This window comes from Geotrypetes seraphini, chromosome 11 (assembly GCF_902459505.1).
Source record: "Geotrypetes seraphini chromosome 11, aGeoSer1.1, whole genome shotgun sequence".
NCBI classification, from domain to species: domain Eukaryota; kingdom Metazoa; phylum Chordata; class Amphibia; order Gymnophiona; family Dermophiidae; genus Geotrypetes; species Geotrypetes seraphini.
The window spans coordinates 102,607,956-102,896,313 of NC_047094.1; the positions used below are offsets into that span (position 1 = coordinate 102,607,956).

The 288,358-nt window shown below is 42.9% G+C and overlaps 1 protein-coding gene and 1 long non-coding RNA gene across 7 annotated transcripts; both read left to right on the forward strand.

The window, feature by feature from the left end:
- The first annotated feature begins 1,435 nt into the window (after positions 1 to 1,435).
- BMP7 (bone morphogenetic protein 7) lies at positions 1,436 to 125,685 on the forward strand. Of its 2 annotated transcripts, none has more exons than XR_004541141.1 (7): positions 1,436 to 2,165; positions 69,817 to 70,009; positions 95,282 to 95,430; positions 114,414 to 114,611; positions 115,812 to 115,888; positions 120,371 to 120,506; positions 124,807 to 124,944. XR_004541141.1 is itself a non-coding variant. In XM_033963975.1 (7 exons), exons 1-7 carry the CDS (start codon positions 1,772 to 1,774, stop codon positions 124,954 to 124,956), a joined length of 1,272 nt encoding a protein of 423 aa, XP_033819866.1. In that variant the 5' UTR covers positions 1,437 to 1,771; the 3' UTR covers positions 124,957 to 125,685. The 2 variants fall into 2 exon arrangements, 1 of the variants encoding a protein (XP_033819866.1); XM_033963975.1 differs by having other exon boundaries at positions 1,437 to 2,165; positions 120,396 to 120,506; positions 124,807 to 125,685.
- Positions 125,686 to 219,892: 94,207 nt separating this feature from the next.
- LOC117345712 lies at positions 219,893 to 266,703 on the forward strand. Of its 5 annotated transcripts, none has more exons than XR_004536493.1 (3): positions 219,893 to 220,035; positions 220,979 to 221,050; positions 266,282 to 266,703. It is a non-coding gene; the product is annotated as an uncharacterized LOC117345712 (long non-coding RNA). The 5 variants fall into 5 exon arrangements; XR_004536491.1 differs by lacking the exon at positions 266,282 to 266,703 and adding an exon at positions 246,280 to 246,957; XR_004536489.1 differs by lacking the exon at positions 266,282 to 266,703 and adding an exon at positions 245,139 to 245,263.
- The last annotated feature ends 21,655 nt before the right edge of the window (positions 266,704 to 288,358 follow it).

Genomic DNA, 288,358 nt, shown 5'->3' on the forward strand with positions numbered 1-288,358 from the left:
GACCTCAGATTTTTAAGGATGTGCGGTTGAGATCCGTGAGGTCCGATGCATTGCAGACGTTTGCACACATTTTTAACCCCCCTCCCCCAAACCTAGCTACTTGCCAACCAGTGTCATATCGCGGGGGCTCTCAGAATCAGCGCGGAGGGAGAGATCTGGAGGAAGGGACAATCGAGCGAATTAGAAAAAGCCACGGTGCGCCTCCTCCCTCCTTAGCCATCAGGGAAGGCAGAGCCGGGGGCCTGAGCTGAGCGTGCGGGGAAAGCAGTGGGATAAGCTAAAAGGCGGACTTGTCAATGCATGGACCTCAGATTTTTAAGGACGTGCGGTTTTTAGATCCACGAGGTCCGCGTTTTACCCCCTTCCCACCCAAGAGTAATAATATGGAAAGGGGTAAAACGCGGACCTCACGGACCTTACAGATCTAAAACCGCACGTCCTTAAAAATCCGAGGTCCGTAAATTGACAAGTCCTCCTTCGCTTTCCCTGCAGCTCAGCTCAGGCCCCCGGCTCCCTCGCGGACCTCACGGATCTGAACTGCTACGTCACATCCTTAAAAATCCGAGGTCCACGCGTCCACTTTTAGTCTCTGGCTCTGACAGAGCTCTATGACAATTTAACTCTGACGGATCCTAATGCTTTTCCCTTCCTATGCTAGGATCCGTCAGAGTTAAATTGTCATAGAGGTCTGTCAGAGCCAGAGACTAAAAGTGGCACGGACCTCAAAAGTGACGCGGACCTCGGATTTTTAAGGACGTGCGGTTTTAGATCCGCGAGGTCCATAAGGTCCGCGTTTTTAACTGTGCTGTATAGTCTGGATGAATACCAAGTAAAGAAAATCTGGTCCACACAGATTCTTTGTACTCATCTGGACCTAAGTCCTACACCTTGAGCACCAAGCTCACTGTGCAAATAGTTGTCAAACATGTCGATAAGTGGAAACAAACTTAAAAATAAAAAAAATATATAAAGAAAAGCAAGTTTCAAAAGTACAGAGCCTAGATGTGAGAAAGTATAGAGCATGCCAGTGTTTAAGAGGGCACTAGAGATGGGCCCTGATATTTCTACCTGGTCCCGGATTGTCTCCCTTCACTTCTGTGTGTGTCTGCAGATTATGATGCATGCACCTATATAACTCTAGAGATGCCTATAAAACATATAAGGGCCCTCTACCAGAAAGGCTCGTTAACCCTTTTGTTCAGTCAGACGCCTCTTTAATCTGTTTACATGAGATTAAAGTGCTTGAGGAGGGCCTCTCTCTATTTCCCAACGTCGTGAGCAGCAGCAACCTGAAGCGCTCTCTCTCTGCACTGGCGGCGCAGCCTCCCTCCCCCCCCCCCCCGGGAGAGGCGATCGGGAGCGGAGCTGTGCGCCGTCCGCCCCTCCCCTGCCCTCCCCTCCCACCAGCTCCAGCCCTCCCGCCGGCTCCGGCTGCCTTCAAACACCACTCAGACTGTGCGCGTGAAAAGGGGGGAGAGAACGAGACAGAGATCGGAGCCCCCCTTCCCCCACCCCCTATCCCCAAAAAGAAAAGAAAACTCCAGATTTCATCGTCCCAGCGGATTTTTTTTTTGTTTTTTTACAACCTCCACTAATAATAATACAAAAAAAAAAAAAAAAATGATCCCCACTAATGCATCAGCAGCATAATGATCGGATTTAGCTGATCTTAAGAGGAGCAGAATCAGAACTTCAGGGTTTAAAAAAATTATTTCATGGTAAAGTATTTCATCTTTTCTATTGCAATTTATATGATCTCTTCCTAGAAGAAATGGATATTTTGTTAGGGAACAGAGCTGCCTCGCTGGTGCTCTGGGGCTACATCTTCCTGAAGTCCACCCTGGCCGACTTCACCTTGGACAACGAGGTGCACTCGAGCTTCATCCACCGGAGGCTGCGCCACCAGGAGCGCCGGGAAATGCAGCGGGAGATCCTCTCCATCCTGGGGCTGCCTCACCGGCCCCGGCCCGTCTCGTTCGGCAAGCAGACCTCGGCGCCCATGTTCATGCTGGACCTGTACAACGCCATGGCCATGGAGGGGGCCGACGAGGGCTTTTCCTACCCTTACAAGCCCGTCTTCACCACGCAGGGGCCCCCCCTGGCCAGCGCGCACGACAGCAACTTTCTCAACGACGCCGATATGGTGATGAGCTTCGTCAACCTTGGTGAGTGTTGCCTCTCCCCCCCCCCCCCACCTCTGTAGCGCTACAAAAGCAATCTGGGTTCAGCTTCTCCACTTAATTCATTGTTACCATTTTTAAAAAAATCAAATTGTTTGTTTTTGTGCATGAGAAGTTCTAACATCAGGTGAAGTCAACTCAATGAGCATCATTACAGATGTTGATTGGGGACTCTTGATAGCTCCTGGGGCCCTTTGACAGCCAACTTCCTTTGCATTTTTTCAAACAAAAGTCCTTCAGGACCCGGACTGGAGATCCTTCAAGTGCCATAAGAGTACCTGGCAACCCATTCCATAATTTTGCGGCAGCCTCTGAGAAAGCTGACCGACTTGGAAATACTTTTTTACGGGAAGGGAGGTAGATGCGTGGAACAGTCTCCCGGAAGAGGTGGTGGAGACAGAGACTGTGTCTGAATTCAAGAGGGCCTGGGATAGGCACGTGGGATCTCTCGGAGAGAGAAAGAGATAATGGTTGCTACGGATGGGCAGCTCTATGACCTCACAATGCAGGTGCACAGAGCCTTAGCCTATAGGAAGAGGAGATGCAAATGTTAAGAGAGTCTTAGCCAATAGGGAGAGGAGGAGATAATGGTTACTGCGGATGGGCAGCTCTATGACCTCACAATGCAGGTGTAAAGAGCCTTAGCCAATAGGGAGAGGAGGAGATAGTGGATGCTGAAGATGAGAGACTGGATGGGCCATTTGGCCTTTATGTGCCGTCATGTTTCTATGTTCTATGTTCTCTCTGCCTTAGATGTACAAAACCTTTCCAAGTCAGAAGAAACACCTCTTTCTTCTTGAGATCCTAAAATCCGCGAGGTCCATAAGGTCCGTGTTTTACCCCTTCACATGACCTAACAGGCTCTTTAACGTGACTAACAGGAATCCCCTCTACAAGATGGTGAAAATGTCCTGCAGTGGAGGAAGTAGCGGTGGAGTTCAAAGACCTGTGAAGTGCCAGGAAAAAAAAAATGTAAAAAAACCCCCAAAACAGGTCGGCTCCCTTTCAAGCTAGATCTCATATATCTTCTCAGAGCGTTTCAGTGGCTGCCCCAGCTCTCAAATACCTACGCCCAGGTTCAGGGCATCAAGGTTGGGCAGTAATCAGCGATGCCTACCACTGCACTAGCTTCGGTTCAAATCGAGGGACCTCATTGTTTTTTTGGGTGCCATAACGAAAGCCCTGCACTTTATCTGCACACTATTTTTTTTATTTTTATTTTTTTCACTTTTCTGTAATTTGATTCGCTCGGCTAGATTTTAGCAAGCCCTTGCCATTTGCCAGCGTGCTATTTTTAATACATAATTATAGATTCTGTTGTACTGTGCCCGTTTCAGCGTTCGTCACGAATGGCTCTGTAAAACCACTGGCTATAGGGATTAGATGTCTCTAAACTCAAGAGCAGATTCCAAACGAGCGGCCGTAGGATGTTGCACTACTCACAAGTCTCGTGTCATGTGTCAGGCCAGTAGATATGAGAAAGAATTCACAACACTGGAAAAACGAAATGCAGGGAGGTTTAAAAAAAAAAAAAAATTGAGCTCAATTCCATCGCAGGAAAAAGCCAGTTAGCCACTTAATTGTGTTTGAGCAAGTGTGTGTGTGTGTGTGTAGGGGGGGGGGGAAGGGGGAGGGGGAGGCTAAATCTGCGAAAACTAAGCACATCTATGAGTGGCTGCTGGAAAGTGCTTAACTCAACCAACCAACTTCCTAAATTCGGAGCTATTTTGCTTTCGTTACGCGCCAATTTGCAGAAACGAAATTCTCTGTTTTCATATCGTTTCAGATCAGTCACCTCATTCTCTTCTTGGTTGGGCTGAGAACTTTTCAGCACCCCCCTCCCGTATTTTCACAGAAAGGACGGTGGATTCACTGAACAGGCCTCCCAAGGGAGGTCAGTGCAGAGAGAGAGAGAAATGAATGCAAGAAAGTCTGGGACGATAGCACGGAGGATCCTTAGCTGGTCCTTGTGGATTGCGTTTTTTTTTAGTCTGGCTCCCAGATTCTCCATTTCTGCGCTGACAGCTCTTATACAGGTTCTTTGAAATGAATACGAAGCAAGTTTCAAGTTTATTTTTGATATACCGTTTGTCAGTCGGGTATCTAAACACTTTTACACTTCTCCCTCCGTATTCGCTGTGATAGGGGATTAACAGACCCGCGAATATAGAAAAACCGCAAATAACTTTTTCATATGTCATTCGCTGTTTTCTACTAAAAAACCATGGTGAAGCCGTGAATAACATGGCGGGAGACCTGGCCTGTTCCTGAAGGAGGGGCAAAACACGGCGGAGAAAGTGCCGGGAATCGGCGATTTTCTCTGTAAACGCTTGGAATCGGCAGTTTCTCTATGCAAGCCGATGTAATTGTGGGGGAGGAGCCAACAAACTAAAAACCGTGAATAATCGAAACCGCGATTGCTGAAACCGCGAACACGGAGGGAGAAGTGTACAGTAAAATAAGATTAAAAAAAAACAAAAAACTGTCAAAGCACGGGGGCATAATCAAACCGACGTACATGAGACGAGGGAAGGTAAGTTTGTAAATTCATCGAGATGAAAAATAAAAATAAAGGGAAGCATATGGAGAAGGGGAAGTACATTAGGGTAAAGAAGTAGTGGCATGGTAAGGGTACGTGGCGCCTGAGGTGATGACACCCCTCCCCTGTCCTCTTCCCCGCCCTATCCCCGCCACATGCGCTCCCCCTTCCCTTCCCTTTTCCTGCACCTTTTTAACTTCTCCGGGTGTGCACAGCATGCTCATGTCGGAGTCGGCTCGCCCCTGGACGTCGCTTCCTAGGTGCGGGTCCCGGAACTGATGTCAGACAGAGCGCCGATGCTGACGCAGGCAGCAACCTCGTGCCAGGGAAGTTAAAAAGATACGTGGAAAAGCAAGAGGCGCATGCGTGCGCGGCCAGGTGGGGTGACACGCTCTTAGTAAAACGGTGCCTGGGGCGGACCGCCCCCTCACCCCCTTACTACGCCACTGATACTAAGCACGGAGGCCCATGGTTTTTTTTTTCGGGGGGGTGGGGGGGTTAACCAGAAAACTCTACACATCACAGAAAGGTATTCCTGTCTGAGGTATTCCCACCGATCAAGTCCTGACCACTTTGCGCCCCGATTTTCCTCCAACCTGATTCACTAACCTCTGTCCCGATCATTCTCCGATCCGATCCGATCCGCGCATACAAATGAGGGGGAACGGTATGCAAATATAGACAGGCAGCGATTCACACACACACACAAAAAAAGAGAGACACCGACTGGGCTGGCCAATCAAAAAGGAGCAACCACTGGGGACCAGTCGCTCATATGCTTTCCGACTATCCTGCTTTCTGCCTCTCTGCTCCCTTTGAGTTGCGGGTTAAAAGCATCTACACGGACAAGCAGACTTCCTTCTAGTGCCCTGGACCAGCCTGTGTAATCCTCTCCTGCTCTGCCGCCCTTCCCTGCAGTGCAAGTCCATGGTTTTAACCCGGAAGTTTAAAGCGGGGCTGCAGAACACGCCACTGTGCAGCCCCGCTTTAAACCCACTGGCTCGCACTGCAGGGAGGACGGCAGAGAGCAGGAGAGTCGGGGTGGGTTTGTTTTCTGTTCCGTAGCTGCCCTGGACAGTTTCCCTCCACTCCCCTCCTGGCGCGCACATTTTCCTCCCCTCCCGGCGCATGAACCGGCTTTTTAAAGGCTGCAGTGAGTCCCGTTGAAGAGATCGGGCCCGGCTCAGCCCTCGATGCCCACCTGGATTACTTTGCCATTTCTCCCCCTTGGTTTTGACCTCACTGGTGCAAGCACATGTGCAGACCATCTACAGGCAAAGAAGATCCGTGCGATCCGTGCAGTCGGTTGGGGGCGTGCACATTCAGAATCGGTCGCCCGGCCTCAGATTGCCGGGATTGGATCGGATTTGTGGGCTTAGAGAAGCTAGCCCTATATAATATATATAAAAAGTATGACCAGTAAAAAGTAAAATACCCAGATATATTCCTCTTTTTCTCTATATGGGCATTTGTGTGTGTCTGTAAATATATATATATATGTATATACTGTATTTACAATGTAAATATAGTTAAACCTCGGTTTGCGAGTAACCCGGTTTGCGAATGTAAAACTTGTCTCGCAAACCGACTCGATTTGCGAGCACCCCCCCCCCCCCCGAGAACCGGCATCGCTCCCCTCCGCTCGCAAAGGCCCCTCCGCTCGAACCGGCACCCCTGTAGGGATGGAGGTCTGATAAGTTCTGATCCAGGGCATCAGAACACAGGCCTAGATCCATACACAGGGCCTAGATCCGTACACAGGGCCTAGGTCAGTGTGCCGACCTGGCCTGGTTCAGAACCGCCTATGTGCTGACCTTGCCCCGCCTGAACAACTTGAAACTTACCCCCCGTCTAGCACCGGAACGCAGCCCATAGGATGTGCCGGTGCCGCTTAAAGAACTTCCTGCCTCTGCCGGGCCTTGAGCATGCATCTGCGCATGGTCAAGGCCTTCTAATTCTCACTCTCGCCGTATCAAGCGAGTTTCCATTATTTCCTATGGGGAAACTCGCTTTGATATACGAGTATTTTGGTTTACAAGCATGCTTCTGGAACGAATTATGCTTGGAAACCAAGGTTCCACTGTACTGTATATACTGTATATATATGTAATGTATATACTACATATAATGTATATGTACAGTATGTACTGTATAAGTAAATATACACACAGAGACCACATACATTTTGCATATGGTTCAGGAGAAGAAGCAAACAATTCTTACTATTCCCCCCCACGCATAAGTCTTGTAATGAGCTTTAATGTAGGAATGTAAGATGTTTATTGGACCCAGATGTCAGTTAAGAGAGCAGGCCAGATCTGATGCCTTTCTAGAGACAGGTGGACTCATTTGGAACAAGGCACTTTTGAGAGGTTTATCTGTGCTGTGTTGTTCCCTTGTCTGCTGTGCATGCCGGGACACGTTTGGAAAGGAAAGAGATGTATAATAGGATTCTTCATCCAAATGCTTACCTTTCATCCTGTGAGAGTCATACCGCTTTCATCTCTATGGCACAAAGGCTGGTCTGTGTGTGTGTGTGTGTGTGTGGAGCACGGCTGCTGTGTATGCTCAAACACCTGCATCTCTATAACATTTAGAGCAGTGGTCTCAAACTCAAACCCTTTGCAGGGCCACATTTTGGATTTTGGTACTTGGAGGGCCTCAGAAAAAATAGTTAATGTCTTATTAAAGAAATGACAATTTTGCCTGAGGTAAAACTCTTTATAGTTTATAAATCTTTCCTTTTGGCTAAGTCTTAATAATAATATTGTCATTTATAGCTAAAGAGACATATGATCAAGAAACTGTTTTATTTTCCTTTTGTGATTATGATAAACATACCGAGGGCCTCAAACTAGTACCTGGCGGGCCGCATGTGGCCCCCAGGCCGCGAGTTTGAGACCACTGGAAAAAAACTGCAGTGTTGGGGGCTTTTTTTGAACTGCACATTTTCTCCCCCAAAACTATTTATATTAAAGCTGAATTGTCAAATCTATTTTTTCGTTGAACTGACAGTTTGATGAGACAGGTGATTAGTTTGTAAGAATTATATTTCACATGAATCATTAGCTATCGTCACGTAAGGATCCTTTTACTAAGCGCTATTGTGTGTTTACTGCAGCTTAGAAGGACTTACCACACGATGAGTTCAGATGGTGTCAGGTCAAAAGCGCGCCGGGACAAAGGCGCGCCCAGACAATTGAGCACAGCGCGCGACGCCGCGCTGCTCTAAATTACTGTTTTTAGCGCTCCGACGGGGGGGGGGGGGGCGTGGGGGGAACCCCCCACTTTACTTAATAGAGATCGCACCGCGTTGTGGGGGCATTGTGGGGGTGTGGGGGGTTGTAACCCCCCACATTTTACTGAAAACTTCACTTTTTCCCTGTTTTTAGGGAAAAAGTTCAGTGTACAGTAAAATGTGGAGGGTTACAACCCCCCCAAATCCCCCATAACGCCGGCGCGATGTCTATTAAGTAAACTGGGGGGGGCTCCCCAACAAAACCCCCCGTCGGAGCCCCTAAAAACTGTAATTTAGAGCGGCGCAGCGGCGTGCGCTGCGCTCAATTGTCGGCGCGCGCTTTTGTCTTTTGCACCGTTGTCTATGAACCGTTCAGACATTCTCCAGTAAGTTCTGAACTAGAGAATGACACGGGGATACATTTTTCCCCGCGGGAACTCATTTTCCTGTCCCGTCCCGGCCAGTTCTTTTCCTGTCACTGCCCTATTCTTGCAAGCTCCGTCCTCATCTGCACAAGTCTTAAACACTTTAAAATCATGTGTCCAAGGGTTCATAGACAATGGCGCGAAAGACAAAAGCGCGCGCCGACAATTGAGCGCAGCGCGCACCGCCGCGCCGCTCTAAATTACAGTTTTTAGGGGCTCCGACGGGGGGTTTTGTTGGGGAACCCCCCCAGTTTACTTAATAGACATCGCGCCGGCTTTATGGGGGGTTTGGGGGGTTGTAACCCTCCACATTTTACTGTAAACTGAACTTTTTCCCTAAAAACAGGGAAAAAGTGAAGTTTTCAGTAAAATGTGGGGGGTTACAACCCCCCACACCCCCCACAACGCCCCCACAACGCGGCACAATTTTTATTAAGTAAAGTGGGGGGGTTCCCCCCCACGCCCCCCCGTTGGAGCGCTAAAAACAGTAATTTAGAGCGGTGCGGCGGCGCGCGCTGCGCTCAATTGTCTGGGTGCGCCTTTGTCCCGGCGCGCTTTTGACCTGACACCGTGTCCAAGGCTTGTTTGGTTAAGGCAGAGCTTACAGGAATGGGGCAGGTACAGGGACTGTGGCAAAACTCATGGGGACGGGATGGGGAAGTTGAGTTCCAACAGGGACGGAGACAAATTTGTCCTAGTGTCATTCTCTGTCCTGAACTATCAAGTGCTGCCTGCATGCTAAAAAAATATTGGTCATTTCTTGGTTGAGGGTTGCGTTTGGGGGCGGAGAGTGGATGTATCTTTGATAATCATTTAGCACAGCTACATTATCACATGTAATTGTTTTTAATAACTGCACGCTAATGGTGATAATTACCCATGGCTGTTAATACCAAAAATAGAAAATCAGTTATTTTACTGCTGTACAAATGACCTTCGTGTGCAGGAAAACCCTAAATAAGGGCTCAATAAGTCCACTTTCTACCTCAGGTTTGTAGAAGGACCTCGTGATAAACTGTATCCGAGTGCTTGGGAAGGGAAAATTCAACACTCTGGATAGGGCTTACTCAAAAGGTTAGGGTGCTCCCGACCTACTTCTGTTTTGGCGCCCAATGCCTGCTTTAATTTTTGTGCCCCTCCCCCCCCCAATGCCGCTTCGGGCCAGTTCCCTCCTCTGACACTACTGCCCAGTCCCGGCAAGAAGTGGCTTCTTAGGTCAGCTGCCGCAAGGAGAGAGGACCAACATCAATATCAAGCAGAAGCTACGAACCTACGTTAACCTACGAAGCCATACAATATTGCATATGAAGCCTTCTTTAGATAGATATAAAAGCCGGCTCTTCTTGATTATGACCGGAATAGCCATCCAGATGATTACGAGGAACTGGAAGAGTTACAACAGACTGAATTACACATTTTGGTGGGAAGATATTTGTTCCACGTATAAATATGAGAGAATGAATGTGGAGTGTTTGGGGTCTAGTATGACATTCAATAAGGTGTGGAGCCTACATCCGAGGGGGGGAGGGGAAGGTATTTGGGATTGCTAAAAGGTATTTATCTATAATATTGCAATAATAAATGCATGTGCAGTGTAATAGTTATGTGAGGAAGGGAGGGAGAAAAGGATTGGTAATGTATTAATTTTGTGTATTTTTAGTGTGTTATGTATAATGCTCATGTTTAATATAGTTGTATTGCACTGTCAAAATTTGAAAATCAATAAAGAATTAAACAAAACAAAACAAAAAAAATATCAAGCAGAAGCATCAGGACAGAGGAGAGACCTCCCTGCTCTGTTCTTATGCTGCCCCCCCCCCCCATGGCAGCTGGCCTTTGAAGCTGCATCTTTTTGGGATCGGGCAGCAGCGTCAGAGGAAGGAGTAGTTATAGAGTGTTCAAGCCATCTGATAGCTTAACTTATGGGTCGGTGAAATTAAGGACTCAATCAGTGGAACCCCTCCCTCCGCCCTCGTCTCTGCCCCCCCCACTCCTTCCTTGATCCTGCCTGCCGCGCGCCACCTTCCTTTCCCTTGTATCTCTGGTTGAAGTTGTTACTCACGGTGGTCAACAGTGTGCTCCTCGCGACCCCTTAAAGCTCTCCCTCTGATGTCACTTCCTTTGCGCAGCATCCAGAAGTGATGTCAGTGGGAGAGCCGATGGGTCGTGAAGAGCATGTTGTTGACCACCATGAACAACTTCAACTAGAGGTATCGGGGAAGGGAAGGGGCATGCGTGTGAAGGGGAAGAATGGGAAGAGGTAGGGGGCAGACCACCCCTCCCCCCATTTACTATGCCACTGGCCTCAATCTTTCTCAATTCCTTTGGAAGGGAGCTCCATAAGTGAGGTCCCATGACCATAAAGATTGAGTCCCTTATTATCTCCAATCTAATTTGCTTAAAATCTGGAACATCAAGTAGTGCCTAATTATTTGAACATCTTGGCACATGAACCTTTAGGGTTGTAACCAGAAAAAGTGGTGGTTGTTTATAAAGAATTGTAAAAATTAGCTTTAAATTTTTTTAAATGGATATGCCATTGAACAGGAAACCAATAAAATTTCTTAAGAATTGGTGTAATGTGACTATACCACACTGAATTTTTACAGTGGCCTCAGTATGCCCTTAAGAAAAAGAAGACCCGAGGGAAGTAGCAACACAAGCTAAATGAAGGACAGAGATGGTTTTGTGATAATGTTTGCAAAATAAGAAAGTGTTTGAATTTGTTTATTTGATTTTGTAACACTCTTCATTGTTGAACCTAAATAAGAAGCTTGCCTTTGTTCAAACTTCGTTCTGACTCCTGATGCAGGCATTTGCCGAAACACGAGCCGTGTTGAGTTCAATAAAAAACTGCTTCCTTTCGCAACTTGTTTTGCCTGTTTACTCTCTATCCTTGCCAGCTGTCTTTGCCAGCTTACCTGTTGGTCCCTGTGGACCATTAAAGGGGAATTCTATGGGGCTCATAATCGAAAGAAAAAAACTTCCAAAAACTGGCCTAAGTCGGCATTTGGATGAACATTTCCCAAATACATCCAAGTGCCTATAATAAAAACGGGTTTTGGACGTATTTCTAAACGACCTAGGCCTTCATAGTGCCGCTGAATGACCAAAGCTAAATGGGGCGTTTTGGGAGGAGTGTTGAGGGTGGGAGTTGGGAGGGACGTGGGCCGGCTTAGACTCAGTTATATAGCATGTATAACCGAAAGTTATACAGCCCAGGATCGACGGAACTTGAATGTTGTGACTTAGGCCATGTAAAACATGGTCTAAGTCACAAAAACCCACCTAAAGTCACCAGATAAGCACTGCAAGAACATAAAATAGACCCCACACACCATCCCAGTGATCACCGACCCCCCCCATAAAAATATTAATCACACCTTTAAAATTCAGCCTCCAGACCATCATTAACTGGCAGCCTGGCATAGGAAAGCCTAGTCGTCCAGCACAGAGGCGGCTTAAGCCGTCTTGAGGGTGGGTTAGGGACCCATGGAGAGGAGGACCCATGCCCATAAGCCCCTGTAATCACTGCATTGTTACTGAAACATGTGCACTGCCCTATACACCCCCCAAACCCTTTTTTACTGGCATATAAGTGGCTCCTGCAGCCATAAGGGCTATTGGGGTGGTAGATAAGTGGGTTTAGGGGATTCTGGAGGTGGTTTGGGGAGCTAACCATCACCTATAAGGGAGCTGTAGTGAGGAGAAGCCATGGCACCCTTTTTGTGAAGTGCACAGCAGTGCCCTGTAAGGTACCTCACTATTTAGGTGCCTTGTCTGGGTGTTCAGTCCATCACTTTGCAGACCTCTTCCACGTCCAACAGGGCTTGTTCTAGGCATTTTTGACTTGGATGAAAAGTTGGACGAAAATGTGGTATAAAGATGGACGATTTAGCAACTTGGACGTATTTTTCAAAAATGTGTCCTAGGCTGATTTTTACTTTGGACGACTTGTGACTTAGACAACAACGGACTTAGATGTCCCTTTCGATTATGCCCCTCTATGTGTTCTTATACTGTATATAGGTGCCTATTCTATCATGGAAAGTAATTGGCAAATTCTATATAGTCTACCTACCTGCTGCCATTGGAGGCCTGAAGGAACGTCAAATCTCATGAGGTTGGAGTGGGGGGGGGGGGGGCGGTCGGGTCTGGAGGTGCTACATAGGGGGATAGGAGGGAGGGATGGAAAACTGATATACAGGGGGATGGATTGGAGAGATGGAAAGTTGTTGCATGGTGGGGAGGGGGGAGAGGAGAAAGGAAGAATTGTTGGACAAAGGTTGGAGGAGAAGAAGGGAGACGCAGCAAAGAAGTAGAAAGAGGTGTGAGAGAGTAAATCTGTTTTGAATTTGGATAAGGCGGGATATCAAATTTAATAAACCTTAAAACCTGTATATGGTGGAGGGGAGGGAGACTTTTATGGAGAAGAGAGAAGGAGAAATTTTGGACATAGGGTGGAGGGCAAGGAGAGATTGTGCATAGGGAGAGAGAAAGAAATGTTGCACATGACAATGGAGGGGAGGAAAGGAGAGATGCTGCATGGAGAGCAATAGAGAGGTTTGACCCAGGGTACAAAGCAGGAAAAGAGAGAGAGAGATGGTAGACAGTGGGGGAAAAATAGAAATGTTGGATATGGCAATGGAAGGGAAGGTACAGATATGGAAGATGGATGGTGAGCAAGGAGAAAGAAGAAAACATCAAATGGGCAGGAGACCCTGGCGAGTGAGTTAACAGAAGACAAACAGGATTTGAATATATGTCAGATTTGAAATGTGTATCCTGCCAGAGCTGGTGTTAGACAGCGAGCGTGAGCTAGGACCTAACAGAGAGAGGAAAAGTCTTTGTTATTTATTTTTGTTTACACCACAGCGCCGGCATGGGGTTGGAGAGGTTGTAACCTTATGTAATGTTATATTGTAACACATTGAATGTTAAACTGTAACCTGTTCTAAGCTCTCTGGGGAGGACAGGAAATAAAAATAAATAAATAAATAAAATTACTAAAAATATTTTTATATTGGGGGGGTAAAAATGATCGGCCCCGGGTGTCACATATCCTAGGTACGCCACTGTTCTTAACATTGATATGAATAACTGCATTAAAATGTTAGCACTTACTTTATTACGTACATTACCTCCAAAGTGGTAAAAAAAACAAACCACAGTATATCAATGGAACGTCTTCAGTCAATTTGAACTAGAGTATGACATGGGGACAAATTTTTCCCCATCCCCGCAGGAACTCATTTTCCCATCCGATCCCTGCAAGTTCTTTTCCTGCCCATTTCCCATTCCTGCAAGCTCCATCCTCATCTGCACAAGCCTCAAACACTTTAAAATCCTAAGTAGCAACATTCTAGAGCTCAGATTGTGATGCCATAATGCCTCATTCCACCAATGCCTAAGTTCCGTCCCCATCTGCACAAGCCTTCAAACCAGTGGCGTACCTAGGGTATGTGGCACCCGGGGCCCATTATTTTTTGACACCCCCCCCCCCCATGTAAAAATTTTTTTTTTTTTTTTTGCAATAACCATGAAATGGAATAAATGGTCAGAATAGAAACAGGCAGTGAAAATTTTCTTTTATTGAACCTCATATATGTAACCATTATTCCAAACATAACATAATATAAATTATGTCTAAATTGTCATGACATTAGAAGTACATATGGAGTAGTTGCAGGTGATGCTTGGGACAGTTCTGATTGTGTTAGTTCGGTTTTATGTGTTTTTTGAATAGAAGGGTTTTTATTTCTTTTTGAAGGTTTTGCAGTCTGTGGTTGATATCAATTGGTTGTAGAGTTGGGGGTCGAGTGTTGCAGCTCGAATGGCTAGGAGGTTGTCGAACAGTTTTTTTTCTTTTGACGTTTTTGGTTGGAGGGTGTGTGAATGGTGCACAAGTTCTCCTATGTCTGTTTGAAGTGGATTGAATTATTTAGCTGAAGAAATTAGTTACCCCCCATTCCACACACATTAATTCTCTTCCATTTTTGTTCCCATTATAAAAAACACTGATAAGTTCCCAGAAAAAAAATACATTAAAATAAGAAGTGAAAACAAAGGCCCCTACAGATGAGAACATAACATAAGAATAGCCTAACTGGGTCAGACCAATGGTCCATCATGCCCAGTAGCCCATTCTCATGGTAGCCAATCCAGGACACTAATACCTGGTCAAAACCCAAAGAGTAGCAACATTCCATGCTACCGATCCAGGGCAAGCAGACACTTCCCCCATGTCTTAATAACAGATTATGGACTTTTCCTCCAGGAATTTGTCCAAATCTTTCTTAAAACCAGCTACACTATCTGCTTTTACCATAACTTCTGGCCACTTCATTTTTAAGTTTAGATCTTTCCTTTCAAACAGAGACCTTGCTAGATGTCAAATACAGCACAAGGTAACTTCACATGGACTTAGCTGTGCAGGAAATGTGAATCTCCTCATACACCCACCATATAGTGCAAAAAAGTGCAAAGGTCTGTTTTTTTCTTTCGATCAAGCAGCGCTGTTACAAACATATTCTGTAGGTCAATGCTAAGGATAACAAAGTTTCCTTCCTTGGACCAGAAGGAGATAAACCACTGGAAGAGATCCCAAAACAACACCCAAAGACCCACTCAGTGTGTGAATCAGTTGAGTGGCGTGGACTAACTGGGGGGTGGAAATGGGCCCGGAGTTTGCTCAGCAGAATTTCCCAGACCACCTCTTCCTCTCAACACATTGACACGCTGCCACCATCACCACTAGGAACACCTCACTGGGTAGGCCAGCTATGCTATAAACTTTATAAAACACATTATTATATTTTCTTATAAAGCACATATTTTAACTGACCTCTCTGACATCCTCAGCCTTTCCATTCACAAAAATAGAAGGAAGAAAAGTTCCCATTTCCTGCTGTCTCATGTCCCCGGCCTATACAATATTTTTTTTCTGCAGACCCTTCAAAAGTCTGACCAAATCCTCGTTTCACTTGCATTATAAAGTACTGAGGATGCCATCTCTCCCCAATCCCAGGTCCTAAAGTCTAAGACAGTAGCGCAAACTAATGCTGCCAGATACAGGAAAAAAAAATTTTGATTCGATTCAGCCCTATTGAATTGGTTTTTCAATTCGATTTTCCTGCCCAGTTGGGTGATTTTTTTCAAAACTCCTGGTGGGTTTTATAGCTTTTTCACCCCCTTTGGCTTCTCCTAACCACACTGGCGCTGTGGTGTAAATAAAATAAAGAAACAAAAAGGACTTTTCCTCTTTCTGTTAAATCCTAGCTCACGTTTGCAGTCCAACACCAGCTCTGGCAGGATACACATTTCAAATCTGACATGTTATAATCACAAAACAGAAAATAAAATTAATTTTTCTACCTTTTGTTGTCTGGTTATATTTCAAATCTTGTTGGTCCAAGGCTCTGGTTTTCTTCTGATAACTTGCTTGCCAGGGTCTCCTTCTTTCTGCATGCTAACCATCCATCTGCCAACTCTGTCCTCCCTTTCCATTTCCCTTCCCTTCCCAGGAAGTCTGGTATCTTTCCTTTTTTTCATCTCCCTCCACAGATCCACCTTTTCTTAAATACCCTTTCATCCGGCATCTCTCCCTCCTTCCCCACCATCCCAGAGTCCACCATCTCTCCGTTTCTTTTCCTAATTACCCTCCTATCCAGTATCTCTATCCCTCCTCCACACCATCCCTTGTGTCCAATTTCTCTCCCTTTCTGTTCCTTCCCTCCCTAAATCCCATGGTCCATCATCTCTCTCCCTCTCCTCTATTTTCAGACCCATTATTTCTTCCCCCCCCCAAAGTTTGGCATATGCATGTCTCTTTGAACACCCCCTTCCCTCCGTGTACTTCTAAATCATGGTCCCCCCCAAAGGCCTGTCCCCCCTTAAAGGTCTGCCTGTCCCACCTTGAAGGCCTGCACCCCCCTTGAAGGCCTGTCCCACCCCCTTGTAGGCCTGTCCCCCCCTTGTAGGCCTGTCCCCCCTTTAAGGCCTGCCTGCCTGCCTTTACCCCCCTTGAAGGCCTGTCTCCCCCTTGAAGGCCTGCACCCCCCTTGAAGGCCTGCACCCCCCCTTGAAGGCCTGTCCCCCCCCTTATAGGCCTGTCCCCCCCCTTGTAGGCCTGTCCCCCCCCCTTGTAGGCCTGTCCCCCCCTTGAAGGCCTGCCTGCCTTTCCCCCCTTGAAGGCCTGTTTCCCCCCTTGAAGGCCTGTTCCCCCCCTTGAAGGCCTGCACCCCCTTGAAGGTCTGCACCCCCCCAAAGGCCTACACCCCCCCCGAAGGCCTGCACCCCCCTGAAGGCCTGCCTGCCCCCCTTGAAGGCCTGCACCCCCCCCGAAGGCCTGTCCCCCCTTGAAGGCCTGCCTGCCTGCCTGTCACCCTCTCCCCCTTGAAAGCCTGCTTGCCTGCCCGCCCGCCCCACCCTGAAGGCCTGATGCCCCGACCCACCCCGAAGGACCGCTCGCCCCCCTGGCCTCCCCGCACCACCTATGAACAGCCGCAGCAGGATCGCGAAGTCAGCGTCAGCGATCCCTGCGCTGCTTCCTGCGCCACGGTCCCGCCCCTCCTCTGACGTCAGAGGAGGGGCGGGATCGCGGCGCAGGAAGCAGCGCAGGGATGCTGACGCTGACTTCGCGATCCTGCTGCGGGCTGCTTCACAGGTGGTGCAGGAAGGTCAGTGGAGCGAGCGGTCCTTCGGGGGTGGCGGGGGACTGAACGGCAAGGCCGGGAACACCCCCTTAGGGCTGGTACCCGGGGCGGCCCGCCCCCTCCGCCCCCCCCTAGGTACGCCACTGCTTCAAACACATTAAAATCATAAGTAGCAACATTCTAGAACGCAGACTGTGATGTCATAATGCCTCATTCCACCAATGCCTAAGCTCCGTCCTCATCTGCACAAGCCTCAAACACTTTAAAATCATAAGTGTTTGAGGCTTTTACGGTTAAAGCGGAGCTTACCGAATGGGGTAGGGACAGCGACACTGACAAAACTCACGGGGACGGGACAGGGAAATTCAGTTCCTAGGGAGACAAATTTGTCCTCGTGTCATTCTGTAATTTGAATTTTATGTGCTGTTTAGGCAGATTTAAAAATCAGCTTTAGGAGAATCAAGAAGCAGAGTCTGATACATTTGTTCCGAATGATTTCTCTTAAACAAATGTTATCATTGTTGACAATCTTATGATGGCATCATCTCGTTAAGTAAAAGCTATTCTATTTTGATCTGTTTGTTGTGTTCAACACCTTTTATCTTATTGTTTAGGTTTATGCAGTACTTAAAGTTATTTTTTATTTTTAAATCCTTTATTGAAAATAGATCAAAGTTCCAACACAAACATTTGGTTTCTCATCTCAAGTCGGCATATGAGACTCAATAATGCAATGAACCTGTCTTCCAAAATAGACATCGTCTTTATGCAAATTCATCTCTCCCCCCCCCCAATCCTCCTTACTATATCCCAAAGATGCATCACTGAAAGTTGAGTATTCTGCTACTTGCTACTGCTACTTGTGGTTAACCTTAGGCAAAAAGGTTCCCAAATGACCAAAAATTTCTCCCAATTAACGATTTAAGATCTTTGATATCTTATGGTTTGGCCTCGAATACTGTAGCGGAATTAGAAAAGGTACAGAGAAGGGCGATGAAAATGATAAAAGGGATGGGGCGACTTCTCTGTGAGGAAAGGCTAAAGCAGCTATGGCTCTTCAGCTTAGAGAAGAGACAGCTCAGGAGTGATATGATAGAGGTCTATAAAGTAATGAGTGGAGTGGAAAGGGTAGACGTGAATCGCTTGTTTGCCGTTTCCAAAAATACTAGGACTAGGGAGCATGCATTGAAGCTACTAAGTAGTAGATTTAAAATAAACTGAAGAAAATATTTCTTCACACAATGTGTAATTAAACTCTGAAATTTGTTGTGGAGAATGTGGTGAAATCAGTTAGCTTAGCGGGGTTTAAAAAAAAAAAGTTTGGATAATTTCCTAAAAGAGAAGTCCATAGGCCATTATTGAAGTGGTTTGGAGAAATCCATTGCTTATTTCTAGGGTAAGCCGTCCGGACCCCTGGATATGTCCTACTTGTAGGGAGGTCTAGTGGGGGGAATGGCCAATATGGCCCAGGTGGGTGGTGAGCTGGGATAGGCCTGAGCCCCTAGGGTGGTGTGGTGGCCTTTTTATGGAGCATTTGCACTGTTGGTGGTGGAAGGGGCTAGTCTTTTGGAGCAGGTTTCCGGTGGCTTATTGTACATTAGTGAGCTGGCCCCAATAATATTCTGACTATGTGTAGGGTCAGTAAAATCCTGGACCCCCTAGACCTGCCCCCAGGCCCGCCCTGTTTCACCCATCCCCGCCCCATTACGCCCCAGTTCTGCCCTCAGCTCTGCTCCCAGCCCCGCCCCCCCCCCCCCAATTTCTTTTCCAAACCTGGACAAAGTGCCAGGTTTTGAAAAGCCGGCCAGACTCCCGGACATGTCCTCAAAAGGAGAACATGTCTGTGGAAATACGGACGTCTGAAAACCCTAACTTTGTGGGCAAGAGACAGGAGTGGGGAATGAAGGGAGATTACATCTATGGGGCCCTTTATGTTATCAGGGCAAAGGGGAGGGATGGAACTTGATGGCTTCTTGTGTGGATTGTGCCTTGCACAGTGGTGTTTTCTCCTTTGTGAGGACATGAGCACTTACTGTAGATGCTTTGAAGGCATGCATTGCCTGTGGGTGGTACTTGCATATGAATGTTGCTGTTGTTCTGGGAGGCACAGTTTCACGCTCACCTGTCATATCAAAAATTCCCTTCCACAGTGTTCAGAGTACAGTGTCTCCATCTATAAGACAATCTTGGTTTTTTCTGTTACATAGAGCATTTTGGACCCCGGTTCGGTTGCAGAAGTTAGATAGCTCTAAGTCTAATAGATGCTGGCACTCTCATCTTGAAGCTGGGACATTAGATCATTTGTTATTTTATAGTCCATTAATACTTGCTTTTTAGAAATCAAATAAATAATTTGTTAGATAATCTGGTGGCATTATCCTATGACACCGTTTTGTTTGGCATGGCAATGAGGGCTAAAAGCCAAATATCCTCTAATAACAATAAACTTCTACTCATTACGACAGGGGTTGCCATACAACAGATTACGAATAATTTGAAAAATTGGGATAGGCTGAATTATAGCTTTTGGTGGAACTCTTTATGTCACATATTCAAAATGGAAAGGATAATTGCCATGCAGCAAGGAAATTTTAAGAAATTTCAGGTTATTTGGGAGCCATTAACAAGATACTGTAAAGATTGAAATTACTGCATAGAATAAATATTACTTTTTTCCCTTTTGTTCATGCACGTCCAGGGTGGGGTTGGGGGGGAATATTTTATGATTTCTTTTGCTTATGAACTGTTGGTTATAAGGGAGGGGGAATATTTGATGAGAGTTCTAATTTGATGATATATTAAGTGATGTTAAAGTATAAATGATTGTATTATATGTTACACTTATTGTGAGCTTTAAAAATGAATAAAGATAATTAAAAAAAAAAAAAAATTCCCTTCCAAATGTGGTTAATATTTGAAAGTATAAATAAAACTGAATAAAGATTAAACTTATAAACAAATACATTTTTCACCTCTAATATTCACTTTCCTTCACTGGCAGAAAAAGACCCAAATAAATGAGTAAATATATCTGTTCCAGATTGATTATAACTTCTTTTCTGAATTAAACTGATTAATCCTAATTTTGTAAGCATCTTCCCCCCCCCCCCCCCCGGCCTTGTTCTTTTTCTTTGTATTGGAAATTACACAGTGTTTCACGAATCAGAAGTCCATGCTTAGGGTTTTTAGAACCAGGAATAGCAGACAGGTGGTCAGTAAAGAAATCTCCGTTTCCTTACAATAAACTAACACAGTTTTGTACTTTTCAAAAGGAAAATCCGGTGATTTACAGAGCCAGCTTTGATTAAAGTGCACGGAGAAACTGCAAAATCCCAGAGGATTATCCCTCTTGTTGACAAGTGTTTGGAATAGTGAACTTTCCCTCTGCCCTTTAATAACAGCCTTTAACACTGTAGGGTATTAGTAAAAGATTCTGTAACAGTTTAAAAATTTCCAGCAGGGAACACTTCGAAGGCGAGCACGGGCTGCAAGCATTTGCAGCTGTAACCTGGATTGTGTTAAAATTTGGAAGGTCTTGATCAGCATTCCAGCTCACTACGGGCCTTCATTGGTGTACAGCCAAAGGTTAATACAGATGTCACATAGTGTTTTTGCGGAGAGCTTTAGATATAAGACTATGAATACAGCTGTGTTTTTAGTAACTCTTTCATGGCTATACCTCTTCCACATCACTTGGCTGCCTCCATAAATCAAAGATTTGCATGGAATATTGACCTGGCATTGAATGTACTGCATCTTCTTGAGGTTTTCTCTTGAAGGAGTACACGCGAAGTCTTGGCCTAAAATGACAGTTGGAAATCACTTGACTTTGTTTACATATAAAATAAGACAAACTGTTGTCGGGGGCTTATATCAGAGGGGACCGGCGTCCCGCCTAGTTAGGGCCCGGGTAGGGCTGGTTTCGGATAGGGCACTGGTCTTTGACCTGGGGGCTGTCACATGAGTGGACTGCTGGGCGCAATGGACCACTGGTCTGACTCACCAGCGGCTGTTCTTATGTTATTATCAGTGAATCTTGGATGATGACTTCTATTTTATATTGGAAACCCATTCTAAAGTCCAGTCAAAATCCCCCCCTCCCATACATTAGAGAAAATCAACATTTTTCTGTAGTCCTAATGGCTTCAAGAACTGTGGGGGAAATTTTTTTTTAAAAATTCTTTATTGATTTTCAAATTTTGACAGTGCAATGCAACTATATTAAACATGAACATTATACATAACACACTTAAAATACACAAAATTAATACATTACCAATCCTTTTCTCTCTCCCTTCTTCACATAACTATTACACTGTACATGCATATTTTTTACAATATTATAGATAAATACCTTTAGCAAACCCAAATACCTTCCCTTCCTCCCCTGGATGTATAAGGAATCTGTAAAAAGGGAGATACCTGACATTTATTGCAATTCAACATATGCATGCAATGGGCTCCACACCTTATTGAATGTCATACTAGACCCCAAACCACTCCGCATTCATTCTCTCATATTTATACGTGGAACAAATATTTGCCCACCAAAATGTGAAAATTCAGTCTGTCATAACTCTTCCAGTTACGTATAATCATCTGGATGGAAATTCTATAAATGGCACTGAAACTTAGCTTCCCTACCAGTACCTAAGTTGAAAAAATGCTGTTTAAAACGACAAAAAACAGTAAGAATAAAGCGTCTACTGGTGTGTATAAAAAGGTGCTGAAATCATCCATACGTAGGTGCTTTAGGCTGCCAAACACCAAAGTAGGCATAGCCAACACCGGAAATGGCATTAGGTGGCCTCCAGTACCTTCATAGGCCCGATTCATGCAAAGATAGACGCCGGAAATGTAGGCCTGGAAAACCCTGATCGCGAAAATAGTGCATAGCTTGCCGGTTCAGCTGATTGCGGAAGGGGAATGCCCATCAGCTGAGCTGGTTTTGGGGCGTCCTGCCAGCTCAGTTGATTGGGGATTCCCCTGCCGTGATTCGCTAACAGGAGCCATCATGTGATTGACATGCAATCGTCGGCCGCTGACTTTGGCGCTGGTTAGCGAATCCAGGCGTGTGCGTCTTAGTGTTTTGGATCTCAGCAGCCAGAGCTGGCAATGTCTTTCCGCTGACAGCTGAGCCAGAAGGTGTCTGTGCAGTTTCCAAAGCTGAGGATGTTATCAGCTTTGAACAGTTCTTATCATGGGCCAATAGATACTTCCTTTTGATTCAAACCATCTTGGTTCTCTTCTATTTGCATTTTGTATCCCAGAAAGTACTTTTTCTATTCCCCTTACATCTCATACACCCATTGTATGTATCTTGTTGTAAACCGCTTTGAACTTATGGTATAGCGGTATATAAGAAATAAAATTATTATTATTATTAAATGGCTCATAAGCTTGAAGACAATCCAGACTGCTATCTGTCTGTTCTTTTTGGATTTAATGTTCTAGATTCTTAAGCTCGTCCACATGGATATCTTTGATGGCATGTTAGCCAGATTTCGAGAACTGCTGCTTCAGACCATATGAGCATATAAAAATAGCCCTAGGAAAAATATAACTCCCACATTTGTAATAAGTAACATCAAACTCTTGCTTGAAGAAGAATGACTTCTATACTGTAGCAAATAGAAATCACATGCACTTGAAATGTGCAAGTCAACCTTGGAGAAAAGTAATGATTTGGTTCTTCCAGAAACATGTGTTTCACTTGTGTGTTAGCAACATAGCAAATGATGGCAGATAAAGACTCGAATGGTCCATCCAGTCTGCCCAACTGTACATTCTCTATAAATTAACGATTTAGGGGTCTTTTTACTAAGGCCTGCTAAAACAGCTAACTCACCTTAGTTAAAAAGGGGGTTAATTTAAATGGTTCTTTTTCTTAGATATTTCTGGGCCAGAAACCCAGAGCTCTGCCCAGTACTGTGCTTAAGTTCCATCTATTGAAGTCTCCGTCAAAGCTCACTCCAGCCCATCTAAACCATCCCAGCCATCGAAGCCCTCCCCAGCTCATCCTCAACTGAATGGCCATATGCAGGACACAGATCGTACAAGTCTTCCGTTCTTCAATATATACCATTATTATCTGATTACAGATCCTCTGTGTTCATCCCATGTTTTTTTGAACTCTGTCACTGTTTTTCTCTCCACCACCTTCCTCAGGAGCACATTCCAGGTATCAAACACCCTCTCCGTAAAGAAGAATTTCCCTTTAAAACTCTTATATTGGTCAGGTTATTATGCTTTTTGACATAGACTGAGAAAACAGTTCTCTGTAATACTTTGCAAGCTTGATTGTAGTTATTGAGCAAATGGATGGAAGACGGGGGAAAAAAATAGTTTACGAGGGTGCTTGGAAATGTTTATAAAATAATTATAGTTATTAAAATGTAGGCCCTTGCTGGGGACAGTCACCATTGAAATGGAAGGTGGCTGCATGCATGTAACCTTGTAGTATCTTTGAGAGGAACATAGGAAGAGGGTGAAAGGAGGTAGACTCAGAAGGGATAAAGGAAATATTTCTTTGCAGAAAGGGTGGTAGATGCAGGAAGCAATCTCCTAGGAAAAGTGGTAGAGACATGGACAGTATTTGAATTCAAAGCATGGGACACATACAGAGGATCGCTGAGGTAGATGAAGGGTTTGTAGAGCTACACAGCTGGAGTTGAAGGACAGACTGAACAGGCCATGATAGCATCCTTCTTTGCTGTCAAGTTCTATGTTTTTCCAGGTTATGCTGTTAGGATATATATATCTTTTTCATGTCATTGTTCATGAAAAGAATATGAGAGATTAAGGGGTTCTTTTACTAAAATACAGTAAAAACTGACATACTAATGTGTTTCCCCGAAAATAAGACAGGATCTTATATTCATTTGGGGCTCAAAAAGGCTCTAGGTCTTACCAAACCCTTGCTGACCTTCCATCCTTCCCTCCCCGCCGACCGCGAGCGAGCCCTACCTTCATCCAAAGCAGCGTTGGGCTGGCAACATTCTAAACAGGCTGTTTGACCTTGTCCGTCGGGGATTACACTCTGCCGGGGGGTGGGGGGAGGGGGGTTGGGATTGAAGAGTTGCTGGCGAATCCCGGAACTTAGGGCTTATTTTTGGGGTAGGGCTTATATTAAGACCTGCCCCGAAAATAATGCTAGGTCTTATTTTTGGGGAAACACGGAACATGCTAGTTGCAAGAATTAATACAGGGTAACTGGAAAGCCTCTGTAGTAAAACCAGGGGTCATGCTCAGAACCTTCCTACCCAGTTAATGTAGAAGTAGAAATAATATTTACCGCACATTTAGAGGGAAATTCTATAAACTACCAGCACCTGTTAATTTGGAAACGTTAAATTTAAAGCGCCTACCGGCACCTATACAAAAGGATTTCATGAAAAATGCTGTAAATTAAACCCGCTTATGGGCTATTGAGCTGAGGTGTGCAATGAGAAGGCTGTGAAGGAGATTTCTAAATTAATTTAGGAGTTATATTTCAAAGGAAAATTGATAAGAACTTTTAAAGTGTGTTTCAGAATTTAAACTGGATTTTTGTGAATCCTGTTGCTAAAAAGAAGTATTACCGTATCTTTCGCTCCATATGATGCACCTGACCATAAGACGCACTCCCCTCTACAGGAGGAAAACCCAAGAAAAAAAAAATCTGAACCAAATGGTGTGCCCTGTACCCTGTCCCCTCTCTGGTGGTCTAGTGGTAGGCAGGGACAGGGTACAGGGCACATCTAGTGGTGGGCATGTCTAATGATAGGCAGCCCCAAATCAGCCAGCCCACCACAGGCCCGGCAGCTCCAAACCAGCCAGCCAGCTCCAGGCCAACCAGCTAGCCTCAGGCCAGCCAGCCGGTTTGCCACAGGCAAGCCCCCACCCCCAGTACCTTTTTAAATTCTGCCCAGCAGCTCCAGCTGGCTTCTCTTCCTCCCTGCCTGCCGTGGCAGCCGTCACTTGTCCGGGCTCCTTATTTCCTGGCCTGGTGGGCAGTGATCAGCAGTGCGGACGTCAGGAGCAAGCTTTACGCTCTCCTGCTCAGCCCTGTGCTGATTTCCGAATGGCTGCCGTATGTACTCATGAGTCCCGTGAGAACCTACGGCAGCCATTCGGACAGCAGCGCAGGGCCGAGCAGGAGAGCGTAAAGCTTGCTCCTGTTATCCGCGCTGCTGATCTCTGCGCCGCAGGCTGGGAAATAAGACAAAGGATACATGCTGGACCACCAGAGTAAAAAGGGGGGGGACAATGACTACGGACGGGTGGGCGGGGTGTGTGTGTGTGTGTGTGTGTGTGTTTATTTAATAAAAAGGTGGTGCTGCGGCAGTTTGCAGGTGGGCTTAAAAAAGTGATGTGGTGGGGTAAAAAATTTGTACCTTTGCTTCATAAGACGCACAGAGATTTCCACCTACTTTTGGATGGAAAAAAAGTGCATCTTATGGAGCGAAAAATACGGTAAGTACTGGGAAATAGAGCGTTTTAATCCCTTCACTGTGTAAGACCACTGATTCAACTCAGATAGCCTAATATTATTGGTGTTTAAAGCAAAATGTTTTCTATTTAATTTGGTATTCAGCTGTTTTCTGCTGCAGTGTGGGAGTGCATTCCTGCAGACTTTTCCGATTGCTAATCTGCTGAGTCCTCAATCAGTGTACAGAATTGTGGGTTCATAGACAGTGGAGCGCAAGATGTCAGAGCGCAGACAATGCAGCGCCGACAATTCGGCGCAAGACAGAAGCGCGCGGGGGAAAAAGTAATTTTTAAAGAGCTCCGACGGGGGGTTTGGGGTGGCAACCCCCCCACTTTATTGGTTAGTGTTCACGCTGCTGTTGGAGGGGGGTTTGGGGGGTTGGAAACCTCCATTATAGTGAAAACAGAACTTTTTCTTATTTTTTTCGGGAAAAGTTCAGTTTTCTCTATAATGTGGGGGGTTATTTTCTTATTTTTTTCGGGAAAAGTTCAGTTTTCTCTATAATGTGGGGGGTTTCACCCCCCACACTCCCCCGCAACGGCAGCGCGAACACTAACCAATAAAGTGGGGGGGGGGGTTTGCCACCCCAAACCCCCATCAGAGCTCTTTAAAAATTATTTTTTCCCCCGCGCGCTTCTGTCTTCTGCCGAATTGTCAGCGCGCTGGTATCTGGCGCGTGATTATCCCATCACCAAATTGTGTGAAGTTTGGAGAATCTGAAACTACTTTTCGAAAGCTAAATGTTCTTCCAAGAACTGAAGGTCTAAAAAGCCTAAGACTGATCTCTTGTCTTGGAGTTCTAGGACGTTCTATGGTACTGAGTTGTTTCCAGTCAGTATTCTTCATTTTTAAATCTTTTTATTGAAAATTTTATATTATTAGATACAAGTATAGGAAGATTATAGAGCATAAATATTACAAACAAGGCCAGGGGTGTTACCAGGTAGCAACAAACACCCATGTATAAGAGAAGGAGGAAAACAATTATATGAAGCCATAAGACAGAAACAATAATAAGTTCCTACGGCGACTCAGCAATATTATGATATTAGCATCACCAAGATAGGTATATAAGCTCAATGTACGACAGTAACCCTGAAGTTGGAACGTATTGGACATTAATGGAGAGGATCTATGTTGGATAAGGGAGACCAATTTTTTTTTTTTGTTTGTTTTAAATTCCTTATTCGAGAGATTATTAGCTTTATATTCAAAGTTATGTATCATTATTATAGTGGCCCACCAAAAGGCGGTATTTAGCGATTGAGCAGACTTCCAGTTTGATAAAATCATTTGCAAGAAGATAGCTATAAGCGTATCTAATAAATTGGATTTCCAGCCATCTAGGGCACCAGACAGGGTGAGTGATCTAAAGATAATGAGATGTTTATGTTTATTTAAGATTTGATATACCGATCCTGCATTTTACTGACCTAAGCGATTTACAGCGTATCAAAAGATCAAAAGATAATGGAGTTGAAATAGGTAAAATGTTACAGATGATTTTCCAAACTGACTTCCAAAACAACTGAATCATCGGACAGTCATAAATCGTGTGTTTAAGGTCCCCCAATTGGCTGTTGCAATGTTATGTCACAGTTTTTCATCCCAGGCTCAAATGCCTAATTTTAACTAGACCTTATGTATAGGTCACAACCTCTCCCATTCTCTTTTTAGGCTTAGTCATATTTGTAAAACATTTTTTCGTTACTCTCCTGATGTTATTTTGTCCTTAAATGTATCTTTACTTTCCTTAAAACTGTAGTTCACCTCTCTTTCCTCATGTATCGCTAATTATTTGTGTACATACATTGTATATTTACTTGAACAAATTGTTTTATTTTGTCTCCCAAATTTTTTATTGCCATTGAAGTATTTGATATTGCGTGTATAACAAACTTTTAATAAACTTGAAACTTATGACTGTAATACTCGGATTAAATAGTTAATTGGGAAAAGCAGTGTTCTGAACATTGGAGATACCGGTACACCATTTGGCACGTGTCGAAGTGGAAGATGATATTTTCTTTCTCAAAGGACCCTCGGCCACAAGAGGGCACCCGCTCAAACTCAGGGGCGGAAAATTTCATGGCGACACCAGAAAGTATTTCTTCACAGAAAGAGTGGTTGATCATTGGAACAAGCTTCTAGTGCAGGTGATCGAGGCAGACAGCGTGCCAGACTTTAAGAATAAATGGGATACCCATGTGGGATCCCTACGAGGGTCAAGATAAGGAAATTGGGTCATTAGGGCATAGACAGGGGGTGGGTAAGCAGACTGGGCAGACTTGATGGGCTGTAGCCCTTTTCTGCCGTCATCTTCTATGTTTCTATATCCATTGGTCATTTTCCTCATTTTGTTTTTTCCAATTCACTATTTAATCCGAGTATTACAGTCATAAGGGTGAAAAACTATGACATAACATTGCATTGAGGCTCAGACTCCCGAGGCAGGCCTCACGGCTGAAACAAATATATGTCGAGTCTTGACCATAATAAAAGGTATTGAGCACCACATGTCGCCTATTAAGGCATTTCATTTGCATTGTGCTGACATTGTACAAGGGCCGATTGAGACTGGGGTGTTTTGGGGATGTTTGGGTTTTTTTTTAAATTCAGAATCAGATGACTCCACAGGATCTGTAACCAAAAAATAATCAAAAGAATGGCAGAACCCTAAGGGAATTCCACCGGTACTCATAGGTTAGTCAAAGTTGCTGAATGAAACAGCCAATAGATGAAAATCAATGTGAATAAATAAATAAATAAATATGAGACACTTCAGTATGGGCCCGTAGTATCGATAGCCTTTCCCGGCCCTGGACAAAAACTTATAGGTGACCAGCACCAAGTTTAAAATAAACCTAAATGAGTCTCTTCTATAATTATTATTATTTTTTGGCAATATTTTTTGAGTTATTTATTATTATTTTTGCCAGTATTTTATGAGTTTTTTGTGTCCACAGGATCGGAACATTTTTCTTCTTTCAAAGTAGCATCCTTCACATTCAATACGTTTTTTCGCAGCATTTCAAAAACAATTCAAAGACAGTTTTGCGACATCACTTTTAGCACTGTGGCGATAAAACCCTCTGCTCAGTGTGTGGTGGCAGCTAAGAAAACAAATAGAATGTTAGGAATTACCAGGAAAGGAATGGAAACAAAGATGAAAATGTTATAATACCTTTTTATCACTCTATGGTGCGGCTGCACCTCGAATACTATGTGGAATTCAGGTTGCCAAATCTCAAAAAAATATAGCAGAATTAGAAGAGGTACATGATAAAGATAGAAGAGTGATGAAAATGATAAAAGGGATGGAACGATTTCCCTTGAGGAAAGGTTAAAGCAGCTAGGCCTCTTCAGCCTGGAGAAGAGGTGGCTCAGGGGAGATATGATAGAGGTCTATAAAATATTGAGTGGAGTAGAGCAGGTAAATGTGAGCTGCTTGTTTACTCTTTCCAAAAATACTAGGACTAGGTGATATGTAATGAAGTGATTAAGTAGTAGATTTAAAACAAACTGGAGAAAATGTTTCTTCACTCAACATGTAATTAAATTCTGGAATTTGTTGTCAGAGATTGTGGTGAAAGGAGTTGGCTTAGCAGGGTTTAAAAAAGGTTTGGCTAACTTCCTAGAAGTCCATAAGCCATTATTAAGATGGATTTGAGGAAATCCACTGCTTATTCCTAGGATAAGTAACACAAAATCTGTTTTACTCTTTGGGAGCTTGCCAGGTACTTGTGACTTGGATGGGCCACTGTTGGAAACAGGATACTGTTCTTGATGGACCTGCAGTCTCTCCCAGTATGGCAGCTCTTTTGTTTTTATGTTAATATAGATAAGATGGTCTAATGTTAACATTTTAAATAGAGCATTTTAGTGGGCAATTGAGGTGTTGCAATTGAGCAAACTTATAAAATATTTTACTGCACTGGTCAAATCAATATATTGCACTAAAGTGACTCTTTTTAATTAGTTGAAACCATGTAGACTGTTAATATGATCATTCTTTCAAACTCTGAGTAGAGTGAAGAAGTGCTCTTAATAGTGAGGACTTTTAATGTGTGGTTGCATAGATGAAATGTTTAGTTACACAAATCTGAGCTGTCTTACCTTGATGAATACCAGACAAATGCAGAGTAACAGAACAAAACCATTAGAGAGAATGAGAAAGGAAAATAAATTCTCGGAACACAGTGATAAAGTTTTTTTAAAAAAGCAAAAAAAAAAAAAAAAGCAAAGTCTAAAGCGATGTTCTGTTCCAAATTAAAACACTAGTTTTAAAGACTGGCCCTCTGGCTCATAGATGTTGCATATTCAGGGAGACCCGAGCCACAAATGGAAGGTTCTGTGATGTATAGTCTCAGACTGAGGACTGTGGTTACAATGATTAGACTTGGTTAATTAGGAGGCATAAAATGAGGGAAAAATCCTCAGGCAGTTGCAAATGAAGACCTGTGGTGCCCATGCCAAGCAGGAAACGGTCAGATAATAGAATCCCACTAGTTTTACCTCTGTTCGGGGTATTTAAATGCTATTTCCATAATGCTTTTAGTGAAACGTAGCATGTAGATTGTGAAAGGGATTGGGTTCCTCTTTTCCACAGTGCTGAAAATAGTGCACAGTAAAACCATGGCTGTAGTGAGCTATATTGTTTGCGGGTGGTATGGTTGCACAGGGTGCAAGGAAGAGAGGGGCACCAAAATAGCGCCATGTCCCTTGTATCTCCTGCTTGGCCATGATGCAGTAGGCAGGGCAGGACCACTAGAGGGCAGACCAGCATTTCCAGCTCAGAATACTCCCGAGTAGAAGAGGTACGTTCCCCTCTCATTGTAACAGTACTGTATTTAGGATTACCCTCTGTGGTTCTATGACAACTTGCATGCCAGGCCTGGCAAACCAGATAAGTTGGCACAGCATGAGACAAAGCCAAGAATGAAGTGAAAGAAGAAAAAGTGACAGTGGGCAAGATACGGTTCAAGGACATTGCTGCTTCTTCATATACTCTGTGACTGGATGCGGCCAAGCTGGGCTCAGCAAGTGACCTAACCCAGTGCACACAAACCTCGGCAGAGCGGTTTACGAGGTTGTTTTGGTAGCTTGGTATTGGTATAAATAAAGAGTTCCAAAACCACGGTGCAGTTTCTTTGTATCATTTATTGTTCATAATCATAAACAAACTTCCAGATGGGATTTTGAGGTTTGTATCCCTTTGTGGCATTCAGAAAACAAAACAACTTTCAGTCCCAAGCCCTCAGTATCAGAAAAGAAAAATAATCTTGTCCAACTGCAAACTTTTCTTTTGCCAGGCACAACTCCCCTTAGGATTAAACTTAGTAGCCCAAGGAAGGGATCCTCTCCTGCATTTCTCTTAACAAAAATGGCTGCCTGGTGGCTTGGAAGGGTACCACAAAATATCAGCTGTACATTGTTCTGATGCACAATGCATTTCACCCAGCCCCCTTTATCCTGAAAAGATTAACATATCTCCATCTCTTCCATTCTTTTACCTCCATATCACAAGTATGGACATCACCAACCATCCCACTATCTTGCTCAAACACAGAATCACCTTTCTCAATAGCCTCTTCCTCACCAACCTCTGCCTGGGCTTGTTGCCATGAGGTGGACTGTGGCTATCTGGTTCTCTGTGCTTGCAGCCTGCTGAATGGCTCTTGCTTGCTGGGTCTGAAGCAGGTGTGCACTCTGAGGCTGATCCTGGAACTTTTTATTGGGAAAGCTAAACCCTTTTCTTTCATTGCAGGGAGCTGATTAGTCCTCCCTGCAGGTGTATTAGGGTAGCCTGCTCTCAGAGAACTTCTCACCTGGCCTAAACCACTTTGAGCCTGTTTGTGTGTGGCCAGTATGCCATTCCTGCTCTTTCCTTTCTCTGGCCCTTTGGCTGCTGGGAGATGTAGTCTTTCCATCTGTTTTCCCACAACTAGTTTAGGTAAAACTAAACCAGATCTGCCTGCTTTAGACAGGGGTTTAGGAGGTTTCATTGCTGGAAGGCTTGGCTTGTAAGTATTCCTAGGGGCTGCTTTGCGTCTCTCCTTAGCAAGCTTAGGAATACATTCAAAGGTTTTAATCTCATTTCCCGCTTCTGGCAAGGCTTCCTCGCTAGGAACAGGGACCGCCCTGTGACAACTCGTAAACCAGATTTTGAGAAAAATGGCTGCTTGTCAAGTATACACTACAGCCACTTCTGTCTCTTCTGTGAATCAAACCACTGCCATAATATGCATAAAAAAAGATATCAGATTGGATAGTAAGTCTTTTTATTTTTTCATTCTTCAGTCTCAATAACAGACTATGGACTTTTCCTCCAGGAACTTGTCCAAACCTTTCTTAAAACCAGCTACGCTATCCGCTCTTACCACAACCTCTGGCAATGTGTTCTAGAGCTTAACCATTTTCTGAGTGAAAAAAAATATTTCCTTCTATTAGTTTTTAAAGTATTTCCCTGTAATATCATCGAGTGCCCCATAGTCTTTGTCATTTTTGATGGAGTGAAAAATCAATCCACTTGCACTCGTTCTACTTCACACAGGATTTTGTAGACCTCAATCATATCTCCCCTCAGACATCTCTTTTCCAAGCTGAAGAGCCCTAACCTTTTTAGTCTTTCCTCAAACGAGAGAAGTTCCATCTTGGTTGCTCTCTTTGAACCTTTTCTAGCGCCTCTATATCTTTCTTGAGATAAGAAGACCTGATTGAACGCAATACTCCAGATGAGGTCGCACCATGGAGCGATACAGAGGCATTATAACATTCTTAGTCTTGTTAACGATCCCTTTTTTAATAATTCCTAGCATCTTGTTTGCTTTTTTGGCCGCCGCCACACATTGGGCAGATGGTTCCATCGTATTGTCTACGATGACACCCAGATCCTACTAACCCCCCCAAGGTGGACCCTAGCATCCGGTAACTGTGATTTGGGTTATTCTTCCCAATGTGCATCACTTTGCAATCATCTGATGCGGGCCTTTGCTTTGTACTATCTGCTACATCAAGGGTCTTCTTAATACAAGTTTCAAGTTCAAGTTTATTAGTATTTGATGAATCGCTTAATCGGTTTGCTAAGCGATGTACATAATTATAAAAAGAGTAGAAATGCAAAAAAGACAAACAAAATGACAATTACGTGACAGCAAGACAGACACGAATTGGGAGGAGAGAGGGGGAAAGTTACAAGTTTTTTTCGTTGTGAAGAAAAACAAAAAAGGAGAAGAACAGAAGGGGGACGGGAGGATTAAAAATCTGAGTATATAAAACAAGTTTTTAAATTTAAATGTTAAAAGCATCTTTAAAAAGATGAGTTTTTAGTGATTTTTTAAAAGAGGGAAGATCTTTTTCATTTTTAATATATTGTGGTAATGAGTTCCACCATTGGGGGCCCTGCTTTCTATGGCCTTAAGTTACACATAGGCCCTCTTTTACTAAATTGCGCTAACCAATTAGCGTGCTCTAATCGGTTAGCGCACTTTATTAAAAGAGGGGGATAGGGGTGATCTTCATGCACCCATATCAGGGCAGAATGGCACCCGGCGTTTTCTACAAATGTTCAGTAGTGCTTATACAATCAAAATGGCCAAATACAAAATGAATGCAAAAGGTGGTTTAGCCAAGTATTCTTACTTGTGCTCACAAAATATGCAGCCAAGCGAGTAGAAATAACTGCAATTAAAAAATGCATCCCATCAAATACATTTGGAAAAATACCTTCCAGTCTATGAAAGAATTCATAGCTTGTAAATCTATTAATCTTGTTTGTGAAGTAAGACACATTTTAAAATAGTTTCGCTGCCTGGGTGACTGATATAGAGTTTCTTTTCCATCATTTAGGACTGATTTATTAAACGTCCAAGCAAGGCTTGCAACAGATTTATCAACACAAAATTGGAAAAACACTGGCACAAAACTTTAATAAATCAGGCCTTATATTAAATTTAAAAAAAATCAGGATTATATCAGCATATCTTTGATAATGTGGACTGCTATGCATTCTGAACATATGAGTATCTAAGGGAAAATGGTATATGCTTAATGAGGGCACAACCTGTGACATGATAGCTAAGGGGGTCTTTTGCTAAAATGTGCTAGGTTTTGGGCTTAATGCTTCATGCCACTGCATTTTAATGTTCAGCAGGCCCAAAACTAAAGCTGCCATCAAAAAGGGGCATTCCCACAATTTTTTAGATCGTGTATTAACAGTTGGCTTAATGCTCGCTACCTACTCTGAGTTAACAGGAAAGAACTTAGGCCTGGATTTTGCAACTGGCGCCATTGTCAGCCGCTGATCTCATGTCAATCATGCTGCGGCGCTGGGTACAGAATCATGCCTACCTATGATGTGAATCACGCCTCCAAAGGCACGTTGGGCTGCCCAATGCCACTTTTGGCATTAGCCACTCCCACAGTGGTGTCAGGCAGCCTAAAGCGCCTACGGAGGCATAATTCCGGTGCTGGTTTTTTTAGATGAAAGAAGACACCTTGAAACTCAGTTAAAAACATCCCCCCCCCCTTTTGTACAAAACCATAGCGTAGTGTTTAGCTCCAGCTGTGGCAGTGGCAGCTCCGACGCTCATAGGATTCCTATGAGTGTCGAGTTATTACTGCCGTGGCCGGCACTATAAACCACACTACGGTTTTGTAAAACCCAACTGGCGCCGTGTAGAGAATCTGGGCCTTAGGGCCACATTCTATATATGGCGGCAAAAGATTTGGCGCCGATCAGCATAGCACTTATCTTGATTCTATAAAAGGCTCCCATTATATATAGAATCATACTTAGCGGCCGTACAAGGCCTAACATTTAGGTTCATCCATTTAGGCTTAGGAAAGCCAGACTTAAATGCATGCGTCTAAGTTGTGCACGGATCGGGCACATTCTATTAACAGTGCGCCTAACATTTAGAAATGCCTATGATCCCCCCGTGCCCCTCTTTGAGATTCATGCACTAGAAGTGACGCACGCAAGAGCAAAAGTGGAAATGTCCAATCAGAATGGTGCACAAAAAGTGTCTTTCAACTCATCTGATAAATCCAAATGTCTTTATTCATCCAAAATAACTCATTCATCCAAAGTAACTCAATGACTCGACATGATCATGTTTCGGCCACCCGGCCTGCATCAGGAGTCTTAGGAGTCATTGGGTATCAATTGGATAAATATGCTCTAAAACACAACGATCAAACCGTTGCTCCGAATCTTGTGACGCTACAAACCAACACGACGTTGTGTTTTAGAGCATATTTATCCAATTGATACCCAAAGACTCCTAAGACTCCTGATGCAGGCCGGGTGGCCGAAACATGATCATGTCGAGTCATTGAGTTACTTTGGATGAATGAGTTATTTTGGATGAATAAAGACATTTGGATTTATCAGATGAGTTGAAAGACACTTTTTGTGCACCATTCTGATTGGACATTTCCACTTTTGCTCTTGCTTGTTTGATTTTTGTGGATTTGTTTCCCCTGTTTTAGTGTGCTAGAAGTGACGCACACCACTTTATAGACTGCGCCTACCAAGTTGTGCACCTAACTTCTAATTAGTGTCAATTATGAGGTGTCAATTGCCAATTAGCTGCACTAATCGGTTTGTTAAATAATTGACCCCCTGTTTTACTAAGGTGCGCTATGCATTTTAGCGCGTGTTTAGCGTGCGCTAAATAAACACGCATGCTAACCGCTAACATAGCCATAGGCTAACATGCACACATTAGTGTTTAGTGTGCGCTAAAACGCTTAGCACACCTTTGTAAAAGGAGCCCTAACAAGGTGTCTCCGTGGGCTGGGATATCTTCCCTTCTTCCCACCCAGTTCCAAAGCCCCCCCTCCACCCCTCACCTGTAAGTTGCATGGAGATTGCTGGTGCAGCAGCATATCCCTAGCATTGCCCACGGCCTCCTCGGCACTGTTCCTTTGCCTCCCCTCTGTTTCTATTTGGGTGGGCCACGGCACAGGAAGAGCGCCGAGGAGGTCGCAGGCAGTGCTGGAGAATCTCTGTCATGTTAGTGATCTTGCATTTTTACATTTGGTGGTGGTGGTGGTGGTGGTGGGGGTTTCGGAACTGGGTGGGGAGAAGGAAAGGACAGCTAATTTTAAAATGAAGGGAGGGATGCCAGATGAGAGGGCATTTGTTGTAAGGGGGGGGGGGTGAGGAAGCGGTTTGCTTTGGGTGCCATCTTGCTCCTTTCTTTCCCCCCTGCCTACTCCTCCCCCCTGCTGTGCTTGCGCCCCTTCCCTTCCCCCTTTTAACTTCGGCACGAGCAGCCACCAACTTGCTGCCCACGCCAGCTTCGGCGCTCTCTGACGTCCCTTCCGGGGCCTGCACCTAGGAAGTGAAGTCAGAGAGACCGCCAAAGCCAATGCGGGCAGTAAGTTAGTGGCTACTTGTGCTGAAGTTAAAAAGGTACTGGGGGGGGAGGGGGGCCTATGCGTGCGCATGGCAGGTTAGGCGGGGGAGGAGCACCAACATTCCGGGTGCCGCTCACTGGTGGGAAGAAGGAAAAAGGAAGAGATTGAATGGGAGGGCATTTGATGGATGGGGGAATTGGGAGAGGGATCAGGGAGGAGAAGAATTGGGGGACCCCTTCTTTAATTTCTGCCCTTGGCCCCAGCCTGTCTAACACTATCCCTGGCTGCTCAAAGCACCAGCACATGCTTAAAAGGGCTTACTGCAGGGCTCACTGAGGCATCCTACAGTAAACCACATGCTAAAAATATCTTTTAAATTTTTCTGGAAGGGGCATGTCTAGGGTTGGAAAGTGGGTGTGTCTTTGCTAAACAGTGCATTCACATTGCCACATGCTAACCGATTAGTGTGAGATTAGTGCGTGAGCCTTCACTGCCTACATAATAACGGCTCATGCACTAATTTGGGGGAATGGCTGCACATTACTGTATGGTCATCAATCTGGAAAATCGGCCATTTTTTAGCAGCGGTATAAATGACTATGGCGCAGGGTAAAGAGACTCACATGAGGGCACACTAAGACCGCTTTCTGCCACAGCTTTGTAAAGGCGCTTGCTGGCTAACACTTCCATGCCCGCTCTCCGCCCATGCCACGCCCCCTGAATGAAAAATTCTGTAACACAAAGTTTACCAGACAGAACAGGCAAACTACCGCAAAAACCCTTAATGCAGTCACACGGAACTCCTCTCGTACGAGGAAAGACTAAAACGGTTAGGGCTCTTCAGCTTGGAAAAGAGATGGCTGAGGGGCGATATGATTGAAGTCTAGAAAATCCTGAGTGGAGTAGAACGGGTACAAGTGGATTGATTTTTCACTCCGCCAAAAATTACAAAGACTAGGGGACACGCGATAAAGTTACAGGGAAATACTTTTAAAACCAATAGGAGGAAATATTTTTTCACTCTTAGAATAGTTAAGCTCTGGAATGCATTGCCAGAGGTTGTGGTAAGAACAGATAGCGTAGCTGGTTTTAAGAAAGGTTTGGACAAGTTCCTGGAGGAAAAGTCCATAGTCAGTTATTAAGAAAGACATAGGGGAAGCCACTGCTTGCCTTGGATCGGTACCATGGAATGTTGCTACTCATTGGGTTTTGACCAGGTACTAGGGACCTGGATTGGCCACAGTGAGAACGGGCTACCAGTAAGGCTATTCATATGTTCTGATGTTTTCATTTATTAACCCCATGATAAAAGCTTAACACGTTTAGTAAAAGGGCCCCTAAACTTCTGCTTTTTAAATAGTTGGGTCCACTGCCTTGGTTACGGTGAAAATCATCTGATGACGCAGACTAAGTGGTCTGAATCAATAGCAACTGAAATGACTTCATGTTTCCAGTGTAATTGCTTTACTGTGTTGGAATTGAGATGCTTCCAATCTATTCCTGCAAACATGTTTAATGTGTGTTAATGTGTTTGAAAACCAGACCCTCTCAGCACAAAATCTGCTTTTCATTAATTGACATCAGTAGCACACTGGAGTATTTCAAAGAGTTGGCCAGATATAAACTGTGTTTCTAATTTCCTGACTTTCCTGTGCATGGAATGCCAACGTTAATTTGTTCCTAGGCAAGAAGAAGCTCTGCCAACTGTAATTTGGTGGAAATGGCTTTTGCTGTGCCGGGCTGCCAGTGCTGAATGATTATTGTGAATTTCTACGCCCAGTGTTGTGACATTGTCTTCCTAATTCATTGTGTGCGGTCGACGGGATAACACACGAGATTAACAGCTGATCATCAGAGAAAGCTTTTGAAGTGATTTGTATTTTGTTAAATATGTTATTATTGGCTAGTAATTCTTCTGAGTTGGATTCAGGCATATTTGTTTGCTATGATAATTTAATGTGTGCGTGTATCAAAGGTTTATTATGTCCAGCATCTTGTCTTTGACAATGATCCAAGTCAATAGCAACTACTCAGTAGATCCTCAAAAGAGGATTCCTTCTTTCTTGCTCTCTCCTACTCAGTATGTGTGAAAAGCATGTACTGTATTTTCGCGGATATAACGCGCGCGTTATACGCGTTTTTACGTACCGCGCATACCCCTCGCGCGTTATATGCGTGAGCGCGGTATACAACTTTTTTTTTCAATCCGATCGGCATCCCTCCTACGAACCGGTATCCTCCCCCCCCCCGCTCACCCCTCCCCCGCGATCCTACATCCCCCCCCAGCACCGCAAAACATGCCTTACCCGATTGGGCACCGGCACCAGCACCAATGCACAGGATGTGCCAGTGCCAGTGCCCGAGGATCCTCCCTCGTTGGTTTGGGTTGGTTTGGGCTGGGCTGAGCTGGGCGGTGCGGTGCAGGAGAGATCCTCCTTCTTCCTGCGCCGGGCTGGACTAGGCTTTGAGCATTTGCGCATGCTCAAAGCCTTCTGGTCTCGCTCTCTCCGAGATTTCGAGAGAGCGAGACCAGAAGGCTTTGAGCATGCGCAAATGCTCAAAGCCTAGTCCAGCCCGGCGCAGGAAGAAGGAGGATCTCTCCTGCACCGCACCGCCCAGCTCAGCCCAGCCCAAACCAACCCAAACCAACGAGGGAGGATCTTCGGGCACTGGCACTGGCACATCCTGTGCATTGGTGCTGGTGCCGGTGCCCAATCGGGTAAGACATGTTTTGCGGTGCTGGGGGGGGGGGGGATGTAGGATCGCGGGGGAGGGGTGTGTGACGTGAGCGGGGGGGGAGGATGCCGGTTCGTAGGGGGATGCCAGATCAGATTGAAAAAAAAAAGTTGTAAAACGCGGGTAAGCTAGCGGGGGGGAGGATGTCGGTTCGGAGTAGGCGGGAGAGGTTTTAGCATGCGCGGTATACGCGTGTGCGCGCTATATTAAATTTTTTTTACATAGATTTGTGTTCCCCGCGCGCTATACCCGTGTGCGCGTTTTACACGGGTGCGCGTTATATCCGCGAAAATACGGTAGTTTCCTGTCACCAAAGAAAGTGCATGTGCCCCTTGCTATGAACAATGTGGCTGACTGGAAGGCAAATTGGGAAATATACAAACACGTGAAGGATGCACAGAGTAACTTTGCAAGTTGCAGATTGAATTGTGTTTTATTTCGGCCCTCTTTTACAAAGGCGCGCTAAGAGGGGCATAATCAAAAAAAAAGTCTAAGTCCCCTTTTGGCCTAAGGCCCTAAACGTTGAAAGTAGAAGCAGGGAAAATGTCCATTATCAAAAAAAACGTCCAAAAGGAGGGTTGTTTTTTTTTTATAATGGCCTGCCTCTACGTTCAGCTGTTTAAACGTCCAGACCACCACTACGTGTACACTAACAACATATAATCAACCAAAAACAGCCTAAGTCACAAACACCCAACATTACAGCTTTTAGGCGAAGGAGGAGCCAATGTGTGTGTGTGTGTCCCTTGGGCTGGAAAACTGCCAACGTTATTCTGCTCCACAAAAAGGGATGCAGGTCAGAGGCTGATAATTAGAGACCGGTGAGTCACATCAATAATGTGTAAAATCATGGAAATGTTGATAAAAAACAGATTGGACGCGATTCTGGATGACGAAAGATTAAGGGATCCACACCAGCATGGCTTTACGAAGGGAAGGTCTTGTCAATCCAATCCGATAAGCTTCTTTGACTGGGTAACCAAAAAACTGGATGGGGAGAGTCCCTGGACATTGTGTATTTGGACTTCAGTAAGGCTTTTGATAGTGTCCCACACCGTAGGTTATTGAACAAGATGAATGCAATGGGCCTAGGAGAAACACTGACTGCATGGGTAGAAGATTGGCTTAGCGGCAGACTTCAAAGGGTGATGGTAAACGGTATTCCCTCAAAAACTTTGGAAGTGACAGTGGAATACTGCAAGGCTCGGTCTTGGGCCTGATACTATTTAATATCTTTGTAAGGGATCTGCCTCAGGGACTTCGTGGCAAAATTACATTATTTGCTGATGACGCTAAACTATGCAACGTTGTGGGCAGCGCAGCAGAACCTGACAGTGCAACTATGCCCAACACTATGAAGCAGGACCTGCTTTTACTGGAACAATGGTCCAGTACTTGGCAACTGAATTTTAATGCCAAAAAATGTAAGGTGATGCACCTTGGTAGCGGAAATCCATGCAGAACATACACCCTGAATGGTGAAAACCTAACAAGAACTGTAGCAAAACGGGACTTGGGAGTAATCATCCGGGAAGACATGAAAGTTGCCAATCAGGTGGAGAAAGCTTCAACAAAGGCTAGACAAATGCTGAGTTGCATCAGGAGCTTTATTAGCCGAAAGCCTGAAGTTATACTACAGTTATACAGATCCATGGTGAGACCTCACCGGGTGTACTGTGTTCAGTTTTGGAGGCCACATTATCTAAAGGACGTGAAGAGAATGGAGTCGATTCAGCGAATGGCCACTAGGATGGTCTCAGGACTTACAGATCTCCCATATGAAGAAAGTCTGAGCAGGCTGCGCTTATATTCTCTCGAAGAGCGCAGAGAAAGGGGGGACATGATAGAAACATTCAAATACATCACGGGCCGCATTAAGGTGGAGGAAGAAATCTTTTTTCTTACGTGTCCCACGGCGACAAGAGGGCATCCGCTAAAGCTCAGAGGGGGAAGATTTCATGGGGACACCAGGAAATACTTATTCACCAAAAGGGTAATTGATCAATGGAATGGTCTTCCACGTCAGGTAGTCGAGGCCAGTAACACGCTTGACTTCAAGGGACGATGGGACAGACAGGTGGGGTCGCTCCAGAGGAATGCTTAAAAGATAGATTCTCAAGGAGGGAGGGTTCTTGAGTGGGAAGACTTGTTGGGCCGTCGGCCCTTTTCTGCCGTCATACTCTACGTTTCTATGTGTGTGTGTGTGTGGGGGGGGGGGAGTTAGAGACTTGCTTCTACTGTATAATTAAGCAATGTATCTCTTAACGCTGAAGGCAAAATTTTTAAAGATACTAGGAGCTCTTTTTAACGTTGCACTTTTTATAGAAAAATACTTAAAAAGTGATTTGTACAATGGTGTGTGCAATTTGTAGCTTTTCATCTGAACGAAGGCAGCTGAAAGCAAAGATGAAAAATATTTAAAATACAAGCTTTGAGGACTACTGAAATATTATTAAGAATTTTGCCCAATGTTGGGACTCTGTTAGTCCTCAAAATTCACATTCAAAAATGCTTACTGGCCTCATAAATGCATCATTTCTACGTAACAACTAATTGATTTTCTTTGAATCAAGTTTAAAAAAACGGAATGTCTTTAGCCTGGTAAGACAATGCAACACACAACCAGAACAAGGTTACACATATTGCAGTCAAAATATCACAAGATTTCATTGTATTCGATGGCGAAGGGCTCCTTTTATCAAGCCGGGCTAGCGGTTTAACGCGCATAATGGCGCACGTTAAACCGCCGGCCGCGCTAGCCGCTACCGTCTCCTCGAACAGGCGGTAGTTTTTGACCAGCGCGGGAATTAGTGCGTGATGAAAAATCGTGCGCGTTAACCCCGATAGCGCGGCTTGATAAAAGGAGTCCTAAAAGCAAAGATGATTATTCATAATAATAATATGAATAATCATCTTTGCTTTTAGGACTCCTTTTATCAAGCCGCGCTATCGGGGTTAACGCGCACGATTTTTCATCACGCACTAATTCCCGCGCTGGTCAAAAACTACCGCCTGTTCGAGGAGACGGTAGCGGCTAGCGCGGCCGGCGGTTTAACGTGCGCCATTATGCGCGTTAAACCGCTAGCCCGGCTTGATAAAAGGAGCCCTTCGCCATCGAATACAATGAAATCTTGTGATATTTTGACTGCAATATGTGTAACCTTGTTCTGGTTGTGTGTTGCATTGTCTTACCAGGCTAAAGACATTCCGTTTTTTTAAACTTGATTCAAAGAAAATCAATTAGTTGTTACGTAGAAATGATGCATTTATGAGGCCAGTAAGCATTTTTGAATGTGAATTTTGAGGACTAACAGAGTCCCAACATTGGGCAAAATTCTTAATAATATTTCAGTAGTCCTCAAAGCTTGTATTTTAAATATTTCCTAGCTTTATAAAGATATCACTGCTACCTAGATATATTGTGTTTATTTTATAGGGCTACTTTTAATAAATGGCGCCAGAGGTTTTTAGCACGGGTCGATGAAGTAAATGCTTCGATGTTCATTTACCTCACCAGCTCACGCTAAAAACCTCTAGCACTATTTAGTAAAACCCAGCGAGCGCATGGGGCAGGGACACAGGGATGGGGCAGAGCCCATAGGGACTGGGCAGGGACAAGGACAGGAACGGAGCCCATGGGTCAGGGACAAACTTTTCCCAATGCACCTGGTCCTCTTTGTCCTTCTCTCTCTCTATTCTCTCTCCCTTGGGTGTTTACCTGTTCTGGCCGACTCCCTCTTCCCAGCCACTCTTTTCTTCCAAAAGCCACGGTCACGGTTCCTACACTTGGCCCGCGGCTGACCCGGAAGCCTAGAGGGAAGGCTTCTGGGTCAGCCGCAGGCAGCGTGTTGGAGCCGCTGCTTGTGGCTTTGTGAAGAGAAGTGTGGCTGGGAGTAGGGAGCTGGCCACAACAGCTCAACACTCGAGGGAGGGCGGCACAAACTTGGGGCACAGAATAGAGGGATCGATGGACGAAGAGAGCCAGAACCCGGGAACTGCCTGTAATGTCAATTTTCAAAGCAGGATTTTTCACTCTCAGAAAGGATAAAAACGTCTCTTTGTTAAAAGTACCCCTGGACTCTGTTTGAAAGTTGTCCCCAAGTGCACTCTGAGATGTATTCGGGAGAAATAATGCTTTCATCCTCAGTTCCCAGCTGCAACACCCCCCCCAAACAAAACAAAACAAAAAAAACCCTAAAGCATTCACCATGCAGAGTTTGGAGAAAGGGTCTGGACAGGCTTACAATAACAGTGCCTGAAATGTGGAGATGGCGCTTTTGGGCTCACCTGGCTGAGGATGCTCTGCAGTCTTTTAAAGAGAGGAAATACCATTCCTTGGTAGTATCAAGAAAAGCCATTTATGTAAACACTAACCAGCCTCTGCCCTTTTTTTTGTTAAACTATGTACCCCTGTTAAAACTTTCCCTGGGGCAATCAGTTCTGGCCTTGTTCAGGAAAATGGTTAAGATTTAATTCACCCAAGGGGGCTATTGCTTGAAGATACTGAACAGCTGTTGCTTGAATGGCAGATATATGGGATATATGTTACAAAATAAAAAAAAGAATATATGTCATGGCCTGAAAAAAAAAGAGATGCACAGAAAAAAAAAATCATAGCTGACTCATGTCAACCTTCTTCTTCCGCCCACACACGTGTAATAATTTCTTGAAAGGTACGGAGTTTACCATCAATACCTCCTCAATGTGTTCTTGTTTTCGAATTGTGAGCTCAACCAAGACTGACATCCCATTTTCCCTGCCCCTCCTAATAACTGTTTTATGTTTTTATTGTATTTTTGTATGGTTTGATATTTGCAACGGTTTTTATTATGTCTGTTCATTTGTCCTTCGCTTTGTATAAGGCAAATAATAAATACACACAATACAATATAATATTTTTGGCTTCTAGATCAGAGATTCCCAAACCTATGCTGGGACTCACCCCCCCCCCCCCCAGTTAGGATTTCAGGATATCCAAACTGAATATTCATGAGATAAAATGCAAATACTGTTTCTATTACATCACATTTCTGTTGGGCATATTCATTGTGGAAATCCTGAAAACCCGACTGGCTCGAAATCCCCGCTCCGGATATTTTCCTCATTTCTAGAAGGCTCCATAGGATCAACATAGGTTCTTCTTGGTCTCTGCTTCAGGTTCTCCTCTGTGTGCATGCATCACTCTTTTTCTGACCTCTATAAATTCCATCTTCTCTCTTTTGTGATACATGTGGAGCTTCCTTCATGCTGGTTTTCTCATCTGTCTTGATTCTGGTTGGTTTCTCTCTTCAATTCTATATCATTCCTCTTCTAGAGTCCTGCCAAATACCAGCCTTTACTTTTCAATGTATTCAGTTTGACTCCTTTTTTTTTTTTTTTTTTTTTTTTGAGCAGGGGTGTGTGTATGGGGGGGGTGTTGAGCTTCAGTTGTCTCCCTTTTCAGCTTCCATCTCAATCGGATCTGTCCTCTGTTGGGTTGTAGTGCTACAAATCTCCATTTCCAGCCATCATGGTTTTTGCCCTCTCTATGTTTCATGTCTTCCAATCTGTTATGTACCAAGCCTTCTTCCATAAAAGTACAACTATGAGCCATAATTCCTTAATGGATCTAATCAGTAAAATCCTCATGTTTCATTGAAAGAATCTTAAAATATGAAAATGCTTCTCCTATGCCTAGTTGTCTTCCTGTTGCCATGCACTGAACCCCATCTGAGCTCAGTCTGCGCCTTCACTTCTTCACTGAAAGCCCCTCTCTGCTTATCTCTGGTTTTATTGGATTCTGTATTTTCCAGCCGTCTGACTTTTGTTTCAGTCTTTAGGAGATATCAGCATTTAAGGTTCCAGAAAACTCTCCTGAACCTTTCCCAGCTCTGTGAAATCTGAGTGTTAAAGCAGTGCTAATCTTTATCAGAACCTGATGGAGGCATCCATCACCATGAGCGAGACACAGAAAGTAGAACAGCATTGTCAGATAAGAAATGTGCAGGGGAAGACTTAAAATCCCCTACAATTCCATGGGTTTGGCAACACCATAAGATGAAAAATCCAAAAAAAGCAAATAATACTTGAGCTGTGAACTCCAAAACCCCAACAAAATCAAGCATACAAGGGAGTGACAAATATAATAGGTGGCGGAAAAGACCTCAAGAGCAGAGAATGACACAGGGACAAATTTTTCCCTGTCCCCGCGGGAACTCATTTTCCCATCCCGGCGAGTTCTATTCCTGTCCCTGCCCCATTCCCGCAAGCTCTGTCCTCATCTGCACAAGCTTCAAACACTTTAAAATCATAAGTAGCAACATTCTAGAGCTCAGACTGTGATGTCATAACGCCTCATTCCACCAATGCCTAAGCTCCGTCCTCATCTGCACAAGCCTCAAACACTTTAAAATCATAAGTGTTTGAGGCTTGTGCAGTTAAGGCAGAGCTTGCAGGAATGGAGCAGGGGCAGGGACAACGACAAAACCCACGGGGACGGGGAAATTGAGTTCCTTCGGGGACGGGAAAAAATATGCCCCATGTCATTTTTTACTCGAGAACTCAGTGAAACAGAACTGCGAAGCCTGAGAGCATTCATGTACTGATCACATGCTTGGGGCAATCGTTTGCTCTTCCATTGTTCCTTGCGACATGGGAAGGACTTTAGGGCTGTGTTAGGCCATTAACGCATGGACTGGCGCATGCTACAATGCCACGCGCACTAGACGCTAACGCCAGCATTGAGCTGGCGTTAGTTCTAGCCGCGTAGCATGGGGTTAATAATAATAATAATAACAACTTTATTTTTCTATACCGCTATAGTCAAATGACTTCTAGGCGGTTCACATCGAAAAAAGGCTGGACAATCAGCGAATTACAGAAAGCAAGAGGAGAAATGTTACATAGGAATTAGGAGTTCCATGAGAAATTACATCAGGTTTGAAAAGGGGATATATCATAGTGATCTAATCTGCTGCGTGTGCTAAAAACGCTAGCGCATCTTAGTAAAAGGAGCCCTTAAATATTATATTGCATGAATATTGATAGAAAGAAAAAAATACATATATACAGAAGAAAATAAAAAAGGGGTGGGGCGTTTTCAACTTTAAAAAGGTGGAGGTTTTTCTGATCAATGATTGCTCCAAGCATGTGATGAGTCCACGAGTGCTATCTGGCTACGCAGTTCTGTATCACTGAGCTCTTGAGGTCTTTTCCGCCACCTATGATATTTGTCACTCCCTTGTAAGTTCAATATTTTTTATTGAGTTTTTTTGAAAAAATATAAGAAACAGTTCAAGTACAGGGTATCAAAAAATAAAACAAAACATTTAGTATAACAAATATTCAGTTATATTGTGCAATGTAGAATTGAATCGTTTTAAAAGATCTAAAGTACTAGGACTGTTCATGAAAAGATAATAAAAGAAAAGATAAGAGGAAAGAGAAATTGAAGGAAGAAAGAAAAAGAATAAAATGAGGAAAAAGATGAAGGTAAAGAAAAAGAAGAAGAAGAAGAAGAAGAGAGGAGTGTCTATGAAATAGATTGAACATATGAGTCTAGGAATTTCCAGGGTGATTTACATTGTGTCAAACTTTTGGAAAGTCGAATTATATTTTTCTTTTCATAAGCATATGATTCAAATTTATGATACATGCTCAAAGAATTCCACCAAAAGGTATAGTTTAGTAATGAAGAGGACTTCCAATTTTTCAAGATGTGCATAAGGGCAGTCACAAACATTGCATCAATGAGTTTAGGAGGACAGTTAGACTGTGTAAAACAAGGGTGTTGAGATCGGAGAATTATAATGTCAAAGGAAATTTCTTCTGAACAATTGGTAATAGACTTTATGGTGTCCCAAATGCATGTCCAAAAGGAACGAACTTTAGCACAGTGGAAAAGCATGTGATCAAGAGTCCCAGCTTCTTTCATACAATTCCAACATATAGAGTCTTGTTTTAGGTTAGCTTTCCACATCCGAAAGGGTGTCCATACCGCATTCCACATAATGAAGAACATTGATTGTGAGACTCTGGATGATAAAAGAGGTCGGTTTGTCGATGACCAGAAGAGTTCCCAGTCAACATCAGTAAGTGAGGTTGTCAGCATAGATTCCCAATGTTTCATGGAATGAGAGGAAAATGTGAAAGAGTGATCTCTTAGAATACTATAAAAGAGAGATATCGCTTTACCTTTTGATATAGCCAATGTGGACCAGTGATACAAAGTGTGAATGGATGTCATATAATCAAAGCGTATAGACATAGAAGATAACGTCTTAGTAAGAGAAAGCCATTGTGAGTAAGCAGAAGGAGACAATGAGTAAGTAGAGCAAATTGTGACAAAGGGAACAAACGAAGTGTCACTCCCTTGTATGTTTGATTTTGTCTGGGTTTTGGAGTTCACAGCTCGAGTAGTTTTTTTTTTTAATTTTTCCTTGATTTTTGAGTGGTGATTTTAACAACATAAAATACACACATTGAGCATTGAGATAAAGCAGTATATTTCTGCATCTCGATGGCCACGAATTTGGACTTGGAGGAGGAGATGTACAGCGTCAGCATCTATGTATGAGTCAAACATGGTTTTTTCCTGTTGCATAGATCTTTTTGGGCTCCTGTTAGATTATGCAAGTTAGACAGTTCTAAATCTAATAGATGCTGGCATTGTCATCTGGATCATCTGTTGTTCTATTGTCCTTTGATACTTAACTTTTGGAGGTCAATATGGGGTATGATTAACAACATATTGGAATCATCAATTCCACTGACGTATGAAGCGGTCATATGTGGAACGTTATTACATGTTAAACCCCCCTATGGATCGATATACATGCCGCCTTTTTCTTGTCATGACTGGGATATCCATGCAGATGGTAACCCTAAATTGGAAGAACTATGACCGCCTAAATTTCCCTTTCTGGTGGGCAAATTTGTGCTCTGGCTATAGATATGAAAAAATGAATGCCGATAGTTTGGGGGCCCGGTAATTTATTTAAATTGGTTTGGGGCCCGTTGACATCATATACCTCACAGGAACTACTCCACCAGGCCTGGAAGGATCCCCAGGCTGTCTGTGGAGAGGGCTTCAAAAGTAGAGGGTAACAAAGACAAGATATACACATAGAAAAGATGTCTCAATAAAACTTGTCTACATAGAAGCACCATTAAATGACATCTAGATATATTCCACTGCACATTCACAACGTGGATATTATCAGTCATCAGAGGACCTTATTAAATAACCAAAGTAAATTCCACTGGGGTTATTTCCTACTTTGACTTATAGTATCCAGGTTTTGAATGTGCAGTGGAATATATCACTTGATGGTTGTACGATTGTTCCACCAGACATTGCTAAAAGAGACATAGGGCGGGTTTTTTCTACGTAGACCATTTTTATAACATCCCCGAATAATTTCTATTTTGATCAGGCTTGTTTTTCAGCTTAGAGTCAATAAAACTTGTGCAAAGACTTCCAGCTAGTAGAAGGAGTATAATCCTCAGAATCTCCCCCCCAAAAAGCAGATTTTTTACAAGTTTATAATAAAAAAATTTTTTTTATCCAGAATATGAGGTGTGTTGGATATATTTATTTCTTTGCTAGGCTGGGACTGATGTGGACCTGAAGTAAACCCCTGGTGGCGCTGAAATTGTTTATAGCTGATTGCATAAACTATTTTCCAACTGTAATATCAGAGGAATGATATGTACCATATGGCATATTAACATCTTCAGGCCTACTTTGACTAACACCAGGAGACAAAAAAAAAAAAAAAAGAATACTGATGAAGTCAGTGAACAAAAGCTAAAAAAAACTATCTGAAAAACATTCCTCCCTCCCAAATTATTCTGAAGCCCAAAAGTTGATACAAGTTGTTCCATAAAGGCAAGTCATCCGCAATGCAAAAACTGTGATGGATGTCTGGAATATAATTGGTAAAAGACATGCAAATGAAATAAGCATGTTTCAACATATCCTTCAACATTCAATCAGTATTTGTAGTGCAGTTTATCTACTTTAGCTGGCAGATGTATGCACACACACATGCACACATCCCTGTTTGTAGACACGCAGTGTTTACTGCCCTGTTTCATTAATTTTCTTGTTTCAAGCTTTGCCAATAGATGCATGGACATATGCTGCAAAAAAAAAAAAAAAAGAAGAAGACTTTTACTTTGAAATCAAGATGCAAATCTGGGGTATTAAGAAAAACAGACCAACCCTCTATTTAACTGCACCTGTGTCTTAATGCCTAAGGAGTTTAGCTTGATGGAATGCAGACCTCAGAAAGGATTATAAATTCTCATTTGATTTCATCTACTCTTATAATACCCTAAACCAGCTGTGCCAGTCTGGTATCCAAAGGCTTTTATAAGGCTTTTGGAAACGATTTTGAATCTTGTGTCATGGTAAGTAACTTTAGGCTGAATGCATTGAGTAATAGAGAACAGAAGTCAGACGAAGACAGCTCTTCTTTGTAAATTAAACCCATCTCTTTTCTTGTTCACAATCATAGTATTGTTCAGGGAAGGGCAATACAGATGTTGACATGATAGTGCTTAAATTTGACTCTTGCAAGGCGATATTGAGTTTTTGCAGTGGCATCTGCAGAGAAGAGACCATTAAAATAACTGGCTGGGTTAAGCTGCCCTGAGGAGCCTCGAGCTCAGAAAACAGTGCCAGCCCCAGGAATGAGGGGATTTTCGAGTACACTGCTCTATCATAGCATCTGCTTCCTGAAGCAGCGTGGCATTGGGTGAATGGAGCAGAAAGGAACGTCATGCTGCCCCTCAGCAAGGGAATTATTTGCCTATTCATCTTCGAGAAGAAACAGTATTAGAAAGATTCAAAAGTTCACTAAAGAGCTTCCTTTTTCCTGACACTTTCGGGAATTAGTTTAGCCCTGAACAACAGATATATGTAGCTTCTTTATAACTACAATGCTGTAGCCCTCAAGAATAAGCATTTCTAGCGGCCAGCGACCCCATCCCTCAATGTTTTTTTCCCCCTTACTTGTCCTTTTTCACAAAATTGCAGTGCCACCCTTTTGCCCCTCCTAGTTCAGCGGTCTCAAACTCAAACCCTCTGCAGGGCCACATTTTGGATTCGTAGGTACTTGGAGAGCCTCAGAAAAAATAGTTAAGGTCTTATTAAAGAAATGACAATTTTGCATGAGGTAAAACTCTTTATAGTTTATAAATCTTTCCTTTTGGCTAAGTCTTAATAATAATATTGTAATTTATAGCTAAAGAGACACATGATCAAGAAACTGTTTTATTTTACTTTTGTGGTTATGATAAGCACCATGTCTAAGGAAATATTTTTCATTTTTGAAATCTTTGTATTGAACATTTTATGAAAGAAAGTATACAAGTATATCATACGGTATATATGATACAGACATATCCATAAGTGCAACAAGGAAACAACACGCACCTATGTAATATGAATATAGAATAACCGATATATGAAGCCAGATGGAACATACCGAGGGCCTCAAAATAGTAACTGGCGAGCCGCGAGTTTGAGGCCACTGTTCTAGTGTGGGATGTCTAATGTTCATCAATTGTACGTCTCTATTTGATTATTTTATTAATGTACGTCGCTTTGAATTTATTATAAAAGCGTTTTATCAAATTTTAAATGAAACTTGGGTAGAATTAGATAATTGGTGTCAAAAGCTAGAGAGTAATAGTACTAAAGAGGCTAACCTGGGCCTCCACTTTCTGATGCACCTTCATTTAAGTGCTTGTCAAATCCTGTTAAAAGAGGTACATGTGTTCCCAAGCTGGGATAACATGGTTTTCCTCTAGCACTGTCACTGGAAGCAATATATTGTACAGGTCAATACAGGAATAAAATAAAATAAACAGCTAACAGAACATAAGAGCCTTCCAAAACTCGGACAAACTGCCGGGTTTTTAGAAATCCCCTTGGGCATCTGAACAGTCAAGTTTGTTTTCAGTTTCAGGTTTTATTTGATTTGATATACCGCTTAAAAAGCCAAAGCGGTTTCCATACAAATTGTATACAATTATATATATTTAAAAAAATTGGTGAAATGTACAAAGTAATCATTATAAAACACAAGACAGTACATGCACGACACATACAGTACATGACACAAAAGGGAAGACCGATAAGAGGATACATCATGAAATAAAAAGGAAGGGGGATGAGGGGGCAAACGGGAATGGGGCAATGGAGTAGCGATGGCGATGAGAGAAAAGAGAGAGAGGAAAAAAAAACAAATTAAAAAAAAAAAACCCCACACAGGACATGTCTGGGTTTCCCCTGACTTCTGGTAACCCTATGCTGTTTTAAATGGGCTTTTATAATAGTGTTTCCCAAGTCGGTCTTGGAGAACATCCTTGCCAGTCAGATTTTCAGGATATCCATAAGGAATATGCATAAAAGAGATTTACACACAATGGAGATAGTGTATGCAAATGAATCTCCTTGTGGATATCCTGAAAACCTGACTGGAAAGGGGGTATGCCAGGACCAGAACTCTGTTTTATAACACTGTGCAGCCTGTATGCAGGAGAGAGGATGTGGGTTGTACCATTTTGCATGTGTTTTTACCAGCTGTAGATGGAAGTGTAGCCAGATACAAAAAAAATTAAAGAATTAGATTGTGATCACAATAGGAACAGAAAAAGTACCTGTATATAATAAGTAAAGAGCTTTGATTGTACTATAGAAAAGCAAATCCTTTCCCCTAGGGTTGCCAGATTTCCTCTTTAAAAAAGAGGACCTGTGCCCTATTTCGCGGTAAACATGCATTAGTGCAGTGTTCTTCAACCACCGGTTCATGGACCAGTGCCGGTCCACAGAAATTTCCTGCCGGTCCACGGGGCCAGCATGTGCATCAGGCACAAAACAGTGTTCTTCAACCGCCGGTCCACGGTGCGATCGATGCGGTGTTATCTTCGAGCCAGCTCCCTCTTCCTCACTGATTCGGTGCACAAAGCCACGGGCAGTGGCTCCTACGGGCATCCTGCGCCTGAACCGGAAGCTTTCTCTCCGACGTTGCAATGTCAGAGGGAAGGCTTCCAGATGAGGCACGGGACGTGCAAGGTGCAATTAGTACTATTATGGGGGCAGGGTCTAGGGTGGAGATTGGGTAGAGATGGGCGGGGTCTGGCCAACGACTTAGCCCCGTGTTCTTCAACCGCCAGTCCACAGAATAATTCTTTTATTTCTTCCGGTCCATAGGTGTAAAAAGGTTGATAAACACTGCATTAGTGCTTGCTACAGCTCGATAAAAGGGCCCTTGAGGTGCTTAACTTAGGTGGCTAATTTATGAGCTCAGCTTTTTGAATATCATACAATGAAAATTTAACTCCACCCCCTCCCAATCAAAACAGAACTCTCCTGTATATTCCTAGAAATTAGCTTCAAGAATTTAAGATGAATTATTAGTTCATCTTTCTAATGTCAATACCTAAATCTCTTGGCTGTGGACACTGAATGAATGAAAAGCAATTCTTCATATTGCTAAAGCGTTCCTGCTATAAATTTGCCACCACGACCGCAATAGTAATTCTTGCAGTCAGGTTTGAAATGGAAGCATGCCTTAGAACACTTCAGCTTGGTATATTAATGTGATCCCTTTAACATTCGCTTTCCTCTTGAAATAAATACCCTTCAGTGATTGAATTTCATTGCGCCGTAAATCATAGTGGAGAGAACAGAAATGAATACAATGGTGGCAGCTATAAAGCACGTTATCCTTTTAATTCTATAACTGGTGTGCGAAGTATCATTATGGAAGTGTACTATTTATGAAACATAATTACCTAATTGGCAATAACTATCTATAATTGACCTTAACTAGCACTAATTTGCTGTTTTGTGCACGAGGTACATGCATAAATTGTTTAGTGTGACCAATGGGCTTTCCTGCCTCAGTCACCTTAAGCCTCAGCCAATCAGGCTTGAGGACCCATTATATATAAAGACAAACTGCAGCCCTCTCAGCACACCCTGAAGAAAGCATGATGGCTCAAACGTCAGTTCTATCTATGCAGATGCGGTGAGACCCGGACAACTACAACAATCATGGCACCAGCCACGGAAGCCTACGAAAACATATAACCCAGTTGTAGGGGAGAACATATTTAACATTCAAATTTGTGACCAATGGTTTTTCCCGCCAAAAATTCAAATTTGTGACCAAAAGACTTTCCTGCCAAGCCATTGATGAATAAGATCAAGTTTCTTATTAATAGCTATTGTTTCAGAGGGATTGTTGCAAAAAAGGAATGAGTGGCTCAATCCAGTGACTCTAGAGCCTAACGTCAAGTGTTGCTTCCTTCTACTTTATCATGACCTACTCATTCCACGCAATCTAATGTATAAAACAGTCAAATACAAACAGCATAAAGAGTAAGCCTGTACAAAGTTAACCTAATGAAGGACCTCAAACACCGGAGACATTACTCAAATTTCTTTCATGTCCTTCCTGCCTGTTTCGGTTTCAAGAAAAATTAATATGATATCTTGAAATTCAACTTCAATGAAATGATGTGGATTTGACATATTGAAGAAGTAGCACGGCCCCTGACGAAACCAAGGCATGAAACGGTTGAGTAACCGTTGGGCTAAAGTAAAGTGCTTCTTCCATTTTTTTCTCACATCATATTAAAAATTCAGCCGTAAAGGAAAATTGAAAAATATGAATAGGACCAATGATGAATTCACCACCCCAGGAAGGACATGAAAGAAATTTGAGTAATGTCCCGGGTGTATGAGGTCCTTCATTAGGTTAACTTTGTACAGGCTTACTCATTATGCTGTTTGTATTCACAATTTATTTTTTGAGAAACTTTAGATTCTCAGTTTTTTGAAGATTTGTCCTAAAACAGTCGAATACCACAATCTTGTCCAAAAAATGCACAAACTTATCATAGATAAGGTTTAGTATGCAATAATGTTTTTTTTTCATGTGCTTTGCTTATGCGATGCATTATTAAACATCTTTTGACTTTAATATCAAACTGGAGTCCAAGATGATTAAATTTGCAGATGACACAAAGTTATTCAAAGTAGTGAAGACGCAGGGGGATTGTGAAGATCTACAACGTGACATAATAAGGCTCGAGGAATGGGCATCGACAGGGCAAATGAGGTTCAACGTGAATAAGTGTAAAGTGATGCATGTTGGTATCAAAAATCTCAAGCATGAGTACAGGATGTCCGGGGCAGTACTTGGAGAGACCTCCCAGGAAAGGGACTTGGGAGTTCTGATTGACAAGTCGATGAAGCCGTCTACACAATGTGCGACAGCGGTGAAAAGGAATGATCGGAGAAGGTTATCATGCCGCTGTACCGGGCCATGGTGCACCCTCACCTGGAGTACTGCGTACAGCACTGGTCACCATACATGAAGAAAGACACGGTACTACTCGAGAGGGTCCAGAGAAGAGCGACTAAGATAGTTAAGGGGTTGGAGGAGCTGCCAGCGAAAGATTAGAGAAACTGGGCCTCTTCTCCTTCGAACAGAGGAGATTGAGAGGGGACATGATCAAAACATTCAAGGTGCTGAAGGGGATAGACTTAGTAGATAAGGACAGGTTGTTCACCCTCTCCAAGGTAGGGAGAACGAGAGGGCACTCTCTAAAATTGAAAGGGGATAGATTCCGTATGAATGTAAGGAAGTTCTTCACCCAGAGAATGGTAGAAAACTGGAACGCTCTTTTGGAGTCTGTCATAGGGGAAAACACCCTCCAGGGATTCAAATAGGGGAAAACACCCTCTAGGGATTCAAGACAAGGTTGGACAAGTTCCTGCTGAACCAGAACGTAAGCAGGTAGGGCTAGTTTCAGTTAGGACGCTGGTCTTTGACCAAAAGGGCCGCCGCGTGAGCGGACTGTTGGGCACGATGGACCACTGGTCTGACCCAGCAGCGGCATCTCTTATGTTCTTATGTTCTCTATACCCGCCAAAATAGAAGCCTCATTTACCTGTATGTGGACATCTCCAGCATGCCTAAGTGACGCCTACATCGTGTCCACCTAACTCGCGCCCAACTAACACCCAAAAGTAGACCTGATTTTGCAAAGGAGTCCATATAAGCATATAAGCAATGCCTCCGCTGGGTCAGACCTGAGGTCCATCATGCCCAGCAGTCCGCTCACGCGGCGGCCCAACAGGTCCAGGACCTGTGCAGTAAACCTCTATCTATACCCTTCTATCCCCTTTTCCAGCAGGAAATTGTCCAATCTTTTCTTAAACCCAAGTACTGTACTCTGTCCTCTTTACACCAAGAAATAGAAGATTTAGGGCTCCGTTTACTAAGGTGCGCAGCAGATTAGCGTGCGCTAAACCCGCGCTACGTGGCTAGAACTAACACCAGCTCAATGCTGGCATTAGCGTCTATTGCGTGCGGCACTGTAGCACGCGCTACTCTGCGCGTTAATGCCCTAACGCAGCATCGTAAAAGGAACCCTTAGTATGCAATATATATATATATATGTATATATATTTTTTTTCATGTGCTTTGATTGAGGAACACAGAGGCCAAAAGATTTTTTTTTAGAAAACAGCAGAGGAACTGGACAAATGTTGAACGTATATGTTTGATATTTATCCTAGAGAAATGACTGCTTGTGAATCAATAGGATATAAGCTTGGCTTTGGAATTGACAGTAGTTTAATGGCTGAGTGTGTGGTGCAGTAGTTGGAGCTACAGCCTTGGCACCCTGAAAATGTTGGTTCAAATCCCCCACTGCTCCTTGTGACCCTGGGCAACAGAAGCAGAAGAGAAATATGATAAAGGAGCCAAATTTAAATACCACATAGGATATAAGTGATAGATAAATAAATAAAATTAAAGAGTGGTGGTGCCAGCATTTTACTTCATACAATTTTAATGGTAAAAAAAAGTGCATAAATTCGCCATTCTAATGACGTCATAAAGCTAACACACGATAATGTTAGAGACGTTATAAGGATGTCTATGCAACGCCTAAAAGGCGATGCTGCATCGTACATCTAACAATATAGACCCGCTTAGATTCGCTCAGCGCTGCTGAGCGTGATTCTCTATAGTGCATCTATGCATTATAGAATCGTGCTCGGCATTGTGCTCCTGGATGTCTAAACGATGCCTAACTTTTAGACTTCCTTTACAGATCTGCCCCTCAGTGTTAGCCATAGGAGCCAGCTCTGTATCCCCAGTATTGAACAAATTCCTTCACTGTGTCCAGGGAGAAGCATTTTGCATTCCATTTAGCATCTTCTGTTCTTTTTTGAGAAACAGGTTCCAATAGCCTAGGGAATTTTAAGAGCAGTCAAAAGCCAAAACCCTCCTTGTTTTTGTCTATATTTGAGTAGCGCAACTAAATGGCGGTTCACAGTCATTCGCACGCGGGACAAAGCCGTGCAGACATTTGATCCTAGACAATTGGGCGCAAGACTCCAGCGCGCTGCTGGAAAAGTTAATTTTAAAGAGCTCTAACGGGGGGGTATGAGGGGGGAACTCCCCAGTTTACTTAATAGTGTTTGTGCTGCCATGGGGGGGGGGGGGTTTGAAACCTCCCATTATAGAGGAAACAACTTTTTCCCGATCTTTTAAGAAAAAGTTAAGTTTTCTGTATAATGTGGGAGGTTGCACCCCCCACACTCCCCCCCCCAACGGCAGCGCAAACAGTATTAAGTAAAGTGGGGGGTTCCTCCCCATACCCCCCATTGGAGTTCTTTAAAATTAACTTTTACAGCGGCACGCTGGAATCTTGCGCAGTTGTCTGTACCAAAATGTCAGCGCAGCTTTGTCCGACACGCTTTTGTCCCGTCACCCTAGGTTCACAGTCATTTGCGCGCGGGATAAAGCTGCGCCAGGGGTTGTGAGGGGGAACCGCCCCAGTTTACTTAATAGTGTTCACGCTGCCGTTGGGGGGGTTGGAACCCCCAATTATAGAGGAAACAACTTTTTCCCGATTTTTTAGGAAAAAGTTAAGTTTTCTGTATAATGTGGGGGGTTGCAACCCCTTCACCCCCCCCCCCAACGGTAGCACAAACACTATTAAGTACCACCCCCCCCCATCGGAGCTCTTTAAAATTAACTTTTACAGCGGCGTGCTGGAGTCTTGCGCGCAATTGTCTGTGCCGAAATGTCGGCACGGCTTTGTCCGGCGCACTTTAGTCCCGTCACCCTAAAGGGCATGAGAGGTTAGGATAATGTCAATATGCTGGGGTAATTTAACTTCTCCCTAAATCCTGGATCACTGTAAGAGGTATGTGTGAATGTGCTGCCTCAGAGAGATATGCCAAAGCAACTTGAAACAACTTGAATGAACCGAGCGCTTTCTTCAGCTTTCGAAATTCCACAGATTCCTCAGTGCTCATATCTCGGGAATTAACCACTTCCATAAATTCAGATTAGACTTCCACTGTCAGAGCTGGCCACAAGCTTCTGGCCTCTGGTTTTCTTTAAGCAGCTCAATGCCGCTGAATTCTGCATGTGCTCAATAACATCCCAAGTGCCAACCACCGAGACGAGCGCATTATTCGCCATAAAGCTGAAAGAACATTCCGCTGCACTGGCGATGAAACTCAGGAAGCTGTAGAACTTGGTGTGCGTGATGAACAAAAATTAGAAAATGAGAATATTTGACAAATGTGATTTTTCTTTTTTTTTAAATTATTGAACAGGAGAAATAGATAACAATCATTCAGACTGTAGATGAGAAGTAAAACGAAGAATACAAGCCCGTATGCAGCAAATGTTTTGCTGGACTCAAAATTGACTTTTAAAAGCCATGTTCAGGAATTGATAAAAAATATTTTTTTTCAGATTGCGGCTTTTCAACAGACTTCGACCGTATTTGTCTCGTTGCATATTTAGGGTTATAAGAACATAAGAAATGCCTCTGCTGGGTCAGACCAGAGGTCCATCGTGCCCAGCAGTCCGCTCACGCGGCGCTCCATCAGGTCCAGGACCTGTACAGTAATTCTCTATCTATACCCTTCAATCCTTTTTTCCTTCAGGAAATTATCTAATCCCTTCTTGAACCCCAATACCATGCTCTGCCCTATCACACCCTCTGGAAGCGCATTCTAGGTGTCCACCACCCTTTGGGTGAAGAAGAACTTCCTAGCATTGCTTCTGAATCTGTCCCCTCTTAATTTTTCCGAATGCCCTCTCGTTCTTATAGTTTTCAAAAGTTTGAAGAATCTGTCCCTCTCCACTTTCTCTATGCCCTTCGTGATCTTGTAAGTCTCTATCATGTCCCCTCTAAGCCTCCGCTTCTCCAGGGAAAAGAGCCCCAGTTTCTCCAATCTTTCGGCATATGAAAGGTTGTCCATACCTCTCGTGTATCGCCATATCCTTCTTAAGGTACGGCGACCAATACTGGACGCAGTACTCCAGATGCGGGCGCACCATCGCCCGATATAACGGCAGGATAACATCCTTCGTTCTGGTTGTAGTACCTTTCTTGATAATACCTAGCATTCTGTTCGCCTTCTTTGAGGCCGCTGTGCACTGTGCCGACGGCTTCATCGTCTTATCCACCAGTACCCCTAAGTCCTTCTCTAGGCTACTTTCACCCATTATCCATCTTGCACTCAATGATATTATCATGTCTGGACTATTGTAATCTTGTGCTCTTAGGTTTACCAATAACCCTTTATAGGTTGCCGCAAATTTAGGGCTCCTTTTACAAAGGTGCGTTAGGGCCTTAACGCGCAGAATAGCGCGTGCTAAATTGCCACGTGTGCTAGACGTTCCTATCCTATAACCCTTCATTGGAGTTCCTTTCCATCCTAACTCTGTAAACCGTGCCGAGCTCTACGCTTGCGGAGATGGCGCGGTATACAAACCTAAGGTTTAGTTTAGTTTAGTTTAGACTAGAGAATGACACGGTGGCGGTTTACCCGTGGCCACCGCATTTTAGCCGCGGGTCACCCGCCGAAAATGGGGAAGAAAACTAGCAGTTGCTGCGGCGACGGGGACAAGGCCATTCACCGCCCGCGGGGCGGTGAATGGTCTTGTCCCCGCAGTGAGGCATGAAGGATCGCGCGGTCCCCGCAGCTCACACCCGCCTGCCCAATCGATTCTAGTGTTTAGCCAGCTCTCTCCCTTCTCCTCACCTTAGTTTGTAGATTTTCTTTTTCGGCGACCCGCATGCTATCAGAGAGCCGCGCACCCGCTGCTGCTCAGTTTCGATCTTCTGCTCTGACGCAACCGGAAACAGGAAGTTGCAGCAGAGCAGAAGATTGAACACTGAGCAGCCGCGCGTGCGCGGCTCTTTGGGAAAGCGTGCAGGTCGCCGAAAAAGAAAACCTATAAACTAAGGTGAGGAGAAGGGAGAGAGCTGGCTAAACACTAGGATCGATTGGGCAGGCAGGTAGTGGCTGCGGGGACCGTGCGATCGCTAGTGTTCCCGGCTCAAATTGGAAGGAGGGAGTGAAAGGGAAAAGGATTCTGGGCCAAGGGGATGAAGTCGGAAAGAAAAACCCACAGCAGGAAAGAAAGGGAAGGACTGGCAGGTGAGCCAGATGCTAGAAGCAGGGGGGGGGGGGGAAGAAAGAGGGAAAAAAGCTAGATGGGGTTGAAAAGAAGAGACACACTGGTATGGAAGAGGAAGATAGGGGAAATCTGGACACAGGAAGGTAACAGAAAGAGGGGAAATTATGTGCATGGGGCATAGGGACAGAGACATAAAGGGGACATGCCATGGGGATGGTATATGGACACAGGGGGGGCAATGACAGATACATAGGGGAGATATTAGAAATGGAGAAAATAGGAGCACAGAAGCGAGATGGTTTGTGGGGATGGGACAGGGACCGAGCTTGCAGGCTCCAGTGGTTTGCACAAATTACATTGTAACGTGCCATGAAAATAAGAGGGAGGAAGGTAGATAGATAAGCCACGTGAGAGGAGCTGAAGGGTAGTAGAAAGGAACAGATGGTAAAGGAGGGAGGGAAGGGTGGTGGTGGAAAGGAATAGAACAGACATTGAAGGAGGGTGGAGAGGAACAGACCCCCAAGGGAAATGTGGAAGACAGAGTGGGAAGAAGACAGATGCCAGACTATGTGGGAGCGGAGGGAAGAAGATGGGTGCTAGACCAATTGGGGAGGGGGGGGGGGGTTAAGGGAGAGGCACAGTAACAGCAAATGGAAGACGCAGAGAGAAGACACACAGTGGATGGAAGGAATTCAATGTGAAGATGTGGAAAGCAGAAACCAGACAACAAAGGTAGAAAAAAAAATTATATTTATTTATTTATTTTTTGCTTTAGGATAAAATAGTATATTAGTTGTGTTGATAAAAATTTATAAACAAAGCCCTGCCAGCTGAACATCTCTTTCTCTAGTTCAGCAGCAGGAACTTTGATTTATAAGAAAGGAATAAGCTAAATATTACAGTACTAAGGCTTATATGGATGCAGCGGGGACGGTGACGGGGCGGTGAAAGGGATGGCGGTGACGGTGACGGGGCGGTGAAGGGAACGCGGTGACAGGGCGGTGCAGAGGATGGTGGGCCGGTGACGGGGCGGTGACGGGGACAGATTTTTTCCCCGTGCCATAGTTTAGACCTTAACGCCAGCATTGAGCTGGTGTTATTCTGGAAGCGTAGCGTGCGGTTTACCGCACGGTAATTTTGTGCATGTGATAAAAACGCTAGTGCACCTTAGTAAAAGGAGCCCTTAGTGGTTAGAACTCTTTTATGCTTGGAAAGGACTGAACATGTCACAGAATATTACGTGAAGCTATACTGGTTGAAGTTAGAAGATCGTATATACTTCAGACTGTTTGTAATGGTATACTTGGCTCCTGAGAGTTTGGTGGGTACTATTCAGGTTTATGCCTCTTTATCAAATTTGTGCTCTGTCCATCATGGCGACTTGTCTGTGCCATCTGTAAGGGAATTGAGACTGAATACCTCACGCGTAACTATGTTTTCCTGTAGGGGACCTCAAGAATGGAATCTACTCCCCTTGTACTTTAGAACAGTGTTTTTCAACCTTTTTACACCTATGGACCGGCAGAAATAAAATAATTATTCTGTGGACCGGCATTGGTCCATGGACCGGCGGTTGAAGAACACTGGGCTAAGTCGTTTGCCAGAACCCGCCCATCTCTACCCAATCTCCACCCTAGAACCCGCCCCCATAATAGTACTAATTGCACCTTGCATGTCCAGTGCCTCATCTGGAAGCCTTCCCTCTGACATTGCAACGTCGGAGAGAAGGCTTCCGGTTGAGGTGCAGGATGCCCGTAGGAGCCACTGCCCGTGGCTTTGTGCACTGAATCAGGAAGAGGGAGCTGGCTCGAAGATAACGCCACATCGATCGCACCGTGGACTGGCAGCTGAAGAACATTCTTTTGGGCCTGATGTACGTGCTGGCCCTGTGGACCGGCAGGAAATTTCTGTGGACCGGCATTGGTCCATGGACCGGTGGTTGAAGAACACTGCTTTAGAAAGCAATGTCATCTTGATGGGCTCAAGACGTTATTGAAGAGAACTTTATTTTGCAATATGAAATATGGGCATTAAGGCATCTGCTTTTGCGTAAACGCTGGTCGTTTATTTTGTTTGTGTTTTTTACCTGTATTTTAGGGTTTTTTTAAAAAAATTCTTTATTCATTTTAAAACTTTCAATAAGTGCAATACAAGATGAAAACATTTTACACTTTAAGATCACTTAATATTCTATCAGAAACTAATTCAAATCAAATATCCCACCCCCGGAAAACCCAACAATTTTAACAAAAATTATCCCCACCCCACTCCACCCCCCATCTTGGACGTGTATGTTCAAAGGGAAAAAGTAATATTAATTCTTTGCAATATTTTAATTATGCATGTTTACATTGTGAGCCGCTTTGTGAAAAGCAGGTTATAAATAAAACAAAAAAAATAAAACAAACAAGTATATACGGTAAGTACCCCAGAGACTTTTGCAAAACAATAGGTTACTGGTTACAGCAGTTGGAAGGCAGTTTCACATTTGAACTTCTTCAGAATTCCGGGGTGAATGCAGTCAGGTCCTGATAATTTGCTAGCATTTGTCAGTTTCTTTTCTGGTGTTCCTTCCTGTTTCATAGTGATTTGTTTGAATTCTTCTGAATTACCATAGCTCTGGTATGTGTATCTTCCCGAACCGAAAAGGAAGCGGGAAAAGGAACAACAGTCAAACCACTGTGTGGACAAATATGTTTATTTTAAAAGGTCAAACAAATTTTGGTTAAAATTACACAAATATTCGTGATTTTTTGGGGAGGGGGAAAAAAAGAAAAAAAACATAGTTTAGCCTTCCCCCTGGCGTCCTGGCCATAACTGGTGGTCTAGCGGGCTTTCGGGGCAGGAGTGATCTTCCTACACTCCTGCCCTGTGTAGATCGCCAATAGGAAATGGCGGTGAGGAGTTCCCGTCGTAGTCTCGAGAGACTACGGGAACTCACGGCAGCCATTTCCTATTGGCGATCTGCGCGGGGCAGGAGCATAGGAAGATTGCTCCTGCCCCGAAAGCCCGCTAGACCACCAGGTAAGGCCGGGATGCCAGGGGGAAGGTGGGAGGGAGGCGGGGATGGGTCAGAGCCGGACCAGAAGATATTCGTGGTATTTCACCATTTGCGGTCCGGCTCTGCCCCTATCCCCCGCGAATCCGGAGGGAGAAGTGTATGAATAAGAGGTGGCAGGCATATAAAGTTCTTTGTAATAAAACATATACCGGACTCCAACACGGTCCGTGTTTTGACCAGAGAGGCCTTCCTCAGGGGTATAAAAGTTGCCTAAAAGAACAGAACAATAATATAAAATGAAAGTAAAACTTGAAGACACTTACAAATGTAATGTGTACCAGAGGTTAAACCTTAAAAAGTGTAAAGGTGTACACTTAGAGGACAATCCATCCGCTATAATAAAACCCTAAGCAGGCATGCGTACTTAGGAGGCTGTGATCCCTGCCGCTGTGCTGTGTGCTTCCGTGGCCGCATTCCATTTGCAGCGCATGGGACATCATGCGGCACGTGCGCGTGCTTGGGGTGGCTTAAGGTGCATGCACGTGCTTGGGGCGGCTTGCGACGTGTGTGCCGGATTGGGGCAGCTTGCGGCATGTGCAGTGGATTGAGCGGTGGTTTGTCTCAGCAACGGGAGGAGTTTGTCGTGCGGGTGCTGCGTGGTGTCCTATGCTGGTAAGAAGTGGAGGGGGAGAGGAAAAGGGGGCTGCTTTGGGGGGAGGGGTGTGCTGGGGGGCAGACAGCACTCATGCTTTGCTCTGGGAGGGGGGAAACAGAAAGGGGCCATGGAGAGACAGGCAGGCATGACGCAACAGAGAAATACAGGGACAGGGGAGGTAAATCGAAGGGAGAAGGGCTGCTGCTGGACAGGGGGAGCAGGCAAGGGGTGGTGGTGGACAGCCAAGGAAAGAGAGAGACAGAAAGAAAGAAAGACAGACAGCGGCCAAGAAGAGAGAGAGAAAGAAAGAAAGAAAGACAGACATACACATCTATTCTAGCACCCGTTAATGTAACGGGCTTAAAGACTAGTAAAATATAATGAGAATGGCATTAATACATAGTTGAAATTTGGATACCATAAAAATGTCAGCATAAATAACATTGTGACGCATTTGATGTGTAATATAGCCTATTTTGGACCCCTTACTTTTTGATACGAATATCAAACTCTTTAGTCCCCTTCCCTCCCCACTGTTTTTTCCCTTTTATGTAATTTCTAATAGAGAAAGAAATTGTAACTTTTCCCTCCTTTCCTTCTTTAGTCATGTCTGTCTCTAATACGATTCCTAATATGTTAATTGTTTTATTTAGTTTTTATTGTGATTAGTTTGTCCAATTGTATGCGAGACCACATCGCTTAGAAAATTTGTATAAGCGATTCATCAAATGTTAATAAAACTTGAAACTTGTGAACAATAAACTATAAATTATGAAACTTAAAAGCCATAGAAATGTGAACAATGTGCACCAAACTATGAGCAAACGATAAAAAGAGACATACAGTAAATACCATAAAGGTGGGTATCTTCCCAGCATCTTCTTCAATGAAGACTAAATAATTTGTTTAGTTTTCTTTCTGCTCTTTCATTAGCCTCATTGAGTGCTCCTTTAGTCCCCTGTTCATCTGATGGTCCAACTCAATTCCTTGAAGACATCTTGTTTTTACAGTAAATGTACCTGAAAAAAAAAGTTTTATTAGTTGTTGCCTCTTTGTCAAGGTCCACACCGAATTTTCTCTTGGCATATCTTATCACATAGCCAAGCCTGTCTAGTTGCCTATACAATATATTCAGGGGTCTCACTAGTCATTTTATAGGGTTGTGCTGACATTTGACGTGACATTAAAAAATGGTAGCGGCATCCAGAACAGGCCCAAGGGTATCTGATGCCCTAGTTGAGCTTTCCACCATGTATCCCCTCTCTTCAGTCCAGCATCTCCTCTCCCCTACCTCTTCATCTCCAGCATCTCCCTTTTCCTATCCCCTCATACTTTAGCTGTTCACGTCCCCTGCTCCCTGTACTCTAGTTTAGCTCTCCCTTCAGATTTGTAGTTTCCCTACTCGCAAATTCGGTTGTTCGCGATTTTTTTATTTTCTTCTTTTTGCAGGCTGCCCGAACCTCCCTGGACCTTACCTGGTGATCTAGCGGTGATGCGGGGCAGGAGCGATCTTCCTGTGCTCCTGCCCCGTGCAGAGCCGTCATCAAAATGGCTGATGTTCCCAACCCTGTCCTGCAAGGATCTAGCCAATCAGGTTTTACAGATATCAGTAATGAATATACAGTACATGATTTAAGTACATTGGAGATCCACTATATGATTCTTCTGAAAACTAGACTTGGATCATTGTGCCTCTAGCTGAAAACCACTGAAATCTGCATTGTGAAGAGTTGATAAAAAGTGAGATGTTATTTACCAAGATTGATGAGAAAAAAAGAGCCCGAGAGCTGGTCAGTAGAGTGGGCAGACCTGATGGGCTATGGCCCTTATCTGCCATCATCTTCTATGTTTCTATGTTTATGTTTCTATAATGAGGGGCTGGATGGCCCAGGTTGGTTGCCCATGGAGAAGCAGCTCATAGGTGATGGGAAGAGGGGGGGTGGAGTTAGGGTGGAGGAGGAGCAGGGCATGATGGGAGGAGGTTGAATAATACGTGCCTCCGAGGTTCAGGGTCTTTCCTGTCCCTCGGAGGCAGCTTTCCCTCTCACTCTCCCTTTTCGCACAGGAGACTTGCTTAAGACACGGGGTGCTTGGGGCTGTCGCAGCGGCGGTGATCCCGAGCTGTAAGCTTTGGCTCATTAGAAGATGAGCGGTTATGTGGTAGTGGGATCAACTGAGGGCTGACATCACGGGGGGCATGGAGTTACATGCCTTACCCCCGCAGGCTCATCCAGGGAGCCGTTAGGGGGAAGTGAGCTCAGGGGAGCTAATGGGCTTTTAGGCACGTGTCACAGAAAAGCATAGTCTGTGTTTAGCACAGTAAATGTACCACAGTGGACAGTGATGGTTCAATCAGCATTGGTTAAAATGGTTGAACTCTGTTTATAAACAACTCAAGAAAAAGACTGCACTATGAAACGCGCACATAGTAAACAATACTTTTTACACTTGTCATTAAACGAGAAATCTAGGGGTAGGAATGTACATCTCTCTGCGGTTCACAGCCACATAAACCCACTAAATATGGTCCATGCCTTTTACATAAACACCTAATTACTGATGCAGACTCAAATCTTGCTCACTGTCAGCTGGCTAAGTTAGACTGAACTTTGTTTTATAAGGATGTCCTGCTCTTTAAAAACAACACAAAAACAGTAATGCTATTTTTTAGTGCGATTCCCATTTTATATGACAGAAAAAAAACAACGTGTTTATGCACTCTTTCCTACGCTAATATTTTGGTTTTCAGTAAGTTAGGCCTCTCTGCTAACAATCATGTCCCCTTCTTATTTTAAAAGACCAAAACAAAGGAAAAACTGCAGATACGACGTACGAGGTATGAAACTGATCTTTATTAAAGAAAATTCAATGTAGCATTCAAAAATAAAATAAAAAAGTAAATAAAAATATATCCAAAATGGTTCTCAGGTGTGAGTCCACAGGACCTGACACGGTCCGTGTTTCGGAAAAACACTCCTTCCTCAGGGGTCCGATGCAAATACACAACGAACCTGACGAACCAAATGAAGCCTCTAATCCAGCAGCAGGTCAAAGTGCTTACGGACAGCTTTCGTTTTCGCTGCACTTTGAGCTGCCGCTGGATTAGAGGCTTCATTTGGTTCGTCAGGTTCTTTGTGCATTTGCATCATATTTCGGACCCCCGAGGAAGGAGTGTTTTCCGAAACACGGACCGTGTCGGGTTCTGTGGACTCACACCTGAGAACCATTTTGGATATATTTTTATTTACTTTTTTATTTTATTTTTGAATGCTACATTGAATCTTCCTTAATAAAGATCAGTTTCACACCTTGTATGTCGTTTCTGCAGTTTTTCCTTTGTTTTGGTCTTTCGACTTTTAGCTGCAGTTTGGGTATTGTTTTTTCGTTTTTCCCTTCTTATTTTAAGCAGAGGTTGCATCTGTTTAGGTTATTTTAACTGCATGTGTTGATATTTTAAGAGTGATGCCATTTGATAAATGGGTGTAGTGCTTTGACCCTATCGCTGCTAAGATTTATGAATGTACCAGGGTTTTATAATTTTGTTGTGGTATGTGCTAGCTTTGTAATGTTGCAAATTGGAATTATGCATGTGCACTCTGTGAGCCGCCTTGGATAAAGGCGGATTATAAATATTTTAAATAAAAAAATAAACAAAATGTCCTTTTTCATTTTAGTGTGTGCTAAAGTGTTTTGGTGTTTGCTATTTGTAACAGAGTGTGCATTGTAAAAAATAAAATAAAAAATTACACAATTTGAATTAAAATAAGAAATAGTAAAACCATAAGATCAATAAGAGGGCCAAACATTTAAATGCCATGGCCCTGATTCTATAAAAGAGGCCTAAAGTTAAGTGCCTAGATTGGCACATTTAGCCAATCTAGGTGCTTATTAACTTAACCCCTCCCCCTTTTACAAAACCATAGCGTGGTTTTTGTGCCAGCCATGGCGGTAACACCTCTGATACTCATAGGAATTCTATGAGCGTCGGAGCTGTTACCGCTGTGGCCTACGTTGAAAACCACGCTATGGTTTTGTAAAAGGGGAGGGTGGGGGGGGGCTTTAATTATTTAGAAAGCGTAATCGGCTCCAATAATGAGCAATTAGCAGCTCGTAATTGGCAAAAATTAAAATTAATTGGATGGTAGATGCCTAACTCATCAGCGCCTAACATTTTCCATTAGGCGTCTTGTCCAAGGTGCCTACCGAAAAGTAGGTATGGTTAGGGGGCAGATCTTGAGTGGACCTTGGGCATGTTTTGCAGGTAGGCACCTAAAGTGGACTTAGGCACTGGTGTTTAGGCCTAAAAAACCTTGGCATAAATAGGAAGCGTCTCCTCCTCCTCCTACTTAACATTAACTGTACATTCCAATGTATTTATCGGCTTAGCAGGTATTGCTAACTTTAATATAAACCATTTTAAAGCCCTGTCTGGGTTAATAAATCAAATCAAATCAACTAGATATGTGTCAGTGTGCGAGATAGTCAGATAGTATTTGAATATTCAGATAGTATTCAGAGCACTGTAGAGCTACCGTAAATACTCGAATATAAGTGGATCAGAATATAAGTCGAGACCCCCCCATTTCCCCCTCCCAAAAGAAGGAAAATGGTTGACTCAAATATAAGACGGGGGCTTAATATTGAAGTGCCATGCCCTGCCAGGATCTGCATCCAGTGTCCACTCCCTCACGCCCTCCCCTGCCAGGCTCTGCACTCAGCCCCCTTCCCTGCCAGGCACTGAACTAAGCCCTTCTCCATCCCTACCAGGCTCTGCAGCCTGTCTCATCTTCCTTCCCTGTACCCTCTTCCCCCTCTAGTTGTCTAGTGGTATGCCAGGACAGTAGGTATCCCTCCCGTCTCCTGTCCCGGCCGATACTAACAATTTTTTAATACCCCGTGTACCTTTTTTCGCATCCCTGGTGGTCCAGCGGTGTATGGGCAGGAGCGAGCCTTCAGTGCTCCTGCCCCGCGCTGAGCCCCTCCTTCCAATCTTGTGGCCAGCAGCACATCCGGGCTGGCACGCAGGAGTGAGCTTTTTGAGCTCCTACCCAGCCCCGTGCCACTCCCTGAATGGCTGAATGACCCCCAAAAATCTTGGCCTATATTCGAGTATATATGGCATTTAGATCGTGCTGGACAATTCATGAACATAACTTGGGTGGAGCCAGTTAGTGGTGATATATTCAGCCCATTATCAGAAAGCTAGCAGGATAAAGTTCGGACAGCAAAAACGGTTTTCCTTAGTTTATCTGGTTAATGTTCTGAATATCGCCACCAATGATTCCTAGGCATTCAGAGCCACTTACCCTTACTACGCCACTGCTGGTTAGTGATTTTTTTTTTACCTGTTAGCCTTATTTATTTATTTATTTTTACAAAATCCTGACTGTAATGGGCTTAATATTGTCCAGTTAGATTCTGATCTACTTTTTATATGGTTGAAATGTTATAAGAAATGTCGATTAAAGACTCTGTCTTCAGAAGCTTGCTGTGGACACAAGCTGGGAGAAAATGTACTAAAATAGGGCCCGGGGATACGGGTAATCTTCCTTGCATATTGTAAATCTCAGCTAGCAACATTTTCAGCTTCACTTGGACAATAAATTCTGCAGATAGTGATCAGAGATCTCAAATCATTTGCCATTTATAAGAGCGTGAACAAACATATGACTGTACAAAGCATTGCTTTAGGCCTTACACAACATCTAGATCAGTGGTTCCCAAACCTGTCCTGGGGGAATCCCAGCCAGTCAGGTTTTCCAGATATCCCTAATGAATATGTATGAGAGAGATTTGCATACCTGTCACTTCCATTATATGCAAATCTCTCTCATGCATATTCATTAGGGATATCTGGAAAACCTGACTGACTGGGGGTCCCCCAGGACAGGTTTGGGAACCACTGATCTAGATGTCTGTGGTCTTTCCTGTTAGGTCAGGGGTAGGGAACGCCGGTCCTCGAGAGCCGTATTCCAGTCGGGTTTTCAGGATGTCCCCAATGAATATGCATTGAAAGCAGTGCATGCACATAGATCTCATGCATATTCATTGGGGAAATCCCGAAAACCCGACTGGAATACGGCTCTCGAGGACCGGCGTTCCCAACCCTTGTGTTAGGTTGTACCAGTGAAACTACACTGTCCAGAATGGTAAAGAAAAAAAAAATTGAACAAAAAATAAGTGGGGTAGGAACTATACACATCAACCTTTAGGGCAATAACAATTTTTTTAAAAAAATCTTAAAAACGTATCACATATTAACAGCAGGATCTGGATAGGCCCTGATGTCTGCCTAAATACTCAAACCCCACTCTTCCCTCATAACCCAACCCCCTTTAGTTTTACCAAAAACCACACAACAGTCTCCTGGTTGGTATAACTAGCCACAGCTCAGTTTATTAACCATAAACATAAACATATCAACTTCATTACATTCTTAACATCCTATAAATAGCTCCTCCCGAGCTACCCAATAACTTTGATTTATTTCCTCGACCCTGCCACCACAGCAAGGGTCAGAGGGGTGGCATGTCCCTCATGCCCCATTTTCCAGGTCACCTGATCCACCAGGCACGGCTCCCCGCCGTCCCAACGCTCATCACTTGATGAGCCCCATGACCCAGTAGCTCGGGAGATCCGCTACCCGAGCTACTAAAATCTGCACCACCACAATGGGTTGGTGGTTGGGAAAAGCCGCCCTGGAGGACCTCAGAAGGTGCCAAGTCCTCCAGGGTCCAGCCTTTAAGACCTCGCCCCCGCGCTCATCTATCAATCAATTTAAAATTCTTACACTGAAGAATCCCTCGCCCAATCACTACCTGCTTTCTACCAACCCCCCTCCCTCTGCTAATTCACCCGACCCCCAGCCAATGGGCGATACGAGGGCTCTCCCAGCCCCGTGTTACATTCCGCCCATCGACACAGGGGTCTCGGGCTCCCATATATAGAACACCAAGCCTTATATAGAGTCCTTTCACTTATATCTTTGTTTTTTGTTCTGTTCTGCTTTGCGTGGGGTTGAGTTTTCCTGTCTTGTGTGGAGTGTAAAGAAAAAAAAATACCACCTTAACAATGGAATACGTTTCTGTTTCTAGTGGAGTATGACAAGGAGTTCCTCCACCAACAGCAGCACCACCGGGAGTTCCGGTTTGATCTTTCCAGAATCCCAGAGGGTGAAGCCGTGACAGCAGCTGAGTTTCGGATATATAAGGATTACATCCGAGAGCGCTTTGATAATGAGACATTCCAGATCAGTATCTACCAAGTTCTACAGGAACACCCTGGGAGGTGAGTTATCCGAGAAGAACATCGATTATAAGCCTTTGGCCACTTTTTTTGTGCATAACCATAAAAGCAAACTGAGGTTTAGGTTTGATAGAATCACTTTTGGAAAACCCAGAATGACATTTTATAGCTCAGGCTATAGGGCTCAAACAGTATCATTGTACTTTTGTCACGGGAAATCACAGATTAGTCCAGGAAGGCCTAAAGCGATGGAATCGATGATGGAGAGCGCATTGGTTTCAAAGATGCTTAGTAGACCATAAAGGAAACTGGCAGAGGGTAGTGAACAGATGGCTGAGTTCTTCCAGCAGCAAATATAATGTAATGTCACAGGGCTGGGGAGGAAGCAGAAATTACAGAAAAGACATGTTCATAAACAAGCAGAAAAGTTATGGCATATGTCAAAAATTGTAGGAAGTCATAAGAGCTCGTGATTCTAATGAAAACTGGGCCAAAAAGACAGTAGAAACTGAGCATGCATGTACCTATTCCTTGATTGTTAGGAAATGTCTGCATTGAATAAAAGGCTCCTGTGGTCTCAAATTCAAACCCTTTGCAGGGCCACATTTTGGATTTGTAGGTACTTGGAGGGCCTCAGAAAAAAATAGTTAATGTCTTATTAAAGAGTTTGAGACCACTGAGTTAAGGGGAACGGTTAATCTGATGGCTGGGTTGGAGGGCAGAGGGGAGAACAGGACAATCAAGCCATTGTGACATCACTGATGAGGTTGGCTCTTATTGGTGGAATGAGGCCTTATGACATCACAATCTCTGCTCTGCTTCCCAAAGACAAACAGGATGTCATGGTTACAGTTAACTCAAATATGGCTAAAATAATGAATGCTTGTACCAGTCCCAAAATGTGGAGATATCAAAAAACTGGACTAGTGCATAACCATGGAGGGTTAGACTCCCAGACGTTGGCTGATAAGAGCTAAGTATTTACATCACTCTTTATATTAAGAAAAACATTAGAAAAACATTTTTAAGTATATATGAAGGATTTTTCACGATTCTATAAAAATCAAAAAGATATGAGCAGCCGATGATGAAGTGCCACATAAATCTCCACGCAGTCACAAGATAGCACAGCGGTGGAGTGGTGGGGCTGAGGCACACTCATGAAAAATTGAAAGCATTGTTATTGAAATGGTTATGCACTAGTCCAGTTTTTTTGATATGGTTACAGTTAAGCCAGTGGTCTCAAACTCAAACCCTCTGCAGGGCTACATTTTAGATTTGTAGGTACTTGGAGAACCTCAGAAAAAATAGTTAATGTCTTATTAAAGAAATGACAATTTTGCATGAGGTAAAACTCTTTATAAATCTTTCCTTTTGGCTAAGTCTTAATAATAATATTGTAATTTGTAGCTAAAGAGACATATGATGGAGAAATTGTTTTATTTTATTTTTGTGATTATGATAAACATACTGAGGGCCTCAAAATAGTACCTGGCAGGCTGTGAGTTTGAGACCACTGGGTTAAATGGTGCTGTTGTCTAAGTGCTAATATTCAGCATGAGATGTCCACTGAATATTAACATTTAGCGACCAGCGGATATCCAGCTAAGCTTGTCTCGTGACTTAGCCTGTTATCTGCAAAAATTTAAAGTGCTGGCCTGGTAAGTTTGAACAAATATAGAACAAAGTAAAGGGAACAGAAACCTCACGTAAAATCCAACAAAGAGAGAACAAATGGGGAGTGGGATAGAACACGTCAAACGTGGGACAATCTTTTATTTCTATAAATTCAAAAATAAATAGAGAAACACATGAATAAAAACACATGTATAAAGAGTCCTATGAACGTAATGCCCTTATGTTGAAAGGATCCAGCTGATGACCTGACACTGTCCATGTTTTGGTCCCCAGGTGGCGGCCTGCCTCAGGGGTATGTCTATTGGTCCTCTAGGTGTCACTTCAGTGATGGGAATACAAACTTTAAAAGAATCTTTAAAAAGATTGTGCGCATATGTGATGCTCATAGAAAGGCCCCAAATAGGAACAGGGTACACAGTAGTCTCCCATCCTTACACACCCCTGAGGCAGGCCTCCACCAGGGGGCCAGAAACACGGACCGTGTCGGGTCATCAGCAGAAAATGGCTCACTGTATTCTGGGATACAGAAAGAGGAGTCAAAATCACTGATTGACTCAGTCAAGCCAATCAGTGCCTTAGACTCCTCCCCCTTGTATGCTGGGATACAGAGGGAGGAGCCTAAGGCCCTGATTGGCCCGCTGTTTTGATCTGGAGGGCCTACAAGTGGGACGGACTGAGCGTCTCTTAGCTCCAACTTCTCTAAAAAGGTATGGGGGTCGGTTTCAGGGGTACCTTCGGTGGCAGGAGGGAGTGAACATTTCTCCTGTCTTTTTTTTTTTGGGGGGGGAGAAGGGGGAGGTTAGGGGATGTTTGGGGGCACCTGGCGTGAGAGTGAGCCTTCGGTGGCAGGGCGGCAGAGTCGGGGATTACAACGAACATCCGCATGAATCATTTGCGTGCAAACCTTTTAGTGCATCAAATGCTCTTTCTGAATCGACCAGAAAATCAGATTGGTGCAGACCCACACGGTCTTACCGATCCTCTTAGTGCATCTAGGCCTGAGTGCTTACCTGAAAGTGGTAGGCACCTACCAACCAATTAAATAATTTTAATTTAAGCCAGTTATGAGGTGCTAATTGCTTGTTATCGGCGCCAATTAAGATTTTTTTAAATCATTAAAGTTAGACGCCTAGATCGGTTAGGCTTGCTGATCTGGGTGCCTAACTTAAGGCATCTTTTATAAACTCTGGGCCGTGCTGCTTGATGCTGGCTCAGGTGGCGCTTCGGTCTGACTCGATTTGTGAATCTTTGAGGTTTTGTCCATCTTTCACGATTTGCCGCTTGCACAGTTAGCATGGAATGGGAAATGGAGGACTGCCAGATTTTAGCTTTCAGGGAGAACTGCTTTAATCCTTCTGGAGAAAGAAATGCATACAAATATGCTAATTTTGGCAGGCCCAGACATTGTAATGACTGTTTTCAATTGGTATCTAATTAATACAGACAGACCACAACATGTTCATTGGGATGATTTATGCTTTGTACTTGCAAGAAATTGCACGAGGAGCTATTAAACTTATTACAAGCAGTTATTCACATATTCTGTGCTTTCTCACAAATCCTACGAGGTTTTCAGACGAGCATCTGTGTTATTTTTCTGTCTTTATTGATTAATTGAAGCTTAAAGAACCTCATACCCTTCGTCGATTTTGAGATGCTAAAATGCTGCTGACAGTTTTTATTGTGTACCATGACAACTACAGGGTGTTTGCAAACACTATTTTAAGAAGATCCACCAAGCTGGTTGCGTCTCTCACCCTGTCTCTCAAGCAGCTTCTATCTTTCACCTTCTCTCTACCCGCACTCCTTCCTACACAGGTCCTTCTCATTGCACCATCCAATCTATATCCTTTCTCTGGTGTACATTCTTCCTTGCTCCTCCTTCTACACCAGTGTATTGTAAACTGTGTGCCATGGCACACTAGCGTGCCCGGGAGGATTCCAGGTAGGCCCCCGAGATGCCATCAAGGAGGAGAGGAGCCGGCGCCGAATGACTGCTTACAGGACGTGCCTCTCGTGACGAGAGGCCTGCGCCTCTCCTCCTTGCCAGCGCCTCTCCTCCTTCTCCTCGCCTCTCCTTCTGCAGCACCCCCTCCCCACCGGTGGTCACAGGAGTTCTCTCGGCCGTAGCTGGAGCACATCTGCGCATAGACAGATGACGATGAGATGATGTCATGCACGCATGTGATGTCATCATGTCAACAAGTGCTCTCCAGCCGCAGCCCCGAAGTCAGCGTGCCAGCAGCTTCGAAAGTTTGTAACACATTATTCTACATGCTTGTAGGGCAGCAGAACATCTTTTTTGCTTGAGGGCAATCAGATTGAGCTCTGTGTCAACCACGCCTCCCCCCCCCCTAGTTCCCTAGTTGCTGATGCTTTGTGGGACAAAATGTTGAAAGGGCCAGGGCCTGTTCTGCCAATCCTAGTACTACCTTGTTAAGATGTATATGTGGGTTGGCAGAATGAAAATCTGCAAAATATATAGGATTAGATTTGTAAATGGCACCCAAATTTGGGCACAGAAAAAAAATGAGCACTAAGGCCCCAGTTCTTAAACCGCATAGAACTTAACGGTACTGCGGTATATAAACTGTTATTATTATTATAAATGGCTCCTAAAACATAGGCACCAAGAAGGAACGCGGTGCTTATTACATGTCAGTCTTAAGTTAGGTCCTGTTTATAGAAACCCATGTAATGGCACCTAAATTAGACAGACGCTGATAGACACCCTAAACTTAGGTGCTCCCTATTTATGTCAAGGTTTTCTTGGGCTAAATATGAGGGTGAATCAAAAATTAAAAGCAATTTGTTAAATTATGTGATAACCGGAACAGAGCTAGCAAAATGCAACATATGTGCTCTTACATTGCCTGTTGGATAGTTCGTCCTTGCACAGTGCAGTGCTCGGCCTTTAGTCGTGTGGCAGCCACGAGGTCAGAAACATGGATGCTCCATTGCAAGATTGCACCATCGAAGAACAACGTGCAGCACTGCCTTCCTCCAGGAAAATCATGTTAACCTTCTTTTGGGACTTGAAGGGGGCCTATTCTGGCGCTTTTCCAAGCGCATGGACAAACGGTGAACAGTGGAAATTACTGTGCATTGCTGAGAAATGAACTTAAACCTGCAATTCGCAGCAAAAGAAGAATGTTGTCCAAAACAGTCTCGGTGCACCATGACAGTGCATGTCCTCATACAACAGCAGCGACAGAAGAGACAATGCAACAGCTTGGGCTTGAACGTTTTCCATATCCTCCTAACAGCCCGGATCTGGTGCTTAGCGATGATCACATCTTCAGTCCACCGAAGGAGATGCTGTGAGGTCACAGATTCACCTCTGATGATGAAGTAAAGGAAGCGGAGCTCACTAGGCTTTAGGAGCAGTTGAAAAACTTCTTCTCTGCAGGATTGCAGAAGCTAGTTGAACGATGCAACCAGTGCGCCATCTTGCATGGGGACAATGTGGAAAAGTGATATGTTAATTGTTCAGTTACTTCTATTAAAGCTGTTAAATGTATTTTGCCTTTACATTTTGATTTACCCTTCTACCTGCACCTAAGTTAGATGCCTAAGTCCAGCACCCAAAACATGCCCAAGATCCAACCACAATCCTCCCTCAATCACACCTACTGTCTGGTAGGCACCTTGGACTAGGTGCCTACCGAGTTAGGCATCTATTACCCAATTAAGTTTACTTTTTGCTAATTATGAGCTGCTAATTGCTCTTTATCGGCGCTGATTACACTTTTTAAATAATTAAGTTAGGTTTCTAGCTCGACTAGGCGCACTGATCTAGGCGCCTAACTTTAAGCATCTTGCATAGAATCTGGACCTAAATGATGTTCTATAAATGGCGCTGAGTTGGGTGCCATTTATAGAATAGCGCTTAGCACCGAGATCACCGCTCGGGGATTTACACCAACTGAAGCATGGTGTAAATCCTAACACATAATTTAGACTCTGTCCCCCTTGAATTGTATCATAGTTCGGCCACATCCCCTTTCCAGTTGCATGCGTAAAGATTTATGCACGCATCTTTATAGAATAGCTCTTAGCAAGATGTCTGCATAAATCCAAGTTGTTGCCAATCATTAATTGATAGCATCCAGTTACTCAATTAACTTGTGTGTGCAGATTTGGCGGAAACCCAAATTTGTGTGCACAATTTTTAGCGCCTGTATATAGAATCTGGGAGATTATGTGATCCTACTGGGGCAGCAGAAATAGCAGCGCCTGCATGGTTCAGCTGGAGAGGTCTTGAAAGCCATCAGAGGAAGCAGTGTTTAGACTTATCACGTGGAGATCCAGCCTACATAGCCAATTGGAGTAAGAAGAGAAAAAGGAGGCAGCAACCACACACAAACTGAGGGAGGCAGTCATGGGCTCATGGCAAAGTCAATATTCTAGAGATTAAAGTAAAATTTGCATTCATTTCAAAAGCTGCAGCATGTTGAAAACTGGGGGTCCTGAATGTAATATTTACCTTTCTCAACTAAGATAAAAATGGAAGTGTTCTCGCGGACAAACAAAATGAACAAAAGAGCAGTGACAACCCAGATGGGGATACCAAACACAAGAGTTTCCTAGCAAATATATTTTTTAAGTTTCAAATAAGACTGTCTGAGATCTAATGCAGCCATGTTTTGACTAAATGAGAGTGCATAGGATGAAGTTAAGAGGTGATAGGCTCCAGAGTAATCTAAGAGTGGTAGATGCATGGAACAGTCTCCCGGAAGAGGTGGTGGAGACAGAGACTGTGTCTGAATTCAAAAGGGCCTGGGACAGGCACGTGGGAGCTCTCGGAGAGAGAAAGAGATTATGGTTACTGCGGATGGGCAGACTAGATGGGCCATTTGGCCTTTATCTGCCATCATGTGTCTATGTTTCTCAGGGGTCCACGAGACTGAGGAAATTCAGCTAATAGGATTAGAGTATCTCAGCAAACTATCTTATATATAAACTAGCTGATTACCCAGCGTCTTATATTCCTCTCCTCGGGATTTTCTTGTATACTGGTGTTTACGTGTATACTGGTGTTTTCGTGTATACTGGTGTTTCATTTTTCAGCCTTTGATTGCAGTTGGCCAATTGCTTTACGTTTCCTAGGAGGCATTGTTACAGCAATGACAGCCCAGCCCAGCTCCTTGTGACATCATTCCCCAAGCTTCACACAATTGGTCAAAGCAGCTCCGTCTATATAAATCTATATAAAACATATCACCCCATTTCCACCCCCACAGTATTTTTCCCCAGATAGTAAGTGACATGTATACTAAGTTTGGTTGAAATCTGTCCATGCGTTTCAGAGTTATGCTGGAACATACACACACACACACAAGGCACATATAAGGCACATTGAGGTAGATTCAGTAAATGGCGCTTAAAAATATCCACTGAGATATAAGGTGTTAAACATAAATTCTAACAGCCAATTCATTTCCTTGCAAAAGGGACTGTATTCTATAATCGCATACCTATCTTTGGGCACCATTTATAGAATTGGGCATAGCGTAGCGAGGGTAGGAGATGCCCGGGGCAGTGGCATCCCCCCATCCCCTCCTCTCTGCCCCTATGCTCTTTCCATGCCAACCCCCAGCTCATTTCGCACCCCCATGCCCCACTCACGCCCTCCCTTCCCTTCCCATACCTCTTTAAATCTTTGCCAGTGTGAGCAGCTTCTCCGGTCTGCCATTCGTGCTAGCATTGGCCTTACATGCTAGTGGGCCTTACGACCCGGAAGTGATTTCAGAGGGAGCCAGGCCGGTGTGAGCAGCAGGCTAGAGGAGTTGCTCATGTTGGCGAAGATTTTATAGAGGTATGGGGGCGGGGAAGGGAGGATGCAAGCATTGCGTGGTGGGGGGGGGCTAAGAGGTGCCGGCACCCTCACCAAAATGGTGTCTCGGGCGGTCCGCCCCCCTCCCCCTTTACTATGCCACTGGAATCAGTGATCATTTATGAAGCAGCAATCTCATTCCAAATATAGACTCCCTTTTATCAAGCCGCTTTAGGGTTTTTTAAATCTCCTGCTATTGCAGTAAAAGCTCCAACGTTTCTATGAGTGTTGGAGCTTTTACCCCAACTGACTGCAATAAAAAAAACCCTAACACGGCTCGATGAAAGGGGGGGCCATAGTTTCAGAAAGTAGCGCCAAAAGCCTTTCTCTCAAGGTCAGTTGAAATCTAACACACTTTCTATTTCGCAATTGAAAATTCAGACTTCAGTAAAGGTTGTTTTTCACCAGTCTACCTTTTTTGAAGAAACAATGTGAGAAAATAAATTGTATAATGTAGTTTATTGGCTGAGACTGAACGCAATTTATTGTCATCTATGCATTCTCTTTGCATGAAATCATTTGGGGATGTTCCACTTTATGCATCAGTCTTAAGCTTTCCTTACCATTCCTCCACCTGCTGAATTCTCCCATATGGCTTGGCTGTACTGATTGGAATCTGTCCCTGGAGAACTGTATATTCAGCTTGGATTTACATTACACCTCGTTAATCCTATCCAGGCCTGTTGCTATCGAAATTCCGCCGCTTCTGTCTCTTTTTGATCTGTATCTTGTGTATCACCTCAGCGACTAGCACGGAACATTCTCAGCATGAAAGTATTCTGAACATGGATTTTAGGCCTGGAAGCTTAATGTCAACATTCATCTAAGTATCATTGGGCTTAGAGGGAAATCTTCAGGGTCATAAAGTAAGTCAAAAGAAAATGGTTTGCATGAAGCAAATGACATTTGAGCTGAAGCCAAAAATGTCTAATCCCAAGAAAGCTTGCACTTTGCACTGAGAGAAGTCCAAGCACCAGATGCTCCAGCTGGAAAAATATGACACCGCTTTACATCTCAGTCACGTGATTTCTCTCTCAGGCCTTCTGAGGCCATAGCAAATGGTGATGAAAGAGGAGCATACCTAGCATTGTGACACACCTTATTCCTACAATAACAAACCCTACAAGCCTGACCAAGTAACAGAGGTGAAAGAAAAGGTTAAGGAAGGTCTGTTTTTCCTGACTGCGGTGAGTCTGCAGAACAGTGAGCATGGAGAATGATAGAAGTGAATTTAACATTTGCCTTCAGCTTAAAGCTAGGGAAACTTCTATAAGGAAAGGTTTTGTAGGCCTTGGCTGGGCCCGATGAATAGAATATATGGAATGGGGGGGGGAAGGGGTCTAGGAGAAGCCTTCTGTTGATGCCTCAGTGTGTGCACAGTAATCACCTTATCCTGGGAAGAAAAGGCACAGCAAGTTCTGTCCACTGCTTAATACAGGGAGCTTGTTTTATCGGGGCAGATATGATTGCTGTCGTCAATGTGCTGCTCATAGAGGCAAGCAAGACTACAAACCTTACAATTAATAAACAGAAATATCTATCTATCTAATACAAATCATAAACAACAAAGGAATAATTTAAAAATGCATTTAACATGGGTTTAGTGCATTTTAGTGCAAGGGGGGATGCTTTTTTGTTTGGGTGGGGGTGAGGGATCAAAGACTCCACCCTAGCCTCAGCAGGATCTGTAGCATGACCTCTTTCTCCAGCTCCCGACTCCCCCACCTACCTGCCTTGGCTGCTATAATTTTAAATCTTCCATCAGCCACCATGCAGTGTCAAACGAGCAGGCCTGCCCCGGAAGTCTTCGTTCTGCAGCGACGCTGTGCGGCGGATGACCAAAGATTTAAAATTACAGCGTCTGGGAGGAGGCGGGTGGGGGAGTAGAGCCATAACTGACTTTTGGGAAAGCCATGGCCTCCCCCGTTCCGACACCTAAGTGTAAAATGTAAGGTGCACAACTTATAGAATAGGGAGCAGGGTATATTTGCATGTAAACACAAATGAGTGCCAATTAACCCCAATGATTGATTGTTGATAGTTCATTAACTAATTACTTTGTGTTCAAATCTGGGATCCATGCCCAAATTTGGATGACTTGTTTAGTGTCTGGGTATAAGCTAATATTTAACACACCAGTAAAATAAGGTGTTTTTTTTTTTCATTTTTAGATCATGCACCAATGTCATTAGTAAAACTGAGACTGTTGATTTCAGTCTTAGATGCTGGTTTTGATCAGGGTACCGAATTCTTGATGGTAATGTTAGATGTATCTTCAGCATTTGACGCTGTTAAACATGCATTGTGATTGTCCCGTCTAATATGTGTTGGAGTTACTGGGACTCCGTTATACTGGTTTGAATCTTTTTTGAAAGATAGATTTTTATGATGTAAAATTAGACTCTGAATATTCTGCTTGGAAGTCGATTGATCCTCAAGTGCCCCAAGGATCTGCCCTGTCCGCACTCCTGTTTAACATCTATATTGCCCCTTTATGTAAAGTTCTTAGTTGTTTAGGCGTGCAACTTTTGATTTTCTGCAATTATGTACGAATATGATTACTTCGTTCCTGCTGAACGACAAATTGATTGCGATTGAATAATGGTTAAAAAAAACCCAAATTTTGTTTCTTTTAAATTCCCATTGTCAGGTAGGTTAAATATTTGGGTGTGATTTTTGATTCTTCATTGTCCATGCATCCTCATTTGAAAAAAATTGTGCTGGATCCTTCCTGAACTCATGGAGCATCTTCTGGACTGGCTTATTTTAGAATGGCAACTTATGTCCCCATTACGGTTAAGTCATATTTTGAGTTTCAAGTTGCCCTGAATCTGCAAGAACAATAGAATTCTTTGTGCCACCTGGAAAACATTAAAATTCATTAACAATTTAACATCTGCACCAGTACAACAATCCACGTGTCAATCCTTATGGTTGAACTTCAAGATTCAAATAGGCGAGTCTAAGATCCTCTGGAAGCATTGGCTGCAGGCAGGTATATGTAGTTTAGATCACAGTTCTTCAACCGCCGGTCCGCAGGAAATTTTTGCCGTTGCGCGCAGGACCGGCAAGATTGACTCATTTCAACTTCCTGCCGGTCCGCGCAGGACCGGCAAGATCAGCATCGGAAGCGTGCGCTGGGCCGGAGAGATCTTGGGGAGCCTCCGACAGTGGCTTTCTCCCCTCTCTACAGCTCTCCTTTACTTCCCAGCGCAGCGATTCACGAAGGCAGCCTCGGGGCTTTTGCTGAGTCGCGGCTGCCTCTGATGATGCGACTTCCTCTTTCCTCAGAGGCGGCGCGACCCAACAAAGGACCCGGGGCTGCTTTCGTGAATCGCTGCGCTGGGAAGTAAGAAGAGCTGCTGGGAGGGGAGAAAACCACTATCAGAGTCTGGAAAGCTGCTGGGCAGGGGAAAAAAGGGACAGCTGCTACTGGAAAGGGAGAAGGAGAGATGCTTCTGGGAGGGGAGGAGGGAAAGGAATCTGGGAAGCTGCTGGGCCAGGAAAAAAAAGGACAGCTGCTACTGGAGAGAGAGAAGGAGAAGATGCTTCTGGGAGGGGAGGAGGGAAAGGAATCTGGGATGCTGCTGGGCAAGATAAAAAATGGGACAGCTGCTACTGGAGAGAGAGAAGAAGAAGGAGAGATGCTTCTGGGAGGGGAGGAGGGAAAGGAATCTGGGAAGCTGCTGGGCAAGGAAAAAAAGGGACAGCTGCTACTGGAGAGGGAGAAGGAGAGATGCTTCTGGGAGGGGAGGAAGGGAAGAGAGTTACTGCTGGACAGGAGGAGGAGGGAAGGGAGAATGAAAAAAGGAAGGAAACAGCTGGCAGAGAGATTAAAGGAGGGGAAGGGGAGACATAGGCATGAGAAAGTAGAGAGATTGATGATAGGAAGGGGTCAGCAGAAAAATAAGCAGAGGGACAACGATGATAGATCTGGTGTAGGAGAGATAAAAATGAAGAGAGCAGTGAAGCTGGAATGAATCATGTAAAAAGGAGAGAGGGGCACAAGCTGGATGGAAAGGGGAGAGGGACATAGAAAGAAGACAGATACCATATGGAAGGGGGAGAGGACAGACAGTGGATGGAAGGGGCAGATGCTGGATTGAAGAGACAGAGAGGGCATATGCTGGAAGGAAGAGAGTGAAAAAAAGATTGAAAGCAGAAACCAGAGACGACAAAAGGTAGAAAAAAATAATTGTATTTCTATTTTGTGATTAGAATATATCAGATTTGAAATATATATCCTGCTAGAGCTGGTGTTAGACATAACTGGGGACTGCAAAACCCAGGCAGTGCTTCTTTAGCTTCCAGCTGGCTTAGGGCGCTCTCTGACCAGGGGGCAGTTGCCCTAGTTGCACTCCCCTAAAACTATTCCTGTCATGTGTGACTGCAGTATTCTGTTAGCATGATATTTCTGTGTAGCATTCTGTAATAATTTGGCTTGTTCAGTTTTCTTGATAGTAGAGGGGATATATGTGAAGGGGAGGGGAGACAGGGGTTTTGTTGATCCTTGCTCTGAATTATTTGTATTTATAAAATGACAATTCTACAGAATATTGTTTCTTTTTATACTTTAATAAAATACATTCAATATAAAATCATAACTGAGGCTTGTGTGGATGGGATCAGATGATTTGTGGGGACCGAGCTCGCGGAGATGGGGCGGAAACGGGGTTTTTAAATTTTAGTCCTAGTAGTTTGCCGGTCCACAAAATAATTCTTTTTTTTCTGCCGGTCCACGGGTGTAAAAAGGTTGAAGAACACTGGTTTAGATGATGTGTTATCAAATGGGAAAATGCTTGATTTTTCACAACTGCAACAATCATTCGGCATTGCAAAGTCTCAAGCATATAAGTGGTTGCAGTTGAAGCAGTACATTCAGAAGGGGTTCCCTGATTGGCGAAATTTGAAGAATCAGTATAGCTTGCCGGGCCTATGCTTCCAGACAGGTTTGCTAGGGCATCAGGCTGCCAAGTGGTATAAATTAATATCAGAATATTTGAATAAAAACCCAAAAACTAGTTTAAAGGATATTTGGAGCATTGAGATAAAGCAGCAGATTTCTGCCACGGATTTGGACTTGGAGGATGAGATATACAGCATCAGCATCTATGAGACAAACTTGTTTTTTTCTGTTACATACAGTTTTTTGGACCCCAGTTTGTTTGCAGAAGTTAGACAGTTCAAAGTCTAATAGATGCTGGCATTGTCATCTTGAAGTAGGGACACTGGATCTTTTGTTGTTCTATTGTCCTTTGATACTCATCTTCTGGAAATCAATATGGGGACAAATTAATTTGATTTTGGAGTCTTCCATTCCGTTATCGTATGAGGAGTCTTCCTTATCGTTATCGTATGAGGTGGTTATTTGTGGTACACTGTTGTCACCTAAACCTCCTTTCAACAAGTATAAAAGTAGATTATTTTCCATCATGACTGGGATAGCCATGCAAATGGTTACCAAAAACTGGAAAAATTGGGATCGACTTAATCTCTCCTTTTGGTGGGATTCTTTATGTTTATGCTAGAAATATGAGAAAATGAATTCAGAAATGTTGTGTAATAAGTTATTTAAATTAACATGGAGTCCATTGACAAATTTTGTTAATGATGATTAGCTAGTTTATTCTCCTGATTTCTTATTTGATTTACACATCAAGGGAAGGTGGGTGGGTGGATAGGTATTATATTTTGATGTTTTCATTGATCAATAATTCAATATGATTTTCACTATAGGCTCCTTTTACAAAGGCGCAGTAGTGGTTTAACGCGGGTAATAGCATGCGCTAAACCGCCAGACGCGTTAGCCGCTACCTCTTGAGCAGGCGGTAGTTTTTGGCCAGTGCGGGGGTTAGCGCGTGATGAAAAGTGGCGCGTGTTAACCCCGCTAGCGCGGCTTTGTAAAAGGAGCCCTATATGTCTGAAATAATGCATTTGGTTTTTGTTCTTTTATTGGGGTGGGAAGGAGGGGGGAAAAGTTTTTGAAGTATTTCTATGACTGATGTAAATGCAATTTTGAAATTAATTATATGCAAATGTATATTTTAATGCATTGTTTTTGAATGAAAAATTAATAAAGAGTTCAAAAAAAAAGAAAAAAAATTGTGCAACTTTTTTTTTGTACAAATTGAAATTCTTGAAGAATTTACGTGATTTTCTAAGCAACAGTAATTTTAGGACACCCTCTTTGATTACTGTAATATTTTACTTTAAGGGCTCCTTTTACTAAGCTGCGTTAGGGCATTAACACGCAGAAAAGCGCATGCTGAATTGCCCCGCGCGCTAGACCTTAACGCCGGCATTGAGCTGGCGTTAGTTCTATCCACGTAGTGCGCGGTAATATCCTGCGTGCGCTAAAAATGCTAGCGCACCTTAGTAAAAGAAGCCCTTAGAGTTACCAAAGTAAATGACTAGACTACTACAGTATAATCTCGTTATAACAGACTCGCTTATAACGGAATATAATTTATAGTGGACAAGGTCCGCTGGTCCGGGCCGTGTGCCTTTATGAACATGCAGAAATCACTACATATAGCGTACTCGCATATAATGAACAAACAATTTGGTCCCCAGAGCTGCCTTTAGCTGTAGTTTTGTTCGGCTACAGTGACCATGCAGGCTTCGCCTACAAGGCGCGTGGCGTGCTGATGATATAGTATCAAAAGTTTCAAGTTTTCAAGTTTCAAGTTTTATTAAATATTTGATGAATCGCCTATTAAAAAATTTCTAAGCGATGTACATAATCAGAGTAAAAATATTCAAGAAACTAAAATATAACAAATATTGACATATTACACTATAAATTTCATCCAAAATGCAGCCCAGCAGAAAATGGCAGAGTATTTTTCTTTCCATTACAGAGAGGAAGAGATAATGCTTTAGAGTTTAGACCATCTTTTAGTGTTCTGGTTTTGCAATTATTTCGTGCCATACCAATGTTTTGCTGAGTTTTGTTCTTGATACTGCTGATATGCTTGTGCAGTGGCTGTTGTTCATTGGGTGTACGTTGTTTCAAGTTGACCTAAATAAAGTTTTAAAAAAATGCAACCTTGGATATAACAGACTCTGGATATAATGGACTATTTTTCCAGGTCCCTTGAAGTCCGTTATAATGAGATTATACTGTATAGCAGGGGTGTCCACACTTTTTGGGCTTGCGAGCTACTTTTAAAATGACCAAGTCAAAACGATCTACCAACAATAAATTTAAAAAAAACACAAAGCACACTGTACGCAGAGAAAATGTTAATTATCATTTATATTCTGTGGGTTTTAAAAGAGGTCAAGGCAGCTGACTTTATGCAATGTCACCTCAGTAACAACTATACAAAAAATAGACAAATATACCCCCTCCCTTTTTACTAAACCGCGATAGCGGTTTTTAGGTCAGGGAGCTGCGCTGAATGCCCTGCGCTATTCTCGATGCTCATAGGCTCCCTGTGCTAAAAAACGCTATTGCAGTTTAGTAAAAGGGGACCATAGTGCAAAATAAAGACAGCAGATAAAAATTCTCAAAATGGACACATTTTGATCACTAAATTGAAAATAAAATCTTTTTCCTACCTTTGTTGTCTGGTGATTTCATGAGTCTCTGGTTGCACTTTCTTCTGACCGTGCATCCAATATTTCTTTCCTTCTTTCAGCCTCCTGTATGCTTCCTCTCCTCCAGACCTCATTCCCTCCCCCAACTTTTTCTTCCTCTCTCCCTGCCCTCCTCCCCTTTCTTTCTTTCTCTCCATCTTTCTTTCTGTCTCCCTGACCCCCTTTCTTTCTGTCTTCCTGCCCCCCCTTTATTTCTGTATATCTGTCTTTCTCTCTCCATGCCCCCTTTCTTTCTTTCTTTCTTTCTCCCAGTCTTTCTCTCTCCATGCCCCCTTTCTGTCTGCCTCCCTGTCTGTCTTTCTGTCTCCTTGCCCTCCCCCAAGCCACCGCCATCGGGGAACAGGCCGCCACCGCCGCAGCAATCAGGGAACAGGCCGCAGCCGTAAAGAGGACACTGAAGCGCCGGACCGACCAACCTTCCTCACCGACATCAATTCTAACGTCGGAGAGGAAGTTCCGGGCCAGCCAGGCAGCGATTGGCTGGCCTGGAACTTCCTCTCCGACGTCAGAATTGACATCGAGTGAGGAACATTGGTCGGCCCGGCGCTTCAGCGTCCTCTTTACAGGGTCGGGAAGCAGGTAGAACGGAAGGCAACGCGAGTCTATCACGGAGCCTGGGATGGGCTCCGCGATCGACTCACATTGCCTTCGCGATCTACTGGTTGATCGCGATCGACATTTTGGGCACCCCTGCTGTAGAGCTATTCAAATAGCACAAAATGCTATTGCAGATTTGACTTCAGGAGCTTCTCGTTTAGATCATATTACTCCAATGTTGAGAAGTCTGCAATGGCTGCCAAATTCCTCGAGAATTTTGTTTAAATTAGCTGTTCTTCTGTTTAAAGCTATGAATGATTTTTTTTTTCAGTTTTCTTGACAAGTACTTGAGCATGCAGAGACTTGTTTGAACTTTGAGATCTTCTACTAAGACAGTGTCTCGGAAACGTTTTTCCACCGCATCACACTAAACTCGGGACCGCGTCTACAGAACCTCTGAATGTGCACGGCTGTCGACCGGTGATGTCACATGCACGTGCGTGATGTCATAACATCGACGTCAACGCATACTCAGAGTCCTTGTAGACACGGCCCTGATCTCGGGGGCCTTCCAGAACCTGGACAAACCACCGGGTTTTGGAAATTCCTCCATCACTGGGGGGGGGAAGGGGGTGGCAGAGAGGAGGAAAGCACCGGCATCAGCAGTGACCGACTCGTCTCATTCGTGGCACACCTGGAATCTCGCTGCAGCACACTATTGTGCTGTGGCACACAGTTGCGATACACACTGTACTAAGGGGTTGTTAAATGTGCCTTCTTTTAAGCGTCTTCAAACCACTGCCTCGTCCCTCCCGCCCAGGGAAGAACGCCGCACTAGGTACCTGTGAAAATAAACGACCGCAGAGGACGTAAAAACGTTGCTCATCCGGGTGGAAGGCCCCCCCGCGCTGCGGTTTTCAGGGGTGGCCATGAAGGTGGAGGGGGGGCAGGGAACCCCCCACCCCTCTCGCATCACAACCTCGCCGCCCACATCATGGAGGATCCTTCCGCATGGCACGCCAGGTGATTCCGTACCGATGTTTTTAAAGTGTGTTTGTTAGTTATGATATATTGTGGTTTTTGATTGTTGGCCACCCAGAATTGTAGATGGTGCAGGATAGAAATTTTTTAAATAAATAAATTAGCGTGTGGCAACTGTAAGCAATTAGCCGGCGATTCTCAAAAGATCATAGGTATCTGCCATGTAGGCCAGGAAAACCTTTGCCTACATGGCTGGTGCCTAAGTTTTGTGATAGCCTTAGTTAGCCTTGATTCTTTAAATGATGCCCCTAAGCATTATTGACACACAGCCAGCACTGTTTTTGCAGGAGGCTTCCAATTTAGGCGCTGTTTACAGAATCAGGCCCTTAATGGAGGAGGAGCCCAATGGTTTGTGCAACAGACTGAGGAACTGGGGAATTGGGGAACAATTCCCACTGCGGTTCCTTATGATTCTGCCCTAGGTACCAAAACTTAGATTGTGGACCCACTAGGGACAGAGCAAGTACCTGCATATGGGTAGGGCTACCAGATTTTACTATTGTAAAATCCATCCCCATGAACCCCGCCCTGTTCTTCCTCAGTCACGCCCCCTCACTCCTTCCCACTCGTACCCTGCTGCGTGAGCACCTTCACTTCCCCACATCATACCTCGGCTCTCCCTGTGATGTCACTTCCGGGTCCCGCTCCTAGGAAGTGATGTCAGAAAGAGAACTGACGCTGATGTGGGCAGCAAGTTGGTGATGCTGCTCGCATCAGGAAAGTTAAAGAGGTACAGGAAAAGGGAAGGGGCATGCATATGGCAGGGGGGAGGGGAATGAGGGGGTGGTGGGGCCTCTCATCCTCGCTATGCCACTGGCAGCAGGATGAATCCATTAGGCGAATTTCAGCTGCTAACAAGAAGTTCTCACTTTGTTTCCAATAAAGTAAACTGTGTTTCGTCTCATAACAGCCTCTTTTGTTCATACTTTTAAGGATCTCTTTCATAAATTTATAACAGAGGCATGAAATGGAAACAAACCTTGCTGTCAAACCTCCTTAACTTTTTATATACCAAGCACAGAATAGACTTTGGAGACTGCAACGATCTCTCTTTTTGCTAATCAATAACATGTACTGTATAGCTAAAATACATTTTTTTTATGAGTGATTGAATTCCTCCTAGTTCTAATTTCAGTTTTCTAAAATACTTTAGACTTGAACTGCTGTATGGACTACAGTAACATCTGTATTGAATATCGTAAAGCTGTTATTGCTTCAATTTTTTGGCAGACCTTTTGAGCTGATTCCTGCTTTTCAATTCAATTATGAGCAGTCATCTGTAGCAAAGTAGGGAGAAAAAAAAAATCAATGTTTTATTCCTTACAAGTGTGTATATTGAGCACAGAAAGATACTGGTATGTAATCCATTGAACAAATTTTGCATTATTCATCTGTTTTTAGCTAACCAGCTTAGATGCCTTTTCTTCTGTGGGTAACAATGAAAATGATGAAGTGTTACAGCTGTAATGATATATTTATTTTAAAAAATTTATTACAACCATCCAACAATTCTGAGCGAGTTAAAATCCAACATCCATAATTAAAACAATATCGCAAACTACAAAAAGACATAACAAGAAATCATTTCATATACTATAGCAAGACAATAATATTCTTCATAAATCAATCATTTACCAAAACAAACATACACAACGCAAAAAAAAAAATTCACTTAAATAATTCCTATTCAATCATTTACCAGAACATTTCTGGAAAAGCAAAGTTTTAACCAATTTCCTGAACTGAAGTAAACTGGTACCATTCATTATATGATGATGTGTTCATACATGTACTGTACAGACAGAAACAGTCATAATATTTTATATTTATTTTAAAATATATTTGAACAGTTATAGTTGCAATGCAGTATAATATATAGGTAATAAAAATATATTTTTTATATTGTGCTTGAATATAGGAAGGAGAAGTTATTTGACAGGGCTCACCAGGTATGGCCAGTAGGAAAAAGGAGGTATTGATGCCCCTGTATAAGACTCTGGGGAGACCTCATGTAGAATATTGTGTGCAATTCTGGAGGCCGTACCTTCAAAAAGATATAAAAAGGATGGAGTTGGTCCAGAGGAAGGCTACTAAAATGGTATGTGGTCTTCATCATAAGGCGTATGGGGACAGATTTAAAGATCTCAATCTGTATACTTTGGAGGAAAGGTGGGAGAGGGGAGGTATGATAGAGACGTTTAAATACCTATGTGGCATAATTGTGCAAGAGTCGAGTCTTTTTCATTTGAAAGGAAGCTCCGGAACGAGAGGGCATAGGATAAATTAAAAAGTAATAGGCTCAGGAGTAATCTAGAGAAATACTTTTTTACAGAAAGGGTGGTAGATGCGTAGAACAGTCTCCTGGTAGAGGTGATGGAGACAGAAACTGTGTCTGATTTCAAGAAAGCCTGGGATAGTCACGTGAGATCACTTAGAGAGAGGAAGAGATAATGGTTACTGTGGATGAGCAGACTGGACGGGTCATTTGGCCTTTATGTGCCATCATGTTTCTATCTCAATGCTTGTAAACCCCCCCCCCCAAAAAAAAAACCCGCATTAGATCTTTCCTGTCAACATATGTAATGTAATGTAATTAATTTCTTATATACCGCTACATCCGTTAGGTTCTAAGCGGTTTACAGAAAATATACATTAAGATTAGAAATAAGAAAGGTACTTGGAAAATTCCCATCAATCCTCTCTCCTGATACAAGAGGTTCAATCCCTTCTTCTTCTAAACGCCATAGAAGAAGTTCCTCTAGACCAGAAAGGTCAGGGATTTTACTCCCGTTACTTTCTAGTTCCAAAGAAAACAGGAGATCTCAGGCCCATCTTAGATCTTCGAGATCTCAACAAATGCTTGGTCAAGGAGAAATTCAAGATGCTTTCTTTAGCAACTCTTTATCCTCTTCTCAATCAGGGCGAATGGCTATGCTCCCTCGACCTCAAGGAGGCTTACACTCATATTCCCATCCATCTAGCCTCCAGACAGTATCTCCGCTTCATGATCAATCACTGTCATTACCAATACAAAGTTCTCCCCTTCGGACTTGCTTCATCTCCAAGAGTGTTCACCAAATGTCTGATTGTGGTGGCTGCTTTCCTTCGTTCACATCATCTGCAAGTTTTCCCTTACCTGGACGATTGGTTGATAAAGGCCAACTCTCCTCAAACAGTGCTACTGGCCACCAATCAAACCATCTTGTTTTTACAGATTCTGGGGTTCGAGGTCAATTTTCCCAAATCTCATCTCATCCCCACTCAGAGACTTCAATTCATTGGAGCGGTGCTGGACACGATCCTCATGAGAGCATTCCTGCCGTCCAACCGGCTCCACACTCTTCAAGTTTTGTGTCAACAGGTTCTTCCTCAAAGTTCCATCTCTGCCAAACAAATGATGATACTATTGGGACACATGGCTTCAACAGTGCATGTTACCCCTCTGGCACGTCTTCACCTGCGCACACCTCAATGGACCCTTGCTACCCAGTGGTCCCAAGCGACGGATCCTTGCTCACGTCACATATCTGTGACATCATCTCTTCGTCAGTCTCTACAATGGTGGTTGGTATCCTCAAATCTATCCAGAGGTCTTCTATTCCATCTACCTCCTCATCAACTAGTCATCACAACCGATGCCTCCCCGTATGCTTGGGGAGCTCATTTGAACGAGTTCCAAACTCAAGGTCTGTGGACAGCCCAGGAAAAGATATGATATCATATCAGGCAGAGATTTAGATTAAAGAGCTCACTGAAAGGTGCTGCCTTCTGCAGTGCCTGAAGCTGAGGAATTTGATGAGATATTGGCCTGGAAATTGCTGCTGTGAAACGTTCTTTACTGCTGAGACCTCAAGAACCTTCCCTAGTGCAGCGGGTATTTATGGAGGTCTTCAATGCAAATGCTAATCTGGACATACCTGGTTAAAATCAAGATGCTGGAGTTTGACTCAATCAAGCAACATCCTTCCTGCAGGAAATCAACATAATATAAGCAGAGAGAAATATGTTTGATGAGACTGATAATAGTAGACATACTTCCTACTTGTGCCATTAAAAAAAACAAAAATACCCCTAATCTACAATATGGTGTCAGGTCAAAAGCGCACACTGTTGAAGGCATGAATATTGTAGGTTCATAGACAGCGGCGCGAAAGACAAAGGCGCGCCCAGACAATTGAGCGCAGCGCGGAGGCGCGCGCCGCTCAAAATTAATGTTTTTAGGGCTCCAACGGGGGGCATGGGGGGGAACCCCCCCACTTTACTTAATAGACATCGTGCCGCGTTGTGGGGGCGTTGTGGGGGTTGTGGGGGGTTGTAACCCCCACATTTTACTGAAAACTTCACTTTTTCCCTGTTTTTAGGGAAAAAGTTAAGTTTACAATAAAATGTGGAGGGTTACAACCCCCCATAACGTCAGCGCAATGTCTATTAAGTAAAGTGGGGGGGTTCCCCAACAAAACCCCCCGTTGGAGCCCCTAAAAACAGTAATTTTAAATGGCGTGCGCCTCCGCGCTGCGCTCAATTGTCTGGGCGCGCCTTTGTCTTTTGCGCCGTTGTCTATGAACCTACAATATTCATGCCTTCAACAGTTTTTGGAATAACTCATAATTTTGTAATGTAGTTAAACACTTTCATTTCAGCTAGGACTTTATGTTCTTGACTTTTAGGGTTGGGGGGAGTGGTAAAGAACAACAGTTTATAGTTTTCTTTAAAACAGATTGATCACCCATCTTTACTGATTCTCACTTCTCACTCTCCTCTACAAGTAAGACTCCCTAATTTTGTAGATTTTACTCATCTTCAATCTATGACTCCCTATTGACCACAGGCTTGGATCAATCCCCTGCTTTGCTCTCCCTGGCTCCAGGCACATTCCTGTTTTCCAGGGCTGGTGCCCCCTCCCCTTTTGCAGCTCTGCATCACTTCCCCTGACATTCGCAGATTCCAGACTAATGGCTACCTTCTACCTGCAGAATCCGCATCAGATTTATTGCTACATGCTCACCTTGAGCTCTGGAAGCCTAGCAAGGATCACAGTTTGAAACCTCAAATATTACACTCCAAGTGGGAGAACATGTTCTATCAGCCCAGGGCAAAGGAGCATGCCTACATAATAAGCCACTGTGCTCTGGGCTGCCTGCAGGATATTGCTCCAGTGGCCATGGAACTACGTATCCAGCTCAAGGAGCAGAATTGAGACCTAGGAGGTGGTTGCAGAGTTTTACTAAGAGCAAAGAGGGGAGCAAGGATTCATCAATTAAGTAAGAAGAAAGCTAGGGAGCCAAACCAGAAAATGCACAGTTTGTGAGATAGCATGTCCCTTTTCCCCAATTCCCAATACTGTCAATGGCCTCCTGCCACTTTTCCTGTTGCAACTGCTGTGCTGCTTCTTTAGGCTCACATAGCCCAGAGCCCCCACCATTTCTATATCCTGGGAAATATAATGGGGGGAATGATATTTTTTTAATTTAGTGAGGAATGGGAACAGTGCTACTCTCCATTCTCCCTTGGTTCAAGCTCTGACCATATCTCCTCTCAATATCAGAGCTGCCAAGAGAAAGCAAGTTTTAAAAAGGAGATTGTTCAGTTCATAGTATTTCATCCTTCTACAACCTTCTCCCCTTTCCCATACTTCTAATGAAATATCTTATTTATCCACAGTGACTGCAAGGTTGGAAGAAAAGAACAGATACCAATAGCTAACCAAAACTTACCCAGTGCAATTTGTATGTAATATATCTCCCACTCAGTGATTCTTGGGCTTGCTCAGTTGTGGGGCACAGCTGACTGATTTGAACCAGGAACACAAAAATCTAAAAATTATCATGTTGTTGCTTGTTCTTATTTCTTTTTTCCTAGTCTTGTTTACTCTGAATAATTGCATGAACAGTTTTCATACACCTCAGCCCTTTCATACATCTCTGGAGATCAAGGAAAAAAAGTACCAGGCACAATCTGTAGTTTAAACATCAAGGCGTTGGGAGCTCTTGGAGCTTTACTAACTGGTAGAATACCAATCAAGAATCTCCCTGAATTACAAGTGACTGGCCATTTTATTAGGTTTTTGACATCACTTAATTCAGTATTAAACATAAGTTAGTATTCGTCCAATTAATGTACAATTAGTTCATTAAGGTGCAATGATAAATTTCACCAGCAATGTTCTTTTGGTTAGTTTTGATCACATGATTTCTTGTCAATCCGATTTCATTAGTAATTTTCCCTAGCAACAATATAATGATTTAGTTATCACATGCTATTGGTTTTGTTCCTGTCAGCATAGAAGGAGTGTTCTATTTCAGTGCATTGCACATCTTGTAACAACGTGTTTGTTTAGGGCACACTAACTTGATCCCTGTTCTAGGACTTAGACACTGCCTCTATTCTGATACTGGAACAGGATTCAGCTGGGTCAAACATCTAACTAAGCAATATTATTATTACTGCAATTCTGAAGCATTTCTATATCTTTCAGCTTCAACTTATCTAATATAATAAAATGCTAGGCCGCGCATGCGCACTCCCATCTGCCTGCGTCCGTTTTCTGTGAGATGGAGGGCATCTTAGGTAGGAGTGCGCATGCGCGCTTACGTCACCAGCCGCCGATGCCTCCACAAGCCGGGACCGCAGCCAGCCGCCGATCTCTGTTCCTCCAGCGGGTGAATGGGCGGGCAGGGGGGGTGTCTCGGAGGAGAGGGATCGCGGCCGCTCAGCGCCCCCACCGAGGAGCCCAGCAACTTTCCGCCCCGGATTTGGACCCAAGCCCTTTGCCCCCCCCCTTCCCTTCCCGCGGATCCGACTACCTTGGCGATTCAAGCAGCGTGTGCAGCAGTCTTCACACGCTGCTTTGGGCCCTTCTACTGCCCTGATTTGCTCTGCCGCGTCTCTGATGATGTCATCAGTGACGTGCCAGAATAAATCAGGCCAGTAGAAGGACCCGAAACAGCGTGTGAAGACTGCTGCACAGGCTGGAATCGCCAGGTTCGTAGTCTGTACCGCGGGAAGGGAAAGGGGGTAGAGGAAACGCTAATGCTGCTGCAGGGAACTGGTGTGGGGGGACGGAAATGGAGGGGGAGGAATGCTGCTTTGTATAGACAGACAGTGGGAGGAAGGGAGATAGAAAGAAAAGAAGAAAGACACAGGGGCAGGGAGATACACAGAAAGACAGAAAGACAAAGGGGACCAGGGACAGAGACAGACAGAAAGAAAGACAGCGGGAGTCGCGTCAGGAGGGGTGCGGGATGCAGCAGAGGGAACTTTTCCAATGGGTGCAACTGGGCAGCTCTGGTCAGGGACAGAGCAAGGTAAGTGTATCATAGGGATAAGAAGGGGGGGGGGGGGAGAAAAAGGAAGGGTCGCCTACTGCTGGACAGGGGGAGAAGGAAAGAGGTGCTGATGGACAGGGGGGGCTGAAGAAAAAGGAACGGAGCCCTAATGTTGGAAAGGGGGAGAAGGAAAGAGGTGCTGCTGGACAGGGGGGGAGGTAAAACAAAGGGAGAAGGGCTGCTGCTGCATAAGGAGAGCAGTGAAGGGGTGGTGGTGGACACAGGTGAGGTAAAAGGAAGGGAGAATGGACAGGGAGAGCAGGCAAGAGGTGGTGATGGACAGCCAAGGAAAAAGAAAGACAGAAAGAAAGAAAGTGGCTAAGGAGAGAGAGAGAAAGAAATAAAGACAGACACACACAGATATATTCTAGCACCCGTTAATGTAACGGGCTATAAGACTAGTATATATATATATATATATATATACCTGTATGTCTCACACATGTTGGATTATGCCCCCCTCCCTTATATCCTGCCTAATACTCACCACTACTATCCCTTTCTTCACCCCTTAGTACTTCTTCCCTCCAACCTGATCCTCTCTACTCAGAACCCTTTTCCCTGCTTCTCATTCATTCCTTCATTCCTTCCCCAGTGCCTTCCTCAGCACTTCTCCCCCTATCTATGGTAGACCAAAGGCCAGAAGCATGTCTGACCTACATTGCTGCTTTCCTCTGCTCTCTGCTAAGAAACCATTGCTCAGACATTCCTTAGACAGTCAATAGGCTGCAGGGGGAAGCAGAACCAGTAGCTTAGGAGAAACCAACCTTCTATCCTGCCTTACTGTGCGACCTATTGGCTGACTGAGGAATATCTGACCAATAGACTGCAGGGAGAGGTGGGAACAATAGCTTCAAAGACACAGCCTTACTTCCTGCTTTCTCCTGGAGCTCTACATTGGTAAGATTTCAGCTTAGATGTCTGAGGAGTGCTAGTAAGAATATTGGGGGTACTTTAGCACCCACAGAGCTGGCACCTATGACTGTAATAGTTTATTAGTGGTCATTTCGAAGAATTTAAGTGTTACAAGTAGTACAGAACTCTGCTGCTAGAGTAATTAATAGGATGTCCTAGATTTTCTCATACCACACCTATTTAGAAAATACGGCACTGGCTGTCAGTTGAAGAGATATTTGCACTATTTTATTAGATATGTCCTTATGTTAACCGCCTAGAATTGCAAGAGAGTGTGGACTATAAAATTGCTAAATAAATAAACGTCATCTGACCCCAAACTCATATTTCAGAGCTCTAGGAGTGCCATTAGCCTATAGAAAGTGTAATGTAAGAGCATGGTAACTTGGAAAGCTCATTTCATTTTCTTCTATTTTTCAGAGATTCTGATTTGTTTCTGCTAGACACTCGTACTATTTGGGCTGCAGAAGAAGGCTGGCTAGTGTTTGATATCACACCAACCAGCAATCATTGGGTTGTGAATCCTGAACACAACCTTGGCCTCCAGCTGTCTATGGAGAGCACAGATGGTAAGTTCCAAACTCCAAGGGAGGCTTAACAATTTGACAGTCTAGGCAATCACCTAAGGCAGCAGCTTCTGGGGTGTACAAAGAGCACTCAAAGTAAAACATTGGGGTCATGACAGCCGCATAGACTCAAAGAATTATCAGTACATATGTTTTATTCTTGGGAAGAGTGGACAATTATATAGATATGTGACCTGTCAAATGAGCGCAGGACAATTGCGCTCTGACATAAGAACATAAAGAAGTTGCCTCCGCTGAGGCAGACCAGAGGTCCATCTCGCCCAGTGGTCCGCTCCCGCGGCGGCCCATCAGGCCTATTGCCTGAGCAGTGGTCCCTGACTATCCCTATAACCTACCTCTACTCCTATCTGTACCCCTCAATTCCTTTATCCTCTAGGAACCTATCCAAACCTTCTTTGAAGCCCTGTAATGTGCTCCGGCCTATCACAGCCTCTGGAAGCACGTTCCATGTATCCACCACCTTCTGGGTGAAAAAGAACTTCCTAGCGTTTGTTCTAAACCTGTCCCCTTTTAATTTCTTCGAGTGCCCCCTTGTACTTGTGGTTCCCCATAATCTGAAAAATCTGTCCCTGTCTACCTGACAAAAGCACCCCAACAATTGTGCACAGGAGAATTGTGGCGGTGGATACTTTTTAGTCTTTTTGAGGGTTACAAAGTAACCCTTTTTTTTGAGGGGGGAGGACACCCTCCCCCCCACACTACACTGTAAAAATTCACTTGCTCTCTAGTGTTAGGGTAAGGTTTATATCATGATTATGGGAACCCTTATCATGATATAAACCTTAGCCTAACACGAAGGCCCTGATTTGCTGACACTCCTGAAGCGCCTCAAGCCCCTCCCAAGGGACAGGGCCTGAGGAGTCATCCTGTGCGCACTTGTCCCTGCGTGCAATTGTCGGGAAGCTTTTGTCGGCGCACAATTGTCCTGCGCTCATTTGTCGATGTACCTATAGATATACACAAAACAAAATTTAATATTTGAAAGTATAATGTTGAATTATGCATTTTGTTGAATCATTATGGGAGGAATGGTGTTAGAGTGATCATAATTGTTGAGTTGAATTATCAAAATATCAGGGTAGAGGGTGTGTGTGTGTGTGCTAGATGAAGATAACACTATGTAACACAATTTTAGTTCCTGGGCAGTAAGTGTAATTTCCTAGTTGACCATGCCTAAAAAAGTATATAAAATGTCTGTTATTTCCATAAAACTTTGCTTTTGTGACCAGAATAGTCAAATTTTGAAATTTACCTGTTTAAAATGTGAAAACGCTGAATTTTCATCTTTTCTTTCTTATAAAGTCATAAAAAAGCAACATATGAATCACAATTAACTTGTATTAATGTTGAAGTTATACAAAGATGACCAGATGAATTAGAAGTGAGTAGTTTTTCGAGATTTGCAATGGTATTGTAAGTCACTTTCACGAATCAGCGCCCAGATGTAGTCTCCCATCATGGTTTCATTATATTGTCCTTGGTAGAGGCGTTCAAAGTCTAATATATCCTGGTGGAAGCACTCACCTTGCTCTTCTGAGTATACTCCTGTGTTCTCTTTGAATGTCTCAAGATGAGCATCAAGTGTATCGACTTTGAGAGACATCCTACAGCCCATTTTATTGTAATTCTTCACCAACTCCATTTAGTTTTCAGCCTTGTGATTGCCTAGGAAGCCCCAAACCACTGTGACAAAGCTGTTCCAAGGTGCTTTCTCCTTCCTAGCTAGTTTCTTGGGAAATTCCTTGCACTTGAGGGTCTTCTCTATCTGTGATCCAATGAAGATACCTTTGTCTCAGACAGATTAGGGAAGATGTCTTGAAGGCTGCCGACTCCTTATCTAGAACTCTGACAAATTGTTTCATTAGGGCTAATTTGATGTGCAGAGGTGGCATTTGTAACTTCCAGGGGTCCACCAATAGTTCCCATTCAATGTTTTCTCCCCACAGAGAACTCGGTTCAATGTCGCCAGTCCTGCCTTTGGTAGTGCACCTTTATGTCCCTGCTGTCTCAAAGCCAGAGATAGCGGGGAAACTTGGTAAAACCGCTTTAGAGATCCATTAGGAATGCCACCATTTTGAAGTTTCCGATGAATTCCCAGCCATACTCATCATACTTCAAGGCACCTAGTAAGGTCTTGCTATTAATCCTCTTTGCGATGCACTGAGTTGAAAACCACTGGAAGAGACAAATACTTGTTTCCGTTACGGAGCAGCACGGCTTTGATGCTTCTGGATGAGTGGTCAATGAAGAGACACTTCTCTTTCGGGTTACAGGTAATTCCAATTGTCTCAGACAGACTGGTCACATTGTGGCAGAAGCAGAGTCCATCTTGAGGGGTGAAAAAGGTGGAAAAAGCTTGGTGACGCTTCCTTTGATCTGTGACTTACACACTTTCATCCAGCAAGTTCCACTGCTTGAGCTAAGATGTCATTGGACTTGGTGAGACCAAGATCTCTGATCAAATTGTTAAGGTCTTTTTTGTTTAGATAGTATGGGTTACTCTCATCAATTGTACTATTGATATTATAAACTGGATCTATAACGTTTCCCTCACTCTGACTTGCTGCTCTCTTCTGAAGACAGCTGCTCTCTCTCTGGGGAGTGCGTATGGGGAACCCAGGGCAGTGTGGCACCAAGGCGATGGATGAAGGAATATCTGGATATGTGATTGCAGATGCATGTTTGCCAGTTCGACGTTTGGAAGGGTCCACCATGCAGAAGTAGCAGTTGCTTGAGTGGTCAGTGGGTTCCCGTCAAATTTTTGGGATACCAAACTTCATATCTCTCTTTTCCCCTCTGTACCACCCTGTAGAAGAACAAAATGAAATTGTGGTAATGAAGACAATAAGTTTATTTCACTTATGACTAATGTGTACGAGATTCTCACAACATATTTCATATATGATATATTTTCACATTTAAATATTTTTTAAAATGAAACATTCTAAGAAATTTAATAGCGAAAATTCTTCCATCCTATTGAGAAACAAAATTGTCTTATCTTCCAGAGTTTTTATTAGCAGTGCTCGCACGTGAAGTGAGGTACCCAAGGTACTATTGATCCCCAAATGTCATGACAAAATATGCCTTATAGGCATCGCATATCTTAGCAGATGCTTTGAGTACTTTTTCCCTCTTGTTTTGATAAGATGGCTGCATGCATAGCAAAATGCATCTCCTGAATGTTTGCAGCCTCTAGATGCTATCTAAAACAAAGCAGATATGTTACCACTTAGGCAGTTGGAGCTGAACTGAGCTGGTGAGCTTAAGATTTTATTTATTTATGTATTTATATACCACTTATAGCCTAAGTGGTTTACATTCAGGTACTCAAGCGTTTTTCCCTACCTGTCCTGGTGGGCTCACAATCTATCTAATGTACCTGGGGCAATGGGGGGATTAAATGACTTGCCCAGGGTCACAGGAGCAGCATGGGATTTCAACTCACAACCTCAGGGTGCTGAGGCTGTGGCTCTAACCACTGCACCACACACTCTATAATTATACTGTATTACTGTTTATATTGATAGAAAGTTCTTGAAGTTATTCTAAGGTGCCATTTCACCAAGGCCTATGGCCAAAATTAGTGCAGCAGGTGCCTACTTGGCCCACAAAAAAAGCATAGTTTGTAGGTGTATCTGCTGAGAGGCATGTTTCCGCACACAAACACTGCGGTAATATTGCACTTCTGAAAAGCCCTTATCATCTGCCTTTTTACAGGCAGTAAAGGCTCCTGTACTAACCCAATGGTAAGAAGCGCCACACACCTTTACCATAGTGTGCCAGTGCATTGTGGTATTGTGACAGGGAAGCTCCTGTCACAGGTTCAAAATCTGCTTTCAACCCTGCCACTAAAGCAAATGTGCCTATTCCTAAGCCAAGGAAGCTGCCCGTTAACTCAGTTCCCAGTGTTACAATCAGACAGGCAGGGCAGAACAGAGAAGGGATGGCAGAGAACAGCCACTATAATTCCTTTTATAAGCTATCTGTTAATTCTCTGGTGAAACCTCTGGCCAGGCAATCTGATACAGCAAGGGTTAAGGAAAGGGGTGGAACTGACTGTCAGAACGTGGTTAGAGCACCAGTGAAAGTTCCGCAGCAGGATAAATCAAGGCCAGCTTAGAACACACACAGGCAATCAGGAACCTGGAGGGAAGGGTGTTCCTCACTGAATAGGGAACTGAAAGCTGTTTTACTGCCTTCTGCTAAGAAACCTCCTGTCCCATAGCACCGCCATGCTGACAAAACTTTGCTTTCCAAGCAGAGGCTAATTGAAAGGGAAAAGCTCCTTGACAGGGCTGGCCAAATGCTGCTCCAGAGGATAGCTTGTACCAGCTTCAGAGAGTGAGGAGTCTCTTATAGAAGTAGAGGGCTATGTCTCTGAGGGGGAGGAAATGGAAGCCCTCCTAGACTATATGTCTGAATGCAGCATGAGTCAGTAAGGTACTGGCGGGGGGGGGGGGGGGGGGGGGGGAGGGAATGAAAGTTTATTCTATAACAATGGTCTAAAGTACTTTAAAGAAACATTTCTGTTCTTATGTGGGACAGAATAATGAATAAGAGTTTGATGTGTGAATGTGAGGATTGCCTAATAGCAGAAATTAAACCAGAATCCCTGTATGCAAGCAAAGCATAGCGAGTGGGGGATGGTAATGCTAACTAACCTTAAAAGGAGAAATAAAGCCCGGAGTGGATTCAGTGACCTGACATTGCACATCCCTGATAGTGGGAACTTTTGGGAGGGGAATCTTAGACCATTAAAACAAGAGTGGATGGTTCCCAGCCCACTGCCCAGAATTAAGAAGGGTCAGTGGGGGTATTTATAATTCAGGTAGTCAGGTGGGGAGAACTTCCTGAAGAAACACAGTGGGCTCAATATAGTAATTGCGCCAAGCCTAGAAGGCGTGGAGCTAAAGCCCAGGGCTGGCGGGTCCACAGGGGCTCTTGTATATAAGTTCATGAAACCAGAATACTGCCCAGAACTTTGCAAAGCAGGGCAGCAGAAACCCTGTTTAAAGGGAAATGTTTTGGCTTTTTTTTTTCCCCCTTTCTGACTGATGCAAAAAGTGGCTGTAAGGAGAACTTTGTGTGTGATAAATCTTTTCCAAGCATCATCAGCCAGTGTGGCTGTATTTGAACCAGTGCAAACTGAACTGGATAATAAAACTTGGAACTGGAAATTATTGGTGGAAAGTTGTTTTTTTCCCCCCCCCCCCTTTTTCTTTGCTGTGCTTATTCCAGAGTGGTCCTCCAAAGAGCGCTAATACTTGCGCCTGGGGCGGGAGCTGGGTTGCCAGCGCTAGTCTTACTCCTGGCCCCGTCACAGTATGCACGCCCACACATGCCCCTTCCTCTGCCCATCTCCGCCCACAGCCGCAATAAGACTTGACCACCTGAGTTGCCATGTGGTCACTCTTATTTTACTGCAGTGGCGAGTGCAGCGTACCAGTGGTATTGTTTGTCTTATGGCAATACCCTATCGCACCATAGTAAAAGGGCCCCTAAGTTCGCTCAACTTGCTGGAATGTTCTGCAAAAACTTAACATTTCAACGTATCAATATCCTGGTCACAAAAACAAAGTTTGAGGGGAATGATAGCTGTTTTCTATACTTTTGGGGCATAAGCATTTAAGAAAGAACACTTATTAACTAGGTACAAAAATAAGATAAAATTTTGTTCCATACTCCCTCTTCTACGAAACTGCGCTAGCAGTTTTTAGCACGGTGAGCAGCGCTGAATGGCCTGCGCTGCTCCCGACGCTCTCTGTGCTACAAATTGCTAGTGCAGTTTAATAGAAGAGGGGGATAGTGTAATTCATCAGCAGGGAGAGTATAATGGCAAAGATTTATCTTGGCTACATAGGCCTAGGTTCACTAACCTGGCCGAGTCAGTCTGCTCCGTGTCCGATCTGACACAGGCCGACTGATTCACAACGGGCCTGCATTCAAATGAGGGCGATTGGAGGAATGCCCCCACCGACCTCACAGATCGCTCTCCAGCGATCCAGACGCATACGCAGACCATCTACTTTGCCTGTAGATGGTCTGTGCATGCGTTTGATGTCCATGTTTTCTTAACTTAAAAAAAAATGTTTTTACTCGTGAGCCTGTGGTTTTAACCCGTGGGTTTAAAGCGAAATAAAACCAAGGGCTCGAGTTGGGACAGGAGAATCAGAGCAGAGATCGGGGCAGAAGAGTTGGGGCAGAGCTCCAAGCAGACAGCAGAGCTGGAAGATCAGGGCAGGAGATTTGGAGCAGAGATTGGGGCAGGAGAGTCGGGGCAGAGAGCAGGGCTGGAAGATCGGGGCAGGAGAGTTGGGGCAGACAGCAGGGCTGGAAGATCGGGGCAAGAGATTCGGAGCAGATATCGGGGCAGGAGAGTCAGGGCAGACAGCAGCGCGGCAATGGAGCAGGAGAGTTAGCAGGGACATGTGCAACTGGTCCCCAGCAGTTGCTTCTTCTGTTGATCGGCCGGCCCAATCGGTGTCCCAGATTTGTTTAGTGAATCACGTCCCTGCCTACTTTGCATGCCATTTTCCCTCATTTGCATGCATGGATCAGAATCGGATCGGCACAGAGGTTAGTGAATCAGGTTGGAGGAAAATCAGGTTGCAAAGGGGTCCAAACAGGACAGGTTTAATGGACCTTTGGTTGCAAATTAATGGTACAAGCTTAGAAAATTTTAGTCAAGTCTCATGGAAACCTCATGAAATTCCTAATTGTAGAAAGCTATTATTTAGTGTATGCGCACTGCTGGCAGCTGTTTCATGAAAACGAGATGTTTCTAGGTTCTCCAGTTTTTCATTTCAATTCCATAGTATACATTTCCCATAGAGAGAAAAATAAATTGAAAAAAAGAAAACAAAAAAAGATGAATGTGAATGAAATGGAAGGAAAGTTGTTATGCCTATGACTTAAAAGCAGAGGGGTTTATGTTTCAGATAGGTTATTCACTTAACTTTGGAATTGGTTTTAAAATTTAGATCAACTTAACAGTTAACCTTTGGCTGGATAATTCAATGTCTAGCAAGAAGTTAACTGGTTAAAATAAGATGCTATTAGAGGTGAGCTGGGCCTGTGATTCTCTTTTGACCAAATGCACAGATATGCAGTGCTATCGGAGGTGTTCTCGGGTCATGGTTTTCTTTTGACCAGATACACCAGTGGTATCAAACTCAAATCATTTGCAGGGCCACATTTTGGATTTGTAGGTACTTGGAGGGCCGCAGAAAAAATAGTTAATGTCTTATTAAAGAAATGACAATTTTACATGAGGTAAAACTCTTTATCTATATATATAAAATCGGAGGTATGTATGTGTGTATGTGTGTGTGTGTGTATGTGCCGCGATCACGCAAAAACGGCTTGACCGATTTGAACGAAACTTGGTATGCAGATCCCTCACTACCTGGGGTGATATGTTCTGGGGGTCTCGCGGCCCACAACTCTATGTTGCTTGCTCAAGGGTGGGTTCACCCAAGAATTTATATGTTCTTGCTCCAGGAGGTGAAACTAAAATTGTTGTTTATAATCACATTTTGCGTTAGTTGTATTGTATTCATTTTGTCAAATATTTCACATTATAATTTGAATATTGTACTTTTTATTAAGCTGTAAAAAAATAATTTCATTCACCACTATAAAGTATCTTTATTTGAATCCATTTACAGTGTTATTGCTATAATTAAATACCCGTGCAACGCCGGGGCATCAGCTAGTAGTTTATAAATCTTTCCCCCTCCGAAGGACTGCATTTTCCCCCTTCATTGCAGCATCCTCCAGCTTCTCCCCTGGCCTCCCAGTCTTAGTTTCAGCTAATTACCGCAGCCTGCAGAGAGGATCGCAGTGCTGTAGCGTTCCTTGCAGGCTGCTATCGGCCTCCGCAGCATGTTCCCTCTGCCGCGGTCCCGCCCCCTCCTCTGACGTCAGGGGCAGGATCGCAGCAGAGGGCACATGCTGCTGAGGACAATGGCAGCCTGCAAGGATCGCTACAGCACCAGCAATCCTCTCTGCAGGTTGTGGTAATTATTTGAAGGTAAGAGCAGGAGGCTAGGGGGAAGCCGTAGGATGGCGTAAAGAGCGGACAGTACTAGTACAAACCGCGGGCCACATAATAGTATCTGGCGGGCCGCATGTGGCCCCCCGGGCCGTGAGTTTGAGACCACTGAGCCACCAATACTCAGCATTATCGGAGGCGTGCCGCGGTTGAGGTTCTCTTATGACCATAGTAACATAGTAACATAGTAACATAGTAGATGACGGCAGATAAAGACCCGAATGGTCCATCCAGTCTGCCCAACCTGATTCAATTTAAATTTTTTTTTTTTTCTTCTTAGCTATTTATGGGCAAGAATCCAAAGCTTTACCCGGTACTATGCTTGGGTTCCAACTGCCGAAATCTCTGTTAAGACTTACTCCAGCCCATCTACACCCTCCCAGCCATTGAAGCCCTCCCCTGCCCATCCTCCACCAAACGGCCATACACAGACACAGACCGTGCAAGTCTGCCCAGTAACTGGCCTTAGTTCAATATTTAATATTATTTTCTGATTCTAAATCTTCTGTGTTCATCCCACGCTTCTTTGAACTCAGTCACAGTTTTACTCTCCACCACCTCTCTTGGGAGCGCATTCCAGGCATCCACCACCCTCTCCGTAAAATAGAATTTCCTAACATTGCCCCTGAATCTACCACCCCTCAACCTCAAATTATGTCCTCTGGTTTTACCATTTTCCTTTCTCTGGAAAAGATTTTGTTCTACGTTAATACCCTTTAAGTATTTGAACGTCTGAATCATATCTCCCCTGTCTCTCCTTTCCTCTAGGGTATACATATTCAGGGCTTCCAGTCTCTCCTCATACGTCTTCTGGCGCAAGCCTCCTATCATTTTCGTCGCCCTCCTCTGGACCGCCTCAAGTCTTCTTACGTCTTTCGCCAGATACGGTCTCCAAAACTGAACACAATACTCCAAGTGGTGCCTCACCAATGACCTGACCAGATACACTAATACCCAACACAATTGGTGGCATGCTGTGGTCACAATTCTCTTCTTCCCAATATACAGTAGAATCCCAGTTATCCAGTACTCAACCAACCGGCACTCTCAACCAACTGGAAAAAAAAAAAAAAATTGTCCTCCCTCTACCCCCCCCCCCCCCCAAGCAATAGCAGCAACTGGTCCTGACTCGACAACCCCACTCCCTCCCTCTAGCCTTTGAAGCAGCAGCAGCAGCCGGTCCTGACCCGACAACCTTCCCTCCCTCATGCCTACAAAGCAGCAGCCGGTGAGCAGAGGAAGTGCCTGTAGGGGGTGATAGAGAGAGGAAGAGAAAGTGACTGAGACCATAAAGCTGAGGTGGGAAGGGAGACAAAACTATTTGTAATAGTAACTCTCAAGCAACCAAAAAACTACATTTATCCGGCATCTACCAATCCTCATGGGTGCCAGATAACTGAGAGTTTACTGTACCAATATTCAGCAATATCCAATTAACAGATCATCCAAACAACAAATGTAAGCTAACCACTTAAGATATAACTTGCTATATAACTAGCTATCAGAATCATAATAAAAAAACATAGGATATCCTAAATCGGCACTTGGATGTCCAAGTGCCGATAATTAAACACATCTTTCTGGATGTCTAGTGAGGCATCCCAGCCTCTGTGCGTCCAGAGCATGAGATGGGCGTAGTGGAGGCACGCTATGGGCATGCTTTGGGTGTGCCTAAGGGCAGGTTAGACATGGACGTCTTGCAACAATAATCAAGACATAATTTTTCAAGACATCCTGGATGGAACTTAGACGTTTGGAACTAGACCTGTTTTAGAAGCGTCTAAGTGCTTCAGAGGTGGCCAAACTGACCAGATGGCCAAGGCATGCATCAAGGTAAGACTCCCCACACTCCCCCAGTGCCCATTGACCCCCCTTCCACCACACAAAAATGAGAACAAAAAGGTACATACCTAACCCTAAAACAGCACCATCTTGTATGGGGAAACCTAGTAGAGCTGCACACAGGTGTCTTAAGTAGCCTGGTGGATGGGCTAATGAACCATAGAGAGGAAGACCCAGGCCCTTAAGCCACTCCAACCACTATAATTATGGTAGAACATAGAATATGACGGCAGAAAAGGGCTGTAGCCCATCAAGTCTGCCCACGCTAATGACCCACCCCCAGACTTCACCCGGCTAGAGATCCCACATACATATCCCATTTCTTTTTGAAATCGAGCACGCTGCTGGCGTTAATCACCTGCAATGGAAGTTCATTCCAATGATCGACTACCCTTTCGGTGAAGAAATACTTCCTGGTGTCGCCATGAAATTGCCCACCTTTGATTTTCAGCGGATGACCTCTTGTGGTTGAAGGTCCTTTAAGAAAGAAGATATCATCTTCCACCTCGATGTGGCCCGTGATATATTTAAAAGTCTCAATCATGTCCCCCCTCTCTCTACGTTCCTCGAGCGAGTATAGTTGCAGTTTATTCAGTCTTTCCTCATATGGGAGGTTCTTGAGTCCCGAGACCATCCTGGTGGTAATTCGCTGAACCGACTCGATTCTCCGCACATCTTTTTGATAATGTGGTCTCCAGAATTGAACACAATATTCAAGATGAGGTCTCACCATGGATCTGTACAGGGGCATTATGACTTCGGGCCTCCGGCTGACGAAACCTCTACGGATGCATCCCACCATTTGTCTAGCCTTGGATGCAGCTTTCTCCATCTGCTTGGCAGTTTTCATGTCTGCACTAATGATTACTCCCAAATCATGTTCTGCCCTAGTCCTAGCTAAGGTCTCACCATTCAGAGTGTAAGTTCTGCACGTGTGAGTCCACCCAAAACCTACTATACTGCTATATAGGTACCACCTGCAGCCATAAGTGCTATTGAGGTGGTACACAGAAGCGGTTTTTTAATTTTTTTGGGGGGGGCTCAATATAAATTATAAGGGGGTTATGGTGAGATATACAACTGTGACGTTCACAGCAGTGCCCTCTAAGGTGTCCCATTGCTCTGTGGGGATGTCTATTACAGTACTCCCCCGATATTCGCCAGATAGCATGTCGAAGCAGCTCCTGATTGGTGTAGCCTGACTTTAGTTCCTGGAAGAGGCGGTCAGAAAATGACTAAGAAGGATTCCCGCACCCGATTTTCAGCGCCTGCCGCCGCCCCGGCTTCCCTCTTCTGCCTCTCCTGTCTCCGATCTGCTCCTAAACTGCATTTGCGGTTTTTCCAAAATTTGCGGGTGCTCCTGGAACAGAACCCCCGTGAATTTCGGGGGAGTACTGTATATTCTACGGATGTGTTAGTGATTAGCGCGTGCTAACATTTAGCACGCATAATAGATCTTAGAGTTATTCAGGTCTACAGAATATCCACAAAGATAAACCTTGATATAGCTGAAGGAGTCTGGGACTAGACCTAACTTATCTCATGTTCTAGCCTGCCTGTACTGGGTGTTAGCTTGGACATTGATTCTAACTTCTTATGGCTATCTCAGCATAAACGACATGTAACAGAAAGACTGCAGGGCTTAGATAAGTGACCTGCTAGTGACCTGCTAGTGTGAGCTTAGCACCAATGATTGTTAAGAAAAGTAACACGTGAAAAGTTTTCTAGAATTCAGTTGTATAGCCAGAAGAATGTATAAATATCTCTGTAACTTCCTGTTTTCGGGACTTCTGAAGCCAGCTTGGAGCTCAGGAGTCGTATATGTATGCTAATAAAACCTGTTGCTTTCTTCAAGCCTCTAAGTTTTGTGGCTTCCCAAAGTGACCTTTCACAGCCACTAGTCAAAACATGGTATGGCATCAGTGTCTCAGTCGTCTGGCTATATACTAATAAGTTATGAGTATACTAAGTTCTTTCTTTAAAATGATTGGGAGCTGAAGATTGGAGATTTATAGCTAATGTGTATGCCTTTTTTGAGCTTTGATTACATAAGTATACTGTTAAAATTTTCAGATCAATGACAATTGTGAAATTTATCCTATAACAGGGATCTCAAAGTCCCTCCTTGAGGGCCGCAATCCAGTCGGGTTTTCAGGATTTCCCCAATGAATATGCATTGAAAGCAGTGCATGCACATAGATCTCATGCATATTCTTTGAGGAAATCCTGAAAACCCGACTGGATTGCGGCCCTCGAGGAGGGACTTTGAGACCCCTGTCCTATAAGCTTAGTGCTTTCTGTAAGTAAGAAAATAAACATTTTACTTGAGAGCTGTTTGAGATTGAGATAAATTTGCATATATTGGTATCCCAGTATATACAAATGTATCTGATGCAAACTCATCATGGACATTCTGAAAACCTGACTGGCTGTGGGGGTCCCTAGGATGGGATTTATAAGCCCTGCACTAGCCGTTAGTCTAATCAATCAATAACAGGTAACCTGGAATTAGTCCTGGGGGCAGGGGATGGAAGGTGACACCAGCTTTGCCTCTTTAACCCTTCTTTTCATCTGAAATAGAAAATGTATGGAGGAACTTGATCCGTTCCTCCTTCCCTGCAATTGCATTTAGGACCTGAAGATATTCGCTTCTCGAGAAAGCCCTCAGGTAGTGCAACAGAACTGGAAGGCAGGAAGAGCCCCGCGAGATTGACAGGTGAGATAAAGGAAGCCGAGTCTGGCATTCTGCACCAGCTCCACCCAGGAAAATTCAGCTGGGTTCATTTAGGTTGGCTTCTGAAGCCATCGGCTTTGAATGGAAACCAGTTTCAACTGTTTACCCATTAGGGAGGGCGATTGTGTTCCCTTTTCTTAATGCTTCTTGACTGCCTTGATGGGAAATGTCCCTTTGTTCTTTCTCTGGCCTTCTTCGAGGATTATCAGTGGATCAGAACAGCAATATCACCTAATCTAGGATCTGTCGTTTTTTCCCTGAAATAATTTTCACTTCAGGTTCTCAACTTCAAACGCCTCTCCAGAGGCGAACTAGCCCCTAATGTTCCTTCCACCCCTCTCCTTCACTTACATTTTTTCTTTATCTCGTTGTATTTTTTTTTTTTTTTTTGCCATCTCTTGTAACTTCCTCCCCTGTCCTGTCAGTCTTTAGTCATGTTACCTTCCCCCCCTCACTTGTCTGTGATGCCTTTTTTAAAAACATTTGCCTTTTTAACTTATGCTTTTAAATATTTTATGTTGATTGTAAACCGTCTAGATAAATTTTGATAGATGGTATATCAAAGAAATAATAAACTGCACATTGGGAAGAATAACCTGAATCACAGTTACCGGATGCTAGGATCCATCTTGGGGATTAGCACCCAAGAAAAGGATCTGGGTGTCATCGTAGACAATACGATGAAACCTTCCGCCCATTGTGTGGTGGCGGCCAAAAAAGCAAACAGGATGCTAGGAATTATTAAAAAAGGGATGGTTAACAAGATTAAGAATGTTATAATGCCCCCGTATTGCTCCATGGTGCGACTTCATCTGCATTCAATTCTGGTCTCCTTATCTCAAGAAAGATGTAGTGGCGCAAGAAAAGGTTCAAAGAAGAGCGACCAAGATGGTAAAGGGGATGGAACTCTTCTTGTATGAGGAAAGACTAAAACGGTTAGGGCTCTTCAGCTTGGAAAAGAGACGGCTGAGGGGAGATATGATTGAAATCTACGAAATCCTGAGTGGAGTAGAACGGGTACAAGTGGATCGATTTTCCAGTCCGTCAAAAATTACAAAGACTAGGGGATACTTGATGAAGTTGCAGGGAAATACTTTTAAAACCAATAGGAGGAAATTTTTTTTCACTCAGAGAATAGTTAAGCTCTGAAACGCGTTCCCAGAGGATGTGGTAAGAGTGGTAAGCTGGTTTTAAGAAAGGTTTGGACAAGTTCCTGGAGGAAAAGTCCATAGTCTAAATATTGAGAAAGACATGGGGGAAGCCACTCCTTGCTCACCTTGGTCTTTATTCTCTTCTTGAATGTTCTGACATCCTTTTCTAGTTTTAGGTCCTTCAGAAATGAGTTACAGTACACCACATTGGGGCCATCACTGAGAACATTTTGTCCTGAAGCTTTTGTAGTTGATCTCTCTTGCTTTGATTTTGATGTCTCTTGCTATGCTGTGAGTCTCTAGCTGATGCCTATGAGACAGCTCTCATTTTGACTGCAATAAAGCAGGAGGTGCACAACCTTTCCTCTGTATGAAATAAAAGTTGCTTCGTTGGCCTGTTGCTTCGAACATGTTATCCTTGGCATTCCCAGTGTGTTGAAATCCGGCAGGATACAGGCATCAGCAAATGGCGACTGAAGGAAAAATTTTATTTTATTTGCTCATAAAAATATATATATATTTAGCAGCCCAGAAAGAGACATTTAATAAATCCTTGATCATATGTGGGTTGTGGAGCTAAGTCTCTGAATGAAAGGGGAGGGTCATTAGGGTGGGCAGACTAGATGGGCCGTGGCCCTTATCTGCCGTCTATTTCTATTCTTCTATGTTTTATACTCGACAGCACCTTGAGTGTGCCCTGCCTTCTTCCACTGTACTTGTTTTGCTCTGTGCTTCACCTCTTGCATGCCTGAACAGAAAAATCTCCGACAGATGAGGCTGGACCCTGTGCTCCAAGCTCCCTATTTCATTCCTGACAATACGTAATTGGTTAATTGGTTGAGACAGATGTCTCAGAATGCAGTCCCATTCTCGTCCTAGGTTAGTTAGTGATTAAACAAACAGCTGGAACTAATAAGGCTTTTTCTTCCAGAATTATATTGATGAGGAGCTGTGAACACACTTCTTACAAATGTAGGTGCTTCATAATGGTTTTAGGTCTGATTCAGCAAAGGTTTATATGCTCAGTAGTATAGTAAGGGGGCGGGGTGCAGACCACCCCAGGCGCCAGGAGCTGGCACCTTCCCACCCCACCCTTGCACTATCCCTTCCCCCCTCCCCGTACCTCCGTATTATCTCCACTATCACGAGCTCGCACCAGCCTGGCTCCCCTCTGAATCACTTTTGGATCACAGGCCAGGAAGTGACCTGTGGAGGGAAATCCAACGCTGGCACGAGGAGAAGGCGTACAGAAGCCACTTGCGCTGGTGAAGATTAAGAGGAACGGGGGGGGGGGAGGGGATGGAGAGCGTGAGTGTGGAATGGGGGGCGAGAAGGAGTGGGGGCGTGGGACATCACCGCCCCGGTCGCCTCCTGCCTTTGCTACGCCACTCCTTGATTTTAAATGGTTACAAAACCTAAATTTATTGGAATATTCTTTCACCTTTGAGGTTACAAGTTTCATCGACTCATAAAGTTTCATATGGTATCTGTTGATTACATACACTCGATGTGTGCCCCCACCTGTTACTCGGCAAACATCGATGCAATAATTGAGCTCTGACCAGAATCTCCGAAGCATATCTGGCGTGATCGCATTTATAGCTTCAGTGATGCGTTCCTGCAGATCATCCGTAGTTGCGGGTAGTGGAGGTGCGTACACTCTGTCTTTCACGTACCTCCAAAGGAAAAAGTCGCAAACAGTCATGTCTGGTGATCTTGCGGGCCGCTTGAGGTACACCTGGTCATTTTGTCACGTTGCAATGTCTGAAGGTTGTAACTTCTGTACCAATTACAGCTTATAAGGGTGAAAGTGCAAGCGATTGTGTAAGATCTTGCTAACCGTGCTTTTTGAGACAGATAGGGGTAGATATGAGAATGGAAAGAGTATAGATAAAAACAAGGAGGCTATAGGGCTAAAGCAAGATAGCCTGACAGGTCATGGACCTGATGGGCTATAGGGCTAAATCAAGATAACCTGGCAGGCCGTGGGCCTGATGGGCCACCGCGGGTGCGGACTGCTGGGCGCAATGGACCTCTGGTCTGACCCAGCAGAGGCAAATTCTTATGTTCTTATTTGCTATCATCTTATTTATAAACATATTCCAATAAGTTATGATTTTGTAACTATTTAAAGTCAAGGAGTGTTTTTGTGGGCACCCTGTATACAGAAATAAAACAAACAACAACAACAAAAAAAACAAGTTTCAAGTTTATTAAAAATTTGTTGTACATGCAATGTCAAATACTTCAAGGTGTATGACAGTTTAAAATTAGGAGACAAACAATAAAACAACTTTATACAAATAAACATAGGGAGGGGCATAATCGAAAGGGACATCTAAGTCTGTTTGCGTCCAACTCGCAAGTTATCCAAAGTAAAAAACAGCCTAGGACACATTTTCAAAAAATACGTTCAAAATTTTTTTTTATTTCGAAAATCGTCTAACTATACGTCCTGCTGATCTGATCGTCCAAGTCATTAAATCGTCCATCTTTACACCACATTTTCATCCAAGTCAAAAACGCCTAGAACAAGCCCTGTTGGATGTGGGAGGGGTCTGCAAAGTGATGGACTGAACACTCAGACATGGCACCTAAATAGTGGGGTACCTTACAGGGCACGGCTGTGAACTTCACAAAAAGGGTGCCATGTCTTCTCCTCACTATAGCTCCCTTATAGGTTACGGTGAGCCCCCAAACCACCTCCAGAATTTCCTAGACTCACTTATCTACCACCCCAATAGCCCTTATGGCTGCAGTAGCCACTTATATGCCAGTAAAAAAGGGTTTTGGGGGTGTATAGGGGAGTGTACATGTTTCAGTAACAATGCAGTGATTACAGGGGCATGGGTCCTCCTCTCCATGAGTCCATAACCCACCCCCAAGATAGCTTAAGCCTCCTCTGTGCTGGACGACTAGGCTTTCCTATTCCAGGCGGCCAGGTGATGATGGTCTGGAGGCTGAATTTTAAAGGTGTGATTAATATTTTTAGGGGGGGTCAGAGATCACTGGGATAGGGTGTGGGGATCTGTTTTATGTGTTTTCAGTGCTTATCTGGTGACTTTAGGTGGGCTTTTGTGACTTAGACCTTGTTTTACATGGTCTAAGTCACAACGTCCAAGTTCCGTCGATCCTGTGCTATATAACTTTCGGTTATACATGCTGTATGAAGCCAGCCCACGTCCGGCCCAACTCCCGCCCTCAACACTCCTCCCGAAACGCCCTGTTTAGCTATGGTCATTCAGCGGCACTATGAAGGCCTAGGTCGTTTAGAAATACGTCCAAAACCCGTTTTTATTATCGCCACTTGGACGTATTTGGGAAATGTTCGTCCAAGTGCCAACTTAGGCCGGTTTTTGGATGTTTTTCTCTTTCGATTATGAGCCCCACAGCGTATACGTACAAATAATTACCAGTACAAAAGGAAAGGAGGGTGAACTACAATCTTTAAAGAAAATGGAGATACATTTAGGGGAAAAACAACTGGAGGATAATAAAAATAATCTTGAAAGCATGGCTAAGTCTAGAGGAGAAGGTAAAGGAGATTACGACCTATAGGTAAAGTCTGATTAAAATTAGGTATTAGCCTATATATGCGTTAATGATGGATGAATTATGCTGTCTATGTCTCAAATGCATCCCTATACAAGTAACTTTTTAAAGAGCTTTTAAATTTTTCTAGTGAGGATTCACCATGTAAGTAAATTGGTAAGTTGTTCCAGATCTGGGGTGCTATAACCAAAAAAAAATAGTAGATCTCCTAGAACCTATGTACTTTTAAAGAGGGGATAGTCAGCAAATGCTGTTCTGTTGATCTAAGTGTCCTAACTGGAGAATATGGTATTAGAAGATGATCCAGAAATATTGGTGCATTAGTTTGTTGGATTTTAAAGGTTATCAGTGCGATTTTATAAATTATTCTATGTGAGATTGGTAACCAGTGTGCTTTATGTAACAGAAGTGTGACATGATCATATTTTTTTGAATTAGTAATAATTTTTATTGCTGTATTTTGTATAATTTGTAGTCTTCTTATTTCTTTCTGGGTTATACCATGATACAATGTATTGCAATAATCAAGCCTAGAAATGACCAAAGAATGAATGAGAATGTTAAGAGCTTCTGGTTTTAAGACTTTTGATAAGGATCTCATAAGATGTAACTTATAGAAACAGTTTTTAACCACTGAACTAATCTGTTCATGAAAGGAGAGTTTTTGATCTAGTAACACTCCCAGTATTTTCGTTGTTGTTACTCTTTGGAGTGGGAAGTTATCTAAGAGTATTTGCGATGGGAAATAATGTAATGTAATACCTTTTTTATTGGACTAACTCAATGCATTTTATGATGAACTTTCAAAGGCAACCCTTCTTCAGATCAGAAATAAGCAAATGTTGACAGATATCGGTTCACATAAGGAAAACATGAAAGCATTTCAGGGATAGTTTCACAGGAAGGGGGGAGGGGGATGAGCAGGAGAAAGAGAGGCAATTTAAAATCATAAAGTGAAAAAAATAGTATGTATTTGAAATCAAGATGGGAGGATATGATCCCGGCACATCCTCTTGTGACTAGGCTTCATTATACGATTGCAGCAAGAGAACATGTACGCCATTTTCAAATTTTGTGAAGAATTCCTCAAATCTGTATGCTCTGCTATTTTTATGATTTAAGAAAAGTGATACAAGTGATGGTATATCTAAAATAACCTCTTGAAAGTATGGTTTCAATGTGTGTCTTGATGTGTTGTGGTCCACCGTGTCAAGCCTTTGCTGATTCAATAAAGATCTTAGAAAGAAAGCTACTGGTTAGGTCTTTGTTTCCATCAATCCCACTGCTGTTGACTCTTGTGACTGGCTTCTGGCGGTTTATTTCTTCTGGTTGTTTAGTTTGAAAATGTGACGTTATATGCACTGTGGTATTCTTGACCTTTCCTGATCCTAGTCCTGCCTAATTTTCCCAGAGGTAAAAGTATACATTGTTGATTATCACGCACTCTTTTAGCTCCACTTTTCAAACAGCTTATTTATCCAGGTAAATAACCATTATGGCTTTTGAAAATTGGTCTTCATATACATTAAATACAGACCACTCCTTTCTTGCAGTTAGAATGTTAAGAACAGCATTTGTTGACATAGTGGAACTTGAGTCGCTGAGCATGCTCATTTCTTGTTTACTGAAGGCCAAAGTATCAATCCTAAACTGGGAGGTCTGATTGGAAGACATGGCCCGCAGAATAAACAGCCATTCATGGTAGCTTTCTTCAAAGCCACGGAAATTCACCTGCGCAGTATTCGCTCAGCTGGAGGAAAGCAGAGGAACCAGAATCGATCGAAAACACCAAAAAACCAGGAAGCACTGCGGGTCTCAAACATAGCAGGTATTTGCCATTGTTCATTTCACTCAGTTTTGATATGTTTAGAGCCTTCAGCTAGGAGCCTTTGCCCCAAAAAGTGAAGTCAGATTCAGTCCTGGTTAATCTGGACATAAGTGGCCAGATATCTATGTGGGGGTAAATGCCTGAGAGCTGTAAAAGAGACTGATTTATGGAAAGACTTGTTTAAGCCAATTAGAAAAAATAAATTTACGTATTCATCTGTATTTAACCAGGTCACAGACTGAGACAGATCGTACTGTGCAGATATCTCACAATGTATAATATAACTTCCTGAACTACTAGATTAGTTTATTTCAATTATTTGGCACTTATAAGCTCCCTGTCGATCCAGTATCAGTTTCATGGAGAGGTAGGGGTGCTGAGAATTTCTATCTATTCTTTTAGACTTCTAGCTTAGCTGGAATCAGGTCAGGGATATGCTGTCATGAGGCTTCATTCTCAATTACAGAGGGATTTTATTTTCCTATATTCTCCCCCAACTCACAAATTTACTTAATCTAACCATTGCATGAAGGATGTACAGTGGTGGCCATGCAACAGGGCTTTCTCTTTGGACCACTGCAAGAGTGATCACTAATTCTGGCCACTAGGGGTGACCGTCATACTAACTGAAATGCCCTGTACCCCACCCCTACCCCCGTTCCATGGATAGCTGAAGTGTTGGGCTAGTCACAGTTGCTCAGTCACATGGGAACTGAGATAAAGACAGCCTTAAAGCAGAGTCCCCGATACTTGGTTCTTGAAGGCCACAATTGGGTGAGTTTTCAAGATTTCCACCATGAATATGCATGAAGTTTATTTGCATGCAATGAAGGCAATGCATGCACATACTGTAGATCCCATGCACATTTAACATGGAAATCCTGAGAGCCTGATGGGTTGTGACTTTGTCTTGAGGGCTAAGTTTGGAGATCCTGCCTTAATCTGTTTTAAGAGAAAAGTCAGTGTGTACAGACTTATGGTGTAGGTGCATATGTCTTTCCAGAAAAGGGGCAAGGTCAACCAATGTGAAAGAGCAGTGAGTCTGCGATAGTGGCCAGAGAGGGTGGGCTAAATGGTCTTATCTGCTAACATCTACTGTGTTACCAAGGTGACCTGGACTCTACAGTCTCCTATTAAATGAATAAGAAGACTGACAGGGGATGAACATGTTGGCTTGACTTGTTCTAATTTTATACTCAGAGAACAGTAGCACTGATCAGCGACAAGCCTGCAAGAAACACGAGCTGTACGTCAGTTTCCGGGACCTTGGCTGGCAGGTATGGCCTTTTATTTTTGGCTAGGGTCAAAAGCAAACGTAAGCAATGGGTGTTTTCTAAAAAAAAAATAAAAAAAAAGAGGTGACCAGGATGGCAGGGAAAGCAGCCTTCAATGCCCATGCCAAATTTAATGGTGGAAAGGAAAATAGTTTAAAAAAAGTTTCAGGTCGACAACAAAAGAGTACATATTGCCAACTTGGCAGAAAGTTGGCAGAAAATTACTACTGGACATAACAGACATAAGAGCTGAAAATAGCAGCTTGTAGACTTTGGGACCTTTTTACTAAAGTTCACTAAGCAATAACCATCCTCTGCATTGCAGCATTTCACAAGGCTCTATTCTTGCTCCTTTGTTATTTAATTTGTTCCTAAACCCATTAGTAACACTCATCCAAGAACATGGAACTTAATTTCACATTTATGCAATGGCATTCTCCCTTTACGAGTATATCACATCAATTCATCAAACCCTGATGTCAGCCCTTTGAAAAACTACTTGGACAAGATTACTCTTTGGTTAGTTCTCAACCCAGAAAAGACTGTCCCTGTCTCACCCAACCTCCACTTTAGATCTCTTAGGCACATCTATTATTCTGGTTGACTCATTCCGCTACCTGGAAATTATTTTTGATTACCAGTTATCCTTTACTCCTCAAGTTTCAGCTCTATGTAAAGCAAGTTTTGTCAGATTGCATCAACTATGTATGGTTCATAATTTGCTTACTCTTTTTATGTACAGACTCAATTACTGTAATATTGTTTATTCTGGCATCTCTCATTCTGCTCTGAAGAAACTTCAAACCGAACACAATTCTGCCATTCTGGTTATCTGTGCATGTTACATTTAGTTTAAATCACTAGGTGGACAGGCTACATACATGCCCCTCGGTTCTTAAATATTTCCCTCAGTTCTTAATTCTATCTCAGAGGAGATCAAAGAAATCTAACCCAAAAGTGTAGTTTAAATATTCAAGGCCTTGAGCTTTGACCGCTTACTGAAATTGGTAAGCTTACAGCCAAAAGTCTTCTCGAATTACCTGCAACTGGCCATTTTATTGGGATAATGATATCGTCAATTAATTAATTAGTAAACATACGTAGTTGGTACATCTTCCAATTACAATTCATTTACAAATTGCATACTTCAACAATATTCTATTGGTTCTATTCAAGTCACATGTTTTTCAGTTAATTATGCTTCATTAGTACTTTTCCTCCCAGCAATAGAAGGAAGTGAACAACATGCTCACCGAGGGCATGCTGACCTTGCAGACATGTTCTATTCTATATCTAATTTACATAAACTTTCTCATTTGCTAGACAATACACTTCTGTAGGCTACAATTACATAGTTACAGTCACATGATTTCCCCTAACTCTACAAGTGACAAATATGTTAGTGTGACTTTTAGATTATTTTCAGGGAAGAACTATGTTATGGCTTTAGCATCTTGTTCCAGGCATTAATCCAAAATATTGCTCTATAGCAGAAAAAAAATGTACTCTGTGTGCTTATTCATATTATACTGTGTCATTAGTCTCTGAAGGATGTCCATTATTCAGCTACATCTTTTTATATAATATTAGTGTCTTATAAGGTCTTACCTAAAATTGTATCTAATATATATTGGTTATGGCCCCTCCTTATATTCTGCATAATACAATTATCACAATCAGTTATACTTCTACTCAAGGAGCGTCATTAGTTATTGGTCAAATTTAGGGTTAAATTCAAGATTTTGCTTCTAGCCTTTAGAGCCTTCTATATGGGAACACCTTCCTATTTATTTTTAGTATTTATACAACATTTATAGCTTAAATGGTTTGCATTCAGGTGTTCAAGAATTTCTTCCTGTCTGTCCCAGTGGGCTCACAATCTGACTAAGGTCCCTGGGGCAATGGAGTGTTAAGTGACTTGCCCAGGGTCACAAGAAGCAGTGCTGGGCTTGAACCTGCAACCTCAGGGTGCAGAGGCTGCAGCCCTAACCACTGGGCCATCCCTCCATTCCTTAACCATCCCCTCTGGGCACTTCGCCCAATCAATGATTACTGTATGGTCCTTCCCAGGCCGCAGTCGACTCACTACGAGTCTACACACCACATTGCCTTTTTACAGCCCCCCCACCTCCCCACACACACTCTGGAACTCATTGCCTTTATTAATTCATGGGGAACTCTTTCTCCCACGCTTGAAAGCCGCAACTAAGAGTGTCCATTTCATCAGGCATACCTCTGCTGAGAATCAGGTTCTTCTGGACTGAACCGCTCACCTGTTTCCTTACTGACTTACCATATTTTTCGGACCATAAGACGCACCCACCTGTAGAGGAGGAAAAACCAAGAAAAATTTTTTTTCCTGTATTTCCCTGTAACTTCATCGAGTGTCCCCTAGTCTTTGTAATTTTTGACGGAGTGAAAAATCGATTCACTTGTACCCTTTCCATTCCACTCAGGATTTTGTACACTTCAATCATATCTCCCCTCAGCCTTCTCTTTTCCAAGCTGAAGAGCCCTAACCATTTCACTCTTTCCTCATGAGAGGAATTTCAACCCCTTCACCATCTTCGTCGCTCTTCTTTGAACCTTTTCTTGCGCACTATATCTTTCTTGAGATAAGGAGACCAGAACTGAACACAATACTCCAGGTGAGGTCCCATCATGGAGTGATACAGGGGCATTATAATATCCTTAGGGCCTGTTTTACAAAGCCGCATGGCAACAGCCCCAAAGCCCTTTAAATCTCTATGGGCTTCGGGGCCGTTACCAGACAGCAGCCGCTAGCGCGGCTTTGTAAAACAGGCCCTTAGTCTTGTTAACCATCCCTTTTTAAATAATTCCTAGCTTCCTGTTTGCTTTTCTGACACGAACCATGTTTTGGCTAAACAGCCTGCATAAGGAGTCCAACAAAGTCTACAAAACAAAATATAAAGTACTTGCATCACAATCCTACGTAATAATATGCATTAAAATATTATATATTAATATACTATATATAGTATATTAATATAATATATATAATATAGTATATTGAATATGAACTGCATAAAATAAGATACATAACTACAAAACTAAAATCCTGCAACATACCTTAAAATACACCAGTAAATAAATATAAATATAGTTTAGGTGTATTGTATGTCATCCATCCTCTGAACTAGGAATATATAACATGTAGTAAAGAACTTTTCTATGTAGTAACTTCAGGGGGGACATGCTGTGCACAACCCCAATGGCTACTGCAGAGTGATTCTACCTGCCGCATTCTCATTTTTGCTGTTAAAGCACAACAAGTGCAAAATTCTTTACTGCACTTTAGTAAAAGGGTCCCTCTGCTTCTTTCTTCCATCATCGTGCCATGGCTTATTTCTTCTCTTGATCCAATTCTGCTCCTTGAGGGTCCCAAACTGGATGGGGGTTTAGGACATCCATAATGAATATATTAGATAGATTTGCATGCATGTTACTTCCACTGGATGCCAATCTCTCTATTGTAAATACTTTAGGGATATTCTGAAAACTTGTCTGAGTTGTGGCCCTCAAGACTCCCCCCCACTCTAATAAGCAAAAAAATATAGCAACCACTATTCAAAGTGCTTTATGCGGACAGGAGAAGCTCCTGTCCACTTAAATCACCAAACCATGCAATGCCGCTAAATATCACCTCTGACTGCCCGTAAAATAAATGGGCAGGTCAAGGGTGGTATGAGGACAGAATTAGGCAGGAGCCCAGGGTTATGCACTTGCCGGCAATATTCAGTGCCAGCACCCACATAGCTAAGTGGGTGAATTTAGGACAGCTCAAAAGCTGCCTAATTCTTGCTCTGTGGGTGCCAGCTGAATGCTGTCCAGCACCCGCTAAACTTTTTTTTTTAACCTTATAAACTCTGTTCCCTTACAAAGTCCCTCCCCTCCCTCTCCCCTTCTCCCCAGTCCACAGCCATGACGACATCCCCTTCATTTTTAGTGCTGGTGCCAGGATATGGCCCAGCCTGGCACTGAATATCTGGGGCTAACCTAGCCAGCGACAATGTTTAAAAAACGCCGACTGTTGTTGGCTGAATACCAGCTGGATAAAGTACAGTATACTTTTTGCATCTTTATGCTTTAAGGGAATATAGAAGTGTAGCTTTTCTTGCATCTTCTGCATGCCGCTACCTAAGAAGAATGCTGATTTGTTAGCCTGTGTTCAGTTCGTTGCATGTTTAAGAAATATCTCTGTGTGCAGAATCAAATGAATGTGATACAAATTCCCATTAACTTAATTCATGCATCTTAAAAAATCTCTACAAATGCCTGATGCAAACTGAATAAATGCTGCAAAATTGGGCAAAAAAAAAAAAAGCCAAATGCATCAAAAACGAACTAAAAGCTCTTTGCCTGTGCACATCTCCATTCCCTTAAGGTTTTGTGGAGGGTTAGCACTAAAATGCCCGTGAGGCTGGAAGGGCAGAATAAATTTACCCTGTCACCTTTTATCCATAGTCCCAATACTATCAATTCAATACAGGACTGGATCATCGCTCCAGAGGGCTATGCGGCTTATTATTGTGAAGGGGAGTGCGCCTTTCCACTCAACTCCTACATGAATGCGACAAACCATGCTATCGTTCAAACACTGGTAAGTCCACTCTATAAGCTGCTGTATGAATGAGAATATGCTCAATGCTGGCGTTAAGGTCTAGCACGCGTGGCAATGTAGCGCGTGCTATTCCACGCATTAAAGCCGTAGCACCCCTTAGTAAAAGGAGCCCTTGATCTAAAACTATTCGAGGCTTGTGCGGATGGGATCAGATGGTTTGCAGGGACGGGGTGGGGACGGGAACCGAGCTCACGGAGACGGGACGGGTCCGACCCCTCTGTCACATTTAAGAACCCATTGTGGCCCATGAGTCAAAAAGTTTGCCCACCCCTGACCTAGAATATGAAATAGAGCAGTATAGAAGCTGTGTAATAAATAAATCAATTTAAATTCCTGGTGGGTGTGCATAGGGGCAGAGTTTGAGCAGAGATCACTCATATACACTTAGACTTAATATACCTGCGTGAAGTATGTGCCATCATTGACACGAGCTCTCAGGTTGGCGCCTGCATTCAAAGCTTCCTGTACCACACGTGCTAATATTTTATAAAGACGAGTAGGTGCCTAATTGCCTTCATAAAATAACCCCTTTGTAGGTGCATCTGTAAGTGCTTACTCATGCCACACTGCCTTGATACCCCAGGTTCTTTCTCGCCTAAATTTAGGCACGATCATGAGATGCTTGCAAAACGTAGGGCTAGATTCACTAAGCAAACCAAACGTGTACCGATCGGTTTGCGACCCAATTTCCCTCCGACCCGATTCACTAACCCATGTCCCGATCATCCTCTGATCCGCGCATGCAAATGAGGGGGAATGGCATTCAAATGATGGCAGGCAGCGATTCACTAACAAAAAACCCTGCAACACCGACTGGGCTGGCCGATCACAAACAAGCGACTGCCCTGCCTTTCCGACTGCCCTGCCTTCTGCCGCCCTTCTCTCTGCCCTGTTTTTCTGCTCTCTGCCCTGAACTCCTGCTCTCAGCCCCGATCTCCTGCCTGCCTCGCACTCCTGCAGCCCCGACTCTCCCACCCTTTCCCTCAGTGCAAGCCCTTGGTTTTAACCCGCGGGCTTTAAGCGGGTTAAAACCACGGGCTTGGGAAGAAAAAAAAAAAGCACAGAGGGTCAGCGCATGCACAGACCATCTACAGATGGTCTGCACATGCGTTGGGATCGCACACTAGCGATCCGTGCAGTCGGAGGGGGGGCATTCCTCCGCTTGCCCTCATTTTAATTTTTATGTTTTGTAAATTTGTCTGGCCTGCACGGATCGGCCACGGATCGGGAATGCAATGGAGATTAGTGAATCTAGCCGTAAATTGGTTAACGAGCCATTAACAATCAATGATTGGATACTGACAATCAACCAGGGCCCCTTTTACAAAGCCACAGTTGTAATGCTGCCATGGTAAATGCACCGAAGCCCATAGGAATTGAATGGGCTTTGAAGCATTTGCGGTTGCAGCATCGCTACCACGGCTTTATAAAAGGGGCCCTAATTGCTGCTGGCACCAATTAGTATTTGCTTGCACATCTGGCTGCCCACTATTGTATAACACCGGGCACCTAAACCCCATAAAGTGCAATAGAGAATGACACGGGGAAAAATTTGTCCCCGTCCCCGCAGGAACTCAATTTCCCCGTCCCGTCCCCGCGGGTTTTGTTGCTGTCCCTGGCCCTAAAGTCTTTGAGGCTTGTGCAGATGAGGACGGAGCTTAGGCATTGGTGGAATGAGGCATTATGACATCACAGTCTAAGCTCTAGAATGTTGCTACTTATGATTTTAAAGCATTTTAGGCTTGTGCAGATGAGGACGGAGCTTAGGCATTGGTGGAATGAGGCATTATGACATCACAGTCTAAGCTCTAGAATGTTGCTACTTAGGATTTTAAAGTGTTTGAGGCTGGTGCAGATGAGGACGGAGCTTGCAGGAATGGGGCAGGGACAGGAAAAGAACTTGAGGGGATGGGAAAATGAGTTCCCGTGGGGGGCGGGGAAGAAATTGTCCTTGTGTCATTCTCTCACGTGCAACTCCAAGGACGGTGTGGCCATGGAAGCAGCTTGAGTGGGTCAGAGGTGTTTTGAAAATTTGGGTGCATTTTTATACAATATTGGCAATGCATGCCCGACTTGTGCTCCAGGATTTATACCAGGTTTATGCCTAAAGTTAGGTGAAGAAATATGCGCTTATCACTATTCTATAAAGACAGCTCAGTCTGGAGCACCCTTTATACGAGGGTTGATTCATAAGTCATGGCAACTATTTTTTTTTTTCTATGGAAAATGCACCAATACTTAGGGCTACCAGACGTTCGGATTTCCCCGGACATGTCCGAGGGCCTGGACGGCTTGTCAAAACCCGGCACTTTGTCCGCGTGGATGTAGCACAGTGACATCACATGCATGCATGTCACATCATTGCATCACATCTGCACGTGCGTGGATGCTATCTGGGGGGGGGGCAAAACGGGGCATCACAGAAGCAGAACGGGAATTGGGCGGTCCTGGGGGCGTGGCCATGGGGCCAGATTTTTCTTTGGAAAAATCTGGTAACCCAACCAATACTGGATCAATTTTTCACTCCGCTAAAAGTGACAAAGACTAGGGGACACTCGATGAACTTACAGGGAAATACTTTTAAAACCAATAGCAGGAAATTTTTTTTCACTCAGAAAGTAGTTAATCTTTGCAACGCATTTCCAGAGGTTGTGGTAACAGCGGATAGTGTAGCTGGTTTTAAGAAAGGTTTGGACAAGTTCCTGGAGGAAAAGTCCATAGTCTGCTATTGAGAAAGACAGGGGGGAAGCCACTGCTTGCCCTGGATCGGTCGCATGGAATATTGCTACTCCTTGGGTTTTGGCCAGATACTAGTGATCTGGATTGGCCACCGTGGGAATGGGCTACTGGGCTTGATGGACCATTGGTCTGACCCAGTAAGGATGTTCTTATGTTCTTATGTTAATATATACATTTGAAAGTATGTGACATGTACTTCTTAATGCTGCCACCAGATGAGAGATGAATGTGATGGTCTTTGGTAGGGGAGAATCAAAAAAACATGACATTTGAAATCATTGTTTTATTATGGCATACAGTATATAATATGTACAACAAAGTACGAGTACAAACTGTTTAACTGTTAACATCTTTCAAAGTAGTCTCCCAGGTTGTCTTGTGTGTCATCCCGTTGGTGAGGGACACACTGTGAAGCACACAGTCATTTTGTGCCTGGCAGTACAAACGTCCAGAACTATTGCACAATGCCATAATCCTACATGACAACGCTTTGAAGGATGTTAACATACTCACTCTCAAGCTGATCGTGTGCTTGGTTTTAGTGAAACTGCTAACATTTATTACTTGTTTGTTAATAAAACAATGATTTCAAATGTAATTTTTTTTTGCTTCTCCCCTACCAAAGACCGCCACACTCATCTCTCATCTGGTGGCAGCATTAAGAAGTACATGTCACACACTTTCAAACGTGTATATTAGGTTTTCAGAATTGGTGCATTTTCCGGCAAAAAAATAAAAAATAGCTGCCAAGACTTATGAATCAACCCTGCGGTACCATTAACTGAATCTGGTCCTAGAAGACCTATTTTTGGTAAAATAACACAATATAACCCATATTGTGAGCATTTCTAATTTGTAATGACTGTACTGAGCAGGAAGAGAAGAATCCAACAGTCCTGCAGTAGACGTCAAACAACAGAGAACCGGGGAAAACTTGATGCCAAGTCTTTATTTTAATCAATAAACGTTATGTTAGTGTGGTCCACCTTTCTAGTAAAGGAACAAGGACCCGACACGGTCCGTGTTTCGATTAACACATCCTCCTCGGTGGTCTGAAGATATCCTTTATGGGTCAGAATATCGAGCAAAAAATACAAACAAACCACGTCGTGAAACGGGGATAATTAGGGGAGCTACGTATCAGTGAATTATCTCTAATTATCCCCGTTTCACGGCGTGGTTTGGTTTTTTTGCTCATTATTGTGGCCCATAAAGAATATCTTCGGACCACTGAGGAAGGTGTGTTAATCGAAACACGGACCTTGTCGGGTCCTTGTTCCTTTACTAGAAAGGTGGACCACACAAACTTTTATTGATTGAAATAAAGACTTGGCGTCAAGTACATCGTTTTTGCACTAGTTTTCCTTGGTTCTCTGTACTGAGCAGGAGAAAGATGTAACCTCAGAAAAAGGAATAACTGAAGGCATTAAAAAGTAATATAGTGAAGGCTATTGCTGGAGGCTAAACTGATCCTCCCTGTGTTCATGCTCACACACTAAGAGCAAGCTCTGATGTTAATAATTTATTCTTTTTATTCCAGGTTCACTTCATTAATCCTGAGACTGTTCCAAAGCCCTGCTGTGCCCCCACACAACTCCATGCCATTTCAGTCCTTTATTTTGATGACAGCTCCAACGTTATCCTAAAAAAATACAGAAATATGGTGGTCAGGGCATGTGGCTGCCATTAGGAGGGTGAAAAATGTGTTGTTTTAACTTTGCGATGTGCTTATTAAAAGCTGCATCTTTAAAAGAGAACTCTCATTTCTTAAAACTCAAGACAGCTCATTGTCCCGGAGCGGGAGAGGGGTTGAAGTGCATTCTTAATTGGTGAGTGAGTGCACTGCGAACTAACCCAGGAGTTCCCTAAAATATTTTGGAGTGGTCTCAGAATGGGATCACCAACTCTCAAGTGTCTACATTTCGATTATTATTCTTTTTTTTTTAATATTCAGGTAATTCTAGCTCCCTCTTTCATCTGCAGCAGCTGCAAAATTATCCATTGATAGCTATATTTAAGGAATACTATGGTACTCTACATTGATGCAGGTCCTTTATCGCTGCTACGAATGTTCAGGTTTTTTTTGTGATGTCAAAAAGTGCTTTCTGATGTCACTGCTCTGCTGTAGTTAAGATAAAATGGATGCCCCTGGAAACTTCTTTCCTCATCAAATTGCATATCTCATAAAATTCCTTGGAATAAAGTGTGCTGTTTTGCAGAGCTGTTGCTCTTGTAGGACAAAAAAAAAAAAAAATCTGCCTTGAGTTTTCAGGATGGCCATGTCTCTTTAATGTGGACTTGTGAAAGGTTTATGTTTCTTGCATCAGGCTTATTCTGATTGGTTTTGATTTCTAGTGACATGAAGCTGTACAGTCTAGTAAATAGAGAGCTAAAGAAAATCTGAATGGAAACAGAAAGCTGTGCATAAGACTTTTGAAAATTTTTATTTATGTCTTTTTTTTTTTTTTTTTTTTTAAATCATTGTGAACGATAAGAGTACTACAGGTTGCAGAATACAAATTCAAAGGGCTAGATGCACAAAACACGGTCGTTAAGACTGTGTGAATCACTGTTGGCCGATTTTTTGGCCAACTCTGGACCAGCGATTGATGTTCCAACAAACCTCCATGCAAATTATTTGCATGGAGGTTCATGGCAAACCCTGTCTGAACAGTCGCTGTGAGAGCGATTGACGCATGCGCAGAGCCAACTTGAAGATGCCCTAACAGCTGAGTGGCATGGAAGCCCCAAAGCTGCTGAGACTTTTTTTTTTTTTTTTTAAATTTCACAGATATTCTGTGTGTGTTACGCATGCACAATATCTTTTCCATTAAAAAAAATGCCGTGCCTCCCCACTGATGACAGCCTTCCCCAAGAACCCCCTCCAATGAACCAGCACTGGGGAACCACCGATGAACCAGCACTGGGGAACCCCAATCCGTGCCAGTGAAAATTGGCAGGATGCATGCCCACTCCCTCCTGTCATGGCGACTCCCCACACCAGTGAAAATTGGTAGGAGGGATGCCCACTCTCCCTGCCACAGTGATCCCCCGTGCCAACGAAAATTGGCAGGAAGATGCCCACTTCCTCTTGCCACCAGATGCACCCACCGTGCCAGGCCCTTTCCCTGAACCGTCCATTCCCCTTCCCCCCAAATCGGCAGGAGTGATGCGCACTCCCTCCTGCCACCGAATGCTCCCCCTGGCCCTGCCACCCCTGAATCTCTCTCCACATGCCTGTTCAGAAGTTGAGAGCAGGAGGGATATTTGGTCCCTCCTGCTCCAAGGTCCGTCACTCCAAAATGGCGGGTCTTCCTCTTTCCGGTGCATCATGTGTGCACAAGGAGGGGCCTAAGCCCTGATTTGCCCCTCCCTGTGCATCACATGATGCAGCGGAAAGGGGAAGGCCTGCAATTTTGGAGAGGCGGCCCTCAAAGAAGGAGGGATCAAGCTTCCCTTCTGCTTTCAACTTCTGAACAAGTACAGGGGGAGGTTCGGGGGTGGAGTGAAGGGTTGAGAGGGAGCATTTGGTGGCAGGAGGAAGTGGGCATCCCTTTGACAATTTTCACTGGCGCAAGGGGGGGTTGGCAAGGCAGGAGAGAGTGGGCATCCCTCCTGCTGATTTTTGGTTCAGTGCAGGGGTCATTTATTTTATGGGCACTTCTGTGCTCATAGGAAAAACCTGAAAAAAACCAGGCAGACATGTCAGTAACACAGTTAATGACAGGTATAGTAGACCTGTTGGTTTTTCCAGTCAGTGGAGGTGATCGCTATTGATCACTATTTTTGGGGTGCATTGCGTCGGTAGCTAGTTTGCATGGTGTTTATATAATTTGCATGACATTTTAATATCAACGACCGGCCAGATCAGTAATTTAGCGATCACGCGGGAAAACACGTGGTGAGCTATTTTATGCATCGGGTTGGCAATTATGATCGGTCGCTAAACCAGTCAAACTGGTTTAGCGACGATCGTTAGACGATTGGTGACCTTAGCGCATTTAGCTCAAGGTCTCCATTAGTCAATAGATTGTGTAGTTTCTGTGTTTTTCCACTTAAAACCTTAGAAGTTAAAATCAAACACACTTATGTCTCCATTTATAGAATAGCAACTAAGTGTTTCTGTGTAGATCTGCAAACGGGGATTGGCCACGAAAGGGGCATGGGTGGGCCAAGGGTGTTCCCTTAACATACGCGCAGTGTTATAGAATTCAGGGGATCTGCATCCATCTTGCTTACTGGAATTTGCACCTGGTTTCATTTGGTATAACTCCTTGTACCCAAGATTCCAGCATTATGTGCCAATATTAGACCACCCATTATAGAGTACCATTCAGCTCTTATTACTTTGACACTGAATTTGAGCATCATTCATGGAATTCCCCTCAAACTTTTCATGCAGCATAAAATGCAAAGCTGTTAGCACCACATCAATAGCCGGTGTTATACTATGTATGGGAAGATGCTCAGTTCAGGTTTTGCAATTACTGCATTTTACATGGTCAAGTCACATTATTATCACCACCGCTTACCGCTGACGTCAAGGATGCACAGCCAATGAACGAATGCATGTATCGTGTACAGACTTTGTGGGTATATAAGGTGGGATGTCAGCTTGTTGCCAATATGGCAGCCACGGCTGTCAGGGGGAAAAGCGCAATTTATCAGACATTGAAAAAGGCATGATCATCGGCTACCGGGCTAAGGGTGGCAGCATTTCAGAAACAGTGGAGTTTGTGAACTGTTCATGGGATGCTATGGTTAAAGTGTTCCATGAGTGGATGAATGGAATCTTTTTGACGACCCAACATGGTAACTAGGGGGCTGCATGAGCTATCAGTGTGAGAGGTGAACGTCGGCTGCACAGGTTGGTGTGGGCTGATAGGCACGCCATTGTGGAGCAACTCACTGTCTAAATGAACCAGGGGGCTTCCAGATGTATTCCAAAATGACTGTGCAGCGAATGTTGCGAATGAGGCTCTGGAGCAGACAGCTGATGACTGCACCTATTCTCACAAGGGTTCATTGCAAAAAATGGCTGCAATTTTCACAGGAGTACTGACATTGGACTTGCACCAACTAGCAGAGGGTTTCCTTCTCTGATAAGTCAAGTTTGAACTCTATTGTCAGACATAAAATCACCAAGAACAGAAATCCAGTAACCATTGGTGGATACACACAAGCTGGTGGTGGTAGTGTTATGGTCTGGGGAATGTTTTCTTGGTATGGTCTGGGTCCCTTGATACCTATGGAAGGCACGCTCAACTGATATGGTTATCTCTCCATCCTTGCTGATCAAGTACATCCGTACATGTTGACGGTCTTCCCTATGGCCAATGGGATCTTTCAACAGGACAATGTGACATGTCATACCGCCAGAATTGTTCACAAGTGGTTCACAGAGCCCAGCCAAGACTCCCAGCTACTTCCCTGGCCTACAAATTTCCCAGACCTTAACCCAATCGAGCACATTTGGAAGCACCTCAATCGACATGTTTGATTACTGGATCCACCACCACACACCAGTCAGCAACTGTCGGACGTACTGCAGCCTGCATGGCTCCAGATACCTCTAACAATCATCCAGCATCTTACTGAGTCACTCCCATGGCATCCGGCTGCTGTCCATGCTCCCAGAGGTGGTTATTCTAGATATTATCAGATGATCATAATAATGTGACTTGACTGTGTAATATTGGCCATTAATATGTGGTAACTGTTAAATTATAATGGAACTTAGCAAAATGTATGTGTGTGTGTGGGTGGGCAGAGGAGGTGGGGGGGGGGGCAAATGTATTAAATTAATCAAATAGAAGGATCTTTCCTGCAATTTGTGTGTCTATATTCTGGTATTAAAAATGCAGATCAAATCATGTACTAAAATATTTGCCACTCACTTAAAAATTCAGTCTTTTTTTGTGGGTTGTTGGATTCTTCAAATTTGTTACAAAAATTATTCTTGCCATGCATCTCCCCTTTTTAAACCTCTGAAAATAAAGAGTTATTTACAGTTTCTGTAATATGTCATACAGATTCAAATAAAACAAAACAGAGTTGTCTAGGTCTAACAAAGTAATCAACACATTGCATTTGTTTTTTCTTGGCGTCCCAAACATAGGGCCCCTTTTACGAAGCCGCGGTAGCGATTCTCCCGCAGCAAAAGCACCAAAGCCCATTCAGTTATTGCCATGGGCTTCACCAAAGGAGCCCACAAAGCGCAGGTGATAAAAGGGACATATACCTTGTTGATTTGGGCACAATGTACCAAAATTTGTAAACAGCAGCACAGATGTTTCTGAAATTATCTCTTCATGAACCCTCCCCTCGGCAGCCCCTGCCTCCCCACAGTCAAATTGGTTTTTTTCAATGATGCTTTCATTCTATTTTCAGGTGCCGTGTCAGCCTGCAAAAATTTTCATCCAATAATGAATTGTTTCAAAATGAGTTCCACATCAAGAAATACAGGGGCGATATTCAAAGCTATCTAACCGGGCAAGAGTTAAATCCCAGTTAAATCGTGTGTTAATTTTTATGCCCAATATTCAAAAGAAATATTCAAAAGGGCCCAATATTCAAAAGAAAAATAAAAAGCTGAGATCAGTGGCGTACCTAGGGTATGTGGCACCCGGGGCCCATCATTTTTTTACACCCCCCCATCTATATGAAAAATATGATTTTTAGTAACATTCCACATATCGCACAACAAGAGTATACCTAGGAAAAGGCAGCATCTTAAACACTGCAGTGAGCACTAGAACACCAACACATACATTGTAAAACTAAACAAGCTAGATCCCGCACAGTCAATTGATCCTGTAGTCAATGACAACTGAAAACTATGTTCTTTTCTTACAGAACAGAGATACACCCTCGCCCAATATGGAATAATCACAAACTAAAAATAGAAATATGTAGACAAAAGTTAAACTGAACCGCCAAGAAACCAGACCCTGCATACAATGCAACACCACACACACACACACACACATGTCCTCTAATACAGTGCAAAATATAAAGACAGTAGATGTAAATTTGAAAAAACTGATACATAACAATCACCACTTTACAAATTAACAAATAAAAATAAAACAAATAATGAGAAATAAAAAAATACCATTTTATTGGACTAATCCCCGTATGCTCGGTCCCCATCCCCACAAACCACCTGATTCCATCCACACAAGCCTTGAATTGTTTATATTAAAGTATAAAAAGAAACAATATTCTGTACAATTATCAATTTATAAATCAGCGTCTTCTCCCCACTCTCTCTTCCCCATTTCCCTTCAGCGTCCTTAGCCCACTCTCTCTCCACTTTCCTTCAGCGTACGCACATAAAAACAATCAAGTAATTTTATATTATTTTCATTCTATTCATTCATAGAAATTAAAGTCTAAATAATGCCAGTCACATAAAAAAACATGATTTTACAAAAATAATTCCCTGCACAGTCAAGCCTGCAAGGATTACTAGATGTCTTTCAGCAGCTCCCCTCCCTCCCTCCCCCTTACCTTTGTGGCCAAGTCAAAATGATCTACCAACAATAAAATTTTAAAAACACAAAGCACGCTGTACGCAGAGAAAATGTTAATTATCATTTATATTCCGCGGGTTTTCAAAGAGGTCAAGGCAGATGACTTTATGCAATGTCACCTTAGTAACAACTATACAAAAATAGACAAATATTCCCTCTCCCTTTTTACTAAACCGCGATAGCGGTTTTTAGCGCAGTGAGCTGCGCTGAATGCCCCACGCTGCTCTCGACGCTCATAGGCTCCCTGCGCTAAAAAATGCTATTGCGGTTTAGTAAAAGGGGGCCATAGTGCAAAATATAGACAGCATATATATCACTAAATTGAAAATAAAATCATTTTTCCTATCTTTGATAATTTCATCAGGCTCTGGTTGCACTTTATTCTTCTGACTGTGCATCCAATATTTCTTTCCTTCTTTCAGCCTCCTGTATGCTTCCTCTCCTCAAACTTTTTCTTTGTTTCACCCTGCCCCCTTCTTTCTTTTTCTCTCTCTCCATACCCCCTTTCTTTCTGTATGTCTGTATTTCTCTCTCTCTCCGTACCCCATTTCTTTCTTTGTTTCACCTTGCCCCCTTCTTTCTTTCTCTCTCCATGCCCTCTTTCGTTCTGTCTGTCTTTTTCTCTCTCTCTCCGTGCCCCATTTTTCTTTGTTTCACCCTGCCCCCTTTCTTTCTTTCTGGCTCCCTGTCCCCCCCCTTTCTTTCTTTCTTTCTCCCTGCCCTCCCCTCCCCCATGCCACCACCATTGGGAAAATGCTGCCATCGCCGCTGGGGAATAGGCTACCACTGATGCCACCTGGAACAGACCGGCGCCGAGTTCGCCCTGCTTCTCTTCCCCGCGGGGCTGACCAACTCTCGCCGCCCGACGTCACTTCTAATGTCAGAGAGGACGTTCTGGGCCAGCCAGGCAGCGATTGGCTGGCCCAGAATGTCCTCTCTGACGTCAGAATTGACGCGGGCAGCGAGAGTTGGTCGGCCCCATAGGGAAAAGCAGGGAGAACTCGGCGCCGGCCTGATCTCGATGGCGGCGGTGGCACTCAAGTGGCTAAAGAGCCGCAGTTTGCCGGCCTAGGGAGAAAACTGGAGGGTGGCCAGCTGTGCACCACCTTGGGGCGTAAACCCGGGTGGACCGCCCTCCCCTCACCCCCCACCTTGGTATGCCACTATCTGTACCTCACTCCCTCCCTATGACCAAAAATTTTCCTTTCTTCCATTCCTGTATACACAACCATCTCTTTCCCTCCCTTTCTGTCTCCCAAGTCCATGCCTTCTGTGTCCAAAAACGCATTCCCTCCCCCACCTCAGCATCTCTTTCCTTCCCTTCCTCTCTCCCAAGTTCATGCCTTCTGTGACCAAAAATGTACTCCCTCTCCCACCTCTTTCCCTCCCTTCCTCCATCCTCTCTCCCAAGTTCATGCCTTGTGTCCAAAAATGCACTCACTCCCCCCTTTTGTGTTCCGCGTTTGCCTCCTAGCCCTCATCTTAGCAACTTTCTCAGCCACATACAACTTGAGCCGTGAGGCTCGTCTTCCGCTCCTACCTGCCCTGCCGCGCACACATAGCTGACTGGAAGTCTACCCCGATGTCAGTGCTGGCATTGGAGGGAGGGTTTAAGCAAAGCCCTCCCTCCCTCCGACGTCAGCGCTTACATTGGGAAGACTTCCGGTCAGCTATGTGTGAGCGGCAGGGCAGGTAGGAGCGGAAGACGAGCCTCGCGGCTCGAGTTATATTTAACCCCGCGGGTCCCCCGTCGTCCCCGTTCAGCTCTCTCCTGTGCACCTCCTTGGGGTGTGCACCTGGGGCAGACCGCCCTCCCCCCCCTAGGTACGCCACTGGCTGAGCTCCTAAATTTATTATCTTTAGCCAAACTTATGAGCATACGTTTTCAACTGAAAATTCATCTTAATTTTCATAAAGGCGGTTAATAAATCTCGATAAATTTAGTAAATTTAAGCCTTCCATTCATTTGCCTAGATTTGAGCCTAGTCCTGAAAATCAGTGCTAAGTTCTTAATTTTTTCCCTTTTGGGCTAGAGTCTATAAACGGTATCTAACTCAGTAGGCATCTGCAAAAACAGCACCTACCGTATGTCAATTAAAGTTAGGCACCACGGGCCTAATTCTGCAAACGCGCATCTTGATGGTAGGTGGCGGTAGGCATCCTTCTGCCATCTCACAGTCAATCGGAATGCAAGCTTATAAAAAAAAGGGGGGGGAAGGACGCCTACATTGTAGGCATTTGTTGCGCGCCTAAGGAGATGCTTGGAGACGCTTACAGACACCCAAGGTGTGGCTTGGGCATGGTTTCCCTGGGAAGGGACCTTGGGCATCGATAAATGTCTTTGCGCATCTCTGTAAATGGGAGAAAGATGTTTTAAATGTAGGCCTCTAAAATGCTGGCCTACATTGAAGGTGTCTGTGAGAAAACTAGATGCGATTCTCGATCGCGTAATTGGCACGCGATTGGCAGCCTACAGAGAATCGGGCCCTATGCTTAGAATCATGCCTAGCAGTGCCTAAATCAACTTAGGTGGCGGTATATTAAGCCAGGATTTTCTTGGCCTAATATACTGGTGCCTAATATAGATACCTACTGGCGCCTAACTCAAGCCACACCCAAAATCTGCCCCTAACCATGCCCACTTTCTGTGTATGCACAGATAAGTGCTGGTATGTGCCTTGGTGTAGATGCCTACCGTACTAGCTAATTTTTGTTTTTTAATTGGGTTTTCAATTAACAGTGCCAATTAAGCCAGTTAAAAAAATTAAGTTACATGCCCTAAATCGGCCAATTTCAGTGCTTAATTTCAGGTGCTGTTTATAGAATCTAGGCCTTTATGTTCCAGAATGAAGGAGTTCATTATACTTTTGTGTATAGCAGGAACTCAGCCCTAGTAAATTTTCAAACAGGTCAATTTAGGGGCACAATTATAAATGTTTGGGGCATCAATTCTTTGAATATTGAGCTCGCTCTATATTTTCCAGTTTTCTTATTTTTGAATGTGGGTGGTTGGGGGAGGGGAAGGATGTCAAGTGGGGCAGAAGTGTATGGGCGTGAGAGAAATTGACAGACTATTTGTAACAACATCCCATGGATCAGGGTTCCAGAAAGCTCTCATTTACGTCTCCTCTTGGTCGCTTTGAGATTGCTGACCCGGGTGTGCAACGAGGCAAATGCTGAGGTCCATTGGTTCTGCTAACAACAAAGAAGAAAAACCAGTGGGGCCTGCAGTGAAAATGCAAAACAAAAACAAAACAAACCCCTGCAGGGCGATGTACAGGGTGCAGGAATTTATTTAAAATACAAAAATTTAAAAACATGTACAACACATATAAAACAAATACATAAGCTATAATAAATCCAGAGAACTGGTCCTAATATTCAAATGGATCAGACCCAGCATGGTCCGTGTTTCGAAGAAACACTCCTTCCTCAGGGGGTCCCTGCTGATGGCACGCGTTGTATCAGAAAACCAGATTGGATGAAGCAAACATTATGCAAATGAGCGCTTTACACAGGAGATTTCAAGCATTTTTCCCTGTCTGTCCACAAGCTTTTCCTCTGCTACTGCTTCCTACCTCCACATAGGTGGGAAGCAGTAGCAGAGATAAATCTTCTGGGTCACTGGAGGCAGTGTGTTTACTTCACTCATGCTGCCTATGGCCAAAGAGTTAGAGCAGCTCTGCTGGGAGAGCAGTGAGCAAGTACCAGATCCCATGGGGGAGGGGGGGTGGGGGGATAAGAGATGCTGGAATGTGGGGATGGAGAGGAGTGGGAAGGAAAGATGCCAGAGCTCCAGGGGAAGAAATAGAAGGGGTAGATAGAAATGCCAGACCATGGGAGGGGGAGGAAGGGAAGGAGAGAGATGTTAAGACCACTGGATGGGGAAGGGGAGAGGGGAAGAAGAGAGAGTTGTCAGACCAGGGAAAGGAAAAAGAAGGGAGAGGTTCCAGACTAAGGCAGGGGGAGGGGAAGGGAAAGACAGAGAGATGCCAGACCAAAAAGGGGGCAGGAGGGAACAGAAGGAGGGAAGAGAGATGCCAGACTGTGGGAAAGAGGTTAAGAGCCCAGACCATAGGAGAGGGAAAGGGGGGAAGACAGATGTCAGACCATAGGAGAGGGAAAGAGAGGGAGGTGGTAGTACACAGGGATGAAAGGGAAGGAGAGAATTAGGGAGGACATATAAACAGCGCCTAGCAATTAATTGACAGCTGCGCCGAGCGGCGCCTGCAATGTAGGCACACTTAGACACCATTTATAGAATCTGGCCCTAAGTGTGCCCCATTATAGTACCTAAATCGAAGCACCAAGTTACAGAATTGCCCCCAGTGTTTTTCATTGGCCTAACATAAGATGAAATATGTGACTCCAAATTTACAATGGGTTGGTGATGGCAAAGAAAGACCAGCCATCTCATCTAGTTTGCTAAAGTAAGAACATAAGAATTGCCATACTGGGATAGAGCAAAGGTCCATCAAGCCCATTTTCCTGTTTCCAACAGTGGCCAACCCAGGTCACAAGTACCAGGCAGAAATCCAAAGAGTAGCAAAATTCCAGAGCTGAGATTGTGATGTTATAATGCCTCATTCCACCAATGCCTAAGAGCCAAAGTCATCAGTGATGTCACAATGGCTTGATTATCCTACACTTGGCTCACATAAAAACATACAAATTGCTGGACTGGGACAGACTCAAGGTCCATCAAGTCCGGTATCCTGTTTCCAACAGTGACCAACCCAGGTCCCAAGTATTTTATTTATTAAAAAAATTTCTTAACCGCCTATAACTAGGCAGTTTTACAAAAAAACCAATCATATAAAAAATAAGAAACATACAGCACATATGATACAAATAATAACAGCAGTTCCTTCATATCAGCCATATTTTACGGCATTCAACAGCGTATCAATAGAAAAACATTCATAAGCCAGAAAAGACATTTATTGAAATGCTTCTACAAATAATCTAGTCTTCAGAAATTTCTTAAACCTCTGAAAATCTACAAGAGCTCTTAGCGGTCCAGTCAACTTATTCCACAGCATTACTCCCAAGAAAGAGGTAGCGGAGGACCTAGTGCTCTCATAGTGTACTGCTGAGAAACCTGTCAAACAACAATCGTGCTGCCCTCTCAGATCGCAGTGCTCTGAGTGGCCTATAAAGTGCCAAAGCCTGTGACAAATAACATGGGATCCCTTGGTGAATGACCTTAAACACCAACACTATTGTCTTAAAAATAATACGTGATCATACAGGCAGTGTTATATGGTTAAATTTTCTCAGACTACAAATCAACCAAGTACAAATCAACCAAGTAGATTCCAAGTACTAAAAACAGATTTTATGCTGCTTATCTTTAGAATAAGCAGTGGATTTTCCCCAAGTCATCTCAATAATAGTTCTTATTGGTAAGGGAAGAGAATGACCAAGCTAAGATCCAGGAGTGCAATGCTCACTGGGGGCTCCTTTTACTAAGCTGTGGTAGCGGTTTTAACACGCGCTATATTGCCCCGCATGCTAGACGCTAACGCCTCCATTGAGCTGGCATTAGTTTTTCCACGTAGCGTGAGGGTTAGCCACGCGCTAATCAGCACGCGCTAAAAACACTACCGCAGCTCAGTAAAAGGAGCCCTGGATGTAGCACCCCGTATTCAAGATGGAAGGCATGGTTTTATCCCTAAGCAACAGCCTTACCTCCAGGATTAGCCCTCCAATGTTTATTTTAATTGGTTTTACTCTTTTAATTTGTGCTCTATTTAACTATGTATTTAAAGCTGCAAGTTGCTTTGATAACAGAATATAAATTCTTTAAATTAATTAATGATTTTAGGAGTCAAAGACTAGTGTCAGCCTTCATAGCTGAGATCAAGTGCAATTTTTTCCACAATACAGATAGCTACATATAAGCAATCAGATTTTTTTCTCAATGAATCACCACAAAATGGTTGCCAAAGTGTAAGATTAATATCATTTTATTTTTGGATTGAAACCCAAATTTAAAGGGGAGTATCAATAAAGCAGCAGGTCCACAATATCAGTGGTTCAGAGCAGGGTGCTGCGTGCAACACGGAGACACATGCCACATACCCAATGTACCCCATTCTCTTTCACATTTTATTTATTTAAAGAAAAAGTCTTCATGTTTTTTGAATGTGCCAATCAGGCTTGGGAACTCCATCCAGTATCTTATAAGATAAAACTATTCACAGTGGAAGGGAGAGCCAAACTTTCCTGAACACAGAGCACATCTGGAACTTGTCCAAAATGTTGCACATTGCTTTTCGTTTTAATAAAGTGAAATCTCTGACCCAATTTTTGCGGTCATAAAGGTCAGAGACTTTCTTCAGACACCACCAGGAGTAGTTCAGCAAACAGTTACAAATGAATCTTAACTCTTGCTCTTTGTGGGTAGTGAAAATGGTTCCTTATTTGCATCTATATATATAAAATCGGATGTATCTGTGTGTGTGTATGCATGTATGTTCCAGCATTCTCTGAAACGCATGGACAGATTTCAACCAAACTTGGTATACATATCATTTACTATCTGGGGAAAAATACTGTGGGGGTGGGAAGGGGGTCACATGTAAAATATTATTGAAAACGACAGATATTAGTGTCTAACTTCGGCCTAGCTGAGATGATGTTCCAGCATTACTCTGGAACGCATGGAGAGATTTCAACCAAACTTGGTATACATATGACTTACTATCTTGGAAAAAATACTTTGGGGGTGGGAAAGGGGGTCACATGTAAAAATTATTGAAAACGACAGATGATTGGCATAAATAAATAAATGAGCAACATCAAGTAATCAGCTAGCCCATAATAAGGTAGCATACACCATTAACACAAGACTGCCAACCACATGGAAAAATGTCCATTTTTTGGCTTAGCTTTCTACAGTTCCTTCTTTCCTTCTTTTTTTTTTGCCTTTCTTGTGCTTCTATAATTTTATTGAGATGACTAGATCTCACAACTATGCCAACAGTGAACAGAATTAATTTGCCCCCTGCTTCTATGAAACAGCTGCTAACAGCTGCATTGTAATTCAATCAAAAATCCTATATATACAGTATATATATTAGTTCATTTTTATCCCTCTTCTATACGTACATTTCAGAAGCCAATGAACTTTGCATGCAAGGTGTGAATTCCCTAAACACACAAAACTCTCAGTCTCTCTCCCTCTCTGTCTATGCAGGCAATTCTCAAAAGGTCACCTGATTCAAGCTAAGTGTGAATTCTACAATTGCAACTGGGTGCACAATTTCTGTTATACAGTAGAATGCTAGTTGCATGCTTAACTTTAGGTATGGGCACATATGCTACTCAATGGCTGGTGTACGAGGGGCTCAGCCTAATCAAGAAGAGACACTTTTCATTTGGGGCATTGGTGGAATGAGGTATTATGACATCACAATACGAAATGAAAAGTGTCAAGAAAAGTGTGGAATAACTTGTAAGTTTCGTGACTCCATATCATTCTCTCCTGGTTGGGCTGAGAACTTTTCAGAGGCCCTTCTTAAACGCTTGCACCTAACTTTAAGGCAATTAGGATCAGATTCTGTTAATGATGCTCACATTTGTAGGCGCCTATAATGCAAGCCCCTCCCCTGCCCGCTTCCCCCTGCCTCGGGCGCGCCCCCTTTCCTGTTCAACTTCTCCAGCGTGAGCAGCATGCCCACATCGGTGTCAGCTCGCCCTTTGACGTCACATCCTAGGTGTGGGTTCCGGATGTGACATCGGAGAGAGCGCCGATGACGACGAGGGCAGCAACCTCTCGCCGGGAAAGTAATTAAAGGTACGGAGGAAGGCAAGGGGCTCGCGTGAGCAGCAAAGAGAGAAGCTGGGGAGGGGGGAAGCAGAGAGGAGGAGGAGTGCCACATGCTTAGAAAGACTACGCTTGGGGTGCACAGCCCCCCTTCCACCTCCCCACCCCCGCACACCCCTTAGTACGCCACTGCCTGGGTTGGTCATTGTTGAAAATAGGGTAGTAGGCTTGATGGACCTTCAGTCTATTCCAGTACGGCAACTCTTATGTTTTTATGTGATTCGAATGTTCTTTAAATGCCATGCAAAGAAAACAGCATATAACTAGCACTCTTATGATAGATAGTAATGGGAATTATTCCATATAATCAATAGTTAAGGGATAGTCTCTTGCAATATCCCTTAAGATATAACGCCCTTCAAGAATTTTACGATCCTCAGAAACACCACTTTGTGCTCAATAAATTTTCATTACACAAAAAGCTTTATGTGTTGCGTCGTCATCAGATCAATGGTTATTCATAAATATTGATTATTATTGATTATTATTATTTCATTTATGTTTTTTGTCATTAAATATAAATATTTCTTTCACATTCAGAAGATATCATTCGATATTATAATGAGTATTAGCTAGTACTTAGCTTTCTCTGTGGTCTAAGTCAGGGACACTATTTCACCGACATGTTTCGCATTATATTGCTTTCTCAAGGTGAAGTCCGTAAAATAAAGTAGAATATGTAAAAAGTTAGCCAATACTAAGATCTTGAGACAGTATAATTTAGCTAGGTATATCACCCACCTCTTAGGGCTTCTTTTACTAAGCTTTAACGCGTGGAATAGCACGCGCTACATTGCCGTGTGCATTAGATCTTAACCACAGCAGAGGTGTTAGTTTTTCCGTGTAGCCCGCGGTAATTTCCTGCATGCGCTAAAAACGCTAGTGCACCTTAGTAAAAGGAGCCCATAGTATTGTCACCTTCCTCATAGACCACTATATCCTAGAAGATGGCGGTGGCATTCTTTTGGCTCCTTTAAACCTGAGGATCGGTAAAATTCTTGAAAGGTATTGGATGCAAAGAAAACAGAGCACAAATAACTTTTCAGATCCCTTTTTCTGGACCAATATAAGATTTAACCAAAGACAATGGTGCATCTAAGCTTTGGAGCCGCGTTCCTCAAATCAATCCTTACTGTCTATTCCAACCTTTAAGCAGCTGTTTCTGGATATTTACAGAGACTCTCCTCTCTCTCTAATGGCTCCAACCAACTCTGGAACTCCCTCCCGTTACATATGTGAACAGAAAAATCCCTGAAGTCATTCAAGTCTCACTTGAAGGCTTATTGTTTCAACATGGAATTTCAACCTAGTTCCTAATAGTTTGTCACTTTACAACTTTTGCCGTGACTTGAGACTAGGGAGTCTTTATCGCTACAATATTTTCCCGTAATTCTGACTTTTTTTTCATATTTCTTGTGATCAGGTAGTCACTATCTTACGCTTATCTTGACTTATCTTTTCCTTATTCTTTCTGCATCCTACTCTCTTGTTCCTATCCTGCCTGTTTTCCCCTTAAGATATTGTAAACCTTTCCTGTCCTTTTCTCCTTTCGTGTCTAGTTTGGTTAATTTGTTCGCGTACTTTCCCCTTGTTATGGTTTTATTTTAAATACCGCTCACTGTTTTTATTTACTGTACACCGTTTGGATTGCCCATTGTTTTTAATAATTGTAAACCGCTTTGATTTGACTCTTTGTTAAAAATGGCAGCATATCAAATAACTATAACTGTAGACCTCAGCATTTGTTTTTGTAAGATATTAACCAGATGTTTGGAATGGGACATGTTCAGACACAGAGAGGCACTAGCAGCCTTGGTCTGGTCTCGAATTTTAGTGCATCCCACCAGTTTTCACATGAAACTTCCTTCTCTCCTGCTGCTCTGTCTTTAAGTTCAGTGGTTTGGAGAAAAACCATCTTGACAGAGCTATGAACATTGCCCTGACCTAGCATGACCTTTCACAACACTCAAAGGAGATTAGGCTTAAAATATGACTGCCTTCTTTTCTTTTTTTGTAAATAAGGCTAAAATATTATGGGTCTGGTGTATTAATTAAATTGTCTTTAGACTACATTTTGCTCCAGATTTATGTTGCATAGGTTTTGACTAATAACTTTTTAGGAAGATCTATATAGATGTTTGTGTCGGACAATGACTACTTGACAATTAATGCATCTAAAGCAATTTAATAAATCACATACTGACAGTCTTTGAACTGGAGACAAGGCTATCTCATTATACTGCTTTTTTCATAATCAAAATCATTCATTCTCATACCTTTTTTCAGTTGTGTCTGGAATAATTTTTGTGTTGTTCAGTGTCTAGGAATGTATCAATCACTGTTTCAAGTGGAAGGGTACCATATTTCACGTTGGTCTCACTACTACATAGTAACATAGTAAATGAAGGCAGATAAAGACCTGAACGGTCCATCCAGTCTGCCCATTAGTTATTTCCATTAAAAATACATGATCACATTAACTTGTCTCTTCTTTGATATTTCTGGGCCATAGACTAAAGTCCACCTGGGATTGTCCTAGGTTTCAACTGCTGAAGTTGCCATCTAAGCTCACTCCAGCCTATCCAACCATCCCGTTATTTGCAAGATATCTACCTTAAAGTCTGGCCAGTAACATCCTCATGTTCCAAGTTAGTGGAGTTCCCATCGATGCCCTCCCCAGCCCATCCTATACCAAATCACCATATATGGGAGACAAGCCATACAAGTCTGTCCAATAGTGGCCTTAGATCCTTAATTTATGCCAGTTGTTTTCTAATTAGAGATCCTCTGTGTTTATCCCATGCTTTTTTGAATTCCATCACCATTTTCCTCTCCACCACCTCTCTCATCCACAGAGCTCTTTAATTTAAACCTTCCTCCACCCCCATCCCCCATGATGTATTTCTGATCATCAAATAGCTGTAGGACCCTTGCATTGCCTGTGCTTCCCTGAATTTCATATTTGAGATGTAATTATATAGTGCTTTTTATAATATTCTTCTGTGATGTTCTGTTTGCAGGTTGTACTATCAACAATATCAATGTGTATCAACAGCATAGTACAAATATCTACATGCAGGGCCAGACCAGCAGTATCAGTATTTCAGACTCTCAGAATATTCAAAATGGAAGCCACAATAGCATTAATACGTTACCTAAAAGCGATGCAACAGATAACCCTGTTCCAGAAGGTACAGACTATTCCTTGTTGGGTTGATAAATGTTATACATAGTAAATGACAGCAGATAAAGACCTGAACGGTCCATCCAGTCTGCCCATTAGTTATTTCCATTAAAAATACATGATTACATTAACTTGTCCTAGATTCCAACTGCTGAAGTTGCCATCTAAGCTCACTCCAGCCTATCCAACCATCCTGTTTGTAGGATATCTACTTTAAAGTCTGGCTAGTAACATTCTCATGTTCCAACCTAGTGGAGTTCCCATTGATGCCTTCCACAGCCCATTTTACACCAAGTCACCACATATGAGACACAGACCGTGCAAGTCTGTCCAGTACCAGCCTTATTTCTTTAATTTACATCCTTCGTTTTCTAATTAGAGATCCTCTATTTTCATCCGATGCTTTTTTGATTTCCATCACCGTTTTCCTCTCCACCACTTCCCTCGGGAGGGCATTTCAGGTATCTACTACCCTCTCCAAGAAAAAGAGAATTTCCTAACATTGCTCCTGCTACTTGTTTCTATGTAATGGACTTTTCTTGATTGTGGGTTATTTAGGTATTATGCATATTCTTTTCCTTGATTAGAAACCGGCTGGACCAACATTTCTGGTCTTGGGAGTCCAGGAATTGCAACAGCTTCTAATCTAATGCTGTTGGAAGTCGCATACCTTAGATACCATTAGAGGAGATAAAAAGCAGAGCTGAGCTAATTGTATTATTTTAGGCAAGAGAAAGCGGAAATAGTAGGCACATTTAATCATCACTCATCCTTCCAACTGTCAACACTTAAGTTAATTCAGGTTCTGCTATCATTGCATTTTGGGCTTCTCTTTCTTTTAATGTATTGTATAGTTTGAAGAGAGTCTGTTCGCACATGTTCGCTTTCAAAGATTTTTGCGAATCTTTGTTCTAAGGCTAACAATGTGACATCTGGTACAAAACACAGACCTAAGTGAAGTGAGATTGGACAGAAATAAAATGTTACAACCTTTGACCTAATTAATGCAAATTGTTCAGTGTTTGTAGATAGATGTCTCCTCTATTTATAATTACTATGCCACATCTGTTTAATGATTCCTGCATGGATGGCCTCATTCATTATGGTCTTTGCTGGTCCGCTCGGAATAGGAGACAAGCCTTAGAGAATTATACTTAAAAATAGTTGGAAAGGACTGCTGTTAGAGGCAGATTGAAGGCTGAATATACTATAGATTTTCTCCAATTTCAGTATAAATGCAAATCATGATTTTCAATATTTACCCTAATTAAGTGATAAAGCTACTAAATAGTAGATTTAAAACAGACCAGAAAAAATATTTCTTCACACAATGTATAATTAAACATTGGAATTCATTACCGGAGAATGTCGTGAAATCAGTTAGCTTAGCAGGGTTTAAAAAAGGCTTGGATAATTTCCTAAAAGAGAAGTCCATAGGCCTGCTTATTTCTAAGATAAGCAGCATAAAATCTGTTTTACTACTCGGGATCTAGCTAGGTATATGGGACCTTTTGGAAGCAGGATACTAGGCTTTATGGACCTTTGGTTTGTTCCAGTGTGGAAATTCATATGTTCTTATCTAGATGAGATAGAAAAATACAGACACAAAGGCAGCTCATTGTTAGCGTTCAGTGCAGTATGGTAATCTTGTTAAAAAGATAGGGGTTAATTTTCAGCTGGTGGCAATGAGCTTTTTTTTAAATAAAAATGCTGACTGCTCAAGGTTCAATTAAACCCAGATATTCAGTACCAGGTCTTATCTGAGCACTGGCAACAGCTAGACGTTAAGCAGTTATGGTCAATATTGAGTGCTGTACCCACACAAAGTTAGGAGAGCTATTTGTGTGGGCCCACATTCTTATTTATTACATTTTCTATACCGTTCTACCAGGGGAGCTCAGAACGGTTTACATGAATTTATTCAGGTACTCAAGCATTTTTCCCTGTCTGTCCTGGTGGGCTGACAAGTTATCTAAAGTACCTTGGGTTAACTGGGGGATTAAAGTGACTTTCCCAGGATCACAAGGAGCAGCGTGGGTTTGAACCCACAAACTTAGGGTGCTGAGACTGTAGCTGGAACCATTGAGTCACACTCTCCCTCCTGAGCATGGGCACTGAATATCACAAAAATAAACAAATAACAAAAAACATTCACAAAAATCAAAAAAGAGACACCGATTCCAAAGCTATTTATTAAAATTTACTATAAACCTTAAATCTAGTTGTTTAAAATATTTAAATTGTTGATTAATTAATACAGGGAAATGCTTCAGACTTAGGAGTAAATCTTTCCAGCTGGAACTTATTCAAGAGAAGAATGAATTAATCTCTTGCCTCCTTATAACATCACAGGCTAGTTCCCCACCTCCCTACCAAAATATTTATTTTATTACTTTAATTAATTAAATAACATAACTTTTGATCTAATTTTAATTAATTTAGTAGAGAATCAACATATAACTTATAAGAAATAAAATTATTATTATTATTATTATTATCTATTTTAAATTAATTATCACTGAATATCACCGGCATCTTCATAACTCAGGTTGCTCATCTTTCAAAGAAAACTTGATATGGCTTGAAACAATTCCGACTGCCTAGATCTTTATGTCACGATCTTCATTTTGCTGCTCTGGTTCAAATGGTGGCTTTGTTGCAGTTGGATTATTGCAATTATTTATTTGCAGGAACTTCAGATGATTCAAAATGCAACAACTAGAATGATCTTTAAATTGAAACAATATGATAGTGTTACTGAATTTTATCATAAACTTTACTGGTTACCTGCAAAAGCCAATATATTATTCAAATTATCATGCATTATACTTCATATCTTGCATGCTAATTCATCAGAATCTCTTATTAATCTTTATTCCTTCTCTTTTATCTCTTTATGTACAATATACGATACTTTCTTATTGAGATTCTCTTCTAGTAAAGGCGTAAAATATTAACAATCGTTTCACTCTATGTACACTTTGCTACAGAGCTTGGAATAATAGTGTGCCTACAATTAAAAGGACTGAGCCAGGTTTTATGAGATTTCGAAACAAGTTAAAAACCTTTTTTATTTGATAGATTTTAATGATGTGTTTAAGAGGTGCATTTATAGCTGTAAAACCCCATTTAGGTTGAATGGGTTTTTATCGTAAATCGGCTTAAATCTATATTGGTATACAAGGGGCTGCTGAAAAGTTCTCAGCCCAACCAACAAAGCTGGAGCAGTCAAGTATGGAACAAAACCAGTGGAAAATCGCCAGCCTAAGGGGCTCATAACCAAAACTGAAACATGTCTAAAAACCCGCCCAAGTCGGCACTTGGACGGGCTACAAGACAGATCGCCCAAATGCTGCTAATCATGCCGACTTTCAGGATGTCTTGCGGGACTTTTTATGCCTCTGAATGCCGCTGTGCACCCAGAGCTGAAAGGGGCGTATCTGGAGGAGTGGTGAGGGCAGTATGTGGGCGGGATGGAGGCCGACCTAGACTTAGTCATCCTGCAGGGATAATCGAATGTTTGACTAGACATCCTGGATGAAATTTAAATGTTGTGAGTTAGACCAGTGTTTTTCAACCTTTTTACACCTATGGACTGGCAGAAATAAAATAATTATTCTGTGGACCGGTATCGGTCCGTGGACCGGCGGTTGAAGAACACTGGGCTAAGTCGTGGGCCAGACACCACCCATCTCTACCCAATCTCCACCCCAGACCCCGCCCCAATAATAGTACTAATTGCACCTTGTGCGTCCCGTCCCGTGCCTTCCCTCTGACGTTGCAACGTCAGACAAGGCTTCCGGTTCAGGCGCAGGATGCCCGTAGGAGCCACTGCCCGTGGCTTTGTGCACTGAATCAGTTAGGAAGAGGGAGCTGGCTTGAAGATAACACCGCATCGATCGCACCGTGGACTGGCGGTTGAAGAACACTGTTTTGGGCCTGATGCACGTGCTGCCCTGCGGACTGTCAGGAAATTTCTGTGGACCGGCACTGGTCCATGGACCGGTGGTTGAAGAACACTGAGTTAGACGATGTAAAAACAGGTATAGGTGTCAAAAAGGTATCCAAAGTGATCAGATAACCACTGCAAGATTCCCCCTTCCCACTCCCACATATATTCAGAGTTTCTTGGAGAAAAATATGGTAAGCCTAGCTGGTAGGCACCTTAGCAACACCTAAGTTAAGAGGGAAAAGCTGTTTTAAATGGTACTTAAAATAAAAATTCAAAGTACCTACTAATACCTAAACAAACAGCACCAGAATCGTGCCTCTGGAGACACTTATCAGCATCTAATGCCGCTGTAGGGGTGACTAACATCAGAAGTGGCGTTAGGTGCTGGTTGGCGCCTCCGGAGGCGTGATTCACGCTAAAAGCAGGAGCCAGAAATGTAGGGCTTGAAAACCCTAGCCTATATTTTCGGCACTTATCTTTGCCAGTGGCGCATTTCTCTATACAGCACCCTCACATGATTGACACACAATCAACGGCCCCTGACAATGGCGCTGTTCAAGAATCCAGCGGTTGACTTTTAGGGGTCTTTTTATCAAGGCGCGTTAAGCCGCCTGCCGCGCTAGTCGCTAATGCCTCCATTGACTAGGCGTTAGTTTTTTTGCTTGCCGCGGGGATTAGCGCGTGATGAAATGTCCGATGCGCTAACCCCGCTAGCGTGGCTTGATAAAAGGACCCCTTAGTGTCCTTTCTATAGGGGTATCAGTTTTTACTTTAGTAAAATCCGGACCCCTAGACCCGCCCCCACCCCCAGGCCCGCACAGTTCCACCCATCCCTGCCCTGTTACACCCCAGTCCCGCCCCCATCCAACCCTAGCCCCCCCCCCCCACACACACATACACTGCCTTCCTGTGTGGATTTCCTCCTATCTGACATGATTTAGACTAGAGGGAAGCTCTTCAAAACCCGGAAAAGTGCCAGGTTTTGAAAAGCCGTCTGGACCCCGCACATGTCCGTGGAAATCCAGACGTCTGATAACCCTACCTTTATAGAACTGTCCCCTCCACCTGTCCAACGCTATTCCTTTCACAGTTTCATTGATGTCATTTCATCTTTGGCTTTCAACTCAATCAAGACCAGGTTTCACTGGGTATAAAACTGAAGCAATCTTTGTTCGCAGCTGCCCAAAGTAGTCAGTGATTTCTTTTCTTTTTTTTTTTCAAACTTTATTTATGTCAAGGCAAAAGACAACGAATTCTGAACAAATCAGTTTGATCTGGGCTTTATAAAACCGGTTGGCAAGCTGTCATAGGCTTAGAGTTCTTTCTGCATTACATAAAAGACATGTTTCCAGACTGTTCATTGTTTGAGATCAGTGAGCCAGATCGGAGCTGAGTATCAGCAAGGAAATCTCTGGAACCTCTCTCTAGTGAGGTAAAATCCTGCGCATGCTGTGATGAAGCCGCTGGTCTTGTTCTGTTTCCCATGGAGAGCCCCTAATGTGCACCTGCCTGAGCTTTTCATATGAGACAAGACATATGGAGTGTGCAGGAAGTTCTGCCCCATTAATTCCCTCAGCTTTGCCTGCAGACTTGCCCACAAGTCTTACTCACCCAAATACATATGCACCTTTTATTCAACTGTAGCACGTTGGAGACATTTACTAATGCTTCTGACTATTTATATCAACCTACATAAGACACAGTCCCTTCAATAAGGAACTTACAATCTAGTCAAATATGGATTTGAGCAGTTTAATTGAATGCAGTGACCAGTTTATTTAACTGAGTAAAGATGTACAATAAAACTTGTTTTTGCCCTGGAAATAATCTCTATATGATAAACAGGAAATGGGGTGGATGGACCTCCCAAGGAGGCAAAACACTACGTTGGAGCCCTTAATAACAAGCACGTCAGTATGTATCATAGAAAGATATGCCTCCCTGAGAATTTTTTAATCAAATAGCAAACAAAAGTCTGACAATGCCCAAACAATTAGAAATGACTAGATTTCAGTTGAATATATATGCCTGCCTCAGGCTGGCATAAGTCTACTGCTACTGTTCTAATATTCATTATTTCTATAGCAGTGGTTCCCAACCCTGTCCTGGAGGACCACCAGGCCAATGAGGTTTTCAGGATAGCTTTAATGAATATGCATGGAGTAGATTTGTATGCCTCTCGCTTCCATTATATGCAAATCTCTCTCATTCATATTCATTAGGGCTAGCCTGAAAACCCGTCTGGCCTGGTGGTCCTCCAGGACAGAGTTGGGAACCACTGTTCTATAGCACTGCCAGACACACACAGCACTGTACATTAAACACGCAAGAGATGGTCCTTGCTTGTGAGCGCTTACAATCTAATTATGACAGACATATGGGACAAATGGTGAATCTATGGATGGATGGAATTGGTAATGATGAGGAAGAGAGGGTAAGAGTCTATAGAGCGGTGTCAGGTCAAAAGCGCGCCCAGACAATTCAGCGCAGCGTGGAGGCGCACACCGCTCAAAATTACTGTTTTTAGGGCTCCGACGGGGGGGGGGCGTGGGGGGAACCCTCCCCCTCCCACTTTACTTAATAGACATTGCGCCGGGTTGTGGGGGTTTGGGGGGTTGTAACCCCCACATTTTACTGAAAACTTCACTTTTTCCCTGTTTTTAGGGAAAAAGTTAAGTTTACAGCAAAATGTGGAGGGTTACAATCCCCAAACCCCCCATAACGCCGGCGCGATGTCTATTAAGTAAAGTGGGGGGGTTCCCCAACAAAAACCCCCGTCGGAGCCCCTAAAAACAGTAATTTTGAGCGGTGCGCGCCTCCGTGCTGCGCTCAATTGTCTGGCCGCGCCTTTGTCTTTCGCGCCGTTGTCTATGAACCCTATAGAGCAGGAGTGTCAAAGTCCCTCCTCGAGGGCCGCAATCCAGTTGGGTTTTCATGATTTCCCCAATGAATATGCATGAGATCTATTAGCATACAATGAAAGCAGTGCATGCAAATAGATCTCATGCATATTCATTGGGGAAATCCTTAAAACCCGACTGGATTGCGGCCCTCGAGGAGGAGCTTTGACACCCCTGCTAGAGAGGGCATGGCAAACATATTATTGTGCTTTACAAGTTGGCAAAGTTAAGAATTAAACACAGCTTTGAAGAAGTGGGCTTCAAGCCTGAATTTGAATACTGCCAGAGATGGAGCCTATGTACCAGTTCAGGCAGATTGTTCCAGGTGTGCAGCGTAAGCAAGGCAGAAGGGACGGAGTCAGGAGTTGGCAATAGAGGATAAGGAAACAAACAAGAGAGACTTCCCCGACGATTGGAGTTCCAGGGGCAGGTTTTAGGGAGAAATAAGAGAGGAGAGATACTGAGAAGCCGCAGAGTGGATACATTTGTAGGTCAGTAAGAGGAGTTTGAACTATATGTGGGGGTTGGCACTCAAAAAAAGCAAACAAGATGCTAGGAATTATTAAAAAGGGATGATTAACAAGACTAAAGATATTATAATGCCTCTGTATCGTTCCATGGTGCGACCTCATCTGGAGTACTGCGTTCAATTCTGGCCTCCTCATCTCAAGAAAGATATAGCGGCACTAGGAAAGGTTCAAAGAAGAGCAACCAAGATGATAAAGGGGATGGAACTCCTCTCGTATAAGGAAAGACTAAAAAGGTTAGGGCTCTTCAGCTTGGAAAAGAGACGGCTGAAGGGAGATATGATTGAAGTCTACAAAATCCTGAGTGGAGTAGAACGGGTACAAGTGGATCGATTTTTCGCTCCGTCAAAAATTACAAAGACTAGGGGACTCTCAATGAAGTTACAGGGAAATACTGTTAAACCCAATAGGAGGAAATATTTTTTCACTCAGAGAATAGTTAAGCTCTGGAACACATTGCCAGAGGTTGTGGTAAGAGTGGATAGTGTAGCTGGTTTTAAGAAAGGTTTGGACAAATTCCTGGAGGAAAAGTCCATAGTCTGTTATTGAGAAAGACACGGGGGAAGCCTCTGCTTGCCCTGGATCGGTAACATGGAATGTTGCTACTCCTTGGGTTTTGGCCAGGTACTAGTGACCTGGATTGGCCATCATGAGAACGGGCTACTGGGCTTGATGGACCATTGGTCTGACCCAGTGAGGCTATTCTTATGTTCTTATGAAAGTGACTTGAGGAGAGAGGTAATGTGAGCATAATGACCTTGGCGGAATATGGTAGAGAGGGTAAAGGACTATAGAGGAAATGGCAAATAGTATTTTACAATTTGCAAGTTAGTAAGGTTAAGACCTAAATGCAGCGTTGACGAAGTGGGCTTTAAGTCTGCATTTGAAGCCTGCAGAGATGGAGCCTGGTGTAGAGGGACAGACAGGTTGTCCAGGTGTGCAAAGTCAAGGACAGAGCAGTGCTGCAGCCATTCTTTTTTCATGGGAACAATATTGAAGGCTTTAAACTTGGTGGTTAAACAAATTCTCTTTATTTATTCTCTTCCTGTGTTGTGAATTATCTCACAAAGATAGATGCATTCTTCTAACAACCATTGTTCTGTTTAAAAAAAAAAAAAAAATCTGTCTAGGATTTGCATTTTAAAAAAACCTACTTGTAAAGTGCCAGATGTTAGTGAACCTTATTTTATCCCCTGACTCTAGATTACATCACATTCACATCATCAAGTTTATTATTAGGATTTTATAAACCGCCTATCAAGGTTATCTAAGCGGTTTTACAATCAGGTACTCAAGCATTTTCCCTACCTGTCCCGGGGCTCTCTGTCTATCTAACCTACCAATAGAGGACTGAGTGATTTGCCCAGCGTCACAAGAAGCAGCATGGGATTTGAACCCACAACCTCAGGGTGCTGAAGCTTCAACCTGGAGGACCACCAGGCCAATTGGGTTTTCAGGCTAGCCCTAACGAATATGCATGAGAGAGATTTGCATATAATAGAAGTGACAGGCATGCAAATCTGCTCCATGCATATTCATTAGGGCTAGCCTGAAAACCCGATTGGCCTGGTGGTCGTCTAGGACAGGATTGGGGACCACTGCTTTAGATTACATAAGAACATAAGAATTGCCGCTGCTGGGTCAGACCAGTGGTCCATCCTGTCCGGCAGTCCGCTCACGCGGCGGCCCTCAGGTCATAGACCAGTGCTCATTCACATCATCATTCTCATCCAAGGCTAAGTCACATTGATTTTGTGATTATCTTTTTGAATTTCCTCTTATTTTTTTTTTTGCTCACTTTCAGTATTCATTAGCCCCAGGGCGCAGCGAGGGAGAGAAGTACCCCTCCCCCACCCAACTTCCACATGCTCCTTCCCTGCCCCCTCCTGCCGCACGTGTTAATAAGCAGTCCTTTTATTAAGGCATGCGAACCGATGTAGCGCACAGTAAAGATTAGCGAGCGCTAAACGCTAAGGCATCCATTATATCCTATGGGCGCCTTAGCATTTAGCGGTTAGCGCACCTTAATAAAAGGACCCCCTAATTGTGGTATATGAAACAAAATAACTGTAACTGTAGAGGCGATCAATTAAGTTGTCAACGGCTGCAGTAAATGGATGCACTTAAGTGTTCATGCAAATTGGAAATATGCGCATGCTCCGCCCATGTGTTTGCGCCCTTACAGTTACGCTCTAAAGCACATAGGGGCAAATTCTATAAGAAGCGCCCAAAGGTTAGGCGCCGATATAGGCACCGTTCAGCGCAATTCAGGTAAAATTGGCTGCTGTTTAGCGAATCACGCTGAGCGGCACCTATTGTGGAGGCGCCCAATAAATAGGCCAGTTCTAGGCACAACTAAAAAGTTAGGCGGCCATGCGAGCGCTTAAGCTCGCTTAAGAGCTGCGATTCTGTAACAAGGCGCCCAACACGAAGCCACGCCCATGCCTAACATGCATGGCGGCTATTTTTTCTGAAGGCCGCCTAAATTTTTAGAGGCGCCTTGTTACCGAATCGCTCTTTCTTGATAGGCGCCTACGTTTCAATTAATGCTGATTAAAAAGCTTAATTGAGCTTGCTCTTCAATTTAGCTAGCGCCTATCTAGTTGGGCGCCTCCGAAATAGGTGCCTAACATTAGGCGCCGGTTACAGAATTTGGACCTTAGAGCCGGATTCTCTAAACAGCGCTTTATAGGCACTAGTAGGTGTCCAAGCTCAGTAAAAACACTGTTTAAACAACGTTTTAAACCGAGTTTCAAGGCGCTTACCGGCACCTATAAAATCGGCTCCAGAACATGCCTCCGTATAGTATAGCTAGTAGGTATGTGCTATGATGTTGAGACACCATTGCCGGTGTAGATGTGGTCAATTGAGCACTATATTATAATATTTATTACTAGTATTTTAGCCCGTTACATTAACGGGTGCTAGCTGTCTGACTTTCTTTCCCCCCCACTTCCCTGTGCAGCAGCCACAGCAGCATTCCCTCCCCCTCCATGTCCCTGTGCAGCAGCATTTCCCCCAACCCTACTTCCCTGTACAACAGCATTTAGATCCCCCCCACTTCCCTGTGCAGCAGCAGCATTCCTTCCCCCCCACACCACTTCCCTGTGCAGCAGTAGCGTTTCCCTTACCCCCCCCTTCCCTTCCCGTGATCCCGACAAACCTGCTGATTCCAGCAGCGTGTGCAGCACTCTACGCATGCTGCTTCGGGGCCTTCTACTGCCCTGATTTACTCTGGCATGTCCCTGATGACATCATCAGAGACGTAGCAGAGCAAATCAGGGCAGTAGAAGGCCCCGAAGCAGCGTGTGTAGTGCTGCACACGCTGCTGGAATCGGCAGTTTTGGAGTCAGGACCGCGAAGAATGTAGGGGCTGGAGTGTTTTTTCAGTGCTTCCCTTCCCACCCCACGAGGTGTCGCCACGGCTCCTCTCGATCCCCGCTAGCGTCGGAAGCCTTCTCCGCCGCTGGTGCCGCTGGTGAGAGGAGCTGAATATTGGGGAGAGCAGGGAGTCCAGTGCTGGCGGCCAGTCCTGCGAGTGTAGGTAGATGCTGGGAAGAAGGCTGAGGACTCGCGCATGCGCACTCCTACGGCCACAGGCCTACAGATCATGGAAGCAAGCAGTTAAGAGTGCGCATGCGCGGCTAGGGTTTTATTATATAGGATTATTTTTGCATTTGAAGAGTCGTTAGGATTTCTTTGGGATTTTACTCACTTTCTAAGTCATGGTTTTCTCCATAGCCTCAGTTTATAGATTACGCCCGCATTGTACGTGAGAAACAAGAAGCAGGAATGAGTGTCAGCTGGATTCAGACTTGGAGTCCGTCATCATTTCGATCTTAGATGGCTGAGATCCACTAGGTGCGAGGCTATTTTCAATAGGAATTCTAGGTATAAACATGGTTTTTTGATTCTTTCTTTGAGATAGTTGTAGCTTTGGGCTTCAAATTTTCTTACCCTTTGGAGCAGAAGTTGCCTTAATCTGTGCCTCTAGTCTTGCATTTTATCAGTACTTTGTCATAGTGTGGGTCCATGATTGTGAAGAGTCCTCTTCCTGTGTAAACATGATGGCGGACACCACTTTGTAAACTTGGCCCACACGTCTGAGCCATGTTGCAATTAATGTTTGCTCTTCCTTGCAAACACTCTGGAGAGAAATCAGACACGAGGAATGTTATGTTGAGTTCCGTTCTGGCACACTGCCAAGGAACCGTCCAGTTTCCGAGGATGCTGCGGCCGACTCAAATCACTGATGTGGCGTGAATGAACTCACTGCTTTGCTTCCAAAAAGATGTGGTGTGCCGACCATTAACCCGGAGTGCAGGAGACCCAGTTTTCCTCATTTTCATTTGCAAACCACTTAACCACATGAGCCCCATGTGCAACTGGAAGGTAGAGAGCCTAAATCAGCGGCTGGCAACTTAAAATATCAACATAAGAGAAACGGCTGTTTTCTGTTCTGATTGATTCAGTACATAGCAGGAAACGGCTGAAGACAATTTCATTTGATAGATGCGATGCAAGCACATACTTATGTGGAAAGGATTTAGGTTGCATGGAAGGAATGCATGCTATTTCTCCAAAAAGGAGGCTCTCTTTTCCTGTGCTGTAATCATTCTTCCTTACCTGTGCCGCTGCTGGCATTCTTCTCTCCCTATACTGAAAATAATACAGTGTATCTTTTGATAAGAAGCTTCCGTCAGAAATTGTTCAATTTTCTGGAAGCTTCCGCCTCCATCTGATTATGTTTCAGGCCCCCTTACTTCAGCAAAAATAAGTGACATCAAAGTTAATTGAGTCCTAATGAGGCAAAACTCCTCTTATTTATTTATTTTTAACAACTTTTTCTCAAGTTTTGCTTCGCACACGCTAACATGGGCTCTGCGAGATTCTGATAGGTCTGGGCCTGCTATTGTGTGATAATGCTCATTTGCAAGGAATTCCAGACAAGAAGCTCTCTAACATAACATAGCTTTAGCATATAAATTAATATAGCTTTCAAACAGATGCTACCAGTCTGCTCAATTCCATCTGATGGGTTTAAGCATGTTCTTTTTTTTTTTGCTGTTGCTACTTATTTGAAGAGAGATTTTGCATATTTATTAAAGACTATTGTTTAAGCCTGTTACATTAACAGGTGCTAGAAAGCAGCCCCCTTTCCCTCTCCCCCTCTAGTTCCTCCCTAACTGTCTCTCTGTGGCCCCTTCTGTCTTCCCCCCCCAAGCAAAGCTGTCTGCCTCTTAGCACATCCCTCCCCCGAAAGCAGCATCCTTTCCCTCTCCCCCTCCCCCTCCAGTTCCTCCTTGACTGTCTCTCCGTGGCCCCCTTCTATCTTCCCCCCCAAGCAAAGCTGTCTGCCTCCCAGCACACCCCTCCCCCAAAGCAGCCCCCTTTCCCTCTCCCCCTCCAGTTCCTCCCTGTCTCTCCTTGGCCCCCTTCTGTCTTTCCCCCCCAAAGCAAAGCTGTTTGCCTCCCAGCACACCACTCCACCAAAGCAGCCCCCTTTCCCTCTCCACCTCCAGTTCATCTGTCCCATTTCAAGGTCTTTCCCTACCCCTTAAGATGCATTATCTCTCACCTCCCAGTTCTGGCCCCCGTAATTTAGCATAGCTGTCTCATTACCTCCTCCCTCAGGTAAAAGATTGGCCCTCTCCCTTGCTCTTCCCTCGATTTCATACCCTCTTCTTCCCATCCCCTTCCGCGGGTCGGGCGTCATCCTTACATTGTCCGCTCCCCGCTGGTATGCAGGTCGGCGAGTCACCGGCAGAGCCAGCAAAATACAGGCCGCTTCCGGGAAGCATGGAAGAGAGGCCGCCGCTGTTCCTCCTTGCCTGTGGAGGCGACAGTGGTTTGTTTCGCAGTGAGTGAGGGCGGGAGGGAGGGAAGCTCCAGTGTGTTCCCTGCTGCCGCGTTCTAAAATAGAATCCGGCCACGGATCACACACCACAGCGGCAGGGAACACGAAACCCTAAGTGCACATACGTGCTTAGGGTTTTATTATATAGGATAACACCAAGCATAGAAGAGAAACCCCATCAATATCCCAAGGAAAAACAAAAAGCGGAGATGGCTGAACAAATGGAGATGTGGACCATAAATCCAGTGACGAGTCTTTGTCATGCTGACCCGACACAGTTGTGTTTCAGCACAATGCCTACATCAGGGGTCATTACATATGGTAGAAAGCTGATTTGTGTTATATCCACAATGCACTGGGGTCATATAACACAACGAACATAACATTCTGGTTCACCCCTATCTGGACGACTGGTTGATGCGAGCAAAGTCATTTCAGGAGAGCGCCGGGTTGTGGAGCTCCTGCAGTCTCTGGGATGGGTAGTCAACTTGTCCAAGAGCTGGTTGGCTCTGTCTCAGCGCCTGGAGTACCTTGGGGTTCATTTGGATCTATGGTGCACGTTTCCGTTTGTTCGGCCCTCTCCAAAGTTTTATTAACGAAATACCTGGCTTGATGAAAATAAACACATGTATGCAAGCATTAGGGAGGGGCAGCTCACATTTTTTCTTTCACAATATTTAATTTCTGCCACATCAGAATTGTAGGTTAGTGGTGCAGGGTATGGTACTAAGTAGTTTGGCTGTCTGGTAAGGTTTGCCTGTTTGCGGATGATGTTCAAATCTGCGCTAGAGCAGACACCCCTGATGATGTGGATAAGGAAGGACCTAGCACAGCGTGAAGAATGGTCCAGAATTTGGCAGTTAAGATTTCATTCTAAAAAAAAATGCAAAGTCATGCATTTTGGCAGCAAAGCCAGTTTAGAGTGTAAACAAGAACATAAGAATAGCCTTTCTGGGTCAGACCAATGGTCCATCAAGTCCAGAAGCCCGTTCTCATGGTGGTCAATCCAGGTCCCTAGTACCTGGCCAAAACTCAAGGAGTAGCAATATTCCATTATCTCAGAGTAAGCAAGATTCCGGAACACCAAACAGTAGCAACATTCCATGCAGAATCCCCAAAGAGTAGCAAGATTCTAGAATCCCAAAGAGTAGCAAGATTCTGTGCTACCGATCCAGGGCAAGCAGTGACTTCCCCCGTGTCTTTCTCAATAACAGACTATGGACTTTTCCTCCAGGAACTTGTCCAAATCTTTCTTAAAACCAGCTACGCTATCCACTTACCACAACCTTTGGCAACGCGTTCCAAAGCTTAACTATTCTCTGAGTGGAAAAAAAAAATGTCCTCCTATTGGGTTTAAAAGTATTTCCATGTAACTTCATTGAGTGTCCCCTAGTCTTTGTAATTTTTGACTGAGTGAAAAATCGATCCACTTGGACCCGTTCTACTCCACTCGTCTCTTTTCCAAGCTGAAAAGCCCTAACTGTTTTAGTCTTTCCTCATATGAGAGGAGTTCCACCCCCTTTACCATCTTGGTCGCTCTTCTTTGAACCTTTTCTGGGCACTAAAGAAGAGAGAGACTTGAGTGTGATCAGTGGCGGTGGCATCCTTCCTCTGCCCTCTTCTCCACTTCCTACCTGCTCCTTTTTAACCCTTCCTGCAGCGCGTGCCCCTTTCCCTTCCCCGTACCTCTTTCATGTTCACGGCAGAGGCAGCAACCCCAACCTGCTGCTTAAGCCAGCGTCAGCTCTTCCTCTAAAGTCACTTCCTAGGCGCGGGTTTCAGGAAGTGATGTCAGAAGAAGAGCCGACGCTGGTGTGAGCAGCAGGTTAGGGTTTCTGCTTGCGCCGCGAACACTAAAAAGGTATGGGGGAAGGGAAGCGGTGTACATGCGTGGTAGTGAGGGGGGTGGGGAAGAAGGGGTGGAGAGGAAGATGAGTGATGAAAGCTAGAAGGATGTGCATAGGGAGAGGGATGACCGGTAGGAAAAAGGATGTGGTGATGCCCCTGTATAAGACACCGGTGAGACCTCATTTAGAATATTGTATACAATTCTGGGGGCTGCACCTTCAAAAACAGAGGAAGGCTACTAAAATGGTCAAGGGTCTTTGTCATAAAGACTTAAAGATCTCAATATATATACTTTGGAAGAAAGGCGGGAGAAGGGAGATATGATAGAGATGTTTAAATGAACTCCCAACCTGAAGGAGTTTACAGATAAGTTCATTTACATTTATTCTTGATATGGGTTGGGTAAGGGACAGTAAAGGCAATGATGGTCCCTACAATAACCACAGTCAGATGTTATAATAATAATAATAATTTTATTCTTGTATATCGCCATACCCAAAAAGTTCTAGGCGGTTCACATTCATTAATTAAGGTCCGTGGTGACACACGGATTTACAAAATTTTTAACAAAATTACAGGCAATGAAGAGGGGGGCATGGGGAACTCTATAACTGAGATTTAGCAGAGGTTGCGGTAAGACAGAAGGTAGGGTTGGTAAGCGATCATCTCACTAATGGTTATGAGGTCTGAGCAGTTTACTATTTAATGAGATAATTATATTTAGATGAAGAGCAGTGATATTCTGGTTATATTGTAAATAACTACGTGGCCATTGTTGGAAAGACCTATCTAAGGTGAATTATATTAACTGGTGGAATACGTTATGCCTTACAGTAAAATATGAAAGTGTCATAGCAGGAAAGGCACAAGTCTATGAGCTCATTTATCAAAATCTGGAGTCCGGACAACTCTTATTGCAATACAGACTGATGGCATTCAGTTAGTGTGCTAGGATATAGATATCTACGACAGAACTTATGCATTATAGCATGGCTCGCTATTCATGTTTATAACTCCGGTGTTCCTCTGTGCTTTGGATATTGTATATGGTTAGAGCTGCAGGTTGAGCTGACATTCGCTTTTTAGATAGGCAGGGGTCAGCTTGTTGTATTGCATAGACAATATTTTATGTAATGTAATGTAATTTATTTCTTATATACCGCTAAATCCGTTAAGTTTGAAGCGGTTTACAGAGAAATATACATTAAAGGATACAATAAAAATAAGATAAATAAAGAATAGGTACTTTGAAATTCCCTTACTGTCCCGAAGGCTCACAATCTAACTAAAGTACCTAAGAACAAACAAATTAGCAAATAATAGAGAGGAAAATAAAGATAGAGGAAAAAATGAGATATGAAGCATCCTAACAAGAATACATTGAACTCTCAATACCATACTGTTAAAAGCAAAATGTACATTTCAAAATAATAATGTAATGGAAAGAAACTAATTAAATAGAAAATAATTTTATGATTCTTTGATTTGTACAACTTGTCTGTATCTTGCCTTGTTAACATTTATATTTGTATTACATTTGTATTTTATTAAAATCAATAAAAATCTTTGAACTGGAACTACATGGCATAAAAGCATAGGAGGTGCATCTCTTTTTAATTGAAAAGAATGTTAAAAACCAGGAGTTTTGCTTATAGGAGGTAGTTTTCATTTAAGATATCCTTGCAAATGTCTAGGTAAATATAAACTAATACCTTCTATAATCACAGCTAAACTTACAAACTTATTATATTTAATTAAATATTGTGAAAATCTCAGACCCAAAACCCGTGACTGGTGATAACACCAAACTGGGATTCATTGGGGGACCATCATCGTTTTTCACTGTCCCCTCGACCATCCACATAAATATTACATGAAAATCCAGATTGAAAAGACTTATCTGTGGATTGGATGGTATGATCCCAATAATGATCCTCAGTGGTGAATAAATTGTCTTGTGCTTATAGTGTGCTAAAAACAACCACTGTTACTCCTCCATAATATGTTCACTTCAGCCCAGTACTCGGCACTAAGCCGAATTGTGGAGCCGGTAATAGAGTCCTTCCCTGAAGAAGAAAGTTCTCGAAACTCGAGTCGAGTCCTTCCCTGAAGAAGAAAGTTCTCGAAACTCGAGTCGGGGGGACAAGGACATATTATGGAGGAGTAACAGTGGTTGTTTTTAGCACACTATAAGCACAAGACAATTTATTCACCGCTGAGGATCATTATTGGGATCATACCATCCAATCCACAGATAAGTCTTTTCAATCTGGATTTTCATGTAATATTTATGTGGATGGTCGAGGGGACAGTGAAAAACGATGATGGTCCCACAATGAATCCCAGTTTGGTGTTATCACCAGTCATGGGTTTTGGGTCTGAGATTTTCACAATATTTAATTAAATATAATAAGTTTGTAAGTTTAGCTGTGATTATAGAAGGTATTAGTTTAAACACAGTATCACAGTGTAGTAATTTATATATCTCTCCACATAAAAGTGACTATTAGGTAAATATAAATCCTTGAAATATGTGTTCTTTGATCCGACACATGTAACTGCATTTCTGTCCTTAAAACGTCTCGAAGGGGTGTAAAATTTGAACTCTTACCCCCTCTTTTACTAAGGGATCCTTTTACGTTAGCGGCTTTAGCGTGCGTGACTTTTAATCACGCGCTATCCCCCTCGCTAGCCGAAAAACTACGGCCTACTCAAGAGAAAGCGGTAGCGACTAAAGCATCCGGCGGTTTAGCGCGCACTATTACGCGCATTAAACCGCTAATGCGGCTTTGTAAAAGGAGCCCTAAGGTGTGCTAACTGATTAGCGCGCTAATCGAATTAGCGCACACTAAACGCTAACGCGTCCATAAACTAACATGCAATCGATTAGCGCACCTTAGTAAAAGAAGGCCTTAGTAATTAAAATTTTGGTATCGGATGTTGGAACTTTGTTTTCTTAAAGATTTTTCTTCAGTAATTCCTTCTTATTTTTCGTAGGCAAATCCGATCATGTAATCAAGAATCTTAATTATAATGTGGACTTGAAAAGGAGGAGCTTATATATTATATTCTTGATATAGAATTCTTATTTGTTGCAAGCTGTACCTTCTTTTCAGTACAAGTTTAATTCTTGGTATTGTTATGTTTAAAATTATAATAATTATAATTATAATAAATAATAATAATAATAAAAATTGAAAAGAAGTTCTTGAATAAGGGGGCAAAAGATGAAGATGAAACGGGACAGGAAATACTTCTTCATAAAGAGTTCATGGCACCGCCTTTTGATGGAGGTAGTGGAAATGAAAACTGTATCTGAATTCAAGAAAGCTTTGGACAAGTAGATGGCATGGATGGGCAAACTGGATAGGCCGTAAGAGAAATTACATTTAAAGAGATGTGAGAAACTGAAAATCCTCTATAATAAAACCCTAAGCATGCATGCGCTCTTAGGGATACCGCATGAAGGGGAGAAATTGGCTAGTCGAGGCCCAGAAGAAGAAAGAGGGAAGCACATCGACCTGAGACCGAAGCGAAAATTGAAGAAGGGAAAATCAGCGATCCTAGTGGGAGACTCGATCCTGAGGCATGTGGACAGCCACATAGCTGGAGGGAGAGAGGATCGACTGGTGACCTGCCTCCCAGGAGCAAGAATCAAGGACATCGTGGACAACATTGGAAAGATCCTGGATGGAGAGGAGACGGAAGAGACCACAGTAATGATCCACATCGGGACGAACGATGTCAGCAGGAGAGACTACAGAAGAAGCACGCTGATAGAACAGTTCAAGATTCTGGGAAGGAAGCTGAAGATGAGGAACCAGAAGATAGCATTTTCTGAGATCCTACCAGTACCGAGGGCAGATGTGAAAAGGCAGGAAGAACTACAATCAATAAATGCGTGGATGAGAAAATGGTGTGAGGAAGAAGGATTCCACTTCGTGAGGAACTGGCAACGTTCTGGGGCAAGAGCAAGCTCTACAGGAGAGATGGACTGCACCTGAGCACGGCAGGAACTAGACTTCTAGCAAACAACGTCAGGAGAGTAATAGAACAGGCTTTAAACTAACAAGAAGGGGAAAGCCGACAGTCGACCAAGCGTCGACGATTCGGAAGAAGGTATCCCGTGAAGATACTGAGGGGAAAAAAGGCCGGGAAGAAGCAAGGGACAAATTGCAAAAGGAGGTTAGAAAGATTGTAGCAAAAAAGAAGAAAATAAAGACCAAAGCACAGGGAGTGGAAATGAAGACAACAAAATACCAGAATCTAAATTGCATATATACCAATGCAAGGAGCCTGAGAAACAAAATGGGAGAACTAGAAGCCATGGCCAATGCAGAAGACATAGACATCATTGGAATCTCTGAAACATGGTGGAATGAGGAAAACAAATGGGATACAGCACTGTCGGGGTACAAGCTCTATCGCCAGGACAGATCAGGACAGAAGGGAGGTGGAGTAGCCCTATACATAAAAGAAAGCATACGATTGACAAAAATGGACACAGCAGAGACGGCCAACAAGCTAGAATCGCTATGGGTTAAAATACCAGGAAGGAAAGGGCCTGAAATAAAGATAGGCCTATACTATCGCCCACCTGGACAAACCGGAGATATCGATGAAGAAATGGAAGCCGAGATGAAGAGAGAATGCAAAAGCGGTAACACAGTTATTATGGGAGACTTCAACTACCCTGGGATAGACTGGAGTCTTGGAAGCTCAAAATGCGCTAGAGAGACAGAATTCCTGGAAGTTACACAGGATTGCTTCATGGAGCAGCTTGTTAGAGAACCGACGAGAGGAAATGCCACTCTGGATCTAATCCTAAATGGGTTAAGGGGACCTGCAAAGGAAGTAGAAGTAGTGGGGCCGTTGGGAAACAGTGATCATAATATGATCAAGTTCAAGGTTGAGGTAGGAATACCGAAAGGGAAGAGAACCATAGTGACAACTTTTAACTTCAGGAAAGGAAACTACGAGGCAATGAGGGAAATGGTAAGGAAGAAACTTAGGAACACTTCCAAAAAATGGCAAACGGTACAACATGCCTGGTCTTTTTTCAAGGGCATGGTGAGCGAGGCGCAAAATATATATATCCCCAGGTTCAGAAAGGGGTGCACAAAGAGTCGAACAAAAGACCCGGCGTGGATAACCAAAATAGTGAAGGAAGCAATAGGCAATAAGAAAAATTAATTCAGGAAGTGGAAAAAGGACAAAACTGAGGGGAACTGGAAAGAGCACAGGAAAAATCAAAAAGAATGTCACCGTGTGGTTCGAAAAGCCAAAAGAGAGTACGAAGAGAGGCTAGCCAGGGAAGCACGAAACTTCAAACTGTTCTTTAAATATGTTAAAGGGAAGGAGCCGGCTAGGGAGGAGGTAGGACCACTGGACAACGGAGACAGGAAGGGAGTGGTGAAGGAGGAGAAAGAAGTGGCAGAAAGGCTTAACATGTTCTTTTCGTCTGTATTTACAAATGAGGACACATCAAACATACCGGAACCTGAGCAATTCTTTCATGGAAGTCAAGCAGAAAAATTAACATCCATAGAAGTGAGCCTTGAAGACGTACGCAGGCAGATAGAAAAACTAAAGACTGACAAATCCCCGGGTCCGGACGGAATACATCCAAGGGTTCTGAAGGAATTAAAGAAGGAGATAGCGGAACTACTACAGCAAATTTGCAACCTATCCCTAAAAACAGGAGTGATCCCGGAGGATTGGAAGATAGCCAACGCTACGCCCATCTTTAAAAAGGGATCAAGAGGTGACCCTGGAAACTACAGACCAGTGAGTCTGACCTCGGTTCCGGGAAAAATGGCGGAAGCTCTGATAAAAGAAAACATCGATGAACATTTCGAAAGGAACGAACTTCTGATAACCAGCCAACATGGTTTCTGCAAGGGGAGATCGTGCCTAACGAACTTATTGCACTTCTTCGAGGGAGTTAACAAACAAACGGACAGAGGAGACCCCATAGACATCATATATCTAGATTTCCAAAAAGCCTTTGATAAGGTGCCCCATGAACGTCTACTCCGGAAACTGAAGAACCATGGGGTGGAAGGAGATGTACATAGATGGATCAGAAACTGGTTGGAAGGTAGAAAGCAAAGGGTAGGAGTGAAAGGCCACTACTTGGACTGGAGGAGGGTCACGACACGAGTGGTGTACCGCAGGGCTCGGTGCTTGGGCCGCTGCTATTTAATATATTCATAAATGATCTAGAAACAGGGACAAAGTATGAGATAATAAAATTTGCAGACGACACCAAACTATTTAGTGGTGCTCGGACAAAGGAGGACTGCGAAGAATTGCAAAGGGACTTGAACAAGCTAGGGGAATGGGCGACGAGGTGGCAGATGAAGTTCAATGTTGAGAAATGCAAAGTATTACATATGGAAAGCAGAAACTTGAGGTACAACTATATGATGGGAGGGATATTATTGAATGAGAGTACACAGGAAAGGGACTTGGGGGTAATGGTGGACATGACAATGAAGCCGAGGGCACAGTGCGCAGCGGCCGCTAAGAGAGCGAATAGAATGCTTGGTATAATCAAGAAGGGCATTGCGACCAGAACGAAAGAAGTTATTCTGCCGTTGTATCAGGCGATGGTGCGTCCGCATCTGGAGTACTGCATTCAATTTTGGTCGCCGTATCTTAAGAAGGATATGGCGTTACTCGAAAGGGTCCAGAGAGCGACACGTCTGATAAAAGGTATGGAAAACCTTTCATACGCTGAGAGATTGGAGAAATTGGGTCTCTTTTCTCTGGAGAAGAGGAGACTTAGAGGGGATATGATAGAAACTTACAAGATCATGAAGGGCATAGAGAAAGTGGAGAGAGACAGATTCTTCAAACTTTCAAAAAATAAAAGAACAAGTGGGCACTCGGAAAAGTTGAAAGGGGACAGATTCAAAACGAATGCTAGGAAGTTCTTCTTTACCCAACGTGTGGTGGACACCTGGAATGCGCTTCCAGAGGACGTAATAGGGCAGAGTACGGTAATGGGGTTTAAGAAAAGATTGGATAATTACCTACTGGAAAAGGGGATAGAGGGGTATAGATAGAGGATTACTGCACAGGCCCTGGACCTGTTGGGCCGCCGCGAGAGCGGACTGCTGGGCACGATGGACCTCAGGTCTGACCCAGCAGAGGCATTGCTTATGTTCTTATGTGTTTCCTGCCTCCGTGAGGTGTTCTTCCGTGCCGAATTCGATTTTCCAACACGGAGGCAGGGAGAACATGGAGGCAGGGAACACGCCGGCGACTCCCCCCTCCCTCCCTCACCAACCACTGCTGCTCCGCCTCTGATCGCCGGCTTTAACGAACCTCGCAGGCCGTTCTGCACCTCGGTAGCATGTTCCCTCTGAAGCATGGGATTGTGTCAGAGGGAACGTGCTACTGAGGTGCAGAGCGGCCTGCAAGGTTCGCTACAGCCGGCCGCGATCCTCAGAAAGCTGCTTTAAAGAAGAGGAGCTGCATGCTGGACAGGGGGAGCAGGGAAGAGGGACAGGGGGAACAAGTAAGGAATGCTGCTGGACAGGGGGAGCAGGGAAGAGGGACAGGGGGAGCAAATAAGGAGTGCTGCTGGACAGGGGGAGCAGGGAAGAGGGACTGGGGAGCAGGTAAGGAGTGCTGCTGGACAGGGAGAGGTAAAAGGAAGGGAGAAGGGCTACTGCTGGACACAGGGGAGGAAAAAAAAAGGGAGAAGGGCTACTGCTGAACAGAGGGAGCAGGCAAGGGGTGATGGTGGACAGCCGAGGAGAGAGAGAGACAGAAAGAAAGAAAGACAGACAGAAAGTGGCCAAAGAGAGAAAGAGAGAGAGAGAAAGAAAGAAAGAAAGACACACACATCTATTCTAGCACCCGTTAATGTAACGGGCTTAAAGACTAGTGGAATTATAAAAAGTTTTGTAAAACATAACGCTATTACAGCTGGTCAATGAGGAGGGCAGAGCACCGATTCTGAAAATAATTGCTGCATATTCCGTGCACATAATCCTGATGGTATCAATATAACCATTTGGAAAGCACATCTGAAGACACAGCTTAAAATAGGTTCTAAACAGATGAGGTTACACTTGCTGGGATAAACAGTGATTCATTGAAATAAGTGGAACCAGAGAATTCAGCCAATAACAGATGTTCTCATAGGCTTCCGCGGCTGGCGTCATGATTTTTGCAGTTGTCCGAGTCTTGCCGCGTCTGGACAACTGCAACAATCATGACGCCGGTTGTGGAAGCCAAGAGAACATATAACCTAGCTTTATGGGGAGAGCATCTTTTAAATTCAAATTTGTGACCAATGGACTTTCCTGCCTCAATCATCTCAAGCCCCGACCAATCCAGCTTGAGGACCCACTATATATAACGACAAACTGCAGACCTCCAAGCACACACTGACGAAAGCCACAGCGCGATGGCTGAAACGTCGGTTTTACCTATCCAGATACGGAAAGACCTGGACAAATGCAGCAATCACATGTGCAGATGTCTACCAATCAGTGGCATAGTAAGGGAGGAGGTGGGGGGGTCCGCCCCGGATACCATCCTGGTGGGGGCGCCAGCTCCCGTCTTCCTCTCTGCCCCCTCGTTACTCTTTAAAGTTCATAGCACGATCAGCAACCTCAACCTGCTGCTCATACCAGTGTCGGCTCTTCCTCTGACATCACTTCCTGGACCCGCACCTAAGAAGTGACATCAGAGGAAGAGATGATGCTGGCGCAAGCGGAAAGTTAGGGTTGCTGCTCGCACCGTGAATGTTAATGGGTATAAGGGGGAAGGGAAGAGCAGATGTGCATGTGGCAGAAAAGGGCGGAGAGGGAGTGGACGGGGGTGGGGTGGAGAAAAGGGGTGGGGAGGGGCACCCCTACCCAAGGATCCTCTCACCCTTGCTACGCCACTGCTACCAGTGACATAGATATTGACTTAGACATTGCACAGACCCATTACCACTCCTGATCTCTCTTTTTCTTCCCGTGCTCTGTTCTGTGGTTCTGCTAATCTAGCTCTGAAGGTTTGCCTGTTGAGTTTTGCTGGCAGCATGCCGATTGCTATCTGTGGTTCTGCTTATATACATCATACGCTGTAGATTAATGGTCAGTTCAGCAGAGAGGTCCAAGTTCTTTGTGGTGCCTTGATGATTCCTTTACTCTTTAGCTTGAGTTCACTCTACCAGCTCATCCATGCTCCTATACTTCTTTCATTATTTGCAAAATAAGGAGGTACGAGGATGATTGGTTGGGAAGACAAGAGAAATTCTTTGGGGTAAATTTACTCCTAAATAACATCTAAAAATAACATCTAAAATATTTAGATGGCTATGGTTTTTTTTTGTGAGCTACAGACTCCATATTTCTCCTAACCACAATGATAAATTGTATGAATTACTGTCATTATCAAAATTACTAGCTCAGGAAAACAACAACCAAATGTGAGCAGGTTCCTGGCAGTTTCACTGTACAGCTTCTATAATTACATGAAAGATTTCCAGTAGGCTAGTACACATGGGGACTGAAAACAGAGTAGCACACAAGTCCTGGACCAAAGAGGCACATATTTAGTTTCAGCGGAATGGCCCCTACCTATCACTTACCACATTTCGAGCTACACATCCCCACTAGGACAACCAGAAATTGCAATCTTTTTGCCTATCCAAGGATCACTGATTGTAAATACAGGTCCTTTCTGGACAGAACTTTTAAGTTTCAAACTAGTAAACAGCAGACCTGGCTAGGCAATTACATCAACGGAGCCAGGTTGACCTACGGCGCATTTCGAAAAGAAATTAAGACAGCACTGTTTGATAGATTTATCTCCTAATCAGACACCATTTTAAAACTATTAAAGCCATGCTGATAACTTTAAGAAATATGTGCATTTTTTACTAATTGTATTCTGTAATTCGCTGACTGTTCAGTGACAACTTCGCTATTTGTATTCTGTAATTTGCTGATTGTCCAGCTCTCTTCACTGTAAACCGCCTAGAAGTCATAAGATTATGGTAGTATAGAAAAAATAAAGTTATTATTATTATTAAAAAGTTAACATGCGTGTAAATTGCTTGTATGTGACTATGCCTATGAAATAAAATGGATGCAGTTGATTTTCTGTGTGCAAAAAAAAAGTCTTGTATGTATACAATGCATGCAAAAACCACAAATGTATAAAAAAATAAAAATTACATAATCACTAAAGCTTCTGTGGTAATGTGAGCGAGGGCAGGTCGTGGAGCTAGGTAAGACTAGGGTTTACCCGGACATGTCCTCTTTATAGAGGTGTCCAGGTGTCCAGACGGTTTCCTGAACTGGAGGGAGTTTGTCTGGGTTTTGGTCTCCCTCTCTCCAGTCCAGCCCCCACCTTAGAGTTGGGAATGGCTCTCATGAGACACCCCTGTCCCTAAGTACCTCCTCCAGTGCTGCTATTTCAAAACTTCAGGTAGCCAGCAGCATTAGAGAGTGATCCTGCTGCTGTCGGCCTGTCCCAGAAGCCTTTGCCCTGCATTGCCTGCCTATGCAGGAACAGGAAGTGCTGCGGACTGAAGGCTTCTGGGGCAGGGCAACAGCAGGATCACTCGCTAACACTTCCGGCTGCCCAAAGTTTTGAAATAGCACCGGAGGAGGGACAGGGGTGACTCACGAGAGCCATCCACAACTCAGGGGAGGGAGGGGGGAGGGAGGGGCCCAGGGGGGGAGAGCTGGATAGAGTGGCTGCATTAGGGGGTGGGATGGTTTAGAGGTGAAACTAGAGGGAGACGGGATGGATCAGGGCACTGTGGATGGGCTGGGGGTAGGGAATGGGTGGGTTGGGGGCAGAATCAGGTGTCCTCTTTTTTGACCTACCAGGAAGCAGCTCATTAATTTAGAAACTAGCAAAGCAATCAAAATATGGAGGAAGGGGGAACCCTCACCCCTTTCTCTCCCCATTAAATTCAAATGAACGCTATTAAATATTTACCCCATTTTTGAAAAAAACGAAAGCAAAGCAGGTTATGTTTTATTATCATTAAGAAACAGATCTAATTGGAGCGGGTTCCAAAAAAATATCATCTTTGTCTTGGATATGTAGTAGGCACTTACAGGGGAACTTTTTAAAAAAAATTATCAATTTTATTTCAAACTTTGCCAATACAGCAAGAAAATGGAAATTTACAAACATAAAAGAAAAAGGTAATTAACCTTAATTACATTTCAGTAATAAAATCATTATCCCTCTAGCCCACATTAATGAAGGACCATTCAGTGTTTTATAAACATAAAAAAACAAGTAGTTGAGAGAATAATATACTAATAAAGGAAATTTATCTTCTCCCCCCCCCAAAAAAAAATCTAAAACAGATCTTATCATAGACTGTATTTCAACAAAGCAGTGATGAATCAATTCTTTGACTACTCTTGATAGACCAAAAGTCAATTATGGTACTACTCGAAAGGGTCCAGAGAAGAGCGACTAAAAGGGTTAAGGGGCTGGAGGAGTTGCCGTATGGTGAGAGATTAGAGAAACTGGGCCTCTTCTCCCTTGAAAAGAGGAGACTGAGAGGGGACATGATCGAAACATTCAAGATAATGAAGGGAATAGAATTAGTAGATTAAGACAGGTTGTTCACCTTCTCCAAGGTAGGGCGAATGAGAGGGCACTCTCTAAAACTGAAAGGGGATAGATTCCGTACGAGCGTAAAGAAGTTCTTCTTCACCCAGAGAGTGGTGGAGAACTGGAATGCTCTTCCGGAGGCTGTTATAGGGGAAACACCCTCCAGGGATTCAAGACAAAGTTAGATAAGTTCCTGCTAAACTGGAACGTACGCAGGTAAGGCTCGTCTCAGTTAGGGCACTGGTCTTTGACCTAGGGGCTGCCGCATGGGCGGACTGCTGGGCACGATGGACCTCTGGTCTGACTCAGCAGCAGCAAATCTTATGTTCTTATGTTGTTCCCGTTGGATTATAAACTGTTACAAGGGAACTTTAAAAAAACAAAACCCATATCAAGAGCCCTAGGTCGTAAAGCCAAAAAGGCCTTCCTCCTAAGCTGTGTGGATTTCACATCGGGAAACATCAAAACTTTGTCTCCACAGAATTTCGTCTCTCTGTTTCGAAAGCAAAGTTTCAGCTATTTGCTTTTTTTATCTGTGGAATTTGCTTTTTGCTTCCTCGTAAGGCTATGCTTCTATGTAATTTTTGTTATTATTCTATATTGTGGCTCTTGAGGTCCATCATTTCTGCCTCGTACACATCCCTTCCAGACCTGAACTAATACTGACCTGCTTGGCATTGGCACAGAACTGTCTTCCTACCATTTTCTCACTACAGCGCTTCCTGTAGTCAAACTCCAAAATAAAAGTTTGTGGTTCCAAATCATGGGCTTGCTGCCCTTTCTGGTGAATCTTTTGTTTACTTAGTCCTTGAGCAGCAGAACCAAGCTGTTAACCCTTCTGCTGAAGGGTCTTTCAGAGTCACTTCTTTGTGAGCTGATGGGTTTAGAGGAAAGCTGTGCTTTAAGTTTTGAAATCAGAACACACACTGGAAGCTAATTGTTTTAAAATAAATTAGATGTTTCACAATAAAGTGCTCAATGTACAGCCTCTGGTTTTTAGTTTTTTGGCAATAATGTCAAGCTTCTTATTTCTTTCTTTTAGCTACATGCTTTGGACTAGATGCCTATTTTTTTTAGAATTGTGCTATTTCTTTTTTGCTTTAGGATAAAGTATTATTGTAGCTGTATTGATAAACATTTATAAATCAAAAATGGAAATGAGGTGATTCTTTTGTTGAATTAATTTTAATACTTTTTTTTTTTTAAACTTTCAAAGACCAATACCCCCTTCCTTAGGTCAGGACAGGATACCTAAACAGCAGTATACTTTACTGATCTGAGGAAGGAAGCTTTGGCCTCTGAAAGCTAATTGAAAAATGTATTTGTCCAATAAAATGGTATTTTCTTATTTTCCATTTCTGTTTTATTTTTATTTATTAATTTCTAAAGTGATAATTGTTATTTCTCTGTTTTTTTTCAAATTTACATCTGCTATCTCTATATGAGGGGGGTACTGAAAAGTTATGAGCCCAACCAACCAACTTCCTAAATTCTGAGTGTTATTTTGCCACTGTAGCTGAAAAGAGTGTTTCATATTTCGTTAAGTGCCAATTTGCAGAAACAAAATTCTATGTTTTGATATTGTTTTAGATCATTGATTGAACCATATCCACATCATTCTCTTCTTGGTTAGGCTAACTTTTCAGTAACCCCTTCATATTTTGCACAGTATTAGGGGACATGCTTCACTGTTTCTGTTTCTGTGGTGTTGCACTGTATGCAGTGTCTGGCTTCTTGGTGGTTCAGTTTAACTTTTGTCTATACATTTATATTTTTAGTTTGTGGTTATTTATTCGATACTGGGTGAGTGTGTTTCTGGGTTCTGTGTATATGAAAGACATGGTTTTCTGTTAGCATTGACTGTGCAGGACCAATCTTGTTTAATTTTACCGGAGAAAATATTTCTTCACACAACATGTAATTAAACTCTGGAATTCATTGCCAGAGAATGTGGTAAAATCATTTAGCTTAGTGGGTTTTTAAAAAGGTTTGGATAATTTCCTAAAAGAGAAGTCCATAGACTTTTATTGAGATAGCTTGGGGAAATCCACTGCTTATTCCTAGGATAAGCAGCATAGAATCTATTTTGCTACTTGGGATCTAGCTAGGTGCTTGGGACCTGGGTTGGCCACTGTTGGAAAAAAGATATTAGGCTTGATGGACCTTTGTTCTGTTCCAGTACAGCAATTCTTATGTTCTTATTTGAGCCAAGTATAGGGCAATCAAGCCACTGTGACATCACTAGTGAGGGTTGGCTCTTAGGCATTGATGGAATGAGGCATTATGACATCACAATCTCAGCTCCGGAATGTTGCTACTCTTTGGGTACTTGTGACTTGAGTTGTCCACTGTTGGAGACAGGATACTGGGCTTGATGGACCTTTGGTCTGTCTCAGTATGGCAATTATTATGTTCTTATGATAAATTTTAGGGTTTCATAGGGAAAAGAAAGTGGAGGGTAGTTCAGGGTAAGGGATTGAGAAGGAGTTTTTTGAAGCATGTGTACCAATAAAGTATGTCAATTTGTATTATTGTGTGCTATTGGTTTATTTGATTGAAAAATTTCAATAACAAAGTATAAATATATATATAAAACAACAACCCTCCAAATAGAAAAATACAATGAGGCAACCTGTTGTGACTGTAATTTTATCTTGCTTGGTCTTTAGGTTGTTAACAATTCAAGAATATTATTTATCCTGAAAAAATGGTGGTATATCATATTGCCTACACTCATGCACTATTATTATTATTATACAGACTTGGAAGCGATACAGAGACTGATCTTAAATTTATGAAGCCTATCCTATCCTTGTTCAGTCAAAAGAAGAAATATTTTAAGTCTTTCCTAAACTCTTACCTCATGTCCAACTCTCTAAACTAATGGGTCAGATATTCTATTTAAAGTGAACTCCAAGCCCCCTCCCCCCCCTGCCCAATCTGGTTATGATTACTGGTTACTGCCACCCGCAGACTGACAAACTTATAACAGCTGCATTGCAGGAAATCACCTCCAATTCAACCCTGATGTTGTAGGGATGTATTTAGTTAACTTAAAAGAGCTTTTAACATTCATTTTTGTGCAAAACAACTATCATTAATTTAGACTCAAGAGATCAAACAGTTTAACAATGTGTTAATCCTTGTGTCATTTGAAATGATATATCAGATCATTTCTGTAGAGCTCCAAGGGGGTTAATGTCCTTTTTCCTCAATGCTTCAAAGCTGTTAAGAAAGTGGTTAAACTTTGTGTCCTGTAGGAGACCAGAACTAGTGTCTCTATTCCAAATGTTCCAAAGGTCGCATTGCATGACGGTTCTTGTTCTTAATGAATATTAGAGATTTTTGAGAGTAAAAGAAACAAACAGCTCTAATCCACTGCTTTCTGAACTAGAGTCATGAAAAATGACCTCTAATCCATGTCCCCATGAGGAATGGCACAGTTTAATAACTGGCTTTTTCACATTGTCGCACAAATGCGCTCGCTCCACATGCTTGCAGATATCTGAATGAATTAGAGATAGAACAATATGTCCTTGGCTCCTCTCCTCTAAGAAAGTCCTCAGAGTTCAGTCCAGTCTGTACTTCTCAATCAAATGCATACCAAATATATGTATGACAAATTAAATTCATTCTATATGTGTAAATTCAGATGGACAAATTGTATTAGATGTATGTCAATTTGTAACCTGTGTTGACCAATATTATGTTAACCTGTAACCCGTCCTGATTTCGTTGGGGAGGACAGAATATAAAGTGAATTTAATAAATAAATAAATAAATAAATTATTTGGAACAAACAGCTTATATCATTTTGGTTAAAAAAAGAAAAGCCTTGCTAAATCTGTAGTCTTTCTAATGTGCTTACAAACCTCCCCCCCCTTTCTCTGCTTCTTTCTCTCCTTCTTTCCTTCCTCCCTCCTTCCTTCCCAGCAGATTTTAGCATATCTCTCTCCTCCTTTTTTCCCCTCAGATTTAGTATCTGTCTCCTTCCTCTTTTCCTCCTCCCAGGTCTCCTCCCAGCTCTTTTCCTCCTTCCTCTCCTTCCCCTCTGCTCTGGCATCTCTCTCTCCATTCCCTTCCTCCTGTTCTTCCCTGGTCTTCCTTCTCAATTTATTTTCAGCCTCTGTCTAAATTCTTTTTTACTATTCAGTCCTCAATTTCCCTCTTTCACTGTATCTACCTACAACTTGCCACCTCTTTCCCTCATTCCTTCCAGTAACTAACTTTATCCTCTTCCCTCAATCCTGCATATGCCCTTTTTTCTTTCTCCTCTCCACTTCCTTCCAGTGTCTGCTCTCCCTGTCCCTCACACTTCCATTCAGCAGCTGTCCCTCCTCTCCCCCACACTTCCATTCAGTGTTTGTTTCCCTCTCTCTACCCTTTCCATCTACTGTTCACCCTCTATCTCGTCCTTTCCATTCACTGCCCTCTGTGCTCTTTCCATCGAGTGCCCGCCCTCTCTCTCTTTCTTCCATATGGCATCTTCCCTTTTTCTATGCTCCTTCCATAAACTATCTATCCCGTGCCCCTTCTCTCATTTGTACATGATTGATTTCAGCTCTGTCACCTCTCCGTTTTTCTCTCTGTCACCACCCCCTCCCCTATGCTCTGACATCTCTCTCTTCTCCTTTCTTTCCTTCCCAGCCCACGGTCTGGCATCATCCCTTCCCTGATTCCTGGCATCTCTCTCCTTTCCTTTTCTTCCATCTCTCACTCCCCCTCCATGCTCTACCATCTCCTCCTTCCTTTCCCCTTGGTCTGGCATATCTTCCTCCTTCTCTCCATGCCCTGGCATCTCTTCTTCCCTCCAAGCCCCGGCATCATCTTTCATTCCCTCCCTCATCTTCCTTCTCCCTCCAGTTGGGTACAGCAACACTCTCCCCCATTCTCTCCCCCTCTGCTCCCTTTCCTCCTTCTGTCACCCAAGGCCTGGTGTCCTAAACTTCATCGGGCAGCAGCAACATTCACAATTCACTGCTGTTGCAGGCTTCAGGCCTTCCTCTCTGTCGGGTCCTGTCTTCATGAAAACAGGAAGTAGGCAGGACCCGACAGAGAGGAAGGCCTGAAGTCGGCAACAGCAGTAAATTGTAAACGTTGCTGCTGCCCGAAGAAGGTAATGGCGCCAGGCCTTGGAGCACCGAGGCAGACTGCTACTCCCCCTCCCAGCCAAACCCTGGCTGACCCTCCTATCTCTCCCTCCCAAGTGAACCCTTCCGACCCTCCCAGCAAGATGACTGAGCAGCAACCCTCCCTCCAGTAGCGTTGGCAGCCGCAGCACGCTAAACAGGCTGCTTTGCGTCTTTCTCCTGCCGGTAAGTCCCTCTGCCGAGTCACTGATGATGTCATCAGTGACGCTTCACCGGCAGGAGAAAGCCGCGAAGCAGCCTGTTTAGCGTGCTGTGGCTGCTGATGCTACTGGAGGGAGGGTTGCTGCTCGGTCATCTCGCTGGGAGGGTTGGAAGGATTCACTTGGTGGGGAGAGATAGGAGAGTCAGCGGGGCCCGAGCGATGATGTTGCCGCTGCCGAATCCAGGCTGCGATCACCTCTCCCGTTGTCCCCACTCACAGCTTCTGGACGCCCTCTCTGAAAACGGGACATTTCGGTGTCCCGAAGCTGTGAGTGGGGACAACGGGACAGGGGATCTGAAAAAGGGACTGTCCTGTTCAAAACGGGATGTATGGTCACCTTAGATATTACCGCTGCTGGGTCAAACCAGTGGTCCATCGTGCCCAGCAATCTGCTCACGCGGCAGCCCTCTGGTCAAAGACCAGCGCCCTAACTGAGACTAGCCCTACCTGAGTACGTTCCGGTTCAGCAGGAACTTCTCTAACTTTGTCTTGAATCCCTGGAGGGTGTTTTCCCCCAAGACAGACTCCAGAAGAGCGTTCCAGCTCTCCACCACTCTCTGGGTGAAGAAGAACTTCCTTACATTTGTACGGAATCTATCCTCTTTCAACTTTAGAAAATGCCCTCTCGTTCTCCCTACCTTGGATAGGGTGAACCACCTGTCCTTATCTACTAAGTCTATCCCCTTCAGTACCTTGAATGTTTCGATCATGTCCCCTCTCAATCTCCTCTGTTTGAGGGAGAAAAGGCCCAGTTTCTCTAATCTCTCACTGTACGGCAACTCCTCCAGCCCCTTAACCATTTTAGTCGCTCTTCTCTGGACCCTTTCGAGTAGTACCGTGTCCTTCTTCATGTACGGCGACCAGTGCTGGACACAGTATTCCAGGTGAGGGCGTACCATGGCCCAGTAAAGCGGCATGATAACCTTCTCCAGGGCTGCCATCAGAAATTTCTGGGCCCCTTACTGAGCAATCCTATTGGGCCCCCCATGCACCCCTTCCCCCCCGACCCCCCCTTCTTCCATGGGCCGAATACACACATACTTTTCTCTGTCGCCGCACTCTTTGACCAAAAGATTTGTAAGCCTGCAACCACGTCAAGGTAGACTCTTTCAGCAGGGCCCTAACCTAACCTAAACTAAACTAATCTATACCTATCTATTCTAAACGAACATATGTCTAATACTGAACTAATAACAAACTAACAAACATCTGCATAATAAATAACTAATAAATAGTGCTAGTAGCTATAATTCACTTTTGAATGTAAAATCTCAGTTAAGGATTCTTTTGACCTTTGTAGGCCAGAAGTAGATCACAATTGCAAAATATTTTTGTAACAAGTATTAAATGTGTTTTTATAAATACTGTAAGCTTAATAAATATATCAGAAAAAACTACACATCTGAGCGCATATCTGAACATACACATCTGTATGATCCCATCCTCCTCAGCTTGCCTATAGCTGCATCATGCATATGTGCACCTTCCTTCCTTCCCATCCATCCTCCTCAGCCTGTCCTTACACATCCACAGCTGCATGTTAATGATGATGTATATGTTATGATGATAAATAAGTGCATATGAGCACATCATTAACATGCAGCTATGGATGAATATATAATGATGTTATGAGTGTGCACCTCTTCCTTCCCATCCTCCTCAGCATGTCAAATACAGCATGTTACATTACACAGACTTTGTGTAATGTAATATGCTGTATGTGACATGCTGAGGAGGATGGGAAGGAAGAGGTGCACACTCATAACATCATTATATATTCATGAATCAATCTGATAATCATCACCACCAGGCTGTGTGTGTTATGGGATGGAGGAAGAAAGGTGCATATTTAAATTGATCACTGCCTTACTAGTTCTGCAGCTCCTCGTGCTGCTCCTCTCGTCTTGTCCTCCTAGAGACGTGGTGACGTCATCCGGCCGACCCGCTCTCGCAGATTCAGTGGCAGGCAAGTGATGTGTCTCCTGATTGGCTAGGCACTCTAAGCCCAAACCAATCAGAGTGGAGACAGGGCGGGCCTTGGTGAAGGAGTCAGGAGACGAGAGGCATGCACCTAGTATATCGCCGGCTGCGGCCGCGGGCCAGGTAGACGGATCCACTTTTGTCCGGGGGGTGCTATCAGGAAATCGGCAGGGGACAAAAAAAAGTATGACAGCAGTGTTTATTGTTTATTGTTGTGCACAGCAGAAGCATAATACAGGAATTTGTGCTATGGTGGCCTAGGACAGTGTTCTTCAACCTTTTTACACCCGTGGACTGGCAGAAAAAAAATAATTATTTTGTGGACCGGCAAATTACTAGGACTAAAATTAAAAAACCCCATTTCCGCCCCATCTCTGCGAGCTCGGTCCCCACAAATCATCTGATCCCATCCACACAAGCCTCAGTTATGATTTTATATTGAATGTATTTTATTAAAGTATAAAAAGAAACAATATTCTGTACAATTGTCATTTTATAAATACAAATAATTCAGAGCAAGGATCAACAAAACCCCTGTCTCCCCTCCCCTTCACATATATCCCCTCTACTATCAAGAAAACTGAACAAGCCAAATTATTACAGAATGCTACACAGAAATATCATGCTAACAGAATACTGCAGTCACACATGACAGGAATAGTTTTAGGGGAGTGCAACTAAGGCAACTGCCCCCTGGTCAGAGAGCGCCCTAAGCCAGCTGGAAGCTAAAGAAGCACTGCCTTGCAGTCCCCAGTTATGTCTAACACCAGCTCTAGCAGGATATATATTTCAAATCTGATATATTCTAATCACAAAATAGAAATACAATTATTTTTTTCTACCTTTTGTCGTCTCTGGTTTCTGCTTTCAATCTTCTTTTCACTCTCTTCCTTCCAGCGCCTGCCCTCTCTGTCTCTTCAATCCAGCATCTGCCCCTTCCATCCACTGTCTGTCCTCTCCCCCTTCCATATGGTATCTGTCTTCTTTCTATGCCCCTCTCCCCTTTCCATCCAGCTTGTGCCCCCTCTCTCCTTTTTACATGATTCATTCCAGCTTCACTGCTCTCTTCATTTTTATCTCTCCTACATCAGATCTATCATCGTTGTCCCTCTCTGCTTATTTTTCTGCTGACCCCTTCCTATCATCAATATCTCTACTTTCTCATGCCTGTGTCTCCCTTTCCCCTCCTCTAATCTCTCTGCCAGCTGTTTCTTTCCTTTTTTCATTCTCCCTTCCCTCCTCCTCCTGTCCAGCAGTAACTCTCTTCCCTTCCTCCCCTCCCAGCAGCATCTCTCCCTCTCCCTCTCCAGTAGCAGCTGTCTCTTTTTTTTCCCTTGCCCACAAGCTTCCTTCCAGGTCCAGTAGCAGCTGTCCCTTTTTTTCCCTTGCCCAGCAGCTTCCTTTCCCTCCTCCCCTCCCAGCAGCATCTTTCCTTCTCCCTCTCCAGTAGCAGCTGTCCCTGTTTCCCCTTGCCCAGCAGCTTCCCAGACTCCAGTAGTGGCTTTCTCCCCTCCCAGCAGCTCTCCTTACTTCCCAGCGCAGCGATTCAGGAAGGCAGTCTCGGGTCCTTTGTTGGGTCGCGCCGCCTCTGAGGAAAGAGGAAGTTGCATCATCAGAGACAGCCGCGACTCAGCAAAAGCCCCGAGGCTGCTTTCGTGAATCGCTGGGCTGGGAAGTAAAGGAGAGCTGCAGAGAGGGGAGAAAGCCACTGTCGGAGGCTCCCCAAGATCTCTCCGGCCCAGCGCAGACTTCAGCTGTTGATCTTGCTGGCCCTGCGCAGACCAGCAGGAAATTGAAGGGAGTCAATCTTGCCAGCCCTGTGCGGACCGGCAAAAATTTCCTGCGGATCGGCACTGGTCCACGGACCGGCGGTTGAAGAACTGTGGCCTAGGACCCTGGGGAGCCCGGGCCCCCTGTCAGTTCCAGGCCCCTGAATGCAGGACTGGTAGCACTGCCCTGATGGTGGCTTTGACCTTCTCTGATCTGTTCGTGATCCCCCTCTTTATCATTCCTAGCATTCTATTTGCCCTTTTCGTCGCCACCACACATTACGTGGACGGCTTCATCGACTTGTCAATCATGACTCCCAAGTCTCTTTCCTGGGAGGTCTCTCCAAGTACTGCCCCGGACATCCTGTATTCGTGCATGAGGTTTTTGTTACCTACATGCATCACTTTACACTTATCCACGTTGAACCTCATCTGCTATGTTGATGCCCATTCCTCACGATTATGTCATGTTGCAGATCTTCGCAATCCCCCTGTGTCTTCACTACTCTGAATAATTTCATATCGTCCACAAATTTAATCACCTCACTCGTCGTACCAATGCCCAGGTTGAAGAGCATGGGCCCAAGCACGGGAGTTCACGGGAGGAAGGTTAGCATAGGGGGAAATAAGTGTGGAGAGATAGTGAAGGGCTGCAGAGTGAATGCACTTATAGGGTCAGTAATAGCAATGTGTCATTATTCAATATATATATTATATATTCCTTTTTGTTTTTTTGTTTCTTAATTCATTGTGTTGCCAGACGATTAATAGTTTGGATTGTTTGAGCCCCATCCCTAGAGAAATTCAAATCCTCCCTTAAAACGTTCCTTTTTAAAGATGCTTTCCAAGTTTAATTGTCCTTGTAAAGACATTTTAAACTTTACTTAGTTCATACCCTAGGACGGATTTGTGGTCTCCCCTCCCTTTTGTGTTTTCCCTCTCTCCTCTCTTTCCTTTAATTACTGTATATTGTAGTTCTCCCCACTCCCTCTTGTGCCAGTTCATTTATTTTTGTTTCGTCTGTCCCGTTGACTTGATTGTTGTACTATTAGACCCTGTTTTACAAGGGCACACTAAGCATTTTAGCGTGGATTTGGCGTGCACTGAATCAACATGTGCGCTAACTGCTAACGTATCTATATGATAACATGCACACGTTAGCGTTTAGCGTGTGATAATATTTAGCGTGCGCTAAAAAACTTAGCGCACCTTTGTAAAAGAGGGGGATGTTAGTTTCGCCTCCCTCGGCTTATTTTTTGTTCTCCCTTTGATTTTACTGTACATCCACCTTGAAATCTATGAAAAAGTGGTATAATAAATTCTTAATAAACTTGGAAACTTGAAACTTGGATCTATCGGATATGTCCTGAATTACATTATTACATCGTCACGTACCATTTAATTTACAATAAGTTATATGCTTACAATGTTAGCACAATATCCTCATCTCATTCCTTTATTTTTTTATAATTCATTTTTAATTTTTTTCTAATCAATTTGAAATATTAACCTCGAGTCTAAATAAAACATATATGTGTTTTGGAAAGGAGAAGGTTTTTTTTATTTTTCTGTAAGAACATAAGAACATAAGAAATGCCTCTGCTGGGTCAGACCCGAGGTCCATCGTGCCCAGCAGTCCGCTCACGCGGCGGCCCAACAGGTCCAGGACCTGTGCAGTAATCTTCTATCTATACCCCTCTATCCCCATTTCCAGTAGAAATTTGTCCAATCCTTTCTTGAACCCCAGTACCGTACTCTGCCTTATAACGTCCTCTGGAAGCGCATTCCAGGTGTCCACCACACGTTGGGTAAAGAAGAACTTCCTAGCATTTGTTTTGAATCTGTCCCCTTTCAACTTTTCCGAATGCCCTCTTGTTCTCTTATTTTTCGAAAGTTCGAAGAATCTGTCCCTCTCTACTCTCTCTATGCCCTTCATGATCTTATAAGTCTCTATCATATCCCCTCTAAGTCTCCTCTTCTCCAGGGAAAAGAGACCCAGCTTCTCCAATCTCTCAGAATATGACAGGTTTTCCATACCTATTATCAGACGTGTTGCTCTCCTTTGAACCCTCTCGACTAATGCCATATCCTTCTTAAGATACGGCGACCAATATTGGACGCAGTACTCCAAATGCGGGCGCACCATCGCCCGATACAACGGCAGGATAACTTCTTTCGTTCTGGCTGTAATACCCTTTTTGATTATACCAAGCATTCTATTCGCTCTCTTAGCAGCCGCTGCACACTGTACCGACGGCTTCATTGTCATGTCCACCATTACCCCCAAGTCCCTTTCCTGGGTACTCTTATTCAATAACATCCCTCCCATTGTATAGTTGTACCTCGAGTTTCTGCTCCCCACATGTAATACTTTACATTTTTCAATGTTGAACTTCATCTGCCATTTCGCCGCCCATTCTTCTAATTTGTTCAAGTCCCTTTGCAACTTTTCGCAGTCCTCTGTAGTCCGAGCTCCATTAAATAGTTTGGTGTCGTCCGCAAATTTTATTATCTCGCACTTCGTTCCTGTTTCTAGATCATTTATGAAGATATTAAATAGCAGCGGCCCGAGCACCGAGCCCTGCGGGACACCACTCGTGACCCTCCTCCAGTCGGAGTAGTGACCCTTCACTCCTACCCTTTGTTTTCTACCCTCCAACCAGTTTCTGATCCATCTATGTACGTCTCCTTCCACCCCATGGTTCTTCAGTTTCCGGAGTAGACGTTCATGGGGCACCTTGTCAAAGGCTTTTTGGAAATCTAGATATATGATGTCTATGGGGTCTCCTTTGTCCATCCGTTTGTTGATCCCTTCGAAGAAGTGCAATAAATTCGTTAGGCACGATCTTCCCTTGCAGAAACCATGCTGGCTGGTTATCAGAAGTTCATTTTTTTCAAAATGTTGATCGATGTTTTCTTTTATCAGTGCTTCTGCCATTTTCCCTGGAACCGAAGTCAGGCTCACCGGCCTGTAGTTTCCCGGGTCACCTCTTGATCCCTTTTTAAAGATGGGCGTAACGTTGGCTATCTTCCAATCTTCCGGGATCTCGCCTGTTTTCAGGGATAAGTTGCAAATTTGCTGCAGTAGTTCCGCTATCTCCTCCTTTAATTCCTTCAGAACCCTTGGATGTATGCCATCCGGACCCGGGGATTTGTCAGTTTTTAGTTTTTCTATCTGCCTACGAACGTCCTCAAGGCTCACTTCTATGGATGTTAATTTTTCTGCCTGACTTCCGTTGAAGAATTGCTCAGGTTCCGGTATGTTGGACGTGTTTTCGTTTGTAAATACAGACGAGAAGAACATGTTAAGTCTTTCTGCCACTACCTTCTCCTCCTTCACCACTCCCTTCCTGTCTCCGTCGTCCAGCGGTCCCACTTCCTCTCTAGCCGGCTGCTTCCCTTTAACATATCTGAAGAATGGTTTGAAATTTCTTGCTTCCCTGGCTAGCCTCTCTTCATACTCTCTTTTGGCTTTCCGAACCTCACGGTGACATTCTTTTTGATGCTTCTTGTGCTCTTTCCAGCTCCCCTCAGTTTTGTCCTTTTTCCATTTCTTGAATGATTTTTTCTTATTGCCTATCGCTTCCTTCACTGTTTTGGTTATCCACGCCGGGTCTTTTGTTCGATTCTTTTTACACCCCTTCCTGAATCTGGGGATATACAGATTTTGCGCCTCGCTCACCATGTCCCTGAAGAAGGACCAGGCATGATTTACCGTTAGCCATGTTTTGGAAGTGTTCCTAAGTTTCTTCCTTACCAATTCCCTCATTGCTTCGTAGTTTCCTTTCCTGAAGTTAAACGTTGTCGCAATGGATCTCTTGTCTTTTGACACTCCTACCTCAACCTTGAACTTGATCATATTATGATCGCTGTTTCCCAATGGTCCCACTACTTCTACTTCCTTTGCAGGTCCCCTTAACCCATTTAGGATTAGATCCAGAGTGGCATTTCCTCTCGTCGGTTCTCTAACAAGCTGTTCCATGAAACAATCCTGTGTAGCTTCCAGGAATTTTGTTTCCCTAGCGCATTTCGAGCTTCCAAGCCTCCAGTCTATCCCAGGGTAGTTGAAGTCTCCCATAATAACCGTGTTGCCGCTTTTGCATTCACGCTTCATCTCGGCTTCCATTTCCTCATCGATATCTCTGGTTTGCCCCGGTGGGCGATAAAACAGGCCCATCTTTATTTCAGGCCCTTTCCTTCCCGGTATTTTAACCCATAGAGATTCCGGCTTGCTGGCCGTCTCTGCTGTGTCCATTTGTGTGGATTGTATGCCTTCTTTTATGTATAGGGCTATTCCACCTCCTTTTTGTCCTGTTCTGTCCTGGCGATAGAGCTTGTATCCCGGTAGTGCTGTATCCCATTTGCTTTCCTCATTCCACCATGTTTCAGAGATTCCAATGATGTCGATGTCTTCTGCGTTGGCCAAGGCTTCTAGTTCCCCCATTTTGTTTCTTAGGCTCCTTGCATTAGCATATATGCACTTTAGATCCTGGTATTTTGCTGTCCTCCTTTCCTTTCCCTGTGCTTCGGTCCATATTTTCTTCTCTTTTGCTGCAGACATTGTAACCACTTCTTCTGGGTTAGTCGACTCCTGTAGTTTGTCCCTTGTTCCTTCCCAGCCATTTTTCCCCTCGGTATCTTCACAGGATACCGTCTTCCGAATCGTCGACCCTTTGTCAACTGTCGGCTTTCCCCTTCTTCTTAGTTTAAAGCCTGTTCTATTCCTCTCTTGACGTTGTTTGCTAGGAGTCTAGTTCCTGCTGCGCTCAGGTGCAGTCCATCTTTCCTGTATAGCTTGCTCTTGCCCCAGAACGCCGTCCAGTTCCTCACGAAGTGGAATCCTTCTTCCTCACACCATCTCCTCATCCACGTATTTATTGATTGTAGTTCCTCCTGCCTTTTCACATCTGCCCTCGGTACTGGTAGGATCTCAGAGAACACTATCTTCTGGGTTCTCATCTTCAGCTTCCTTCCCAGAATCTTGAATTGTTCTAACAGCGTGCTTCTTTTGTAGTCTCTCCTGCTGACATCGTTCGTCCCGATGTGGATCACTACAGCGGTCTCTTCTGTCTCCGCCCCTTCCAGGATCATTTCAATTTTGTCCCCGATGTCCTTGGTTCTTGCTCCCGGAAGGCAGGTCACCAGTCGGTCCTCTCTCCCTCCTGCTATGTGGCTGTCCACATGCCTAAGGATCGAGTCTCCCACTAGGATCGCTGACTTTCCTCTCTTCAATTTTCGCTTCGGTCTCAGGTCAATGTCCTCAATGTACTTCACTCTTTCTTCATTTGGGCCTCGACTAGCCAAAATCTCCCCCTCTTGCGATAGCCCTCTGTGGGTGTCATCCTTGGGGTAATCTTCTTCTTGCTCTCCCTTGCATGTTGGTATCCGTGTAGCTTCTTCTTTCATCTGAAGTTCGTTTTCTTCCACCTTCGTCCTGTATGCCTCTTCAATGAATCTCTCGAGTTCCCTGACTTCCTCCTCAATGTGTCTCTCCGTGGTGTGAAATCCTTCTAGCTCCTGAATCTTGTCCTCTAGTCGCTTGACCTCCTTCTTCAAGCTTTTCAGTTCCTGACACCGACCGCATACATACGACTGTCTCCCCGAGGGGAGATAGTCGTACATATGACAGTCTGTGCAGAACACTGGAAAGCTCATCTTCTGGCTTCCTTCTGCTTCCATTGTTGTTCCTTCTTTAAGATATCAGTTGAGATTACTTGTGACTTGTGCCCGCTTTGTGTCCTTTCTCTCTCTCTACCTGCTGCTGGGGTCCTCTCTCTCTCTACCAGCCGCTGGTGTCCTCTCTCTCACTCTCTCCCTCTGCCTGCTTGTTATACTTGTGTGAACGGCTTGGCCCTTTGTGTCTGTCTCTTTCTTACCTTCTGTGCTTTCCTTCTGTACTTGTCGCTTCTTTACCTTCTGTCTTACTCCGTTGCCTTGTCCCTTCTCAAAGGCCCTTCGCAAAGGCGCTCTCGCTAAGGCGAGCGCCTTTGCCGCTTGCCTTCGCCGCGCGCCGAACGGCTGCGCGCCGTTGGCTCCGCCCCCTTTCAAGGGGGAGTCCGACGCTGCCTCTGACGCGGTGGGGGTGGGCGGAGCGTATTATATGTATGCATATTGTTTTGCACTTTTCTTAGCTTTGAAAAATTAATAAAAATTTTTATTTTTATTTTTTTAAAGCAAAACAACATATATGTGTCTTTAGTTTTCTATGTTCTATGGCTTGTTTTGATTGTTATATGTTTTTTAGGGCTCCTTTTACTAAGGTGCACTAGCGTTTTTAGCATGCACTGAAGATTAGTGCGCACTAACCCCACGCCACACGAAAAATACTAACTTAAGCTCTATGGAGGTGCTAGCAAGTAGTGCGCGATAAGCGTGCACTATAACCGCTAGCGCACCTTGGTAAAAGGAGCTCTTAGTTTCTTATGTTAGTATTGTTTATTTTTAAATAATATTTCGATATCATTAAGCATTTATTCTACATTTTCATTTTTAAATATTCAGTCCATTTTACAAAAATATATGTGGTATGTTTTTATTAATATTTATTTCAATAGGTCAGTTATCGTTGTATTGAGGTCTGTTAGTCAGTTCGTGATGTTAGTCTTTTATATTTGAATGTTTTAATATTTTATTGTCGATTATTATTGTGGTATATATTTGTTAGATCATTATCTGTACACCTGAGGCAGGTTTTTAAAAGTCAAAACGCGGCCTGTCGGTCTGTAAGATAGATTGTTTTTTTTTTTTTAAGTTCATGAAAATTTTTTATTAAAACTTTTGATAACAAAACATGAAGTAAGAAAAAGTACATGACAACATGTCATAGATCGGTTTTAATATACTGTTTTAAGACAACATAGGATGTTTGGAATTTAAATTGTTGCTTGTATTAAATAAACTTGTTTTAGCTCCTTCCCCACTTTTTTCTCTGCTGCATATTTTCCATGGGGTTTCATTTCCTTCTTCTTTGGAGCATAGAAGAAAGATCACCCACATGAAACATAGAAACATAGAAAAATGACGGCAGATAAGGGCTATAGCCCATCAAGTCTGCCCACTCTATTGACCCACCCCTTTAAGTCTACTAACCCCTTTAATTATACTGCCACTCTACTGACTCAGTATAATTAAGGGGGTTAGTAGACTTAAAGGGGTGGGTCAATAGAGTGGGCAGACTTGATGGGCTATAGCCCTTATCTGCCATCATCTTTCTATGTTTCATGTGGGTGATCTTTCTTCTATGCCTGGAGTGTAATATCTGAATACACTAAGGCCCTGATTCTATAAAGTCTGTCTAAAGTTAGGTGGCAATATCGACACTGATTCTATAAAACATTGGCACCCATTATAGAATTACGCTCAAGTTGCCTAGGCATGCTTAGGCAGCGCTCAGTGTCTTAACGTTTAGGTGTCTCCATTTAATGACAGGGTTTTCTTTGCCTAAAGTTAGGGGTCAATATTGGCGCTTAATAGCATCTAATTTACAAATAGGCACCTAACTCGAAAATACACCCATGATCTACCCCCTAACCATGCCCACTTGTAGTATAGGCGTTTTGGGTAGATTCCTACTTTTTATAGAATCAGTTATAGGCACCTAATTTTCAATTAAGTCCAATTAAAGCCCATTGTGAGGTGCTGAGTGCCAATATCAGCACCGATTAAGCCTACTGATTAATTAAGTTAGGCACTGGTATTGGTGCTTAACTTTAGGCGGATTTTATAGAATCAGGGCTTAATAGTTTAATAGACGTTTACAATCTTATATTTTTGATGGGGAAAGTTGAGGAGGTTCAGATGAGAGACCCCGATTCTATATATATATATATCACCTAAAAAAATAATTGCTGACTAGGGCGGTGCTAAGCTTAATTCTACAAAAATTAGGTGCCCTGTATAGCATCATTCTTAGCACTTCCTAAGTGGCCTTAGGCATCACTAGACATCCTAACTTTTAGATGCACCATATTTATGCCAGGGTTTTCTTGGCCTAAATGCCTGCACCTAAGTTAGAGCTAAATTGAAAAAAACACCCACAATCCTTCACTTAAGCATGCCCACTTTTAACTACTTTACATACTTTGGACTAGATGCCTATTTTTTTATAGAATCGTGCTTTTTGAGTTAAGCACCTAACTTTCAATTAAGAACATAAGAATATCCTTACTGGGTCAGACCAATGGTCCATCTAGCCCAGTATACCGTCTTCACAGAGGCCAATCCAAGTTAAAAGTACCTGGCAAAAACCCAAATAGTAGCAGTATTCTATGCCACCGATCCAGGACAAGCAGTGGCTTCTCCTATGTCTGTCTCAACAGCAGACTATGGGCTTTTTCTCCAGGAAATTGTCCAAACCTTTTTTAAAACCATCTACTTTAACCGCTCTTACCACAACCTCTGGCAATGCATTCCAGAGTTTAACTATTCTCTGAGTGAAAAAATATTTCCTCCTGTTGGTTTTAAAAGTATTTCCTTGTAACTTTATTTAGTGTCCTCTAGTCTGTGTAATTTTTGACGGAGTAAAAATTCAATCCGCTTATACCCGTTCTGCACCACTCAGGATTTTGTAGACTTCAATCATATCTCCCCTCAGCCTTCTCTTTTCCAAGATGAAGAGCCCCTAACCTTTGTAGGACTACATTCACTAAAGTCTGCGATCGTTGTTAAACCTGTTTTCACAGGTTTGGCGACAATCGCTGCTAACCGACCCGATTCACAAAATGGCTCACCGCATGTTTTTCCCCTCGATCGCTCATTTTCCAATCCGGCTATGCAAATTAGTAAAACCCCATGCAAAATAGCCAAGCGACTGATTCACTTACATTGCTTGGCTATTTAGCATCAGGTTTTACCGATCTTAAAACCTGATTGCTTTAGACCTGTCGGTAACTGTGTTATTTGGTTGTTGTTTTTACATTTGTACAGTATGGTAACATGGCTTTTTTAAACTCAGTTTGTGTTCATTACTAGAATTAAGTTTGGTTGGTGGTACAGTGCTCCCCCGTGAATTTGCGGTCCCGGCCATTTGCGGTATTTTCCGACCGTGAATGACCAGGCAGGAGAGGGCAGCCGAAGCACTGGCGAGTGAAGGAAATCACTCGTGGTATGCTCCGACTTCCTCTTCAGGTACTAAAGTTGGGCCTCACCAATCAGGAGCTGCTTTGACACGCAGCTCCTGATTGGTGAGGCCCGACTTTAGTACAAGAAGAAGCAGTCGGAGTATACCGCGAGTGATTTCCTTCACTTGCCAGCACTCCGGCTGCCCTCTACTGTCTCCCCTGCTAAAAAACGTATTCATGGTTTTTCAACATTCGCGGGGGTTCCTGGAACGGAACCCCCGCGAATATCAGGGGAGTACTGTATACTCATCTGTACACATATATACACCTTTATATTGGGATTATTAAGAATGTAACTCTCGGCCCTTTTTGTATTCTAATATACTGTATTTTAACATTTTCATACTTTATATAGCTTTTTGTAGTCCTATGTATTAATGTTCTCTGTATGCATTTTATTAGTGTTTAATGTTTTTATAATCTATTATTTTGTGGAGTGTTTTGACCCCTATGGCAGGCATACTATTGCCGAAGCACAGTGCCTTGTCGGATCATCTGTATATATTTTATTTATTTGGATCTCCCTGTTTTGAGCAATTATACAATAAACTACAATCCTTCCTACTTTGGGGTCTCTCCTTGTTTCTTGGGAACTCCCTTGCTTAGCCTTACTTTTTACTGGCTTTTCCATGATAGGGGGTTCTTCCTCTGGACTTTGGTCTTGTTTGGAGCATTTAAGACATTTGGGAGTATATGATAACCAAAAAATAGTGCTGTTAGAGTACTGTTACACATCAACTTCTATTGTCATAATGTTCTGGCATTTCCTGCACTCACTGGCAGCCTTCCAGACCCTGGACAAATAACAAGGCCTTATTTATGTCTAGGTCACTGGCAGACAACCATAGCTCTCTCCCTTCCCTGACATGAAACATCATCTCTTAAAAACTAAAAATGCCACCTGAGCTTGCAACACATGAAAAGACTTTGTTAGTTCAAAACAATGTGCCTGAGCTGTGATAACAATAATATCCTCCTTCAATATTTGTGAATAACAGGTTCTAAATGTCCACGGAAATGCAGCAAGGGGGACAGTCCGGTGTCGCCTTTCTCCCCAGGAGCCTTCAATTGAACAGAAACAAAGAGAGGTCTGTAGGTGGCTAATCCTGAAAGGCCAGGCATTGTTTAAACGGAATCGCTTCGTCCAATCCCATTGGTTGTTTTTCTAGACCATTTTTCTCGCAGTTTATAGGTCTGCACTGATCGGTCTGTTGTGAGAGTTTATTTCTCAGACACAGGAAGTCGAAAAAACAATGGCGGTACAAAAATGGGGATAGGTCTAGGTTTGGATTTGATAGTTCATGATATACCAACCTTCCTGTAGAACTTAATAGGTGGTGTACAATTTAAAATTAAAATAAAAAAACTGAAGGAAAAAAGAAAGGAACGCCGGTTTGTCAATAGGAAGCAGAGGACAGAAAAGCTGGAAAGTCATGAGAGCATTCAAGACAGTCGCTACCATTCCATGAATGCCATTTTAAATAAAAATGATTTAGTGAAAATCTAAAATTTTAGGAACGACTAGGGATACCATGTTTATCAAATGATAAAAGAGGATTCATGACCCCACCCACCCCCAACCTCACTCATCCCCCTGGCCCTGCCCCCAGAAGCTAGTTTGGTAGGACCAGCGTAGACCGGATCTGGTGGCTCTCCCCCTCTTACTTGCTCGGCGCCAGAATTCAATTTTCTATGGGTTGCCGGCAGCTCAGTGAAGAGGAACCTTCCGCTTTCAGCCTGCTCTGGAAGCTGCCTCTCTGCAGGTACAAGGAGGAGAACCGCCACATTCCGCCTAAGCTCCTGTCAAACCTTGACAGATGCCTACAATTCCATTCAGACAGTCCTCTAAAAAAGAGGACATGTACTGGTAACCCTAGGAATGACTGTATTGTTCATATCATTGAAAATTCACAATCCTAGAAATACTTTAATCACCACTATTTGACTTTCTATAATCACTATTGAAAAGAATCTTCCATTAACAAGTTCCTCAGTGTGCCACACTCATACTGTTTCTTTCATTGTAAAATCGGTGTGGTAGCCATCTTCATTGGAACGTTGTGAAAATTTTTTTTTTGTTTTTCTTATATGAAAAATCCTGCTTCAGTGTCTTAATTCTTACTATGTTTAAATGATTTTTATTATTCCAGCAGTAAGAAGCAAATACAAACAGTAGTACCATTCAGGAAATAACATTTTCAACAATATAATCAGCTCCCTTCCCATCCCCCCTCCCCTCCCCAAGAATCCATGGCCAGTCCAACAGCTGAGAGTAGGAATAAAATCTTAAAGATTCAAAAGTCTACTGCGAGCACGCGGTGTGAGATCCTGCCAGAAGTGCTCCCACACCTGACAAAATTTGCGACCCGGGCCAAGAGTCAAGTCTCCCACCATGCGTCTCTCCAGTGTAGCGTGCACTATCATTAGGGATCTCCATTGTGCATATGACGGGGGATCACGGGAGAGTCAGTTGGTGAGGATGGCTTTTTTCCCCATCAAAAGGGCTCTGGAGATAAATGCTGACATTCCCCTGGGTTTGGGCGAGGCTATATTATAAAATCCAAATAACGCCCTCGGTTGCGGAAGCCATCGCCATCCCCAAAGTGATGTGGTATATAGGCCAAGACGTCTCCAAAACTGTTGGATTGCGGAGCAGGCCCAAAACATGTGACTCAAAGATGCGTGAGCCTGATTGCATTTCGGGCAAGAATGTGACGCAGTAATCCCCATCCGGGCTGCACGTTCCGGTGGAATGTAAAGTCTAAGAACAATTTTCAATTGCATTTCCCAGTGAGTAATATTGGGTGACACCTTCTGAATGTTCTTCAGGACCCGTTGTAACTGTTGAGCAGTCAACTGGCAATGCAAGTCCTCAGCCCACGCTGTCGCTAATATATCCAGATTCGTACTTGGTTGGCAATCCCGGATCCCCACAATATGAAATCGTAGAGGAATCTTCTGTTGGGCTGAAAGGCTGAAGAGTTCCAAAAGCGCCGCCCTGCAGACTTCAGTAAGGGCAGCCACTGGGAGGGACTGAACATAGTGACGGATCTGGTAATAGGCGAAGAGATCATTAGCCTGTAGGTCAAAAGTCTGTTGCAGCTCGGCAAATGTGACCAGGCTCCCCTCCTCCGAAAACAGGTGAAAAAGATATTGTAGACCTTGTGCTTGCCACCTAAGAAAGATGGCATTTTGCATGCCCGGCTGGAAAGCTCCATTGTCCTGTATAGGCAAATATAAAGACACCCCAGAAGACAATTTGGCTGTTTTACAGACCCATCTCCATGTCCTTCTGGCCGGCGTAAAAATGGGGTAGTGAGACACCAAAGGACGCATCCTCGGATCCGCCACATGTAGAAAATAGCTCACATGGAACGGAGCCAGCAAAGATAACTCCAGTGGTGTAGCAGAAAAATCAGATGCTCCTCTAAACCAATCATTAATATGTCTCATCTGACAAGCCATAGCATACCAACGTACATTTAATAAACCATATTTAATAAACCCTATCACTGGGCAGACACATCCGTAGCAAGGGCATACGTGGTCGCTTACCACCCCATAGAAAACGCTGTAGCTCTTTCGTTAAACGAATGTTAAGGGCATGGGACAGCAGCAGAGGTAAAACCTGAAAGCGATATAACCATTTGGGAAAGAGCACCATATTAAAAATGGTTACCCGGCCCGCCACCGATAAGGGAAAAGTGGACCAATTCTGTAGATGTTGTGAAGTGTCTTGAAGCAATGGGGTGATATTGCTGGTGTACAAGGTTGTAAGGTCTCGGGGGATCTGTACCCCCAAATAGCGAATTGAAGTCTGAGCCCACGTAAATGGGAAGTGACCGCTCCATGTCTGTTGTAGTGTCATGGGGCTAGCTAGGGCCAAAGATTTCTGGTAGTTCAACGTAAATCCCGAATAAAATTTGAATTCGTCAAGCGCTTGCAATAAATATCAAACAGAGTGAGCGGGGTCAGTTAGCAAAAATAATAGGTCATCTGCAAAGGCCAACACTTTGAGTGAATGAATCCCGAAGTCCACACCCATTATGTCAGGGTCCTGAGACACCATGCGAAGAAAGGGTTCGAGGTACAATAGAAATAAGAGGGGTGACAGGGGACAGCCCTGTCGAGTTCCCCTCTCAATAGGTATTGGGTCAGAAATAATGTCATTGACAAGTAGTCTTGCTGTTGGAGTGGAATATAAAGTGCGTAATGCCGAGGCGAACCAGCCAGATATCCCCATACAATTTAACACTTCAAAGAGGTACATCCAATTGACCTGCTCGAACGCCTATGCCGCATCCAAACTGAGTAGAAGCATAGGAGTGTGATGGAGTTGCGTGTGCGCTAAGGCTATCAATGCTTTACGTACGTTATGTACTGCTTGTCTACCCTGTACAAAGCCGACTTGTGTGGATGCAATCACATCGGGGAGAAGGGTCGCTAATCTATCAGCTAAGATTTTGGACAGAATTTTGATGTCTACATTCAGCAAAGAAATTAGGCGATAGGACTCTTAATTCTTACTAAAGTGCCAGTGCTTATTCATAAATACTGGGAATTTTATAAAGTGGTACTTAAGTTGGCGTGGAGGGGAATGATACAGTTTGTTCCACGCCAAGTTAAGTAGCACTTTATAAAATTCCCAGTATTTATGAATAAGCACTGGCACTTTAGTAAGAATTAAGACACTGAAGCAGGATTTTTCATATAAGAAAAACAAAAAAAAATTTTTCACAACGTTCCAATGAAGATGGCTACCAAACCGATTTTACAATGAAAGCAACAGTATGAGTGTGGCACACCGAGGAACTTGCTAATGGAAGATTCTTTTCAATAGTGATTATAGAAAGTCTAATAGTGGTGATTAAGGTATTTCTAAGATATTTCATATCATTGAAGGAACAGAATTCCAAAGAAAAGGGGCACGCAGAAGAATGCGCTGCATCAATGTGCTTCCAAATGGGTAAAGGGCCATATTCTATACATGGCAACTGAATATTCAGGGCCGACTAGAATGGCGTGTAGTGCGATCCTACAAGATGTGCATACCTTTTATGGAATTGCTGCTTAGCACCTGTGTGTGATGCATTACTTAGGCACAGGCATTTAGGCCTGGTTTTATCTGGCCTTTATGCCTGCGCCTAAGCTGTGCGCGAAACGGGTGCATTCTATAACAATTCACCTAAATTTTAGGAATGCGTCCGATCCACCCCGCCCCGCCCACTTTTCAAATTTGCACACTGCAAATGGTGCATTCTTTTACGGAATCGCATTCTCCGAGTTGTGCGCTTAACTTTTCATTAGTCCCAATTAAGCATCAATTGATAGGTGTTAATTGCCAGTTATCAGCACTGATTATGTCCATTAAGTTGTGAGCACACGTTGGCTTCGCGCATCAATTTTAGGGGCCGTTTACAGAATTTGGGGAAAAGTGGGCTAATGAAATGTGCAAATGTCTGTTGCGAAGTTTCCGTAGTGTCCTGCGTGCAAAGCTATCTTAGGATGAGTCAACTTTGTAAAGTAATTGGTGGGTAAGGATAGTCACATGTACAGAATTTGCACCTGTTAAAGTAGATTTGGATGGTTGAGATTGATTAAAGGGGTAAGATCTTAACTCAATTATGAGGTTATTCTTTTAAAAAAATAGGTATACCTTTCTGCGGCCAACGAATATGGTTATACCATGATGTCACAAAACCAACACAAGAAAGGCGTATGCTATTTTTAGCTATGCGAGAAGATACAAAGAAATTGGAGGCTACTTTTACTTTAGCTTATCCTTGTAAATGTATAATTAAATATATGGTTTAAAATATGTTTTTTACGCACCTGATCATCTAAAATCCTTTTTAGACCTTAAAGGCTTAATCAGAGGTGGAGAGTCTAGCTCTAAATAAATTCCAGGGGGTACACGTATAAGCCTTTATCTTTGAAATTTTCTTTGATTATCTCCCTGTAACTGGATCGTTCTACTAAATTGAGGTCTATGAAAGAGTCATAGCCATTTAGAATTGGACTTATTAATAGTAATGTGATAAAGGACTATGACTCTGTATTTGCTTTAACAAGTTGTATTACTTGTGAATAATATAATAATGAATAAATATAAATTTACAAAAAAAGGGGGCATGTGTATGTGGAAATGTTTGCACACACACGATGGCTTGTGAATGTACAGTGGTGTGCTATTGGGAAAAGAGTGAGCACTATTATAATTATAATTATCATTATTACTATTATCAGCACACAAAAAAAAATGCAAATTTTCATGTTTTTGCTGCCCATTTTCAGGTTCTAACAACTTGGGAAATGTTATTAATATTTACCATGTCATTGCAAAGGGCAGCCCAACCCTAGTACTTACGCATACCCCGTTTTACTAAGGTGCCCTATACTATAATAACTCCTAAGGGAAATGTTGAAACATTACTGGCAGGGCCAGATTTAGATGAAAAGAGGCCCTAGGCCAGGGGTCTGCAACCTTTAAGACATAAAGAGCCACTTGGACCCGTTTTCGAAAAGAAAAAAAACCTTGGAGCCGCAAAACCATTATAAAACAAATCTAACACTGCATATATTGTTTCTTATCTTAATGCTATATACAGGATCACTAAATTGAAAATAAAATCATTTTTCCTACCTTTGCTGTTTGGTGATTTCATGAGTCTCTGGTTGCACTTTCTTCTTCTGACCGTGCATCCAATCTTTCTTCCTTTCTTTCAGCCTCCTGTATGTTTCCTCTCCTCCAGACCTCATTCTCTCCCCCAACTTTTTCTTTCTGTCTCCCTGTTCCCCCTTCTTTCTGTCTCTGTCTGCCCCCTTTCTTTCTTTCTCCGTGCCCTCCCCAAGCCACTCGGTTTGCTGCCACCGCCATCGGGGAATAGCCCCCAAGCCACCGCCGTCCCAAGCTTTCCCTGCAGAAGCGTCGCGCTGACCAGCATTCCGCTCCCTGACGTCAATTCTGACGTAGGAGAGGAAGTTCCGGGCCAACAAGGCATTTCTCCTCATTCCATCCAGCCTGAGCCCCATCTCTCCTTGATCCAGCATTTCCCTTCTGTGTTTGTCAGAATTACCATGCCACCTATTTTCCAGCATCACCCTTCTTTGTGTCCATCTCACTATATCTTCCTTTCTTTCAGCCTCCTGTATGTTTCCTCTCCTCCAGACCTCATTCTCTCCCCCAACTTTTTCTTTCTGTCTCCCTGTTCCCCCTGGCCCACGGGACTCCCACGGGGATGCCCCCCCTGACCCACGGGACTCCCACGGGGATGAAAACAGCCTACCTAAATTCTGGCGATGCAGGCATGCAGCTTACAAGTCCGGCGTCGCGGCGGGAAATAGCCATGCTGAGCAGTGAGCTCAGCACGTACACAGATGAAAGCCTTGCTTGCTGATTGGTCCGGCGGCCCCGCCGTGCCGCCGGACCAATCAGCAAGCAAGGCTTTCATCTGTGTACGTGCTGAGCTCACTGCTCAGCATGGCTATTTCCCGCCGCGACGCCGGACTTGTAAGCTGCATGCCTGCGTGACACACTACCGGAGCCGCGGCAAAGGTGGAAAAGAGCCGCGGGTTGCCGACCCCCGCCCTAGGCCATTCCATTTATGAGGCCCTTTCACCTCCCATTTTTAAGTTTGTAAATTACATGAGAGATAATAAAATACATCATTACTGTGATATATATCAATATGTTAAATGAAACATGTTGTTATTGGTACTAACCTTTATAAAAAATGTGACACGGATCTTGAGGCCCTAAGCTGAAGCCTAGTTAGCCTATAGGAAAATCCGGCCCTGGTTACTGGACGGAAATATTGGAGGTCCCTGAGGCTTCATTACCTCCATTTACACAAGTCTACTACCTTCTAAGTAAGGTGCAAAATAACCAGCAAGAAGTGAATCAGGATTCAATGACTATATCAGGGATAGGGAAGTGGTTATCCCCGCTACCTTACTCTTGACTGTTGCTCTTACGTTAGATAAGACTTGATCGCTAAGAATGTACTTCAAGAATAGGCAAAAAGAATTTTTGGGTCTTAAAGTGCAAATGTTTCCAGATTTAGCACGTGAGACACAAATACGTAGGAAAGAATTTTCCAGAAATTTCTTACGTCTGGCTTGCGTCCACTTCGATACATTAGGTAAAATTGAAATTTTCAATCCATGAAATTCCACATTATCAGTCCTATAAAATAGACAAAGGATTGCTTCTTTATCTTGAAGAAAAACAAAAGTTACCAGTAAAGTGGCTCTAACCACAATTTCCTCTTGAGATGTTTCCAGCATGCCAGTGAGATTCAATTCTCCTGGTAATGCGTCTCCTTTTTCTTTATCTTTGTCCTCTTTAGGAAGATTTCTGGCCTTTCGTCAAACTGTTTTGAGTTTAGGAGCAACTTTTCAGTTACGTTTTCCTTGTAAATGTTGCATTACATATCAGAGTAACAGATATATTTTTTATGAACCCGATCAATTGCAATTTTTTCTTGAGGGTAAAGCAACTATAAGAATTCCAGAGACTTCCATGGAATCAGCCAATCAGGCCATTAATTAATTAACTCCAACTGCACACTGTAATTTGATTTAATTTAGAGTTATTTCCTGAAATCCAACTCCCCTTGGAAGTGATTGATTCTCTCTCCTCATAATGTGGACTTTAGTTAATAATGTGGAATTATTTTATAATTGTATTATTTGTTTCTTCTTTAATTGTTATATTTCCTTTCAAGTATTGCTTATTCAATTTGTAAAACAATATAAATAAATAATTTTTTTAAAGAATTTTCCATACCTTGACTATGTAATTTGGAAAATTTATAAATAAATGATAATAATAATAATAAAAATATATATCATCTAGAACTGGTATGAAAATCTGATTTTCTACTTCTGGCACTCGGAAAGAATGACTTTCTTTTGGATTACTCTTGCTTTTTTAGGGCAGGATTCTCTAATATCACTGGTAAAATACAAATGGCCGCTACTGCGGTCGTAAATGGAACAGTTTCAAACAGACAAGCCATTCTTGAAGAATCGCGCATGTAAATGAGGTTTACTGAGGTTCATGGAGGGTTGGAAAATTTATATGAGATGAGTTGCTGGTGATAGAGATAAGCCCTTGTACAAAATAGTCCACAGAAAGAGGGTAAATGTGCACATGTGCTGGGAAAAAGCTACACAGTAGGCACACATATTGTGGGCGTGCCTTATTAGAGTGCAATATATGTGCATATCACATGCAGCTGTTGTGTCAATCATCAGTGTGCCAATGCTATTGGATGGAAGGGGAAGGGAGGGGAGGTGCAAGGGTCGACTTTCAACAAGCATGCCTAAGACATGCCTTTAGTACATGCACCTGAGATGTGTATTTTTGAGAGTTCCCCCCCCCCAAAAAAAAAAAAAACAACAACTATTATACAACTATACTGCTATAATTTATGTGAATGATATATTAAAAATATTTTTTTTATCATGAGCCACAGCCAGAAACACACGCCTGAGACACGCTTTTCACAGTACCGGCACCTCCAGATCAGCTGGTAATTTTTGGTTGTCAAAAGCCGGCTTGGAGAATCACTTGGCAATGATGGAGAACCGCCCAGAGTGCTCTTTAAATATTAATGAGTAATTTGCTACCATTTTAATATTTATAACCTCACTGTAATACATTTGCTAGGAAACTCGGAAAAGACCACTGTGAGCCATTCTGATAATCGCGTGGTAAAATACTGCCATGCTAAACTGGCTGGAGCCAGTTTAGCGACCATCGTTAAAGGCACAGTGAGTTTTGAGAATCCGGCCCTTATTTCTGTATATTTTTTCCAGCTTCCAAACATTCAGCAGCAGAAGCGCCATCAACAGTGGAAAAGGCTGTGGGGGAATCTAAGCTTCTCCCCAGACTTGGAAATGCTTCTAAGGGGGGGGGGGATCCTCCCTTATCTTAGAACGCAGCTGTTTGCAGAAGCTCAGAAGTCTTCCAAGGCCATATGACATCTTTGAAGCCAGATCCCGCAGTGGTAGGAAGCATTGCATTTATGTAATTTCGGGACTTAATAATAGCTGACAGACTCTTTAAGGAATTTTTTTTAAAAAAAATCTCTTAGAAAGCTTCTGAAGCATTTGTGCTTTAATAATAGGGGTGCTGTAACAGAGGAGGAACTTTTTTGTGGCAGCGTGGATGCAGAGCAGGAAGCCACGTGGGATGAAAGAGGAGAAGATTTAGGGCTGATTGGTAAGATCCGGGATGGAAATGATCAGAGCTAATGGACAAAGTAGCTCTTTTCCTTCTGAAGGTTAAGTACTCTGTATTTACATTTCATTAAACATTTAACCCAGTTGAACCTGCCAATGCATCTGCTTTACTTTGGGGGAGTAGCACAGTTCTGTACTGTCTGCAGATCTTCATGGTCCCCCCACCCCCTCCACACACCAAAACCAGAGTCTGTCTAACAGATGCAAGCTTTGAATCATATTCTTTCATCTAGTCATGAACTATCTTGATTAGATTATAGCTCAGAGCCATGTGTTAGTATTTAATAATAACCCCACTCCCCCGTTCTAACCCCTACAGAGCAGATACTCTCTTATTGAATTATTTGCTGGAAAAATAAAGACATATTTGAAAGTAATGCACTTTACACATGACAGCTTGAACTCATCCTCCTGACTGAAGCCAGCAAGGGAGGAGAATAGCACTATTCCCCCTTCCACCCCCCTCTGCTCAATGAGGCCCTAAGGAGAGAAAAACGTACACAGTTATTTCTACATTCAGACTGTATCATCCTTAGTTTATTGTGGAGAACTGGGTAAAACACAGACCTCACAGATCCCAAGGTCCTCGCGGATCTTATAGATCTTAAAAATCTGCGCACCTCGGGGGTGAGCAGGATCCGTAAGGTCCATAGGAGTTAAAATGAGGATCTCTGCCGACCCCATGTCATGGCCACTTTCTTTTTAAGGCCGTGCACGTTAGCTCCGCAGGATCCGTGGTGTCTCCAGATATGAGGCATTTGGGTCACTGGGGTGCAGAAAAACTGGGCACAACAAATGGGAGAAACATAGAAACATAGAAGATGATGGCAGAAAAGGGCTACAGCCCATCAAGTCTGCCCACTCTGCTTACCCACCCCCTGTCTATGCCCTAATGACCCAATTTTCTTATCTTGACCCTCGTAGGGATCCCACATGGGTATCCCATTTATTCTTAAAGTCTGGCACACTGTCTGCCTCGATCACCTGCACTGGAAGCTTGTTCCAATGATCAACCACTCTCTCTGTGAAGAAATACTTTCTGGTGTCAAAAGCCGGCTTGGAGAATCACTCGGCAATGATGGAGAACCGCCCAGAGTGCTCTTTAAATATTAATGAGTAATATTCATTTTAATCATGAAGTTTTCCGCCCCTGAGCTTGAGCGGGTGCCCTCTTGTGGCCGAGGGTCCCTTGAAAAAGAAAATATCATCTTCCACTTCGACACGTCCCGTGAGGTACTTAAATGTTTCGATCATGTCTCCCCTCTCCCTACGTTCCTCGAGAGTGTAGAGCTGCAATTTGTTCAGTCTCTCTTCATACGAGAGACCCTTGAACTAGGGTAAGACTCCAGTATTCAGTGCTAGCAATCCCAACCATCAACAGAAAAGAAGTCAGCAAAGGTAGAAGGATCTCACGGACCCCACAGAACTAAAAGTGCATGGCCTTAAAAAGAAAATGGTCATGGCAGAGGATCCGCAGGAATCCTTGTTTTTTTAAACTCCTGCAGACCTCACAGATCCTGATGGAGGGGGGTAATATGAGGATACGTGGTGTGAGCGGGATCCATGAGCTCCATAGAAGTTAAAATGAGGATCTATCTAGACCCCATGCCATGGCCACTTTCTTTTTAAGGCCATGTGGGGTCCACAGGATCCTTGTTTTACCCAGTCCCGCTCCTGTGAGTCTGTAGCACGACTCCTAAGGCTGAACTTTGGAAAAAGATACCCAACATGACTTTTGAACACTGCTTTGTTTTTAGACTACTCTTAATTTAAGAGACAGCTGCTTTTCGATCTGCTAAAGCCATGGGGTCTGCCTTAAAAGTGGCCACCGATCACGTGTCCGGCAAAGGTAGGCACCGGAAATGGAGGCCAGGGTTTTTAAAGCCTACATTTCCAGCTCTTACCTTTCACATGAATTGTGCCTCATGCCACTTCTGGTGTTATTTACGCCAACAGGGTTAAAACAGAGAGTAGGGTTAAATGATCATTTTTCTGAATGGAGGAGAGTAAACAGTGGAGTGCCACAGGGATCTCTACTAGCACTGGTGCTATTTAACTTATGTATAAATGATCTGGAAATTGGAACGACGAGTGAGGTGATTAAATTTGCAGATGATACTAAACTGTTCAAAGTTGTTACAACGCATGCAGATGGTGAAAAATTGCTGGCAGACCTTCGAAAATTGGAAGACTGGGCGTCCGAGTGGCAGATGAAATTTAATGTGGACAAAGGTAAAGTGATGCACATTGGGGAGAAGAATGTTATAATAGAAACATAAAAATTTGATGGCAGATAAAGGCCAAATGGCCCATCTAGTCTGCCCATTCACAATAACCATTATCTCTTTCTCTATCTGAGAGATCCCACGTGCCTATCCCAGGTCAGACACAGTCTCTGTTTCCACCACCTTTCCGCATCTACCACCCTTTCCGTAAAAAAAGTATTTACTCAGAATACTCTGGAGCCTATCACCTCTTAACTTAATCCTTTGCCCTCTCATTGCACAGTTTCCTTTCAAATGAAATAGACTCAACTCAAGCACATTTATATTATGTAGGTATTTAAACGACTCTATCATATCTCCCCTCTTCCGTCTTTCCTCCAAAGTATACAGATTGAGATCTTTAAGTCTGTCCACATACACCTTTTATGACAAAGACCACACATCATTTTAGTAGCCTTCCTCTGGACTGACTCCATCCTTTTTATATCTTTTTGAAGATGTGGTCTCCAGAATTGTACACAATATTCTAAATGAGGTCTCCTTTTTCCTACTGGCCATACCACTGCCTATGCAACCTAGCATCCTTCTAGCTTTCGCCATCACCTTTTCAACCTGTTTGGCCACCTTAAGATCATCACATACAATCACACCCAAGTCCTGCTCTTCTGTCGTGCACATAGGATCTTCACCCCCTAAACTGAAACGTTCCCTCTGGTTTTTGCAGCCCAAATGGGCATTAAATTTTTAGCTGCCCAGACCATTCTTCAAGCTTCGTCAGGTCTTTCTTCATGTTATTCACATCATCCAGCGTATCGAGCAACCTAAACTGGATTATTGTGTTTAATTCTGGTCTTCTTATTTCAAGAAAGATATAGTGGCACTAGAAAAGGTTCAAAGATGAGCGACCAAGATGATAAAGGAGATGGAACTTCTCTCATATGAGGAAAGACTAAAAAGCTAAGGCTCTTCAGCTTGGAAAAGAGATGATTGATGGGAGATATGATTGAAGTCTACACAATCCTAAATGGAGTAGAACGGGTATGAGTGGATTGATTTTTCACTCTGTCAAAAATTACAAAGACTAGGGGGGACACTCGATGAAGGTACAGGGAAATAAATTTAAAACCAATATGAGGAAATATTTTTTCATTCAGAAAATAGTTAAGCTCTGAAACGCATTGCCAAAGGTTGTGGTAAGGGTGGATAGTGTAGCTGGTTTTGAGAAGGGTTTGGACAATTTCCTAGATGAAAAGTCCATAGTTTGTTATTGAGAAAGGCATGGGAGAAAACACTGCTCACACTGCCCTTGATTGTTAGCATGGAATATTGCTATTCTTTGGATTTTGGTCAGGTGCTAGTGACCTGAATTGGCCAACGTGAATATGGGCTACTGGGCTTGATGAACCTTTGGTCTGAATCAGTAAGGCCATTCTTATGTTCTTAAGAACTGACCTATTTTGGACATGTGATGAGGGTGAATTCACTAGAAAAGGAGGTGTTATATGTAATAATAAAATACCCCCTCCATACATCCTGAACTGATAAATAAAAGGGAAATAATTTACTTAATCCTTACAATATTTTGTTAATGGTTTCAACACATCCTGAAATTTCTTAAAGTATCCTCTTTGTAAAGCAATAAATCTTTCCATTTTATAGATATGGCATAAAGAATTCCACCAAAAGTTATAATTTAATCTCCTCCAATCCTTCCAATTATATGTAATTTGCTGAATGGCAACACCAGTCATTATTAGGGAGGGGGTATTTTATTATTACATATATTATATAATAATGGAATATATGGTTGGGAGGGATGGGAAAGGGGAAGGGATAAAAATTTATATAATGTACCAATGATTGTTTATAAGTGATGTATTTATTGTTACTGTGAATGAATATATTTTACACTTAATGTAATTTTGAAAATGAATAAAGAATTTATATATAGAAAAGGGTAGACCAAAGGCCTGTTGGCTGGATACCATCAAGAATGACATGGGAATGAACATCAAGCAATGGAAGAAACTGTAGAAAACAGGAAAGCATGGTGAGGACTGACCTACAGAGTATCCAAGGGTTGGACATGACTGAATGAATGGTGGTAGTAGTAGTTGTAGTTTAAGGCATCATTTAAACTGTGTTTTTCACTTAGGTTAGGCACCTAAAAAACTGCCATTTATAGAATGTGGGCCTTGATGCCTACCAGTGCCTAAGTCCAATTTAAGCATCGCTAGGTACGATTCTATAAATGGCGCCTAACTCAAGGATGACAGCTGCTGTGTGCTGTATTCTTTAGTGCCTATGTTTTAGGCACTTATAGAATAAGGGCCTTGATGCCTAACTTCTGACACTAACCCCCCCTCTTCTACGAAACTGCGCGGGAGCCGCGCTGAATGGCCTGGGCTGCTCCCGACACTCATAGGAACTTAATGAGCGCCGGGAGCAGCGTGGGCTATTGATCGCGGCTCTCTGTGCTAAAAACCATCAGTGTGGTTTCGTAGAAGAGGGGTTAAGTTATAGAATTGCCCTTATAGGTTTTGTGAACTACAGCTTTGCACAATCTGCATGCCTGTAATTTTAACCTTTAAAAAAGAAAATTGTAATTTTTAAACTTTGAAAAGTAATTTAGAAAGCTGTTTATGCTACATTTAGGGCTCCTTTTACTTTATCTCATGCACCTTTTTAGCGTGTGCTAAGCCCTGCGCTAGCCGAAAAACTACCACCTGCTCAAGAAGAGGCGGTAGTGGCTAGCACGGCTGGCAATTTAGCGTGTGCTATTACGTGCGTTAAACCGCTAACGCGGCTTTGTAAAAGGAGCCCTTAGACTTCAGAGTCCAAACTTTGCTTTCACAAAAAAATGAGGCGAGTGTTTTGCCATTTGTTTTTTTTTCCTTGTGAAAATTGCTGAATTTTCATTTGCTTTCAGAAACCACAATAGAATCACGAACACTTTGGAGCTTATGCCATCTTTCATTCTGAACTAATTCAGAGTTATTAGGATACCCTTGTATTTCTTTCCACCTGAGGTTTGTTTTAAATTAAACTTTGCTTTGTGTGCATGCATTATTGATGTCACATTCGCCTGAATCCTTCAGCATGGCGGCTCTCCTCATCTGTCCTTTGCTGCCCTCCACTGGCGGAGAGTGGTTTAACCTAAGCTTCATCATGCACAGAACAGGTGCTGCCGTCTCAGTGTTACCTTCTCTCTAAAACTCACAAGTATTTATTTAGAGCAACCTTTGGGCACAAAATCTCGTAGAAACAAAGGAAGCAAGCTACCTGTAACCTTACCGCTGCCTGTAACTTCTAGCTCAGAAAAAGAGATAGGAGCACATTTCATGAGAGCTTTTGCTCTAGAGCAGGGGTCTCCAAACTTTTCTCCACGAGGGCCACATTGGGTACTTTAGAACTTTTCAGCGGGCTGTAGTAAAAAAAAAAAAAGGATGAATAGCTCTAGATACACGAGTTTTATTGAAAGCAGAAAATTTTATAAACAAGAAAATCAGAGAAAAAACATTCATACAAATTAACAACTTTAAAGAAGAGAAAAAAAATATTAAGGGCTCCTTTTATCCAGGTGCGGTAGGGGGTTTAACACGCAGAATACCGCGCATTAAACCACCTGCCGCGCTAGTCGCTAACGCCTCCATTGACGAGGCTTTAGTTTTTTGGCTTGCTGTGGGGGTATGATGAAATGTCTGACGCGCTAACCTTGATAAAATAAGCCCTAAGTCTTTCTTAGACCACAATATCAAAGCAAAGGAGGAATATTAAGATGATAAGAAATTGGTTTAACAGTATACAGTCCTCATATTTCCATAATCATGACTATCATTAAGATCTTATTAACCTGTCCCGGTTGTCATTTTCTTCTAATCCAGGAATGATCTAAATTGTTCTGGAATGAAGAAGGTATACTTAACAACTAAGAATTTTCTGAAACATTTGCATGGATATGCCAAAAGAAACGTTACGGATTCTCATTGGAAAATTAGTCCAATTGGCGCATTCCCGCGGGTCAGATAAAATCATATCGTGGGCCAGATGTGGCCCGCGGGCTGTACTTTGGAGACCTTGCGGACATCTGCGTCCACATCTGCATCCAATATTGGTCGCCGTACCTTAAGAAGGACATGGCGTTACTCGAGAGGGTTCAGAGGAGAGCGACGCGTCTGATAAATGGGATGGAAAACCTTTCATATGCTGAGAGATTGGAGAAACTGGGTCTCTTTTCCCTGGAGAAGAGGAGACTTAGAGGGTATATGATAGAGACTTATAAGATCATGAGGGGCATAGAGAGAGTAGAGAGGGACAGATTCTTCAAACTGTCAAAAAATAAAAGAACAAGAGGCCATTTGGAAAAGTTGAAAGGGGACAGATCCAAGAGCGTAATAGGGCAGAGTACGGTACTGGGGTTCAAGAAAGGATTGGACAATTTCCTGCTGGAAAAGGGGATAGAGGGGTATAGATAGAGGATTACTGCACAGGTCCTGGTCCTGTTGGGCTGCCATGTGATAGGACTACTGGGCATGATGGACCTCAGGTCTGACCCAGCAGAGGCATTGCTTATGTTCTTATGATCCCTGCTCTAGAGTAATCAACTCTACATTTTCAGTATCATTGAAATATAGCATTGCTAATATCGATTGCAGTATTACCTGGGCAAAGAAACTCCATTGTGGAATTTATAGATGTCAAGGATAATGTTGGATATTGCCTTTGGGACTAACTCCCCCCCCCTTTAAAAACCACGGACGTGGTTTTTAGTACAGGCCGGTGCACTGAATGCTCTGCGCTGCTCCCGGCACTCATAGAGTTCCTATGAACATCGGGAGCAGCACAAAGCATTCAGCTCTCCGGCTGGCACTAAAAACCATTTTCACGGTTTTGTTAAAGGGGTGGGGTTAACTTTAGGATAGAAGGTGGCAGATTTTATTGATTTATACTCCTCCCTTAATATTTGCGGGGGTTAGAGGCAGAGCCGGCCCGTGAATATTGAAAATCCGCGAATAACTTTTGGGCCAACTCTGACCCACCCCCGCCTCCCTTCCGGCATCTTTGACCTTATCTGGTGGTCTAGGGTTCTTTCGGGGCAGGAGCAATCTTCCTACGCTCTTGCCCATGCAGATCACTCATAGAGAAACATGATGGCAGATAAAAGCCATATGGCCCATCTAGTTTGCCCATCCGCAGTAACATAAGAACATAAGAAGCGCCTTCACCGGATCAGACCCTAGGTCCATCTAGTCCGGCGATCCGTACACGCGGAGGCCAAGTTAGGTGCTCTATGTTGGAGACCCTGATTTCCCGTATCCCTCAATGTGATTTGCAAGAAGGTTTGCATCCAACTTGCGCTTGAAACCCAGAACGGTAGTCTCCGTCACAACCTTCTCCGGGAGCGCATTCCAAGCGTCCACCACTCGCTGTGCGAAACAGAACTTCCTGACATTTGTGCTGGACCTGCTGCCCCTCAGTTTCAGTCTATGACCTCTTTCCATGTCACATCTGAAAAAGTGAATAATGCTGTTTCTTGGTCTATTTTGTCAAATCCTTTTAATATTTTAAAAGTCTCTATCATATCTCCTCGCAGTCTCCTCTTTTCAAGGGTGAACAATCCCAGTTTTCCGAGGCGTTCTTTGTAGCTCAAATTCTCCATACCTTTGACTAGTTTCGTGGCTCGCCTCTGCACCTTCTCCAGCAGAGCTATATCTTTCTTAAGGTATGGAGACCAGTGTTGGACACAGTATTCCAAGTGTGGTCTGACCATTGCTCTGTAAAGCGGCATTATGACGTCCTCCGATCTACTCGTGATCCCCTTCTTTATCATGCCCAACATCCTGTTTGCTTTCTTTGCCGCCGCCGCACATTGAGCCGAAGGCTTCAGGGTCCTGTCTATCAGTACCCCCAAGTCCTTTTCTTGTTTGCATTTGCCCAATGTAACACCCAATATTCTATATTCTATCTCTTTCTCTCTCCCAGTGATCCCACGTGCCTATCCCAGGCCCTTTTGAATTCAGACACAGTCTCTGTCTCCACTACCTCTTCCAGGAGACTGTTCCATATATCTACCACCATTTCTGTAAAAAAAGTATTTCCTTAAATAACTCCTGAGCCTATCACCTCTTAACTTCATCCTATGCCCTCTCATTGCAGAGTTTCCTTTCAAATGAAAGACTCGACTCATGTGCTTTTACATTACGTAGGTATTTAAACGTCTCTATCATATCTCCCCTCTCCCGCCTTTCCTCCAAAGTAAACAGATTGGGATCTTTAAGTCTGTCCCCATACGCCTTATGATGAAGACCATACACCATTTTAGTAGCCTTCCTCTGAACCGACTCCATCTTTTTTATATCTTTTTGAAGGTGCGGCCTCCAGAATTGTACACAATATTCTAAATGAGGTCTCACCAGAGTCTTATACAGAGGCATCAATACCTCCTTTTTCCTACTGGCCATACCTCTCCCTATGCAACCTAGCATCCTTCTAGCTTTCGCCGTCACCTTTTCAACCTATTAGGCCACCTTAAGATCATCATATACAATCACTCCCAAGCCTCACTCTTCTGTCGTGCACATAAGCTCTTCACTCCCTAATCTGTACCGTTCCCTCTGGTTTTTGCAGCCCAAATACATGACCTTGCATTTCTTAGTAAAAAGGCCCCATAGTTAGTTTTTATTTAAGCGGGGTTTTTTTTTCCAGGATAAACATATCTCAAGAAAATACCAATAATCTATAGTTTGCACTGCAGGATGCTAATATATTATAAAGTAGCTTTCTCTAGCTGTGCCTTACATAGTGAGACACTTTTTATTATTATATATAGTCAAACCTTGGTTTGCGAACATAATTCGTTCCAGAAGCATGCTTGTAATCCAAAACACTCGCATATCAAAGCAAATTTCCCCATAAGAAATAAGGGAAACTCAAGATGATTCGTTTCACAACCCCAAAACTTTAATACAAAATACTATACGTACTTGTATTGCAAGACCTCGCTCGTTTAGAACAGTCACTACACTCCTGCAGCGTCAGAGAGAGAAGAACCATCGGCTCAGTTGTGTGTGTGTGTATACAGTACGTACTTGTATTGCAAGACATTGCTTGTATATCAAGTTAAAATGTAATAAAATGTTTTGCTTGTCTTGCCAAAAATTTGCAAACCAAGTTACTTGCAATCCAAGGTTTTACTGTATATTCCATTTACAAGAGTTAAAGCCAGAGTCAGTGACGGTGCCATACCAAAGACTACACAAGCAGTGCAGCCCCACAGAATGCAAACACAGAAGGGTGCAAAATGTCTTCCAGCCCCTCATCTCTTCTCCGTGGTGGTGGCGTAGCAGGCAGGCGCCAGCGGCCAAGTCACACAGGGCGCAAATATGACCTGGTAAAGCCCTGCCCAGAAGAATGAGACCAGAGCAGTCATTGGTGACTTGAGAATAAAAGACAAGTAATTGGAAATTGCTAAATATAACAGTGAACCCCTTTCAGCCCTTTCCTGCCCAAACAAGCAAGGGATTGAAAAAGGAATTCCCCCAGGGAGGAAAGTGACTGTATCTTCTGGCAAGAGACTCTTTAGACTCCAAGTGCGGAGGTGCTTTTTCATTACTTGCTGTGGGTATACAGTAAGTAGTCACATTTGCATAGACAAAAAGGCTTTTGCAAGGACCCCCCTAATTCCCCCTATAAACCTTAGCTGTGCTAGATCCAGCTCAAAGCAAAATACTAGTACAAATTCCTTCTTCTGCTTGCTCCAGATGAGGCTGTGGAGTCAAGGATGAACATAAGAATAGCCTTACTGGGTCAGACCAATGGTTCATCAAGCCCAATAGCCCGTTCTCATGGTGGCCAATCCAGTTCTCTAGTACCTGGCCAAAACCCAAGGAGTAGCAACATTCCATTATCTCAGAGTAAAGCAAGATTCCGGAACCCTAAAGAGTAGCAAGATTCTAGAATCCCAAAGAGTAGCAACATTCCACGCTATAGATCCAGGGCAAGCAATGGCTTCCCCCGTGTCTTTCTCAATAACAGACTATGGACTTTTCCTCCAGGAACTTGTCCAAACCTTTCTTAAAACCAGCTATGCTATCCGCTCTTACCACATCCTCTGGAAACGCGTTCCAGAGCTTCACTATTCTCTGAGTGAAAAAAAATGACCTCCTATTGGAATTCTGAATGCAACTGGCAGCCAATGCAATTGTCAGAGATATGCCGGAGGAGAGCGGGGAGGCAGTTGGAGGTAGCTGGGGTCGCGGTGAGAGGGAGCTCCGCCCACCCCCACCGCATCACAGGCACAGTCAGCGCCGGGCTCCTCCTTAAAAGGAAGCGAGCCAACGGCGCGCAGCCGTTCGGCGCACGGCGAAGGCGAGCGGCAAAGGCGCTCACCTTAGCGAGAGCGCCTTTGCGAAGGAGCCTTGAGAAGGAGCCCAGCCAGCCCAGCAGCAACATCTAAACAGCTAAGGTACTTTCTCTGTACTCATCTCTCTTTTCTTCTCTTTTTCTTCAGCTAGCTGCGCGCCGGGCACCACTCATACACACCGTGGGACATAGGATCGAGAAAGGAACAATGGAGGCTGTGGGAACCCAGCAGAGCTACCCAGTATACTGCCCCGGGTGCCATATGTATGACTACCTCCCCTCCGGGAGGCAGGCGTACATATGCGGTCGATGTCAGGAACTGGATAGCCTGAAACAGGAGGTCGGGAGACTGCAGGTTAGAGTCCAGGAGCTGGAGGGACTCTGCACCATGGAGGAGCAATGCTGGGCGACTGAAGACACCACCAGAGAGAACCACATCACGGAACAAGTTAGGGAGCTCGAGAAGTTCATTGAGGAGGCCTGCAGGATGGTGGTGACACAAGACCATCAATATATCAGGAGAGAACCGACAGTTGGATGACAGGAACCACCAGACACCATGGGAATAGGACCTTGCGGAGGACCTGGGCAGGCAGAGGAGGAGGAGACCCATCGGAGATGCGCAGATGACACAGACCTGAGACCAGTGGCGGAGACACAGCAGAACCCAGAGGACGGACAAATGGACTGCACATATGACACAGATCTGAGACCAGAGAGACAGTTGAAGAAGGGGAGATCGGCTATCGTGGTTGGAGACTCAATCCTGAGAGGAGTAGACAGTCACATAGCCGGAGGGAGAGAGGACCGACTGGTAACATGTCTCCCGGGGGCAAGAACAAAGGACGTCATCAACAATATTGAGAGGATACTGGAGGGAGCCGAGACTGAGCAGACAGCAGTAGTGATCCACATTGGAACCAACGACACCAGCAGGAGGAACTTCAACAGAACCACACTAACTGACCAGTTCAGGATCCTGGGGAGGAAATTGAGACTGAGGGCAAGGAAGATAGCCTTCTCAGAGATCCTGCCAGTACCGAGAGCGGACACAAGGAGACAGAGCGAACTACAGGAAATTAACGCTTGGCTGAGGAGATGGTGCGAAGAGGAGGGTTTCCACTTTGTTAGGAACTGGACTACATTCTTTGGGAAGAACAAGCTCTACAGAAGAGATGGATTGCACCTTAGCACAGCTGGGACGAGGATGCTGGCACGCAACATCCAGAACGTTATAGACTTGGCTTTAAACTGAGGAAAAGGGGAAAGCCGATAGTCGATCTGACCTCGACACATCGGACAGCAGTACCGGACAAGGATACTGAACTGGGACATTGTAAAGGAGGACTCGGAGCTGAGTGTGTATGTTTTGAAAAAGGACCTAAGGACGCATTGCAGGGACCAAGGGCACAAATGGAACTGGTAAGCGGCACCTACAAAGAACAACAGGAGCCAGAGGGGCAAAAACATTGTGAAAAAGAGCCCGGGACTGAGTGGGAATTACGGGAGCAAGAGGTGCAGGGGAAACAGGCTGAGGACGTCACAGACACACAACAGGAGGAGGATGACCGAGTTGAAGCTCGGGGGCTGGCGAACCACGAGGAGGACTGCAGGAGACCCAAAACACGAGGAAAACCAAAAGGGAGGGCAAAAAACAGGGTCTTAAACTGCCTATACACAAATGCTAGGAGCCTAAGGGCCAAAATGGGTGAACTAGAATTCATTGCCAGCAAAAAGGACCTGGACATAATTGGAGTCACAGAAACGTGGTGGACTGAGGACAATCAATGGGATGTGGCCATACCAGGGTACAAACTATACAGGAGAGACAGGACACATAAAAAGGGTGGAGGAATAGCGCTGTACATAAAAGACTCCATACCCTCAGCCAGGATGGAAACATCAGTACGGGCGGATGGCTTGGAATCACTATGGGTTAAGCTACAGGGAGGAACTGGGGCAGACATTAAATTGGGTCTGTACTACCGCCCACCTGGACAACCAGAAGAAATCGACCAGGACATGGAGGCTGAACTGAGGCAGGTATGCAGAAGCGGAAATGTGGTGGTGATGGGGGACTTCAGCTATCCTGGGATAGACTGGAATATTGGACACTCAAACTGCGCAAGGGAGACCAAATTCCTAGAGGTCACGAGGGACTGTTTCATGGAGCAACTGGTCACTGAACCAACACGGGGTGATGCCACTCTTGACCTAATCTTCAACAGACTAGGGGGGCAAGCAAAGGAGGTGGCGGTATTAGCCCCGCTAGGTAACAGCGACCACAACACGATCCAGTGCAGGCTAGAAATTGGATCATCAAAGGGGAAAAGAACCACAACGACGGCACTCAACTTCAAAAAAGGAAATTATGATGCCATGAGGGAAATGGTGGGAAAGAAATTCAAAGGCAACATAGGGAAGATGGAATCCGTAGAAAAAGCCTGGACCTTACTCAAGGGGACCGTGCACGAAGCACAAAACCTGTACATCCCCAAGTTCAGGAAAGGGTGCAAAAAAAATAGAACAAAAAACCCAGTGTGGATAACAAATGCAGTGAAGAAGGCGATAAGTGACAAAAAAGCATCATTCAGAAAATGGAAAAAAGACCAAACAGAGGAGAACCAAAAAGTGCACAAAGAACACCAGAAGGAGTGTCACCGAGTGGTTAGAAAAGCAAAAAGGGAATACGAAGAGAGACTGGCAGAGGAAGCAACAAACTTCAAGTCTTTCTTCAGATACGTCAAGGGGAAGCAATCGGCAAGAGAAGAAGTGGGACCATTGGATGATGGGGATAGAAAGGGAGTAGTAAAAGAAGAGAAAGAGATAGCTGACAAGTTAAATGAGTTCTTCAAGTCAGTCTTCACGAGGGAGAATACAACCAACATTCCGGAACCTGAGGAAATTGTAATAGGAGACCAAAATGATAAGCTGGTCAATTTAGAGGTAAGCCAAGAGGATGTACTCAAGCAGATAGACAGACTAAAAAGCGACAAATCGCCTGGTCCGGACGGCATTCACCCAAGGGTACTCAAGGAACTAAAAAACGAAATAGCGGAGCCACTTCGACAAATATGCAACCTATCCCTAAAAACCGGAGAGATCCCGGAAGATTGGAAAATAGCAAATGTCACGCCCATCTTCAAGAAGGGCTCAAGGGGCGACCCAGGAAACTACAGGCCGGTGAGCCTGACCTCAGTCCCGGGAAAGATGATGGAGGCACTGATTAAGGACAGCATCTGTGAACACATCAAAAACAATGGGCAGCTAAAACCGAGTCAGCATGGCTTCTGCAAGGGTAGGTCATGCCTCACAAACTTATTGTACTTCTTTGAGGGGGTGAACAGCCAGGTGGATAAAGGGGAATCTATAGATATCATTTACCTCGACTTCCAAAAAGCCTTCGACAAGGTACCACACGAGAGACTGCTCAAAAAGATATGGAACCATGGGGTGCAAGGGGAGGTCCACCGATGGATCAAAACTGGCTGGCAAACAGGAAACAGAGGGTTGGCGTAAAGGGCCATTACTCGGACTGGAAAGGGGTCACGAGCGGAGTTCCACAGGGGTCGGTGCTGGGACTGCTCCTGTTCAATATCTACATAAACGACCTAGAAGCGGGAACCAAGTGTGAGGTCATAAAATTTGCAGATGACACCAAACTATACAGCAGGGCTCAAACGAGGGAAGACTGCGAAGATCTCCAAAAGGATCTAACGCAGCTGGAAAAATGGGCCGAAAAATGGCAAATGAGCTTCAACGTAGGGAAATGCAAGGTCATGCACGTGGGGAAAAAGAACCCGATGTTCACTTACAAAATGGGGGGAACCCCACTAGGGGTCAGTAACCTGGAGAGAGACCTGGGAGTGATGGTAGACGCGACACTGAAGGCATCGGCGCAGTGCGCCACGGCCTCAAGGAAAGCAAACAGAATGTTGGGTATCATTAAGAAGGGTATCACGACCAGGACGAGGGAAGTCATCATGCCGCTGTATCGTGCAATGGTGTTGCCGCATCTGGAGTACTGTGTCCAGTACTGGTCGCCGTACCTCAAGAAGGACATGGTGGTACTTGAGGGAGTACAGAGAAGAGCGACTAAACTGATAAAGGGAATGGAAAATCTCCCATATACCGACAGATTAAAGCAGCTAGGACTTTTCTCCCTGGAAAAGCAGAGACTTAGAGGAGACATGATAGAAACCTTCAAGATCCTGAAGGGCATAGAAAAAGTAGACAGGGACAGATTTTTCAAATTAAGGGGCACCACAAGTACAAGGGGGCACTCGGAGAAATTGAAAGGGGTCAGGTTTAGAACAAACGCTAGGAAGTTCTTCTTCACTCAGAGGGTGGTAGATACATGGAACACGCTTCCAGAGGCTGTGTTAGACAGGAACACATTAAATGGTTTCAAAGAAGGTTTGGATAGATTCCTAGAAGAAAAAGGGATTGAGGGATATAGATAGATATAGACCACTGCTCAGGCAATGGGCTAAATGGGTCGCCACGGGAGCGGACCGCTGGGCAGGATGGACCTATGGTCTGCCTCAGCGGAGGCAACTTCTTATGTTCTTATGTTCTTATGCAGTAATATGCTCCTAAGGTACATGGGTACTGTCTCATCTGCTTACAATTTTAGTTAGGGCTTGGGGTGGGGGGGAGGGGTGTGAAGCCAGGGAAGAGGGCTGAGTTGCCATGCAATGTGGCAGTTTGGAATCCCCATGTGAAATCCATGGGGGTAGATTTTGCAGTTTTTAAAACCGAACTCCTCTTTCACAAAGGTGCGCTAAGCTTTTTAGCGTGCGCCAAACAAGCGCTAAAGGCTAATGCATGCGTGCTATCCTATGAATGCATTGATTTAGCATGTGCTAACTAAAACGCTTAGCGCGCCTTTGGAAAAGAGGGCCTGAGTGGCTTCTTAGAGCCCTTCGCTTTTAAAGGAATACTCTGCGAGAGGTTTGGTTATGAAAATTTGCTTGTGCGGTCTTCGCAGATTTTACAAATTGCTTTAATAATATCCTTCTAAGCCAGGGGTCTCAAAGTCCCTCCTTGAGGGCCGCAATCCAGTCGGGTTTTCTTGATTTCCCCAATGAATATGCAGGAGATCTATGTGCATGCACTGCTTTCAATGCATATTCATTGGGGAAATCCTGAAAACCCGACTGGATTGAGGCCCTCAAGGAGGGACTTTGAGATCCCTGTTCTAAGCCCAGAGAAACGTATTGTCTTCATCCTTGCCTGCAAATTTATTTTTATTTTCTTTATTTACTTTATAATTGCCTGTAGGGGGATCTCTTGTTGCACCGAACAGAAACGTTTCCCCTTGGTGTTTTACTTAACATTCGGGGTCTTGAATCTCAAAGAAAAAAGAGAATGCGGTCAGGAACTGTGATGGATTTGATAAGTCCTGTATGTTTTCATCATTTTCAAGAGCATGGGATTCAGCTATTATCCAGAGATTTTTTTTTTCTTTGCCTATAATTAACCTTTTTGAATTAAACCAGAGAAATAGTTCTCTTCGGTTTGAAGGTATGAAGCGAAAGAAACCAAGGCGCTCTTTAACTAAAGCCGTAGCAAAAGTGGCTTTAACGTGCCCCTTAGGGGGGTCTTTCTCATGTGCCAAGGTCGCCTGTGCCACAGCTGGAAAATGGCACATTTCCCCATTTTCCGAATTAATGGCCAAGCGCTAATTTTGCCATTAGCATGCGGCCATTATAAAAACTTACTGCTATTATATTCTCTGGAACTTGTGTTCATTGAAGTCGTATTTTGATTTTCTGTCTTTAAGATTGTTGGTTCAATCTCGCACTCAAAATTCATTTCTCCTCCAGTTAGAGGTTGTAAGCTAAAAAAACACCACGAACACCTTCTCTCTCACCAAGCAGCCCTATGGGGTAAAGACCTAGATCAACTGCTTTCGCCCACTACCTACGGGGAATTTAGGAAGCGCCTAAAAACATACCTGTTCCTGAAACACCTAAACAATTGACCCGCTCTCCCCTCTCTCTCCCCAAGAACGGTCTCCCCTACCCCTACCTTTACCCCCTCTTACCTCTTCCCACTACCCCCTACCTTTACTCTCTCCCCCTCCTTAGTCCACTTGAATCACACGGAACTGTGATTCATATAATCTATTATCTTTATATTTTCGTCATTTTTCATTGTTATTTTCTAATCATACGGCTTATTCCAAACAGGTCCTTTCAGACATTACCTACCAAAATGTACATCTTATACTCTGGCTAAGCAAATTGTATTTCTATATTCTTACTTTCTTAAAGTCTATGCTATCTGTATTTCATATGTAAATCGGCATATTGTGTTTCGCTTAATGTCCAGCTCTCTTGATTGTAAACCGCCTAGAAGTCGCAAGATTGTGGCGGTATAGAAGAATAAAGTTGTTATTATTATTATTATTATATTGAGCATTTTGGATTACTGTAACATTATCCATTTGGGATCTTATTAAAAAAAAAAACCCATCAGGAGATTGAGAATCATTCAAAACACAGCAGTACGTTTGATATTTAGTCTGGAAAAATCTGAACATATTACTTCATATTATAGAAAGTTACATTGGCTACCAGTCGAGGCTAGAATTCTATTTAAATTTGTATGTTTGTGCTGAATTATGTCTATGTTTACAATTGTTCACACTGTTTGTTTTGTATTTTGTAAAACAATAAAGTCTTTGAACTATAAAAGAAGTGCTGCCCAATTCAACCCGTTTAACCCTGCTGACGCCAGCAACACTATGTCCGTGCAGAAACACCTACCACTTGACCTCACCTTCTTCCATAACACTGCTGACAGATTCCCACCCCTCACTATTGTAGTGGTTCCTCCAACCCAACAAACCTCAAGTCTTCCAGCTTGTGAGACCTTTCCTGCCAATGAGTAATCAAAGGGGCCATGATATCCCCCTGCCGGATCTTGCTCAAATGTTAATAATCATAATAATAACTTTATTTTTCTATACCGTCAACACTCAAAAAGTTCTAGGCGGTTAATAAGAGAACTGAACATTCCAGTGATAATACAAAGCACGCAAAAAGGCAAAGTACAACATTTCAATTATAAATACAGTAAGAAAACTATGACATAGCCATCCATCCAGTAACAAATTTTTTGAACAAACAGGTCTTAACTAATTTTCTAAAAGTGCAATAAGTTGCAGACTGTTGAATCAAATCGTCTAACCATACTTGAACTTTATCTGCTTGATAAGCCAAAGTTTGATCAAAAACTTTGTTATAATGGCAATTTTTGGGATTAGGAAAAGTGAATAGAGCAGTACACCAAGTAGCCTTAGTTGGACAATACAATTTGAAATGAGAGAAAAGATATGACGGAGTTAATCCAAATAACATCTTATAGCAAATACAAGCAAATTTGAAAAGTATTCTTGCTTCCATTGGCAGTTGACGGTAATAAGGGCTGACATGTTTCTGTTTTTTCAATCCATAAATTAAATGGACTGCTTTGTTTTGGATTAGCCTTAATCTCCCAAATAGATTATATTACAGTAGTCAAGAATAGATAAGATTAATGCTTGAACTAATAATCTAAAAGAAGTAGGGTCAAAGTATTTTTTAATGGAACACAATTTCCATAATGTTCCACTATCCTAACCAAGAATTGGCCTAGCTGTATGTCCGATACAGAAAAGTTAACACGGACATGTAATGAGGTAAAGAACCCCTGCTGACTCACAATTGGTCTTGGCCTATAAAGCATGTATACGCATTAAGCGAGGATGTTGAACTGTAGCTGTTACTCTAGCAGAGGTAGGGAACTCCGATCCTCGAGAGCCGTATTCCAGTCGGGTTTTCAGGATTTCCCCAATGAATATGCATGAGATCTATTTGCATGCACTGCTTTCAATGCATATCCTTTGGGGAAATCCTGAAAACCCGACTGGAATACGGCTCTCGAGGACCGGAGTTCCCTACCCCTGCTCTAGCATGTGCACAAACGCCGCAATGATCCCACCGATCGTGCCCTTTCACCACATCAATATTGCCCAGGTCAAACGTGGTGAAACAACAATGAGTCGCCGATTCCCTTAAATTTTTCCCCCTTGAATATGCAAATTGGGGCGGACACTAAAAAACCTGAGGTTGCTGCAAAACATGCCAGTGGATCCGAATAATTTTCTTCACCTGGAAAGCCCAATATATGAGTATGGCGAAACACACACCATACCCGAATCCAGCTCAGGTGCACTGTTCTGCAATAGGAGGTCCCTCTGTGCGTATAAAGCTCTCTTATATGCTCGCTTTATAACTCCTCTTGGATAACCCCATTCACTGAAGCATTGCCACATGTCTTGAGCTTGTGCTTTATAATTCTCAATTGTGATACACAGACGCCGTAAGCTCGAAAACTGCCCAATGGGTAAATTTGTCCTCAAATACTTGGGGTGGTAGCTGATTGTTATGATCTGTATCTTTCCTATAGTTCTGTGGTCTCAAACTCAAATCCTTTGCAGGGCCACATTTTGGATTTGTAGGTACTTGGAGAGCCTCAGAAAAAAAATAGTTAATGTCTTATTAAAGAAATGACATGTATCAAACACAAGCTAATAAAAAGCATATTTCACCACTATCGCGTCCTAATCTGCTATGGAGGATTATTCAACCATTTTGTATCATTTCTCAGCGGATCTAACTATATTGCTGATTAATATCAGACAATATACTTCATCAGATCGATAAGATAAGTGCAAACTGAATATATTTAAAGATTTAAAATTAAAAGATTAACTGTATGTTTTTGGAGAAATTATATAAAATGATTGAATTATCCTCCATAGCCAATGAGGATACAATAGCGGCGAAATATACTCTTTATCAGCTTGTGTTTGATACACAAAAGAGTGCTGCTTCTGATGGCTTTGGTTGGTTAAAAAGAAAGAAAAAAAGTGGATGAAGATTAACTAATGAGATAATGCTGTAGAGAACCGTGCTTATTATAGAAATGTGATTTGGAAGACTGAGAAGGGTCTTAGAGGTTGTTCATGTATATTATGGAATACTGAAGCACAACCATGGCAAATGAAGTTTAATGTGGATAAGTGTAAGGTGATGCACGTTGGTAACAAAAATCTAATACAGGATGTCCGGTGCAGTACTCGGAGAGACCCCCTAGGAAAAAAACTTGGGAGTACTAGTCGACAAGTCGATGAAGCCATCCGCGCAATGCGTGGCTGTGGCGAAAAGGGCAAACAGAATGCTTGGAATGATTAAGAAAGGGATCACGAACAGATCGGAGAGGGGTTATCATGCCGCGACTCCACCTGGAATACTGCGTCCAGCACTGGTCACTGTACTTGAAGAAAGACACAGTACTACTCGAAAGGGTCCAGAGAAGAGCGACTAAAATGGTTAATGGGATGGAGGAGTTGCCGTACAGCAAGAGATTACTGGGCCTCTTCTCCCTTGAAAAAAGGAGACTGAGAGAGGACATGATCGAAACATTCAAGATAATGAAGGGAATAGACTTGGTAGATAAAGACAGACTGTTCACCCTCTCCAAGGTAGGGAGAACGAGAGGGCACTCTCTAAAGTTAAAAGGGGATAGATTCCGTACAAATGTAAGGAAGTTCTTTTTCACCTAGAGAGTGGTGGAAAACTGGAACACTCTTTTGGAGGTTGTCATAGGGGAAAACACCCTCCAGGGATTCAAGACAAAGTTAGACGAGTTACTGCTGAACTAGAATGTACGCAGGTAGGGCTGGTCTCAGTTAGGGCACTGGTTTTTGACCTAGGGGCCACTGCGGGAGCTGACTGCTGGGCACGATGGACCACTGGTCTGACCCAGCAGTGGCAATTCTTAAGTTCTTATGACCCTAAGAACTCCACAGAAATAAAAATATGATAAAACCAAAGACACTGTGGAGAAGATGATCAAGATGCAGGCTTTATTAAAGTTCAATCCAATAATCCCGCTATGGAGGATTTCTCAACCGTGCAGAGTTTTGCCAAGAGTTACTTTTAGCCTCTGATCCATGTGTTTCCGTGCCAGGACCCCTGAGGAAGACAGTTTTGTCGAAACAAGGACCGTGTTGGGTCCATAGTCCTCAATGATTTGGGTCCTTTTATTTGGGTGGATTTGGGTGGATTATTGGATTGAACTTTTAATAAAGCTTACACCTTGATCATCTTCTCCACAGTGTCTTTGGTTTTATTATAGAACTAGTATTTTAGCTCATTACATTAACGGGTGCTAGAAGTCTGGTCGGCTCTTGTAGTCTCTTGCCGCTGCCCCCTCCCCCCTTCCCTTTCCGTGGTCCTGACTCCAAACCTGCCGACTCCAGCAGCGTCTGCAGCACTGTACACACGCTGTTTCGGGGCCTTCTACGGCCCCAAAGCAGCGTGTGTAGAGTGATGCAGACGCTGCTGGAGTCAGTAGGTTTGGAATCGGGACCGCGGGAAGGGAAGGGAAGGGGGGGGTGGCAAGGTGAAGAACTTACTTTTATCAGAGCAGGGAGTCCAGCGCTGGCGGCCAGTCCTGCCGGCGAGTGTAGTTAGGTGCTGTAAGGCTGGGGACCCGCGCATGCGCACTCCTGCCACCAAGGACCTACATCTCACGGAACAGGGAAAATGGAACATGCAGGTAGGAGTGCGCATGTGTGGCTAGGGTTTTATTATATAGGACACTGTCATTTACACACCTAATTGCCAGTACTTAGACATGAGTATTTGCACCAGCTTTTGAACTGGTGCAAATGCTTCTTCCTAAAATTAACATGGTTCTTATTGCTCTATCATGGACCTCAGAAAACACCCTCCTCCGCCCCACACTGAAAGCATTCTTGGCAGGGAGTAAACTGGTGTGAGCTCCTCACTGGTCCATACCCAAATTGTTTTACACTTTTTTAGTTTTTACAATTTTCAAAATACTAGTTAAACTTTATATAGTATTGTACTTATCTAAATGATTCAGCGGTTGGACCCGACATGTTTCGCTTTGCGCTTCGCCAGGGGTCCACTCTAGGAACAAACATATCACATCAGTTAAAACTGTACAATGCTACATCTAAACCCAACAGCCCTCTCATATCAATCAAACTCTTTTCCAGCTTTCTTACCAATGCCGCTAACATCCACCCCGCAGTTCAATTCCTATGCAAGATGGCGGCGGCAGCTTTTACTGGTTTATTTAAAGCCCTTCAACACTAGGTCCACCCCCTTACGTCTTCTTACGTTCAACCTATCTATGATGATTACTCTTATCAACGAATATCTAACTACGAGCCTCAGGAAGGGTCAAAAAGCTGGAAAAGAGTTTGATTGATATGAGAGGGCTGTTGGGTTTAGATGTAGCATTGTACAGTTTTAACTGATGTGATATGTTTGTTCCTAGAGTGGATCCCTGACGAAGCGCAAAGCGAAACATGTCGGGTCCAACCATTGAATCATTTGAATAAGTACAATACTATATACAGTTTAACTAGTATTTTGAAAATTGTAAAAACTAAAAAAGTGTAAAACAATTTGGGTATGGACCAGTGAGGAGCTCACACAAGTTTACTCCCTGCCAAGAATGCTTTCAGTGTGGGGCGGAGGAGGGTGTTTTCTGAGGTCCATGATAGAGCAATAAGAACTGTGTAAATTTATATATAAAAAAACTCAAGATGAAAGAAATTGGATAGATGTCATATAAAAAAGATTGATTATAGCTTGGAACAATTTGGAGAATGCTATATTGGTAGTTCCAGGCACATCATTGGTTGCCTTTATTGTTGTCTTCCTAAAATTATGCATGGAAATGCAGACGTATGCTAATGTCCTATAACAGCAGTTCAACGCAGAATTACCACTTAGCTCCAAAATGTTTGGCCCCTCACCGTAGCTGACCTGTCTTGAACTTTACACCATGTGCTTCTGGGCTAATTCCAAGCAAATTACACCTGTACCAGCAAATGTTAGGACTAGCTCCAACATTGCTGTGTTAAATTTGCAGCTCCCGCATGCAGTGGCTTAGAAAGGGGGGAGGGGGGCACTGGCACTTCTCTGCACCTCTCTCACACCATGCTCACACCTAGAGTTACTAGATGTCCGGCTTTCCACGGGGGAAGGGGGGGGGGCAGATTTTCCCGGGGCTCCGGACGGTTTTTCCAAAACCCGGCACTTTGTCTGGGTTTTGAAAAGAATGGATGCAACGTGCTGAAGTCACGCGCACGCACGTGACATCATCGCGTTGCAACCGTGCGTGCGTGAATGCCTTCCTGCCTGACAAACAGGCAGTGGGGGGGGGCCGGGGCTGGAGCGGAGCTGAGGGCAGAGCTGGGGCATATCGGGGTGGGGATGGGTGTAACTGGGCGGGCCTGGGGGGGCACGTAAAATCTGGTAACCCTACTCATGTCCTCCTTTCCCCCGTACCTCTTTAAATCTTTGCCAGTGTGAGCAACTTCTCGGCCTGCTGCTCACGCCAGCTTGGCTCCCCTCTGAAATCACTTCCTACCCTCGCTATAACACTGACCGCAAGGTAAAGTCCTGGGTTTAGCCATGGTAACTGCCTATTTTTCCATGGTTTATCAAAAGGGCTCTTTGTTTTTATTATGGCCCATCTATTGGCCTATTGATCAAAAGAATTTAGACTAATAATAAGACAGTTGGTATGGATTTATATTGGTGCAGGCTCAGGCTGGCTCACCTCTTTGACAGTTAAATGATTTTGTTCATTCAGGAGTCCTTTAGTCTAGCTGGCAAGAAGGATCAAGTGAAATTATACCTGTGGAAAGAGCATTAAAATCTGTACAGTTTCTGCAGACACAAGCTGCCAGCCCTAAACATTAAACCAAATACACTTCCAAAGGAATCCTTGGAAAATGATTGAAGCTAAATATTTATTTCCCAGCTGGGCAACGCACATGCCTAATTACCGCTCAGGTTAAAACAAGAACATTTTGAGGAAGTTTGGCCGTACAGAGAAGGTTCTGATTCTGAGGAAGAAGTTGAATTAAATCTTTAACGTAGGGAGACAGTGGCTCGCTTGTTAATTCATCCATTAGGAGAAGCAGTTTTATCAGGGAATCTAGAAAAAAATTACCATAATGAGAAACAAGGGCATAACATGCTGTCAAGAGGAGCAAAGATGAGGGATTGGGTGTGTGAGGGGGGAGCTTTGCTCTGAGGTAGCTGAAGGATTCCAAAACAAAAGAAGGGGAGGGGGGGGGGGAAAGCACATCCAATGTAGTGGGTCTCACTGACACAATTTTTAAGATTAGACTCCTGATGTAGGCATTGTTTTGCCGAAACACGGCTGTGTTGCGTCTTCATATTTGTGCCACCTGATGAAATAAAGAAATAAACGTTTATGCATGTGACTTGTGCCACATGCATTCTGTTGGAGTGAAGAAATTAACATTGATTGGAGCATGCCTTTATTTCCTTTTTAACCTCACTTGTTTTGTTCTTTGTCCCTGCAGCTACAGGATTCCCTAAACTTAGGCACGACTGCGTATGCCAATTCAAAGGGTTGCATGAAAATGCAGATAAAGGTGAGCCGATTGATATTGTGTATTTGGATTTTGAAAAGGCATTTGACAAAGTACCTCATGAAAGACTTCTGAGGAAATTAGAGAGTCACGGGATAGGAGGGAATGTTCTGTTATGGATTAAGAACCGGTTGAAAGACAGAAAACAGCGAGTGGCACCGGGAAGGGGAAGACCCGCCATTCTGTGGAGGTGGGCCTGGTGGCAGGAGGGAGTGGGCATCCTTCTTGTCAGCCATCAGAGAAAGGTATGAAGGGTGGTAGGAGGATATTTGAGGGGTTCGGAGGATGATGGGGCCAGGGGCAGGAGGGAGTGGGCATCCCACCTGCCTGGGGATGTCTCAGGAGGTGGTGGTAGGAGGGAGTGGGCATCTTTCCTGTCGGGGGATGTCTCAGTGGTGGCAGGAGGAAGTGGGCACTCTTTCTGCTAGCCAACTTCACGGAGGAGACAGGTCCCCTGCCATGGCCGTTGCCGCTAAACTAATCACCGCGGGGAGATTCCCTTGCAGCTCAGTGGCAGCACGATTCTCTAACCGGGGTCTGTGACAGGGACACCAGTTAGAGCAGGGGTGTCCAATGTCGGTCCTCGAGGGCCGCAATCCAGTCGGGTTTTCAGGATTTCCCCAATGAATATGCATGAGATCTATTAGCATACAATGAAAGCAGTGCATGCAAATAGACCTCATGTATATTCATTGGGAAAATCCTGAAAATCCGACTGGACTGCGGCCCTCGAGGACCGACATTGGACACCCCTGGGTTAGAGAATCGGGGTGGTTAGGCGGGGTTAGGCGTCTGTCTGTCACGATTCTTTATAGGATGCGTGCGATTCTCAAAAGCCACTTTGGCGGTTGCTGAGACTGGGCACCCTATACAGAATCAGGCCCTAAACACTTTAAATGCACTTTTTACAGAATAGCACCTAGTGTTTACGCATGCAAATGGATATTGGTGGTCATTTATACACACGGATGCTGCTGCTCTATAAAGCTATACACACAGATGGGACTGAATTCAATATATTGTGCTTGAAAAATCAATGATAAGAAAAAGAAATCCCTGACATTGTTCCAGGAAGACTTCGAATTCTCAAGCTAAGTGATTTATAAACTTTTGAACACAGCTATTTTTATATATCATTGTATGATTTTTTTGTGTGGCCTTTTCCAGCTTGGTTTGATAGTGTTTGTTACATGTTATATGTTGTTATACCTTGTCTGGTTTGTTTGGTTTGTTTGTAGTGTTTGTATGGTGTTCTGTGTTTGCTATTCTAAGAAAATTTTGTGACATTTTTGCAAATTTTAAATTAATAAATATGTACAATATTTCTAACTTTGTAATTTGAGTACATTGCTCTGATATTATAGTATTGTTCTGTGGTATATACCCTTCAGGGATTTCTTTTTCTTATCTTTGAGATTCACTTTTGAATCCCATTGTTTATTGGTTGTAGCTCTCTGTTTTATTTTTTGCTTAAAAAATCAATGCCAAAAAAGTGCTCTTCTCTAAGCCACGTTTAGTGAGGCATGGTGTATAGAATGGTGCTCAAAAAAACTCGGATATTGTGAAAAATCAGTAATATTGAGAAAACACTTTCACAAGAAAAATGCACAATGTCTGATAGATAGAAACAGCACAGCGCTCAGGCTTAATTACAAAGTGCCATTGGAAAACAGGAGGAAAAAGCCTCAGACTAGGACCCTCCCACCGCCGCAAGAGGTGGTTAAAGGTGGTTAGGCGTTAACCTCATCGGCAAAAAAAAACCCCTCCATTTCAGTGCAAAGGATAAAAACCTTGTGCGGTTCTGTTTTGTGCTAAAAGATAGAAGAAAAGACTTTCAACTTATCTTCTGGTTGACCGGTACACCAATGGTGGCCAGCGTTTCACAAGTCTGCTGCCTCAGTGTGTAACGCATCTGATCAAGCTTCAAATGGGACGCCAAAACGCATCTCCTGCATCAGTACAGAATGGTGCTTACACCTGGGAAACAAACAACAAAAAGTCCAACAGGACAAGAACCCATGGGTTCAAGATCACACAAAAAGCAGTGGGAACGGACAACGAACACCCCACAAGACATAAAAAAATGTAAAAACAGACTTGTGTGTTCCAAAACAAAAGGGCAAACATCAGCTGTGGACCCGACACGGTACTGTGTTTCGGCGAATCAAAACGCCTGCCTCAGGGGGTCACTGCAATGTTGTGATACACAGGTTAACAAGTCCTTTGTTGATACAAGACTGGATCAATCAAACGCAACAAAAGTCGAGCGCTGAAAAGCTATCAAAGCGCTCGACTTGTTTTGCGTTTGATTGATCCAACCTTGTATCAACAAAGGACTTGTTAACCTGTGTATCACAACCAATGTTCCCTCTAAGCTGAGCGCATGAGCGATTGCTCACTATTTTCAGTGGCGTCGCTCATACGTTTTCTCGTGTCGCTCAATCGAGGGCGGGCGGAGGTGAGAGGAAGCGGCGGCGGCGGTCTGCCCTGCTCGCCTTAGTGTAGTTTAAGTTGAAAGATGCAGCGGCGGCTCCTCTCAAGATCCCCGACTGCATCGGACTTCCGATGCAGGTGGGGATTCGTGAGATGAGCCGCTGCCACGTAAGATACCAGAAAGTTGGCGAAGCGAAAGCTTTAAGTAAATTGTTATTCTTCTAAGTTTTGAGTATTTAACCCTCCCACAATCTCACGGGCACTCGTCCTCCGCGCCTGCTCATAAATTTGTGGAGTATGTAACTTGTCGCTCATGCATATTTTTTTTTTTGCACACACCTCATCAATCCTTAGAGGGAATATTGATCACAACATTGCAGTGACCCCTGATGCCGGTGTTTTATTTCACCGAAACACAGTACTATGTCGGGTCCACAGCTGATGTTTGCCCTTTTGTTTAGGAACACACAAGTAATGTAATTTATTTCTTATATACCGCTAAACTCCGTTAGGATTCTAAGCGGTTTACAGAAAATAGACAATAGTGTGCATTAAAATTATAAGTAATATAGGTTTACAGAGAAATATACATTAAAGGATACAATAAAAATAAGATAAATAAATAATGAATAGGTACTTAGAAATTCCCTTCTGGAATTTTCATTGTCCGTTCCCACTGCTTTTTGTGTGCTTACACCTGGGAACCACAACGAAATATACTGTAGATGCAGCCATTTGCATCAAACAAAATATGATGCAAAATGTCTGCCTAAATTTACTTTGAATAAGACACATAGGGCTCCTTTTACTAAGCTGCACTAGCGGTTTTAGCGCGCGCATAGCCCACGCTAGACGGGTTGTATCCGTAGAGGTTTTGTCAGCAGGAGACCTGAAGTTATGATGCCGTTATACAGATCCATGGTGAAGCCTCATTTGGAGTATTGCGTTCAATTCTGGAGACCACACTACCGGAAGGACATGCTGAGGATCGAGTTGGTTCAGCGAATGGCCACCAGGATGGTCTTGGGGCTCAAGGATCTTACGTATGAAGAAAGACTGAAAAAATTGCGGCTGTACTCACTGGAGGAACGAAGAGAGAGGGGAGACATGATTGAAACGTTTAAGTACATCACGGGACGTATCGAGTCGGAAGATGATATCTTCTGTCTCATGGGACCCTCGACCACCAGAGGGCATCCGCTGAAAATTAGGGGAGGGAAGTTTCATCACGACTCCAGAAAGTACTTCTTCACCGAAAGAGTGGTGGATCATTGGAACAAACTCCCACTGCAGGTGATTGAGGCCAGCAGCGTGACCGATTTTAAGAGAAAATGGGATATTCATGTGGGATCGCTAAGGAAGTGAATTCAGGGGGGCGGATACTTGAAATGGGCAGACTCGGTGGGCTATAGCCCTTTTCTGCCGTCATTTTCTATGTTTCTATGTTTTTTTCTAACGCCACTATTGAGCTGGTGTTAGTTTTTGGAACGTAGCGCGGGGTTAGCGCACGCGAAAAGCGCTAGCACAGCTTAGTAAAAGGAGCCCATAGTTTATGCGGGGGAACACATAAAAACTTTCAGAAAACTCCAGGTATTAAAGAACATTTTTTTGGCCCTTCAGAGGCAAATCTTTCAGGAAGCAAACAACATATCCTTGGTGGCCTTTCAGCTAGCACTCAGCATATCCTACCAGTCAAAACTCGTCATTGGTCATTTTAAATTTATTGTCATTTTCATTTCTCATTTGTAAACCGTCTTGGAATAAAACGGTAAAGAAATTTTTTAAATAAAATAAATAACATTATATTACATTAATGACTTCTATTCCGCCTGTACCTTGAAGTTCTAAGCGGATTACATCAAAAAGATAACTGGACATTTCCAGGAAGAGGAATACAATTAAAGACATTGGGCCTAATACATCAAAACGATAGCTGGACGTTTTCAGGAAGAGGAATACAATTAAAGGCGTTAGGTCTAAATCACATTTTGAGGGGAAGATACTAAGAGGGGGAGAGAGGGGAAAAGAGTAGGGATTAGGAAATTAGTATGAATTTCTTGAATAGTATGGTTTTGATTTCTTTTCGAAAAGCTTTGAGGTCAGTTGAAGCTGACCAATGACATGCTTTTGACTGGTAGGATATGCTGAGCGCTACCTAAAAGACCACCAAGATATGCTATTTGCTGTTAAGGGATGGATGTTTATTATTAGGATAAATCTCCACCAATAAAATATATTGCCCTCTGACTGAAATATATCTTACAAAGAAATATTAATTTGGGGGAAATATAGCTCTGCCTGTTAAAACTTAGCTCTATAATATTATATACAGTGTTCCCCCGCTCATTCGCGGTTCGCGAATCGCGGACTTGCTCATTTGCGGTCTGCTCCGACCATCCTTTCCTTCCCCTTTCTATTAGTTTCATGCAATGTCTCCTTCCCATTTTCCCATATGTAGCATGTTACGTCCGTATGGTTTATGTCAGTCTGTTTCCCATTTTTTTATATATTTTATTAAAGTATTTTTAAAATTCTCTGTATAATTGTAAACCGCTTAGCATTTTAAAAGCGGTATATCAAGTCCAAATAAACTTGAAAAAAACTTGCAACAATCACTGATAAACTCCTCCCCCACCCCTTCCTCAATGAAATACACCTTGCAAATGGCCACGAATTTGGACTTGGAGGATGAGATGTACGGCGTTTGCATCTATGAGACAAACATGGTTTTTCTTGTTACAAAGATCTTTTTGGATCCCTGTTCGTTTACAGAAATTGGATAGTTCTAAGTCTAATAGATACTGGCACTGTCATCTCAATGTAGGGACATTGGATCATCTACTTTTCTATTGTCCCTTGATACTTTAATTTGGAGATCCATTTGGGGTCAAGTGAATAAAATATTGGAAAATCCAGTGGCACTGATGTACGATACCGTGATATTTGGCACGTTAATGAGGGCTAAAAGCCAAATATCTTCTCATAATAACAAACTTCTCTTTATAATGACAGGGGTTGCCATACAGCTTATTTTGAAGAACTGGAAAAACTGGGACCGGTTAAATTATACTTTTTGGTGGGAATCTCTATGCCACATTTTTAAAAGGGAACGTATGATGGCCATACAAATTTTATAGAAAATTAATGGATGTTTGGGAGCCATTGACAAAATTCTGTATGGAGTGATTATGGATTTAACCCTTTGAATTTACACATCCAGGGTGGGAGGGTGGAGGGTGGAAATTGCATTGTTATTTTAAATTGGGAAAGGTTATTGAAAGATTCTCTGTAGTTGTGTTTTCTTGTTTAATTATTGGGTGGGTGATTGGGAAGGTTAAAGTGATTGCTCATGTATGTCTATAAGATTATTAGTTTCAAGTTTCAAGTTTATTAATAAATTTGATAAATCGCCTATTAGAATCACTAAGCGATGTACAAAATAAAATACAGTATAATAAAAGAAACTAACATTTAACAAAGTATTTTCATCAAAGACAAACATGAATTGGGAGGGAAAGGGTAAAAGTTACAATTTTCAATGTGCTTTTCTTGTTTTTTGTTATATGTATTTATATTTGGTTTTTGCACTGGTGTTGTTTGGAAAATCAATAAAGATAAAAAAAAAAAAACCTTTGTGCAGGGGTTCAACAATTCACTTTTCAACTTGATTGATTTTGCTGATGAGCTGGTCCTCTATTTGCCTCTGTCGCACTCTCTGCTTCTTTCATTCCCTCTTTCTCTTCCTCTCTATCTTTGCCTGTCTCCTATTTTGTTATTTTATTAGAAATCATAAAGCCTGGATCCGTCTATTCCCATTTTGGCTTACTTCTCATCTGACAATTCTTGTACACCAACAGATAACCTTTAAATCTTTTACAGGGCAACTTTACTATTATGCCACCAGATGTTTAAATAAAAACAACATTCCTGGCCAGTAATACCTTAATGGTAAAGGAACCTCCAATGCAGATATTATCTCAGTGTTGTGATGGGAGTTTTTAGTGTTTCTTACACCCCCACCCAGTTAGCTGATTTTGAGTGCCCAGAGCAGGAAGAATTTCACAAGCCAGAGACATAAACATTAGGCATCATTTTGCCTCTGACAGCTGAGAAGAACCATCCTTAATAGCTGCAGATTTGGAACCGCTCAGCTTATGGTGTGCATTTCTACAAATTGGAAAGGAGCTTCTTGTCTTTGTGCAGCCTTACTCTGGGGATCTATGCAGTGACATTTTCTCTATGAATTGCCTTCTGAGCCACTGCCCCTTTTGTCTAGGACAGTGTTCTTCAACCGCTGGTCCGTGGACCGGTGCCAGTCCGCAAAAATCTCCCACCAGTCCGCAAAGGATCAGCGTCTCCCGCAAGCATCGAGTTAAAAAGGTGGCTCATTGCAAACGCCTCGTGGACCACCCGGGCAAAAACACCAGTGCAGCTGTCCTCCAACACCCCCAGACAGCGCTGTGCCGTCAACGGGAAGCTCACACGAACCCGGGTCTGATGTGTCTGCCAGGTGTCACCTGGGTACTGCCAACTAGTGCTGCCCAATTCAGAAAAAAAATTTTGATTCGATTCGATTCAGCCTATTGAATTGGTTTTTCAATTCGATTCGATTCGATTTTCCTTCCCAATTGGGTGTTTTTTTCAAACATTCTGGTGGGTTTATTTTACAGCCTCTTCACCCCCTTTGCCTTCTCCTAACCACACTGGCGCTGTGGTGTAAACAAAATAAACAAACAAAAAAGACTTTTCCTCTCTCTGTTAAATCCTAGTTCACGTTTGCGGTCTAACACCAGCTCTGGCAGGATACACATTTCAAATCTGACATATTGTAATCACAAAACAGAAAATAAAATTAGTTTTTCTACCTTTTGTTGTCTGGTCATTATTCAAATTTTGTTGGTCTCAGGCTCTGGTTGTCTTCTGATAACTTGCTTGCCAGGGTCTCCTTCTTTCTTCTTTCTCCCTGCTAATCATCCATCTTCCATCTCTGTCCTCCCCTTCTGTTTCTCTTCCCTCCCCAGGCATCTTTCCGTTTTTTCATCTCCCTCCACAGATCCACCTTTTCTTAACTACCCTTTCATCCAGCATCTCTCCTTCCTTCCCCACCACTCCAGGGTCCACCATCTCTCCCTTTCTTTTCCCAACTACCCTCCTATCCAGTATCTCTATCCCCCCTCCACACCATCCCTTGCGTCCAACTTCTCTCCCTTTCTGTTCCTTCCCTCCCTAAATCCCATTGCCCATCATCTCTCTTCCTCTCTCCCTCTCCACTGTTTTCAGACCCATTTCTTCCTCCCCCAAAGTCCGGCATATGCACATCTCTTTGAACCCCCCCTTCCCTCCCTCCGTGTACTTCTATACCAGGGCCCCTCTCCCCTGAAGGTTTGTCCCCCCTTGAAGGCCTGCACCCCACCCCTAAAGGCATGTGCCACCATCCCTGAAGGCCTGTTTCTCCCTTGAAGGCTTGTCCCCCATTAAAGGTCTGCATCCCACCCCTGAAGGCTTGCCTGATCCCCCCCTTGAAGACATGCCCCCCCCTTTGAAGGCCTGCCTCCCCCCTTGAAGGCTTGTCCCCCCCAAAAGACCTATCCCACCCCTGAAGGCCTGCCTGTCACCCCCTTGAAGACCTATCCCACCCCTGAAGTCCTGCTTCCCCCCCTTGAAGGCTTGTCCCCCCCCAAAAGACCTATCCCCCCCCTGAAGGCCTGCCTGTCACCCCCTTGAAAGCCTATCCCACCCCTTAAGGCCTGCCTGTGCCCCCTAAAGACCTGTCCCCCCCCTTTGAAGGCCTGCCTCCCCCCCCCTTGAAGGCTTGTCCCCCCCTTGAAAGCTTGTCCCCCCTTGAAGATCTGTCCATCGCCCTTTGAAGGCCTGCCTGCCTGTCCCACCCCGATAGACTGCTCACTCCCCCCCCCCCCCACGGCGTTGGCTTCCACCCTCCTGGCCTTCCGCTTCCCCCCCTGGCCTCCCCACACTGTAGATCTTGAGTCCAAAATGGAGTCATGCAGTGGCATGCAGTGGAAGCACAAGTCATCCCCCACCCCAAAAAATTTCAAGACAGAAAACTCTGCAGGCAAAGTCATACCTAAGTGCAGTAGGTCACACGGGCTACATACTATTGTACCAGTTATATGCCTAAGGTGGAGCCACATTCATGCCACTGCTCTGCCCACATGCACAAGGGGCATTCAATAATTCATCTACCTGAGTATGAAAGAAAGTAGCAAGCGTGTTGAAACAAGTTTTTGCATGTTGTTTCTCAAGGTTACTTATGCACAGTTATGGCTCACTATGAGTTTAACATTCCAGGATGATGGACTGTCTTATAGGATGACGGACTTTTGCTATTGGAGTTCATGCCACACAAGGCAACCATAACCGGGGAGAGTTATGCCAACACAATGATCACTTTGTGGGAGTCAATCAAGGAGAAAAGATGAGGAAAAGTTACAGTAGGCATGCTGCCGCTTCACGAGAATGGGGGTTTCAGCAGCTGAGTCATCCACCCTACAGTCCAGACCTGTCTCCCTCGGATTATTTCCTGTACCGTGTTTTGAAGAAATCTCTCACGGACAGTGGTTTTCAAGTGATGATATCAAGAAAACTGTGATGTCCGGGTTTGAAGGTCAAACAGAAGAATTCTTTTCAAAGGGGTTAAAGTAATTGCCTGAAAACTGGATGAAATGTATGGAGCTATCAGGGGACTGTACTGAAAAATAAAACAAAAATTTTTGAAAACTCTTTTCTTTACTACTTAGGTAGATCAATAATTATTGAACGCTCCTCATATGCTCCATTACAGTTACGAGTTCAGGCTGTTACATGCCTCATCACAGAGTGTGTATAAATTCCAATTTTCTCGGCAGCTACAGAATTTCCCTATTTGTAAATCATATCAGTTTGGAGCAGAAGCAATCATCAGATTCCAAAGTATACTGAAGTGTTGATTTCTTGAGACTGTCGACAAACACAGTTATTTAAGTTAGAATAATATAAAAAAAGTCATCCCTTCTACTGACCCTTTCAGATTTCATGAAGCTTAAGAACATAAGCGTTGCCTCTGCCGGGTCAGACCAGGGGTCCATCGTGCCCGGCAGTCCGCTCCCGCGGCGGCCCCCCAGGTCCATGACCTGAAAGTGTTCCCTACCTAACCTAAAATATCCATACCCTATTTGCTCAATGTCCTGTAAGGTAAACCTCTATCTGTACCCTGTTATTCCCTTTGCTTAATGAAGAGAGGCAAATGTTTCGTCTCCCTGCTGACATCAAGGGCCACATTTTTATTATTAAAGTAAACATATGACCCATACTTCAACACAGCATCCAAGACCAGAAGAATGATATCTAATAACTGAGATAGACGCCAGGCCAGATGTTGTGTTGAGCGGTTCAATCTGAAAACAAAATGCGTTCACGATTAAGATCAGGTGATGTTGGCCCAGTTCTGAAAATAATAACACACATATATTTTGTTTTGTCTTTTACCAGTCAGAAGCTCTAAGCTTTAATAAGCCTGGGAGCCAGAACTCAATGGGACAGTTTATTTTTTCTATGGCTTTTTTACTGCAGGCTTAAGGCACTCATACCGTTTCCTTCTGCTCTTGACCACTGGCCTATATTCCGCTGATTTGAATTTGATGCCCACTTCTCATGCTTCGGCACCTTAGAGTAAGGAGATGGAAGAAATGTAGCATGTGGAGACTGCATAGCGTGGGATCGCTGCTCTTTACCAATAATTTAGGAATTCTACAGAACATTCCAGGGTTAAAGTTTCATCACGAATGCCACAGAAGTGGCCAAGCCTGCAGGATGCTGGGCCACCTCTTGACCTGCAGTGCACAGACGACCCGTGCTATAGTTCAGCAAAGATACACTGAGCTTCAAGTTACTTTGAAACATCTGTATTTGTCCAAAAAATTAAGAAGTGACAAAAGGAACCTATAATTAGAACTTTGCCAAATTTCAGAGGAGCCATTTAAGTTCATCAGTTTGTTTCTGTAACATTCTGAAACATTCTTTTCCCTAATTTCTCATGGACTGCCCAGCCTTTGAGCTGTAGAATGTATTTGAAAAATCATTATTGTTAAACAATAATTTTGTACTTATATATTTAGGTACTTATTTTATTAAAATATATATTCATAATCCTCACAATCTACAATTCTTGCTGGATCACAATGAAATGTACATACTCATACATACATCAATAATAACTTAAAATAACTCTTTGGGTTCTTGCCAGGTACTTGTGACCTGGGTTGGCATCTGCTGGAAACAGGATACTGGCCTTGATGGTCCCAGTACAGCAATTCTTATGTTCTTATGTGAACCAAGTATAGGACAATCAAGCCATTGTGACATCACTGGTGAGGATTGGCTCTTAGGCATTATGAGGCATTATGACATCACAATCTCAGCTCTTGAATGCTGCTACTCTTTGGGTTTCTGCCAAGTACTTGTGACCTGGGTTGGCATCTGCTGGAAACAGGATACTGGGTTTGATGGACCTTTGGTCTATCCCAGAACGGCAACTCTTATGTAACATAAAACAGACAATAAACCAAAAATAGTACATGTGCTTCCATCATAAACAAAAAAGGGATTCAAAAAGCCATTTCATATAAAAAAAAAATATAACATCACTTTTGAAACAGGAGTGGAGGAGGTGGCCTAGTGGTTAGAACTGCTGCCTCAGCACCCTCAGGATGCAAGATAATGGAAGCTCTGCTGAAGGAAAGAATAATGGAATCCAACGGGTTACAAATCCAACGGGTTACAAAAACCAAGACAACATGGTTTCACCAAGGAGAAATCAGGCCAAATGAATTTGATCAATTTATTTGACTGAGTGACCAGAGAATTGGGTAGAGGATGTGTGCTTGGTCACTTGGTCTTCACGGAACATCTCCAAGTTCTCCTGACAGCACTGGAACATTGTGGTCTTCTGACATGGTATCGGCATTCTTGGAGCCCATCTTGCACTAACCTTAGACATGTCCAACTTTCATGTATTATTTTCCAAATTGTACCTGCCAAGATGCTCATTTCTACAGCTATTCAGGAAAATTTAATTTGTTTCTCTGACAAAATTAAATCCTTGACTTTCTTGCACATTTCTACCTGGATTTCAGCAAAACCTTTGATACGATTCCTTATAGGAGGCTCATCAATAAACTTAGTTGCTGAAGTTGGGACCCAAAGTTTGTGACCTGGATTAGAAATTGGTTGATGGACAGATGACAGAAAGTGATGGTGAATGGAATTTGCTCAGAGGAAAGAAAGGTGAGTTTGGTGTGCCTTAGGGATCAGTATTGGGGCCCATACTGTTTGTAAGTGATATTTTTAAAGGATTAGAAGGAAAAGTGTGTTTTTTTGCAGATGACATGATGATTTGCTGGAGGGAATAGAAAGATCTGCAAATGTTGGGAAGAATTGTCTAATGTTTGGCAATTAGCATTTAATGCAAAGAAACACAGAGTGATTCACTTGGAGAGTAAAAATCCAAAGGAGCTATATATGCTTGTGGGGTGAGAAACTGATATGCACGGAAAGGGAGAGAGATCATGGCGTGATAGTGTCTGAAGATCTAAAGGCTGCAAAACAATCTGACAAAACAGTGACCATAGCCTGGATGCTGGGCTGCACAGAGAGAGGAATTACCAGCAGAAAAAGAGAACTGTTGATGTCCCTGTACAAGTCATCGGTGAGGCCCCACTAGGAATATTGTGTTCAGTGCTGGAGGCTGTACCTTGCTAAGGATATAAGAAAAAACGAAGTGGTCCAGAGAAAGGTGACGAAAATGATATTGGGATTGCACCAAGAGAAGAGGCTTGAATACCTGAATATGTACAGTATACCTTGGAGGAAAGAATGGATAGAGGAGACGTTTCAATACTTGAAGGGTATTAATCTACACACAGATCTATTTCAGAGATGGAGTAGTGGTAAAACTAGAGGATATAATATGAGGTTGTGGTGTGGTAGATGTAGGAGTAGCGTCAGGAAATTCTTTACGGGGAGGGTTGTAGATGCCTGCCATGCCCACCCTACAGAGATGGAAGAGGCAAACACAGTGACGGAGTTCAAAAATATGTGGAATAGACACAAAGGATAGTATCAACGCAAAACCTGACAGATCAAAAACTATGACTTCACTTACGATGCACAGGAGCGGTGCTTAAAAGGAAGCCCAGAAGTGGGAAGTGAGGACAATGCTGGACGGACTTCTATGGTCTGTGTCCTGCATATGGCAAACGGAGCAGGGAAGGGCTGGAGTTACCTGTGACGGCAACTCCAGCAGTGGGGCAGTGTAGTTGATGCTGTGCAGACTTCCATGGTCTCTGTCCCACAGGCGGGATGAAGGATCAGGAGCAATTACGCATATTTTAGACCAAATTCAAATCATCAGAGTGCAGGTCTTATCGATCTCGGGGGCGGGCTGGGAGAGGAATCTTACACTGAAACTTAGCGAGTATAACAAATAATTACTGGTTTGTTGCCTTGAGGATGAATGCGATTGTTGGGCAAACTGGATGGACCACACATTTACTATGTTACTAATTCCAACCTGCTCCTTGTGGCTCTAGGCAAGTCACTTAACACTCCATTAGACTGTGATCCTGCCAGGACAGATAGGGAAAATGCTGGAGTACCTGATTGCTGTTGAATGAATTGTAACTGCTTGGGGCAAATCTATTCATGAAAAAGGTGGTTAATAGATCTAAAAGAATAAATAAATAGAAATGCATTTAAACCGGGGGAGGGAGGGGGGTTTCTTGACCCAGTCTTTGGGACACATCAAGCCAGTCAGGTTTTCAAGATATCCACAATGAATATGCACACTAAGGAGACACTGCATGCACTGACGAAGAGAGGGTGAGCACTCCCCCTCTTTCCCCCCACCCCCGCCGCGCAACATGACCTTTCCCTGTACCTTGTCAACTTTGGCACAAGCAGCCACCGACTTACTAACCATGTCAGCTTCAGTGCTGTCTCTGACATCATTTCCTAGGTGTGGGTGACCAGAGAATTGGATCGAGGGTGAGCACTAGATGTGGTGTATTTATTTATTTATTTAATTCGTTAGTTTATCCTCCCAAAGGAGCCCAGAACGGGGTACAGGAGTACATACACAGTATAGGTTGAGACATGACATACATGAGAAATATTGATAGTTTAAAACAACATCTGAGTTACAGTAGGCAACAATATTCAGGTTACATTAAGAATAGCAACTGAGTATCAGTAGTGGAACTACTGAGTCATTAAGGCGTGGGTTTTTAAGTCACTGATCTCATAACGAGGAAGGCCTTTGACAGTGCTTCAAGCAGGCGTCTAATAAACTAAGTGCCCTCATTATGTGCTCCAAAGTGACGGACTGGTTGAGTGGAAGACGACAGATGGTAGTGGTCAATGGAGATTGCTCTGATGTGCCTCAAGGTTCGGTTCTTGGGCCTGTTCTTTATAACATTTTTGTAAGTGATATTGCTGAAGGGCTGTCTGGTAAGATTTGCCTCTTTGCAGATAATACCAAAATCTGCAACAGAGTAGATACCCCTGATGGTGTGGAAAACATGAGGAAAGACCTAGCAAAGCTTGAGGAATGGTCTGAAATTTGACAACTAAGACTTAATGCTAAGAAATGCAAGGTCATGCATTTGGGCTGCAAAAACATGAGGGGACAGTACAATTTAGGGGATGAAAAACTTTTGTGCATGGAAGAGAAGCAGGATTTGGGTTTGATAGTATGTAATCATCTTAAGATGACCAAACAGGTTGAAAATGCAATGATGAAAGCTGGAAGAATGCTTTGTGCATAAGAAGAGTTAGTAGGAAAAAGACTCTGATGAGAGCTCATTTAGAATATTGTGTACAATTGTGTAGACTGCACTTTCATAAAGATATAAACAGGATGGAGTCTATCCAGATGAAGGCAACTAAAATGGTTGATGGTCTATGTCATAAGGCGTACAAGGACAGACTTAAAGATCTCAAAATGTACTATATACTTTGGAGGAGACAGAAACATAGAACATAGAATATGACAGCAGAAAAGGGCCTTTGGCCCAACAAGTCTGCGGGAGAGGGAAGATATGATAGAGATGTTTAAATACTTATGTGGAATGAGGCGAGTCTCTTTCAATTGAAAGGAAACTCCAGCGTGAGAGGGCATAGAATGAGATTACGAGTTGATAGGCTCAGGAATAATCTAAGGAAATACTTTTTTACAGAAAAGGTGGTAGATGCATTGAATAGTCTGCCAGAAGAGGTGGTGGAGACAAAGACTGTGAGACTCAAGAGCAATATAAAGAAATTGTTCTTTACGGAGAGGGTGGTGTGGTGGAGAGGAAAATGGTGACGGAGTTCAAAAAAGCATGGGATGAACACAGAAGATCTAGAATCAGAAAATAATAGTAAATATTGAAGCACTAAGGCCAGTACTGTGCAGACTTGCATGGTCTGTGTCGGTACATGGCCATTTGATTGAGGTTAGGCTGGGGAGGGCTTCAATGGCTGGGAGGGTGTAGATGGACTGGAGTGAGCTTTGAAGGAGATTTCAGTTGTTGGAACCTAAGCATAGTACCGGGCAGAGCTTTGGATTCTTGCCCAGAAATAGCTAAAAATAAAAGAAAAGAAAAAATTAAATTGAATCAGGTTGGGCAGACTGGATGGACCATTCAGGTCTTTATCTGCCGTCATCTACTATGACTGATTGGTTTTCATTAAAATGCTGCATCAGGCAAGGATGCATCTTGTCACCTTATCTGTTCAATCTGTACGGTGAAACCATCTTCAGTAAAGCAAATTTGGATGAAGCGAGTATCGGTTTCGAAGTTGGTGGCCAAAATATAAACAACCCGTGCTGTCCAGATGATACAACGCTCATCACTAGTAGCAAAGAAGATATGGTGTATCTACTGAGAAAAGTCAAAGCTAAAAGTCACAACATGGGATTAGAACTGAACATAAACAAGACAAAGATAATGGACAGGGAAAATGATGAAGATTTTGAGCTTGAAGGCGATAGAATATAAGTTGTAAAGGATTTCAGTCTCCTTGGCTCTTTTGTAAACAAAGAAGCAACTAGCAGGGAGGAAATACTCCGCAGAATAGCACTTGGTCACTCTTCAATGAAGGCTCTCGACAAAGTATTCAAAGACAAGGAAGTAACACTCCGAACGAAGATCAGACTTATCCAAGCACTCATTTTTTCATTTTTTCAATTAAGGATGCGAAAGCTAGGCACTACAGAAACAAGACAGAAAGAAGATTGACTCATTAGAGTTTTGGTGCTGGATAAGGATTTTAGGCATACTGTGTACTGCCAGAAGAACTAACAAATTGATTCTGGAAGAGATCAAACTGGCTATGTCACTCGAAGCCCAAATGATGAAGTTACGCCTGTCTTATTTTGGTCACACCATTAGAGGAGAGACGTCAATGGAGAAGGACATCATGTTTGGAAAGACTGAAGAAACCAGGCAAAGAGGGCGACCTGCAATCAGATGGCTGGACACGTTGAAAACAACCATGGGGATGACTCTGGAGGACCTTTCCAGACTACAAAGAAAGAACTGCAGAGTGGAATATACAAGGTACAGGAATCTTTATTGAAAGTCTATACAAAATTATCTATATATATAAAATCGGAGGTATGTATGTGTGTATGTGCCGCGATCACGCAAAAACGGCTTGACCGATTTGAACGAAACTTGGTATGCAGATCCCTCACTACCTGGGGTGATATGTTCTGGGGGTCTCGCGGCCCACCTGCTCACGTGGGCGGAGCTACAGACAGAAAATCAGATTTCACCCATTCATGTCAATGGAAAAAATGTAAAAAGCTGCCATTCTCACAGTAATTCAAAACCGGCTTGACCGATTTGAACGAAACTTGGTATGCAGATCCCTCACTACCTGGGGTGATATGTTCTGGGGGTCTCAAGGCCCACAACTCTATGTTGCTTGCTCAAGGGTGGGTTCACCCAAGAATTTATATGTTCTTGCTCCTGGAGGTGAAACTAAAAATGTTGTTTATAATCACGTTTTGCGTTAGTTGTATTGTATTCATTTTGTCAAATATTTCACATTATAATTTGAATATTGTACTTTTTATTAAGCTGTAAAAAATTAATTTCATTCACCACTATAAAGTATCTTTATTTGAATCCATTTACAGTGTTATTGCTATAATTAAATACCCATGCAACGCGGGGGCATCAGCTATATATATATAAAATCGGATGTATGTATGTATGTTCCAGCATAACTCCGAAACGCATGGACAGATTTCAACCAAACTTGGTATACATATCAATTGCTATCTGGGAAAAAAATACTGTGGGGGTGGGAAGGGGATGACATGTAAAGACTCATCGAAAAAGACAGATATTGCTTTGACCAATGGTGTGAAGCTTGGGGAATGATGTCACACAGTCAGAATGATGTCACAGTCAACAGTATATAAGGAAGTGCCGCTGTGGTGTGGTGTGGTGAAGCCGAAACTGAAAATTTGTGTGATGTTATTCCTCAAGTGAATGTTCCTGAAGGGAATTTATATCCGGGCAACGCCGGGTGATCAGCTAGTAATCTATAAAAATGGCTCTCATGTACATGGAGTGCAGACCCAACACTCCTTCCTCAGGGGTCCGGGTATATCCGATATCACATATAGAGAGTCAAATGGAGAACAACGTTGATGAATGAAATAAAAACTTTTGAATCGAAGGCAGAAAATTCCTCTTCTGTGCTATCTCACGGTGTTTCCTTTTTAAACATTTTTATAACTTACCCCTATTAAAGGTTTCTACTGTGGCCTAGAGCGCTAAATGCTCCTACACTGCTCTGACGCTCATAGAATTCCTAGGAGCATCAAAGCATTTCTTGCCCTGGGCAGCAGCAGTAGAAACCTCTACTGTGGCTTAGTAAAAGAGGGCCAAACTGCCTGAAAATATCATAAGAATGCTGTGCTGGACAATCTGGAGGTAATTCTGTAACTGTACAGTACATTCAGGTGAAAAGTATATGTGTACTTTGTACAAATTGGAGAAACTGGGTCTCATTTCCCTGGAGAAGAGGAGACTTAGAGGGGATATGATAGAGACTTATAAGATCATGAAGGGCATAGAGAGAGTAGAGAGGGACAGAAAGAGAGAGAGAAAGGGAGACAGAGAGAAATAGAGAGAGAGAGAGAGAGAGAGAGAGATGGAAAGAAAGAAAGAGAGAAAGGGAGAGACACAGAAATAGAGAGAGAGAGAGACAGAAAGGGAGAGAGAAAGAGATAGAGATAGATAGAGAAAGATTGGAGAAACTGGGTCTCTTTTCCCTGGAGAAGAGGAGACTTAGAGGGGATATGATAGAAACATAGAAACATAGAAAAAAGCGGCAGAAAAGGGCTATAGCCCACCAAGTCTGCCCATTCCAAGTATCCCCCCCCTTAAAGATCCCCCCTGAATTCACTTCCTTAAAGATCCCACGTGAGTATCCCATTTTCTCTTAAAATCCGCCACGCTTCTGGCCTCAATCACCTGCAGTGGGAGTCTGTTCCAATGATCCACCACTCTTTCGGTGAAGAAGTACTTCCTGGAGTCGCCATGAAACTTTCCTCCCCTGATTTTCAGCGGATGCCCTCTGGTGGTCGAGGGTCCCATGAACCAGAAGATCTCCTCTTCCGACTCAATCATGTCTCCCCATTCTCTTCTTTCCTCAAGTGAGTATAGCCACAATTTTTTTAGTCTCTCTTCATACGTGAGATCCTTGAGCCCCAAGACCATCCTGGTGGCCGTTCGCTGAACCGACTCGATCCTCAGCACGTCCTTTCGGTAGTGTGGTCTCCAAAACTGAACACAGTACTCCAAGTGAGGCCTCACCATGGTTCTGTACAATGGCATCATGACTTCAGGTCTCCTGCTGACAAAACCTCTGTGGATATACCCCATCATTTGTCTTGCCCTGGAGGAAGCCTTCTCCACTTGATTGGCAACCTTCATGTCCTCACTAATGATCACCCCTAGATCACGTTCCGCCGTGGTCCTAACCAAGGTCTCACCATTTAGTACATAAGTTCTACGCGGGTTTCTCTTACCCAGGTGCATTATCTTGCATTTCTTAGCATTGAAGCCTAGCTGCCAAGTAGCTGACTTATAAGATCATGAAGGGCATAGAGAGAGAGTAGAGAGGGACAGAAAGAGAGAGAGAAAGGGAGACAGAGAGAAATAGAGAGAGAGAGAGAGAGAGATGGAAAGAAAGAAAGAGAGAAAGGGAGAGACACAGAAATAGAGAGAGAGAGAGAAAGAGAAAGAGAAAGAGAGAGAGATAGAGAAAGATTGGAGAAACTGGGTCTCTTTTCTCTGGAGAAGAGGAGACTTAGAGGGGATATGATAGAGACTTATAAGATCATGAAGGGCATAGAGAGAGTAGAGAGGGACAGATTCTTCAAACTTTCAAATAATAAAAGAACAAGAGGGCATTCGGAAAAGTTGAACGGGGACAGATTCAAAACGAATGCTAGGAAGTTCTTCTTTACCCAACGTGTGGTGGACATCTGGAATGCACTTCCAGAGGGTGTAATAGGGCAGAGTACGGTACTGGGGTTCAAGAAAGGATTGGACAATTTCCTGCTGGAAAAGGAGATAGAGGGGTATAGATAGAGGATTACTGCATAGGTCCTGGACCTGTTGGGCCGCCGCGTGAGCGTACTGCTGGGCACGATGGACCTCAGATCTGACCCAGCGGAGGCATTGCTTATGTTCTTATGTTAGATGTTGAACACTGATGCACACACGTGCTTCCCCGTTAAACTTAGCCTAGATAAACTGTGTGGTAACATTTGCATTGCTCTTTGGGACACAGAAATATTCTGGGTTAATTTACATGTATAAGTCTTTAAATTCTGGCCACTGCTGGTTAAATTAGACCCGGACATTCAGTCCTGACCCCTTGCCAGGTACCAGCATTAAATATCTGGGTACTCAGTGGCCTTCTGGGGATTACTTGGGAACCACCAATATTCACTGGTAGCAAGGTGAGGAGTGGCTGCTGCCTCTGCCCCCAGAGGTTGTGGGGTCGAATCCTACGGCTGCACCTTGTGACCCCGGGCAAGACACTTACGGCTCCTTTTACTAAGCCACATTAGGGCTTTAACGCGTGGAACAGAGCGTGCTACAACGACGCAGGCGCTAGGCCTTAACACCAGCGTTGAGCTGGCGTTAGTTCTAGCCGCGTAGCGCGCGGGTTTAGCATGCGCTAAAATGCTGCGTGTGCAAAAAACGCTAACGCAGCTTAGTAAAAGGAGCCCCTAATCCTCCATTACCCCAGATACAAAATAAGTACCTGTATATATGTAAACTGCTTTGAGTGTGGTTGCGTAACCACAAAAAGGTGGTATACATGATGCCCTTTCCCTCTAATTGCGCATCTGTATTGTTAACGTAGGTCAACCAAAAACTGGATGGATATCTGGGTGCCATCACTGAATTTTGGGGTGCCCATATATCTCCTGGTTTCAACCTGGTAACTCAAGGCTCCGCCTCTGTTGTGGCAGTCTGTCCAAATATTGAGCAGCATTCTCTGTGAATGTGTTGCCGAATATGTGCTTTTGGCTCAATCAGTGCAATTTAAGTGGGCAGAAACCTCTGTATCTTGGAACATCAACCCCACCCTCTTCTGCCCCCCCCTCCCAAATGTCTCTGCTTATTGCAGGAAAACATATGGGGATACAGGCTATACGTGTTTGCATCTTGGGTAGGCAGTTTTACGAGTATAAAAGTGCATTATCATTGAAAGCCCAGCTAAATGCATGAAAACGGCTCGGAAAATTATCCTGTCTTTGCTTCCTTATTTCATCTTGGCCAGATGATGAAAAAGGTGAACCTATAAACCACACACGTGCAAAGAAAACCGGCTGTTTCGAGATAAGTGATGTATGATATCATCAGATAGACTGGGCAGTCCAGTTGATTTTTTTCCCCCTTAATTAAAAAAAATATATCTAGAAATTGAAATTGCTGCTATATGTAATAAAAGAAAGCCAAGAATAGGGCAATCAAGTCATTGTGACATCACTGATGAGATTGGTTCTTAGGCATTGGTGGAATGAAGCATTATGACATCACAATCTCAGCTCTGGTTATCATAAAACTTTTCATACTAAGGGGGAAGTAACAACGTGGGGTCCCATTAAGATTTGTTATTTTACCACAGGTCCTATTTAATGCAATGAAACTTATTCACTAATAACTGGGGTTAGCAGGTCTCACAGTAATCTGAAAGCATACACAATGCCTCAAACAGTGGTATCTTGCAGATCACCAGTAGATGTCTCCAGCACCTTTTCTATTGATTTACAATATATTTTTGCAAGAAGTCTTTATTTTACCACTAGTTGTCTGATTTTATGAAAGTTATTTTAATTTTTTTTTTCTTTTAACAGCAGCAGTTGCTAGGTTAGAGTTCTAATTTGACTTTTGATTTTGGTCTCCTGTCCCCGTCCCCTTAAATAACATATACCATGTATCTTAATTGCAACTGACATGTAGCTTCTATTGGGAGGACTAATAGCATTATGGCTATGATGTTATATGCATATTATTACATGAGGAAGAGTATAGTGAAGGACAAATGCTGGCGATATGTTCCTTATGTTGCTTATGAAAACATAGATGTGCATGACATAATATCAACCAACCAATCAATAATCCTTTACTAGCTAGTGGCAGTCATATTTATTGAACATTTCCATGCATGATGATGCAGTAAGGTGGTGTTAAGTGATCTGCGCTATCTGATGTGGTAAGCTGCTTAAGTGTTAATTGTAAGAAACATTCCCTGCCCCTTTCCACGCTTTGCAATGACATACAAATTAGCATGTAATAATTGTCAAGCCAATGCAGTAACTGTTAATGCAATTTTGCACTAACAGCTTGTACAAATTCACATATAAAATTCTCTGTATTATTTTATGTAGAAGAGAAATATGTGTTTTTTTTAAACACGTGGGGTCCTATTTACTAAGCTACACTGAGCAATAAACATGGGAATTAACAGCATAGCAGCATGACAGTGCACTAATTCCTGCATTAACTGCCCTCTGCGGAATGCAATGAGTAATGGGCAGGAATTGGGTGGGACCAATTCTTTCAGTTAATGTGGAGGTAATTACTGCATATTAATAATTAGCATGGCAGATAATGTGGCACAGTTAATGCCATCTCAGGTGCAGTAAGGTGATTGTCTTTGCATTAACCTGATGGAAAGATGCCATAGGAAGGCCAACAGTTACAGCAGAGGCTCTGCAGTTACTGCATGGAAAATTATCACATAGTCACTGTAGAAGCTTACTAAAAGTTTCAAGTTTTGATATGCCGCTCATTATAAGGCTAAGCGGTTTACAAATTTAAAAAAGGGTGTAAAAGAGAAAAAAATGATACAAAATGACATAACCATTACATAAAATTTAGGGGTTAACGTAATGACAAAAACAAATATATTTTAGTATAAAGTAGAGAATGACACGGGAACACATTTTTCCCTGTCCCCATGGGAACTCATTTTCCCGTCCCATCCCAGAGAGTTCTTTTCCTGTCCCTTCCCCATTCCTGCAAGCTCCGTCCTCATCTGAACAATCTCAAACACTTTAAAATCATAAGTAGCAACATTCTAGAGCTCAGAGTGTGATGTCATAATGCCTCATTCCACCAACACCTAAGCTCCGTCCTCATCTGCACAAGCCTCAAACACTTTAAAATCATAAGTTGCAACATTCTAGAGCTCAGATTGTGATGACATAATGCCTCATTCCACCAACGCCTAAGCTCCGTCCTCATCCGCACAAGCCTTAAATGCTTATCATAAGTATCAACATTCTAGAGCTCAGACTGTGATATCATAATGCCTCATTCCACCAATGCCTAAGCTCCGTTCTCATCTGCACAATCTCAAACACTTTAAAATCATAAGTGTTCGAGGCTTGTGCGGTTAAGGCAGAGCTTACAGGAATGAGACAGGGACAGCGACAAAAGTCACGGGTGTGGGACAGGAAAATTGAGTTCCTGCAGGGACAGGGAAAAATTTGTCCTCGTGTCATTCTCTGAGTAAAAGGGTAGAGGACCAGGGGAGGAATGCAATATCTTGATAGGAAAGAAATTGAGGGAGAGTTACAAGAGGAATGAGGGTGTAGGACTTTTATAAATACATCTTTCATTTGTTTTATAAGTATATCTTTGTTTAAGTATGATATGCTTTAAAATGTAATTTCATAGGCATCATTAAATAAAAAAAAATGTTTTAAGATAAGACTTAAATGTAATTAAGGAGGTTTCATAACAGAGGTATGATGGAAGACATTCCAAAAAGTGGGAGCGGTGACAGCTAGAAAATGGCTCCAAAGAGGTATTTAAGCAGGTAACTAAGTAGCTATTTCTCTGCTTAACATATTCATTTTAAATGATGCATAATATACACCAAGGCCCTGATTCTATAAAAGGCGCCTTCAGTTAGGCACCTAAATTTCTAAGAACCTAACTTACTTTAAAAAAAAAAAAAAATTGGCTTATTGGATGCCGATAATTGAAAGTGCCATTGAAACCCAATTAAAATAATTTTAAAAATAATTAGCTGGTAGGCGCCTACCACTTTGATGTAAGCGTCTACATCAAGGCACCTACCTGCAAGTAGGCATGGTTAGGGGTGGATTTGCGGTGGAATTTGGGCATGGATTCAGTTAGATGCCTACTTTAGCCACTGTAATAGAGTAACAATTTTAAGTCTCGTTGTAGGCAAAATCATGCTAGTGCCTATGGGATTTGAGACCCCGCCCCCCGAGTACTATAACTCACTGGGGTTCAATTCCTCATTCTTTCCAACGCGGCAAAAGCTTACTCCTATTTTTATTTTGTTTTCTGTATTTCATAATTTAGATAATTTAAATAATTTAGAAGTAGTTTTAAATGAATAACAGCTTTTCAGCATTTCAGCAGAATTCTCCCCTCTACCAACACGTTTCGCTTTATCTTTATCAAGGTTGGGGAAGCTGAGTATAACTTTATCACATTTACTGTGCCAGCTGCCGCCTTCCCATTGGGAAGAATGAGGAATTGAAACCCCAACGCGTTATGATACTCGGAGGGTGGTTTGAACTCCCATAGGCACTAGGATGATTTTGCCTGACTGAAAATTGTTACTGTGTTACACTAACTAGAACGTGCACTAATTAAGAGAAGATGGCTCAGATGTATTTTAGGTACTGGCATTTTAGGCCAAGAAAACCCTGGCATAATATACCAGCACCTAAGTTCATGCTCAGTGGTGCCTAAGGGCTCCTTTTACGAAACTGCGCTAGCGGGTTTAACGCGCACGCCTTTTCATCACGCACTAACCCCCACTCTGGCCTGCTCAAGAGGAGGCAGTAGCGGCCAGCACATCCGGTGGTTTAGCAAGCACTATTACGCGCGTTAAACCGCTAACGTGCCTTTGTAAAAGGAGCCCTAAGTCGATTTAGGTGCCTTTGACTGCCATGTGGTTGGTGCTCTTTTCCTAAGCGCCAAACGAGTTATGCACCATTTATAGAATCTGGCCCCCAAGTATGGTTTTCTTATAACACAGTCAACATATTCACCACACCTGTGAGGTACTGTAATTGTAAATACCATTCCCTTGCCAGAACACTGAGTGAAATGTCTGCTGACTGAAGATCCATCAAGCCCTGTATCCTGTTTCCAACAGTGGCCAACCCAGGTCCCAAGTATCTGGCAGAAATCCAAAGAGTAGCAACATTCCAGAGCTGAGACTGTGATGTCATAATGCCTCATTCCACCAATGTCTAAGAGCCAACCCTCACCAGTTTTGTCACAATGGCTTGATTGTCCTATACTTGGCTCACATAAGAACATAAGAATTGCCATGCTGGGATAGACCATTCCTATGAGCGTCGGGAGAAGCGTGAAGCATTCAGCGCGGCTCCCTGCGCTAATAACTGCTATCGTGGTTTAGAAAAGGGGGTGGGGTGGGTAAATTTGATATACCGCTCTGGGAACAAGTCATCGTAGTGGTTCACAACTAGTTATAAACAAGATGAGCTGAATTACAAATTAACTTCCCTTTCTTCCCTTTTGTCTCATACCCTTCGTAATCAAGTCTTTGTTTCGACCTTATCCCCCCCTATTTTCATATAGATTTTTTTTAATTTTTTCTCTTTTTTATATATAACTTTTTAATAATTTTTTTATTTTTTATTACTGTAAACCGACCAGGTACTTGTGATGGTCGGTATATCAAAATATTAATAAACTTGATAAACTTGAAACTATTGTACTTGTATACGCTCAAATATAACCTGATCTGAATATAAACTGAGGGAAAACGGTTGACTTGAATATAGAAATTTGGGTTGTCATGGTAAGCCAGCCTATAAAGACTGCTCACCCTCCCTCCCCATCAGCTATCTCATAAGTCACTAAGCATAATAAAAAGATCTGTCATGCCATATATCCCAAAGCTTACATATTAACTACAAGACCCTTACATAGGAAAACGCAATTACAAGCAACCACAAACTTAAATAAATGTAGACAAAAATTAAGCTGTATGCAGTGCAATCCCCAGAGAAAGAGACATAGAAACAGCACTCTATACTTTGGAAAATAAAAAGAAAGCAGTGTAAATTTACTGTAATACTGCACTTTCTGTTCCTGAAATTAAAAATAAAATTATTTTTTCTACCTTTGTTGTCTGGCCGTTTTATTCATGTTTGTTCCAATTTCCAATTTCTGCTTTCTTTTGTCTTTTCTTCATTTTCTTACCAGAATTTCCAGTCTATCTGCCACTTCTCACCTTCCTGTCTTCTTCACTTCCTCTCCTACATCCAACTCTGACTTTAACTTGTTCCTCTCAGTTATCCTTTATTTATTTTTCTGCATCTCTATCTGCTTCTACTTACAGTTTTCCATCTCCCTCATCCTATTATTCGCCAGATTTTTTATTTTTTTTTGCTAACTCTCCTATCTCCCTTCCAGCATCTTCTCTTTCTCTCCCCTCCCCTCTGTTTTCACTCTTCTAACAAGTATCTCCTGTCTTGCCCCCTCCATCCAGCATACAATGAGGTGCTGGAAAGTTCTCAGCACATTCAAGAAGAAAATGATATGGATATGGTTCAATCAATGATCTGAAACAATGTCAAAACATAGAATTTTGTTTCTCCAAATTGGCACTTTACGAAATAAGGCAACACTCTTTTCAGCTACAGTGGCAAAATAAAGCTCAGAATTTGGGAAGTTGGTTGGTTAGGCTGAGAACTTTCAACACTCCCTCGTATCCTCTCCCCTCTTTCCTCCAACACCTCAACACTTTCTCTCTCTCCACCTCCATCCAAGATCTCTCCCCATCACCTTTTACCCTTTGCCTCTTCCAGCACTCAGCTGCCATCAGCCCTGCCTCCAGCTCCAGGCCCAATAAACTGGATGGTAATAATGAAGACAGAAGCCATGGGGCCTTTCATCTTGCCTACATCACTATAGGCTCTGCCACTCTCGATCCCATCCCTTAAAAACAGGAAGTAACTTCAGAGGGGCTGGGATCGAGACCAGTAGAGTCTATTGTGATGTAGGCAAGAGGGAAAGCCCTTTGGCTTCTGTCTTTGTTATTGTCAGCTGGTTTAGCAGGCCCAGGACCGAGACTGAAGGCAGGGCTGATGTCAATAAATATGCACTATTGACTCCTCACTCCCCCCTCCTCCTGGTGGCCGGCAAACAGTCTCCGCTGGGAAAAATCAGATGCTTGCTTCACATGTTGGGCCTGCCCCTGACCTGCGACTCCATTTCCTGCAGCTAGACCCCCAGGTAAGTTTAAATTTTAATATTTTTTAAACTGGTTGCACAACTAATTAAGCATAGACTCCAATATAAACCGAGACCCCCATTTTGGGGCCATTTTTTTAGCCCATAAATCTCAGTTTATATTCAAATACATTTGTTAGATTGAATAAGTCTAGAAATAGAGAGAACATCGAATCTAAGATTGGAGAAATACATACATTTATAGAAGGTATATCAAAAATAAAGAAACTTGAAACTTGATTAGATAGAGAGTAGATCTCTGAGCCTATGTGCAGGATCACAGATTCCAAGACGCTAATTAAACAAGAGCGCATTTATTCAGGGAAAACATCCTGGGATAAGAAACATTTGAGCGAACTACCAACATTAAATGCTTGCTCTAGTAGAGCTGTGAACTATTTGATGTAAGGATGGTATACAGAGGAGATTAATTTGAGATCGTAATGTTCTTGTTGGTGTGTATGGGGTCAGATGTTTGAAGAGATATAGAGTGTGAATTATTTTATAGATTAAGGAAAGTATTTTATATGAAATTCTATGGGAAATTGGAAGCCCGTGTTCTGCTCAAAGTGATAGAGTAACGTGGTCAAATCCTTTTGCATCAGTCAAATGTTTTGCAGCAGTATTTTGAACTAACTGCAAGCGACATGTTTTCTTGAAAGTAATATTCTATAATGAACTGTTGTAGTAGTCAATTTCCGTGATTACTAGGAAATGAATAAACATTTTAAGAGCTTGATTGGTATAAAGGTGGTGAACTAATGAAAAAAGTTTAAGTTTGTGATAATAGCGCCAAACTGCAGAAGAAATGTGGGGCTTGAATGAAAAGTTGGAATCAAATACTACTACAAGAATTTTTAAAGTGGGAACAAAAGGAATTCATATACGGTCTATAGTAATGAGTTAGTTAGGTGCCATCAACTCGTGTTAAGGTCCTAGCGACTGGATGAATTACAGATCTAAAAAGAAATTAGTTTTGTGTGAGTTCGGTAAGGTCCTCCAGCGTCATCCCCATGGTTGTTTTCAATGTGTCCAGCCATCTGATTGCAGGTCACCCTCTTCACTTGGTTCCTTCGATCTTCCCAAACATGATGTCTTCCTCCAATGATCTTTCTCTTCTGACAGTATGACCAAAATAAGACAGTCATAATTTCATCATTTGGGTTTCGAGTGACATAGCCGTTTGATCTCTTTCAGAATCAATTTGTTGGTTCTTCTGGTGGTCCATGGCATGTAAAAAAATCCTTCTCCAACACCAAAGCTCGAATGAGTTAATATTATTTATGGATTGTTTCCGTAGTGTCCAGCTTTCGCATCTGTAATTGACCACTGAGAAAATGAGTGCGTGGATAAGTCTATATTTTTTATACTTTTTTTGTGATTTTCTTGTGATTAAGTATAATAATTTTTATATTAATGTTTTATGTAGTTTATAATATGAGTCTTTTATATTATTTTGTATGTTTATTCTTTTCTATGTTCATTGATCTCATTGTATGGCCAACAGAATGCATACTTTATTAGAAGAACAACCTTTAACAGTAAAAGGTATATATTAGTGAAGTTCACCGTTGCAGATATTAAAAGCCCAATGTGTTTTGACAGCCTAGTGCCTGCATCAGAGGCAAAGGAAACATTGCTTTTAGGATGTAAACCATATCTGGTATCTAGAACCCAGAAAGACATAGGGTATCTTAGCTTAGTGTGAACTGCTGAAAATATGCTCAGGGAGGCTGAACTAGAAACAAAAACTTTGCTTTAATTTTACCAATGGACAAAAGATGAGAATTATGGAAAAGAGAAAGAAGGTCCAGAAAAGACTATCCACAAAACAAGGAGAAAACAGAATGAATTAGATTAGCAAAGACATTTGAAAGCCCAAGGAACTATTTTCTTGAAAAGCTCTTTTCTGAAATTGGATTCCACTTGCAGATAGCTTTTTATAACTTTCAAGCAGTTCATTGCTCCAGGGTGCTCTGCTGACAGGCCTCCTCACTGGTTATGGTCAAGGATGATGTTAAGATTAGGGTGAAACAAGTCTGGACTAGCAGAGATAGAATTAGGTAACCTGAAGGTTTGCAAGTGATATTTATTCATTATTCACTTTTTTAGGATGAGACGGTATTTATCTTGTTTTCTGGCATCTATGAGTAGAGAGGCAGGGAGCAATGAGTTGGCAAAAGTGAATTTCATCTACTCGGAGATGCCAAAAACCAGCCAGAATTAGCAGAAAGTGGCTTAGCTGCTCTATCTTGTGGTGCATTGTGGAAGATGCAAATTCAGTACTGGGGCCTGACTTCTGCTCCCTGGGGCAGCCAGGAAGGTGACTGTGGAGGCAGCACTCACAACTCTTATAGAAGGCAGTCTCCATCACTGCATAATGGTGATACCTCAGAGTATAGGCAAGTCTTGTCCCAGACAGTGGCATTACTAACAAAGGTATGAGGGGGGGGGGGGAGGGGTGTTACAGGGAAGGCAACCCAGGTACTGAGGGAGGCTAACCAAAGTTGCATTACATCACAGCCTTCCTTTTCCTTTTCCCTAATCTCTCTTTTTTACCTTCCTTCTTTCTGTCTAAACTAAACTAAAACTTAGTTTTATAGACCGAGTCATCAACCAAGAGGAGTTTACAATAATGTAAAACATAATACATAAATTTGACAAGAAAAAGTAGACTGAAATAGTTAATTTCCAAAATGTTTAGCAAACAACAAAGTTTTCAGAACTTTCCGAAATAAAGCAAAAGAACTTACACTTCTTAATGTAAGCGATAAAGCATTCCAGAATTCGGTTAATTTAAAAGCAAAAGAATAACTAAATCTCTTAAAGGTTCTGTTTTTACCACTGAGAGGGAAATGTAAGTTTTAATTTTTGAGAATTTCTGACAAGATGAGATCTATGAACATTCCAGTCTAAAGGAATCAAAGTGATAAAAATGCCAAATAGGATCTTAAATGCACTTAAATTGAATTCTGAGATACACTGGAAGCCAATGTAATTCCTTGAGCAGAGGGGTTACGTGATCAAATTTACTCTTACCGAAGATAAGTTTAGCTGCAGTGTTCTGTATTAATTGAAGTCTTTGAAAGACCTTTGAAAGACCCAAATACACTGAATTGCAGTAATCCAGCCTTGACAAAATGATTGATTGAACCAATACCGAGAAGTATTGTTGGTGAAAAAATCCTCCACTTCTCGCATCTACCCATTCCTTATCCCTTACTCTCTCAAGCCAACAATGCACCCTTCCAAATCTGAATAGTGCCAGTCATGGGATCTGAGGAGTAACACTGCTTCTTAATCTCTGGGTTCTGTTTGAAGCTTTTCTGTAATTTTCTCCTTCCTGTCTGTGGACAGCCCGACCTACTAACTCTCGCACCAGTGACATAGCCAGATAGCCAATTATGGGTAGACATTAACCAAAGGTGGGCGGGCACAAAATTTTCTCTACCCTACCCTACCTTCACTTCAAAATATAAATATGTACCTTAGCTAATAATAATCCCAAGCTCTTTCAGCTGAAAACTTTCTCTGAAAGTGGCCATAATTCCTTTTTATCAAACTTGGCAAGGCAGCAGTAACATCCCTAAGTCACCGATGCTGGCATCCCACACATGCTTAGTTGTTGGTGGCGTATGGATGCTGTCGCCAACTGCAGAGCTTGGTAGAAGGGAGTTCTGTCCTTATTTAGAGGAGGTCCTCAACCGGGGATCCCCACCAGCTATACAGCATGGTCAAGACCCGTGTAAGACAAGCTAGGGCCCAAGTCAGAAAATAAAGGAGGGTCCTCCCCTCCCCCACCCAATCCCCTCTTCTCCCAGCCTCCCCTCCAGCACACTGATAGATGCTCATCAAATACGGAACAAGGGAACAAAAGTTAGAAATAAAAAATATTTAGACAAAAAATGAACTGGGAATCCCAAAACTTAGCAGGTACTACGACTGAAGAAATAAAAACAGAAATGCATTTCCTTTTCTACCAAACATTATACAGACATTTGCTTTGTACATGTATTTTTTTTTAACATATTACATTTAAAACATTCAAAATAACATGTTTTTTTCTCTCTTTGTTGTCTGGACATTTAAATTTTCCATCAAGTTGGCTCCAGTCTCCTTCCCTTTCAAGTGGCTGCTTTTCTCCTCTCTCCTTTTTAACTCTTCTCTGTTTTTCTTTTCTGCTTCTTTATCAGCTCAAATTCCAGCCTCTTTTTCACCCTTCTCCTTCTCTTTACTTTTCAGCTATCTAACAAATTTCTATTTTTCTCGCTCACCCACTAGCTCTCCCATTCCCCATCTCACTCATTTCCCAGCCCTTCATTCCCTTTCATCTTTAATCTACTCCCCATTACCATAGTTCTGCCTGTTGTAATCACTATTCTCTTATTCATTCCCTTGCCACCCCCTTCTCTCCCTCCTGGTTTCTACCACATATTTCCATCATTACTAGGTCTTCCACCCTCTATTACACAGGCTGTTGCTCTGCATTGAAACTGTTGTTCTTTGCCTGACAAGAGCTATGGTCGAATGCTGCTTAAACTGTTTCCTGGACTTCTGATAAAGACTAAGGCCCAGATTCTCAAAAGTTTAACACCATCGCTAAACTGTCTTCCAACGGTTTAGCCTGCACGCATTTTAGCGGTGGATTATCAAAACGGCTTATCTTTGGGCTCTCTCTTCCTGACTCTGGCTTGGCCTTTTAAGTTCCTCAGAGTCACTTCCTGGTTTCTTACTTTTCTCCCCTCCCCCCCTCCCTAGGGAAACTCTTTCGCAGTGCTGCTTTGATTTTGAGACAACTTGGCCAGGAGGGGGAGTGCCGGCTTTTCTGTAGGATTATTCTGAGTCTGAGAAAAAGTGGCAAAGTTCCGTACCCTCTGCCACAGGCAGACTGGAAGGACCGTTCAGGTCTTTATCTGCCGTCATGTACTATGTTCCTATTGTAGATCTAATTCAAAGTATTTCAGCCTTTCCTCTTCTCTGTTGTATCCTGATACAATGGGCATAGAAAGATTGCAAACTGAAAGCATTCTGACTTCCTGCTGCTACTTCTTAGATTTCTCGATAACATTTGCTGCCTCTAGAACTTCCCATACAAGTTTCTAAACTTAACACATGCTATCGCTTTACAAAGAATGCTCTGCAATAATGCAATGCCGCCCCAAGCTATTCCTCACTGTTGTTTCTAAAATGTGTGTTCTGGATTAGCACAGTGTTTACAGAGCTAAGGAGGAGGTGTGTTGAGGTCTGTAGCACATTTTCTTTCATTTTGCCACTTTGTCAATCAAGACTACTTTGAATTGATGCCAACTGTATTCACTCCCGAGATTTTTTTTCCAAGAATATTCAAATTCTTCATCCAGGTGCAAATAAGTCAAAATGTGAAATTATCAACATTTTTGTGTGTGTGTGTTGGTGGTGGGGTGGATAGGAGGGTTTGCCCTATTCTTATGTTGAACTGGGCAGTACAGAGATGAGCTAGGCAGGTAACTTCTCAACTCAGGTTGACTTCTGGTTTCATTTCTTGCTCAGATCAAAAGCCAAAATTTCACAGCTGACTCAGAACCAGATGCTCTAAAATTGCCATTAAAATCTTGTGGGGTTGCGATGGTGCTGGCAAATTGTCCAATTTGAAATCGGCAATTGATGTTCAAATAACTTTGCGTGCAAATGAGTTTCATGGAGGTCCGCTGTAATCCCCTCTGATCAGTCGTGGAGAAAGCAACTGACACATACGCAGAATAGCTACATCGCAGGACCACATGAACATCAATCATAGGTGTGCCTTTTTTGGTGCATCATTTGCACACGTCATAAGAAGGGAGGGGCGGAGAACAAACAACAAACCATGCAAATGTAAAAATGCAAGATATACAGTGGTACCTTGGAATCCGAATGCCCCAGAACTCGAACGTTTTGGAATCTGAACTTTTTTTTGTAGTAAATTTTGCCCCAAAATTCGAACTCTGCTTTGGAATCCGAACGCCCTGCACATTGTATATGTGTGTTTCTGCCCCTAAAATCCAGTGTATGTACTGTTAAAATTTGAGTTTGTGGGACCCAGGAATGGATTAATCCAGTTTCCATTATTTCCAATGGGAAAAATTGCCTTGGAACTCAAACGTTTTGGAACTTGAATAGGGTTCTGTAACGGATTAAGTTCGGATTCCAAGGCATCACTGTATATGGTTTTTCTTTCTACACTGCTTTTGTATGCAATCAGTAGCCCCAGACCAGCTGGTATACGCTTTTAATGGATGCACATGAGATGTGCCTTTAACACACGTGCATGTGATACGCACTTTAAACATGTGTTTATTATATGCTCCTTAATCCCATAAAAAGTATTCTTATGAACTTCCGCATGCAATCTGCGGTCCAGAACTGCCGGTATACGCTTCTAACATGTGCATTTCAAAGCTACTGCCACCTTCTGACCTGCTGCTAATTTTGAATCGTTAAAGGCCGGAACTTCATTTTGTGCATCATTTGGACATCGATCGGAGTGCTTGATTTTAATATTGATGAACTCATTGCAATGCCTTTACATAAGAGGCTGCTACAAGCCACGGAAAAGATCACGATTAGCCATTTTGGACATCAATATCTGAAATATCTCGACGCTAAACCGCTTAAAAGTGGTTTAATGTCGATTGTTAGAGGCACAGTGACTTTTGAGCTTACGGGATCAGACATGCGGGGTATGGGGTTCACTTTAGATTTTATTCTGTGCTTGCTCTGGAGTGCAAGTTCTGTTACATAGAGTGAAGGTCCCCTCCCCCTTCTTCCATCCATTTAGAGGCACTTGGAATTGAATCTAGAAATTTATATAATAATAATAAATTTATTCTTTTATACTGCCATTACCCAGTAATGGCAGTATAAAAGTAGAGTTCTAGGTGGTTTACACCATAAGAAACTGAACAATCAGCGAAGTACATACATATAGGATAAAACCAGAATTAAAGGTTAAAAAAGTAATTACAATCTTAAAAAGACCTAATTAAGTGATAAATTTGTCAAATAAAGCAGACTTTACTAATTTTCAAAAAGAACAGTACGACATAGCTTGATGAAAACATTCACCGAGCCAACATTGTAGTTTGCCTGCCTGAAACGCTAAGGTCCTTAGGCTAGGTAAACATCTCCCCACTCCTGTCCAAACTTCACTGGCTCCCAGTTCACTCCAGAGTCCTCTTTAAATGTGCCTGTTTAGCCTTCAAGATCCTACATGGCATCCTCCCTCCCGTTATCCCACTCTTCTGGAATTCCTCTAACCCTAATTCCACTAGATCCTCCCAAAAACTGAAACTATCATTCCCCTCTACAAAAGGTATATCCCGCGTAGGAAAACTAGGAACATCCCTCCCCTTTAGAACCACAGAACTCTGGAATAACCTCACATCCCCGCTCAGAGTTTCAAGTTCCCTCCAATCCTTCCGCAAACACCTGAAAACTTGGCTCTTTTCAAAAATCTAACACGTCCCGCTTTTTGGTTCCCTGTCCCTCTTTATCTTCCTAGCTCCTTTCCTATAATCCTTCATTGTAGTTCCTTTTCAACCTAACCCTGTAAACCGTGCCGAGCTCTATGCTTGTGGAGATGGCGTGGTATATAAACCTAAGGTTTAGTTTAGTTTAAATAAGCTGGAACTTCTTGTAATCCTTGATGGTCTATAAAATTCAAAGTGAGGGAACAAATAAATTGGAGACTCTCCTGAAATCAGCTTAAAACAAATACAAGAAAACTTAAATAGTATTCTTGCTTCCAACGCTAGCCAATGCAATAATCGATAATATGGACTAATGTGGTCGTTCTTCAGTATTCTGAATTAGGTAATATGCATACATTTTATTGATTAGATTGGAAGCTCTACTGCGCAGGGACTGTCTCTCAAATATTTTAATGTATAGCACTGCATATGTCTAGCAGCCCTATAGAAATGATAAGTAGTAGTAGTATTTAATTTTAATTTCATATAACATGGGCATTTGAAGTCCACTTTGCCAATACAGATCAAAGTGAATATCATCAACAAAATGGTTACAATTATTTACACCATTCTCCAACCTTTTGGCTTCCCTGGGCCGCATAGGCTGAAAAAAAATGTTTCAGGGGCCGCACAAATGCGCAGACGCTGCAGCAAGACAGAGGAGGGAGCCGCCAAGATGGTCAACACCCAGGGGCAGCAGAGGAAAACACTTCATTGCCCTTGACCAGGGCCGCACAAAATATTTCATGGGGCCGCAGGTTGTACTCCCCTGGTTTACATGAATTTATTCAGGTACTCAAGCATTTTTCCTTTTCTGTCCTAATGGGCTCACAATCTATCTGATGTACCTGGGGAAATAGGGGATTGGGTGACTTGCCTAAGGTCACAAGGAGCAGTGTGGGTTTGAGCCCACAACCTCAGGGTGCTGAGGCTGTAGCTTTGAACACTGTGCCACACTCTTCCCCTGTAATGTATTACAAATAGGCTCTAGAGCTGGTTGCTGGAGGATGTGGTATCAGCAGTTAGCATATCTGGGTTTAAAAAAGATTTGGACAAGTTCCTGAAAGGAAAGTCCATAGTCAGATATTGAGATAGACATGGGGGAAGCCATTACTTATCCGTGGGATTGGTAGCATGGAATCTTGCTGCTCTTTGGGATTTTTTCAGGTAATCACTAAAGCAAAAGAATGTAGAAGACAGAAAGTGAGGTAAATTGGAAAACTCCGCATTGCAAAATGCCCTCACTCAGGATTAGATCAAATCTATAAAATTCTTATATAGTCTGTAGATAACTTTCTTCTTTATAATTCAAAAGCCATAAAGACAATCAACAGCTGGTAAGTCATTTTTACTTATCCTTTATTGCAGTATAATTTGCTTGCCCCAACAATTGTATGCCCGACGGGACCCGTTTCGCCTAAACAGGCTTTCTCAAGGGTTCCTACAGGAAGCACTATACAATACAAATATAAAGAAAACTTTAATACAAAATTTTTTTATACATTATTACCCTAAAACTGTGTAATAGCTTATGAATTGATCTAATCATCACTATAAATACATAATCGAACACAAGTCTTAATAAACTAATAAAGTAATCTAATCATCATTATAAATACATAATCAAACACAAGAGTTAAAAATTTTTAAAAAAATATTCATGAACCCTCTACATCATGCTATTAATTTTTAAACATCAACAGCTAAATCATAAACAATTAAATATATACTGAATCATAAAGTTAATTATAAAAACTGATAAGAATTTTACAGATTTGATCTAACCCTGATGAGTGAGGGCATTTTGCATTGCGGATTTTGTCGGGTACTCATGACCTGGATTGACGACAATTAGAAGCAGGATACTGGGCTAGAAGGACCATAGGTCTGATTCATTATGGATTTATGGCTGTTCTTATGTTCAGAAGTTATCCATTCACATCCTTTAATCCTAATTTATCTCTGAAATAACCAGATTTTCAGACAATGCTGACAATCCCTGTGAAGAGAAATAGACCCCAATGTCTGTGAGAAGGCATTCCAGGCTTCTGGACCCTGCCTGTTCTGCTCTGGGTCACTACATGTTACTTACTCCAGGTTCCAGGACTTTGCACAGACATCTCAGTTGTGCACTCTTTCCTCAATGCAAGGACACACCAACGGTGCAAACTTTCTTCCCGCCCCCTTCACGCATGCTTAGGAAAAAGCTGCATGAATCAACGTTTGCGTATCAGGGACCCAAGATATGGAACGGTCTCCTTCTCCACATGCAATAAAGAAGCCAGTATTACATCTTCAGGAAGAAACTTAAGACCCACTTTTCTCCTTGGACCTATAACGAAATCTCAGGAGTCTACCTCCTATCCTTCATTCAATGTTCATGTCCTCAGTTCTTAATTTTGTTGTAAACCGCATTGAATCCTAGGTGAAATTTGCGATATAGAAAAAAATGCATGATATGGTATGGTATCATTCAATTTTATCCAGTGGGGCCTATTTACTAATAATGGATCAGATTTTATAAAAGGACACCAATATAAGAAGTTCAAAAAGAAACTTATTTTAAGCTGATTTTATAAAGGTGAAACCTTAAATCATGGTAAATAATGAATTCCCATAAGAGGCTGATGTAATACCACAAAAACAAACAAACCAAAAAACCTCTCACTTAAACATAAGTTATTTTGCGGACTTTCAGATAGTGGGTAAGTCTGGATAACACTTGTATCCTATACCAACACCGTAGTGCTTCATTATTTAAAGTTATCATAACATGCAAAAATCATTAGAATTTCACACTTATCTTTAAAAGTTAGAATAGCTTCTCAAGATCACAGAGAATGGCTTTTCAACAGTACTGTTTTGCTGAAGCTGTGTCAAGGAAGATATTCTTATGGATCAAGAATCTCATTATTCTCATGTGTAAAACTCTCTTTACTTAATGAAAAAAAACAGTCCATGTCCACACAAAATTTTATCATCTTCAGGCGCTAAATTAACCCATGCTTTAGTAATCAGTTCTTCAAAATGGCAGCAGCATCTGTCAGTCATATTTAACTGGGTCAGCTGATAATGGAGAGCCAATCACATTAAGCCAAAGCCATCTAATCCAATTCTTCATCGAGTCCTTCAGGCATAACAGTTCATGGTTCAAATATCCACCTCTGTTCTTTATAGCTAACTGTTGTTCAAAGTACCTTCCTTGCCAGTCACCTTTGACTCAATCTATAATAAAAGCCAATACTTATCTGCCATGATATAATGAAATTGTAACGTGTAATTCTAAAGGTGCTGAGATAGTTTCAGTACTGATTCTAGATTATACTTGTTCAATGTTAAGGCATGAGTTGTTCTGCCTATATGCACCTTATTACATGGCATAAAATTGCATAGATCACGAGAGCTAGTACAAGTAGCATTTGCTTTACTGTTGTTTGACCTTCGGGACTAGGGTATATCCAGTCGTGTCCTTCAATAGTACTCTGGCGCCTGACATCAACCACAAGCTGTATGAGTAAAATTGAGCATCACATTCTGTGCATGATCTAGTCAAAATGTAAGAATTCATCAATAGATTTACTTCATCATAACGCACCTTAGTAAAAGGACCCTGTCATTTTGAAGAGAGGCATGGTTCCACCTACTCTCAACTTCCCCCAAACCATTTCACAGGTGTATTGCTTTAGTTCCCTAAAGCACCGTTAACTCCCATACTGACAGATTGTGAATTACCTCATAAAGTCAAATTTTATGATTTTTTTAAAATTGAAAATCAGCACAAGGTTCTTCAAGGTCAAATGTAAAGGTTTACAGGCAGGGATGTTTCAAAAGTAAGGGCTCCTTTTACGAAGCCACGTTAGCGATTTAACACGCGTAATAGCACGGACTAACCCCCACGCTAGCCGAAAAATTATCGCCTGCTCAAGAGGAGGCGGTAGTGGCTAGCGCGGCTGGCAAATTAGTGTGCGCTATTACGCGTGTTAAACTGCTAACGCGGCTTCGTAAAAGGAGCCCTAAGTTAATCAAGACACTACACTTCTTTCCATGTTCCTAACGGGGTTTTTCCCCCCCATACATACAGTCTTCATATGGAATTGGACTTTCTTAAAATTGTGCAATAGTACCTTTCTATTGCAAATGCAAGTAGTGTCTCACTTCCGGTTCACCACATTTCCCACGTTTCCCACGTATTCACCTTTATAGGATCCCCTGGGACCCCTGAAGAAGACTTTTTGTTGAAACGCGGACCGCGTTGGGTCCTGTATCCCTAGCGGACTAGGCTTTTATGTGGATAACTGATTTTTATGTGGATGATTTCAGTGCACCTTGGAACTTTGACACTTTTTTTTTTTTAATTTATAATTTTAATAGTTACAATATTGAACGATACCAAAAGAAAAAAAAGGAGTTTCCATAAGTTTTACAATATTCATACCTTCATACATAATTCCTTTCAAAGCCCACAACAAAAGGGAGACATGATACTATTCCAAATAAACATATTATAAAGAAAGAACTAAAGAAATTATTTCAAGATTCATCCTCGCGAATCCTAAGCCATTTCTTACTCTGTGTTGGATCTTAATTATATCCTCTAATTTCTCAGTGTAAAACTAAAAGCTACTTTATTATTAACTCACTTCTGTTCTCTAGCACTCAAAAATTGTTGCAATTGAATGGGATCCCAAAATACATATTCTATGTCTTGTAACTTAACAAGACATTTACATGGAAATTTTAGATAAAAAGATGCCTCTAGAGCTAAAACTCTAACTTTTAATTTCAAAAATTCTTTCCTTCTCAGTTGCGTAGCTCTAGAGACATCTGGAAAAATTCTGACCAAATCCCCACAAAATTTTGTTAATCTATTTTTTTAAATAAAGTTTCATAATTAACATTTTATCTATCTCAGCCTGAGTAACCCTCTGCTACTCTACAGTTTTTTGTGACTTTTTTGTTATCCCCCTTTTTTTTACCATGGACCCCTGACGAAGGTTTGTCCGAAACACGGACCGTGTCGGGTCCCCTGATTGGTAAAAGGGTTTGCATATAATTATTTTGTCACAATAAATTTTGCCTACGTCTTGTACAGATCTGCAGTTTTGTTTTGTTTTATCTATCTCACTCATGCATGTTATCACCAGGGTGGACCTACTCTGGATCACATCCTGACTATCTTCAAGGAATTCAGTCAAGTTGATTTCATTTGTCACCAAGTGGTCCTCCCCCTGTCCAGGTTCTTTTTTTCTTTTGGGGGGAACTTTGACACTTTCAAATAAAGTCCATTTAGGAACATTGTCACTCCACAGTTTTTTTGGGTTTCTCAGGTACTTATACCTGCTGCAACTGTAGGTATTTTCAGGGGCACAGTGCACAGTACTGTACCTGTATAGTTTATAAAACATTTTTCAGAAACACACAAGGGACTTTTTACTAAGGACCTCTTCTACTAAACAGCGCTAGCGGTTTTAGCGCGAGGAGCCGCGCCGAATGACCCGCGCTGCTCCCGATGCTCACAAGAACTCTATGAGCATTGGGAGCAGCGCGGGCCATTCAGCGCGGCTCACCGCACTAAAACCGCTAGCGCGGTGTAGTAGAAGAGGGTGTAAGGGGCGCTAACTGATTTTTCACACGCTAACGCTTAACATGTGCTAAATAGAAAGGGCATCTTAACATTGCAGGGGGATCAGGGATACTCCAATCCAGTGATAAAAAAAATCATATCTGAGGGTGCGATCTGCCCATTTAGATTTACTGTTATGATATGTTTATAAGGAGCAGGAAGATATAATGACATGTGTTTTGCCTTGTTTTGGACTCGCTTCCTCTGCTGTTGGAAAAATCTTTACTCATTGGGACACCAGGGGGACAATTTTATAAGAAACAGGCAAGTAACTTAATAGTAAATGGGCTTCAATAATGAGCTTTAAAAAGCTCATAATTGAAAAATATAAAATTGAATTGGGAAATAGATGCCTATCTTCTTAGGCATGATTCTCTAAGGACTTAGGGCCAGATTCACTATACTCCCCTTCCGATCCGATCTGGATCCAATCTGTGGCCGGGGGGCTGATTCACAACGCGTCCTCAAGCAAATGGGGATGATCAGAATCACGCCCCCAACCGTGCCTGATTTTAAGACAAAATGGGATCGTCACGTGGGTTCTCTTCACAGAGAAAGGTAGGGGAAGGTCATTAAGGTGGGCAGACTGGATGGGCCATGGCCCTTATCTGCCGTCTATTTCTATGTTTCTATGACTGCACAGACCGCTGAATAGCGATTCCGACGCATGCGCAGACCAGCGACCTTTTTTTTAAAAAGTTATTCACAAGCCTGTGGTTTTAACCCGCTTTAAACCCGCGGGTTAAAACCGCGGGCTCGCACTGCGGGGAAGGCAAGGAGAATCGGGGCAGAAGCAGGGCGGCAATCGGAGCAGAAGAATGGCGATGAGTCGGGGCAGAAGCAGGGCGGTGACCGGGGCAGAGAGCGGGAGATGCAGTTGGAAAGGAGGTGAGCGACTGGTTCCCAGCAGCCGCTTGTTTCCTGATTGGTCAGCCCAGTCGGTGTTCCAGGTTTTTTGTTGGTGAATCGCTGCCTGTCTACTTTACGTGCCATTTCCCCTCATTTGCATGTGCGGATCAGATCGGATCGGAGGATGATCGGCCACTAGGTTAGTAAATCAGGTCGGAGGAAAATTGGGTTGCAAAGTGGTCAGTACACGATTGGTGTCCCTAGGCACCTATAATGTAGCTCTTTAAAACCCTGGCCAGGCACCCAAGTTTAAAATTAAGCACAATTAATTGTGTTCTATAATGGGCACCTACATTTGGGGAGATTTGGGGAAATTTTCCAGCTTTTTTGTCTCTGTCTGATAATCAAGATGGCTTGCATTTCACTACGGCAAAGGTATGTCAAAATGTGGAATATCTTTTGTTCTTTCATTTGTATGACACTGTTTTTGATTAAAAATCAATAAAGAATTTAAAAAAAAAAATAAGAAAAAGTGAACCCTTTCTGAAGATTAAAATCTCGCTTTTTTTACCATATAATTTACATTTTATATTAAGGAGGAAAAAAAATCCATCAGATACCCTCACAGACTCTTTCAAATCAAAGCATCTGTTGAATATCACGGATCTAATTCTCATTCATTTGTCTTAAAAAACCCCAAACCCTCCATGTAGCAGCCAAATCTAGTTCTCATTATTTATATTTTATCAAAACGAAATATGAATACAGTTCATGAAAAGACCATCCAATGCACTTATCTTTTAATAGCCCAATGCGGCCCTGGCTTCGTCAGGGGATTCTTAAAGAGTCTGTTGAGGATACCTAAGGTCTTTTTCCTCCTTAAATACCTCTGTCATCTTCCACTATATAATCCAGCCACGTGGTGCAGAAACATGAAATACAGCTCAGTCCTGAACTTGGCACAGGTATGGTCTTGAACAAGGACTGGTATTCCCTCTCATCTGAAGGTCTGCCCTAGCCCAAGCAGCAGCCTCGAGGGCCGCAACCCAGTTGGGTTTTCAGGATTTCCCTAATGAATATGCATGAGATCTATTTGCATGCACTGCTTTCATTGTATGCTAATAGATCTCATGCATATTCATTGGGGGAATCCTGGAAACCCGATTGGATTGCGGCCCTCGAGGACCGACTTTGCTACCTGTGAATGGAATCCAGTCTTCTTGCCTGATGTTATACCGTGCTGCCGCCAGGCCTTCGAGCTGGCCTAGGAGCTTTGGTTTTAAGATGGCAAGAACAGGGGTAGGCAATTCCGGTCCTCGAGAGCCACAGGCAGGTCAGGTTTTCAGGACATCCACAATAAATATGCATGAGATAGATTTGCATCTCAGGGAGGTAGTACATGAAAAACCCATTTCATACATATTCATTGTGGATATCCTGAAAACCTGACCTGCCTGTGGCTCTCGAGGACCAGAATTGCTTACCCCTGGGCTAGAACACTAATGATTGCTTATGTAACCATGGATCAACTTCACAGTCAACAATGGGTTCAATGATGACCTCTTAAATTTATAGTCTTAAGTAAGCCTCCTAAATTTGTTCCCTAGTTTCAGCCAAATATAGAAGTGTAACTCGTCAGCTGAAAATTCATTTTAGCATTAATAAACTGGTAGGTTTTTTTTTTTTTAAACAAAAGCATTGTGTGGACTATTATTATAAAATAGAATAAGTATTTTTTTTTTCTCTTTGTACCCCATTTGTGAATAACAAGGGGGAATATTAGCAGTGTTATAACATTTCATTACTTTAACCAATCACTTTAGCATTCATTTTTGCCTCTAAAGACAGTGCTCTAGTTCTGCTGTATCCAACATGTTTCTCTTTATGGTGAAGTCTGAGAACGTGGAAATAATCTACAGAAAGCTTTCCAACTATGTTCCATAATTAACAGGATGTAGGAGTCTTAGACATAACAAACAGAGGTTGACAGGGGGAGGGGGAGCAAGCCACAAATTCACCATGTGGGGTTCAGATCCTGTTTACTAAAGTCTTGTTTAGAGGCTTTGCTTTGATGCTCAGATTATCAGTCCTCTCAAGTTTTCAAGCCACACCACAATGATTTCCTATTTATTTATGGCAGGGGATTTTTTTTTTGTAGCAAAAAGTTTAGAAGAGATGTTAATGTTATTTTATGAGACTATACTGTACTGAACATGCAAGACTATAAGTGTGGTTAGGATCTTTTCAAAGTGAGTTTTCATTGCTATTTGTTCTGGAGATTTAATTACCTGCCTTGCCCTCCCCCCTCCCCCCCCAATAAATCTGGACTATAGGCGGATTTCATGGACTTGTAATCTAAGCTCTACCTGAGGTAATGGAGGATTAAGTGATAGGCTCAAGGTCACAAGTACCATCAATGGGAATATGAACATTGGCTTCTCTGGTTCACGGCTAGTTCCACGAACCATTAGTCTACTCCACCACATGAGCTAGATTTCTGGTATAGTAAAGGTTATCATGATCTACAAAGATTTCAGTTTTCTCAGGATCAACATGGTTTTCTAGAACCTTCATCTGTAATGCTACAGCTCTCAGTAAGTCTTTCCCCTGGGTAAGTCTAGCTGCTCTTTCTCAAGATCATAGCTTTTGACTTGCATTTTATAAACATTGTCATAACATTGCATAATCACGGCCGGTGGCTCATCAGCCCATCCTTAGAGGCCTCCAGCCAACTGGCTTCACAGGAAACCCACAGTGAATATGCATGAGTAATATTAGCATGCACTGGAGATCCAGTATATGCAAATTCATCTTATGCATATCCTGAAAAAGATGACTGGCTATGGGATCATCTGGGGCAGGTCTGGGAACTACAGAGCTAAATTATGCTTTTGGCGTAAGGATATGTTCCCAACCAGGCTAATTTAAAACAAGCATCTATACTACATCTTGCAAGATGGATCATCTGTTTGCCACAGGCTTTGAATCTTTGGCTTCCAATAAACAAGGAGTCATTTTTTTAATGCATTCAGTATCCTTTAAGTTAACAGTAAATCAACTTAACAACAGCTGTCACTGTTAGAGCTGATTAATGAGAGAATATTGCACCATCTTGTTTGCCGTTTCAGTGATGAATGCCTCCACTGGAATTTTTTTTTTCTGGAAGTCCTGTGGACATATTTTTTGGAACAGTAATTGAACTTATTAAATTAGTTTTTAATAAGTACTTGCAGTAACTAAATAGGAATGACATTTTAAATTACAATTTTTACAGAAGAATGCTAGAAATGGCAAATATTGCAGTTTGTGCATGAGACATTATGCAATCAGTTTTCATGTTCTTTTTAATAGTCTAAAAGCACTTTATTGTTAGCATGTGATATAAAGCTAGTACTATACTTTACTGGATTAAAAGTGTATTAGTTGAGGATACGTTAAGAATACATTGCAGTTAAACTTTTTAATTACGGGTGATTATTCATAAGTCCAAAAACAAGAATCAAAAAATTAACAACCAAAGGTTACAAAAATCAAAACAAAATCATAAAACTGTAGATGTATTTCAATTATCTCTTGTGGAAGGAGGAAAGCCTCAGATCATGTGTCCATTTTCACATGCCTCAGCTAATGTGGACAATTTCAATCACTGGCCATCTTACACCAAAAATCATGCTGTGCAAACTTACATTGATAATATATAAATAATATCAAAAGTGTAAAAACCACTTAGCTTGATAATATCAGGCAACTTATTTTAAGAGATCTTGGCTTCTGAAAGCTTATTGAAATATGTATTTAGTGCAATAAAATGGCGTTATCTTATTTTCTATTTTTTTATTTTTTTATTTCTATTTGTTAATTTGTAAAGTATGCAGAGTCTGGCTGCATCTAAGTTATATGTGAATTGGACGTATTGTAAAACATTGCGTATAACTTTTAGGAATGCCTCCGATCTGCCTCTGGCCATGCCCCATTTTCAAATTCGTGTACGTCAACTGGCATATACATTTTACAGAATTGCACTTTCTGAGTTGTGCACGTAACTTTTAATGAGTGCTAATTAGCATCAATTACAAGTGCCAATTATCAGTGCTAATTAAGCCTACTGAGCAATTAAGTTGTGCGTGCACATCAGCTATGCGCACAAATGTATGCATACAACTTTAGAGCAAACAAAAGTGTCTTTATTGATGACAGTGTTTTGGCAAAAATAGCCTTTGTCAAGAGTCTAATAAAAACAAAGTATGCGTAAAACATAAATTAATATCAGAATAATAAAAACAATGGTCTAAAGGAAATATAGAAATGAAAAAAGTACATTATAAGTCTAAAAACAATACTGCTTCTTACATGAGTGTATAGTAAAAATGCATGATTAAAAGACAAGACAAAAATATATTATCGTAACACGTATCTCACCGAGTACTTCTATATGAACTTTCAAATCAAATAAACATTGCAAAAAGTATAAGACATATTAAACATCAACCAAAGTCTCGACATACCTATTTTGTAATAGTCTTCTTATAAAACATCAACAAATGACTAAAAAGTTACAAGAATTTTGATTAAAACCAATATTAGTAACATAGTACATGACGGCAGATATAGACCTGAACGGTCCATCCAGTCTGCCCATTAGTTATACCCATTAAAAATACATGATTAAATTCTCACAACTTGCCTCTTCTTTGATATTTCTGGGCCATAGACTAAAGTCCACCTGGTGTTGTCCTAAGTTCCAAATGCTCAAGTTGCCATCCAAGCTCACTCCAGCCTATCCAACCATCCTGTTTGCAGGATATTACATTATATTGCCATCTTCTGTCCCACCAATACCTTTCAGTTCTAGGCGGTTTACAACAAGAATTGTCCTGGGCATTCCCAGGGAGATTACAAGATTGATAGATATAGTATGCTTCGGGATCTGGGAAGGGTCAATATGGTTTGGTTAGATTATTTGACAAATTTCTTGAATAGTATAGTTTTCAGTTCTTTCCTGAATGTTTTGTAGTTGGGCGTTGTGGTCAGCAGATCTGAGAGGTGATATCCACCATAAAGTCTGGCCAGTAAAGATCCTCATGTTCCAAGTTGATGGAGTTCCCATTGATGCCCTCCACAGCCCATCCTACACCAAATCATCACATATGGGACACAGACCGAGCAAGTCTGTCCAGTACCAGCCTTAGTTACATGATAAGATAAATGAAAGTACAGATTTACCCCATGCTGTTTTTATTATTCTGATTTTAATTTATGTTTTATGGATACATACTTTGTTTTTATTAGACTGTTGACAAAGGCTATTTTAGTTGAAACACTGTCGGTGTTGAGTCTACATTTGCTGTCATCAATTGCTTTGGCACCTACATTTGCTAACCATTTCTTCTACCGTTCTCTGTAGATATGTTAATACCCACTCATGACTCTATGATTTATTTTCTTAGATTCTGCAAAGCATGTGTTCTTAATCACATTCTCTATAAGCTATAAATTATTGATTCTATAGCTTTGTGTTTTGATCCTGTAGCATGTTATTGACACTGTAATGTACGTATCTCTGTTCCTGAAAACTTTGTGTATGTTTCCTTTTAACCCATTCTAGGCTCCTGGGGAGGACGGACTATAAAAATGAATAAATAAATACATTTGCTGTCATCAATAAAAACTGTTATGGTTGTTCCAGACTTTGGCTGTGGACATCTCTGCCTTACAACTCTTTTGTTTGTATACAACTTTAGGAATCTTATACAGAATGTTTCGCTCCATAAGATGTGTTTTTTTCCACCCCAAAGTGGGTAGAAATGTTGGTGCTTCTTATGCAGCAAAGATACAAATTTTTACATATACACCTCTGTACCTTTTTAAAACATCTTCCTCCTCAAACCACCAAATCCCATAGCCTTCCTTCTTCGGACCCCCGACCACATCTGATACAACTTTTCTCTCTCGCAAGTGTCCTGCATGTGCCGCAAACACGAAGCTGCATCAAAAGAGGGCGGGACTTGTTGCGGGTGATCTCCTGTAGGAAACCAGAGCTGGGGGATAGGAGCAGTTCCTACGGTGCTCACGTACGAGCTAGAGAATGACACGGTGACAAAATTCATCACCGTTCCTGTCCCCGCGGATAACCGCGGGAAACTATCTTCATGTCATTCTTTAAGGAGAGAGGGAAGAATCAGAGTATGAATGGCCACAACCACTGGCCCTCAAGCTTTGCTTTGAAGAATGCTGGTGTAGAAGGACCGAGGTTGAAACAGACACTACAGAATGACAGTCTCTGGTATCCAGAGCAGATATTGTGATGTCATAATGCCTCATTCCACCAGTGCCTAAGAGCCAATCACATCAGTGATGTCACAATGGCTTCATTTTCCTTGGCTCACATAAGAATCAGAGTATGAATGGCCACAACCACTGACCCACAAGCTTTGCTTTGAAGAATGCTGGTGTAGAAGGATTGAGATTGAAATAGACACTAGAAAATGACATGGGATTATTTCCCGCAGTTATCCGCGGGGACGGGAACGGTGATGAATTTTGTCACCGTGTCATTCTCTAGTATGAGCGTAAGAGCCTCTCTGTGAGCGCCTACGTACCCAGGGTCTGCCTCCTATTCTCTTCATTAAAACATTCAGCACAGCCGCTCTTGCTGTCTGTCTGGGCTGATGCAGCTAATGCCCTTGCTGACACATGCACAGGCCAGCAGCATGAATTTCCGTGTATGACAGTGAATAAATCTAATGCTATTGGAGGTGGACATTTGTAATTTGCAGTTTAGACTCTAGAAAAAGTGAATAAAAAGCAGTGGTCTCAAACTCAAACCCTTTGTGGGGCCACATTTTGGATTTGCAGGTACTTGGAGGGCCGCAGAAAAAATAGTTAATGTCTTATTAAAGAAATGACAATTTTGCATGAGGTAAAACTCTGTATAATTTATAAAACTTATCTTTAACAGTTAAATGGAAAGATATATAAACTATACAGAGTTTTACCTCATGCAAAATTGTCATTTCTTTAATAAGACATTAACTATTTTTTCTGCAGCCCTCCAATACTCTATTTTTTCTGCAGCCCTCACATTTAAAGTTTAATATCTTTTCTTTCTCAAAACTGACACATTTCAATCACTATATTGAAAATAAAAACATTTTCCCTACCTTTGTTGGCTGGTGACTTTAGTTTTCTGTGCTTTTAACTATGTTTCCAGGGCCTTCTTATCCTTTGCCTGTTTTTCTCTCTGTCTTCACTTTCTGCCTTGCATCCATCTTTGGCATTAATTTAATATTCAATTTTTCTGCTTTCTTTTCAAAATCTACATTTCCATGTCTTCCCTTCCCTTCCTATCTCTCTCTTCTTCCGTCCTATTTCCAATGTCTGGCATCTCTTTCCTTCCTTTCTCTCCTTCCTTCCTTCCTTTCCTCTGGTCTGGCATCTGTCTCCTTCCCTCCCCCATGCCCTGGCATCTCTCCCTCCCCCTCCCTCTCCTTTCCTTCCCTCCCTCCCATGAACTTGGCATCTCTTGTTCCTCTCCTCTGCCTTGTCTTCCTTCTCCTTCCTTCCCTCTCTTTCCCCAATTGGGTGCAGCAGCAACAGAAGCAGCATTTCCCTTCCCCCTTTCCTGTGCAGCAGAAGCATTTCTCTTCCACTTTCCCTTTCCCTGTGCAGCAGCAGAATTTCCCTTCCCCCTTTCTTGTGCAGCAGAGGCATTTCTCTTCCCCCTTCCCTCCCTCTCCCTGTGCAGAAGCAGCAGCATTTCCCTAGGGTCCCCCTTTCCTATGCAGCAGAAGCATTTCTCTTTCCCCTCCCCTTCCGTTCCCTTCCCTGTGGAGCAGCAGCGTGTCTGGCTGGCTCCCTTGCTCAGTCGATCGTTCCATTCAAAACCGTGGATGGCGGCTCTTTGCGAGATCCGTGCCTGCGTCAGAATCCTCTCTGATGTTGTGATGTCAGAGAGGCTTCCGATGCCGGAGTGGATAACGTGAGGAGCTGCCACCTGCAGCTTTGAATGGAACAATCAACTGAGCAAGGGAGCCAGCAGACACGCTGCTGCTCCACAAGGAAGGAAAGGGGGAAGAGAAATGCTGATGTGGATGGCGCGAGGAGCCGCCACTGGCCGCAGCTTCGACCGGAACAATCAACTGCAGCAAGGGAGCAGTTGATCATCACGTCCAGACCGCGGGCCGCAAAATAGCACCTGGAGGGCTGCGAGTTTGAGACCAATGCCTTAGAATTTAAGTAGATAACAAGAAGATACCGGGGGGGGGAGGGGGGGGAGGGGTTAAAAAGGTACGGGGGGATTTTAAAAAAGGTACTGGATTTAGAAGAGCAAAACAAGAAAAAAACATTCTGTACCCTGTCCCCCCTCCTTGCCAGGCTCTGTACCCTGTCCCCACTCTGGTGGTTAGTAGTAGGCTGGGACAGCGTACAGAGCCTGGTAGTGAGGGGGGACAGGGTGCAGAATTTTTTTTCTTGTTTTCCTCCTCTAAATCTAGGGTGCATCTTATGGTCAGGTGCTTCTTATAGAGCAAAAAATATGGTATATACCAGTTCTTTACATAAGAGTGCATTTACATGTATAAATCAGCATTTTGCTAACATAAATAGATTACAGAATCACTATTTTACTGTTCAAACATTCTTGATACTGACTGGTAGCCTATCACTGAGGTTACACAGACCTCTAAATCTGCATGTCCATGTTGAAGTACGATAATGTTGTAGTAGTGTCTCTCAAACTTTGTGCCATGGCACAGTGATATGTCCCAAAGAGATTCCAGGAGTGCCATGAGATATTTCAGAATTTTACTTTATTTTTAAAAATCCCCTTCATAAGTATACTGTACACTAGAATAAATGACATGCACGTTGCGCATGGAAAAGTCTGTCAATGATATGAGCTTTTATGTGTGGGAGGATACAACCGCCTAGACAAGCATCATTCTTTGATGTGACTGGTCCTTGAAAACTAATGGCAAGTCATTCTAGTTGTATTTTTTAATGTAGTAGTTATCCTAACCTGAGAAATAAAGCAATCAAGGCTTTGTTATCGTTTGGATCATTTTATTTTTCAAACTTGGATTTTCAGCTCTGACAGAAATTAAATAATAAAAAAAAAGAATGACTGCAGATGTTGGATAATGAAATGCATGTTTGCTTGTCGATTATCGAGCCACATTTTGAGTTAATTTGCACTCAAAAACAAGCACATCCATCGCATTGATTAGCAATTCTATTCTATCTACTTTAGTTCCACTGTTGTTACAATTACCCATACATAGCTTAAAGAACTTAAAATAAATAACTCTCAAATTTAATTTTTGGATGGTTTTGCAATTTTATAATTTCAATTCTAGCGTGCGGTGAAAAAATTTGCTCCGTTTAGTGTGCTGGAGCTAAAAAAAAAAAAAGTTTGAGAGACATAGTATTAAACAACCCAAATTAAAGGCTGCTTTTACATTTCTTTTTCCCTAATAGCAATGAGTACTAGCATAACTCAGTTCATGTTACCTTAATTTCTAGGACCAGAGTCTATATAACCACCTCCTTGTGGGAATAGAAGTGCTTTTGAACTAGAAGTCGCTTTTCTCAATACGGGTTGCTTTTCTTCAGCTGGGCAGGTTGGAATGATTTTAAAGCCTTGTATGAGGATTGTACTCAAAACCCATCTCTTTGAGATGAAAGGGTATTGAACATGGATTTGCATATCAAGCTTTTTTGGCAGCCCTTAATGCTTCCAGAGGAGATAATGGATCTTTGTAGTACGGTGGGAGTTAATCACCAATTAATTTAGACTTGAATGTGCACAGTAAAGCCCTGGTATAGTGAATCCTTTGCCATAGTGAATACTCTGATATACAAAATAGAACTTTTGCCGATATTCCCTTTCCTTGTATTTCAATAGGGGCACTCCCCCCTCCCCCCTAATGTAACGAATGAGTCTCTTGTTCTATAGCCATTGTTTTCACTCTTCAAACAAAGCCCTTTGGAACCCAGTTGCAAGCGCATAGTGAATATTCTAACACACGATAAAATAATTCATGCAAGTTATCTGGACATTCTTGGGGTTTTTTTTTTTTGGTCTCCTGTAGCATAGACTCATTTTCTCGTGGTTTTAGACAACAGAAACATTATCCCCATAAATGATATTTTAAATTACAATTCACTTGACTATCAGAGGACTATAGAGCACTCTAGTGAGCTGGAAAAAGTAAATGTGATTTCAAAAGTGTAGAGGATTTATGCCTCCCCCAAAAAAAAAAACCAAAAAAAACCCCCAAACCCAAACCCATTTTGGAAATCTATTTCAGCAGTTGCCCGAAGACATTTTGGCAGGGTGCTGTTGTGAAACGATTGTGTTATATTCCTTTTACTATTGCTGGACTCTTGGCATCAAATGCTAAGTTTGCATAAAGGCTACAAATTCATTAATGAATTTAAAGCACAAAAATAAACACATGTGTTCTGCCTCTTTAAAAACAGCAACAACAACAACAACAAAAAAAAACCTTCCAAAATTTATGCAAAACAATGTAGAGCCTCCTAGGTAACCATGATTTCATTGCTTGTTCGCTTCCTAATTAAATTGCACAAGTTTGACGATGAAGACAGGTTCTCGGTGCTCCTTGCTGTAAAAATTTAGATGGTGCCCAGAGGGGAAGGGTGGTTTCGATTGTCTTATTCTGTGCCAAGATTCTGTGCTACCAGTTACTCTTGTCAGTCTCAGCCTAATCATTTAATAGTTCTAAGACTAAAGATTCATGAAACTGCTAGAAAAGAACAACGAATCAGCCTTGACGCATTTGAGGCCTGTTGTATACAGGCTTCTTTTCTTTGTCTTTGCCTATGTGGCAGTAGTCTAGTAGTTAAAATCTGGGGCTGGGGCTGTTGGTTTCCACTTGTAAGTTTGGAAATTTAGGTAAATCTATAATGTTTGCCAATTACATTTTTGTATTGATAATAGCACCATAGTTTCCATCCCCATAGTACTTTTTAGAGGCTTATGCGGAGATCATATAGCGGCCCTTTTACTAAGCTAAGGTAAGCATTAATGCATGCTTATCGCAGTAAAAAAAAAAATGGCTTACTGTGTGGCACACAGAGGCACTACCAATTTGCTAAATTGCTAATTTGCTAAATTGCTCCCCCTTTTATGAAACCACGTTAGTCTTTTTTATCGCTGATATTAAGCCGATGTACTAGAAACCTCACTGGCTCAAAAACCTCCAGTCCCGACCCCTATGAATAATAGTGTAAACTTTCCGATCCGATTGCATTACAGCTATCCAAACACTTTATAACAGTTGCCTTTCATTCAAAAAAAACCTTTATATTTGTAATTGCACAAAAGTATCTGAATAGGGACTTTCAATTTTTCTTTAATCATGCTGTCTCTACCCAGTCCCTTCTTGCCGACAGAAGCTAGCTGGCGTTTCACTGTTATAGCTGCGTCAGGGCAATGGACTTGATCCTTAAAAAAAAACATAGAACAACAATAAAGAACATAAGAACTGCCATCTCCGGATCAGACCTTCGGTCCATCAAGTCCGGCGATAGAAATCGAGCAACTATAAAGAACAGTCAATAAAGTCCATTCTTCAACAATTCGGACTCTTACGTTCGGCGTGTTATTCACTCACTCATTTCTGGCAAAGATGGCATCCATTTCGGTTGCATCCGTTTTATGGCGGCTAACATCAGGAAGCACGTTCTGCTCAGCCGTGAACGTAAACACAGCTGATAATCAATACAATCTTTAGTTCCACTTAATCGCACGTCTGAGAGACTTCAAAAATACTGCAAAAGTGAGAACACATCTAGGTTTGCGGTTATGTGAATCAAATAATGACACCAGTCCACTGCAAGGTGCAATTCTCAAAAAAATAAATGCCACTCAATTTTTAAATTTAAGCCATTTGGTTCCTCTGATTTTAAACGGAATATCCATTCCTGTTCCCTGCGTAAGAGAGCTAACTTTCTGTCTCCCCCTTGGGTCATCAGTGGCACACTGAAAATCAGTTACAGCATGTCATATGCCAACAAAATGCTGTACCAATGGCCCGTCTAGCTTGTTGCAGACAAGACTACTCCTGTGCTCTCCCACCCAAACCCTGAATGGTCTGGAGGTCTGCCCAACATATATTTCAGGGCAAGGGGAAAGTATGCCATAAACAACAAATGAAGTAGTATAGGTCAGCGGTCTCAAACCGCAGCACGCAGGCTACGTGCGGCTCTCCAGGTGCTATTTTGCGGTCCGTGGTCTGGACGTGATCAAAACAGCATTTCTCTTCCCCCTTCCCTTCCTTTTGGAGCAGCAGCGTGTCTGGCCGGCTCAGTCGATTGTTCCGTTCAAAGCCGCGGGTTGGCGGCTCCTCACGCTATCCACTCCTGCATCGGAAGCCTCTCTGACATCACATCAGAGAGGCTACAGACGCAGGCGCGGATCTTGCGAGGAACTCCTAACTCCTCTCACCTTATGTTCATCATCCTTATCATGTCTGTTTGTCACCTGAAGAAGTGTTTGATGAAACGGAGCATCCATTAGGCCAAGCTAAGTATCTACCAATTCATAAACTGTTACAAGTCAAAAACCTGTTTGGTTAATGAGAGTTTCTGCTGATTTAAAAGGATAAAAACCTCTACCAATAAGAAGCACATAAAAAGTATGTTGTGTTTATAAGTGCATAAGACAGAGGGAATATGAGGGGCCATGGAAAAGTTCTCAGCCTACCAACAAAGTCGGGGCAGTCTCCATTGAGAGCTAAACACTTAGGCCCTGTTTTACTGAGGTGCGCTCACCCGTTAGTGCGCGCTAATCGATTTAGCACGTGCTAAACTCTAACATGTGCATGTTAGTCTATGGACGTGTTAGCGTTAATTCGATTAGCGCACCTTAGTAAAACAGGGGGTTAGTCCAGCGATTTTTCCACTTTTTTATGTTCTGTATTTTTCCAATGGAATGGAAAAAAAAAAAAAAGTGGAAAATCGCTGGACTATGTGTTTAACCCTCAATGGAGACTGCCCCAACTTTGTTGGCTGGGCTGAGAACTTTTCAGCGGCCCCTTGTACACAGAAATTATAAATTGAAGGGAAGGTTTTTCTGATTCATGACGGAGTGCTTAAATTGACACGGCGGGTTGAAGTTAAGCAGTCCATATTGTGAGGCACATCTGATCTTTTCCTTCCTCTCACAATAAGCATAATTTTGATGTTTGTTGACTGAGTAAAAAGACTTATCTTTAGATTTGTGAAGGTCACCGACATTAATGCAAGGCCATTAATGAATATAATGGGGACAAAAGGCTTTTTTTACTGCCACAATAAAAATAGTCTTAGCAGACCACATCAGGGTGTGCTTAGGCCAATTCTTACTGCAGCTCAGTAAAAGGACCCCTTAATGCATGTTGATCTATAAATTAGAGCTATATCAAACAGCATATTTTAATATTCAGCCAAATACAAATAATGAAAAATATTATTTGGCACAATATAAATACTGAATATGAAAAATGGGCATTGAACTTTAACATAACAAGTAATACAAGAAGCAACATGAAACTAGAGATCAAGTGTTTGCTTCAGTAGGATTTAGCACAGTACAACCCTAGATTATTTATATTCGAATGTAAATCACTATTCAGCTGAAAGAGACTTGGGAGTACTTGTAGACAAGTCAATGAAACTGTCTGCGCAATGTGCAGCGGCGGCGTAAAGGGCAAACAGAATGCTAGGAATGATTAAGGGGATCACAAACAGATCTGAAAAGGTTATCATGCCGTTATACTGGGCCATGGTACGCTCCCACCTGGAATACTGCGTCCAACACTGGCCGCCGTACATGAAAAAGGACATAGTACTACTCGAAAGGGTCCAAAGAAGAGCGACAAAAATGGTTAACGGACTAGGGGAGTTGCCATACAATGAGAGGCTAGAGAAACTAGGCCTCTTCTCACTTGAAAAGAGAAGACTGAGAGGGGACATGATCGAAACATTCAAGATATTGCAGGGAATTGACCTAGTAGAGAAAGAGAGATTGTTCACCCTCTCCAAGGTGAAGAGAACAAGACGGCACTTGTTAAAGTTAGAGGTGAAAAGATTACGTACAAACATAAGGAAGTTCTTCTTCACCCAGAGAGTGGTAGAAACCTGGAATGCTCTTCCGGAGGCTGTTATAGGGGAAAACACCCTCCAGGGATTCAAGAAAAGGTTGGATAAGTTCCTACTGGAACAGAACATATGCAAGTACGGCTAGACTCAAATAGGGCACTGGTTTTTGACGCAGGTGAGGCTGGACTCATTTAGAGCACTGGTCTTTGACCTGGGGGCTGCTGTGTGAGCGGACTGCTGAGCACGATGGACCACTGGTCTGACACAGCAGCGGCAATTCTTATGTTCTTAAGATAATGAAGGGAATAAACTTAGTAGATAAAGACAGATTGTTCACCCTATCCAAGGTAGGGAGAATGAGAGGGCACTGTCTAAAGTTAAAAGGGGACAGATTCCATACAAACGTAAGGAAGTTCTTCTTCACCCAGAGAGTGGTAGAAAACTGGAACGCTCTTCCGGAGTCTGTCATAGGGGAAAACACCCTCCAGGGATTCAAGACAAAGTTAGACAAGTTTCTGCTGAACTAGAACGTACACAGGAAAGGCTAGACCAAGGGCACTGACTTTGACCTAAGGGCCACCGCGTGAGCGGATTGCTGGACACGATGGACCACTGGTCTGACCCAGCAGCGGCAATTTTTATGTTCTTATATATGTAACTTTAAATCCACTCTTGTTGCCATCCATTTTTTATGCTCATAAATGTAGGAATTTCATTAAATTTTGAGTCTAATTTTAAGCACTCATAGAAACATAGAAATTGACGGCAGAAAAGGGCCATAGCCCATCGAGTCTGCCCATACCAATGACCCACTCCCTGATTCTTACTCTCCTAGAGATCCCACATGAATATCCCATTTTCTCTTGAAATCTAACACGCTGCTGGCCTCAATCACCCGCTGAGGCAGCTCGTTCCAATGATCGACCACCCTTTCGGTGAAGAAGTACTTCCTAGCATCACCCTGAAATTTCCTCCCCTGATTTTCAGCGAGTGTCCTCTGGTTACCGAGGGCCCTGTAAGACTGAAGATATCATCTTTCACCTCTATACGCCCAGTAATATACTTAAAGGTCTCAATCATGTCCCCTCTCTCTCTTCGCTCCTCCAGTGAGTACATCCGCAGTTTTTTTAACCTTTCTTCATACGTGAGATCCCTGAGCCCCAAAACCATCCTGGTAGCCATTCGCTGAACCGACTCAATTCTCAACACATCTTTTCGGTAGTGTGGTCTCCAGAATTGAACACAATACTCGAGATGAGGTCTTACCATGGATCTGTACAGTGGCATTATGACTTCAGGTTTTCTGCTGACAAAACCCCTACGGATACAGCCCATCATTTGTCTTGCCTTGGACGAAGCCTTCTCTACTTGATTGGCAGCCTTCATATCGTCGCTAATGATCACTCCTAAATCACGTTCCACCGTGGTCCTGGACAAGGTTTCACCATTTAGTGTGTAAGTTCTGTGTGGATTTTTTTTGCCTAGGTGCATTATTTTACATTTTTTAGCATTGAAGCCTAGCTGCCAAGTTGATGACCACTGTTCAAGCTGTCTTAGGTCCTGCGTCATAAAGTCAGGCACACTGCTTTTGCCAACTATGTTGCATAGTTTGGCGTCGTCGGCAAACAGTGATACTTTTCCTCTAAGTCCTTGGGTCAAATCTCCTATGAATAAATTGAATAGAATCGGCCCTAAGACGGAGCCCTGAGGTACTCCACTCATCACTGCTGACGTTTTGGAGGGGGTACCGTTTACCATCACCCTTTGAAGCCTACCATCTAGCCAATCCCTTACCCATGTAGTGAATGTATCCCCTAATCCCATCGATTTTAGTTTGTTCAACAGCCTGCGGTGTGGGACGCTATCAAAAGCTTTGCTGAAATCCAAATATATCACGTCAAGGGACTCACTCGGCCCTAGTAAATTTTCAGAGAGGCCAATTTAGTAGTATAACTCTCAAATGGCCCCTTTTACAAAGCCAAGTCCTGGTGCAGAAAATGCGACGCAGCCCCTAGGAATTGAACAGACTGTGCTGCATTTGCCAAATGGTCATTGCTACGGTGGCTCTGTAAAAGGGGCCTAAAGTTAGGAGCATTAATCCTTTGAATATTGTGCCATTTGGCCACCTTTTATCAAGCCGTGTTAGGGTTTAAAAAAAAAAAAAAAAAATCGCTGGCTGCTACTGCAAAAGCTCTGATGCTCATAGGAATTCTATAAGCGTCGGAGCATTTACTGCAGTGGCGGCAACAAAAATCCCTAACACGCATTCTGGTGGGAGACATTGTGTCTATACTATAGATACGAAAGAATAATGGCGGAGCAAAGGGTGATTTCCAGAAATTTAAGCAAATTTGGAGCCGGTTGGATTCATTTGTAGGTATTTATAATAGAAGTCTGCATGGGAACGGAGATCACGGGAATCCAACCTAACCCACGGGACTCCCATGGGGACCCCCCTCTGGTCCACGGGACTCCACGGGGACCCCCCTCTAGCCAACGGGACACCCATGGAGATGGAAGACTTTGGAAGCAGAGTTCGTTCATATAATATAATGGACACGTCAGCCTTAGTAAAAGAGGGGGTTTATAAGTTAATTACCTGAACAGAAAACAAAAAAAGGGTTCCACCAAAAAGATTCCACAAGGAAAACAGCAGAGCAAACACAAAAGAAACTGTGGAATTGATGATCCTGTCAGAAGTAATTGCTGCTTTTTATGGGGATGGGTGGGGATGGAGGTAATTCCTTGCGGGAATGGGTGGGGACGGAGAGGATCCTGGCGGGGACGGGTGTGGATGGGTGGGATTTCTGTCCCCGTGCAACTCTCTAACTTATAGTGCTTAATGGATAACCTATCAGATTCATATTATTATTGATTTTGTTATTCTTTATACACATCCAGATGGGAGGGAGAGGGGTTAGAGGTGATAGGACTGTTTCATGAATACTGAGTAGTTTGAAAGTGTTGGTTGTTGATTTTTGTTGAGATATGTTATTTCATTTTTTATGAGATGTAAATAAAACCAATAAACAGTTGAAGAAAAACAACCCTAAGAGGATGATAAAAGGAGGCCTTTATTTTTAAAATGTATATTCTGGCTTCCTGAAAACCATTCAAAGTAGTTTCCAAAATGCATACATAATCAGTAAATACAATAAAGCATGAAATAAAACAAATTGTATCATAGTATCCACATGAAATGCATCTATATAAAAACATGAGAGCATAATCCGATTTAGACCACCTCTTTAGCCTAAAGAGGTGGTCTAAATCGGATTATCCTCTAATGTGATGAAGTATTGAACTGCTCTCCTATAAATTATTTAATTATTATATGATCTATGGTGCTGTTGGTGAAGCTACATAAAAGCAATCATAAAAATGATAAAACGTGAATCAGGTAATAGGGTCAAAAGGATTTTAAAAAGTTTCACCTCATCTGCATTTGTCCTGGGCAAAGTTATATCAAAACTTTAAATTGCCATCTTTGGAGAGTCCAGACATGTTTGCCGTATTGGTTACCTTTGATAATCTGCCAAGGAGCTAATCCTACCTGACACATCCCTCACATGATATAACTCACCTGCACATTATCAAAGTGCTTAACCTGCCTTTAGTTTTAAAACAAATTTCAATGTCAGCCCTCTGCTGTCAGCAGATATTGCAAGAACCTGAAAAACATGTTTCAAGAAGTTTGCAGCATTTTATCTGATGAGGAATATCAGTTTGGCATTCAATTTATCATTTTTATACGTATGACTATAAATGAGAAACCAAAGACCGTGCTGTCTTATTCTGGATTAACTCTGACCCTCACCTCAGTTTTGTGGTATGAATTAATGCTATTCAAAACCCAATCGAGGAACTCAACTATCTACAAAAATCTCTAGGTCCCTGTAAAAATAGTTTGGACAAATTGTAAATAACACATTTTTAAATATGAATAAATTATGAGCGTGAAAGCAATATGACCGACAGCAACAGCCATGGCTCCAGGCTTGTATGAGTTTGACAGGCTATATTACAAGCCATGCTTCATACCATGATAGGCTTAAGAACATAAGAACATAAGAACATAAGAAATGCCTCTGCTGGGTCAGACCCGAGGTCCATCGTGCCCAGCAGTCCGCTCACGTGGCGGCCCAACAGGTCCAGGACCTGTGCAGTAATCTTCTATCTATACCCCTCTATCCCCATTTCCAATAGGAATTTGTCCAATCCTATCTTGAACCCTAGTACCGTACTCTGCCTTATAACGTCCTCTGGAAGCGCATTCCAGGTGTCCACCACACGTTGGGTAAAGAAGAACTTCCTAGCATTTGTTTTGAATCTGTCCCCTTTCAACTTTTCCGAATGCCCTCTTGTTCTCTTATTTTTCGAAAGTTCGAAGAATCTGTCCCTCTCTACTCTCTCTATGCCCTTCATGATCATGTAAGTCTCTATCATATCCCCTCTAAGTCTCCTCTTCTCCAGGGAAAAGAGACCCAGCTTCTCCAATCTCTCAGAATATGACAGGTTTTCCATACCTATTATCAGACGTGTTGCTCTCCTTTGAACCCTCTCGACTAACGCCATATCCTTCTTAAGATACGGCGACCAATATTGGACGCAGTACTCCAAATGCGGGCGCACCATCGCCCGATACAACGGCAGGATAACTTCTTTCGTTCTGGCTGTAATACCCTTTTTGATTATACCAAGCATTCTATTCGCTCTCTTAGCGGCCGCTGCACACTGTGCCGACGGCTTCATTGTCATGTCCACCATTACCCCCAAGTCCCTTTCCTGGGTACTCTTATTCAATAACATCCCTCCCATTGTATAGTTGTACCTCGAGTTTCTGCTCCCCACATGTGTGTGATGTAAATTATATGTGCAGTCAAACAATTAAAGTAAAAGTGCTATCTTTGGCAAACCAGTGCTATCTTTCTTTCCAATTTGTCAAAATTAGTACTCAAAAACAGTGTAAAATATAAGTCGATCTGGATATAAGTCGATACCCCCTTTTTCCCCCCAAAAAATAATAATTTCAAAAACAGAAACATGTCTGGAAATATGTGGACAATATTGCTGAAACACAACCATGTTGGAACAACAATAAATTTTATAACCAGAATGTGGTTCTAGTGATATCATATGCCCTCTGGCCATGTTCACTTGTTGCAGTTCCTTTCTAATGCCTTCCAGTGGAATACTACACCTCTATCAAGGCTTCTAGGTTTCATCATCCTGTCTGTTAAAGCAGAGATCAGGCTTGATGCTGCACACTGACATAAGGGAGATCTACTCGGGTTGGGGGTAGAAGTAGCCCTCATGGACCTTGAAGGAAGACAGTGGAAGATCATCTTAGCTATTGTTTAATGGGGTCAGAATTCCTGGTAGATTGAGTCTGTGACTATGTCTCCACCTTCAGGCTGAAGACAACCACTGCAATGACTGGTTTCGTATGGGAGGTGATGTAAAATGAGAAATTTAAAAAAAACCAAAAAACCCATTCATTACAGAATGGTGTATGTTGTCATTTTCTAGTGGAGGCTGGTTTCAATTGAGCTGTAAAGCAAAACAGAAGTAGGAATAACCTCCTGGGTCTAAAACTCCCCCAATTTTTTTAGCATATGAAAGGAACTGTACCATGTGGTCCATGTGTCACCATGGGAGACAGTTGCTATGGTAATTTATTTTACCTGATGCCAAATATAAGAAATGCTACAATAACACCTACAAAATTTGTTGGCATCAAGCGCAAATTGACCTGAAGGCAGTTTGAATTAATTTAACAATGTTTTCTCAGAATCTTTCTAAGCTTTTTGTTTCCTTGAATACAACAATATTTCTACTTGTTAACAAAATTATAAGTTTTATGTTAAGCTCCGAATCTCTTCATAAAGGTGGTTAATAAACCTTAAGAAATAAATAATCACTAGGCTTCCCTCTGCCACTCCAGGGATTTTGAAAAATTGGCTGGTATGATTCTCGTCAAATTTGTTGGACATTTATTTCTCTATAGGTTTCACCAAAAATTGCTTGTTATCTTTATTGATTGATGTAAGAACACATTCTCCAGTGTGACTTTGTTGCTTTTTGAAAATGTATGTCTTACCCACTAAACCCTCTAGATGTGGAAAGGCATATACAAAACAAATGTCTAAGTCGAATTTGGTCGTACGGTAAGAGACGCCCAAAGTCGGCAGTGGGAAAAATATATCTAGAATTTTTTTTAAATCGTCTATCTGGATGTCCAGGCTATTGTTCGTCCAGAATGCCAGTACGTCCATCTTTATACCATATTTTCAACCAAAATTTTATCCAAGTCCCAAACACCCAGACCAAGACCATTTAGACATGGGAGAGGCCACTCTTGTAATGGACTAGCCACCCAGACATGGCAACAGAACAGAAGGGCACCTTATAGGGCACTGCTATGAACTTCACAAAAAGGGTGCCACATAAACATCTCACCAGAACTCCCTTATAAGTTATGGCGAGTCCCTCAAAACACTCCCAAAACACACTATACCCACCTATCTATAACCCCAATATCTCTTATTGCTGTAGGTGGCACATATATGGCAGTAGAATAGGATTTGAGGAGTTTGGTGGGTGCACATGTTACACCATAAATGTAGTGGTTAGAGTGGTTTATGGGCCTGGGTCCTCCTCAACCCCAGGCTATTTAAGATACCTCTGTTCAGCTCTGCTAGGCTTCCTATACCAGGTGCTGATGTTCTGGAGACAGGTATGTACATTTTTATTCCAAACACTGGGGGAGTGTATGAGGGTCTTTACTTTTTCTAAGCAGTGGTTATCTGATCACTTTGAAAACTTTTTTGGCACTTATACCTGTTTTTACATCATCTAACTCACAACATTTAAGTTCCGTCCAGGATGTCTAATAAAACCTTCGATTATCCCTGTAAGATGACTACGTCTAGGTCAACCCACATCCCACCCTAACCACTCCTGCAGATACACCCCTTTTAGCTCTGGGTGCACAGCGGGATTCAGAAGCCTAAAAAGTCCCTCAACATGTCCAGAAAATTGGGCAGGTTTTTAGACATGTTTTTGATTATGAGCCCCATAGACTCTTCTATGTTTTGATGTATAGCACTACATATGTCTAGTGGAGCTATAGAAATGATAAATTGTAGTAATATAGGGGGTCCTTTTACTAAGGCACACTAGCCATTTTAGTGTGCGCTAAATATTAGTGCGTGCTAAATGCTAACGCGTCCATCTATATATATATAAAATCGGAGCATAACTCTGAAACGCATGGACAGATTTCAACTAAACTTTATATACATATCAATTACTTTCTGGGGAAAAAATACTGTGGGGGTGGGAAGGGGGTAACATATAAAGAATCATCAAAAAAGACAGGCATTGCTTTGACCAATTGTGTGAAGCTTGGGGAATGATGTCACATTGTGCTATGCTATCATTGCTATAACAATGCCTCCAAGGAAACGTAATGTAATTGGTCAAGTGCAATCAAAGCTACATCTAGAGCTTCAGAGACAGTCCAGGAGCATAAGGCATGTTTACAGGATAGGAAAGAGAGAGCTACTACATCTAGAGCTTCAGAGACAGTACAACAGCATGTGACCCAACTATAGGATATGAAAGATAAGTGTCTAATCCATAGTTTTCGGGCTTGCTGAGGCACTCCCAATGCCATTTAAGTCCAAGTTCAGCCCCATAGAGAGGGCCATTCTTGCTGCTGAGATTGAGATATCTGGCATTGGGATATCCGGGATTAGGATTGAGATATCCGGGATTGGGATATCAGGGCAATGCCAGGTGATCACTAGTAGACTATAAGGGACGTGTTAGCATTTAGTGTGCACTAATATTTAGCGCATGCTAAAACAGCTAGTGTGCCTTAGTAAAAGGACCCCATAGTTCCCTAATTTCACTTTGTTCTTCAGCTGTCCATCATATAGCATTAAGCATGCACAAACTTCAAGTACCATTATTTTTACATGATTTCTCATAAGAAATGTCTACTGCTCAGAAGTACAGCAAGAAACTGATGAAAAGGTCCCTGTAGGTACTCCAAACATGATAATAAACCAGGTAGTTTACATCCTCAGTTTCAGTGAAACTAGTTCAGCCACATAAATTCTAAGCAAGAGGTGACCTTTTCAGGAAAAGGTTGTACCACCTACTCTAATCAGATACCAGATAAGTTAAACTGAGATGTGTATGTAGCAAGTGAACAGTCTTCTTTTCTCAGTGAAGACACATTGATCTACCACAGTTTGTGCCTTGTTGTACTTTAAGTCTGAGTGGGGTCTCATTTAACATTCACATTCCTGCGTTCCATAGAGAAAGACAGATCTCAAAGTGCTCTAACACACTGAAAGTAGAAGATGAAAATGCAGAATAGAGGAAAAATGCTCCGTATTGAAAGCCTTTTGATAATCTCTATCTCACCTGAATATTCTTTATCTCTTTTTGTTTTGTTCAGGATGTTTTCTTCAAAATATTCAAGAGTGATGAATTTCACTTTATAGAATTTGTATAATGCAGATCCCTTAACTTTGATTTTCTTGACATATGTCTTAGGTACATTTGTCTTTTGGGTGTTCCAGAGTTCATACATATAGTTCTCAGTTGACGTCAATACACAGTTTGAAATACATTCCATTTAAGCATTGAACATATTTTTTGAGGGGGGCCGCTGAAAAGTTCTCCGCCCAATCAAGAAGAGAACGATGCAGAGCCATGAAACTTACAAGTTATTCCACACTTTTCATTTCAATGGTATGAAATGAAAAGTGTAGAATAACTTGCACATTTCATGGCTCCACACCATTCTCTTCTTGGTTGGGCTGAGCACTTTGCAGTGGCCCCTCGTAATAAAATCACCTCCACTAAAACTTAAATGGAAGGCCTCTCAAACTCATAAATGAGAAAATGAACCCCCCTTTGCAAAGCCATGTTAGCCTCTTTTATCGCCAGCCACGACGGTATTAGCTCTGACGCTAATAGAAATTCTATGAGTATTGGAGAGGGCCTAAATGAGAACCCTACTATAACATTATTGGGAAATATGGTTAATTTGAATTTGAACTCAACCCAAGAAAATTGCAGGCTAGTTTCAATTTCTCCGAATTTTTGGATCTTTGCCAGATCTGTGGCAAGAAGTTACTCAAATTTATTTTGCAGTGCCTCTGGGTAAAATTCAAGCCAATTACCAGAAATCAGCTTTGGTGCTGACTGCTGTGGATTTCTGTGAATTGAGGAATATGCCTGATATTTGATACTGGTTTGCTGATTCCTGAAATTCAACATTTAGAGCTCCTTTTACGAAGCCGCGTTAGCGGTTTTAGTGCACGCAGCTTTTTAGCGCATGCTAAACCCGTGCTATGTGGCTAGAACTAACGCCAGCTCAATGCTGGCATTAGCGTCTATCGTGGCCAGCAGTTTAGTACGCGCTATTACGTGCGTTAAACCGCTAATGTGGCTTCGTAAAAGGAGCACTTAATTTTTTTTTTATTACAAAATGAAATGTTGAATGATTATATATATTTTTAGCTGAATTTACTCTAGCACTTGAAAAGTACTCATTATTCTCCCCCCTTTTACAAAACCATACAAGAGCTTTTTATCGCAGGCAGCTGCACTGAATGCTCTGCGCTGCTCTGACGCTCGTAGGAACTCTATACCATCGGACCAGAGCAGAGCATTCTGCGCACTAACTAGCGCTAAAAACACCCTATTTTGAAAAAGGGGGTGGGTGGGGGGGTATGTGAGGTTTCAACCTTTTTCTTTCCTAATCTTAAGAGGATAAAATCAAGTAACATTTTGGTTCATCCCTTACTTATCAAGCAATAAAGAACTGGAACATATTACAAGCCATTATCCACTCTATCACAAATTATTGTTTATTTAGAAGAGCTCTAAAGATATTTTTGTAACAGAAGTATATTTTATTCTCTGAGGGGCCCCTGAAATGTTCTCAGCCCAACCAAGAAAATGATGTGGAACCATGAAACTTAAAAGTTATTCTACACTTTTCATGACACTTTTCATTTCAATGATATGAAATGAAATGAAAAGTGTCAAGAAAAGTGTGGAATGACTTGTAAGTTGCATGGCTCCACATTATTCTCTTCTTGGTTGGGCTGCAAAATGTTCATTGGCCTTTCGTATTGTGATGTCATAATGCTTCATTCCACCAATGCCTAAGAGCCAACCTCACCGGTGATGTCACAATGGCTTGATTTCCCTATACTTGTGCCCATTTACTAGATGCATTTGCTCCATTGAAACGAAAAGTGTCAAGAAAAGTTGTGTAATAACTTATAAAGTTTCGTGGATCCACATCATTCTCTTTTTGGTTAGGTTTTCAGCAGCCCCTCGTACATAACATGATTAATTAATAGTACAAATAGTTGTAATTTTCATGTATTTTGTGGAAACTTACCAATTTTCTGCTTTTTAAACCACAGTGAACCACTTTTAGAGGTATTTGCAGTATATAAGAATCAGATTATGGCTCCCTTTTATTAAAAAAAAAAAAAAAAAAAAGGCAACCAAGAGAAAACTCTGGAAAACTGCCAAACTTATAATATAACAAAAAGAACAATTGGCAGAATCCTATATTAACCTCTCAAAGAACAATTGCTGGCTTTATTTAAATAAAAATTAATAAAGATGAGACACCTCAGTATGGGCCAAAGTTGAGCACTTTAATAATGTTATATAATCCTATTAGAGTAACCACTACATTTCTTATGGAGCTTGCCAACTTGGTTCTGACTAAGAACTATTTCAGATTTGACACTACTTTCTATCAACAATGTCAAGGAGTGGCAATAGGGACAACTGCCACTTCAAGTATAGCAAATTTGTTTATGTCAAAATTTGAGGAAGACCATCTTTATCCTAATGTATATTTACAACATATACAATGGTATTTGCGTTTTATTGATGATATCTTTTTTATATGGACATCTACTAAGGAACATCTAACTGCTTTTACCACCTGGATGAATTCATTAACTTCTTGTCTACGTTTTACAACCACTAGCAGTCAACATTCCATCAATTTTCTTGACACCAACGTCATTTTTGAAAGAGGCAAGATACTTACCAAGGTTCACCATAAACCTACTGCAAGGAACAATTTATTGTCTTTCTCTAGATGTCATCCAAGATGCTTAAAATCTGCTATACCCATTTGCCAATTTTTACGGGACAGAAGAATATGTACTACGGATGCTGATTTTAAAAGGGAGGCCAAGATTTTACAAGAAAACTTTGAATCCCGGGGGTTATCCTAAATCTGTAATTCATAAAGCCTATTTGAGGGCATGGCATGCCAATAGGGATCTTTTGCTTCCAATCATATTTGTATCCTTTCTCATTCCACTGAATTATCGAGAGTGGCTCAAAATATACGCACCCATTGGTATGTCCTTCAACTTCATCAGGCTTTTCAAGACAATCCATGTATTGCTTTCTCCAGAGGAAAGAATTTGTCTGAACATTTGGTGTCTTCTGATTTTGGCTTTAAACCCCGTCATTCATCTGTTAAAGGTCATCATTCCCCTTGTGGCTGGTGTTCTTTGTGTGAGACTTCACTTACGGGAGCTGAATGGATTCATCCCATCACTGGGAGGTCATACAAATTGCATTCTGTAACATCATGTGCATCTACTTTTGTAATGTATGTGATTATGTGCCCCTATAATTTGATATTTGTGGGCTGTACCTTCTGGACGGTCAGGACTAGATTGACAGAACATCGTAGTTGTCTTAATAGAGCAAAACACACAGTTCCTATGGCTGCACATAATATTCAACATCACCACACATTTTCTGACCTCGGTGTTTATTGGAACAAATACCTACCTCTTTCAACTGTGACAAAATTTCTTATCTTTTGAAGAGAGAGAATTTTTGGATTTTTCATCTTAAGACCTATTCTCCAATTGGACTGAATGACAATTTGGCTCGACACAGGCCAATGTGACCTGCCTCAGAAGCCTATAACATACATGGCAAACATAAAATATATCATTAGTAAACACCTAAAATACATAAGAAAATACTTGACAAATAAAAGCAAATGACATCATCTAATGTTAAAAATGCATAAAAACATATATTAGGTATGACAAATATTAAAAACATGAACAATAAATCCATTATGCTTATAGACACAATAAATACATATAAATTGTAAATGACTCATAACAAATACATAAAAGGAATTTCTATATGCACTAAGACTAAGGGCTCCTTTTATTAAGGTGCACTAGCATTTTTAGCGTGCGATGAAGATTAGCGTGCCCTATCCCCACGCTACATGAAAAATACTAACGCAAGCTCTATAGAGGCGTTAGCATGTAGCACGCACTAAGCGAGTGCTAAAACCACTAGCGCAGCTTCACAAAAGGAGCCCTAAATGTAATAATGATTACTCATATTTATAAACAGGGATAAATTAAAAATTTTCATGAACAAAAGTAATCCACACATTAGTGTACAACATACATAATCTGTTAAATGCATATTAATCTCACAAAAATATCAAAATTGATCAAAACCTAATGATACAATTCTTAATTGAAAAGCCAGATTTAACGACATCATGACTTATTTGAACATTACATTACATTAGGGATTTCTATTCCGCCATTACCTTGCAGTTCAAGGCGGATTACAAAAGAATTATCCAAGATGTATTACAACAAGAATTTACAAAAAAAAAAAAAAAAATTTGGTCATTTTCAAAAAGAGTAAGAAATGGGTAAGGTTATTTGTTTGGGGTAGTTAGCTTTAGTGAGAGGTGGAGTTTGAGACTTGCGGTATTATTTCTTTATTCAGAGTTTTCTTGAAGAGTATGGTCTTTATTTCTTTTCTAAAAGTCTTGTAGTCGAGGGATGCCATCAGTAGATTGGTTATTTGGTTGTCTAGTTTGGCTGCTTGAGTGGCCAGGAGGCCATCATATAGTTTTTTCCGTTTGACCTCCTTA

Excerpts from the sequence above, each read along its gene's own strand:
- BMP7 (XM_033963975.1), top strand. The coding sequence starts at position 1,772 with ATGGATATTTTGTTAGGGAACAGAGCTGCCTCGCTGGTGCTCTGGGGC. Across the intron at positions 70,010-95,281 it reads CTACAGGAACACCCTGGGAG|AGATTCTGATTTGTTTCTGC; the intron begins GTGAGTTATCCG and ends TCTATTTTTCAG. Across the intron at positions 95,431-114,413 it reads GTCTATGGAGAGCACAGATG|GCCAAAGTATCAATCCTAAA; the intron begins GTAAGTTCCAAA and ends TGTTTACTGAAG.